Genomic DNA, 246329 nt, shown 5'->3' with positions numbered 1-246329 from the left:
CACACCCCCTGCATTGCGAAGTGAAGCTTTAAACACTACACTGCCAGGCAAGTCCCCTGCTAACCTTGGCGGGAGAAGCAGTAGTTATGATAAAAAAAAAAAAAAGGGCTGCATGACAGGTACTTCCGTAGCTGCAGTTTCAGTTCAGTTCAGTTCAGTCACTCAGTCAGGTCTGACTCTTTGCAATCCCCTGGACTGCAGCACACCAGGCCTCCCTGTCCATCATCAACTCCCGGAGTTCACTCAAACTCATGTCTATCAAGTCGGTGAAGACATCCAGTCATCTCATCCTCTGTCGTCCCCTTCTCCTCCTGCCCTCAACCTTTCCCAGCATCAGAGTCTTTTCAAATGAGTCAGCTCTTTGCATCAGGTGGCCAAAGTATTGAAACTTCAGCTTCAGCATTGGTCCTTCCAATGAATATTCAGGACTGATTTCCTTTAGGATGGACTGGTTGGATCTCCTTGCAGTCCAAGGGACTCTCAAGAGTCTTTTCCAACACCACAGTTCAAAAGCATCAATTCTTCAGCACTCAGCTTTCCTTAATAGTCCAATTCTCACATCCATACATGACTACTGGAAAAACCATAGACTTGACTAGACAGACCTTTGTCTGCAAAGTAATGTCTCTGCTTTTTAATATGCTGTCTAGGTTTGTCATAGCTTTTCTTCCAAGGAGCAAGTGTCTTTTAATTTCATGGCTGCAGTCACCATCTGCAGTGATTTTGGAGCCCAAGAAAAGAAAGTGTCTCACTGTTTCCACTGTTTCCCCATCTATTTGCCATGAAGTGATGGGATCGAATGCCATGATCTTAGTTTTCTGAATGTTGAGTTTTAAGCCAGCTTTTTCACTCTCCTCTTTCACTTTCATCAAGAGTCTCTTCAATTCCTCGTCACTTTCTGCCATCAGGGTGGTATCATCTGTGTATCTGAGGTTATTGATATTTCTCCCGGCAGTCTTGATTCCAGCTTGTGCTTCATCCAGCCCGGCATTTCAACCTACAGCTTAGGCTTTAAGAATGATACGTACCCGTGAAAGCTGGGCTATGCCCGAAGTGCTGGGTGTTGCTTTCACCACAATCGGCCTCCTAGGACTCAGAAATCAAAAAGGAATGTTTTCTAGTCCGCAGAGGGAAGAATTCTCACTCCCAGCCTAGCTTGACAATTTGATGGTTGCTCTTCTCAGCCCAGCCTAGATAATTGCATAATTAATTGCATGTAGGTAACTCACCCAGAGAAGGTGGTTATTAGGAGCGGGGAGCCCAACGCCCACTCCCCTGGAATGAGGCCAGGCGCACCTCTGGGTCAGGTCCCGGGGTGGGGGAGCTGCCGGCCCGTGTGCAGGGCTCCTGGGTTCGCATCTGATCACAGGGGCAGTTCGGCCTGAGAACCAGAGGACCTTGCTGCTGCCTGTTGGCTCTGTTGGGTCAAGTCGGAGGTGGTCCTGGAACCCAGACCCTACCAGGGTGGATGAGGTGCTGCTGTCTCCCCATCTTGAGGCTGGAAAGTCAGGGGTTTCCCTGGGGGCTCTGGCCATTCCCCCTTGGGGTTCTCTGGGAGGCTTCTAGAAAGCCAGCCTCTACTTCCTTCCCCCACCCTTCCCCCATCATGGTCTACAAGGCTGTGCATTTGCCCAGGGTCTGATGCACCCGTTCCCCAGCTGGCTCCCTGAGCCCCGGCTGAGTTGTGATGCTGTGAAACCTCATCTGGAGGGTCCCAGCCTCCGAGAAGAACAGCCGTCACTCAGTCACCTGGCGAGTGTGCCCTGGCACCACTGGACCCAATGCTTTGGGTGCTGGGGGCAGAGAAATGGTCCCTAGACAGATCGGATTCTTTCAATGAACCCCTCGCCCCTGGCATTCTTGGCCTCTGGGGCCTCATCTGCCAGGCACAGATTTCCAAGGGCCTCTCCCCACTCTACTGGTTCACAGCCTGGAGGGACGGGGGGAGGAGACAGGCTGGGGGAGTCGGCCCAGGATTGTCGAGGGGCTGGTGGAATAACCGCATCACGCCACCGGCCTGCACCCTCCTCTGTCTCCCTCTGCAGAAAACCTGGCACCAAGCACGTGGCTTCTGTGTAGGGTCGACTTGTGACCACTTACCCACGAGCCTGGGATAACTGCAGAAGCCCAAGGTGTGGGGGAGCCCGGAGCCCCCTTCCAGCACCACTTCTTCCCTCTGCAGACCTCGGTGTGGACCTGCAACCCTGGCTTTGGGCAAGACTATTAAGAAAATGGACAGATGGGGTGGGAGGCAGGGGGAGAGGTGGGTGCCCCTTGTGGAGCTGAGAAAGGGAGGGTGAGGGAGAAGCTTTTGAAATGACACAGAGCAGGGGCAGCCATCGAAGCCCCCCCTTGCGGACCTCTTAGGGGAGTGGCCAAATTCCAAGATCCTCCGTGGAAAATCCAGGTAGTTACCGGAGCCAACCACGATGGCAACATCAAGCAACAACCTTGACCCTGACGTTGTGTTCCTACACGAGGGTCTCGCTCTGGTTCCTGCACCTTGACGGGTAAATTATTCCAGCTGGTCTGTGGAGTGGCCAGTGACTGCGATCATTCCTAAGAGGCGAACGCTTATTTCTGCATTTCTTTTTTTTTCCCAATAAATCATCCCTTCATTTATTTAGTAATTACTGAACTCAGCATTGTGCTAGGCAAACATTTATAAACAAAACAGGACCAAAAAATTATAATCGGACTCAAATATTTGTACACCAAATGTTCATAGCAATATTCACAATAGCCAAAAGGCAGAAACTCAAATGTCCGTTGATGAACAAATAGACAAAGTGTCGTGTATTCATACTACAGCATCACCAATCCGATGGACATGAATCTGAGCAAACTCTGGGAGATGGTGAAGGACAGGGAATCCTGGCGTGCTGCAGAGTCGGACACGACTTAGCGACTGCACAATCCATCCATGGAACATTATTCCTGCTAATCCATGCTACCACATGGATGAAACTTAAACATTAGGCTAAGAGAAATAAGGCAGAGAAAAAAAAGACCAAATACTGTATGACTCCGTGTGAGACACTAGAATAGGCAAATTTCTGCATTTCTCATGGTCACAATCAGGTGGGTTCCAGGAGGATTCTTCAGATTGCCAAGAAAACACCCTCCCAGACAACCTTTCCTCTCTGAGTAGTAGGCTCCTGTGCACACAGCAGGTGCTTACTTCTTGCCCTAGACAGCAGAGCCTGCCTGCCCCAGCATGAAGAGTGTGGGTTTGCACAAAGGAACCATTTCCCCATTGTCTGCTTAGATTAGCAGTCTCCTGGTTAAAATCGGGCTTCCCTGGTGTCTCAGACAGTAAAGAATCCACCTGCAATGCAGGAGATCCAGGTTCGATTCCTGGGTCTGGAAGATCCTCTGGAGAGGAGAGTGGCAACCCACTGCAGTATTCTTGCCTGGGAAATCCCACGGACAGGGGACCTGGCAGGATCACAAAGTGTCGGACACGACCAAAACTAACACACACACGGGTTAAAATTGCTTCTGTGAGCCCTTATGGGTAAGAACTAACAGAACCCTTCCAGCTGGTTGCCCTGGAAACTTGAGAGCATCTGCCTCCAAACCCAAATCTTAGCAGAGAAAGTGTTCGGCATCCCTGGACTGCATGTAGGTGGTACTGGGGTCACAGGAGAACCCTCTGTCCTGGGCCGATGGTGACTCGTCACTTGTCATGGTTTACTTGCTAAGTCGTGTCCAACTCTTTGCGACCCCATCCCACCCCTCTAGGTTGTCACAGAGCACCCGATTTGAGCTCCCTGAGTCATACAGCAAATTCCCACTGGCTATCCATTTTACATATGGTAAGTTTTCTTCTTTTAATTTTGAACAAATCTTTATTGCGCATCTTCCACATCACAGACATGGAGAAAGGCCAGGGGGAATGCAGGGAATGGGTGGAGGGAATTTGTCAGGTCTGGTTCCTTGAATTGTCTCCTGCAAACTTGCTGGACTAAGTTTTGTTACCATCACTTGTATTTTGTTAGCGTTCGCGCTGTGCAACAAGACGTGTAAGACCAGATGCATTTCGCTTTCACACATATTTAGAAAAAATTCTCAAAGAGCCAACGAGTTGGTCATAAATTAATAATTAATTTTTCTAATAAAAGTACCACGTGAGGGGCTTCCCTGGTGGTCCAGTGGTTAAGAATCCGCCTGCCAAGGCAGGGGACACAGGTTCGATTCCTGACCCCAGAAGATCCCACGTGCTGCAGGGCAACAGAGCTCACACCACAAATCCTGAGCCCGAGCTCCGTGAGAGAAGCCTTGCTTGCCACAACCAGAGAAAGCCTGCGTTCAGCCGGGCCAAAAATTACATTGAAAAAGATAAAAGTGATAAGTGTATATCTTTAAAAGCACCATATGCTTTTAGAGTTCTAAGAGCCAACAGTTACTTTGGCAACTGGGAAACTCAAATCTAAATTTAATGTCCAATTGAATAATACCCTATCTGACATTTAAAAAATGTAGTTTAACCTTCCCCTTTGTTTCTGATCTCCATTTTTTTTTTTTACTCTGTTCTGTGCTAGAGCATGACTTTTACAGCAAGTCACCTCATATTTTTTAAAATGAGGCTTAAATTAGAAATAACTTTATTTAAAAATGAGTATTAAATAGAAATCACCTGACGCAATAACCGAAAGCTGGAAACAACGCAAGTGCCCACTGTGGACGGACAGGCAGGACGTGGCCTGGGTACGCGCTCGAGGATTACTCAGCCTTAGAAAGAAGGGATTCCGAGATGCGGGGGTGTGCTCAGTCGTGTCCGACTCTTTGTGACCCTGTGGACTGTAGCCCGCCAGGCTCCTCTGTCCATGGAAGTCTCCAGGCAAGAACAGTGGAGTGGGCTGCCATTTCCTCCTCCAGCAGATCCTGGGCCAGGGATCCCCCCCAGGATCTCTTGTGTCTCCTCCATCGGCAGGGGGATTCTTTACCACCTGGGAGTCGCTTCTGACATAGGCTACTATGCAAATGAACCTTGAGCACATTTTGCTGCTTGAAATAGTCACAGAAAGACAGATGCTACGTGATTTCCCTTTTCTGAAGTAGCTGGAGGAGTCAAATTCGTAGACATGGAGGGTAAGATGGTGGGGGCTGGGGGCTGGGGGTCGGCAGAGCTGGCGTTCGATGGGCACAGCGCTTCAGTTGTGTGAGACAAGCAAGTTCTGGAGGTGGACGGTGGTGATGGTCGTCTAACGATGTCCATGACCTTAATGCCAGTGAATCGTACACTTAAAACACGACTAAAACGGTAAAGTTTCTTTTGTATGTATTTTACAACCAAAAAAAGAGACCAGTTAAAAAAATCACCCGCAAGTGAACAGTGGAAAATGTTTGTCCTGTAGAAAATGCGCTAGGCCAGTTTCGTAGAAGAAGGACAACACAGTAGTTTCTATGTGGATTTGTCCATCCCCCCACAAAGGTGATCAGCTGGGCCTCTCCAAGGAGGCATCCGTGTGCAAACGCTGCCCGGCCGCCAGCACAGCCAACACGGGCCCCACCCCGTAACTTGATGCCACCCCCTGTCCCCAGAGCAGGTGGGCGTCTGTTAAGCAGCAGGACCACGGCTGCCCCCACCTCCCAGCCCACAGGCCTCGTGGGGAAGGAACAGGGTAAATGTGGCCTTTCAGCAGCCGCCGCGACTGTCATCACCGCTTTATTTTATCTCTGGCCTCCGGGGATTCACACTGCTTCCCCGTTATTAGTCCTATTATATCATCATCTGCAATTTTGCTTGTCAGCCGGGGCGGGGAGGGAGGTACCGCTACAACAGGGGGGCGCCGAGCAAAGAAAAAGACGCCGTGTCTCCCTGGGGCGGGAGGGAGGCAGGCAGGGTGACCGTGAGCCTGCTGCGCCCACGGGGGCTGTTGACAGACAGCGGCCGGGAAGGGGCTTCCTGGGCCCTCGCTGTCGTCCGTGGGAGCCCCCAAGGCCGGTTTTACTAGAGGTGGACGAAGGCCGGGCCACCCTGTCAGCTGGCGCCCTTGGAGGCCGGGTGGTGCCGTGTCTGACTCTCTGGGTCCTGAATCAGAGGGGACAGGGGCCTGCAGGAGGCAGGGATGGACACAGGTTCCCTGGCAACCGACGCTAACAATGGCCGAAGTGCAGTGAGGAGGAGCTCGGAAATACAAAGCCGGCTGGCCCAGCCCTGAGTCCTGGCTCTGCCGCTGTGGAGCTGTGTGATCTGGGCAAGTTGCTAAACCTCTCTGAGGTTGATGTGGGGACCGTGATGCTACTTGTGAAAGCTCCTAGTGTGGTCCCCGCCACCTAGGTCCCTTCCCCCATCCTCCTTCCCACCTCCCCGTCAGCCCACGGGGAGAAATACCATCCTGGTGGTCTTGCTAACAAGTCTCCAGCCCCAGAGCACTGGTTTCTGGGACAACCTAGAAGGTGGTGTGGTGGAGGGGTGGGAGACGGGAGAGAGGTTCAGGAGGGAGGGGACATATGCATGCCTTTGATTGATGTATGGCTGAGACCAATGCAATGTTGGAAGGCAACTATCCTTCAACGAAAAAAAAAATGCATTTTGGAAAGAGACTTCAGAGACCACCCCACCCATCCCTGAGTGCTCAGTGGTCACTTCCCTCCATCCATGGAGAGGGCAGCCTCTGAGGAATACTGGCCACCGTCCCCTTCTGAGAGCCGCTCTGGCCAGTATCCTGCAGAGTCAGAAGGGCTAACTGTAAGGGCTTGACTTGGATGGTCTGCAGCTGTATCCCAAGGGGGCGAGACAGAAAGTCTCAAAACCCAGGCGGTGGTGGGGAACTAGAGATCCAGTTCCTTTACCAACAGTATCCCGACAGCCTGCTTAGCCAGCGGTCACGGAAGACAATGAGAAATGATCTTGCGACAGCACCTGACCAGCCACCCATGCTCCCGTGATCCAGGAGGGCCACAAGACCAAGACTAGACCAACAGCGTGTCAAGCCTTGCCCGTGAGACCTCTGTTGGAGACGGGACAGAATGTAGCCGTTCCCCTGCAAGAATATAAGCAATATTGCTAATAAAAGACTTAATTGGGCTCATTGTTGTTGTTATTTAGTCGATACGTCGTGGCCAACTCTTTGCGACCCAGGGACTGTAACCCACCAGGCTCCTCTGTCCTTGGGATTCTCTGGGCAAGAATACTGGAGTGGGTTACCATTTCCTCCTCCAGGGGATCTTCCCGACCCAGGGACCGAACCCACATCTACTACCCTGCAGTCACCAGGGAAGCCCGATGAGGCTCATAGAAGGCCTGCTTTTCAGCCGCAATAATTTCCTTAAAAGGTCGTTTCTATACGTGGGTCTTTTTTCAAGTGTCAGGTTTAACATAAATACAGTGGAATGCATAGATTTGAAGTGTACAGCTTAAAGAATGTTTTTTTCGACCACAATAATTTCTTTAAATGGTTATTTCTCTGCTTAGGCTTTAGTTTGTTATTTTTTGAAGTGAGGTGTAACATTCATACAGTGAGGTGTATAGTTATTAAGCACACAGCTGAAAGAACCTTTGTACTTTTACACACCCACGTAATCACCACCCAGATATAGAATATTTCCAGCATCCAGAACCACCCCCCACCCCACCACCGCCTGCTCCTGCCAGAAGTCACCGCTATCTTGAACCCGTCATAATTTCGCTTATCCTTGAGCTTCATGTAAATGGACTTACGTTGCGTGCACTCCTCTGTGTCCGGCTTCTTTCATACAGTAATAAGTCTGCGAGACTCATCCACTGTTGCGATTGTTCAGTTTGCTCAGTCGTGTCCAGCTCTCCATGACCCCATGGACTGCAGCTCGCCAGGCTTCCCTGTCCTTCATGATCTCCCGGAGCTTGCTCAGACTCATGTCCATGGAGTCAGTGATGCCATCCAACCATCTCATCCTCTGCTGCCCCCTTCTCCTCCTGTCCTCAATCTTTCTCAGCATCAGGGTCTTTTCCAATGAATCAATTCTTCACATCAGGTGGCCAAAGTATTGGAGCTTCAGCTTTAGCACCAGTCCTTCCAATGAGCATTCAGGGTTGATTTCCTTTAGGACTGACAAGTTTGATTTCCTTGATCATTCATCCTTTGATTCATCCATAATACCGGTATATCAGGAATTCTTTTTTTTAAAATATAGTGTTGTTTTCCATTGTATGAATAAACTAAAAGTTCTAAACAGCTGCCTGCTTCCCTGTGTATATCTTTGAGTGGACATAGGCACTCATTTCTGTTGGGTATAAATTTAGGAGCGGAATTGTTGGTTCATAGTGAAGGCCAAAATAGTTGTACCGATTCACAGCAATGCATGAGCGTTTCATTTACTCTCCATCCTTACCACACTGGTATTGGGTCATTTTCATTTTAGCCACCCTAGTTGGCTTTAAGATTTTGAGTACTTCCCTGACTTTATGAGTGTGTTTCATTGTGGTCTTAATTTGAATTTTGGGGGGATGTCTAGTGATGCTGAGCTCTTTTTATTTTGCTTTCTGGGTATTTGGATATTCTCTGTAGTGAGCTGCGTTTACCTCATCTGCTCACTTTTAATGTGGTTTGCTGTTCAGTCGCTGAGTCGTGTCTGACTCTTTGCGACCCCGTGGACTGCAGCACAGCGGCTTCCTAGCCCTTCGCTATCTCCTGGAGTTTGCTCAGACTCACATCCATTGTGCCAGTGATGCAGTTACTTGTCTTTTTAAATTGATTTGTAAAGTTTCTTTATATATTCTAGATATGAGCCCTTTACTGGATACAAGTAATAAAAACACCTTCTCCCAGTTTGGATTTACATTTTTACTCATTTATTCATTTCTGTTGGTAAATAGAAGTTCTTGGTTTTGGTAAAGCCCAATTTATCAACCCATTCATTTACAGTTAATGGCTTTGTGTTCTATGTAAGAAATCTTTGCTTATCTGAAAATCGTGCATATATTCTCCTGTTTTCTTTTGGAAGCTTTATTGTTTTACTTTTCTCATTAGGAATAAATACAGTTAATCTTGAATTAATATTTGTGCATGCTATCAAGATTCACTTTTCTCCACACGAATATCCAGTTTGGCATCATTTATTGATGAGAACATTGTCCTCTATTGTCTTGCTTATTGTGAGTAGCCATATGTGTGTGGGTCAATTTCTGTTCCATTGTTACGCCATTTCTAACAGCAATATCACATTGTTTAATTAGCATTGCTTAATTACTCTTACGTTATGACAGGTCTCAGTATTTACTACGGTAAGTCTCCCAACTTTGTTCTTCTTCTTCAAAATTTCCCTGGTTATTCTACATTCTTTGAAATTTAATTTAAATCAGGTTGTTAATATCCATTACAAAGCCACTGCTGAAATTTTGATTGAGATTACGTTGAATCTGTGGATCAATCTGAGACTTGCCACTAGAATAATATTGAACTCTATAGTTCATGATGCAGCATCTCTTTCTATTTATTCAGGTCTCCTTTAATCTCTCTTAAAAATGTTTTATAGTTTTCAGGTAGGTCTTGCACATTTTTCAAAAGATTGTTTTCCAGTTGCTCAGTCGTGTCCGACTCTGTGACCCCATGGGCTGTAATACACCAGGCTTCCCTGTCCTTCACTATCTCCTGGAGTTTGCTCAAATTCACGTCCATTGAGTCGGTGATGCCATCCAACCAGCTCATCCTCTGCCATCCCCTTCTCCTCCTGCCTTCAATCTTTCCTAGCATGAGGATCTTTTTCAGTGAGTTGGCTCTTTGCATCACGTGGCCTCAGTATTAGAGCTTCAGTCCTTCATTCAGCATCAGTCCTTCCAGTGAATATTCAGGGTTGATTTAGGATTGACTGGTTTGGTTTTGTAGGCCAAGGGACTCTCCAGAGTCTTATCCAGCACCACAGTTCAAAACCATCAATTCTTTGGCATTCAGCCTTCTTTATGGTCCAACTATCACTTCTGTACATGACTACTGGAAAAACCATATCTTGACTATATGGACCTTTGTCAACAAAGTGATGTCTCTGCTTTTTAGTACACTGTCTAGGTTTGCCATAGCTTTCTTTCCAAGGAGTGTCTTTTACTTCCATGGCTGCAGTCACCATCTGCAGTGATTTTAGAGCCTGAGAAAAGAAAATCTGGAAATACTATTTCTACTTTTTCCCCTTCTATTTGCCATGAAGTGATAGGACTGGAAGCCATGATCTTTGTTTCTGGAGTGGTGAGTTTTAAGCCAGCTTTTTCACTCTCCTCTTGCATCTCCATCAAGAGGCTCTTTAGTCCCTCATCACTTTCTGCCACTAGAGTGGTATCATCTGCATATCTGAGGTTGTTGATATTTCTCCTGGCAATCTTGATTCCAGCTGTGATTCATCCAGCCTAACATTTCACATGATGTATTCTGCATAGAACTTAAATAAACAGGGTGACAATATACAGCCTTGATGTACTCCTTTCCCAATTTTGAACCAGTCTGTTGTTCCATGTCCAGTTCTAACTGTTGCTTCTTGATCTGCATACAGGTTTCTCAGGAGGCAGGTAAGGTGGTCTGATATTCTCATCTCTTTCAGAATTTGCCACAGTTTGTTGTGATCTACACAGTCAAAGGCTTTAGCATAGTCAATAAAGCAGAAGTAGATGCTTTTCTGGATCTCCCTTGCTTTTTCTATGATCCATTGGATGTTGGCAATTTGATCTCTGGTTCCTCTGCCTTTTCAAAATCCAGCTTGAACATCTGGAAGTTCTTGGTTCAAGTACTTTTGAAACTGAGTGAAAGTGAAAGTATCAGTCGCTCAGACATGTCCGACCTTTGCACCCCATGGACTGTAACCCGCCAGGCTCCTCTGGGATTCTCCAGGCAAGAATACTGGAGTGGGTTGTCATTTCCTTCTCCAGGGGATATTCCTGACCCAGGGATTGAAACCCAGGTCTCCCGCATTGCGGGCAGTCTCTCGACTGTCAGAGCCACCAGGGAAGCCCAGCCAAAGCCTGTGTGCCTAGTCACTCAGTCGTGACCCCATGGTCTGCAGCCCACAGGCTCCTCTGTCCATAGAATTTTCCAGACAAGAATACTAGAGTGGGTTGCCATTTCCTACTCCAGGAGATCTTCCCCACCCAGGGATCAAACCCGTGTCTCCTGCTTCTCCTATATTGGCAGGCAGATTCTTAATCACTGAGCCATGCTGCTGCTACTGCTGCTAAGTCACTTCAGTCGTGTCCGACTCTGTGCGACCCCATAGATGGCAGCCAACCAGGCTTCCCGTCCCTGGGATTCTCCAGGCAAGAACACTGGAGTGGGTTGCCATTTCCTTCTCCAATGCATCAAAGTGAAAAGTGAAAGTGAAGTCGCTCAGTCGTGTCTGACTCTAGCGACGCCATGGACTGCAGCCCACCAGGCTCCTCCGTCCATGGGATTTTCCAGGCAAGAGTACTGGAGTGGGGTGCCATGTTGTTCATAATATCCTGTTATTACATTTAATGTAACACTGGGATCTGCAGTGAAAGCCCCTTCTAATTTCCATTATTGGAATTTTTTTTAATGTGAGGGCTATTTTTCTGTTTTTTCCCTTGATCAGTTTTGAGGGGAATGTCAAGTGCTGTTTACCTTTTCAAACACCTAACCTGGTTTTGTTCTTTTTTTCCCCCTTTTGCACCTTTGTTCTCCAGTTCATTGATTCCTACTCTTATCTTGTTTACAGTCTTCCTAGTTTCATGAGACAGAAGCTTAAATCATTGATTTTCAACCTTCTTATTTTCTAACTGATGCATTTAAAACTAAAGAAATGTCCACTCAGGTACTTCTCTTTAGCTTTGTCTCACAAGTTCCAACATGTTTGTTCTCATTACCATTCAGTTAAAAGTATTTTCTAATTTCTATTGTGATTTCTTCCCTGACCCATGAGTTATTCAGAAGTGCATTGCTTAATTTCCAAACACTTGGGGATTCTCCAATTATCTTTCTGTTATTAATTTCTTGTTTAATTGCACTGTGGTCAGAGAACACACGCTGTGTGATTCCAGCTCTTTGAAATCTGTTGAGACTTGCTCTAGGGCCCTGCATATGGTCTATTTTGGTAAATGTTCCATGGCTGCATTTACCCCTTCCCCGCCCTGGTGCTGTTCACATTATGTCTTTTAGCATTTAATAATTTATTATTGCTGTAAATTATGTTTTTTTTTTTTTTATCTTTACCCTTCCTGGTGTTTCTCATTCCTTCCTGAAGTTTAGGGTGCCAACCTGGGGTCCCTTTCCTTCACCTGAAGGACGTCGGTGGGCGTCCTTCCATACGCTGGTAACTACTTCTCTCGGGTTTTGTTAGAAGGCATTTTTGCTTGGCCTGCATCTCTGCAGAATATCTTCTTCAAAAAGGTTGGCAGGCTTTGGGGTTCTTTTCCTTTCAGCAATTTAAAGATGTTATTCCATTGTCTCCTGGATTCCAAAAACATGAAATGTTTCACGAATCTGCATGTCACCCTTGGGGGCTGTGCCATCTTCCCCGAGTCTGTCCAAAATCAGTGCAGTCAGTGCCAGAACAAGCACATGACATAGCTTTTCAAACATTTATGCTTGTCTTTAAAAAAACATCTTCCCTTTCGGCTTCTCTGCTATTTCCCTCCTCTCAGTGGGAAACAGATAGAGTCCCCCACACGCTTTGGGTGTGCTTTTGGGGGTGTGTTCCAAGTGTTAGTCACTCAGTCGTGTCTGACTCTATTGTGACCCCATGGACTGTAGCCCACTAGGTTCCTCTGTCCATGGGATTCTCCCAGGCAAGAATACTGGAGTGGGTTGCCTTTTCCTTCTCCAGGGGATCTTTCCGAGTCAGGAATCGAACCCGAGTCCCCTGCATTGCAGGAGGAGTCTTTACCGTCTGAGCCACCAGGGAAGCCCGGGTTTATTAAGCAGAGTAGAACACATTCGTCCATGAAGCGACGGCATCAAACCACCCTCCCCCTTGCTCACAGCGTTCTGACTACCGTGGCCTTTCTCAGTCCCTCAGACTCTCCAAACTCTTTCCCGCCTCGGAGTCCTGTATGCTGTTCCCTTGGTTAACGTGCTTATCATGGCTCTCTTCACCGGTCTAAGTCCCACTCCTGCAGGGCTTCATTTAAATGTTCCTTTATTTTATTATTGCTATTTTAATACTTTTTTTTTTGCCATGCTGAGTAACATGTGGTGGTTCCCTGAGCAGGGATCGGACCCACGCCTTCTGCACTGGACGCTCAGAATCGTAACCACTGGCCAGCCAGGGAATTCCCTAAATGTTCCTTTTAAAGTTGTGTGTGTTGGGAATTCCCTGACTGCCCAGTGGTTGGGACACGTTGCTTTCACCGCCGGGGCTGGCTTTGGCCTGTGATCAGGGAACTAGGATCCAACAGGCCCAGCAGCACAGCCAAAACAAGAAAAAGAGAAAAATAAAATAATAAAGTTGTCCTTTCTGATCCCTCTCCCGATTTCCATCACGTCCCTTTTGTGACCATTCATCACCCCTTTCGGGCTTTTCCCTAGAACTTGCCATACTTCCTAATCGTGGATGAGGCTTCTTGCTATATGTGTAATCACGTCACTTTTGGACGCTGCCTCCTTCAGATCTGAAGCTCTGGGAAAGCAGGGGTTGGGATTCCTGGGTGGGGAAGATCCCCTGGAGAAGGGAATGGCCACCCTCTCCAGCATTCTTGCCTGGAGAATCCCATGGGCAGAGGAGCCCCTCGTTCCGCGTGCTGGCTGTCCTCCCAGCCCCTGGCTGAGCGCTCGGCACGGCTGGGGTGTGTTCCCCTCTCCCACTACCTCCATCCTCTCCACAACTTTCCTCTTTCTCCTCCCACTCACTTCCCTCCTTCTCTTGGGTCCCGATTCTAGTGGAGACAAGCCAGGGGCTTTTCTGGGCGCTGCGCAGGTGAGCAGAGGTGACCGCTGGCGTGACTGTACTGGCTGCAGGCTGCCAGCCTATAGGCGTGTTTACCTGAGTCATCGTTGGCAAAGCTTGCTGGCTCCAGGATGGAACATGTGTGTGAGAAACACCTCTGCGGCGGGGGGCCCACCCCTCTCCAGACAAGGGCGGGCGTGGTCACCAGGAAAAGAAACCTCGAGGTTACCAGGGTTGAGGAATTTGCACACCTCATAATGAATGGGTTTCATTTTCAAGAAGCTGGAGTGAAAACCCCATTCAGGTCAGAATACCTTAGCCACAGTGGCCCCGTTTTACTTGTATGAAGCCACATCATCATGATTGGATTCAGCTCCTCAGAGCAAGGACCCTCTTACCTTTTTCTTTCGTCTCCCACAAAAACCTCAGCCCAGTGCCAGGCCAGCACGAACCCAGCAGACAGGCCTTTTTCAGGTCCTGAGTGCTCCCAGTGAGTCCGATGGCAGGAGCAATGGCAGCCACTTTGAGCCAGGCATTGCCAGTGTCACGTACGTGATCTCTCACAACAGAGTCCTTCTTTCTTAGTTTCTCTCTGACAAATGAGAACACTGAGGCCCAGGCCCTCCTGCATTTAATAAGAAGAGGATTCCAGTTGCTGACCGACCTTTTGACTTGGGTGGTGGTATAAATAGGGGAAGGCTTCCCAGGTGGCGCAGTGGTAAAGAACTCACCTGCCAATGCATAAGATGCAAGGGATGCAAGAGATGCGGGTTCTAGCCCATCCCTGGGTTAGGAAGATGCCCCGGAGAAGGAAATGGCAACCTGCTCCAGTATTCCTGCCTGGAGAACTCCATGGACAGAGGAGCCTGGTGGGCTACAGTCCATGGGGTCGCAAAGACTTGCGCATGACTGAGTGCACATGTGCACGTGATCAGGGGAAAAACAAAAAAATTTTTTTAAAGCAAGAACCTTTAATGGTGTTGAAAATGATTCCTGAAGATACAGAAATGTGAACTTTTAAGAAGATTCTGTACCCTTCCTTGCAAAGTCCCGGGTTGGCCGGTAGGATGAGGTGGTGGCCGAGTTTGCACCATGTTTTCCCCAGTGTGGACCACCCGGCGCAGAAGTCAGGGCCCCTCACTTATCTACGGGTTCATCACCAGTGCTGATTTCATGAGGAGGGACGGGGGTGTCCAGGCCTGGGTTATCTGGGCGAGTCTCACCCTTGAATTCCTTTCCAGGGATCAGATCTCAAGTGAAACGGGATATGACAAATCGATGACGATGCTGCAGCCCGGGCGTGTTTGCTTCTGTAAAATATTTCCAGAAACCCAGACAGTCCCTGATCTGAATGCTCAGTGTGCTGCGTGAGGGGACACTATCGATTTGTCTCCCTGCTAGAACCAGCTCGGAAACGACCCAGAAACACACACCGAAGATGCAAAGGGGTATGAACTCGCGTCAGCGAAACAGATATGCGGCGATGAAGTTGTGGCTACTTCAAGTCGGCAGTCTTCCTTTACGAGGGAGTAAACGCCTAAGCAAACAACAACAAGAAAAACAGAATTTGTAGTGGTGTTAACTCTGCAGCAACAGCGTTCCATCTCCCCTCAGCACGCTCTGGTGGGGACCTTTGTGCATCCTTAAAAGAGTCCTTTCTTTTTTTCCCTTTCTTTTCTGTTTTCTTTTTTGTGATGCTAAGTTCAGCTATTGGGCCTCCCCGGTGGCTCAGTGGTAAAGAACCCACCTGCCAATGCGGGAGATGCAGGAGACTTGGATTTGATCCCTGAGTCAGGAAGCTCCCCTGGAGAAGGAAATGGCAACCCACTCCAGTGTTCTTGCCTGGGAAATCCCATGGATAGAGGAGCCTGGAGGGCTACAGTCCATGGGGTCTCAACGAGTCCGACATGACTGAGCAACTGAGCACACAGGTACAGCCATTAGTGGCAACTGAAAAAAGCATTCGCTAATCTCTTTGGGGAGCTAGAGCCTCTGTCATTTAAAAATGGCTCCAAAGGGAATGCCTGGCTGTCCAGTGGTTAGGACTCTGAACTTTCACTGCTCAGGGTACAGGTTCAATCCTGGTCAAGGGACTAAGATCCCACAAGCTCTGTGTGCAGCCTAAATTAGTAAATAAAAATTCATCTCAAGAGGCTCAGCCAAGGCAGTTTAAAAAATATATAAAGATGGCTCCAAGCACGTAAGCTACCAAAGTAATGCAACCACTGACTTGGCAGCTCTGTGAGTCTGGACAAGTCAATTCAACTCCCTAAGTCCATTTCCTGGTGGATAAAGTGGGAATAATGACAGGGTGGAAGCCTGCCTGCACTGTGGACAGTGCCCAGCCTGGCACCGAGTCAGGGTTTCCTCACCGTGAGCTGCCTGCCTTGATGAGCAATCACCGCTGCTGTTATCCTTTATTACATACTCTCCCTGTCTGAGGATTCCCAGGTGGCTTGGTGGTAAAGAATCCACCTGCCACTGCAGAAGATTGAACCCAGGTTCCATCCCTGGGTCATGAAGATCCCCTGGAGGAGAGAATGGCTACCCTGTTCAGTATTCTTGCCTGGGAAACCCAATGGACAGAGGAGTCCGGTGGCTACTGTCCACGGAGTCGCAAGAGAGTCAGACATGACTTACCGACTGGACAACAACAACAATGAGTTCAATGAGACTCACCGGAAGTTCCCATTTTAAAGAGAGGAAGCATGGGGTTGGCACAAGAAGCATAGGAGGCTGGTGGGAGCGTGGAGGAGAGCTGATCTGAGTAGCACTGGCCTGAGACCCACGCAGGAGGCAGAGACCACAGGGCTCCTGATTCAACAGATGCATGTTGAGTCCAGTGTTGAGCAGGGGCCCCCAGAGCATAATGACAGGTGACGGATGTACCTGGTCCTGGGGATTACGCCTGCTCAGCGCTTCCTACACAGCATCTCATTTAGCATCACAAGAACCCAGAGGTCAGCACAGCTGCGGGGGTGGGGATTAGTAAGGACAGGGTCCACTGTGCTGGGGAGGTGGGGAGGGGTGCACATCCCTGAGGTCGCCAGCAGACATGGAGGGACCTGGGGACACGGGTCAAGGCTGCCAAGACCTCGTGGAGGAACAGATAAAACAAGCAGGAGGGTCTGCAGACAGTGCCTTGTCAGCTGGAGCTGGGCCGAGAAATGCCAGGGTCTCCCCGACACCTCGTGAGCGAGAGAGCAGAGCCAGCTGGTTCTCAGTTTCCCTGGCAACGCGGGTGCTTAGGTTCAGGGAATGCTAATGAAAAAGCCACATGCAAATGAGGTAGTTTGCAATTAGGAGGAACTGTGTGCACGGTCTGTCCTTGAGAAAGTCCTGGGGGGTGGGGATGGCGAGGATGTCTGGGAGGGAGCTTGCGCCCCCAAAGAGCAAAGCAGAGAGAGGAAGACCTTGGTGTTGTGTGAGAGCCGCGCGCTGGCCTGGGCTGCCCTGCAAGCCTGCTGTGCCTCCCCTTAACTTAGGTGGTCGATGAAGAGGATACAGCACAGCGTGGGGCCCTGTGACGCTTCAAAGGCCGGAGGGTGGGCTCAGCCACTCAGCAGCTAGAATCCTCCGTCTCACAGATGGGAAAACAGAGGCGTAGAAAGACGGAGCGCCTTACCCAAGCTGTTCAAGGGGGCAGCGGATTTGAACACGAGGTATCTCCGAGATAAACTCAAAAGTGGGTTTCTAGAACAGTTAGCCAGCTATTCCTGAAAACCCCGGGGCTTAGGCCATACCCTCCCCCACCAAAATCCTTCTCTAAAGACCAGGCCTCCCATATTCTGACATTTAGAGAGCTGACACCCGCCAGTCAGTCCAGATGAAAACCCACCAGTGCGGCCTGCCCACCTGTCCAGGGCTTCGGGGCCATATGTTTTCTGCCTCAAACAAGGAAGACGGACTTCGAGGAAAGCCTCTGACGCTGGAGACCGAAGTCAGCAGAGAATTACGGGGATGAGCCGGAGCAAAAACAACAACAAGAACCACGGAAACCTCTAATTAGGGTCCTCGGAGAGACTGGAGGAGACGCCGCATTCCTAAAGCTGGAACCGAAAACACGGAGGAAGGAATGTTCCAGCGCAGGACAGAGAGTCAGTCTCCAGTAGTTAACAAAGCAAGATATAAAGGAGTAAGCGTATTGCTTAAAAAAACGGAGGCAGAAGAAGACGGATGAGGAGGGTGAAGGCACGGGGAGAAGGTTGCTCCCAACGTGGGAAGGAACCAAGCCAGATTTTCCGGGTGCTGCCCCCGGATCCATGGTGGGATCCACGGCTGCCGCCCACGAAGGGGCCTCAGGCCAGACCTGACCCGGCCTTGCAGCATCACCCCCACCCTCCAAAAAGTGGCCAGTCTGTCGTTTTCCGCACGGGTCAAGGGCCAAGTGGTCTAGTTTTCCTCTGGCTAACCCCACCTTGAAAGTGATTCTTTATCCCCCGGAACAGGCGATGGAAAAAGGTCCGCAGCCCGCCTTCCCTTCCGTGGGGGCGGGGGTGGGTGGCCGGGGGCGACAGTGTTTATCTTCCTACCTGATAGCATGGGACTGTGACCTAACCTCAAACCACCCGAGCAAGAAGGCGCGTCTGTTGTTTCGTCTCAAGAAGCCACCTTAGTGTGTGCGGTTCAGGGTCGACCCCGGGAAATATTAGTCATGAAAACTAAGACTCCAGGAGGGATCGGGCTGATAAAGGCCTCCGGCTGGAGAAGCAGCGAGCTAATCACCACTGCTCAGGAGTGAGGGTCCTTCCTCCCACTGACTGAGTCAGGCTGCACTGCGGAAGTGCTGACCGCAGGACCAGGCCTGGCCCAGCACAGACCAGACCATGTGAAGCCGTGGAAAGCTGGGTGGAGTGTAAAAATCCTGCAGCACAGAAGGCTGGTGGGGAAACCGAGGCACAGAGAGGTTGCGTAGTGGAGCCGAGGTCACACAGCAGCAGGAGCAGCGGCGCCAGCCTGTGCCGGGGATGTGGACGAGGGTCAGGCTCCACCCCGAACCCCTCTGCTCTGTGTGTGTGTGCTCAGTCATGTCCGACTCTGCGACCTCGGGGACTGTAGCCCGCCAGGCTCCTCTGTCCATGGGGTTCTCCAGGCAAGAGTACTGGAGTGGGTTGCCATTTCCTTCTCCAGGGGATCTTCCCAACCCAGGGATTGAACCCAGGTCTCCTGCATTGCAGGCAAATTCTTTACCAGCTGAGCTACCAGGGAATCCCACCCTCTGCTCTAGGGCTTCTCGGTACTTTTAAAAATATCCGTTCACAGACGGAGTTTAATCAAGACACTATATTCTAAAACCACCTGCTTTGTTTACATTGGATCTTTTTTTTTTTCCTCCAGCATCTGAAGTTTGCATAACTGGGTCTTTAAGAAAAAACGACAAGATTCCCCAAGGAAAAGCACCAGGAAAGGACAGTGGAACTCACACAGTGGCAGAGGGCTGGACGGAGGTCTCCAAGTCGGCCTTCCACTGCGCTGGGTTTTTTCTTGTTTATTTATTTGTTGATTTGGGGCCTCGCTGGGTCTCTGTTGCTGCATGCCGGCTTTCTCTAGTTGCGGGGACACTGTGCTTTCATTCTGGAGCTGGGCCCCCGTAGCGCCGAGGACAGTGCAAGCGACAATTTCAGGGACCCCCTTGTCACATGTTACTATGCAAACACGCGTGTTTAGTCACTTCAGTCGTGTCCAACTCTGTGTGACCCCGTGGACTGTAGCCCATGAGGCTCCTCTGTCCATGGGATTCTCCAGGCAAGAATACTGGAGTGGGTTTCCATACCCTCCTCCAGGGGATCTTCCCCACCCAGGGATCAAACCCGCGTCTCCTGCTACTCCTGCATTGCAGGCGGATTCTTTACTGCTGAGCCACCAGAGATGCCCTCCTGTCACTGTATCTGGATAGAAATGCTGATGATCCCCCTCTCTGCGTGAATTTAACCCAGTTGGATGAACAGCAGCGGGGCTAGGAACATTCCCTTGATCGAGTGATTGTAAGCAGCTGGTTTTGATGCCCTTTGGAGTGTGGCTGAGTTAGCCCAGCCAGTTCAGAGATGGTGCAGAGTGAGAGGAAAATTGTGCAGGATCACAAGGTCTAGTTAGAAGCTGAGACAGGAGCCACCCGCAGGAGCTTCCAGAACCTTCCAAGGCCTTACTTCTGGACGTCTTGGCTGCAGGTCCGACGGGTGCAGATCCAGTGCAGAGGGCTGGGTCATGTTTGGTAAGAGTCGATGGTGATATTCCAGCCCTCCTTGCCTCTGTGTAACCATAGCCAGTGATCACCCACCACCCACTTGCTGGGCACCTCACTTCAGGAAGGCTGCCCTGATATGAGAACGGTTTATGAAAAGTGTTGGTCACATTTTTACTGGAAAACCTGAGCTGGCCAGAGACCAAACAGGTTAGTCTCAGGTTCCCTTTCTAACATTCAAGCAAGCTGGCCTCACTCCCTCTAAACCAGAGTCAAGAGGCAGATGAGTAAGGGCCATGTTTGATAAAAACAGTGGAAAGTTCTAGTGATTTCTCATGGCTTGGGCCCCAGGCCAACTGGATTCCATTTGGAAGGTTCTAGCATTCCCAGACTAAAACTTCAAATGCCCAGTTCATTTCAGAAAAAAAACAGGACACTTGGTTGTCAATAAAATGGGTCATTGCAAAGTCAGCTTTCATTTCTCCACTGTGACTCTAACAATATTAAATCTGGTATCATGAGGGTTGGAGCCACTCAGCCTAAGTTTACATTCTAAACACTCAGACTAACTGACCACTGCATAGTCAAGAAGTGAAATCTCATTGGCACTTGCAGCCATCAGGTGAGGAGCAGACGGGCTGGTGGGCAGAAGGGGTTAACACGGGCTGTTTAACACGGGGGTTTTTAACACGGGGGGTTTTGCTAATGCAGGAAGGGAAGTGATAGTTTTGGAGTCTGAAATTTGCCATAAAATAATGTCTTCTCCCTCCACCGGTGCACCTGCCTAGACCTTGCTCAACCGATGTCCAGGTAATGCCTTTCCAACCCTTTCAAGCCAAATGAACTCTGCCCCTTGGCTATTACAGCATCCAGTCCAGCCAACTAGAGCAAAGGCCGCCCAAGGTCATCCCCTAGGACACCCTCATTTGATTGAAGGTTAGGCAAGCGCCCCCTGCTTGGGTCACCCGTACTGCTGAGTCTCACCTCAACCATAACCTGCGCTCCTCAAACCCAAGATAAGGCAGCTACTGCGCATCAGGAGAAACCTATAAAATTACAAAGACATCCACTGATATGAGGGGAGGCTGTCTTGACCTCCCAGGTTTATGCTTGTTGGAAAATGTCAATTTTTCCCTTTAGCTTTTCCCCAGCAAGCAGACTTCCCCTCCCATCTCTGCCATTTCTTGTATAACTCGTTCTTCAAAAGGAAAATTACAAACTCTTCTTTTAAGTATATTCTCAGCAGCAGTGGAAAAAAATGTTATTGAGTTGGGTGTGAAACTGAATCTATATTCACTCGGTTCTTAGCCATCTGTATCCCTCTGTCTGACCAGATTCCTTTACATACATTTGCACCAAGGCGATCTGACTTGCTGCCTTTTGAGCTAGTGTGGATACATGGGCTTTTTACTCGGCAAATCCAGAACCTTCCACGTTCATCCACCAAGACTTTGAGAGCACTTATTAAGTCCTGATGGTGCTGAATACAAGCAACGAGATGAGTAAATCTTTGTTGAAAGTCAACAAAGAAAACAAACCGACATTTTTATTTGTCAGCGAGAGGTGGACGGCGTATATGCATGCGTATGTGTGTGGGTGCGTGTGTGCGCACATACACATATCTAAATAAATGGCATACGTTGGTGAAAGCCATGTTATTTGGTTAAGACTGAAGGCTTTGTTGGGAAGGAAGGTGGTGGAATTAGATGTTGATACAGTAGGTGTTTCAAATGTCAGATTTCAATGGTAATGGGAAGGAAAGGAAAGAAGAAAAATGGCTCCTTCAGAATAAATCAATTCATCATTTCCCCCTTTGCAAACATTGAAAAAAGCAAAAGAAGCTGTGTGCCTCTCCTTGAGAGGAGCCTTTAGTTCTCAGAGAGATGAAGTTTGGGCTGATGTCAAGGTTTCTAAGGAAACGATGTAGGCTTATGAACAGCAAAGCAAATAGACATATAGCACTCGAGTAAATCATTAATTCATTAATATTATTATTGATGGAGGCTGGAGAGACTTATTCCGTCTTTATCCCAAGTTCTCAAAAGTTTTCTTTCATCGCAAGGCAAACACTCGGATGGCCACTTTATGGATAATTATTCCCTCTTGGCCTCACTCTTGAGTCGAAGGAGGACTCGCTGTCGGATTTTAATGGATCAAAGAGAATGAGAAACCAGGCAAGAGAAGTGTGCTTCGTGGGTTTTTTTTCCTTTTAATTGGCGGCTGTGGGTTTTGTAGAGAATGGAAAACGCATTAAGGATAGTCTGACTTGAACACAAAGCGCTGGCTGGCTTGACAAACAGATTGAGCAGAGCCAAAGGCGCGCTGTTTGCCCCGCGATTATGTCCGTTTTCACGGGGACATTTGCGGTGGCCAGACTCCGTGGCACGGGCAGGGGTGCTGGCAGGAGGCGGTGAGGGGCCCCGGCTGTAGGGACGGAATGGCCTCTGTGCCTTGGTGCAAACCCGGGGGGAATGTGGGGCTGGTGGCCAGGCAAGGCCAGAACGCCCCCGGGAGGCTGCGGTTGCAACACGAGGGAGTGTCCTGGCTTCTCACTCTTTCCTATTATTTCTGCCCACCGAGTGAGTCAGCATTTTCTCTTCAGATGCCCACCAGGCCTGGGGGTCCCGGTGGAGGTGAGCAAGAGGTGAACCCACCCAGCTGGGCTTTGCCTCTGGCCCTCCTCCCCAGACCACCTTCAGAGGAAACCACCGCCTTCACCCCTGTGCCCGTGTTCTCTCAGGAAGACAGATGCCTGTAATCATTGCCACCAGCGAGCGTGAGAGGACCGGGCCCTTTGCCGCAGGGCCGCGCCTGGGGTGCTCGCCAAGAGCACGCCCATGCGTGGGGGCGCCTGGGCAAGTTGCTTACCCTCTCTGTGCCATGGTGTTCTCCTCCATAAGACCAGGTCGGTCACAGCCCTTACCTCCGATGGTGGTTGTTAGTGTTGCCTGGAGGTTTTGTGCGTGTTGCCAGCCTTACCACAGCGAGGGGAGCCGGAGCCCAGAGAATCTGGGCTGGGCTGGCACCAGTCCACCTCCGGACCCTGCTCTGGGTACTGGACACCTGCAGAGCCTCCATGGAACATTAAATGCAGAGGCACTTCAGACGCCCCCATCCACCCCTTCCCTTTAGACCAAGGAGAAGACATCGTGTGCCTTCCAGCAGGTTGGAGGGAAGCTCCCAGTGCAGTTCCTGGGCTCTGGGAGCCTAGTCTGGACAGCCAAGGTGAGGACAGTGAATCATCAGCCAGGAGCAGAACGAGTGTTTATCAGTCAAATTAATACTCCTCGCTGTTGTGAAGCGAGACGGGAAAAGTCACAGCCCTGGGCACATGTGAGCCAGACGTGCCTGGGAACGAGGTGTGGTGGGGGAACCAGGGGAGGCTTCCTGGAGGAGGTGGCTTTTGAGGTGGGTCTTGAAGAATGAAGAAAAGTTTGCAGAGGCTCAGGAAGCCAGGGAGCAATCCCAGGGAGGTGTGGTGTCATTGGGGGGCTTGACAAGGGGGGATGAAGCTTCCTGTCAGACCCTAAGGCCTCTGAAAGCAAAGCCACACTCTAACCCCTCTTGAACCCCAGGGGCTCAGGGCAGCGGTGCCCGGCCATTCAGGTCAGTCAGTGATACAGACTCACAGGCCTGGCAGCCCCCGTTCAGGAGGTCGTAGTTGGGCTGCGGAGGGCCTGTCCCACACTAATGGTCGGCCTTGGTGGGGGCAGGTCCCGGGGGCCTCGGTGGCAGGGTAGGGGGCTTGGGGAAGAGTCCCTGTGTCCCAGGGGAAGGGGGCTTGGAGTGCTGGTTGAAAGTAGTGCCCAAATGTCCTCCTGAGTTTGCTGGCTCCAGTTCTGAGGAACATGGGGCAGGGGGTCCTGAAGCTGGGGGTGTCCCAGAGAGGGGACGGCAGGTGGCCTGTGGGGTCCCCTGGGCACTCTGCATGCGTGGCAGCCACCCTCGGCTTTGAGGGCAACCAAGAGCGGGGGGTGAGCACTAGAGCAGTGGCCACCCTCCCCTGCTCAAGGGGAGTGTGGGAGGACAAGGGGGTCACGCCCACCGCCCCAGCACTGGCCCTGCATGGTCAGAACCCTTTCAGCCCCAAGAAGAGGCAGAGGCGTTCCATCTCCCGGGTCCGTAGATAAAGCAGCTGAGTTTCAGAGGCCAACCGTCATTGCCGAAGCTGCGCAGCCAGGAAGCAGCCTGATGGGTCCAGGACCGAACTCCTGAAGCGCCCCCTGCTCCCCTCCCTGGTGCTCCCAGCAAAGCTCACCGAAGGCCCAGCCGTCTGCCTCCCCAGGAGGCCAAGCAATTTGAATTAGAGGCAGTCACACGTCCTATAAAGATGCGTGGAGAAGCACCGCTGTGCCGGGCACCGGGTGAGGACCAGGCCCCAGGATCCCGGGTCCAACAAGCACAAGCCTCAACTCGGGCTGGAGCGTCCGGGCCCAGCCATGACCTGGTGCTGCCCACCGGTGGCGTTTAACCAGGCTGACCCCGGGAGCCCTCAGCAGCAGGAGGTGGAGGAGACGGGCACACAGGGGGCGTGTGAAGCTCCTTGGGAGCGTGGCAGGGATGGGGCAGGACCTTGGCCCAGGCGGCGTTCCAGACTCCGAATTTCCATTGTCTTGTTCGGTTACAGACTCTAATCTGTTTCCTAAATTTGGGTGGTTCCCCATGGTGTGAAGCACGGCTGGGTTGGATGTCCACCCTTGGACAAGCACAGAAAGGCAGACTGGACTGTCCACCAACGCTTGCCCTGTCGGTCTCGATTTAGCAAGCGGCCAAATCTCAGAGATGATGGAGAGCCAGGCGCAGGAGGGCCGGGATGGGGCCCGAGAAGGTAGGTTTCAGCCAGCCCGGCAAGTGACTGACCCTAAGGCGGGTGGTCGGCAGGTGGCACCCCAGGCCTTGGCCCGGGGCTGGTACCGGACCCAGCGGAGGCCGGGTTGGCTGAAAGCTGCCAGGCCTTGGGAGCACAGGCCTGATGGGACAGGACTTGCTCTGGGTTTGGGTGTGGAGCCCACATGAGGGAGCAAAGCGTTTGTAGTCAGGTCATCAACAGGAATAAAGTCCCCATTCACGGCCGCCACTAGGCCCCTCGCTGAATCTATCCGTGGCATCAGCCACCGCAGGGTCATCAAAGGATACGGTCCAAAGTCAAAACCCAGTCCTTCCCCCTTCCCCAGCAAGGCCTGTCTAGTCTAGACCCAGCTGTGCGTGGAAATGCGTCTGTTTTCACCCTCTCCTGTCAACGAAGCACCTTTACTTCAGCTATTTTTTAAAAATTTATTTTGTATTGGGGTATTGCCGATTAACAATGTGGTGGTTTCAGGCGAACAGCGAAAGGACTCAGTTATACATGTACATGTATCCATTCTCCCCCAAACTCCCCTCCCATCCAGGGAGCTATTGTTTTTAGATTTGGAATTTCCATTGTCCTGTTCATATCAGTTACAGACCCTGACCTGTGTTCTAATTTTTCAGAGCAAAAACTCCCCTGGATGGGAGCCCCGCGTTTTCAGAGGTTCATCCACTGTGCCCCTTTGGGACCTGAGAAAGGCCCAGATGGGTGAGCGTCTGGGGGGCAGGGGGCTGGACCGAGGAAGCTATCCGCGGGGGTCCCTACATTCCACCCGGTGTCCCTACCGCTCCCAACAGATTCTTTCCGCAGGGACTCAGCCCTCACACGACATGAACGGGCTCGTTTTATATCAGAAGGCTGAATTTTAACTGACAAATTGGACAGTTCCCTAAGGCAAGGGTTACTAAGCTTTGTCATTCTCACTAAAAATGTGATTTATAATATATTCCTATTTGCTAGACACTCCTGTTCCCAGGAATGAAGGCCTAGTGCAAAAAAACAGGAGGACAGGAGGTCTACTTAGAATCTTGACCCCACATAAAAATCCACCCCACCACTGTCTCTGTGAACATGTGAACAGATGTGCATAAATTAGCATTCCACAGAGTCCAGCAAGCTTAATTTCATTAAGTTTTCATGATAGTTTAAGGGGTCAAACACTTAAAATTCAGGATCTAGCAAGAGTAACACACAATTTGCTTTTGAATTTTACATATTGAAGGGAAGGTCTAAGGGCCTGAAGAAAGCAATGCTATTTCCTCTGCTTCCAGTTTATAAAGATAAAAACGGTATTTGTTGTTCCTAAAATATGCTGATATTTATGAATACAGGTATGTCAGACATCAGAGCTCAGTCCCCAAGCTACCTCAGAAATTTTTTTGTAAAAACCACACTCGAAAGGGCAGCAGGGAAACCATCTGACCTCTTAAAAGTCGGAGTTAAAGTTGCAAAGTCATTTTGCTCGAGATAACCAGAACTGCTCTAAAGCTAAGTGGGCAGAAATGGATTTGATCTCTATATCTGATTGCTTAGCAGAAGCCATCCAGCCAATTTTTCAACAATGTCTCCATATCATGGAACTTCCTAAAAAACTTCAAGGGGGTAACCTGAGCTTGTGAAAAATGATCCCAAATGTCAATAGGACAAAGTTTCGCTTCCAAGATGTAATTAGCGGGGTTTGGAGCGCCTTTCATATTTCCCTTGACAAGCATCTTTGCTTTGTTCTGCCTGCTCTGGAGGGCTTTGCAGGCTTTGCCATTTCTTTGTTAAGAGGAGCGGTTTTAAAAGACATATTTAGATAATAGTAATCGTTGAACGTTGAAGGCACCTGATAGGAATGTTCGTATTTTACCCAATATTTTTGTGTGTGCAGAGAACACCACTTTTTCTAGTGGTATTTATTTCATCGTAGGCATGTTTGACTGTGTAAGTTCTTTGTTAGAAACACTGACCAAAGACCCACTGACCGCGTGAGCCAAGGATTGCTAAGAAGGCTGATGGCCTCTCTAGACTCCACTGAGCCATGTCCGGCGTGTAGACCGGACCCCAGGGTGCCCAGGTTGGTGGGAGCCCGTCTGGAGTTCTGAACCACATCATGGTAGAAACATCAATGACAAATGGAGAGCATTTTTTGAAGAGGCCAGGTTGTCGAGCCATCTCGGAACTCCGAAGCAGGGTTCCACAACCTCAGCACTAAGGCATCGCTGAGGACGTGCCTGGTGGTCCCAGTGGTTAAGACTCCATGCTGCTGATGCAAGGGGCACAGGTTCGATCCTTGGTCAGGGAACTAAGATCCCACATGCCACACAGCCAAAAAACATTTTTTTAACTGTATGCTCAATTAAATTTGAATTTCAGATTAAATACCAAAAAAAAAGCCTCTCTGGGTAATTGTGTGGTGGGGCAGGGGGCACGGTCCCCTCCTCTGCAGCAGTTACAGCATCTTGGCCTCTGACCACTAGAGGTCACTCCAGGTGTTTCAACCTAGAGGTCTCCAGACCCTGAAGAACGCTGCCTGAGGGGCAGAGTCCTCTGCGGTTGAGAACCAGTGCTCTGAAGAATGAAGGAAGTCGGGCATATTTCAGCTCCAGATGACAATGTTGACAGGGAATATGAAAGCTGTTTGCGGACACTGCATAAGAAAAAAAAAAAGAGGTGTTTGAATCGCTTCGGAAGGCTGAATAAGAACAAATGGGGCAGAATTGTAGAGAGGTCGATGTTGACTAAGGAACAAGGAGAACTTTCTAGAAGAAGTGTACAGCTGCCATCCGTGTAGTACTTATGTTTATTTGGGGCTAGAATCCCAACTCAACATCCAGAGCTCTTTCCTCCACAGATCTTCCTTGGAGCACTCAGGGCGGGCCAAGCGCTGCGTGGTTGCTTTCCACACGCCGTCGAGTCAGTCTTCTTTTGGGGGCAACAGTTCAGTCAGTCAGTCCAGTCGCTCAGACTCTTTGCAACCCCATGGACTGCAGCGCGCCAGGCCTCCCTGTCCATCACCAACTCCCGGAGTTTACTCAAACTCATGTCCATTGAGTCAGTGATGCCATCCAACCATCTCATCCTCTGTCGTCCCCTTCTCCTCCTGCCTCCAGTCTTTCCCAGCATCAGCGTCTTTTCAAATGAGTCAGCTTTCTGCATCAGGTGGCCAAAGTATTGGAGTTTCAGCTTCAGCGTCGGTCCTTCCCATGAACAGTCAGGACTGATCTCCTTTAGGTGGCTGCTTTCCACCCACCGTCGAGTTAGTTGTCCATTGGGGGCAACTGGAGAAGCTCTGAAGGCGGGCTTGCGCCCTGAGGAGTCTGCCCTTCCTCCAAGCCCACCCCAGTTGCACATGGAGGGTGGGCAGGACAGCGGGGACGGGGGCTGTGTGTGTGGCGGGGCTGGGGGCTGCTGGACTACGGGGGTCCCAGAACACTGGGGCAGCAGGAAAGAGGGCTCCCAGCTGGGGTCTGAGCAGGGACTGGATGCCGGAGTCCTCACTCATGCTCTTTCCAGGCGTCCTCCAAGAGCAGAGCCAGGTGAGCTCTCCGGGGCGAGCACCTGGCCCAGGTTCTCCCGCCCCCTTCCTTAGAGTCTTGAGTACTAGGGACCCCCCTGAACCCACCCCTGGGCCCACTCCTGGACCCACTGGCAGCCGGCGGCCTCAGCAGGGTGCACTTCCCCAGCTGTCCACTAGGTGTCATCCTATGGTCTCAAATGCCCGTTCACTGGTGCCCCAAGCAGCGAGCCACTTTTTTCAGACTTTGACATTTTTCTCCTCTCTGCCTCCAGCAGAAACATTCCAAGATTCTGTGTGGCAGGTATTTTTGCTCTTCTGCTAAACGGCATCCCTTCTCTTCTCCCTGCCTCTGCCTCCTCACCCAACTTCCTCCCCGTCTCGCAGACCCTTCCCTTGGGTTTGTCCCTCCAGGGTGCTCACCCCACAGTGGTGTGGCTCCTGGGATGAAAACAGCATAGACGGTCCCCATGGAAACAATTCTGTGGGTGCCTGAGAGAGGAGAGGCCAGCTGGGCCTCCAGGGGCTTCTGAGCAGCCCTCCAGGAATGAGCGTGTCTGGCCCACACGGCTCCAGGCACGGTGCTCGTCCCTCTGTAACTTCCCATCGTCTGCCCCGTGAATGCGGGCCTCTTTGGTCTGTTTCAACTTCTCGACTGTGAGCCCTGGACATCTCGCACCTTTCTGGTCCCCACATCACGGGACAAAGCGTATGGTAGGCTGTGGGGTATTTGGGGTTGAAGGAAAAGAAGCATCTTAAACATTGAAAACGGACACAAGGAGACACCTTCGAAACCAAAACAGTTCTAATCATAACGATGAAGAACACAGGGAGATGTGTGTCCATGCAGAGGATACATCTGGGGAGGCCAGGAGCTGGCTGGGAAAGCTCTGTGGTGGGGGAGGCGGACCAAGGGGACAGGGAGCACCCTCCAGGGGTGGGGTAGGCATGTGCTGTGCATGGAGGCAGAAACCAGGGGTGCCCGTACGGAGGAAGCAAAGTCTTCTGGCCGCCCAAGGGTCACCAGGGATTCCTATAAATCCTGAGAGCTGCTCTAAACCCTTCCCTCTGCACCCTGGGACTCACTGTCCCTTCCAGACGATGTATGAACGTCTCCTCTCCCGGAAGCCTAGGTTAAAAAATGGCCAAACCGTCAACGACTTCACATTCTCTTCTGGGTGGTCCTGCAGGTGGTGGTGGGGGGCTTGTATGTGGCATAAAAACAACAGAAAACAAAGTTGGGAGCCACTGAGGAAGGTGGGGGGCCCTTCTGCGGCTGAGTGTCAGGCTTGGGGGATTGCTCAGCCCAGGACATGAGCTCGCGTGCCCATCCTTGGGGGCAGATGACCGGGGGCTCCATGCAATGGGGGGACATGTGGACATTTTTAGACCGTGGGGTGAACTCGCAGAAGGCTTGATAGTAAGAGCTCGTGTGTATTGAGCACCTACTATGTGAGACACTGTTCTAAAGCCTCCCACACCCTGGCATTAAATGCTAGGTGTTGCCCAGTGAGGCAGGGCTGTCACCACTGACCCATCACCCTTCAGCTGTGGGAGCCGAGTCACGTGGAGGTTTTGTTACATGGTGGGGCACGCAGCTGGGGGTGCTGCATGCAGGGGTCTGGGCACAGGCTGCTTGGCCGAAACTCCCCTCTCAATCAGTCTACATCCACAGCCTCCGCTCAAAGCTTCTTCTTCTTTTTTTTTTTTTTAATTTTTGGCTTCACCCCATGGTATGTGGGATCTTAGTTCCCCCACCAGAGATCGAACCCATGCCCCTTGCATTAGAAGGCAGAGTCTTAACCACTGGACTGCCGCAAGTCCCACTATGAAGGTTCTGAGTGTTATGAATAAAATAGCATTTTTCAGAGAGTCCTCTCCTCAGATCCAGACTGAAGGACCCATGTTGAAGGTGGGTACATGTTACAGCTCCCCAGGTGGTGCAAGGGGTAAAGAAATCCGCCCACCAATGCAAGAGACATAAGATATGTGGGTTCAATCCCTGGATCAGGAAAGAAGTCCGGGACAATAGTTTGCTTACATATTTGAGACCAAAATATTGTCACTGTGTGTGGGAAAAGATTCTACATATGTTTAACACGGCACTGTAAATCGACAATATTCCAGTAAACATTAATTTAAAAAATTGGAAGTATCCAAACAAGATAGTGTTTAACAAGATGTACCACTATAGCAATTAAAGACTCACTGCTTTATCTGTGCAAAAAAAAAATATGGAACACCATCACTTGCAAAGTATCTTCACCCACATAGTCGTATGTGGTTCTCCCAAGGGGCCTGTGCAGAGTACAGAGCAAATGTTAGTGACCCCACCTCGCAGACGAGGAAACAGACTCACAGGCCAGCTGGGTGGCTCGTCAGGTGTGGAGCAGGGCTTAACTCAGGCCCAGTCTAGTCTGCCATCCAGTGGACTCTGGATAAGGCTGCAGCTATAGTTGTTCTACTACAAGGGAAGTAGCATACAGCAGGTGCCTACTATGTGCCTGGTTAAGAGCTACCAAAAGTGAAAACAGTGACAGATTTTATTTTCCTGGGCTCCAAAACCACCGTGGATGGTGACTGCAGCCACAAAATTAAAAGACGTTTGCTTTTTGGAAGAAAGGCTATAACAAACCTAGACAGTGTATTAAAAAGCAGAGATATCACTTTGCTGACATAGGTTCCTATAGTCAAAGCTATAGTTTTTCCAGTAGTCATGTATGGATGTGAAAGATGGACCATAAAGTAGGCTGAGCACTGAAGAATTGATGCTTTCGAACTGTGGTGCTAAAGAAGACTCTTAAAAATCCCTTGGACTGCAAGGAGATCAAACCAGTCAATCCTAAAGGAAATCAATCCTGAAATATTCATTGGAAGGACTGATGCTGAAGTTCTAACACTTTGGCCACCTGATGTGAAAAGCTGACTCATTGGAAGAGACCCTGATGCTGGCAAAGATTGAAGGCAAGAGGAAAAGGGGGCAACAGAAGATGAGACGGTTGGACGGCATCACTAACTCAATGGACATGAGCTTGAGCAAGCTCCGGGAGATGGTGAAGGACAAGGAAGCCTGGTGTGCTGCATCCTATGGGGTCGCGAAGAGTCAGACCCAACTTAGCCACTGAACACGACAATCTCCTGTTAGGCACCGCCTTCCTCCGTTTACTAAGGCTGAGAGAAGTGGCTTTCCTGAGGTTCCCCTGTGGCTGGCACAGACTGACTTAGAACCCACATCTGTCTGAGGACAACCTCCTATTATTTCTATCCGGTCTGGGGGCTCCTTCCTGCCTGTTTCCTCCTCTGTACCCCGCCCACCTGAGATTCAGCCCCTCTCTCATCTCTCACTTTGCAGATTTGTGTTGCCAACTCATGGGTAGGGTTTTAGCTCCGAAAATTGGAAGAAGGGGCTTAGCTTAAAACCCCTTTATGGCCAAAATCATGACCGAGGACCTGCGATAGACCAGACGGCCGTGGCAGCAAAAGCAGCAGAGAAGGAGAGGGAATGAGTGACAGGAAAACTGGGGGATGGGGAAGACAATGATAGGGTGGTAAGAAAGGGAAGGCTTTGGTGTAAAGAAAGTTAAGTTCTGTTTGAGAAACGTTCGGCCGTCAGGGGTGGTGAAACCTTGTTCACAGGACCGGGGTCAGCGGGGAGGTAGAGAGGAGGAGGGCAGGGCGCAGGAACCGGTCCCCAGGGAGGAGGGGGAGTCCAGGAGCCCAGGAGGCCGGTGGGAGGGGCCGTCCCTCCGCGCCGCCCCGCCCACCACGCCCCCTCCGGCCGGTGACCTTCACCTCCGCTCCCCTCCGGCCGCCCACACCCAGGCCCTGTCATCACTCAAGGAGCCCACTCCCTGACCGCAGCTTCCGACGCGGCCCGGCCGCTCCCGCCTCCGTCCCGCCACACCCCCCCGCTGACCTCACCCTGATCCCCAGGCCCCGGGCTTTCCCACGTGGACCAGCGCCTCCCGGCTCCCGGCTCCCGGCTCCAGGCCTCCAGACCGCACAGGGCATCGTCACGGCTGTGCTGGCGCCAGGACCCTCAACTGCTTTGCCCCGCTGTCCTTCCGTCCTGCTCATCCGGCCAGACTTGCGGAGGGATCTGCTCCAGCACCTGTCTCCTCTGCCCCGACAGAGGACATCCCACACAAGGATGTTCGGTGCCCACGAGGCCATGGTACCCGGAGTCAGCTGCCCACGGCAGGACTCCACCTCCCCCGCTCCTGGGCATCTATTCCAGTCTTCCGAGACCTGCCCACAGCAGATGGCTCTGCCACCCGGTTCACAAAGGACAGAGAGGAGCTCGACGTGCGCCAGCCGCTCAGCGCTGACTACCCGGGCACACCGTGCTAACTGCTTTGTCCCCACGTTATCTCGTCTATCCTGACAGCGACCTTCCTCCACTCTCCTTTCACAGCCAAGGCACCAGCAGCTCCGTGAGTGGCCTCGGGCTCCGGAGCCCGTTAAGTGGTAACAGTAGGCTGTCTTCACACGCGGGCTTTGTTTTTCCTTCTGGCTGTGCTGTGCAGCTTCCAGGATCTCAGTTCTCTGATCGGAGATGGAACCTGGGTCCCCTGCAGTGACAGCCCCGAGTCCTAACCACTGGGCGGCCAGGGATTCCCTCAAACGCATGCTCCTAATCCACTGAGCCAAGCGCTATGCCAGATCCTAAAGGTAAAACAGTAAACAAGACTGGCAAGCTTCCTACCCTCATGAAGCTCGTGTTTCAGAGGAGCACACGGACGGTACATAGGGAGACGAACGACTGTGTCAAATAACTGCAGACTGTGTCACGGCCAGCAAAGGCGGTCGCAGAGTTCAGGGATGAGAACGCAGCGCAGACTGGCTGAGATAAGGTAGACAGCGGGGCCCAGGAGGCCAGGTGTCCTGTCAGCCTCACTCACCACCCACTCGCCTGGAAAACACACCTCCACCTGTTCCGGGGTGTGCACTTTGGATCCTGTTCTTGGCAAAACAGGGTCATCTGCCCTGGGAGCAGCTGTCTCTGGGGACGTGATGAGCTCAGTGGCTGAATTACTGAGGCCCACGGGTGGGAGCCAGATCAAACCAGTCCACCCTAAAGGAAATCAACCCTGAATATTGACTGGAAGGACTGATGCTGAAGCTGAAGCTCCAATACTTTGGCCACCTGATGCAAAACATTGACTACTTGGAAAGGACCCAGATGCTGGGAAAGATTGAAGGCAGAAGGAGAAAGGGACAACAGAGGATGAGATGGTTGGATGGCATTACCAACTCGATGGACATGAGTTTGGGTAAACTCCGGGAGTTGACGATGGACCCGGAGGCCTGGCGTGCTGCAGTCCAGGCGATGGACAGGGAGGCCCGGCGTGCTGCAGTCTATGGGGTCGTGAAGAGTCAGACACGATGTTGTGACTGAACAGTGAGCACCAGTAGGTGGCAAGGTAGTGGAGGCATTTCCAGGGTCAGTCAATCATCTAGGAAAGAACTGGGTCCTTACGTGTTTGGATCACCAGCTTTGGATGGGGGCCTCAGCCGTCTCTCTCCACAGTCGGGAGAAGGATGGCACTGACCATGATGGAGGCAGGTAGTTTAAGTCCATCCAACAAACAGGTGTGGAGCAACTTGTCCCAGGTTGGGAGCCCCAGGGAGGGGGGTATGGAGGTCTGGGTGCAGGAAGCTATTGGGAAGAACTCTCGGGACCAAGAGCTGCATGAAGGCAGCAGAACTGCAGGGAGAAAAGGGGACATTTGACAGAGGCAGTGGGTACACCGGCTTTAGTGGGGGGCTGCCCATGCTGCTGGGCCCATGCGGGGATGGCCCCAATCTCTGCCACTGAGCCAATCAACTCATGAGAATTCACGTGTCAGTCCCAGGGTGGCTGGTGACAAAGGCTGGTGCTAAAGTCATTCTGTCCACTTAGATGTCTGATGCCTTTTCTGTATTGGGTGCTCTCTGGTGAGCGTCAACAGGCAAAAACCTTAGCTCCTGGTGCCTGTTCTCCTAGGTTTGTACACATCTTCTTCTCAGATCTCCTTGTTCCCACTTTTCTAACATTTCTTCTTTCAGGACTCTGAACAAGCAGCAAGCTATTTGCCACCGTGCTTCGGTTTCTATATACTCTAACCTTGGACCAAAGCTCTTGCCATATGAAATGGTTGACCAGGCCCATGCTCCAAACTCTGTCCCTTAAGATTTCAACTCACTGGTGTCTTTCAAAGCCACCCCTGAATGGGGCTGCGGGAGGCCACAGTCCGCTTTTGGCTCATACCCACATGCCAAGGGTGGTAGATAGAATAATGGTCCCCAAAGATGGCCCGTCCAATCCCTGGAACCTCTTGTTGCTGTTCAGTCGCTCAGTCGTGTCCGACTCTTTGTGACCCCATGGACTGCAGCACGCCAGGCTTCCCTGTCCTTCACCATCTCCTGGAGCTTGCTCAAACTCATGTCCATCGAGTCGGTGATGCCATCCAACCATCTCATCCTCTGTCGTCCCCTCCTCCCCCTGCCTTCGTGTCCAACTTTTTGCGACCCCATGGACTGCAGCACACCAGGCCTCCCTGTCCATCACCAGTTCCCAGAGCTTGCTCAGACTCATGTCCATCGAGTCGGTGATGCCATCCAGCCATCTCATCCTCTGTCATCCCCTCCTCCTCCCGCCTTCAATCTTTCCCAGCATCAGGGTCTTTTCCAGTGAGAGTATGCTAAATTACGTGGAAGAGGGTATGGAGAATACAGGTGGAAGGTTGCTAATCAGTTGATCTTGAGATGGGGGATTACCGTGAGTTATCTGAGTGGGCCCCGTGTCATCACAAAGAGGGAGGCAGGGTTGTTATTGCAAGAGTCAGAAGAGGAGATGTGATGATGGAAGCAAGAATCAGAGATGGCAGCGGTGTGTGAAGGGCTCAGACCTGCAGCTGTGTGGCTGGCTCTGATGGTGGAGGAAGGGCTCACGAGCCCCAGAACGTGGGTGGACTCTGAAACTGGAAAAGACCAGGAAGCATCCTCCTCCAGGGTCTCCAGAAAGAACGCAGGTGTGTCCCTGTCAGCACCTCGATCTCAGCCCAGTGAGATCTGGTTCAGTCTTCTGAACCTCAGAGCAGTAAGATACTAAGTTTGGGTTGTTTCGAGCCTCTAACTTTGCAATCATTTGTTACAGAAACGAATATTACACGGAGCAGTCCCATCAGTGAACCGAGCTGGCTGTTTCCCTTCTCCATCTGATCATAAAAGACTCACATGGGGTGGCCAGCGGTGAAGAGAGCTTAGGGACATGGACCAGGGCCACAGTGGAAGGCCAGGAGTTTGGGTTACTTACTTTCGCCTGCTGACACGGCTGGTCCTCAGCCCCAGGTATGCCACCTCCATCCAACGGCCAATGGCTGTTGCACCCTTGGAAGGTCTGATGGAATTCAGCTCTTAATGGGCAGTACTGGCCACACGGTCTCTTGACGTCGCAGTTAGGTGTCCCATGTCTACCAAGGCCTGGTAGCATGCCAGAAGCTTTTTTAAAACAGGTGTACTATTCTATTAACATTTAAAGAGTTCTTGAAGACCAAGAGTTCAAGTATATGCTTGCCACACGTTCGGACTTTTGAAATAAAAATAAAATGGATAAACAGCTCTAAGGGTGGGATGTATTCACCACTGGACAATAAATCCACCAACTGGACAGTCTAGGGGTGGTGTAACGATACCCTTAGGAATACAAGTGTAAGAACAAGCCCTGGAACTGGAGGAAAAACTTGCCATTCAGGACTGAACAGAGCTTCTTAGTGGCTGACGGAATCTCCCCTTGACCTCACACTTGAGACAGATCGAGAGAGAGTCTGTCAGTATACGAAACTCACTGAATTCAGAACAAACAGTAAACAGAAGAGATTGGCCAGAGCCAACTCGGATTGTGGGGGCCAGTCTGAAGCGGGCGGGGTTGGCTGGGGGCTGGAAGGTTGCAGCTGGAGTCCAGGACTGATAGAGGAGAACAGTCATCTTCTAAAAATCGCTGATTTCCAAACAAGCTTCTAAGATGCTTTTTCCAAACAGGGCCAGGAGTTTTAAAAATTGATCAGTTTGATGAGTTTTGGTAAAATTTTCAATTGTGTCATCCCAATATTGCAGTCTTAGAGCGCTTCCATCATACCCCCAGGTTTCCCTCCTGTCCATGCTAGGTCCATCTGGGTTCCTATCCCCGTCTCTACTTTCTGTCTCTACAGTGTTTGCTTTTTCTAGAAATTTCATACAAATGTGATCACACCATATGGTGTCTCTTTTGTCTGATTTCTTTCACTTATCATAATGTCTTTTGCTGGGCTTCCCTGGGGGCTCAGTGGCAAGGAATCCTCCAAAATGCAGGGACGGCAGGAGACGTGGGTTCAATCCCTGGGTTGGGACGATCCCTTGGGAGTTCGAAGTGGCAACCCACTCCAATATTCTTGCCTGGGAAATCCCATGGACAGAGGAGCCTTCCTGGATACTGTCCATGGGGTTGCAAAGAGTCGGACACGCCTGGGCACGCACGCATGCACACGAAATGTGTTTGAGGTTCATCTGTGTGCTTATTTCTCTCTCTGACCTGACTGGCCAACCTGAACACCTTCCTTGCTGTGTGAGTGCTGGGGCCTGGGGCGTCACAGCTCCTCAGAGCTGTTCTTTGTCTTGCTTCACAAACTCTTGCCTTGTGCGTGCACAGTTTAATAGTCCGAAACCCGAGCAGATTCCTATCTGCTTTGTCCTCTGCAGGGTTCCCACCTCTGCGAATTCCAGCCACTCTGGTCTGCAACCTGTGATCTCCGTCTTCTTAATTCGGTGAGATGAACTTGTTGTCCAGAGTCCCCCGCTTTCTGCACGGCCACATGGAGAGTGAGTCCTTGCAGAAATGCTGGGTGATCACAAAGACCCCCTCACGTACTTGGGTTCTCTTGGGGATCCCAGTGCTACGTGCCTATTGTTCAGGGTCTAAAAAGGGCCTTTCCATATGTTTTGTCCAGTTTTCTAGTTCTTTATAAGCACGAGGGCAGGTCTGTGCTACTTATCTATGATGGCCTGTCACGATTTTCTTGTTGTTGAATTTTTTCACTAGCTATTATTATATACAAATTCACCTTTTTTAAAGTACATAGTTTGAACAGTTTTGGTAATTGTGTACCATCGGTAGCCACCTGCACCATCATGATACAGGTCAGTTCCTTTACCCTAAAATGCTTCCTCGCAGCCCTCCATATCATCCTGCCTCACCCCTACATGCGACTTCTTTCTGCCACTGTAAGTTCTGCCTTTTCCATAATTTCGAAATTATACAGTAGTCTTGTGGTTGATATTTTCACTTAGCATGATGTAATGATCCATGTCATTGCATGCATTAATATTTTGTTCCTTTTTATTGCTGAGCAGCATTTCATTCTGTGGAAATACCACCATCTGAACTCAACATTCACAAAACTAAGATCATGGCATCTGGTCCCATCACTCCATGGCAAATAGATGAAGAAACAATGGAAAGAGTGACAGAGTTTATTTTCTTGGGCTCTAAAATCACTGCAGATGGCGACTGCAGCCATGAAATTAAAAGACGCTTGCGTCTTGGAAGAAAAGCTATGACCAACCTAGATAGCATATTAAAAAGCAGAGACATTACTTTGCTAACAAAGATCCATCTAGTCAAAGCTATGGTTTTTCCAGTGGTCATGTATGGATGTGAGAGTTGGACTATAAAGAAAGCTGAGTGCTGAAGAATTGATGCTTTTGAACTGTGGTGTTGGAGAAGACTCTTGAGAGTCCGTTGGACTGCAAGGAGATCCAACCAGTCCATTCTAAAGGAGATCAGTCCTGAATATTCATTGGAAGGACTGATGCTGAAGCTGAAGCTCCAATACTTTGGCCACCTGATGTGAAGAGCTGACTCATTGGAAAAGACCCTGATGCTGGGAAAGATTGAAGGCAGGAGGAGAAGGGGACGACAGAGGATGAGATGGCTGGATGGCTTCACTGACTCGATGGACGTGAGTCTGAGCAAGCTCCGGGAACTGGTGATGGACAGGGAGGCCTGGCGTGCTGCGATTCATGGGGTCGCGAAGAGTCGGCACGACAGAGCGACTGAACTGGACTGAATTGAACCATCATTTGTCTACCCATTCACCAGATGATGGACATTTGGATCACTTCCTGCTTGAGGCTATTACGAATAATGTTACTAAGAGCATTTTTATATACGTCTCTGTGTAGAAAAGTATGTACGTGTACTTTGTGTATAAGGAAATGCTGGGTCATGTTGCACGCGTACATTTTAAGGATACTGTCGTACTGCTTTGCAAAGCGGCCATACAGCTTCCAGTCCCACCAGTTTCTCTGCATCACCAATAACACTGTTACTGTCTTCCTACCTTTTAGCCTTTCTAATGGATGCATAGTGGTATTTCATTGACTTCTCCTTTGAATTACGTTGGTGCTTTTGCCAAAAAAGAACTGACTGTTGAAGTGTGGGTTTATTTCTGGGTTCTCTATTCTGCTCCATCCATCTAGGGCCAGTTCCATACTGTCTTGATGACTGTAGCTTTAGAGAAAGTCTTGAAATCACAGAGCTTGCAGCCTTCAATTTTGTTCTTATTTTTCAAAATTGTTTTGGTTATCTCAGGTTCTTTGTCCTTTCATACAGATTTTTAAATGTCAATGTCTTATCACAAAGACTGTTAGAATTTTCATTGGGACTGCATGGCTCTGTAGATCAATTTGAGGAGGACTGACATCTTAATAATATTAAGTCTTTCAATCTATGAACATGGTATATATTTTCATTTATTTAGGTCTTTTTCAATTTCTCTTTGTAATGTTTTATAGTTTTCATTGTACAGGTTTTAAATATCTTTCACTTAAATTTATTCCTAAGTTTTTTCTTTTTTTGGCCATATGACATGTGGGATCTTAGTTCCCTAACCAGGGATTGAACTCATACCACCTACACTGAAAGCATAGCATCTAAACCGCTGAACTGCCAGGGAAGTCCCTATTCCTAGGTATTTTTGATGTCATCGTAAGTGAAGTTGCTCATTAAATTGAATTTGTAATTGTTCATCCCTAGTATATAAAAACACAATTGATTTTCATATATAACCCTGCTACACTCTCTTACTAGTTCCAGTAGAGTTTTTATAGATTCATTAGGGATTTTTACAAACATGATTAAGTGGTCTGCAAAAAGGACATTTTTTCATCTTTCCTAATTTATATATCTTCCATTTCTCTTTCTAGTCTTGACTAGGACTTCCAGTAAATGTTAAATAGACATAGTAAGAGCATGAATCCTTACCTTGTTAAGCACAGTCTTTCACCACTGAATCTGATGTCGCGTATAAGTTTTTTGTATATGCTCTTAAACAGGTTTTGAAAATTCCCTTCTGTTTTTACCTTTCTGGGAGTTTTTGCCAAGAAAGCCTCTTGAATTATATAAAATGCTTTTACCTGCATCTATTTAAATGATAATATGCCTTTTCTCTTTAATCTACTAACATGGTGAAATATATTGATTGAGTTTGGGATGTTAACCTAATTTTACATTCCCAGAATATGGCCTCACTTGGTCCTGATATATTTGCATTTTTAATATATAGCTTGATTTGTTAATATTTAGTTAAGAATTTTTGCGTCTATGGTTATGAGAGATATTTCTATAGTTCTTTTTTTTTTATCTTATGAGGTCTTTGCTTGCTTTTAGAATCAGGATAATACTAGCTAGATTTATAAAATAAGTTGAGAGACGTTACCTCTTTTTTTTCTGAAATAGTTTGTGTTGAATGGATATTATTTCTTTCTTAAATGCGTGGTAATATTTACCACCGAAGCCATGTCACTCTGGAGTTTCTTTATGGGAAGGTTTTTATTTATAAATTCCATTTATTTAATTGATAGCAGGCTGTTCAAGCTTTATATTTTTCCTTGGGTGAGTTTTGGCAATTTCTGTTTTTCAAAGAATCTGTCTGCTTCATGTAGATTGTCATATTTATCACCATAAAGTTGTCCATAACGTACCCGTATTATTCTTTAAATGTCTCTAGATTCGGGTAATGTCTTCTCTTTTACTCCTGATACTGGAAATTTGTATCTTCCTCTTAAGAAATTAGCCCAACTATGAGTCTCTTGATTTTATTACCTTTTTCAAAGAGCTAGCTTTTGCTTTCACTAAAGTTCCAATTATTTTCTTCATTATTTCAATGATTTCCCCCTTATCTTCACTGTTTCCGTCCTTTGGCTTGCTTTGGGTTTAATTTGCTCTCCTTTTTCTAGTATCTTAAGGTGAAAGCTTGGGCTTCCCAGGTGGCATTAGTGGTAAAGAACCCACCTGGGTCAGGAAGATCCCCTGGAGGAGGGCATGGCAACCCACTCCAGTATTCCTGCCTGGAGAATCCTGTGGACAAAGGAGCCTGGGGGGCTACAGTCTATGGGGTCGCAAAGAGTCAGACACGACTGAAGTGACTTAGTACACATATATGCAAGGTTAAAGCTTAGATAATGTGTTTGAGCTCTTTCTACTTTTCCAATCTATGCATTTAAAATTATGTTTCCTTTTAAATGCTGCTTTAACCTTATCCTGTTTCCCTAGTGGCTTAGATGGTAGACTCTGCTTGCAGTGCAGGAGACTTGGGCTCGATCTCTGAGTTAAGAAGATCCTCTTGAGAAGGAACTGGCAACCCACTGCAGTATTCTTGCCTGGGCGATCCCATGGACAGAGGCTCCTGGCGGGCTACAGTCTGGGGTTGCGGAAGAGTTCGCTATAACTTAGTGCCAAACAACCACAGGTGGGGGATCTTAGCTCCCACCAGGGACCGAACCGGCACCCCGAGCACCGGAAGGCAGCCTAACCGCAGGAACGCCAGGGAAGTTCCTGGAATGTTTTTAGGAATTCCATTTCAGTTTTTCTGTTGGCATCTTATCTATGATTCTTCGAATTTTTGAAGTAGTTGCTGCAAGGAATCTATTACACAATGACCTCGTAGGTCATTATCTTCTCTCTTCTATTATTGCTGTTACACTTCATTTATAACCTCACAAGAACATGGTCTAATTTTTATTATAAACCAGTTTATAAAACAATTAAGAGGAAAAGAGCAAATAGAAGAAAACGGCTGTCTGCATTTACCCAGGTATTTACCATTTCCAACTCTCTTCCATCTTGTCAGGATTTGCATTTCTGTTTGTAGCCTTTCCCTCAGCCCAAAGAAGCTTCCTTAGCATTTCCCGTGGCGTAGTTTTGTTGGAGAGGAGTTCTCTTACTTATATTTTACCTGAAAACCATGGCATAAAATACACATAACCTAAAATTGGCTATCTGAACCATACTAAGTGTACATTTCAATGATATTAAATGCTAGTGTGTAATAATCACCAGCATCCATCGCCACAATTCTTTTCACCTTGAAGTTGAAAACTTTACATGCATTAAAAAGAAAAATCCTCATTCTTTCCTCCTTCAGCCCCTGGCTGCCACATTCTACTTTCTGCTCTATGACTTTTGACTACTCTAAGCACCTCATATAAGTGGAATTGTGCAGTATTTGTCTTTCTTGTGAATGGCTTACTTCACTTAGCCTAAAGCTCTTTAGCTCTAGAGCTAAATATATGACAGACGCTGGGTTGACACAGACTATCTCGTTGAATCCTCCAAACCACTAAATTAAGTAGATGTTATTAATATTCCATTTTACAAATGAAAACATAGGTTTTAAGAGGTGGTTATTTGTCCAAAGTTAGGTGCTGAGAGATGAAGACACAATTCCCATCATCCAAGATTGCCTAATGATCTAGAGCTCACGCTTTTTACCAGAGGTTAGCAAACCTTTCCTATGGAAAACCAAGCAGCCAAGCAGTTAATTTTTCTCTTTTTTTGGCCACATGGCACAGCATGTGGGTTCTTAGGGGATCCTGACCACAGAACGCACCCTGTGCCCCCTGCACTGGGAGCTCAGAGTCTTAATCATTGGACCACCAGGGAAATCCCCTAATTGTTTTAATATTTTAGACTTTGTAGGCTATACAGTCTCTGCCACAACTACTCAACCCTGTCACTACAGCGTCAAAGAAGCCACAGGCAATATGTATAATGAACGAGTGTGACAATTTCCAATAAAATTTATGAAAATAGTGGGAAAGATTTGGCTTGCAGGCTGCAGTTTGCTGATCCCCGCTCTTAACAATTACACTATTCTGTTATTTTTTCCTTTGGTCTTCAAAGTTTTCAGTTTCACAAATATTTATAGCGTTGAATCTAGGCACAAGGCTTTGAACTTGATCCTGAACAGGATAAGGGAGTTAAAGTCCCTGCCTTGAGGATCTCAGTTTCAAAGGACAGTACATAAACACATGTGTAGCACGAGGGGGATTCTCCAAAGTTAGCGCCAAAGAGAGGTATGGGCTGACTTGAGCATCCACTGAACATCATGTTTTGGAGGAGGAGCTGATATTTGGCATATGCTTTCTTTCTCTTTAAAAAAAAAAAAAAAAAAACATTTCTTTATTTCGTGGAGCCTTAGTCGCAGCATGTGAGGCCTTCAGTTGTGGTACACAGGGCCTTTAGTTGCAGGATGTGAACACTTGGCTGCGGTGTGGGGGATGGAGTTTCCTGACCAGGGATCAGATCCGCGTCCCCTGCAGGGGAAGGTCGATTCTCCACCACTGCACCACCAGGGAAGTCCCTTTCCTTTATTTCTTTTTCCTATTTTTTAATTTATTTTCATTTCTTGATTATTGAATCGTGGCAGATCCAGTTCTTCTGCCGCAGGCTCAAGACACGAACATACCACAAATTTTCACCTAAAGTTTAATTCATGTACATCCACATGGCAGCATGTTCATCATAAGGCATCATTATAAAACATTTTTAAAACGCTAAAAAAAATGCTATTTAGCCCAAGTGAAGTAGTAACTTAGTTCTGTCAGCTCATCCAAGGTTGAAATCCTCTAGCCAGTTCCAAGCAGTCAGTAACACTCCACGGTTTGACCAATTTCACATCCTTCTGTTTCTCATACTCACCTATACTTCTAGCCTGTCCTGTTATTGTCTCTGTTTTTCTTTTCATGGCCTTTGATGATTTTTTTCTTCCTATCTTCCATCTTTCCTCTTTCTTGTACTGTTCGGATTGTTCGCCCACTTCTGGAGGCGTGTTATTTTCTTTCTCCTTTTCGAAAATATATTTTAAAATATTTTTGCTCATTAATTTAAGCGATGTTTATTGAGCAGTTACCACATAATTAGTCCTTTTCTAGAGGCTGAAGGGATAAAAGTAAAAAAAAGCAAGGTCTCTGTCCTTGTGTAGCTTAAGCATTTTGGGAGTAAACGAAATGGTAACAACAAATAAATAAACAAGTAAAGGATGTGACATAGGAAGTGTTAAGGGCGATGAAGAAAAATTCCTGAGGATCAGGAATTTGGGTGGTATGCTACGATTTTAAAGACTGACAAGGGAAACTCATCCAGAGATCTTTGGAGCAGATGACGGAAATAAACCAGGCAAGTATGTGCTAGATAAGCATTGGAAGTGTTTCATGCAGCAGGCACAGCGTGTGCAAAATCCTGAGGCAGGAGCATACCTCCCCAGGTGGAGGACAAGGAGGGCAGGGTAGCTGAAGCTCAGTGGAGGATGAAGAGACTAGTAGATGTGATCAGAATCGGTGTGGGAGGCAGCCTATTAAGGGACACTCCCACTGGAAGAACTTTGACACTTGCTCTGAGTGAGATGGAAATCCTTTGGATGGTTTTGAGCAAAACGAAATGTTGACTCATTTTTAAAGGACTTATAGGGAGGGAGACAAGAGAAGAAGCAAAGAGAGCAGTCATGTTCATACTGCAATATTACAGGTAATGAATTTGAATGTTTGGGACATGTTTTCTAGAAGAATCAGAGTAGTTACTTTTGTTTTACAATTGAGGATGGAAAACTAAGGGGTAAGATCTTGATTGGTGACAATACATTTTACTATTCCCTGTTCCTCGGGAAAAAATTAGGAGATCCTGCCCTGTTAGTTTAAGGATTGTTAAACATTTTGGATGGTCTTGAGCATCTCTAGGCGATATAATGCCTGGCACAAAGTAGGTACGTAGAAATATTTGTGGAATTCATGAATATATCGTCAGTTAAATGGATAGGGCTGAATTATAGTCTCAGCTGACTTGCTTGTTCATGTCTCATTTTTCCTGCATATTCTGGTGGTGTCTATCAGGCCTTTAAATTTTATTTAGCAAAGAACATCAAAAACGTGTCATAAACACACCCCTACACTTCAAGTCGAAATGTAGAGAGTATTATTTATATATTCTAATTGGCCTCACAGCAATTTGTCCAGTCCTCTATTATAGCAGTAATCAGCTGTATTCAATGCTGTTTGCCTCTCTCTCTGAATAGTCGGTGAGTCCCTTCAGGGTTGGGATCATCTCTTACGGATCTTTACACAGTTGGCCCTCTGTCTCCACAAGTCACAGCATCTGTGGATATGGAGGGCTGACTCTGGGACTTGAACATCCGTGGTTTTTGGAGTCTGCGGGGGTAAGGGGGTGTCCTGGACCCAATGCCATGCAGATGCTGAGAGATCACAGTTCGTCTTGTACCTAGCATGGGGTCTGGCAACAATGTCTGTTCAAAGTACATAAACATGATATGACAAAGAAGTGAATCTCATGCAGTGAAAAGAGTGAGTTACCAGCACCCCTACAGAAGCCTTGTCTGATTCCTGTAAAATATACTCATTGCCCTTTTTTGTTTTTCAGTCACTCAGTTGTGTCCGGCTTTTTGCAACCCCGTGGACTGTAGTACACCAGGCTTCCCTGTCCTTCACTATCTCCCAGAGTTTGCTCAAACTCACGTCCTTTGAGTTGATGATGTCATCCAACCATCTCATCTCACTTCCTTTAGAAAAACACAATTCTTAGCCTAACTCTGTAGAATTAAGCTCCTTGACTTCAAATCGTATATAAAGCCCTTAATGAGCTGGAACAGAGTCCCTGGGGGCCCAGTGGTAAAGAGTCCACCTGCAGTGCGGGAGACGTGGGTTCTGTGCCCGGGTCGGGAAGATCTCCCGGAGACGGGACTGGCAACCCACTCCAGTATTCTTGCCTGGGAAATGCCATGGACAGAGAGGCCTGGTGGGCTACAGTCAGTGGGGCTGCAAAGGCTAAACTTAGGGACTAAACCACCACCAATGAGCTGAAACAACAGTATTCTCACCCCAAGCAGGCCTGATAAATGATCTGTTATTGTCCATCTGTGTTAGCTGCTCAGTTATGTTGGACTCTTTGTGCTCCCATGGGCTGTAACCCACTTGGCTCCTCTGTCCACAGAATTCTCTAAGCAAGAATATGGGAGTGGGTAGCCATTCCCTTCTCCAGGGATTTTCCCAACACAGGCATCGAACCCGGTCTCCTGCATCGCAGGCAGATTCTTTACCATCTGAGCCACCACCTGTAAGTGATCACTAAGACTGTTAATAAAGAAAGCTGAGTGGGGAAGAATTGATGCTTTTGAACTGCACTGTTGAAGACTCTTTAGAGTCCCTTGGACTGCAAGGAGATCCAACCAGTCCATCCTAAAGGAAATCAGTCCTGAATATTCATCGGAAGGACTGATGCTGAGGCTGAAGCTCCAATACTTTGGCCACCTGATACAAAGAGCTGACTCATTGGAAAAGACCCTGATGCTGGGAAAGATTGAAGGCAGGAGGAGAAGGGGACGGCAGAGGATGAGATGGTTGGATGGCATCACTGACTCTATGGACATGAGTTTGAGTAAACTCTGGGAGTTGGCGATGGACAGAGAAGACTGGCATGCTGCAGTCCATGGGGTCGCAAAGAGTTGGACACGACTAAGCGACTGAACTGACTGACTGAAGAACTGGGAACTGAGCTTCCAGGGACTGAGACTTGCAAGATGGACACAGACTGCTCCAGCTCCCAGGGGGTCGGTGTGAGCCCTGATCAACCCTCCCGACCGCAGGATCGAGGTCTTCAGCCTTCTCTCCTCCAGGGGAGCCTCTGCAGGACTCCCCAGCCTTCCTCACATCCCCTCCTGCGGAGACCCCCGTCTGCCAGCATCTCCCCCTCAGGGTACCCTCGTCCCCCACACCCGTTCCCATGGAGACCCTCTCCGTCCCCATTGCCCCGCTCAGGGTGTCCCCATTCCGGGGCCACCCCTCCGACTTCTCCTTGGGGGCCCTCCGCCCTCCTGACGTCCCCACCCCCGCAAACACAACTTCCGCCCGCGCCCCCTCCCCACAGGGCGAACTTCCGGCCGGCGCCCCCCTCCCCGCAGGCGGGACTTCCGCCCGCGCCCCCTCCCCTCGCCGCGCCGTCGCGTCCTCCGGCCTGAGGCGAGGCTTGGGCGCTTGGTCTCGCGCTTTCCCGGCCGGGCCCGCGGGCTGCAGCGGCGCCGAGGCGGCGGCGGCGGCGTGCGGAGGCAGCAGCCCGCGCTCCCTCCCGCCGGCCCTCCTGCCCCTCCTTCTCCGGCTCCTCGTCGTCGGCCGCTCGGCCCGAGCTGCGAGCGGCAAGATGGCGGCGCCCAGGCCGCCGCCCGGCAGGCTGTCGGGCGTCATGATGCCCGCACCCATCCAGGACCTGGAGGCTCTCCGCGCGCTGACGGCGCTCTTTAAAGAGCAGCGGAATCGGTAAGGGCGCGGGAGTCGGGGGCGGCCCGGCGGGGCTTGCGGGAGCGGGGCGGGGGCGCCCCCTCCTCCCGGGGCGGCGGCGGGGTGGCGGCTCGGCGCCTCACCAGCGGGCCCCGGGCTGGGGGGCGGGGGTGACACCTGCTCCCCACTCGTCAGTACGGGCGTGAGGCCGGGCGCAGGGAGGGGGACCGATCCAAGCGAGCCCTTCGCCGCCTCCTGCCTGTTGGGTTAGTTGAGCCGCGGTGATGGCGCCCGGATAACGTGCAAGATGGTCTCCTTGGCCTGGCTGGAACAGACTGGCAGGCCCCCAGAAGCAGCGGAACGTGCAGCTGGGGGAGACAGACGTTGCAGATGTGCCAGGTGGGAGGCGGCGTCACTCCGTTCGTCCTGTGAGCCCAGGCTCTGCGTCCCCAGTGGTGGCCCCGCTTTGCACAGTGGCCACTTCAGTCCCGACTCAGCCACAGAAGGGCCAGATCTCCGTTGTAAAAGGTGCCCAGGAGTCTGAAGATCTGGATTTGGCTCCTAGCCCTACAAACGATGCGTTATGGTGCCATTTCTCCAAGCCTTAAGATTTCCTGCCTAAAAATGGAAATGTAATACACGACTTCATTGCTAAATTGTACAGAGAAATAAATGAAATAAAGCACGTCAAAATACAAAGTACCTGATATCTCCAGTTAGTGCCTGTTTAATTTTGTTCTAGTCTTCTCTGGGCCGCAGTTTGTGTGTCTATTTAATAGGACTGAGGTTGGACAGTACTTTGCTGGTGAGGTTGTCAAGATTAAGTGAACTCATGCATATTAAGGCCTTGGCACATATCTGACACATAGTATTAAATCAAGTTAGCTGATACTATCCCTTAACACATTTATGGATGGTTCTCCGTAAGTTTTGTTGGGAAGCCCTGTTCTGGAATCGCAGAAGTATGTGCAAAGAGTAGAGGGGGTGTGGGAGAAGTCCAGATGTTTTTAGAGGTTCACTTGGTCTGAGCACTTCTGCCTCAAATCACAGTAAGTGTTGAGCAATTCAAAGAGTGTTAAGAACCCTGGGCACTGCTCCTTTGGCTTTTGGGGAAATAAGTTAATTGATGTGATACCTCAGAGAGATTTGTTGATTGCTTTAATGCTTAGGATATCTATACCATGATGGACTCTCCTTTTAGTCAACCAATCATCAACTTTCACTGAGGACCTGCTCTGAAGCAGGTTCTTTGCTAGGGCCGAAGGTGCAAAGATGAATGTGATATCCCTTTTTTCAAGCAGGTTAGGGTAATTGCCGTGTAAACAAATTGTAAGAGGGTCTAGCCAAGAAGAGATGGTGGAGCTGGGGGAACTGTGGATCTGGTGGAGAGATTTGTGGTCCGGGAAAGGCCTTAGGTTACTATGGCTTCTAGGCTTACCGATGAGAGGGCTAATTAGAAAGAACAGTATGTGCAGAGGAACAGTGTGCTGATTTTGCATGATCTTTGAGTTTAAATGAAATAACATAGATAAGGCATCTGGTAGAGAGGACATAGTCAAATATCAAGTTCCTTTTTATAAGCTGAAGGATAAAATCCAAGGCCCTGAGGCAGTTTACAAGGCCTTTCCTGACTCTGCTTCTTGTGAGGGGAGTTTATGGGGAACCATGCTAGGAGATCAAACCAGTCAATCCTAAAGGAAATCAGTCCTGAATATTCATTGGAAGGATTGATGCTGAAGCTCCAGTACTTTGTGAAGAGCTGATGTGAAGAGCCGACTCATTGGAAAAGACCCTGGTGCTGGGAAAGATCGAAGGCAGGAGGAGAAAGGGGCGGCAGGTGATGAGATAGATAGTGTCATTGACTCACTGGATATGAATTTGAGCAAACTGCAAAGAGAGGAACCTGGCATGCTGCATTCCATGGGGTCCTTAAGAGACATAACTTAGCAACTGATCAAAGACAACGATGGAAGTTTCTTTCAAGGGTGTGGCCTGGCAAATCTGTGTATTAGATCTCTGGCTGCCATTGTGAGAGATACATTAGGGTGAGGCTAGAGGCAGACGACTTGATGGAGAAGCCCAAGTGAAAGAGAAAACTGCTGGAATTTAGGGTATTGTCTATGGGGGATGGCTAGGATAGATACTGAAACATCTTTACCAGATTGAATGGACAAGACTCAGGGACCAGTTGGATTGCTGGGGAAGAATGAGAAGAGGTGAAGGTGCATCCCATATTTGAGTTTTTCCTGGGGCAGGCAGGAACTCTGTCCTAGTTCAGGAAGAGTTGAAGGCCGGGAGAGGTGACCTGATGTGTAGGTCTTGGAGTCGGGAGGCAGATAGTATGTGGTGGTGCAGAGAGCCCCTGATGAGGGTTTGTGAGGACAGGCTTCTGGTTCTGCCTCTGCTTCTCAGCGTGTCTGAGCACATCACTAGTTGCCTCTCAGAAGGGTCTCAGGGTTTCCAGAAGCCAGCTGCTCTGAGAAGATCCATCCAGTGCTGATGGACCCAGAGGGAGGATGGGCGGAGGTGTCAGAGGCTGGATGGGACATAAAGTGAAGCAGAATGAGGCACCACAGTAGCAAACTGAAAAACGCAAGACACAGGAATCACACTGAGGAAAGTAAGAGAGAATTTGACCTCTCCCCTTAAGCGTGGGCTGCATTTAGTGACTTGCTATTAAATACTAGATGTGGGGGAAGTGACAGGGTGTGACTTCCGAGCACAGAAGGCCCTGAAGCTTCCTCGTTGCTTTCTCTCTTGGATTGCTTGCTCCAAGAAAGCCATCTGCCGTGTTATAAGGACACTCAGGGGTCCACCTAGACAGGTCTCTGCGGTGAGGAACTGAGGTCTCCTGCCAGCAGCCATGTGAGGAGCATCCTGGAAGCAGATCCTTAGTCCCAGTCAAGCCCGCAGCTGTTTGTACAAGTGCTAAGGGAATCTGACCTGTGTGAGACCATGAATGGGATGGCTTTAGACTGCTCAGTTTGGGGCTCATTTGTTATGTAGCAGTGTGCTTAGTGGTTCAGTTGTGTCCGACTGTTTGCGACCCCATGGACTGTAGCCCTGCCAGGCTCCTCCGTCCATGGGGATTCTCCAGGCAAGAATGCTGGAGTGGGTTGCCATTCTCTTCTCCAGGAAATCTTCCCAAACCAGAGATTGAACCCAGGTCTCCTTCGTTGCAGGTGGGTTTTTTGCTGTCCGAGCCACCAGGAAGCTCCCCTGTATTCAAGTGTAGAGCCAAGTGATGCTCTTTACTTCCACTATCCATGAAGCTGCTCACATGTGGCTATTTAAATTAATCAGCAATAAGTAAAATTAATCATTCCATTCCTTACTTGTCCCAGCCACATTCTCAGTACTGGTAACCACACGTGGCTAATGGTACCTTCTCGGGCCATGCAGATACAGATTATTCCCATCATCACGGCAAGTTCTGTTGAGTAATGCTACTGTGTTTTTTTCTGTAGGATTCTTGAGTATTCATGAGCTAGTGTACTGTTCGGGTCCTGCTTTCCATAAATCTTCTCATGCTTAAACTGATACATTATTGCTCTTCCATCTGATAAGCTTGTTGAGTAAAGTGAGTTGATCACATTGCTTGGGTCCCTAGCATCTAGCATACAGTCTGATAATTGTAGGTTCTTAACAAAGTCTTGTGGAATTACTGCTGTTTGTATAAGTCATTATTTATGTGGCTTCTCAGGTAGCTCAGCGGTAAAGATCTGCCTGCCAGTGCAGGAGGTGCAAGAGACTTGGGTTCTGTCCCCGGCTGGGAAAGATCCCCTGGAGAAGGCACTGGCCACCCACTCCAGTATTCTTGCCTGGAAGATCCCATGGACGGAGGAGCCTGGTGGGCTGCTGTCCACGGGGTCGCCGAGAGTAGGATGCTACTGAGCACACGCTGCACAGTTACTCATGGCGCACGTGTAGTCTTTTTGTTCCATACTTGAACTGGTAAATTGTTTTCATCTTCTGTCAGTATGGGTTCTTTCTTCTTGTTAATGTGTATTTAGTCAGAAGTATTTTCCCGATTTCTTCCTTCCAGGCTTTGTGTATACCGTGTAATAGGGCAGACGCTTCCCTCCCCTCCATGCTTTGGAGCCCCTTTACCTTATAAACCCTATTTTCTTTTTTTTTTTTTAAAGAAAGCACTTACTAGATTCTACACACTATGGAATTACTAATAGAGGTTTCTTATTTATGCTCTGTCTTCTTCCAGAATGGAGGCCCGTGAAGACAGAAATAGTTGGCTTTTTTGTAATTACCCTCTTTGGATAATGCTTCTTGAATTTGGTATCTTTGAACAGTTTAGGAAATTGTCAGCCAGTATTTTTTCAGCTGTTGCTTCTCTCTCATTCTTTCGTTTCCTTCAAGGAATTTAATTACACATATATTAAACCTTTCACTGTGTTGTGTATATCTCAAAGCCTCTCTTCTGTCTTTCCAGTTCTCTCGGAGCTTTGGTTTGAAAATTTCCTCCTGCCTTCCCGTTCTCTCTTCTGGGTTCTGCTGTGTCCCATGTGCTGTCTATTGTATTCTTAGTTTCAGGTAGTTTTGAGTTTTGTAGAATTTCTATTTGATTTTTTAAATGGATTACTCTGTTGAAATTCATAGTCATTTACTTTCCTAAGCATGTTAATTATACTTATTTTAGAGAACATGCCTGATAAGTATCTGTTGTCAGTTTCTGTCTTCTTGTGTGTAGTCATCTGGTCTTCTCTTTATTGAATGCTGAATGTCGTATAAGGAATGTTAAGACTGTTTCCAAACTATGTGCAAGCTCCAAACCAAAATCAGTCTAAAAACAATTTCATTCAAAAAATGATGGTAGGACAACTTGATATCTAAATGAAATAAAATGAACTTTGACCCATACCTTTTACCATTCACAAAAATATTTCCACATGGATTGTAGACCTAAACATAAAATTTAAAATTATCAAATGTTTAGAAGATGGGAGAATATCTGTAATCTTGTGTGTAGGCAGATATGTCTTATCCAGGACACAGATAACATTGACCTTTCAAGAAAAATTGATTATCAAATTAGACTATCAAAATTAAAAAAACTTCTGCCTATCAAGAGATACCAATAAGAAAATGGAAAAGGCAAGTCATAGATTGAAAATATTTGTAACACATATACCTGTCAAAGAATTTGCCTTAAAATATATAAAGTGCTCCTGAAACTCAGTAACAAAAGACAGTCTGGTAAAAAATTGGGCGGAAAAAAATCTGGTTTAGAAAGGAAGATATATAAATGGCCAACACGCACATGGTAAAGTACTCAACATCATTAATCATTGAGAAAATGCAAAGTAAAACAAAAACATAGAGTGGACTCTATGCTCTTTAGGATGGCTGTTACTAAAAAAAAAAAGGAAAAAAATTGTTGGTAAGAATGTGGAAAATTTGGAACCCTTGTACATTGCTGGTGAGAATGTGAAATGGTTCAGCTATTATGTAAAAAATAATTTTATGGTACCTCAAAAAGCTAAACATAGAATACCATCAAGCAGTTCCACTCCTAGGTCTGTATGTACCTTGGAGGATTAAAAGCAAAAACTTAGACAGATACTTGTATGCCAGTTTTCACTGAGGCATTATTCATAATAGCCAGAAGATGGAAACAACTCAAGTGTCCATCAACAGGTGAATGGCTAAAGTGTCATGTGTACATCCAGTGGAATACTGTGTAGCCATAAGAAGAAATGAAGTACTGGCACATGCTGTAATGGGGTGAACCTTGAAAACAGGCTAAGTGGAAGAAGCCAGACATAAAATGACCGATATTGTATGATTCCACTTCTATGAAGAGCTAAGAATAGGCAAATTCATAGACAGAAAGGAGATTAGAGGTTACCCGGGTTGGCGGGGAGGGAAGAGTTATTGTTTAATAGTTACCAAATTTGTTTGGAATACTAAATTTTTGGAATTGGTGGTGAGGTTTGTACAACATTATGAATATAATTAAAGCCACAATTCTATACTGAAAAATGGTCAGAATGTAAAATTGTATATTATTGGTTGGTGGAAAAATAATTTGGTTTGGCATTGTTGAACTTTGCCATTTGATATTGGAATACATTCTTAAATTCGTTGTGTTATACATCATTTTAATGCACATTTCTCACTTTATTTTTTTTGCTAATGACATTACTTGCTGTTTATTTTAGACTGGAAATGATGTTAGACAAAAAGCAAATTCAAGTGGTTTTTTTTTAATTCGAGTTCAAAATGCGTCGTAAAGCAGTGAAGACAATTGGTAACATCAACAACACATTTGGCCCAGTAACTGCTACCAAACGTCCAGTGCAGTGGTGGTAGTTCAGGAAGTCTGCAAAGGAGATGAGAGCCTTGAAGATGCCGAATGTAGTGGCAGGCCATTGGGAGGTGACAGCGACCAACTGAGAACAGTCGCTGAAGCGGATCCTCTTACAACTACTCAGCAGGTTGCCAAAGAACTCAGCCTGGACCATTCTGTGGTCATTGGGCATTTGAAGCAAATTGGAAAAGTGAAAAAAGCTCACTAAGTGGGTGCCTCAGGAGCTGACCCCAAAATCAAAAAATTGTCGTTTTGAAGTGTTGTTTACTCTATGCAGTGGCAACAAACCATTTCTCAATCAGGTTGTGATGTGCGATGACAGGTGGATTTTATATGACGGCTGGTAACAACCAGCTCAGTGGTTGAACCAAAAAGAAGCTCCAGAGCACTCCCCAAAGCCAAACTTGCACCAGAAAAGGTCACGGTCACTGGTGGTCTGCTGCCTGTCTGATCCACTGCAGCTTTCTGAATCCCAGTGAAACCGTTACATCTGAGAAGTACGCTTAGTAAACTGATGAGATGCACTGGCAACTCAGCGCCTGCTTTGGCATCGGTCAGCAGCAGGAGCCCAGTTCTTCCCACGACAGTGCCTGACTGCACATCGCACAACCAGTGCTGCAGAAGCTGAGTGACCTGGGCTGTCAAGTTTTGCCTCATCCGCCATGGTCACCTGACCTTTTGCTGCTTGACTACCACTTCTCCAAGCATCTGGACAACTTTCTGCAAGGAAAACACAACCACGGGAGGCAGAAAATGCTTTCCAAGAGTCTGTGGAATCCTGAAGTACAGATTTTTATGCTACAAGAATAAACAAACTTATTTCTCATTGGTAAAAATGTGTTGATTGTAATGGTTCCTGTTTTGATTAATAAAGATGTTTGCGCCTACTTATAATGACAACAGTTCACAGTCTGAAACTGCTGTTACTTTTGTTCCAACCTAATATATACTTGCTACTGTCGCCAAGTTGCTTCAGCCGTGTACGACTCTTTGTGACTCTATGGACTGTAGCCCGCCAGGCTCCTCTGTCCATGGACTTCTCCAGGCAAGCATACTGGAGTGGATTGCCATTACTTCCTCCAGGGGATCTCCCCTATCCAGGGATCAAACCCGCATCTCTTGGGTCTCCTGCTTTGGCAGGCAGGTTCTTTACCACTAGCGCCACCTGGGAAGCCCTTAATACATACGTATTTTACCACAATTAAGTTAATGCAATATACCAAAATTGATAAAATTATGTAGTTTAAGTGAATGAATTGTATGCTTTGTTTAATTATATCTCAGTAAAGCTGTTATAAACTAGTAAAACCATAATAAGATACCTTTGCAAACTCATTAGATTTGCTGGGATTGAAATGACTGACATCTTTTGGTGAGGCTGTAGAGCAGCTGGGGGTCTTGTCCATTGCTGGTGGGAGCGTGGATGGTGCAACCGCTTTGGGAAACGCTTTGGCAGTTTTTTATAAAGTTAAACATACTCCAACCAGTCCATTCTGAAGGAGATCAGCCCTGGGATTTCTTTGGAAGCAATGATGCTAAAGCTGAAACTCTAGTACTTTGGCCACCTCATGCGAAGAGCTGACTCATTGGAAAAGACTCTGATGCTGGGAGGGATTGGGGGCAGGAGGAGAAGGGGACGACAGAGGATGAGATGGCTGGATGGCATCACTGACTCGATGGACGTGAGTCTCAGTGAACTCCGGGAGTTGGTGATGGACAGGGAGGCCTGGCGTGCTGCGATTCATGGGGTCACAAAGAGTCGGACACGACTGAGCGACTGATCTGATGTGATCTGAAACATACTCCTGCCCATAACCCTAGGTATTTATCTTAGAATATATGTCCACATGACTTGTGAAAGAGTGCTTGTATCAGCTTTGTTGATAATAGCCAAGTACTAGAACCTACTGCAGTGTCCGTCAGTGGGCGGATGACTAAACTGTCTGGTAACTGAATCACCAGTATACACAGCAGTGCGGGCAGAGCTCAGAAGGCACCGAATGAAAGAAGCCAGACAAAGAGTGCATGCTCCATGGCTCTGTGAAGTCCTGCGAAGCTGACCTTCTCTGTGTAGCTGACTGGTAATGAAGGCATGAACAGTGGTTGTCACAGGAGGCTGGGGGCTGACTGGGAAGGAGCATGAGGGAATTTTCTGAAGTGAGGGAAACCTGCTTTATCCAGATGGGGGTATTGGTTGCCTGGATTTGACATACTCATGAAACACTAGCCATCTGTGTAATTCACTGTCCATTATATCTCAGTTTTCTGTGTGTCAAATTATTCTTCTCCCTGCCATGCCCAGAAGAACTTACTTGAGCTGAATCTCAGCCAGCATGATGGAAGGGCTTTGTGGAAATATCACTGGTCTTTTCTGCTTCCTAGTTGAGAATTATCACTGGTAAAACAATGTTTCTGAATTGTCAAATTTCCTCCAAGAAAAGAAGAGGGAACTGGGCATCTCATGTTCTTAGTACACTCAGAGTGAGTTGGGTTTTGATTCACGTGTTCCTCCATGCCACACAGTGCTCTCTGTTTCCAGAGCCTGAGATGAGCTGAGGTGACTGACACTCATGAAGTGCTTGGAACCAAATCTGGGAAAAAAGGAAAGTAGTCCTGGAAGGGTGGGGGCAGTAACGTGGCCCTGGAGAGTTCAGCTCCTTGTCCACTGAAGAGTGCAGTGGGAGGGCGCTTTTGGAGTTTCGCTTCGCAGTAATGTCATGCTGCTGGTGTGGGGCTGAGGTCTCCTTCCTCAGGGTGGGGCGGCAGAGGTGGTTTATCATGGCTCTTCAGGACCTCTGGGTAACGTGGGTGGTTGTGCAGAGTGACTGAAATGGTTTTGTAAACCATTTCAGTTTGGGAGCATCTTCCCCACCCCCTTGAAATGTATTGGTATCAAATACTGATACCTTTTGGGACTCAGTGGGTTTCAGGGGGAAAAGGCTTTAGTAAGGCATAGAGAAGCGAAAGGCAAAGGAGAAAAGGAAAGATATACCCATTTGAATGCAGAGTTTCAAAGAATAGCAAGGAGAGAGAAGAAAGCCTTCGTCCGTGATCAAGGCAAAGAAACAGAGGAAAACAGTAGAATGGGAAAGACCAGAGATCTCTTCAAGAAAATTAGAGATACCAAGGGAACATTTACTGCAAAGATGGGCACAATAAAGGACAGAAATAGTATGGGCCTAACAGAAGCAGAAGATATTAAGAGGTGGCAAGAATACACAGAAGAACTGTACAAAAAAAATCTTCACGACCCAGATCATCACGATGGTGTGATCACTCTCACCTAGAGCCAGACATCCTGGAATGTGAAGTCAAGTGGGCTTTAGGAAGCATCACTACGAACAAAGCTATTGGAGGTAATGGAATTCCAGTTGAGCTATTTCAGATCCTAAGAGATGATGCTGTGAAAGTGTTGCACTCAATATGTCAGCAAATTTGGAAAAGTCAGCCGTGGCCACAGGACTGGTAAAGGTCAGTTTTCATTCCAGTCCCAAAGAAAGGCAATGCCAAAGAATGCTCATACTACCGCACAGTTGCACTCATCTCACAATAGCAGCAGCAGCAGCAGCACATGCTAATGTAATGTTCAAAATCCTCCAAGCCAGGCTCCAACAGTACGTGAACTGTAAACTTCCAGATGTTCGAGCTGGATTTAAGAAAGGCAGAGGGACCAGAGATCAAATTGCCGACACCCGTTGGATCATCAGAAAAGCAAGAGAGTTCCAGGAAAACATCTGCTTTATTGATTATGCCAAAGCCTTTGACTGGGTGGATCACAGCAAACTTTGGAAAATTCTTGAAGAGATGGGAATACCAGACCACCTGACCTGCCTCTTGAGACACCTATATGCAGGTCAGGAAGCAACAGTTAGAACTGGACGTGGAACAACAGACTGGTTCCAAATAGGAAAAGGAGTACATCAAGGCTGTATATTGCCCCCCCTGCTTATTTAACTTCTGTGCAGAGTACATCGTGAGAAACGCTGTGCTGGAAGAAGCACAAGCTGGAATCAAGATTGCTGGGAGAAATATCAATAACCTCAGATATGCCGATGACACCACCCTTATGGCAGAAAGTGAAGAGGATCTAAAAAGCCTCTTGAAGAAAGTGAAAGTGGAGAGTGAAAAAGTTGACTTAAAACGCAACATTCAGAAAACTAAGATCATGGCATCTGGTCCCATCACTTCATGGGAAATAGATGGGGAAACAGTGACAGACTTTTATTTTTTGAGCTCCAAAATCACTGCAGATGGTGACTGCAGCCATGAAATTAGAAGACGCTTGGTCCTTGGAAGAAAGCTTATGGCCAACCTAGCTAGCATATTAAAAATCAGAGACATTACTTTGCCAACAAAGGTCCATCTAGTTAAAGCTATGGTTTTTCCAGTAGTCATGTATGGATGTGAGAGTTGGACTGTGAAGAAAGCTGAGCGCCAAAGAATTGATGCTTTTGAACTGTGGTGTCGGAGAAGACTGTTAGTCCCTTAGACAGCAAGGGGATCTAACCAGTCCATCCTAAAGGAAATCAGTCTTGAATATTCATTGGAAGGACTGATGCTGAAACTGAAGCTGCAATACTTTGGCCACCTGATGCAAAGAGCTAACTCATTTGCGAAGACCCTGATGCTGGGAAAGATTGAAGGTGGGAGGAGAAGGGGACGACAGAGGATGAGATGGTTGGATGGCATCACTGACTTAATGGACATGAGTTTGGGTAAACTCCGGGAGTTGATGATGGACAGGGAGGCCTGGGGTGCTGCGATTCGTGGGGTTGCAAATAGTCGGACACGACTGGTCAACTGAACTGAAGTGAGGTGACTGCCATTGTGCGGTAGTTTGAACAGTCTTTGGCATTGCCTTTCTTTGGGGTTGGAATGAAAACTGACCTTTTCCAGTCCTGTGGCCACTGCTGAGTTTTCCAAATTTGCTGGCATATTGAGTGCAGCACTTTCACAGCATCATCTTTTAGGATTTGAAATAGCTCAGTTGAAATTCCATCACCTCTACTCCTAGCTTTGTTCATAGTGATGCTTCCTAAGGCCTAGTTGACTTTGCATTCCAGGATGTCTGGTTCTAGGTGAGTGATCACACCATCGTGGTTATCTGGATCATGAAGATCTTTTTTGTACAGTTTTGTGTATTCTTGCCACCTCTTAATCTCTTCTGCTTCTGTTAGGTCCATACCATTTCTGTCCTTTATTGTGCCATCCTTGTAGTAAGTGCTCCCTTGGTATGTCTGATTTTCTTGAGGAGCCCTCTAGTCTTTGCTGTTCTGTTGCTTTCCTCTGTTTCTTTGCGCTGATCGCTGAGGAAGGCTCTCTTGTCTCTCCTTGCTCTTCTCGGGAACTCTGCATTCAGATGGGTGTATCTCTCCTTTTCTCCTTTGCTTTTGGCTTCTCTTCTTTTCAGAGCTATTTGTAAGGCCTTCTCAGACAGCCATTTTGCCTTTTTGCATTTCTTTTTCTTGGAGCTGGTCTTGATCATTGCGTCCTGTACAATGTCATGAACCTCCATCCATAGTTGTTCAGGCTCTCTGTCAGATCTAATCCCTTGAATTTAGTCACTTCCACTGTATAATCATAAGGGATTTGATTTAGGTCATACCTGAATGGTCTAGTGGTTTTCCCTACTTTCTTCAATTTAAGTCTGAATTTGGCAATAAGGAGTTCATGATCAGGAGTCCGAGTCAGCTCCTGGTCTTGTTTTTGCTAACTGTATAGAGCTTCTCCATATTTGGCTGCAAAGAATATAATCTGATTTCTGTATTGACCATCTGGTGATGTCCATGTGTAGAGTCTTCTCTTGTGTTGTTGCAAGAGGGTATGTGCTCTGACCAGTGGGTTCTTTTGGCAGAACTCTTATTAGCCTTTGCCCTGCTGACGCAGAGGGTGTGACTGCCGGCGGTGGATGTGGTGGGTAGGGGCTCTTTGTTTCGCTTTCTAGCTCATTGTCTCCTCCCGGCTACGTGTTACATGGTATGTTATATGCTGTATACTCTTCAGTTTGCATCTTTAATTTTTGCTCTGTTTTTGAGTGCTACCAGTTTTCATACATAGAGAGCTAGATCATTAACTTCAACTGTTGTAGAGTGTATGGTCATAAGATTACATCATCATTTATCTACCTTTTCTTACTGTTGGGCATTTGGATTTGTCTTTAATGTTTGGTAACTCCAACAGCACTGTAGAGACTATCTTTATAAACGCCTCCTTGTATACCTGAGCCATTGGGTTTTTTTCTCCAAAGCAGAATTTGAGGTAGGAACTTGGGTGAAGTAATTTAACGATAGGCAAGCCCCAGCAATCAGAAGTATGGGAGAGGGGAAGCTTCGTGTGGAAGGAGAGAGAGCTGACATAAGAATGCCATATTCAGTGGCAGCTGTTGGAGGCAGCTGGGGCTCAACCCAACTGGGGATCCCTGGGGAATGCACCTCTGAATTGTCTGAGCACGGAGGTCGTGGGAATTGCCCTTGGGGTCATTAACTAGATGGGCCAAGGGTGTGTGATGAGGGACACCATAAGCGTTTGCTATAGTCTGCTCTTCTCCTGAGACCTCTTCTTGCCTGACACTGTCCACTCAGTCACGGACTCTTGGAGGCCATCGCTGTTGGGAATCTTAAAGAAGAGACCTCACAGGCATGTCGGAGCAGTAAATCCTGTCCCCCTGGCGCAGCTTGTCCTGAGGCCGTTAGTGGACAGTCATTTGCTGGCCCCAGATTCCCGTCTGGACTCCCCCGCCTCTCCATCATTGTCGCCGGGCCCTGATGCCGAGGGGGCTGAGCCCTCGGTGGCCTTGCTCTAGTCCGCCTGTGGTTGCTGCCGCTGCCTATTTACTGTTATCCCTAGACACAGAAGTGCCAGGAGACAGCCCGTCGAACCCTGAGTTCCAGACCCACTCCTCCCTGCCCCCCGCATGTTGTTGCAACCCTGGCTCTTCATGCTAACAAGGGGGGTTACTCCTCCTGTGTCGTCAAGTCTTTGCCTGCTGGTTCACCGGCTGGAGAATCTCTAAGTGCTTGTTCTGTGGGTCTAGTCTGAGGCACCCTGATCCCTTTCTGTGCTCCCTGCTGGAGTGCTGCGTCCTGGACTCGGGCTTGGCCCAGCACAGTCTAGAGTTGCAAGGTTGGGAAGCACACACTCTGAAGGGTTGTCACAGAGAGCGCTGAGGAAAGGCCGGTTTTCCCTAGGGCTAGACTTTGTCTGTGAACTTTTAGTTTGCTGGTTCACCTTGAGAGATTTGTTGCCTTTTCTGCCTTTCTGGGCTCATTGCTCTCTGTATAATCATGTTGCCCTTTGCTCTGCCTTCTTCCCCAGTGACCCCAGCCTAAGGTCAGGCCTTCCTTCTATTGGTTATTTGTATCCTAGTGATACTGGGAGCTCGTACAACTGGTCACCATGCTGGCCACATCGTGGACCGGGTTCTGTCTGTGAAGTTCTGTGGCTCCCTCTTAACATTGGAGGTGCACAGCTTTGCACGTGACCCACACATAGGGCTGCACTGCTTGTGTGTGTGGTAAGTCATATCCAACTCTTTGCAACCTCATGGACTGCAACCCACCAGGCTCCTCTGTCCATGGGATTCTTCAGGCAAGCGGACGGTAGAGGGTTGCCGTTTCCTTCATCCAGGAGATCTTCCTGACCCAGGGACTGAACCGGTGTCCCCTTCACCTCCTGTACTGGCAGGCAGATTCTTACCACTGAGCCACCTGGGAAGCCCAAGGCTGCTCTGAGGGTTAGGGTTAGGGTTAGGGCTCGCTTCAGATGCAGGTCACCCTGTCCCGACACTCCCTTTCCCATAGTGGCTCTGATCACCACAGGCTGGAGGGGCTTTTGGTCTCCGTTGTGCCACAGTTGGGTTGCAGATGACCTTAGACCTTCTGCCTTCTGACCTGGGTGCTTTTGCCTCATATTTCTCTTATCTCTTGCGAAAAACTGCAGTAGAGTATTGTGGTCACTTACTCACCTGCCTGTCTGCTAGAATGAGCCCAAACCTGAGGGCAGGCTTCTTACTTACCTCTGTGTCCTCAGGACCGCCTTTAGTCCCTAGCACAGAATGAACCCTTGGTTGTGTTTTTATTACTTCCTTAAATAGTTAATTTCCTGGAGTCAGCATACAGGAAGGACTCTGGTAAGAGAGGTATAAAACATTGTGAGATATGACAGAGGATCGTGATTTCAAGAGGTCAGGAGTGTTTTGGTGTCCTTCATTGCTTGCATCAAGACGTAGACTAACATTCATAGGGAAAGGGACTGCTGAGCGCTTGAGAGGCCGGCATAATGTAGAACTCGGAATAAACCGGTCATCTATATGTACACAGGCTCACATAGGTTCTCCCCGAACACAACTGAGCCTCTGGCCAGCAAGTCTTTGGCTGCACCAAAGACAACAGCCAAATAAGACAAAACAAAACCCACAACACAAAACAGGCCCCCTTCAGACCCCCATGAGTTGTCAGCTTAGTGAAGGGGCCACATGCTGTCTTGACTCAACCATGACTCAGAATCAGCTGTGCTGAGAGAGGATGTCAATTATGCAGCACTATAAACAGAACTGTGTAGCGTGTGGTGACAGGTCCCTTTATTTTTACCTGTGCCATGAGCTGGACTGCCACACAGAGCCACTCGGTAAGGTGTTCTGACTCAGCTTCAAAATACAGATGTGGTCAGTGTGAGCCACCCTGCGCATCCAATTATCCTAAACGGACAAAGCAGACAGGAAGAAGTTTGAGCCAGCAAATCAAAATAAATAAGGTTAGAATGGTGACCCACTGTGCCCTCAGAGGAGAGTTTCTCAGCTCTCTCCATCCTCCCAGTCTTTTGTAGTGGTCCCTGGACCAGAGCGGGTGGCCACTGGACTGTGGGCAAAGATACTCATTCAAAGGCAGAGGAGCCCTGGGGCCCACTGCAGGCTGAGTCAACCTCTGCTGGCCACAAGCCGAGAGCAGTTACAGTAGAGCTAAGAGTGTAGTGGAGCGTGGCGGAGCGCAGACCTTAGCAGGGGCTGCTGCTGTGCACAGTTAACCCGCACCCCCTTACCAGGAACCCTTACTATTGGTCCGTGCTGGGGTGGGTCCGCCCCTAAGCAACCAGTTGTCAGTGAGCGACAGTTAGTGATCCTGGTTCCCTCTCGGCCATTGGTCAGTGCCGCAGTGAGTCCCTCCCACAGCAACCAGCTGTCAGTGAGCGACTGAGTGGTCCTGGTTCCACTGGGGCCCACTGGGGTGCCTTCTCTTAGCCAGGATCAGGACTTCGGAGGATGAAAGTTGTGTCTTGGGACCTTGCCTTTTCTTGTCAGAACAGAGAATAGCGTTCGTTTGGTAGATATACAGGAGCATTGCTACTGACTGTGACCTGACACCAAGAAGCTTGCAACAACTGCCCGTGCCCCTCCTTCACCTTTCCTAGAAAAGGGCTTTGCGGAAAACTTGGGGTTGTTAAGGCGTGAGCCACACATCTTGCGTTGCCCTCAGTAAACCTCTCTCTGCTCCAAACTCTTAGAATTTTGGTATTTCCTGGCCTCTCTGTGCATTGGGAACACAGACTTGCATTTGGTAACAAGGACAGTTTGTAAGTGAGGGATCCACTTATGATGGCCATGGAGGAGTGTGTGTATGTAGTGCTTAGCAAGGTGCTGGGTGGGCATGGCATAAGCACGCTTCAGTACAAGTGGCTGTCATCCTCGCTGAGAATATTATAAAACTATCAAAAGAGATTATATGGTTATGCCGTGATATGATAAGAAAACACAGTAACACAGAGACATCACTTCTCCCCAGGGTGGCCTGTGGTTTCGGTGCCATTCAGAGTAAAATCTCAGCAGGGATTTTGCTAGACATTTACAAGCTAATTTTTTAATTAATATGGGAAACTAGGTTTTCTCTTACTCACTGGTTCCCTTAAGGCTTTGTATAGATCCTTTTGGACTCAACGTTTAAAACCCTTCCCATGTGCAGGGGGCTTTCCTGGTGGCTCAGTCAGTAAAGAATCTGCCTGCAATGTAGGAGATTGTATGCAGTGCAGGAAACCTGGGTTCAATCCCTGGGTCAGGAAGATCCCCTGGAATAGGAAATGGCAACCCATTCCAATATTCTTGCCTGGAGAATCCCATGGACGGAGGAGCCTGGCGGGCTACAGTCCATGGGGTTGCAAGAGTCGGACACGACTTAGTGACTAAACCACCACCATGTCAAAATTCCTTGTGTCTTCAACCTCTCTGGACATTCCTGTCATTTTCTTGATCTAGGTGAAATATGGCTCACTTCTAAAGACAAACCTTTCCCAGAAAGTCCTCCAAGTGGGCTGTTTTCTCCTATATCCTCTGTGTTGCTTAGCTTGAGGATGTGTAGGTGTGAAGGTAGCTGTCATTGCTGCTTTCAGAACTTTTCCCTCCATGATCCCTGCAACTTTCCGTATCATGCCATCAGAGTATGTATAGCTCATAGATAATCTCTTTCTGTTAAAAGTTCGGGTGGTCACTCTGTCATTCCTTGAAGAATCTGACTTTGGGTCACTGTTAACTCTGCGTTACTTCTCCCGTCTCAAGCCTTGGTTATTTTAGTGTTTACTGAGATGATCGTTTCATATTCAAAAGCAGAGACATTACTTTGCCAACAAAAGTCCGTCTAGTCAAGGCTATGGTTTTTCCTGTGGTCATGTATGGATGTGAGAGTTGGACTGTGAAGAAGGCTGAGCGCTGAAGAATTGATGCTTGTGAACTGTGGTGTTGGAGAAGACTCTTGAGAGTCCCTTGGACTGCAAGGAGATCCAACCAGTCCATTCTGAAAGAGTTCAGCCCTGGGTGTTCTTTGGAGGGAATGATGCTGAAGCTGAAACTCCAGTACTTTGGCCACCTCATGCGAAGAGCTGACTCATTGGGAAAGACTCTGATGCTGGGAGGGATTGGGGGCAGGAGGAGAAGGGGACGCCAGAGGATGAGATGGCTGGATGGCATCACTGAGTCGATGGACTTGAGTCTGAGTGAACTCCAGGAGTTTGTGATGGACAGGGAGGCCTGGTGTGCTGCAATTCATGGGGTTGCAAAGAGTCGGACATGACTGAGTGACTGAACTGAACTGAACTTAGATGATCGTTTCATTACCCTGACCTTTTATTTCTTGACTTTGACCACCTCTCCCCTCCCCTGCTTCCCCCATCTAACCAGACGTTGCTGTGTGCTACCTAGGCCTTGTGATTAACCGTGGCTGCATGCCCTCCGCAGTCTGGATTCCAAGAGTCCCATTCTGCCTGCCTGTTCTGTCTTGTCTGTCTCTGGGTCCCCTACTTTACTAAGTCTTACGCTCCCCGCTGGACACGCAGTCTGTTGATCTTACTTCTTCCTATTCTCTGTCCCTTTTAGTCCCTCTGTCCCTTATAGTCACGTATCCCTTAAATCCAGGTTAGACCTATGGATCAGTGATAAAGCATTTCCTTGTATTTATTCTCAGTTCCCTTGCCTCTTCTCCTTTGTTACACTTCGCTGGTAAAACTCTAGCTCTAGTTAAATCCAGCTTGCTGCTGCTTTTCCACTTGCACACAAATAAGTGAACGAGGATGGAGAAGAACGTAACAGCACACTGATCGGGCTGTCTGTAAACTGACGATCACTGACCTTGTGTAGGGATTCCGTGCTCCCTGGCAGTCCTCCATCGCCCGGCCCGTTTGCGCTCCCTCAGCCTCCACTGGTTCTCCTGCTCATTCTGAGCTTCATGCGTTTCCAGGAATTCCCGCTTTCCTCTCCGCACCGCTGCCTCAGTCTGTCCCCATAGCTCGCCTTCCCTCGGGTACTGTGGGTACTGCCCTTCTCCAAATGCCAGCCCCCCTGAGGTCTGCACATATTCCTCTCTTTTGCATACGTTGCTCCAACAATTCTCTTCCCTTCCCCTCTTTCTTAAATCATCCGTTTCACCCTTTCTATTGGATTATTCTCATCAGTTGATAAATCTGCTATGATTTTTCCCATCCTAAGAAGAATCTCTCCCCCATTTCCCTCATTTTTTTCTCCCACTTATATAAACTTCTCTAAGGGTTTTTTATGTTCATCTACTACAGTTTCCCTTTCCTCTCTCTTGAACCCATTCCACATTGCCAGGCCCCTTGGTCTTCACCTGAAATCCCATCTTCTCTGCTGCTTGATGTTGCTCATCACTTCTTTCTCCCTGGAACACCGTCTTCATTTGGCTTCCAGAACCCCATCCCTTCTGCTGCTTCTGTCTTATTGGCTGTTCTTCCTGAGGTCCCGCACTCAGTCCCTCAGAATTCTCCCCACCTACCTGTGCTGTCATGGTGGTTGCCTTCAGTCTTGGGGTTTTGTTAGAGTTGGTGATAGCTCTAACACTTTCTTTAGCTGGACTTTGCTCCTGATGTTCAGACACGTATGTTCATCTGCTTACTCCATATTTCTGCTTGTATTTCTAACAGGCATGTCAGATGTAGCAAATCTCAGACTGAACTCCTGATATTCCCCCTCCCCCAGTATCTTCACAGCAGTCTTCTCCAGTTCAGTCAACAGGAGATAGTCCGTCCATTTATTGCTCAGGCCAGAGTTGGGTCAGAGTTTGGCACCATCCTCAACTCTGCTTTCTCAGATACCCCTCATAATAATTTCTCATCAAATCTCATTGACTCCACCTTCAGAATATGTTCAGAGTCTACCGCTGGCCCCTCCTCTCCCAACCTCGTGGTGGAAGAGTGTCCTAACTGATCTCCATGTATCTTTTCTTTCTTTTGCTGTGATCAGTTCTTTATGGAATAGCAGAGGGATCCTTTAAAAGTGAAAGCAGGTGACGTCATTCCTCTGCTCAGAACCCTCCCTGGCTTCTCATCAGGCAGGTGGTCCTTTCAGTGGCCTGCAGAGCCTGTGTCTAACATACATTCTTAAATCCACATGGAGTTCCTTTTTGCTTAAGGCTCCAGTCCTGGTTTTTCCCCATATGACTGGTAGTTGCTCCAGCGCCTCTTCTGGAACAGCCTGGCCTTCTCCCTGGGCCTCTAGTGCCAGCCCTGCCATCCGCCAGGTTCCTCTGTGCGCACAGTTCTTTCCTGGACGCCCTACTTCCGTGCATCCACCTTCTCTCTGCTTGCTTTCCTTGGCATAATGCACTTGAGAGTCTGTGTTCTGAGGAGAGATGCATTTTGAGTATGGTGAGGACATTGGAGTAGAAGGAGACGGGAGTTTTTGGGGGGATGAGGAGAGGACATTTATTTGAAACCCTTCAGCGCTGGGGTCAGAGCCAAATTTTGATCTGTGGGCCAAAACTGACCCACCACTGGGTTTTTTTTTGGTTAATAGTTTTTGAGTTAAGACTAATTTTTACATTTTTAATGGTAGCGGAAAATGAATAGAATTCCATGATACATGAAGATGATGTGAGCTTTAAATCCCAGCATCCACGGGAAGAGGTTCACTAGAACACAGCTGTATGTGTGTGTGTGGGTGCTGTCTCTGACTGCCCTAACCCTGCAGCAGCGGAGCAGCTGGGACAGAGCTAACAGATCCTCATGGCCTGAACTAGTTACTCTGTGGCCCTTTTCAGGAAAAGTTTGCCAGCCCCGCAGCTCTGTCTCAGGAACAGCTTGAGAGTCCTCGTGACAGAAGAGGGGAAGACAGCGTGTACAGGAGAAGTTGGAGGTCGCCAAAATGAGTTTCAGACTTCGGTGCAGACGTTCTGATAGGAGCTAGGGATGTTTTTATTTTCTGTTTTGGTTCTTCCTAATGCAGTCAGATCAGTAAGAGGTTTATGGTTTTAAATGACAACCAGTGGTTGTTATTTTAATCTCTGAACTTGTGTGTGTTCTGATAGTTTTCCTCAGTGACAGTGGTTAAACTACTCTAAAGCATGTGTGCCAGTTTTTAATGAAATCTCAGGTATTAGAAGAGATCTTTTAACAAGGATGAGATTCTTAGTTGTAGTGTTACAGTGACAAGCAGTTAGTTTCCTTTTCAGTAGGAGGTCCCCCTGATGAATTAACTGTAAGGTGTGTGTACAGATAGTATGTTAGGCCGCTCTAGCCTGCTACACATAATCACCGGTAGTTTTCTTTAATTTTACTCAAATGGGACTTGCCAAGATTAAACCTACAGATCTGTTCAGACTTGAAGGAAATGAAATCCTACCGTTTGTATAAATCAGAGGCTGTTTCTGTTCTGTAAAGTAACATTTCATTTCTAAGTTGTCTTCAGGGTATGCATTCCTGTCTAAAAGGAATGTCCATCGGTTGGATTTTAATTGTCCTTCTAAGCACTTTCGGCTTTCTGTGAATGAAGTAGCTAAGCTTTTTAAAGTCTTTGCGAATATTTTGTGTTAGTTTGGTTGAAGCAGAAATGACAGCAATTTTTATTATAAATAACATTTGTAACATACAAACGACTGACTGATTTTCACTAGATATTTCACTTTTGTTAATCATTACACATACTTAGCTATGCTGTCTTGACAGTAAATATGGAATTTGCAGACAGAGTACGTTAGGAGCACTTTGTATCTGTGCTGCCAAATAGCCTCCATTCAAGGCATGGAGAAGGTAGAGAAAGTCAAATGTTTTCCTCCTGGTTACTATTAACGGAGAGCTTTCTTTGTCCTCATCTGATGAAAGTTGTGTATTAAAATGTGGTGAGTAAGATCTGTAGCTGTTTATTATATGTCTCTGTAGGAAAAGGGTTTTTTCTCCCTCTTTCACCCTTAATAGAGGGATGCAGACATCTAAGAAATAGTGTCTGCTTTCAGGAAATGTAAAATGTAGTTAATCGGGTTACAACGGCTCTCCTTTCCCTCCCCCTTTATGCTTACCCACTGTATCATTTAGTAGGGAAGAAGAAATTAGATGTTTCTTAAATACCAATTATAAGATGTCTACATCTTAAAATATGACCCTGTTTTTCCAGATTTGGGGTCCGGGCTGTGGATTTCTTAATGGATGAGTTGAGCTGGTTCCTGGGTGTTTACCTGGTTCTGGTTGCTGCTGCAAAGTACACTGATAGCCCTGGTCCCGACAAGCCCGGCGCCTGACTGCGGGCTCAGAGCACAGGCTCAGTAGGCGTTTGGGCTCCTTGGCGAGCCTGTGAAGCAGTGAGATGCTGCCCTGAAGATGTGACTAGTCTCGTCTCTGTTTTAAATTTGAACAAATGCAAATTAGTTAGTGCAGGTCTGGGCCCTAGAGGTACGAAAAAATAAGGTCTTCTCTTTTTCTGGGGTCTGTAGTCCAGCTGGGGTGGTGGACCGGATCAGTGAATGTAATCCGATGTGGAGAAGTGTTATTCCATGCTGTGGACTGAATTCCAGGGGAGCGTGTTGTACTCTGAGCAGAGTTCCACCAGGAGCCCCGGGTTTGTTCTTCCAGGCAGAGGCTGGGGTGGGGGGTGGCATGAGGAGGGATTCTGGTGGAGGGTGCACGTGAATAAACCCAGAGGAGGGCCAGTGCTGCTGCCCTCAGGAGTCCACGTGATCACAGTCCCCATTGATTTTCTCTCTGTATCAAAAATGTAAACTTTTGTGTGTGGAATAGAAGCTGCTAAGATTACTCTTGAGGAGCTATTAATAGTTACTTGTGTGTCAGGAGTCTTTTGATTGACTTTAGTTCAGTTAAACATTTTTCTTCTGGCTGAAAGTGTAATAGAGGCATGTGTATGACACACAAAAAGTGTGTGGCGTTGGAAATTGTTTATTCGGGGCAGTTCCTGGACCTACTGAGGGTGCTGTGCTTGGACTGTCAGTTAGGCAGTTTTCCTAAGAACAGTGCTTTTGTTTAGTGTAGTCTGCGATTTGTTGTTGCTCAGTTGCTGAGTTGTGTCCAACTCTGCGACCCCATGGACTGCAGCATGCCAGGCTTCCCTGTTTTTCACTATCTCTCAGAGTTTGCTCAAACTCTTGTCCATTGAGTCGGTGATGCCATCCAACCATCTCATCCTCTGTCTCCCCCTTCTCCTTCCCTCAATCTTTCCCAGCATCAAGGTCTTTTTTTCCAGTAAGTTGGCTCTTTGCATCAGGTGGCCAAAGTATTGGAGCTCCAGCATCAGTCCTTCAATGAATATTCAGCTTGATTTCCTGTAGGATTGACTGGTTTGATCTCCTTGCATTATAGTTTGATTTCAAAGCTTTAGTTGTGCTTGATAGCAGTTTTGAGTAAAATAGATGTTAAAAAGAGTGCCATTCACAGTAGGGAGGTGGTGCCTATGTGAGAGACAGCTTGCGAAGGACTGGCTGAAAGAAACCATACTGGCTTCTTTCTCGCTTCTTAGTCATCATAGTAGGAAAAAAGGCTTTATTGTAGCAGATTATTGAAGTTGTGGAGCTCTACTTCTATTTGATTGGATGATTCAGTAATAAATGTCTTCGAAACTTTATGCAGATGGAGTAGATAGAAGTAATTAGGCATATTCTTTGTTGATCTTGATCACTCTTGGCATCTTCAGAATACTTTAAACCCTTGGGTATTTTCTTTGTGTATTAATAGGGCCTGCTCTATATTTAGTACTGTTGGAGCCCAGAGCACGCCTCCCCAAATAAGCCTTAATGGCATGTTGAGTTTTTTGAATTAAAATTACTCAAGAAAGAGCTGATGCAGGAGGGACCCTCTGATCCCCCTTGTCTGTGTCTGAAAGCAGGCAGTAAATCTCAATGTGAGAGGCACCCTCCCTGACCCCCGAGGCAGAAGGCCGCTGTCCCCAGAGGCGGATTCAGGGCCCCAAGCCTGTGTGAGCAAACCCGGTATCTTCTGGAATTTACCACCGAGTGCAGGCTCTGGTTAGGTTCTTCACTAACTAAGCACGCAAGCCTGCTTCTTTGTTCTCTCAATTCCTCACAAATGTATCCTTGTCTTGTCTAAAAAGTATAGAAGCTGCCTGCTCTGGCCCACTTTCTTGGTCCTGTTTCTAGGAGACCTCCATGCACACAAATTAAAACTTCTGTTTCTCTTGTTACTCTGTCGATTTTATTGTTAGTCCCACCTGGAGTAGTCAAGATGGGTAGAATGGGGAATTTCCTGCCCCTCAGCAGTGCTCTTTAGAGCTGTCTTGATGGAGTTAGTGAATGTTATTGTCTCTGAAAGTGGCTTACATACTTCATTGTTTTATATGGTTTCTGAGGCTGGACTAAGCTACGGCTCTGAACTTTGACCTTTTTAGTTGGTTACTCAGTCACTGAGACCTGAGTTGAAGCTTCATGGTCCTTGTTTAGAGAGGGCTGATGGCAGGGAGAAGGGGGCAAGTTATTTCCTGGGGGAATTTCCAAGTTTAGTTGATTAATTTATACTCTGTCTCTGAAACAAAATTTGAAGTGCTTTAAAAAAAAAATACTTTGTAGCTCATCAGAAATAACCGACTGACAGTCCATGGAAGCTCTCCTTGGTTTGGAGCACAGATCAAGAAGTGGGAACCGTGCTTGTTTTTTTTCGTGTTTTTTACATTATTGAAATAGGTGCCAACGTTTAGAAATCAGATTTAACATGAAAATCTAGCTCATCTTTTAAAATAGGTGGGTGTGTCCCCTTTCCCCAAGCCTCTGCTAGCCGTAGGCTGGAGCAGAAATGATAGGCCTTAGGCTTCTTGCTTTCCACAGCCCACACCTGGCCCCCCTTGCCACTCAGGGTACTTACTCCACAACTTCAGACACTGAGTAACTCTAAAGAGATTTGCTAAACTTGAACTATAATTTTTGTGTATAAATTTTGTGTAGTCTAACAGTATACAAATTGGGGGAAATGTAATATGATTTGATATCTGTAATATAATCAAGTTACCAAGCCAAAATAAATAAATACAGCTAGATAAAAGGTAAGGGAGGAAGTTGGAGGGGAGGGAAAAGCCAGATAGGAAAAAGAGGGTTAGCACTCAGAAGTCATGCTGAGGGGTTTGTAGTGTTAAATATGGGTGGTGGCTTTGACTCCTTGCTTCTTAAAGGCAAAGACAGGGAAGAGGACATGATGAATAATGTGATTTATTCTGTCCATCCTTAAGGTGAAAAGATGACACTTGGAGCACAAGTATTTATATGGTCCTGCAGCTCCCAGAGTGGGTGTCTCAGTGGCTTGGGGCGCTTCCGTGCGGTGGTTCTGTGGGAATGCACTTCACCCCCGGCTCCCCCCACCTCCGGTGGTCTGGCTTCATCCAGGGGTGAAGTGTTCCCCTTCACTCCACAGTGAGAGTGCAGAGAGAAACCCCACGTGGTCAGAGCTGAGCTGTGAGCATCTCTTCAATTGTCTAACAGCAATCTGTCTTCTACTGTTAAAGCAGATTCTTGTTTCTCTTGGGGATTCATGGAATGAGGAAATTGGCTGGCATTTAGGTTCCGTGTTGCACACAAAAATTCTTCTCTTCATAACTTGGAGATGCTAGCCAGGAGCAGCATGTGGGAGCGTGAGCAGCGTGTGGGAACCGAGGTGCGGGCTGCGCGGGAGGGAACCGCTCTCCTGGGAAGGGCACTCACCCTGGCTTTCTCTCAACTCTCTCTCTCTCTCCCTCTGCTTCCGTCTCCTTCCCTCCTTCCCACTCCCCAAGCCCCCATCTGTGTGGTTGCACATGCATAAGCTCAGAGACCTGCTGCTGGCTTGCTGTATCTGAGAATGGATAGTGTCTTGCCCCTCAGGCAATCCTTCACGAGTTTTCTTTCTCATAATTTTACTTTAGGTACAGATACTGGTTGACAGAGGACATGGTTATACCCTCTGTCCAGAACAGGAGATGCAGAGCTTCTGTTTTGAGAGCAAATCTGTAACCCTCATACTCAACAAAAGAATGCGAAATGCAGTACTTGGGTGCAGTCTCAAAACCGACAGAGCTGACCGTACACAGTCACTGTAAACGGGATGTGGGCTGTCGTGGGGATGGAAGTCCGCTTCGGTGGGGATTGTGGCTCCAAGGGTTGTGAGCTTAGTGACCAGGGCAGGTTACTCAGACTCCTTGCTCTGTTCAGTTATCTTTAAAATGGCTAGGACAGTGTTAGCTTCATGAGGTGAAAACGAAGCTTCAGTGAGATAATACAGGGAACGGTTGATGGGTTGCTTAGTCTCTGTAGCTCTTTTGTGTCATAAATCAAGGAGCTGAAGCAGATAGGCCTGACCTACCTCCCCACAAAATTAAGTTATCGATACACGCACTGTTCTGAAAAGGACGTTTGGAAATTAGTCTTTTTTTTTTTTTTTAACTGATGTGCAACAATTGTATCATTTTTCAGAGATACAGCACCCAGAACTATCTTCCAGAGAGTCCTGGATATCTTAAAGAAATCTTCTCATGCTGTTGAGCTGGCCTGCAGAGATCCATCTCAAGTGGAGCATCTGGCTTCCAGTCTGCAGCTGATAACGGAATGCTTCCGGTGTCTCCGGAATGCCTGTATCGAGTGTTCTGTGAACCAGAATTCAATCAGGTACTGTTCTTTCTAGTTACCTTCATGCCTCTGATTATATGGGCTTCCCAGCTGGCACCAGTAGTAAAGAGCCTGCCTGCCAATGCAGGAGATACAAGAGATGCAAGAGATGTGGGTTCAATCCCTGGGTCAGGAAGATCCCCTGGAGGAGGGCCTGGCACTCCACTCCAGTATTCTTGCCTGGAGAATCCCATGGACAGAGGAGCCTGGTGGGCTACAGTCCATGGGATTACAAAGAGTCAGTCATGACTGAAGCTACCTAGCACGCATGCATGCTTTGATTGTATTTCTTTGTGTCTGCGTGCTGGTTCTGCCGTATTGGCTTGTCCAGTAGAAATGATTTTGGCATCACAGCTGCCTGTTTTTATTCAGACTCTCTCCGCGTCTCGGGGACAAGTGCTCTCTGTAGGACTTGCCGTGGGAAACTCTTAGATGAGTATGTAAAGGGACAGCACGTTTAACATTAAGGTTGCTTCCGTTTCTTACGTGCGTTTATAAGTTTAGAGGTATTTGGTTTTCTACATAAAAGTGATTTGAACTTATCTTTGATTGTTTGATTCTGCCTGCCTAAAGGCATATGCAGTTCTAGACTTCACTTATTAGTTGTTAATATTTTAATTAGTTTTCGTGTTTTAATTAGTTGCTCTTGACTTTACTTTGAACTGGGAGCTCATTGTGAATTTCTGAGATGAAATTCACATTGTGAATTTCTCAGCTTTCCTTAAGATCCAGTAAACTTGCCAGCTTTACTTCCACTTAACTTACAATGTACAACTAAAATGTAATTACAGAGATGAGCGAGAAAATTGCCCTGCGCTGTTCTTGTTCTTTTACACGTTACGCTCTGCTCCCAGAACTGAGCACCTTTCCTCTTTGGTTTTATGGAATCTACTTTTTATTAAAAGTTTTACTTGAGGGGAAGTCAGAAGCCATAGAGCATGCTCATCTTTATTTCCTGGACTCGAGTGTAGACAGAGCCCAGGGGCCTTGCTGTCAACTGCCAGGATGAGTGAAGTTAAGCTGGTGCAGAAGCCAGTAGAGGGATTCCCTTCACTGCCTGGACCGTCTTACACCTGAGGCTTGGATATGATTAATGAGATTCTTTAGATCAAAGGAGAGGGCAGGGGGGAAGGCGAGGATTTAACTTCAGCACAGAATTGAACATGGCACCCTGTGCAGGTAAATGGATAGACACAGTACTAACCTTGGTGGTGATAGTTAACACTGAGGAAGTGTAACTGGCTATAGCCAGATGCAGCAGGCCAGAACTGAGTGTACTTTGTCACTTCCCTGTAAGTGGAGGCCTGTAGTGTGACAGGAGAGGGAAGGAGAGCCCTGGATAGAAATTCTAACCATCTGGGGCGTCAGCTCCTGGAAGAACCATTCATTTCCTCTAGTCAGAAGTACAAGAGAGAGTCCAGTCAACCTCAGCTAAAGCTGATGTTGCCAAGCCTGTCAAGGTTCAGATCTCAAGCAAAATGTATTTTTCTGATGTTTTAAGTTATTAAAGAGTTAATTAAAAAGTAGGATGCTCTTAGGGGCTAGGTCTTTGTATATCCTTTGTCTGAAAATTGCACTTTGTGTGGACAGGAATTATGTTTTGCCAAGGCTGAATGAAACACGGGATTTAATACAGCAGAGCGAACAATCTGAGTCATATGAAATTTCAGGAAGTACTCAGAGAAGACTGTTAAAAGCAGTTAGCCCTGCCTGTAAATATGACCCCTATTGCTGGGGTTGCTGTGCTGTTACTGCAGAGAGCCAGATGAATAGTTCAGGCTCTGTGGTCTCTGTCAGAATGGCTTGGTTCTCCCATTGTAGTGTGAAAGCAGCCATGCGTTGTACGTGAACAAACGCATATGCTGTGTTCCAGTAAAACCTCATTTGTGAGCCTCGAAATTTGAGTTTCATAGAATTCGCATGTCATGAAGTTGCATTTATCTCCTCCCCGAATCTGGCCGATAGAAGCAGGCAGTGCGCCCAGTCACCCGACTGCTGTTTGTATGTGTAAAGGCAAGGGCAGAGAGGGGAGCGGTGTCTTCTCTTCCAAGGCCCCGTATTCGAATAGAGGAAAGGGGCAGTGCTGTCTGCCCACCTGGGCTCGGGGAGGGGGGAGAGGGTCCTAGCCTTTGCACGCCCACCCCGACCCTCTGCCCACCTGGGCTCGGGGAGGGGAGAGAGGGTCCTAGCCTTTGCACGCCCACCCTGACCCTCTGCCCACCTGGGCTCGGGGAGGGGAGAGAGGGTCCTAGCCTTTGCACGCCCACCCCAACCCTCTGCCCACCTGGGCTCGGGGAGGGGAGAGAGGGTCCTAGCCTTTGCACGCCCACCCTGACCCTTGTCTTTAGCAGTGAACGTCTTGGCCTAATTCTGATTCGTGTTGAGAAGAAGTGAAGAATGTAGGGAGCTATATGAGTTTCTTTTGCTGTTGTAACAAATTACTGCAAATATAGTAACTTAAACCAACAGAAATTTATTATCTGACAGTTCTAGCGTTCAGAAGTCCAAAATCCATTTTTCCGACCTAAAGTTAAAGTGTCAGCAGAGCTGGCTCCTTCTGAGTCTCTAGCAGAGAATCCATTCTCTTGCTTATCTGTTAGTAGCTTCTAGAGTCTGCCTGCTTTCCTTACTTCATGGCTCTGTCTTCCCATCTTCAAAGCAACACTGTAACATCTTCCAGTCTTTCCGACTCTGACCACCTGGTGTCCCTCTGATAAGGACCATTATAGTTACATGAGGCCCACCTAGTAATTCAAGATAATCTTCCCATCTTCAAATCGTTAATCATACCTAGAAAGGTCTCTTGTATTTTCTGACCAGTTCTTATTCTCTGACACCAGCTGGGAGTCCAACAATTCAAATCCAGTCTGACCCTAACTACCTCACATCAGTGGTGTCAGGTCCCATAACTTCGGGACTCAATCTCACAGGACTGTCCCACTTGATGCGAGGTGCAAATGGGGTCCCCAGGTACATTTTTGCCCAGCCGACTGCAAACTCAGGGCTTCCCAGGGTGCCCCTCAAGTTTGATAATTCAGTAGACTGACTCAGGGAAGCACTTTACATTCTGTTGCAAGCGTCCTGTAAAGGGACAGTCACATGGAAGGGATGCGCAGGCGGGGCGGGCACAGAACTTGTAGGCCTTTTTTAGGCCTGCCGTCTTCTGGACACTTTGGTGTGTTCATCAGCCCATTTGAAACCTTTCCAAACTCATTGTTTAGGATTATTCGTGACAGTTCTGTCACATAGGCACGACTGATTGGATCATTGGCCAATGGTAATTGAACTCAGTCTCCAGCTGTCTTCCCTTCCTCTGAAATGGAGGTTGAGGTTGAAAGTGTCAGCTGTCTGATCTGATCTTATGGTTGGTTCCTGTGGCAGCAGCTCCCTCCTGAAGCCGTCTACAGGCCCAGTGATAGTCATCTAATATATTAGCATAAACTGAGGAGGGGGCTTGTTAGGATTAACGAGAGCCCTTCCTGTCACACAGGGACTTCAAGGATTATCAGGAGCTCTGTGCCAGAAACCTGGGGACAAAGATTAAATATATATTTATTATAGCACACCTCTTTTGCCATGTGAGGTAACATAAACTAAAGTTTCAAGTTTAGTATGTGGACGTTTTTCAGTGACCATTATTTCACCTAGCACAGTCTACCCTTTGGCCCCTAAAGATTCATGTCCATACTATGTGCAAAATACCTTCATCTCATCTTGAGATCCCTCAAATTCTTCAACTGTTACAGCACCAACTCAAGTGCAAAATCTTATCTAAGTCTCATTAGTGTCCCAAGTCTTACCGTCTGAATTACATACGGTTGAGATTCTGGGTGTGATTCACTCCGGGGCAGGATTCCTTTTTATCTTTGAGCTCGTGGAACTGGACAGCAGGCTGTCTGCTCCCAAAATACAGTGGAGGGACAGGCATAGGGTAGCAGTTTTAGACATTATCCTCTAAAAAAGGAGAAAATTGAGGGAAGAGAGGAGTCATTGGTCCCAAGCAATTTCAAAATCCACTTGGGCAAACTCAGGTTTTGAGGCTTGGGAATAATCCTCTGTGGCTTGAGGCTCTGCCCACAGAGTCATCTTTCCTTTTTCTTGAAGGGTAACACATATTTTCACCCGAATAGTTTTATCAGTCTTCTTTCATTTTTTCTCTGTGCATTTCATCCACGTCGGCAGGGTTTCTACTGGTGTGACATTCTTAAAAACCTTGTGGGCCTCAAGTGCACGTCATGGGGATTTATGCACCAGTGGGCAGTAGAGAGTGTGCTGTCGAGCTTTCTCAGATGACCCATCTCTGTTCCTGATTTCTGCTGAGATGACCGAGGGGGATGCGGAACATGCCTGATCTCCTTAAAGAGCTCTCTGGGTGATGGAACACTCACCTTGGAGTTCTTCCAAGTCATTAGCAAAAGGTTGTCCAGCCACACCCTCAGCTTTCTCTCCAGAGCACACTTTCCTAACAGTGAACGTTCTAGTTTTCAGCGTCTTTTGCTATCTGGATGGACAAGTTCAGTTCAGTCACTCAGTTGTGTCCGACTCTTTGCGACCCCATGAATAGCAGCACGCCTGGCCTCCCTGTCCATCACCAACTCCCGGAGTTCACCCAAACTCATGTCCATCGAGTCGGTGATGCCATCCAGCCATCTCATCCTCTATCATCCCCTTCTCCTCTTTCCCCCAATCCCTCCCAGCATCAGAGTCTTTTCCAATAAGTCAACTCTTCGCATGAGGTGGCCAAAGTACTGGAGTTTGAGCTAAGCATCATTGCTTCCAAAGAACACCCAGGGCTGATCTCCTTTAGAATGGACTGGTTGGATCTCCTTGCAGTCCAAGGGACTCTCAAGAGTCTTCTCCAACACCACAGTTCAAAAGCATCAATTCTGGATGGATCAAGAGTTTCCCAAATTATACCTGGCTCCCTCTTAGTCTGCTTTATCTCTCTTTGCATTTTTACCATGTGCAGCAAGAGGGAATCAGGCCACACCGTCAGTATGTCTCTTGAAAATCAGCTCAGCTAAATACCAGTTCCATCTTTTGCTAAGATTCTGCCACGGCAGGAAAAGGACTGCCTTTCTTCCAGTTTCCATGCCCATGTCCTTCACTTCCTTCTGGGGTCTCACCAACGGTGCCTTCAGTGTCCACGTTTCTACCAGTGATTTGTTCAAGGCGTCTTGGCTTTTCGTGTCATGCTTCTCAAAAGTCTTCCAGCCTCTGCTTGTCACAGAAGTCCAAAACCACTTCCGTGTATTTTTTATCTGTTACAGCAGCACCCCGTTTTTGCTGCCCAAGTCAGTGTCTTGTTGCTACTGTGACAAATTACTAAAGCTTAGTGGTTTAACACAACGTAGATCTATTATCTCACAGTTGTGGGGCTCAGAAGTCTACAGTGGGTCAGCATGGCTGAGTCCCTTCTGGAGGCTCTAGAAGAGAGTCTTTTCCTGGCCTTTTTGAGCTTCTAGAGGCTCCTGCATTTCTTGGCTCATGGCTACCTTCTCTGACTCTTATAAGACCCATGTGATATACTGGGGCCACGTGGTTAATCTGGGATAGTCTTTTCGTCTCAAGGTCCTTAATTTACTCATGACTGCAGAAGTCTCCTTTGCCACGTGAAGTGACACATGGACAGGTTTAGGAGATGAAGATGTGGGTACCTTGGAGGGCCATAAATCTGCCCACCGTAGGAACTGTTAGCCAGTGGTCTCTGCATTCTTGGGATCATCATTCAAAGTGCAGGTTTAAGAACAGGAATGTGTCTGACTTTGTCTTTTTTGAACACCTTATGCAGGAACTTGGGTACAATTGGCGTTGCTGTTGACTTGATTCTTCTTTTTCGTGAACTACGAGTGGAACAGGACTCCCTGTTGACAGGTAACTGACAGTGTGAATTGTGGATTATTTATATCTTTGACAAGGATTTAAATACCACTGCTTTGAGTATTATATCGTTCATTAGAGCAAATGTTCTGTATATTGTGAAACAGAAACTTCATCAGTGATATTGAAGAGTGATCATAGAAGAGAGTTGTAGTAACTTCCTTTCCTCTGTTGTAGGCTGTGTCCGTCCCTCCTGCAGTCATTGGGAGTCCTTGCCTTGGTGCACTTCTGCATGTGACTGCCTGTGGAGACAGGGCCTTTACACAGAGGATTAAGATGAAGTGTGGTCTCAGGGGTGGGCCCTAATCTGGCGAGACTGGGGTCCTTACAGGAAGGGGAGATTAAGACACAGACAGGCGCAGGGGACTGAGCTCGTGAGAACACAGAAGATGACCATCTGCAAACCGAGGAGAGAGGACTCAGGAAACCAGGCCTGCCAACTGGAAGAAAACAAATTCTTGTTCAAGCCCCTCAGTCCGTGGTGCTTTGTGAAGGCAGCCCTAGCAGAGGGAGTGTCTTTTAACACGTGTGGTGTGTCAAGCCCTCTCCTGGGTGTTGGGTGTGATCTGAACAGTGACCATAGCATACAGACATGTCTGTCTTCAGGGTGCTTATGTTCCAGTGAGGGCAGCCTTGCATTACATATATTAAATAAGTCAGATGTATAGCACGACAGAGAAGGAAGTTAGCTCTGATTGTTAATAGCTGCTGATGTGGGATTAAGAGGAAACCATGCTCCTTAATATGAAGACAGGAACTCCTTCCAGGCTTTGGGAGGTTTTTGGTTGTTGGGCTACTTGCATCAGCACAACTCCTTTGGACAGGTGTTATTATCATAACATTATATTTTAAAAAACAGAATTTTAACAGATGGTCTCTTTACCCTAAGAATTGAAATACTTGTTGGTAAACCTGTTATTTAATAAGAACGTTTCAAATGTATTAAATATCCAGTTTATAAAATGTACTAGATTGGAGGTGAAGAAAATTCTTTTTTAGTAATAATTCAATGAGTCATTATTTTTAAATGAGAAATCTCCAGCTGTATTTAAAATATGATTTGATTTATAAGTTAATTTATACACAGTTCTTAATGCCTATGCTTACATAAAGTGAAGTGTACTTCTGTGTGTGTTAGTGGGACGCTGCTGTGGGAAGGTGGAGAGAGGATTTGAGCTGATCATTTTTCTGCACAGGCCTGGAAACCGGGGCCCATGGGAGACAGGCTAAGTGAGCTGCTGGAGGTGCTGCCTGGCTTGGCATAATTCTCATCCTCCTGTGATGTCTTAGTATTTTCATTTAAGACGCATTTGTTAAGATTCCCGCATCATTCTGTTTGATTTAGAATTCTTCCTCTGGGATGTTGTAACTATTTACTTATTTGTTTTTGATTTTTAAAGTTTTTTGGGGAGTGGCCTACACCACATGGCATGTGGGACCTTAGTTCCCTGACCAGGGATCAGACTGGCACCCCCGCATTGGAAGCTTGGGGTCTTGCCTTAACCCCTGGGCCACCAGGAAAGGCCCGGTAATTATTTTTTGAACTAATTAAATCATGCAGGAATTTGTACACAAAGTGTTTGCTCTAAGTTTTTTGAAACAGCAGTAATTTCTTGAGTATTCTCAATTTGGTAGGGTGTAGGATTAGGTTGTAACATGTTTTAAAATGTTATGTATTTAAAGGTATTTTCATAGCTCCATTTTATGATAAAGCAAAAGCCTCAGAGCTCAAATTAGAGGATTAAAGATCAGCAATAAAATACAGATTTCACTCCCTTGCCTGGAAAGGCAGTTATTTTTGAAGTCGGACTGTGGTGTGGTAATTCAGACAGGGAGTTCAGAATGTACTACGTTTTGTAATTGCTGTGAAGTATGATGTGGTGGGTAGTATGTCCCTGACAGAGCTGAGGAACTCGGGTGGGCAGGAGATGGCTTCTCTCATAATGATGGATTCCTAAATAAGATGCCCGGAGGAAGCTGCACACACGCTGTGATTAAATAACTATTAGTGAGGAGCCGGCCTCCTCCACGGTGCTAGGATCCCGTCCCCACTCGCCCACTCAGAGGTCAGCTCTCCTCCCAGCGCTTTCTGCCCTCCGCTCCACTGTCTGTCCGCATGTAATAGGATGTGCTCTCCTGTTCTCCACGGTCCCTCAGTGGCTGCGGAAGATCGGTTACTTGGTGTTTACAGTATAGGATAAAAGATTATTCTGTTCCTTCTTCTCAGGATCAGTTTTCTGTTCCCTGAAGCAGATAGATGATCTAACAGAAAAATCTGAGGAGCCAATTTCCAAAACTGTTAATGAACTAGTTTGTCATTGATGAATAAGTTAGTCATTTGGTTGGTGGCTTGGCTGTTCGTTGATATTTACCAGTCAGAGAGAGTCCATCTTTATAGACCTGTTTTACGTACGGCGCATTGAGAGTTGTTCACAGTCCGGGTAGTTGCAGTTGTATCAGTAATTAATGCGTTTCTTGCTGCTGGGACATTCCCGTAATGTAATTCACCACCTGAAAGTGAACAGTTGGGTAGCATTTGGTGCATTGACAGTGTGGTACAGCCACCGCCTCTGTCTGACTGAGAGGTTCTCATCCCCTGAGAGCTTGCTTCCCACTCCCCGCTCCTGGCCACCACCATTCTGCATTTCGTCGCTCTGGGTTTGCCAAGTCTGGATTTTTCGTATAAATGGAATCATAGAATTATGTGACCTTTCTTGTCTGGCTTTTTTCACTTAGCATAATGTTTTTTGAGGTTCATCCACATTGAGCGTGTGTCAGTGCTTCGTTTATTTTTATGACTGAGTGATATTCCGTTGGATGCACAGACCACATTTTTGTCCATCTGTTCATTCATTGTTTCCATGGTTTGACTCTTGGGCCACTCTGGCTATTTAGAATAACGCTGCCACGAACATGCGTGTACGTGTGTTTATCTGAGTGCCTGTTTTTTTTCAGTTCTTTTGAGTATATACCTAGGAGTGGAATTGGTACATCAATTTTATATTTAATTTTTTAAGAAACTGCCAAACTTTTCCTTTTATATTTTCACCAGCAGGGTTCCAGTTTCTCCACATCCTTGCTGACGTTTGTTTCCTTTCTCTGGATTATAGTCACCCTCGTGGGTGTGAAGTGGCATCTCACTGTGGTTTTGATGTGCGTTTCCCTAATGACTAACAGTGTTGGACATCTTCTCATGCGCTTTTTGGTTATTTATAAATCTTTGGGGAACTGTCTATTCAAATTCTTTGCCCAGTTTTTAATTGGGCTGTTAAATTTCGTTGTCAGGTTGTGAGAGCTATTTGTTTATTGTGGATACTAGGAGTTACGTTGAATCTGTAGACCCACTTGGGGAGAACTGCCACCTTAACGATAGTGTTCTGGCCCATGAGTGTGGGACATCTCTTGCGTTTGTTTAGGTCTCCTTTAGTTTTTCAGTTGTGTCAATTTCAAGTAGATAACTTGTGTTTATTAGTGGAGTTGGAAGGATATTACTGAGGCAGGGAGGGGAATGGAAGTGATGTTTCTCATGCCTTCTTGAAAGAGGCAGCCAGTGAAGTTAATGAGTCTTATTTGGATTCAAGAACGAAACTTTGGTGCCACGATGAAACTTAAACACATTTTGTAGTGCGTAAGTTCAAACCTAATAAAATCTTTTTTTAAAAAGTATTCTAGCTCCTAATGCAGTGCCTGTACTCTCTTTTGATTCTTTTTCTGTGAGAACCTTATTCTTCATAGATTTTTAGCTGGATATTGGTGCCAGAGTTTTGTTACCGCTCTTGAGGTAAGAACTATAATTACGTTGTCAAAATAATATTTAGAGTATTATTTTCAGAGAATAATTGCAGTGGTGTGACGAATATCTTATGCTCATCAAATTTTATGTAAACACAGGCATGAGTTATTTTAATTGAGTTATTGGTGTTGTTTTTGGCCTTTGTTCTTCCCTAATCTATAAAAATAATGTTGGGCTTTTTGAGGGGCTTTGTAACATTTGCAATATTTACATAAAGATCAGTTGATAAGCTGTTTGGTAAAAGTAAACTGTCATTTGTACTTGCCTTGAGTTTTCTTTTCTTGTTTCTAGCATGTCTTTAAACCTTTTCCTTCCCAGAATTGTGTTCTGATTCAGAGAGCTAATTTTTAGTTGCCTCATGAGTTGTTGGGTTCGTTGGCTTTCAGACTAACATATTGTTGGCTCTTCTTGTGTGTGTTAAAATTTTACAAGGATTTCAGTGTTAATATTCTGAAATATTCAGAAGAAATATTAATGTCATTTTAAACTATGACAAGATTAAAATGATTTTTTTATTATGAACATTTTATAAAATTTTATTATAGAGTAATTTTTTAAATAAATAAATTTTTACAAGGCCTTAATATGCATCTCTGGAGTTATCATCAAAACAATTTTTCATCTGATTCCAAAGAGGATTAGGCAAAAAAAAAACCCAGAGAAACAGGACTTATTCCCTGGCTCATCCCTCTGTCCAGTAATTTCTCCTTATTTAATTTCTATAAGAATTTATCTTTTTGTCCAAGTCTGACACATAATGTATGCCAGCACCCTTTTTCCCTCCCATGGCCGGTCATTAGTCAGTCAGGCACTCTTCTTGGCGGACTTAGAGAGTAATTTTTAAAAGCCCAAAAAAATGAGAAGAAAAATAACCGTCGTCATCTGTGCAGGCTGCGTTAGACGCTGCTTTTCAGTCATCTTAGTGTCTGTGAGTAGGGTGTGAACGTGTGCTTGCAGTCTTGCGTCCTGCTTTATTTTAGATTAAATGTTAACTTAATTCAGTTTTGAGGGTCTTGCTTCAGCATTTTGTTTGCATAGTTTTTTTTTATCTCAGTGTTTTGCTTTTTGCCCACAGTTTCGCAACTCTGCTTTGAACGGCCAAAGTCGCGTTACTCTGAATAAGTGACTAGCACGGACCGCTCACACGCCTCGGCCTTCTCCATCTTCACAGCTGCTCTGCCTCTGAGGTGCTAGAGCAGCAGTGACGGGCTTTGAAGGGAGGCCTGGGTTTCGGGAGCCTGAGGACAGAGCCCCGCATGCCCAGCAGAGCAGGGGTCTAGGAGGGTGGAAGCCTGCAAGTCCTCTGCCCTTGAAAATGTCCCCTGGTTGCTGCCTGGCGGGATTTCCATTAAGGGAGCAGGGCCTTGGTTTCATCCCAGCTTCTCCTGTGGCTCCTTCCCGACGAGCTGGTCGCCGTCCCTGGGAGGAGCTGCAGCTTGTTCTCACCCGTCCTGCTCCTGCCACTTGTGGGCTTGGTGGCCCGGGCTGGTGACCCGCTCTTCCGAGCTCTGGTGACTGTGTACAGGGGGATGCTGTCGCCCCCGAGGCTATGGAGGTGTTGTGGGGTTCAGTGGGATGATGCAGACAGAACGCAGGCGTCCGCTCTTAGGAAACAGCGCGTGCCTCTTGGCACTGTCGCCTCTGGCCTCCCGCCTCGGCTCTGGAGGCTGTGTTCATGCCTGTGCTCCTTCCTCAGGAGTGTCCCGCTCTGTTTTCACTCGGGCTCTCGACCCTCCACTCTGCCTGTATGGGCCGCCCTGGCCCCGAAGGAACCACTACAAGAACAGCAAACAGGAGGCTGTGGGCGCTGACCCCGCAGCATGGGTGCCGGGCGGGCGGAGCTGGGGCCCGTGAGGCACTGGCCTGCGGTCTCAGGTGTGAGCTGAGGCGGGGCTGGGGCAGGGGTGGGCGGCCAGGCGTCCACAGCAGTGTCTGCGACTGCAGACTACACACGGGGGTCGGGTGCCCGTGGGAAGTGGCCGGCTGTCTGTCCTCCTGGGTGTGCGGTCCGGGGCGGCAGCCATTGTGGACCAGGGCCCTGGCTTGTTGCTGACCTGGGCCATGTGCTTGACCACTGTGCCTCCGTGTCTTCACCCATAAAATGGAGATGACGATCCCTGCCACATGGTGGAAGTTATAGTAAATAAGAGTCTATGTAAATAAAGCACTTAAGCACAGTGCGAGTGGCATCAGTGATTGTCCAGTGTTGGGCGTTGCTCTGGTTCCGAGACTGTCGTCGCGCAGCTTTGAGCTTAGCCATCTGTGCCGTTCAGGGTTGCTGGGGTAAGCGGTGTCCACAGACTCGTGTCTCCTCCGTGTTCTGTGAGGTTCAGCCAGCGGAGGATCTCGTGGCTGAGTGGAGGCAGCAGGAAGGAGAGCGACGGCTCCCCACTCGTGTCTCCCTCGAACGGCCCCCTTTCTAGCTCCCTTCCCCCAGGAGCCTTTTGGTTTTCCCTCTGAGACACCTGTCAGCCAGCCTGGCCCTTGCTGAGGCCCCGCGCTCAGGGAGGTCTGGGCCCCCTCTGCGGAGCCCCCAGGCTCCTGGGTGCTCAGAGCCTCACCCCTTCCCCTTGGGTCTCCAGTGTTAAGGGTGGTGAGTGGTAGTTTCCTGTAGCCTTAACCTCCTTGTTACCTCAGTGTTGCCTTTTTAGTTTAACTAATGGCCAGATATTAAATTTTCTTTGTTAAAGGATAGTTTGGCTTCTTTGTCTGATGACACGGTACTGGCGGGCTGAGCTGTGTGTGTTTTCCAAGGCTGTGCCTGACAACACCTTTTCTTGCTCCCCTTTCCCTTCCTCTCTGCTGCCGGGCCCTTTTCGCCATCTCTGCACCAGCTGGGGTGCAACCAGGAGACGGAAGCCGCATTGCAATGTGAAAAGGGAAAATTTAAAGGAAGAATTACTAACTGTAACAAAGGCTTGAGATAACGGGGGATTGACTACTAAGAAGTAAGGAGGATGCCGAAGAATACAGGAATTGCACACAGGAGGAGCGTCCAGGGCCCCAGGGCTGAGATGAGTGTCTCAGGAAGGAGCTCCCCGCTCCTGCTGAGGTCTGAGATCCAGGCCTCCTTGTGGAGGGCGTGGTGGTGCTGAAGTCGCTGAGGGCTGATGTTGGTGGAACCTGCTGGACACCCACCCTCTGGGGTACAGGGGGACATCGTCCACAGGCTGCTTCCAGGACATGGAACTGGCTTCGAAGTGTCTCGAGGAAGCTCCTGCTGCTGGACACTGCTGGTTGTCCTGCTGTGCGGGAGCGCGTCTCTGGAGAAGCTGTTCGTGCAGGAGGTGAGCCCAGAGAAGCAGGAGAAGCCGGGCCAGAGGATGTCCCCAGAACCAGAGGGGAACTCTCCCTTCCCCACAGGGCGGGCTGGGCCAGCTGATGGGAGGAGGCATCTGAAGACCTGCCTTTATGTCTGCAGAGCAGGCCGAGAAGCTAAGAGGAAGCAGTTGGTGGCTGGTTCTCAGGCAAAAATAATTCAAATGTGCTTTGTTCACGGGTGTAAAGGACTTCAGAGAACCTGTAGTTTCCAGTGCATTGCGTTCTCATGAACGCTTTGTTATCTCTAACTGAAATTTTTGCCAGTCTGGTGTGTGTGTAGTACAATCTTGTGGTTTTCCCATGGGCTTGAGTGCTTTTTCTTACATACGTATGTGTATGTAGACACACGGACTTCCGGGTGGCTCAGCGGTAAAGAATCTGCCTGCCAAGCAGGAGATGCGGATTTGATGATCTCCTGGAGAAGGAAATGCAGCCCACTCCAATATTCTTGCCTGGGCAATCCCATGGACAGAGGAGCCTGGCGGGCTGCAGTCCGTGGGCTTGTAAAGAGTTGGACACGACTGAGCGCCTGAACAGCAATAACATGTATACACATATATGTTCTGTGGATTTGGACAGATGTGTAGCACATGTGTCCATCATTGTAACATCATACAGAGAAGTTTCACTGCCCTAAAGATCCTCTGTGCTCCGCCTGTTCACATCCCCTCCTGGCCCCCAACCCCTGGCGGCCACTCGTCTGCTCACTGTCTCCATAGTTCTGCCTTCTCCAGAATGTTGTAGACTTGGACTCACGCAGTATGTAGCCTTTTCAGATTGGCTTTTCATTTGGTGTTTAATGTTCCTTTTCATAGCTTGGTCGCTCATTTCTTTCTAGTGCCGAATAATACTGCATCGTCTGGATGGGCCTCAGTTTATTTATCCATTCGCCTACTGAAGGGACATCTCGGCTGCTTCCAGGTGTTGGCAGTTAGGAGTAAAGTTGCTGTAAACATTGACGTGCAGGGTTTTGTATGGGCATAAATTTGCATTTCCTTTGGGTAAATTCCACGGAGTGCGACTGCCGAGTTGTGTGCTGAGAGTTTGTTTGGGTTTGGAAGCAGCCACCAGACTGTGTGATGAAGTGACTGCGTGAGCCTCGTCCCACCCACAGTGAGCCAGGGTTCCTCCGCGCCACGTCCTCGCCTGCGCTTGACAGCATGCTGGGTTTTGTCCAGAATTCTGCAATTTTATTTGCTGAAATAGTCTAAATATGTCAACTAGGTTGTTATTAAATCTTACTCAAATCTTCTAAATATGCTGATCGTTTTGTCTGCTTGTTTTATAATTTACTGGGAAAAATATATTGTTATTGCTGAATTTAACTGAATTTTTCTCTTTGCTCTATACTTTTGTTCATTTTTCTTTTATATATATTTGAGACCATGTTATTAGGTGATTCCAATTTAAATTATGCCTTTCTGATAAATTCTGAAATGACTTTTTAAAAAACCTTCGAATAATGCTTTTTGCCCTGAAGTTCGCTATGTCTGATTTTAAGTGGTGTATGACCACCTTTATAGGCTAGTGTTTGTCTTGTGTATCTTTTCACCGTTCTTTGACCATCAGTGCTTCTGTAGCTTTGTATTTACATGTATGTTTTAAATCCAGTCTAAGGGTAACTGTTTCAACTGGAACACATATTCTGGTGATATTGAATGTGATTACAGGTAAATCTGTGCCTACAGTCACAGTCTTTTTTAACAGTTAGTTACTTTTGTATGAGAATATTGTTTTGATGAGGGCTCTCCTGGTGGCTCAGCCGTAAAGAAGCCACCTGCCAATGAAGGAGACTTGGATTTGATCCCTGGGTCAGGAAGAGCCCCTGGAGAAGGAAGTGGCAACCCACTCCGGTGTTCTTGCCTGGGAAATCCCATGGGCAGGGGAGCCTGGCGGGCTACAGTCTGTGGGGTCGCAGAGTCAGGCACGACTTGGCGACTGAACAGCAGCAGCATGCGTTGTTTTGGTGAGGCGTTTTCATACTAGCGTCATGCCTGAAGTTTCCCTGTGGTGAGAGGCCTGCACAGTTGAGAGAAGCTAGCAGAAACTTCTTGTTGGATAATATGAGGAATATTTCTCTTCAGGATATATTTTAGTGAGTTCAGACTCTCTTCGTCACAAATCTGTTTTGCTCTTGTCAACCCTCAGCATTTCGCTGTGGCCTGCAGTTTCTCGGCAACATCGCCTCCCGGAATGAAGACTCCCAGTCTGTTGTCTGGATGCATGCATTCCCAGAGCTCTTCTTGTGAGTATATTGATAAGAATTTTTCTGACTTCTGAGAAGGTTGTAGTTATATCACTCCACTTAGATGAAGTTCCAAAACAGGAAGAGCTAACCTTGGTAATAGAACTCAGGGCAGTAGTTGCTCTTGGCGGGCGGTGGCGGGTTCAGTAGTTGCTGGGAGAAGGCGTGAGGGCGTCCCCTGGGTTGAGTGTTCAGTATCTTGGTCTGGATGGTGGTCACATAGGTGTGTGCATATCTAGTAATTTATTGGGCTGTACACTTAAGATTTGTGCTCTTCATTGTGGGTCAGTTTTTACTTTATGTGAATAAAAGTTTTGGTTATGTAAATACTGTTAAGGACACGTTTTAGTAAGGAAAAAATTTAAAAGAAAAAATTATAAAGCATTGAAGTATGGGTGATGAATGAATCACATATTTATTAACTGAGCATTTCTTATGTGCTCAGCGCAGTGCTGTGCGTTTTGGTAGATACGGACAAGCGTAAGATGTTGGGAAATCAGTGTGTTTGTCTCAGCTGGTTCATGGTATTGTTTCTGGTGATTTACTACTTTGCATTGATCAGCTGTGTTAGTGCATAAGAAACGGAGCCTTGAGATGAAAGGTGGGCGGGTGATGGCCATGGGAACGGCCTGTCCAGGAGCAGAAGGCCTGCCTCTGATCCGGGGTCCGCTGCAACCAGGGTGTGTCTTTGGTGGTGGCAACAGCGTAAGCACCAGAGCAGCTGGTGTCCAGAGGCCCTGAGCTGGTGTTTACTGTGCATTTCCCACCCTACGTAAGTCCCCTGTGCTTCCCTGCTGGCTCAGTGGTAAAGAATCCGCCCGCAATGCAGGAGACACGGATTTGGTCTCTGGGTGGGGAAGGTCCCCTCGAGAAGGAAATGGCAACCCACTCCAGTATCCTTGCCTGGAGAGTCCCATGGACAGAGGGCAGGCTCCATAACTTAGTGACTAAACAACAGCAGCAGTGTACCTGCAGGGCAAGCGGCACTGTCCCCGTTTGGACAAATGGCGGAGCTGATGCTAACCATTGGTGAATGGCGCAGCTGCAGCGGGAGCCCTGTGCTGCCCGCGGGGTCCAAGCCTACCCTTTTTAAATACCAGCTGCCCAAACTCTGTGCTGTGATTGTGTAGGTTTTCTGGACTCATCTGTACAGAGTTAGGATGAGGTAAATCTCATGCTCTCTCTGTCTCACTGCGTTGGTAACTGGTTCTCAAACTCCTGTCACTAGAGTTGAAGGCAAAAAACCTTTATGGTTAGTAATAATTGAGCTTAGGTTGGAAGGAAGAGTTGGTGGAATTCAAGCTATAGAAATAAACACCGCTCACTTTTGAGAATTTGTTCTTTAAAACTGTCTGAGCACCTCATATCTGCCAAGTTCTGAATTAGCTGATTGGAGAAAGGGTAACTTAGGTATATCCTGCTGCTGCTGCCGCTAAGTCGTTTCAGTCGTGTCCGACTCTGTGTGACCCCATAGACTGCAGCCCACCAGGCTCCCCTGTCTCTGGGATTCTCCAGGCAAGAACACTGGAGTGGGTTGCCATTTCCTTCTCCAGCGCATGAAAGTGAAAAGTGAAAGGGAAGTCCCTCAGTTGTGTCCGAGTCTTAGTGACCCCATGGACTGCAGCCCACCAGGCTCCTCCATCCATGGGGTTTTCCAGGCAAGAGCACTGGAGTGGGGTGCCATTGCCTTCTCTGTAGGTATATCCACTACTCCCCAAAGCCCATCCTGGAAGCGTGTCATTGTGTAAGAAGGGATGTGACTCAGGGGAGGCCAGGTGTCATAGGAACACAGGAGAGGTCCTGAACAGGGCAGCCGGAGTTTACCTGGTGGTTGTACATTCGTTTCAGACCTGGTGCTCACAGAAGCCAAGGAGGTCTTGCTATCGTGTTCCATTTTTGTGTCAAAAAACACTGAAAGAAGTTATGTGACTTCACTCTCTATGCGTTTGTGAGACAGATACAACCAGGTTTGAACTCAGCTTTGGCAGGTATTGGCTTTGTGCCCTTGGGCAAGTAAAGTCAACACATTCTTCATCTGTGAAAAAGGGTAATACCTCCTCCAGAAGAGTATTACGAGGTTTAAATGAAAAGAAGTCCTGCTATAGTGCATGACCGTAATAGAATTGACAGCTGATAATCCATTGACCTTTTAAGGTCACACAGCTGATAAATGGAGGAACCAGGAGTTATCCTGAGGCTTTTGACTCCCAGGTTCTCCATATATCATCTTTCCCTGGCACATTCTGTCCCTCAAACTGTTAAAGAAATGCCTATAGTCTTGGAAGTATCTTTTTTTGCCTTTTAATTTTTCTTTCTAATAAGAATGAGCGTTTAAATGCTCTATAAATGTAATCACTTTATTTTTTTCTTTAAGCAGATGTTACTTGCTTTTTGCTTCTGAGTCAACTGCAGCTTTCATATCAGATACTTTGTTTTGTGACTGATTTTATATTTGCCATTTTTGCCAGAAATAATGTTTCAAAGTTGTGAGTCTTCGTTAAATCCTTAGAAATGTCAGTGTATACTGAATTTGTTAGTTGGATTATTGTCATTTATGAGTTGTCATATTTTATCATTGGGCTAACATCCTGATTTCTTTATTTGGAAGATCTTGCCTAAATCATCCAGACAGAAAAATTGTTGCCTACTCGTCAATGATTTTGTTCACATCACTGAATTCTGAAAGAATGAAGGAGCTGGAAGAAAACCTCAATATTGCGATTGATGTTGTAGAAGCTCACCAAAAGCAGCCTGAGTCGGAATGGCCGTAAGTGTCCTGGTAGACACGCGACTGCTTAAGGACATGTTGGTGTCACTTTCCTGGTAAAGGTTCTGAGTAAAAGCTTGAATTACAACAATTGAACAAGAAGTTAGAGTTAAACATATGTTGAAAAAACAAGAAAAGCCTTAGGAATGGATCCCATTTTTAGCCCTTTTTGTTTGTAAAGTAAATATGTCTTTCTCTAATGCCCTTTCTACTTGGATTTCTGCTTTGGATGGAGTGTATTTTTGATCTTCTCCCAAGGTAATTTGTTCTGTTTTTCCATAAAGTTGGAGTATTACTTACAGGCTGTAAAATGTCTTTGTGGCATTTTATGTTTCAGATTAGTGGGACCCCACCTTCCTCATAAAATATTACCACAAAATTTTTGCATTTACAGAAATAGTAATTCTGTAAAATAATTTAATCACAAATTTGAATTTTGTCACTTAGAATATGTTAACCACGATTGGATCTCTTCTGGTTATGAAGGTCTTTATCTTTGGTTCTTCCCTGGAGCAGATATTGGGTAAGAAAGTCAGTGCGATGAAATCTGAGTGAAAGTTGAGAATTTACTTGTAACTTTGTGCAGTACCCTAGAACAGAGAGTAATGTTATATTTAGAAAAACAGGCCCAGCAGCTAACATAATAAAAACTTAACAGGTAATTGACAACTATTTAAATGACCACTTTTGAGTTGTCAGGAAAAAACCTGCCTCCCACTGGCATTCCATCTCCATTGCTCGGTGTGTATAATATTATTTGCAGCCAGGATTATGACATTTAGTGTTATATACGGTAAGGTAATGTAGCACAGAATTCCAGTTGTCTGTATGGATGTCCAGACAGAATACTTTTTTCTGCCTGTATTGGTACTGATGAATTACGAGTGACAGTTGTTATCCTTTAAATAGTTCTATGGTGAAAATGGGGCTTCCGCGATGGCTCAGTGGTGAGAGAATCTGCCTGTGACTCAGGAGACGTGGGGTTGATGCCTGGTTTGGAAAGATTGCCTGGAGGAGGAAATGGCACCTCACTCCAGTGTTGTTGCCTGGAGAATTCCATGGGCAGAGGAGCCTGGCGGGCTACAGCCCATGGGTCACAGAGTCGGACACGACCTAGTGACTTAACAACAGCAAGAGCACACGGCCCTTCTTTCCTTCATGTCGCCTTTCAAGTCCTTTTTTGTCGCCTCTAATTTAAATGCTCTTCTTCCCTCTTCAACTAGGGGTTCGCCGACTCTTGATTTTCCTGCACCATCCATCACCTCCCGCCCCACCGCCCCGCCCCCCACCCCAGCCCTCTTGTTAGATGAACTCCGCTGTTTCTGTAGTCTGTGATGTGTGTCTGTGTGTTCCACTGAAGGCATTTTTCTCTGATTACCTATCTGTGCACGTGTCTTTCTTCACTGTTAGAGTTTGGAGTTGGGGCTGGGACCTAGCCCCTTACACACAGTATTTGGAACATTGCATTTTTGAATGAAAGTTTTTGAGGGAAGATGTTTTGAGCTCCAAGTAGGTGGTTGATGAATGAACTTCAGGATCACAATTTTGTATACCTGGTTTGATAGGCTGAACCTCTATTGTCACACTTAGATGACCTACCAAAGTTGATGTGAAAATTGAGAATCTTGAATATTATTCATTATTGTTAGAAATATTTTATATCAGTGTTGTTCAGTTATTTGAAAGGTTATAGGAGAAATAGAATATGTGTTTCAGTTTTGCTTTTATATGAAGTAACCCTATGTTATGGCAGTTAATATGTTTCATTTGACTATCATACTTAAAAGGTACACTTTTATCATGTTATTTACTAAGAAGCGATTAAACTGTGTTTGTCAACATAGTTAATGCTTTACTGTCATGCTTAGTACTAACCTTGGTTATGAGCAGTATATTCCTTAGTTCTTAAGTCTTCAGATACTCTCTGGTAAATACGATTCAGAGTTAATTAATAGTACTACTCAATCTTTTTAGTTGTCACAGTAGTACTTTGAAGAAGTATGCTTATAATCTTTGCCTCAGGGCTTCCCCAGGTTGATCTCTGAGTTTCGATGAATGCGGTGCTTGACAGTGATGATGTTTTGTGGTAACTTGAGAGCGCTTCAGGAGTAGATAGTCGAGCTGACAGGGCTTCAGGAGTAGATAGTCGAGCTGACAGGGCTTCAGGAGTAGACAGTCGAGCTGACAGGGCTTCAGGAGTAGACAGTCGAGCTGACAGCGCTTCAGGAGTAGACAGTCGAGCCAGTATCCGTGGCTGTTGGCGGCATGTGTTTCAGGAAAGAGTAGGACATGTCTTTTCTCTGATTAATCTTAACACTACACTTTTGACTAAAAGAATTTAATGTGTTTTGTTATACCCGGGCTTGTAGCTAAATTTCATTTTATCATTTAAACTATAGTGAACTTTTTCATTTCGTAACTTAGATATTAGTAAAAAGTACGGTAGGCCCTTTCCTTGAATTGAATAAATTTGAATCACTGGGATAAATTTTTTAGAAGTAAAATTGGAGAAAAATATTTTGAGGGTTTTTATTGTCTTTTCACTGCTAATGGAAAAATAGTATGTGACCCTCTTAAAACATTTGAAGATTAATTGAAGCTACTCAGAAATTCAACAGGAGTACTTTATGCGTAAACCATGCCTATAAAGTAGATAAGGCCTTGTCTGTTTTACTATGTTTCTAGTAACCTAACCCTTTCCTCCTTTTCTCTTAGGTTCTTGATTATTACAGACCATTTTCTGAAGAGCCCGGAATTGGTTAAAGCCATGTATGCCAAAATGAGCAATCAAGAAAGGTAACCCCAAAAACCAGTGTGGTTTTGAGAATTTAGCATTCCATATAGAGTATCCTGTACACATGACTGAAAAACTGTGTGGTTTCTTAGTTGGCACAAAATCTCTAAATACATGTTTCTGTGTCAGTAATGGTTTTAAATTGGTTGGTTAACATTACAGCTCAGCCACAACAGCAGCGATTTACCGAGCGTTGCAGAATCCAGGTTGGCGCCATTATTCAGTAAAGCCATATCGAAAAACGTTGAGAACAAAATGTTAGGCTTGTCCTTCGTGTTTATAAAAGTAATTCCTGCATCTGTGTATTAGAGCTCTATAGATGGAATGTGCTCATTTGTTCACATCCCTGTTGTCAGGATTCGGGATCCACTCTGTAGATTTGCAGTTTTGCAGTGTGTGCTTTAGAATGAAAGAAAATCAATACGTGTCTTCGACCTTCACTGCCGTGTAGTGGGAGGGGCCGTGCCCGCGGAGCCCAGAGACCGTGACACCTTGGCCCTGCGCCCTGTTGTCTGGGTGACCTCGGCCCGGTCTTTCACCTCGCTTTCAGTTTCCTGGCCTGTAAAATCAGAGGAGCGAGTAAAATGATCTAGGACTCTGTCCATCCCCAAAGCGTATGTTTTTCCTAACCTGATTGGAAATGTTGCCTTAGGAAAACAAAACTTATTCAGAAATCACAGATCTAATGATCAAAAACCTTAAAAAATGTTAATCTTTGATTATAGTCACAATTTTTATAATTGCCGTGGTTTTGAAATTCTTTCAGTGCATTTGGGTTCCAACAGTTAATCTTCATGCATTTCTTTGTAGTCTTGTTAAGTAGTGTTTTTTTGTTCTTTAATATCTTTAACAAAAAGGAAAAGTTCATGCTTTTAAAATTCATTTAAATGCCATATTTATAAATCCAGTACCCCCCCACCACATATGCATACTTTTCCTGCAGAAAAAGAAGTAAAATAAGTAATGTGAAGAACAGTGCTGTAAATTAGTACATTGCTCTGCAGTGAGGAACATCGAAAACAAGAACACACAGTTTCGTTGTATTTCAGTATCCAAGCTTGTTATTTACATGTTCCTATCAAATGATCTTTTGTTAACTGATCCATTTCCTAACCCAGTGAAGACGATGGACCAAACATTTCCCATTTTTATTACAGAAACTGCAGCCCCTGCTTTGCAGCGTCGTACAGATTTCTTGCTCAGATGTCACCTCATTTTTCTTGCAAAGGAGAAGTACTTCTGTTGCTCACACACTTGCTGGCTAGTGTGCGACAGTAGCATTGGATTGTCAGTGTGAGGGCCAGGATTTGGTCCTTTTTATTCTGTGCTGTCCGTGTTTCCTGACCAGTGCTTGGCACATGATAGGTGCTAGACAAGTTTTTGCATGAAAGCTTGTGTGACTGAGTGGATTTTCTCACTGGTGTATTTGTTACTGTAACATCACTCCCTGGATGGGAAACCTCAGTGCTCTCTCCCCACCGCCGCCTCCGCTCCTGCTTCCCTTGGTCAGTAAGCCTGACCACCCAGACCATTTCAGTATGTGGAGAGTTCACTCCGACCATTTCAGTATGTGGAGAGTTCACTCCTGTCACAGCTCTGGTTTACATACCACCTTTGACTAGACGTGGGCTTTAGTGTCTTTAGAAACTGTGATAAAATGCACTTAATACGGAAGTTACCATTGTAGCCTTTTAAAAATGTGCAGTTCGGCAGTTTAAGTGTAGTCACGTTGTTGTACAGCCAGTCTCCAGAACTGTCTCCTCTTGTACCATTGAAACTGTACCCATTGGGAACTTCCTTGGGGGCCTGGTGTTCAAGAATCTGCCTTGCAGTGCTGGGGATGCAGGTTCGATCCCTTATTGGGGAACTAAGATCTCTTGTGCCGCAGGGCAACCTGAGGGCCTGCACGCAGCAAGGAAGAACCCGAGAACACAGCTAACACCTGATGCAGCCAAAAATTAAACAAAAGAGAAGTCTACCCATTAAGCAGCTGCCCATTTACCCCTCCCCCAGCCCCTGGAAACCACTGTGCTACTTTCTGTTGCTGTGAATTTGATTCCTCTTAAGTATGGTTGACACTTGAGCAACTCGAGGGTTTAGCGGTGCCGACCAGCAGTGCAGTGGGAAACCCGAGTGTAACTTACAACCGGCCTCTGCATCTGAGGGTCCTCCACATCCTCAGATTCAGCCGCCTGCAGATGGTGTCATGTGGTGGTGCCTGTTTACTGAAAAATTCCATGTCCACGTGGGCCTTTGCAGATACTGCCGGTGTTCCCTTGGCTCTCCTGAGTTGCTTGGGCAAAGTTATTTGCATCCTCACCTGCACATCTGTCATGATTATTTGCTTTTCTGCTGGAATATGTATTCTTCAAGGACAAAGATTGAATCTTTTGAGTTCTCTATTCTTAACACCTGCCAGAATCAGTACTGGAACTTTACTGGAATGAGAAACTCTACTGATACCAAATACTTACTGAAGCATCTCTTCAGGATGCCGACTCTGTTGATAACTGTGGACCACAGATGATCCCATCCTCCAGGAGGACGCGTTTTGCTGCCAGGAGCCTGGCGTGGCTCGGCTGGTTCGGGTGAAGCTCGCTGCGGGAACTGCTGGGCCTGGTGGCTTGTCTTTGCTCAGTGGCAGGAGGAGGGGATGGGGGCTTTGCAGGAGCGCTCAGAGCTCTGTGGAGAAGTAGAGGCTGCTGGGTCCCCTGGTGACTTGTTTTGGGCAATGATGGATGATTCTTCAGAGTGCCGTGCTGACAGGCCCACAGAACTGAAAAGACATGGTTTTCTCAGCGGGGGTGTTTGATGAAATTAACTTCGCCCCTTGCTTCTGGAGTGGCGCTCCATGCTGCCCTGTGAGAACTGAGAAGACAGGGCACATTGCTGAGAACTGAGAAGACAGGACACATTCCTGAGAAGATAGGACACGTTCCATGTCCTGGGGTTCAGATGAGGGACTGCACTGGAGATTTCTGGGGCACTTGTGTCTCAGTTGGGGACACACAACAGGTCTACTGAGGAATGCCCAGGCTGTGGCCTCAAGCTGCTGAGCTAGAGAATCCAGTCGGGTTGGGGGCTGTTAGATTAAAAACCACTGGGGGCTCAGTCAGTGAAGCAGGCCTGGTGTTCATTAAGACCCTGCTTGTGGTCCCTAGGGCCTGAGGGTGAACGGTGCCCCTCCCTGCCCCCGGCGTGGGTGTGTAAGCGGGAGGCGAAGCTTTCTTGTGCTGGTTCTACGGTTGTCATGGGGAGTTGACTCCTTCACCCTGGTAGTTTATTTGGGCTGATTACTGGGTGAAGATATTTTGGATACAGGGTTAAAATCAACTCACAGAGTGTGATTATGCAGAAATGAGTGCCTGTGTTGATGCAACTTTCTTGTCCCCCTTCCCAGTGAACTGGAGTGATACTGAGTTAAACTAGCTGCTCCTGGACACCGGCTTGTGTAGCTACCACGTTTATATCTGTGTTGTGTTGTTTTTCAGTTGCTTAGTTGTGTCTGACTCTTGCGACCCCATGGACTACAGCACGCCAGGCTTCCCTGTCCTGCACCATCTCCCAGTTGGTGAAACTCGTGTCCACGAATCAGTGATTCTGTTGAACCATCTCATTCTCTGCCACCCCCTTCTCCTTTTGCCTTCAATCTTCCCCAGCATCAGGGTCTTTTCCAGTGAGTCAGCTCTTCGCATCACGTGACCAAAGTATTGGTGCTTCAGCAAAGCTGTCTGCAGAGTTATAATCTGTATAGCACAGGATAGAAGAGCGGAGGCCAGCTATGCTGGTTATGTCGCTCTCTGCTTTGGATAAGTCACCTCTTGGAACCCTGTTTCCTCTGTAAAATGAGGGTAGTGACGGTAGGCACCCATGAAATCATTGTGGTTACCAACTGAAATCTGCATGAAGCTCTCAGTGCTGGCATGCAATCATCGCTCAGTGAAAGTGAATTGGTGTTTCTGCGTGCATATTTCTATTATCACTGCTACTCTAGTGAGCTTGACTTTTTCCTCCAGGTAGCATCACTCTTAGGAATGGAGGCAGCATGCAACCACTGTCCTTTAATCCTCAGAGAAACCTTCTGAAATAGTTTTATTCTTGCCATTTTTTCACATCAGGTATCTGAGACTTTTAAGGTTAAGGTGTTTGCCCTGGGTTACAAAAGTGGCTGAGGTGGTATTTGAACTCAGTATGTCTAATGCCAGAGTCATTGATCATTTTCCCTGTAATGTACTAGCTTCTCATATATGTAATTTTTGACAGGATTAATGAGATTAATCCAGCAACAGCCTATATCTTGGTTAGCCTGTTGTCCAGGTTAATGAAAGTTTTGGCCTTTGTGGCATGCCATTCAACAAATCATACAGGTGGAGTAGTTCAAATATAAATTGAGAATTTGTTGGAGATGTCAGTCTTTGAATTGCAGATATATTATTTCCAGAATTGTAAGATATCATTTCTTCCCCAGAATGCTCATAAAACTCCCTCTCTCGTTTTTTCCCCTTATCCTCTCATAACCTACCCATTTTAGGACAGTGCAAGCACGAGCTCTTGAGACTGTAGACTGCCTCAATTGAAGCATAACGTTAAAGTATGAACCTTGCTGTAGATTTTTTCCGTAAAATCGTTCCCATGTACATTGCTATCGGTTTTTTTTTTTTATGAAGCAGGACTCATCATTTTGGGGACAGAGTATGTAACTATCAGAAGTGAATTAGAAGTAGACAGCTCATGATAGCCAGCGATCAAGGGATGAGTTGAGGGTTGTGTCTGAGGGCCCCGAGGCAGCTCCGGTGCTGATTGCCGGGTTGCAGGAAGTGAGACTGAGGTGTTGTGATGGCTCTGGACGCCGGTCTCTGGCCTCTGGCTGGGTCTTTCTGGTTTTGCAGCCTCCACTACTGGGTGAATGGATCTCTTAGACCACTCGCGCTCCTTTATGTTTTCAAGCAAGTGTTTAGTGTGGTTCCCCCGCAACTGCAAGAAACAAGACATTCCCCATTGTCCCATTTCCCCTGACTCTGCAGTACTTCCCAACACACACACATTTTCTGGCATAGAGATGGGGCTGGCAAATGCAGTGCACAATCAAAATAAATGCCTCTGAAAAAAATTTTCCTACTCAAGTTCTAGGTCCTATGTGTAATTCCTTTATTTTATGAGAAAGATGGGATTTTTTTTTTTTTTTTTTGCTTTTTGTTTGTTTGTTTTTTGTTTTTCTTGGCTGCACAGCGTGGCTTGTGGCATCTTAGTTCCCCAATCGGGGTTTGTACCCAGACTCTTGGCAGTGAAAGCGGGGAGTCCTAACCATGGACCACCAGAAAATCCCTAAGAAGGATGATTTGGATGGTGGCCAGAAGCAGAGGGAGTTAGAGAGTTCGGTGGGAACTCCAGGTGGGAGGACTCCATCTTCCAGAGTAAAGTTTTTAGACCCACTTCCCGACAGCGGGAGCCCTTAAAAGTTTTTATTGCTAGATGACTTAATATAAGGAGGATCATTGAATGAAGTATAATTTATTCCCAGGTACTTTTCAAGCTTGGTGTGTATCTTTATATTTTAAAGATTCACCCCTGATTTGTTTCGTTCAAAATCTTAGCTCTTCCTATCTCTTCCTTCCTGTCTCTTAGCTCTCCCATCTCAGGATCACCTAATAGAATGGAGAGGCGCCTCTCCTGAGCAGAGGAGACGCCCGGGAGCACCACTGCCTCGGCCTGCTGTGTGAGGCAGCCAGCAGGTCTGCGTTCACCTGCCAGCAGCTCCCCTCAGCAGGGCTCCTGGGACCCCAGGGCCTTCCTGCGGTTCCTGGGTCGCCTCGATTACCACTGCCCTGTGGCCTGCCTCTGTCCTGACCCCACCCAGCTCTTCAGGATCTGGTTCTCCCTCCTTCAGCATCTGCGTGGTGTTGGTCCTTGCCCCCAGTTAGGACCTGTCTGTCTGTTCCTCATTCCTCTTCACCCTGTTCTGGGTGATCGTCCCCTGGGTGCTCAATTCCCTAAAGCTAGGGATCATGCCTTCTTAGACCGGTAATGCCTGCCACATTATCCCAACTTACAGGGAATGTCTTTTGGGCAGACCTTCAAGTTCCTCTTGAATCACACGTCCTGTGTGGCCTCTTCTCTGGCCTCTCGGAGGTCGTCCTCCTCAGGGAAGGTGGGAGGCCTGGCTTTGTGGGCAGAGCACCCTGTTGTCTTCAAGGATTGTATGTGAATTAGAGAAAACAGATGTATCTGAATGCATACTGAACTATTCATTGTTCTTCTGTGCTCAGTTGAGGGGATTATTTGTTTTATTTTGGATTAATAACTGCTGTAAGAAATGTGAAGTTTTAGGAGTTTTGAAAATCGCTAAGCTCTGTGGCTGATTTTCACAGACTAATGATCTTTCTGAAGAGGCCTTACAAACAGCTGTGAAAATAACAGAAGCGAAAAGCAAAGGAGAAAAGAAAAGATATACCCTTTTGAATGCAGAGTTCCAAAGAATAGCAAGGAGAGATAAGAAAGCCTTCCTCAGCGATCAATGCAAAGACATAGAGGAAAACAATAGAATGGGAAAGACTAGAGATCTCTTCAAGAAAATTAGAGATACCAAGGGAACATTTCATGCAAAGATGGGCTCGATAAAGGACAGAAATTGTATGGACCTAAAATAGAAGCAGAAGATATTATGAAGAGGTGGCAAAATACACAGAAGAACTGTACAAAAAAGATCTTCATGACCCAGGTAATCACGATGGTGTGATCACTGACATAGAGCCAGACATCCTGGAATGTGAAGTCAAGTGGGCCTTAGAAAGCATCACTATGAACAAAGCTAGTGGAGGCGATGGAATTCCAGTTGAGCTATTTCAAATCCCGAAAGATGATGCTGTGAAAGTGCTGCACTCAATATTCCAGCAAATTTGGAAAACTCAACAGTGGCCACAGGACTAGAAAAGGTCAGTTTTCATTCCAATCCCAAAGAAAGGCAATGCCAAAGAATGCTCAAACTACCACACAATTGCACTCACTTCACACACTAGTAAAGTGATGCTTAAAATTCTCCAAGCCAGGCTTCAGCAATACGTGAACCGTGAACTTCCAGATGTTCAAGCTGGTTTTAGAAAAGGCAGAGGAAACAGAGACCAAATTGCCAACATCTGTTGGATCGTCGAAAAAGCAAGAAAGTTACAGATAAGCATCTATTTCTGCTTTATTGACTATGCCAAAGCCTTTGACTGTGTGGATCACAATAAACTGTGGAAAATTCTTCAAGAGATGGGAATACCAGACCACCTGATCTGCCTCTTGAGAAACCTGTATGCAGGTCAGGAAGCAACAGTTAGAACTGGACATGGAACAACAGACTGGTTGCAAATAGGAAAAGGAGTATGTCAAGGCTGTATATTGTTCCCCTGCTTATTTAACTTCTATGCAGAGTACATCATGAGAAACGCTGTGCTGGAAGAAGCACAAGCTGGAATCAAGATTGCCGGGAGAAATATCAATATCCTCAGATATGCAGTTGACACCACCCTCATGGCAGAAAGTGAAGAAGAACTAAAGAGCCTCTTGATGAAAGGGAAAGAGGAGAGTGAAAAAGTTGGCTTAAAGCTCAACACTCAGAAAACGAAGATCATGGCATCTGGTCCCATCAGTTCATGGGAAATAGATGGGGAAACAGTGGTAACAGTGTCAGACTTTATTTTTGGGGGCTCCAAAATCACTGCAGATGGTGATTGCAGCCATGAAATTAAAATACGTTTACTCCTTGGAAGGAAAGTTATGACCAACCTAGATAGCATATTCAAAAGCAGAGACATTACTTTGCCAGCAAAGGTCCATCTAGTCAAGGCTATGGTTTTTCCTGTGGTCATGTATGGATGTGAGAGTTGGACTATGAAGAAAGCTGAGCGCCAAAGAATTGATGCTTTTGAACTGTGGTGTTGGAGAAGACTCTTGTGAGAGTCCGTTGGACTGCAAGGAGATCCAACCAGTCCATCTTAAAGGAGATTGGTCCTGGGTGTTCATTGGAAGGACTGATGCTGAAGCTGAAACTCCAGTAATTTGGCCACCTCATGCGAAGAGTTGACTCTTTGGAAAAGACCCTGATGCTGGGAGGGATTGGGGGCAGGAGAAGAAGGGGACAACAGAGGATGAGATGGCTGGTTGGCATCACCGACTCGATGGACATGAGTTTGGGTAAATTCCAAGAGTTGGTGATGGACAGAGAGGCCTGGCGTCCTGTGATTCATGGGGTCGCAAAGAGTCGGACACGACTGAGCGACTGAACTGAACTGAACTGAACTGAAAGTAGTGAATAAAAGTTAGCCCACTTCACTTTGCCCTTGTCACAGTAGGTGATGTATAACTTACCTTGACAGCATTATTAAAATGTGGAATTTTATTTCATAGCTCAAAGTAATGGATATAACAAGATGCTTATTTCTGTAGCTTAGTCACAACAAAGAAACCAAGATTTTGAAAAATAGGTAATTGATGAATTGTATTCACAAAAAATATGTTTTCCCTAAGTAGACATTAGAAATAAGTTAGGAATTTCAAAATAAAAGTACTCTCTTAAAATGGTCTCTGTAAATATTTTTAGTATTCTACAATTTCAGTATTACATATTCATGTAAACATCTCTGTTTTACAGGGTTACATTGTTGGATCTTATGATTGCCAAAATAGTGGGCGACGAGCCACTGACCAAGGATGACGCCCCTGTGTTTTTGAGCCATGCTGAGTTGATCGCAAGCACTTTTGTGGATCAGTGCAAGATTGTGCTGAAACTGACCTCCGAACAGCACACCGATGATGAGGTGAGTGAACAGAGAGGTTTTCTGACTCAGCCAGGTCCTTGGTGACAAAAACTTTAAGTATTATTTAAGTAACATACCTGCTGGGGACTGAATGTTTGTGGCTGGACCTCCTCTGAAGTTCCTGATCAGAACCTGGTGCCCAGGGTGATGGTGGCAGGAGGAGGGCCTTTGGGAGGCAGTTGGGTCATGAGGGCCTCACGGATGAGGTTGTAGAAGATACCCCAAAAAGTGTCCGTGCCCCTTCCATTACATAAGGCCACAGCGAGAAGTCGGCCCTCTGCAGCCCTGAAGAGGGCCCTCCCAAACCCAGCCGGGCTGACACCGTGATCTTGAACTTCCAGCTTCCGGAACTGAGAGAAATAAATGTTGTTTATGAGCTACCCTGTCTGGTATTTTGTTACAGCTGCCCAAGCTGAGACAGTATTCTTATTTTAGAACAGTTATGAAAATACAGATTAGTGAAAGCAGTGCCCTTATTCTTACCATCTTGAGTTAATGACTTAAGAAGCTGTAATTAATGTATCTTCTAGGCAGTCAACACCAAATATGTGCATGCTTGCACACACACACACAGGTGTTCATAGAGAGATCGTTTTACGATGCCTGTTTGTAAGTTCCTGTTTTTCCTTCTCCTGAGTGTGAAAAAGCTGCATGAGGGCAGAGGTTTGGATGGTAATGTTCCTAGAACCATGCACAGAGGAGGCACTTAGCGCATGCCAGCTGAATGCATAAATAAAGCATGCGTAATGAATGTCGTAAAATGCCGGTAGAGCGTTCAGTGTAAAGGCTTTGTCATAGTTGGACATTTGAGTTGTCCTTACTTCTGTTTATTACAATCAGTGCTGTCGTCCATTTGCTGTCTCTGGATGGGAAGGTGGGCAGGTGGACCCCAACCCACAGCATTGCCTTGAGAGCTGTGTATGGGGTTGTGCGCCTGTTCACTCCCATAGTAACTTGCCCCTTCTGCCGTGCAAGTGCATTTGCTTCTTTGTGAAAATACCTTTTTCAAAGCTGCTTCGCTGTGGACTTGCTGTGCTGTGTCACACAGGCCGTGTTGGGTCTCGCTGATAGTCAGTTTCTTACTCTCCGTCTGTGATAGAAGAGAGCAAAGTCTTACTCTTGGGCTGCTTTCCTTTCTGGAGAAAGATTTGCCCCAGTTTCCAGCAGGAGGAGCAGTGAGCTATGCTTCAAGGAACTTTTAAAAATGAATTTTCCAGGAGACAGAAAATGAAGTAAAACTTAGTACTTGTTACATCACAGCTTTAAACTTTTTCAAGGCACAAACATTTACAATATAGATGATATCAATATTATAATAAGACATTACCTAATGTTTAGGAAAAGCTGTATCTTTCATACTTTTTTCTTTAACAGTGGGAGGAATTATTACGTATTAATAGCTAGAAAATTGTAGTTTTTTTGGGAAAGCCCAAATAGTCCACTTTTTGAAAATCCATTGATCTATACACTCAAATTGCCAGCATGCGTTGGATCATAGAAAAAGCAAGAGAATTCCAGAAAAACATCTACTTCTGCTTTATTGACTACACTAAAGCCTTTGACTATATGGATCAAAAGGAACTCTGGAAAATTCTTCAAGAGATGGGAATACCAGACCACCTTGTCTGACTCCTGAGAAATCTGTATGCAGGTCAAGAAGCAACAGTTAGAACCAGACATGGAACAACGAACTAGTTCCAAACTGGGAAAGGAGTACATCAAGGCTGTGTGTTGTCATCCTGCTTATTTAACTTATATGTGGAGTACATCATGCGAAGTGCTGGGCTGGATGAAGCACAAGCTGGAATCAGGATTGCCAGGAGAAACAGCAATAACCTCAGATATGCAGATGATGCCACCCTTAGGACAGAAAGCAAAGAATAACTAAAGAGCCTCTGGTGAAAGAGGAGAACGAAAAAGCTGGCCTAAAATTCAACATTCAAAAAACGAAGATCATGGCATCCGGTCTCATCACTTCATGGCAAATAGATGGGGAAACAGTGAGAGACTTTCTTTTCTTGGGCTCCAGAATCACTGCAGATGGTGACTGCAGCCATGAAATTAAAAGACGCTTGCTTGCTCCTTGGAAGAAAAGCTATGACCAACCTAGACAGCATATTAAAAAGCAGAGATGTTACTTTGCCTACACAGATCCGTCTAGTCAAGGCTATGGTTTTTCCAGTAGTTGTGTATGGATGTGAGAGTTGGACCGTAAAGAAAGCTGAGCACTGAAGAATGGATGCTTTTGAACTGTGGTGTTGGAGAAGACTCTCGAGAGTCCCCTTGGACTGCAAGGAGATCCAACCAGTCCATCCTAAAGGAAATCAGTCCTGAATATTCATTGGAAGGACTGATGCTGAAACTGAAGCTACAATACTTTGGCCACCTGATGCAAAGAGCTGATGCTGGAAAAGACAGTGATGCTGGAAAAGATTGAAGGCAGGAGGAGAAGGGGACAACAGAGGATGAGATGGTTGGATGGCATCATTGACTCGATGGATAAGAGTTGGAGAAAGCTCTGGGAGTTGGTGATGGACAGGGAAGCCTAGCTTGCTGCAGTCCATGGGGTTGCAAAGAGTCGGACATGATTGAGCAACTGAACTGAAGTGATATGCTCGTGACTTGTGCATGTTAATATATATATATGTTATCCTTTAAGTTAAAAGTTTTTAAAAAGAGCATTAGTAGTTTTTAAGGAGACCCGTACCTCAGTATTTAATATATCATAAACCCTGTGGTGTATTGGAGCTGGCCTGTACCAACTTCTGAGAGTCAGTTATTAAATATTCAGTAATTTGTGAGCTGGTTGTTAAACTCCTGATAGTTCAAGGCAGCCACGGTGGGAGTATTTATACCAAGTGCTTACACCTTGGAAAGCAGGGTGTGTTTACCCGTTGACTCTGCACTGTCAGTTTGCCTCAAGCCACTGCATTTACCCACCTGTGATGTTCTGACGACAAGATGTCCAATAAAGTTCTCACGATGCGGTGACCTAAAACGCAGAATGAAAATAGATGTTTTTGTGGCATCTAGGCTTCCCTGGTGGCTTAGATGGTAAAGAATGTGCCTGCAGTGAGGGAGACCTGGGTTCGATCCCTGGGTTGGGAAGATCCCTGAGAAGAGGGCATGGCAGCCCACTCCAGTATTCTTGCCTGGAGAATCCCTATGGACAAAGGAGGCTGTAGCCCTGCAGGCCATGGGGTCACAAAGAGTCGGACACGACTGAGCTACTAAGCACACAGCACACATTTTTTAATTTACATAATTACATGGCTTTAACGTTCTGAGGTTTTATTCATATATTCTTTTATACAAATAATCCTAGGTTCTCATATTAACGTATAAGTTTCTGTCCTTTGGTATATTTTGGTGTACTCCTTGTTTCCAGTATGTGGTGTATTTTTGTCAGTCCTGTAAGCTTATTTTTTTAAGATTTGCTTTATCTTAAGTTTCAGTCTTGTCACTTGTTGTAGTGAAACTTACCTTTCTTACAACATAACATTTCCTTTGTTGTAAGAAAAAATAATTCAAGCCAGAGGCAGTGAAGCAAAGTTAAGGACTGCTCTTTTTCACCCAGGCCCCATCTATTTTCTATAAACTTATCAGCATATACTTTTTCCCTTCCAAAGGTTTTATTGTGTGTATACACACCTGTGTATTTTTGTTACTTTTTAAAACACAATACTATATATTCTGTCCTGTAACTTTCTTTTTTCACTTACTCTGGTATGTCTTACCCTTGGACACATGTATTCATCTCTTTCTTTTTAATAGTTGAATAGTATCACACTATATAGAGCCATCAGAATTTTTTTATTTGTTCCCATAGATGTGTATATGAGTTGCTTCCGCATTTTTTTTTAAACCTTTATAAATATTACAACAGTGAAAAATCCTTATAAAAATACCTTTGCCGTTTTGGGCAAGTTGATGTGGGATTATAAATTCCTGGTAATTGAATTGCTGAGTCACAGAACATGTGCTTATTTAAAATTTGTAAGAGTCATTTCTAAACAGCACACCTAAGTGCGCAGGAGTGTGTCTGCACCCTCTCACTGATCCAAGTGTCATTTCTCTCTTCTTTCCAGTTTCTTTTTCACATCAGGTTACCTTTTAAGATACTTTTTTAAATGAGCGTTTTCAGAAAGTTAAATGTTTTGTCACTAATAGAAGAAACTTTTATGGCCCATAGTTAATTTTTGTTTGAATTTATTTATGGTAGTCTTAGCCTTTTGGGAGTTTGTTTTAATTCACTTAGGTTTATCAGTTTTACCCTTATGACTTCTGAATTTCTTTACAGGTTTAGTGACATCACCCTCACTTAGATTGTGGGAATAGACACCTGTATACTCTAGTTCTTTCGGTGCACTGTTCACATATTTACTTAACCTAACAGATGGTGACTGCAGCCATGAAATTAAAAGACGCTTACTCCTTGGAAGGAAAGTTATGATCAACCTAGATAGCATATTCAAAAGCAGAGACATTATTTTGCCAACAAAGGTTCATCTAGTCAAGGCTATGATTTTCCTGTGGTCATGTATGGATGTGAGAGTTGGTCTGTGAAGAAGGCTGAGCCGAAGAATTGATGCTTTTGAACTGTGGTGTTGGAGAAGACTCTTGTGAGAGTCCCTTGGAATGCAAGGAGATCCAACCAGTCCATTCTGAAGGAGATCAGCCCTGGAATTTCTTTGGAAGGAATGATGCTAAAGCTGAAACTCCAGTAATTTGGCCACTTCATGCGAAGAGTTGACTCATTGGAAAAGACTCTGATGCTGGGAGGGATTGGGGGCAAGAGGAGAAGGGGACGACAGAGGATGAGCTGTCTGGATGGCATCACTGACTCGATGGACGTGAGTCTGGGTGAACTCTGGGAGTTGGTGATGGACAGGGAGGCCTGGCGTGCTGCGATTCATGGGGTCGCAGAGTCGGACACGACTGAGCGACTGATCTGATCTGATCTGATCTGAAGGTTTATTTCTTTGTAAGAAGTGCAGCGTAGATTCAAATGAGTTGCTTGTGTCTTGTAACTCTCCAAGATTATATACTCTTTGGTAAAAGACAGCTGGGTTTGAACCTGGATTTCTTCTATTTCTGGTGTGTGATCTTGGAAGTTACCTATCTTCTCTGTGCCCCAGTTTCTTTACCTGTAAAATGAGTTGTATTTTCATATAAGCACTTGGTATACTGATTGGTACCTAGCTAATATTCCCTAAATGTTATCTGATAATTACAGTATCAGTACCATTTGTTGAATAATCTCATCCTTTCTACTAATTTTAATGCCACCCAAATCATGTTAAATTTTTAATGTGCTTTTGCATCCATTTCTGTATTTCTGACCTTTTACAATGGAAACCGGTAAGCTACTAACCACTGTTAAAGAATTCAGAGCCACGTGTTTATGTGTGATAAAGGAATGCTGAAATGAACTTACAAAGAGATGCAGAAACTGGTCAATGAACAAGGCAGTGATTAATTGCATTCCAGCCAGGCAGAAGTAATCTGCGTTTCTGTAGACAAGAAGACTTGGCATTATTGTCAGTTTTCTGCAACTGACAGTGTTGTAAAATAGCTCAGAGACACCGAATGGTAGTGAACCCAGACGATCTAGCAGACAATCTGTTTTTTCTTTTACTCATTTCAAAATTGTATTCCTTTGCTTTGCCTACATCTTTTTTCCCCCTACTAGTGCCTGACTTAATATACATAGTTTTATAATATTTATAAATATTGGAATGGCATCTCACTTATTTCTATTGTTTTTTTTAAGGGAATTTTTTTTTCCTGGCTGTTACTTCATTATTAGTTTCCAAATGCTCGTTAGAAGCATTTCATTAATGAAAGCATTCTGATGATTAAGGTTGGAAATTTGTTAGGTGAGGATAGATTAATTTTCTTTTGGGTTTATTTCAGATAATAATATAGAAATGAGGAGTTGACACTTTCAGATCATCTCTTCCCACCCCCTAATTTTGAATCTTTTTATCATGAAAAATATCAAACCATAGACTAAGAGAAAAAATGTCGTTAAACCCCATCACCCAGGTCCAGAACTTACCAGTTCCTCACAGCTCTTGTTTCATCCTCAGTCCTACCCATTCTTACGCTGGATGCCCCAGATCCACATAGGGTCCCACATAGTTCATCAGTTAACCTTTTATACGTGTGTCTGAAAGATAAGGAGACTTTATATTAATACATGAGTGAAATACAAGTAACACATCCGAAAACTTAAAAAATTTAAATATCAGCTGTTCCCCATTGTCTAATATTTTTTTTTTCAAGCTTATTTCTTTGAATCAGGATATAAGTAAGAGCCATACATTACAATTTGTTGCTGTGTCTTAAATCTCCTTTAAATAGCCTTCTAGAGCTGGTTTTTTGAATTTGTACAAAGATGATTAGTTGTTTAGTTTTGCTTTTAATCATTTTGAAGTCACGGCTTACAAACCGTTGGATTTGTTTTCAGTTTTAGCAGTGATTCTTCCTGATGGTCTCCTGTGCTAACCAGGGGAGCCTCTTCCAGTTGCTTCTGATTTCTTCCGACATGACCGAGGAGTTTCTTGATAGCTGCCTTGCTCTCTGGTATGACAGGGTGTCCAGGGCAACTTCATATGTGCTCTGTCCTGACCTACAGCCAGGCAGCCATTTCTTGAAGGAGAAGTGGTGTCTAAAGATGCCAGTCTGGGCAGCTACTCATTTAATAAAAGAGGATACTGGCAGCAGCTTCTCATTTAACAAAAGAGGATGCCAGTGCCGTGCTAATAAGTTGATAGGTTTGCTCAAGTCTTTTAAACAGACTTAGCATCTGGATATTTTCTCCTAACTTTTGGACTAGCACATGAAAGCTGTTAAAGATATCAAAAATGTGTGTTTCTTGCTATATCAGATTTCAGAATACTATATTAAAATATACTCTACTAATTGGAGAATAATAAATACACATTTAGAAGTTTTAAAAGGAAGTAACTTGTTTTTCTTTTGAAGAATGTTATCTGAGATAATAAAGTTGCATTTGAAAATTAGACTACCTGATGCCGTGCAGTGGTAGTTTCTTGATCATGGAGTTTATTTGATACAAATTATTTAATAGTTATGTGAACATTTTCAAATAATATTATCTTTTCCAACTGTTAAGGTAGCATGTAGGTTTGTGTTTACCCAGAAAGAATCCAGGTTCCTGCAGTCATAGCTCTTTCAACCACAGCATTTCACAGGATTCCTGTGGACAAGATTTCTTGTATTTCATGGGTTACTCAGTAGAACTTGCTTGCTGGGAATTCTTTAAAAAGAAAGTATTTGCATAAGTGTTATGTACGTAGCTAGTCATTTTGAACATTTATTCCACTGTTGGAAGGTATTTTTGCTTGAATAAGAACTTTACTGACTCTTTGTTCTAAGAAGCCACACAATCTTACATTCTTGATGGCAGATCTGCTGTTAGTGAAAACGATGATTCCTGTAGGTATTTAGTACTTCTGTTTTGTTCTCGATCATTCTGGTTGTCTCTTTAGACGTGTCACAAGCAGTGTCTCTTGACTGTTTTTTGTAACATTTTCTTCTCCTACAGTTATTTGTGACAGTCACATCACTTAGCTTGTCTTGAAAGTCATGTTTTCTTTTCTTTTTAGGAGGCACTGGCTACAATTAGACTTCTTGATGTCCTTTGTGAAATGACCGCTAATACTGACCTGCTCGGCTATCTGCAGGTTTTTCCTGGCTTGTTGGAGAGAGTGATTGGTGAGTGAAATATCACACATAGTGTTCTTTTGAATCAAAAAATCTTTGACTCGTCATCCTATAGTATAAAGTTTAAACACAGGTCCTTAATGTTGAGTGTATTGGTCTTCTTTTAAGATTTTCTGGAATATTTCTTCTTGAAAGGACTCGTCGTGTTCCGGCAGCAGCTTTTGCCCCTTACGCCGTTTATCGCCTGCTCAGTGGGTGGGGACCCTCGTCCTCTTACGCGGGCGCCCAGAGTGGTGGCCCATCGGTAGCGCTTGTGACGGCGGTGGCGGGTGGGAGGGCCATGGGGAGACGGGCCTCAGGGACGACGGTGATTTCACGCTACTGTCGTTTCTCCAGTCTTGTTAGTGAACTTTCCCAGCTTCACTCAGGGAACTTGAAGACATTGCCTTACCCACAGTAATTACGTATTCCCTTCTTAAAGGAAATTGTTTTAAACGGGAAGCTATTGTTTGAAATATTACCATCTTTGCTAAAAAGCTGTGCGAAATAAGTTCAGTTATTTTGTAAGTAATAAGTAGTAAGTTCACTTACAACCTGTTGCTTGTGGTTAGCCATGCTTGTGGTTGCTGTTCACTGTTGGCTTTTTTTTTCCTTTATTAAGACAGTAAACTTATTCTGGAGACCCATCTTCCAAGAAAGATAAATTGGCGTCTAGATGGGTAGAAGAGTTAGCAGTGAACTTTAGAAGATGTTTAGAATCTCATATCAGCGTTTTATTTTGAATGCAGTGCTTTCAGTGGTAGTTAAAATAAGACATCACAAAACTGAGAAACTGAATTATTGCGGGAAAAGCATGCGTTTGGAGCCTGAGCAAACGTGGGTTGTCAGCCCAACTGCCAGCCCAATGTCTCTGAAACTGGTTTCTTCATTTTAAAGTCAGGAAAGTGACCTGCCTTTAATGACTTCATTGAGAGTGGTAAATGAGATAATGTGGAAACAGTTTATAAAACCTCTGGAAGATTGTCTACTTTACAGACTGCCTATAAGCATTTCATAGAGTATAATAGTATTAAGGTATTTCTTCTGAGTGTACCCAAAATAGATTAATAGAGAACTTTTGCTGCCTTCTGATTATCTGAACAATGGGAAAAAAAATATCAGCATGCTTCTTGATTTCTATCATATGGCTTGTTGCAGATAGGTACTGAAGCTTGGGGGCATCCATGGTGGCTTAAATGGTAAAGAATCTGCCTACAATGCAGGAGACGTAGGTTCAGTCCCTGGGTCGGGAAGATCCCCTGGAGGGAGAAATGGCAACCCACCCCAGTATTCTTGCCTGGGAAATCCCATGGACAGAGGAGCCTGGGGTGGCTGAGTTGGACACGACTGAAGTGACTTAGCACGCACTGCAGTTTGCACTTAAGTGACTGTAGTTATCACATGAGTGCCTTCATAAAGAAGTTGGATTTGGAAACCTTGTACTAGGAAAGATGGAAGAAAATTTTTAGCTGACTTTTCTGTGTGGATAAATAGAAAGTCCAGGTCGGGATAATCATTTTGGCTTGTCACCCCCCAAGTCAGCGTTATGGTAAATTCCAAGGCAAACGCTGAAGAGCCTTCTAACCATTACTTTGATGAAAGCTTTCAGTATCTGTGCGTGCATGTGTGCTAATTCCCTTCAGTCTTGTCTGACTCTTTGCGACCCCATGGACTATAGCCTGCCAGGATCCTTTGTCCATGGGATTCTCCAGGCAAGAATACTATACCTGTATTTTATATTAATCCATTAAAATACATTATATTTATTTATGAGAATCTAGTACAAAATAAGGGATTCTTAAGAGTCCCTTGGACTGCAAGGAGATCCAGCCAGTCAATCCTAAAGGAAATAAGTCCTGAATATTCTTTGGAAGGACTGATGCTGAAGCTGAAACTCCAGTACTTTGGCCACCTGATGTGAAGAGCTGACTCATTGGAAAATAACCTGATGCTGGGAAAGATTGAAGGTGGGAGGAGAAGGGGACGCCAGAGGGTGAGATGGTTGGATGGCATCACCGACTCAATGGACATGAGTTTGAGTAAGCTCCGGGTGTTGGTGATCGACAGGGAAGCCTGGCATTCCGCAGTCCATGGGGTCACAAAAGAGTCGGACACAACTGAGCAACTGAACTGAACTGAGTACAAAACAAAAATTTTCCTGTGGAAAACAGTTTATCCTTTCTGTTGTAGACCTTCTACGCCTGATTCATGTGGCCGGCAATGATTCTACAAACATCTTCAGTGCCTGTGCTTCCATTAAAGCAGACGGTGACGTCTCCAGCGTGGCTGAGGGCTTCAAGTCTCACCTCATTCGCCTGATTGGGAATCTGTGCTACAAGAATAAAGATAACCAAGACAAGGTAAGGTTCTTAGTATGCTGTATACATATACCACTTTATTTAGAATATAGTATTTAGGATTTAGAATCTATTCGTTTTCTGGAGATCAAGCTTTGAAGTGCTTAGAGAGTAGCTTGAGGTATATGTATACGTGTGTGTTTCCGCAGCTTGACATAATGTGTCATATTTGTTTGTATTAGGGTTTCTATCTTTTGTAATTTTTGCATTATATTTGCTCTGTGTGTTTGAACCAGTCTCCTTTGTATTAAACAGTCAATGCTTGTCCTAAGCCTGTGTGTTTGAACATACTACTTATTATATGGAGCACGTGAGTGAAAAATAGAACCTAGTAATTTTCAAGCACATAGTAGACATTTAATAAACAGAATTTCTTTTGGACCATTATCTTAAGAAACAAGCGAATCTTAACTTACATCTGTGCCCTGCATTTATGCATCATAAGCATTTCTTCCAGATACTCTGGCGTGGACATAATGTTTAAGTGTAAATCTCTGAAAACTCAACAGACTGCCGCTGGAGACCTCTTTTGTGCTGAACAGCTGAGGGGTAATTGTATCGCTGATATGAGAGGATGATAAAAAGAGAGAGCAGGAGGGCTGGCCGGCGTGCTTCCCTTTGAGCAGCCTGCCTGTGTCTTTCCAGAGCTTTGCTTTTGTTTGGTGGCGTTTGTTTTGCTCTGTCAGATACTGAACGTATGTGGGGCAGATTATGTTTTTCCAAGATGGCTGCAAAAATACCAATCATTCTGTATGTATTCCTGCAATGTGACTTTGCCACTTCCCTCTCAGAGGTTAGATTTATTTTTCCATCCTCTTGAATCTCGATGACTAAGGCCTGTGAGTGTTTTGAATTATAAATTATGGTGGGAGGGATCCAGTACCGCTTCTGGTCTAGCTCTTGACCGGTTGGGTAGATCCCATATCTAGCCTCTTAGAGGCCAGTCATCACATAAGAAGTGCAGATTCCCTGAGATTACCACGTCCACATGGAAAAGCCCACATGGAGGAGCATGAAATGCAGCGAGGAGAGAGAAGGGGGCTGGTGAACAAGCCCCGGGGCAGCAGGCACAGACGTGAGAGGCTATCTTGGAACGTTTTATGTCATTGCCCAGTTTCTTTGTTCCAAGCGCAGTTCCTCAGTTGCCCAGCTGATGCATGAATCAGGGACAGACTGCCTGGCAAAGCCCTTTCTGAATTTGTGACCTATAGCATTGTGAGTAAAAGTAAAAGTTTTGGGGAAAAAATAAGTTGTGTAGGTTCTGCTTCTGTTAATGGCCCTGTAAGCTACTATTGGACTGATCCTCCTGCACGTAGTAAACTCTGGACAAAAGACAGCAATGTGAAGACATTCCAGTTTGATATAGTTCGATTTTGGAGTCGAGATGACACTTGGATGAAGGGCACAACAGAGTGTGCCACGTGGGGCAGTTAAAACTCTGATAGAAAATCTATAGTTCTTTTAGCTTAAAGAGTCAAAGGACAGTTTGGAGCAGCCACAGCTTTTGGAAAGTGAAAGTGGAAATCCTGGAAAGAAGAAAGTAAGCCCTGCACACTGTGTACCAACCGCCCGAATCTCTGCCGGCGCCTGAATCCAAGACAGCGTCAGGCTCCAAGCAGCAAGCTGGGGATAAGATACTGACACTGAGACTTGAGCCGCCAACTTGAGTCGCAGTTTAAGTCCAACCAAGGTAATTACCTACTGAGACACATAAGACACCAGTGTTCTGTAGAGGAATATAATAGAACCTAGAGTTTTCCATACCATAGCATTCACAATGTCCAAGATAACTTACAACCCAAACTTACATGAAACACAGGAAGATATAACCCATTATCAAGACAAAAAAGATAGTGGAGATAGACTGTGTGATGACATAGATGTGGGTTTTAAAGCAGTTGTAACTCTGCACAAGGATGCAAAGGAAATCATGCTTCGAGTGAATGAGAAGATCGCTTTTCTCAGCAGCGAAATAGAAACTGTATAAAAGAACCAAACAGAAATCTTAGAACTGAAAAATACAGTGTCCAAATAAAATATAAAAATTTTACCGAATGAAGTTAACAATTCAATAGAGAGGACAGAGGAAACAGTCAGTGACCTTGGAGACAGAGCAGCAGAAGTCATCCAGTCTAAAGAGCAGGGGAGAGAAGAGACTGGAAATGGAGTGGCCCTCCTCAGATGCTAAATCCCGGGGTAGTATGTTGCGCGTCATCGATAACTGGAATCATTCCTGCAGGACGTGGCGTGGACACGCTGGACAGTTTGCCCTTTTATATACGCGCTTGCTGTTTCAGTGACTCATCTGTGAACAGGCACGAGTGGAAGACTACTAATCCACCCTTGGAAAATTACTGGGCTGATTTTTATAAGAGAAAGTTGATGGAGAATAAAACACTTTACCTTTTTAATGACCAAGACTGCCTTTCTTCAGGAGCACAAAAGAGGTGGTTTTCTTGTGTTTAACTATTCTTTTGTTGCTAATTTGGATTGCCTTCTTAAAGGAACAAAATGTAGTAACCCTTAAAAGGCTTATGAAATAACTCACTGAGGTCGGATCAGATTGCAGCGTAAGTAAACACGGAGTGTGCCCCAGGGCTGCTCTGGAGAGGTCGTGGGACTCACAGGAAGTCAATGGTGTGTCCTCGTGTGCAGTTGCTGATAGCTCTGCTGACTTCTGAGCAAACACTCTCGAAGGTATGAAGGCGTTCGTTCTTTGAGCGTAAGAATGCCTCTGTTTCTCCTACGTTTTTCACCTACACCAACAAAAAGCTCAGCCTGAAAGCATTGCTTGTGGGATTTTGCTCTCCTTCCAAAGAAGCTATCACAGCACACAGCCGTGACTCGCTGGGCGTCAGCCGTGCTCGGTGATGCCACAGAGGGTGGAGCTATCACAGCACACAGCCGTGACTCGCTGGGCGTCAGCCGTGCTCGGTGATGCCACAGAGGGTGGAGTTCGTTCTGGAGAAACAGGTGGTTCTAGAGCAGGTCCTTATCACCATGCTGTTGATTTTCGTTATAGCATCTGGATTGTCTCACTTGGCTGCAGCTCGGGGCCTAGAAGGTCGTTTGGCTCTTTCTCCATGACTAAAGATATGTGTTGGGGGGATTTTATATCATCAAGCTTAATGAAGTTAATCCTTCACCCAGAGGGGAAACGGGGCTGATGGTTTGTCGAGTGTCTGCTCTGTCCAGCTTTGTGCTTATGAACATGTGTTACCCTCTTTCATCTTTGCGTCAGTCCTGGAGTCAGGTTCTGCCAGCCACACTGCAGGGAGAGGCCACCAGTTAGTGATCTGCAGAGTCCAGAGCAGAGTGTAGGTTTGTCTGCGAGCCTGGGCCTGTGCTCTCTCCCCTCTACTATGGAGCTTCTCGTCTGGAAGCTTTCCAGGGGTTTGGGGAAGATGTCTTAAATAGACTTCCTGAGTGACCTGAGACCGTAGATGCTGGAGGCTAAGCAGGCTCCTTGGGTCCGAAGTCGGCCACCCTTTTGCAGCTCACGTCTCTGTCTCTGAGTCTTCCATTCCTCAATTGTGGGTGGCCCTAGCCTTGGGGACCCTTAGATGGATAAGGCAGACCAGCCTCTCTCCCTGTGCAGCTTCCCCCTTGGAGCACTGAGGGACCACCCTTCCTTGTTGAACCAGAATCCCAGAGTTATTGGCACAGATTTCCTGCAATCTTCGTGCACTACTGATTGTTCTGAGGTTTGGTCAGAAGTCATTTAAGCCCAGCTAGGTCTCTGCTTATCTGTGTAACTTCGTTCATTGCATTGAGTGTGGTGCCCACCTGCGGATGGCTCCCCCTGTGATTAGTTATGTGACCCTTTCTCTGTTACAAAGGTCATTCCTCTGCATTAGTTCTTTGGAACGTTTTGACATGTCTCTGGCAAGGCTGAAAAGATATTGTCATCATTTTCTGAATGAAGAAACTGAGGCTTAGAGGGACTAGATGTGGTTTCATTCAGCTGGCATGTGTGGAATGGACACTGCTATATGCTGCATGATCCCCTTAGTAGGGAGGCGTGCAGGGGTGCCCGCAGCTCCAGCCAGAGTCCCTGATTTGAGGGGGAGGGCACAGTGGGGGAGGAGCAGCCCTCTGTAAACTCAGATGGGAGCTGGCCTGTGCCATAGTAACAGGAAGGGTGATAATCTTTTCCATTTGTGTCCATGGGCAGTTTTTAGGAGGGGCAGGCTGCCTGGTCTGCAATTGAAAATGTGCTCAGAAATTTATCTTCCCCGATTTTCTGTGCGTCTTAGCTCTGTACACATGAGGAATTTCTAGATTTCCCTTTCCCTTTTCATCGTAGGGAAACGTTCTTATGTACAACGCCTAGTGTATTGTCGAGTGTCTGCTCTGTCCAGCTTTGTGCTTATGAACATGTGTTACCCTCTGTGATCTTTGCATCAGTCCTGGAGTCAGGTTCTTGCCTTGTGTTTTGTGCTCAGCTCACATGGTGTGTCCCGCCACCTCTGTGGTGGTTCGTTCACTTGTAGACCTTTGTGGACCTGAAATGGAGATTGTATTTTGGTTTCTATTGTGAGAAGCACATGGGTATTAATGCTGCAAACATGACGAAAGCACTCTCCGGCTTCTTCTTTGTTAGAATAAGGAATGTTGGGTTTAGTTTGTTGCTTCCTCATTCTTCTTCTCTTCGCTGTTGTCATGAACTCTTTAAGTGGATGCTCATTATTGAATAGAAGAAAGACCGAACACAGTGTTTGTTCTTTTCATAAAGCTGAATGCATTCTTCACAATGGATGAGCAGGTGATCCAGTTTCTCTACCTTCTCCCCGACACTGCCCCCCTCACCCCAAGAAATCATAGTGACTGAGGTGGGCCATCCACTGTTGTGGCTGAATTCATTGTGCTGAAGATTTTGTGGAAATGCTGTTCAGTGTCTTCTCTTCCCCCTTCTGCTCCCGATTGAAAGATTGCTAGCTTTCACACATATGTTTGATCCCATGTGTTCAAACATATGCACCCATAAAGCTTTCATTACAGGCATGACTTCAGTTTAAAAATAAGTCCGGTGTATATGAGAAGGTTCACTGTGTAAAACTCTTTGGCCACTTGTCTGTTGTGAAGGCAGGTTTCATTTCTATATCTTCGTGATGCATTTCCCAGTAAATGTTTTACCCACTGTGTGACCCCCAGCATCTAAATTGTACCTGCCACATACAAGCATTCAGTAAATGTGTCTTGAATGAGAATTTATTTTAAAACATCTGTCAAGTGTCCACTACATACTGAGCACAGTTGTTGATGCTGAAGATATAAAGCAAGTAAGACACACTCTTCCTCTTCAAGGAACCTACATTTTACTGTAAAATTTCCTGACCGTGTTTGCAAACAAAGGCAGTTAAAATAACTTTTTCAAACAAAAATGAATATTCCACTAAATGCTGGCTTTTGTAATTATTTGTAGTTTGCCTTATTTTTATTTGATTTATCCATAGCCACATTTTAGACTGTAAGGACATGTGTTAATATATAGCATAAAATATTTGCCAGTTGTTACAAATTTTAATTCAAAGTTTAAGCTTTATAGCTCTGATTGCACTTTTTTCATAAAGTTTTAGACTAAATAATGATTGTTAAACATTCATAAGAGGATTATTTTTACGTCCCTTTTTTGAGGGGGAGGACTAGCTTTCACATCCATATGGGAGGAACCACAAACAGGCAAACCATTATATCCTTTTTCAAAATGATTTCTTTCTATTTGAAATGTTCTTAAGCAGCATATTTGCCTGTTAAATCATGAAACTTAAAAATCTGTTGCTCTTCCCTAATTACTTTCTAGGGCGTTGCTCTTAGCGGGGGTCAGTCCGTGTTTTATACAGCATTACTGGCTGACTTACTAGTTACCCCGACAACTGACAGAGTCATTTATTTGTCACAGTTGCAGAGAAAACACCACTGACAGGCGTGTGCTAGTGCTCTCCTCTGTGCTGCTCTCAGTGGGTTTGGGGATTCCCAGGTGGTTCAGGGGCAGAGAATCTGCCTGCTGGTGCAGGAGACATGGGTTCGATCCCTGGGTTGGGAGGATCCTCTGAAGGAGGAAATGGCAGCCCACACCAGTATTCTTGCCTGGAGAATCCTGTGGACAGAGGAGCCTGGCAGGCAGCTGTCCATGGGGTCACAGAGTTGGACACGACTGAGCATGCCCGCGTGCAGGTCAGGTGGGTTTGGGTGGCAGTGCCTTTGATGCTCATTCCTTATGCAGGCAGGCATCTGCCTTCTTGGCCTGTGCTCGCCCTGTGTGGATGTCCCAGCCTGCACTCATCCCACTGACCTTAATTTAGCCCTCAGAACTGAGGGTCACAGGATGCTTTCTCTGCAAAACCATCTGAGTTCAGTGCAGGGAAGCTTTCTACTCTGTGCTCGCCTCTCTACCTTGTCTGTCTGCTCCTTGTTACTGTCATTCCGTCACTCAGTCATGTCCGGTTCTTTGTGACCCCGTGGACTGCAACAGGGCAGGCTTCCCTGTCCTTCACCATCTCCCAGAGCTTGCTCAAATTTATGTCCATTGAGTCAGTGATGCCATCCAACCATCTCATCCTCTGTCGTCCCCTTCTCCTCCTTGCCTTCATCTTTCCCAGCAGTGATAACCTCTAGCTTTTTAATACACTGTCTAGGTTTGTCATAGCTTTTCTTCCAAGGAGCAAGCATCTTTTAATGTCATGGCTGCAGTCACTGTCCACAGTGATGTGGGAGCCCAAGAAAAGAAAATCTGTCACTGTGTTCCACTCTCCCCCATCTATTTGCCATGTAGTGATGGGACTGTGATCTTAGTTTTTGAATGTTGAGTTTTAAGGCAGCTCTTTCACTCTCCTCTTTCACTCTCATCAAGAGGCTGTTTAGCTCCTGTTCGTTTTCTGCTATTAGAGTGGTATCATCTGCATATCTGAGGTTGTTATTTCTCCCAGCAATCTTTATTCCAGCTTGTGTTTCATCCAACCCGGCATTTCTCATGATGTACTCTGCATATGAGTTAAATAAGCAAGATGACAGTATATAGCCTTGGCATACTGCTTTCCCAACTTGGAACCAGTCCGTTGTTCCATGTCTGGTTCTAACTGTTGCTTCTTGACCTGCAAACAAGTTTCTCAGGAGGTAGGTAAGATGGTCTGGTATTCCCAACTCTTAAAGAGTTTTCCACAGTTTGTTGTGATGCACACAGTCAAAGGCTTTAGCATAGTCAGTGAAGCAGAAGTAGATGTTTTTCTGGAATTCCCTTGCTTTTTCTGTGATCCAGCGGATCTTGGCAGTTTGATCTCCGGTTCCTCTGGTTTTTCTAGATGCAGCTTGCACCTCTGGAAGTTCTTGGTTCATGTGCTGCTAAAGCCCAGCTTGAAGCAATTTGAGCATAGCCCTGCCAGCACACGAAGTGAGCGCGGTTGTGCGGTAGTTTGAACACTCTTAAGCATCGCCCAGCTCCCCTGCTCTCTACCCCCTGCCCCACCCCCCAGTTTCTGTACGTGAATGTAGCATCAGTGTTTCTAGCTGACATCGCAGCACTTGTGAGTTGTTTCTACTTAAGACTTCAGTGTGATGCACATACACTGGCCACCGGGCAGAACCATGACACACACAATTTGATCTGAGTATCACTCAGGTTTCACTTTAGCGAGTAAAAGCGATTTCTTCCTGGTCACCCACAGGCATCACCACCTTTCTTCGCTCCTCCCTTGAGGACTACTCCTTCATGAAACCCTTGCCCTAGATCTTCTGGATGATAATGGTTAATCTGCCCTCTTTCCCAGGCACATATTTTTCTGCTTTTACAGGAAGCTTTAATACCATAACTCTATGCCTGACTAACTGGGGAATTCCAGGTAGGCTATTGAAAGTGTCCTGGCATTGAGTCCTCCTGGCGCTGGCTCTTCTCTCTTCCCTTGGCTTGTAACATTTGGCTCCATAAATATGAGTGATGTATCTAGGGAAACCTTACAACAGACAGAAAGCTTGGGATAGTGCGGAGAATCCAGACAAGGCTTAGAGAAGCCCACACGACCTCTTAATTTCACCACCTTTTAGCTGTACAGTATAAATTTGGACAAGTGACTTGACCTCTCTGAATCTCAGCTTCTTCACATGTAAGATGGAAACAGTCACACCTGCCTTAGGGGTTGGAAGGATTGAATGTGATCGCTTACGTGCAGAGCATTTGACAGTGTGTCTGGTGTCACTTAGCCACCTCCTCCTTCCCCCCACACCCGCCACCTCCAACCCCACCGTGAGTGAGTGGCTGTGGTTCGTGTCAGCGTCTCCCCACTGTGGTTATTGAAATAGACGTCTGAGCGCAGCATCTCACAGTATTTAAAGACCATTCCTTGCTCTTGCTTTGTTGTTGCTGGTTAGTTGCTCAGTCGTGTCCAACTCTCTGTGACCCCTTGGACTGTAGCCTGCCAGGCTCTTCTATCCATGGCATTTCTCAGGGAAGGATACTGGGGTGGTTTGCTGTCTCCTTCTCCAGGAGATCTTCCCAACCCAGGGATCAGGCTCACACCTCCTGCCTTGGCAGGTGGGTTCTCTACCACTGAGCCGCCAGGGAAGCCCACTCTGTGTTTATTACTTTTCTAGTGAATGGGACTTTGGGGAGGAAGCAGAGCGAAAGCATAGCATGTGAATCTTTTTTTTTTTCCCTCTTTAGTTTGACTACCAACCCTTTCTCAGTTGAATTCCCCTTTTGTTATTGTCGAGTAAAGAGCTGAAGGGTTTTCTGTGTGGATTCCAGAATTGGTTCTAGCTCAGTCCTGAGAGTGTTTTAAGGGACTTCTGAATTACAGGTTTATGGCCCATCTCAGTTAGACTGTGTTTTCCTCTGTCGGAAACTAGTTGCACAGAATCCCAGCTTATTGATTTGAAGATTGAATGTATAGACAAGAGCTGGCTTGCTTAGAATTCCACATCTTTTGTAATGTAATCCGAGTTCAAGAAATATGTCAAAATTCATAAATCAAACCGTCACCATTAGTTTCCTGAACTTATAGTTCCTGCTGCAGTAAATGAAATTAAAATTCCTAGCTAGAGGACACATACCATGGTTGAGTGTGTTGCAGCTGTCTGTATCTTGTAGAGTGATGAGCTCTTCTTCTGCAGAAAAGGTTTAACATTATTTCAAAGGAAGAGTCATGCTGAATACAGAAATACAGTGCAACTCACTGTTGTCTGTTTCATACTAACCAGGCTCCAGCCCATGCCAGGCTCTGCCATGCTGTGCTTTCTCCTCTGGTTCCCACCGTTGTCTTCCTCAGAGACTAAGCTCCTTTGCAGGCAGGACACACCCAGTCTGGTTTAACACCTGGCATACCACCGAACTGCAGTGTGAGGAGCAGTGAGCAGAGGGTGAGAGCCCTGTTTTACTGGTTGGTCAGACCTTGGGTGGTTGAGTTACTTGGAGCAGTAGTAACAGGCTGACCTCTGACCTCCAGACCCAAACTCTGCTGTGCTCCACCACGTCCACATTTGCTGGAGAAAGAGACACTTGAAATCCTGGACCAGCACGTAGAAGCCTGAAGGAGGGGCGTGCTCTGTAAAGCAGTGCGCGCGGGGCTGACTTTTTCTTGGCAGTGATTGTATTTCTTAATTCCTGTTGAACTGTTAGTCCATAACTTCTTCAGACTAGTGTAGAAAACTGCATTTCAGGGATATGCGTATTTCTCAGAAGCATCATTTACATGTTTCTTAACATACCAAAAGAAAGAGTGTAAAAGTCATTTCCCTGGGGTGGCTCAGCAGTTTGTAAAAGCCTGGTGGAAAATTCCGTTTTCTTTGCTAGGCCAGGTGGTCAGTTTCTAAACAATAAGGGTTTTAAATGGATTTGTGTTCAATAGTAAAAACCATTATTTTCAGTGTCCGAATTAAGAGGTATCTGAGACTTAGGTGAGGGGCAAAGCAGCTGCGTTCCTAGATAAAAATATGGAATATTGTAAAGATACTTGTTTTTAGACTCATTGTTTGTTAACTGTTCAGCCAATTACAGTCCCCTGAGGGGGGAGCTCAGAATTTTGAGAAAACATGAAAATAATGGAGGAATTAACGGTATTAAAATATACTTTAAAGTTAAAATAACAGTACACAGAAATGTGTTGTTTAGTGGACGCGCGCATAGAAGCAGACACCTGAGAAGTTACAAGAAGTGAGCATGTGACAAGGAAAGCCCAGAAACCCAGAGAGGAAAGAGAAGTTTAGTGTGAATATGAACCAGACATGATTGATTAACTAGTTGGAAAAAAATCCAACTTCACCCATAACAAACACCAGAATAAATCTGAAATTGATTAAAGTGTTAAAGATAGAACTGCAGACATAGATACTATTTAGTTGATTTTTTAGATTAAGCAAAGACATTTTATGGATTAGAAATAGTGAAGATTATTCTAGATTTCACTATAAGTAAATGAGACACTCTGGCTCAAACCAGCCTAAATAGGTTTAAACCTGCTGCTACTGCTGTTAAACCTGGGTTCTGCTCAATCATAGCTGGGTGACCCTGAGCAGAGTATTCAACCCCTTTGCAACTCTGTACTCATCTTATGGCAGAGCAGCTGTGAGGGGTCGATTAGATTATCTGTGTAAAGCATCAGGTAAGCGCTGCGTCATGGTCAGCTGTATTTATGCGTATGCCGACTTCAGTATTGTAGATGCTAGTAGAAACAGTCTACTTTTCCATCCATTGGGGCTGTTTTGGTCAGTTATGGTAATATGGTATACAGCTAATACAATCATGTTTTCAAAAAGCAGGTACCATGCTGGTATGGTGCTCGTGATATCCTGGTCAGTGGGAATTCGAAGTAGGATACAACATTATATCTCATGAGCACCTACTTTTTATGTTTCTGTGTCTGTTATATGTATATTTATGCAAACACATATATGCATGGCCAAATGACCCCAAAGAAACACACTACATTAATAGCAGTTATCTCTGGCTGGTAAAATTAAGGATTGGTTTCTTTTTCCCGTATACTTTTCACAGTCCTCTCTCAAGAGCACTTGGCATTCATGCATGCTAAGTTGCTCAGTTGTGTCCGACTCATTGCGATTCTGTGAACTGTAGCCCATCAGGTTTGTCTGTCTGTGGGAGTCTCCAGGAAGGATGCTTGAGTGGGTTGCCGTTTTCTCCTCCAGGGGATCTTCCCAGCCCAGGGATCAGACCCGCCTCTCTTAACGTCTCCTGCACTGGCGGGTGGTCTTCACCACTCGTGCCACATGGGAAGCCCACAGTCACATGCAGTGCGCGTGACTCGTCTTAGTAAGGAGGACAAAATACTGTTAAGAAAGGAAGCCGGCCCTCATCTTAATAAGGAGGAGAAAATACTGTTAAGAAAGGAAGCCGGCCTGAGTGTAGACTTCCGGTTCTCCTCTGTGACAAGTGTGTACTGAGCTCATTAGCCACCAAGGTTAATTTTTTCTTTGTTGTACTTCAGAGTAGGACACCATCCTGACCCCTCCAACTAAGGTCTGGAGGCTTTAATAATTGCAGTTTAAATTTATTCTTAGTGGAAAGATTTGAAAAAATAAAACATGAGCCTAGGATCTGGATGATTTTGCCAAAAAATAATAGCTGGGTTGGAGGTAGTGCATGGGGTGTGTGTAGCAAATAGAGAGGAGAGAAAACAATAAAGCTTATTTTTCCAAGGTGTGGAACGCTAAGAGGAATAGGAATTCAGATTCAGCCTTTATTGTCAGGACCTCTGATTTGGGTACATTAGCTTTTGCTGAGTGCATCAGTTTCCAAGATTTCTGTTACATATCTCCACTTAATAAAATCGAGTGCTTGTGATACTGTGATATTTCTTTGTATCTCCCCAGGCTTCATTTCTTTGGCTGAATGAGAAAAGTGCTCTTATTGCAAATGTTAGAGAGTTCTCACCTTTTCTAAAAAAAAACATAATGGAGCTGTCTGTCACACATCTGAAACAGTTTTGATCTTTAGCATATTTCGTGGTTTTTTTTTTTCCCCCTCCTGGCTGCAGTTGAAAATTAAGAGGATCAAAGTCACGTTCATATTAAAAGCCGTTTTTTTTTTTTTTTTTAAATCAATACTTGAAGTCCCTATTGGACTGTTCACCTCTCCTGCTTTTAAAAGCCTATTGCTTATCTCGTCCTGATAGAATTTAATTTCAGACCTATCACATTCTAGTGGACCGAGAATGATATTTAGTCTCAAACTGTGGAATTTAGTTGAATTAGAATCTGTTGCTGTGTTGCCGTTAAGAGTAAAATCAGGAATAATTTTGACTCCAAATATGAACGAATGTGCTATTTGGCATCGCAAGAGCTTTTAGTTCAGTTCAACAAATCTGTGTCTGCCGTCTGCTGTGTGGCAGCAAGGACTGCAGGCGCTGGGGCTGCAGAGATGGGTTTGGCCCGGTGCTTACTCTCAGGGAGTTCACACTCAAAGGGGGGAGACAGGTGTGAACATAGGATAGTAAGTGGTGTGTGCAAAGTCCTCAAAATGAATAGTAGAAACTTTCTATCTAAGTGCTTCATATGAAGGGTTCACCTCGGAGCCTCAGCAGGAGCTCTGGGATCTAGGCCTTCGGGGATGAACTGAGCAAGAGGCTGGCAGACCAGAGGGCTGGCCTGGCAGGCAGAATGGCTCCTGTGAGCACGTGTGTGGGGCCACGTGCTGTGTGCTGGACTTCACTGGGACCCAGGGGTGGGAGGTGGGGTAGTGGGGTGATGGGGGACGAGGGAGGGGGCTGGAGAGGAGGGCTGGCCAGCTAGGCAGAGCAGGCCTTTGTTTGCCGTGCTGACGGACTCTGAACTCCACAGGAGACAGTCTCTGTCTTGATAGAAACATTAAAATATCTTTTGTTTCTGAAAACAACCTGTTCTTTTTTCAGATCCTCTTATCCCCTCATCGTGTGCCCCAGCCTCCAGGAACTTAGTCCTGGTTGGATCCCAGATCCCTCCACTCTCCTTTTCTGCTGTGGCTTTTCATTCTCAGCACCACTGATGGTGCATAGTCTGCCCAGTGGCAAGATGTGCCCCAGGCCCCCAGGGCCTTCCCGGGACTACTCCGCCCAGCAGCTGGCAGGGAGCCCAGGTGGACGTTCGCTGCATGAGCCTCCCCCGGACTCCCTGCTTCTGGCCTTCTCACAGTTACCTTCAGTACAGTGTATGGGGATTTTTTTGATTTGGGGAAAAAGTTTAAATTCCATTTTTGTTTACTTACTAAGAAGGCAAGCTTGGTACACTTCTCCGAGTCTCAGCTTCTTGGTAAAATAAGATACCATTGCTGACTTCATACGTTTGTTCTGAGATTAAATTATTTTTCGTGATGAGAACTGCTCTTTATGCGTGCCTCCTCCGTCTTCCTCAGTGGGCTCTCTGGAGGGGTGTTCTGTCTGTCCCATTTGTGCCGAGGCCCGTGTTCCACCACATCGCCTGCCTCTCTGGACAGAGTGTCGGAGGGGCCTGGCTCCCGGAGCGGCTGTCGTCCCCAGCGGTGGCAGTGTCTTCCTTGTGGCTCTCGGTGCAGGCTTCTGGGGGGCAGCACCACGAGCAGGTGCTGAAGAGGGAGAAGGTTGAGCCCTGCTGGTTCCTCCTCTGCCTGGGAGCTGCCAGATGGTCGCTGCCGTCCCTCAGCACAAGGCCCGACTGGCTTCCTCTCGGAGGCAGCATCCTGGAGCTGGGGCCCGGGGCAGGAGAGCCGCGTCAGCCCTCCCGGGGAGGTGCACGCTGCACGGTGCTTGGGCATCTCTGGGGGGCCGCCCTGAGTGGGGCGGAGCCGGGGGAGGCCCAGCTCTCCCCAACCTTTGGTCTTCCCCGTGGTCGGCGTCATGCTGTCAGTTCCGTCATCAGCCTGTATTTCCTTCAGCTTGGGTTTGTGTATGATGCACACACACCTTGGAGAGGAAACACTTCAAGCCCTCGTCAGGTTTTCACCTATTTGTGTGATGTATTTCCGTCTGGTCCCAAGAGCAAACTTGGTGATGTGGTTGGGAGCAGCCAGGACTCTTCTCCTAACTGGGCCTGAGGTCAGTCACTGTCGTCTCCTCCTGTGTCGTTTTTTAGTCGTGGAATCTTGTCCTACTCCTGGCAGTCCCGTTCATGCAGCACAGCCCACCAGGCTCCTCACCTATGGGATTCTCCAGGCAAGAATACTGGAGGGGGTGGCCATTTCCTCCTCCAGGGGATCTTCCCAACCCAGGGAGCGAACCTGGGGCTCTTGCGTTGGCAGGCGGATTACAACGAATGCGTAACAACAAAGGAATCACAGTAATAGAAGCAAGCGTCGCATAGTGCTGACTGACAGACACCTTCCAGTCTGTTTACATTCGCCAGTGCCTTTACCCTCAAGTATTTCCTGGCGGGCTGCAGTCCATGGGGTCGAAAAAAATCGGGCACAACTACCGACGGAACAGCAGCAGTTTCTTAGAGTGGGTGATATCACCCTCATCATACAAACCTGTGAGCTGAGGCCCATCGTGGTTACACAACTTGCCGAAGGTCACACACACAGTCCATAGTGGAGGCCCATGAGAACCCAGGCGGCCTGGCTCCACAGCCTCCCGACGACTTGCTGCTTGGCACTGCGCTTGGCCCAGAGGCACTGCTGGCCAAGTCTGTGTGGTGGTCGTCTGCGGGGACATCGTTAGCCACAGACATGGTGCTTCCTGTTTTCTCCTTACGATCGCAGATTCTATTTCTGGTTGTAAAGGAATGCATGCAGAATATCCACTGTCCGTCTTTCAGGTGTAAGAGTAGAAATGATGCTCTCTGCTTACCCAGCCTGTTTTTAAGTAGTTAGTATTCTGAGTACAGTCTCAGAAAACTGACATTTCCAAAAAGATAACTTCTGTTAAAGAAAATTTTATCTACTAATATATACTATACATATACACACACACACACACACACATTTCCTGGAAAATCCCATGGCCAGAGGAGCCTGGTGGGCTTTAGTCTATGGGGTCATAAAGAGTCAGATACAACTGAGCACACGCCTCTCTCATCATGCACGCCTGAGCAGAGAGGACATGTGTTCTGTAATCATTTAGAGACAATGAACTGTTGGCATTAAAAGAAAATAGCTCAGTAGCTGTGATGAACTTCTTAACGGGTATTTCTGGTCTGTGTTTGACTGAAATTTCCTGCAAAGGCCCTTTGGCATCATGTCAGCCCCTCTGCTGAGAACTGCAGGAAGCCTTGTTCCCCCGTGTGAGCCTGCTTGTTGGGTGGGTGACTGGGGTGTGATTGTCCTTTTCGGGTTGGACTGTTTGTATTATTGTACATCTTATGTTACAAATCCTTCCCCAAGCGACAGTTAGCTCATGTTACTCTCAGACATTTGAATAATTGGTTTAATGTGAGACTAATTTCTGGGAATGACTCATCACTATTTACGTGGTATGAGTTAGTTCAATATTGAATTTACCCACTGGAAAATTCCAACAGGAAACCTTAAAAATAAGTCCCTTCCATGCAGAGTTGGGACAGGAGCGGGCCTGGAGTTGAAATTTCATCTTTTGAGGCCACGCAGGCAGTGCCTGAAGATGGAAGGAGAGACAACTTGAGGATCATAGGTGAGATGAGACGAGAATACAGTTTCAAATGTTTTCTGAAACAGATCACACCCTGCCCCTTTCTGTGGCGAGGACTGACTTGGGTCTGCACCTGCAGCTCTGGAAGGACAGCCTGGGGCCTGGGGGTGTGGAGGAGGCCGGGCTGGGAAGTCTGAGCTGGGAGGCGTGGGGTGGGGGCGTTGACAGAAAAATCCGACTGGGAGCAGGGAGGGGGAAGGCGTGTCCCTGGCCTGCTGGAATTTCAGCCCTGGCAGCTCTCAGCTAAATCCTCCTCTCTCCCCCAGCCCAACCCAAACCAAACAAAAATGTCTCAGAGCTTCAGTGCAGAGAGGGGCAGTACCAGCTGATGGGCAGCCCTCCACCACCACCCCCGCCCCAGGCCCCGGCGGAGGAGCGGCCTCTGTTTCCCGCAGCTCCGGCAGCAAGGCCAGTCAGGGGAGGCCCAGGACAGGGGCCCGCACCCTTATCTTAGTCAGCTTTAGAATTCTGCTGTTTCCCCTCCAGGGCCCCTGGAGAACGTGTTCCAGAAGGAGGGGGGATGTTTCATTGAGCATTTTGAAGAAAGAAAGAAATCAGTCCTTTCTGTAATGCCTTTAAGATGGACTTTGTTTTAATCTTGGAAAATCATTTCTAGCAGTTTTAGAAGAAGATTTTTATAGCATTGGTAAATTTGGATAGGATTTTTAAAAACCCTTTTCACAGGCACATAGGATTCAAGGAATTTTTAGTATACTGACTTTATGTCAGATTGTTTTGAAATTTTAGTTAATGTCAGAATTGTGACTAGAATTCCCATGCAAATTAATGGACATTCTGTTCTCTTTTAAGTATTATTCTCTTGTATAGTTTTTATAAACATTTGAGCTTACCCTTAGTAGAAAATTAAGCCTGATACACTTTTTCCAATCCACTGGACTCATTCAGGGTACGTTTATTAAGTTGGTGTTTATTAGACTTCTGTGTTGGAGAAGGCAATGGCACCCCACTCCGGTACTCTTGCCTGGAAAATCCTATGGATAGAGGAGCCTGGTGGGCTGCAGTCCATGGGGTCGCTGAGACTTGGACACGACTGAGTGACTTCACTCTCACTTTTCACTTTCCTGCATTGGAGAAGGAAAGGGCAACCCACTCCAGTGTTCTTGCCTAGAGAATCCCAGGGACAGGGGAGCCTGGTGGGCTGCCGTCTGTGGGGTCGCACAGAGTGTGACACGACTGAAGTGACTTAGCAGCAGCAGCAGACTTCTGTGTACACTGTTTATTATTTTTAATTATGTTTCTAAAGTGGAAGAAAACACAAGCTCAGCTTCTGTGCTAAGATGTAAAAAATTCAAAATATAGTTGATACTTCAAAATTTGAACTGCAAAGAGGGACTTAAGTATTTGTCACTAGAACACTGCTATCAGAAAGGTCCCCCACAGGGGTTAGGGGATCCCAGCCCAAGTCAGCCCGTCACCCCCCACCCTCCCCCGTCATCTGGAGCTTCCAGCTTCCTGCCTGACGCCTTTGGCTCCGAGTTGTCCAGCCTACTCCCCTCCGTCATGTGCAGTCTGCTTAGTAGGGCTGTTGGAGTGTTACCTGAGCCACATTGCAACTTTTTAGCTATTTCAAATTCACGTAAAAGCTCAAAAAAGCCAGTTTTACTTTTATAAAATTTCAAGTCGTGGCTGGAAATGCTCCCCCTTAAGTGCCGTACGTAATGATCTAGGTTCAAAACATCCGATTCAAAGCTGTTGTTGGTCGCTAAATCGTACCCAACTCTTTGTGACCCCAGGAACTGCAAAACGCTAGACTCCTCTGTCTTCCATTGTCTCCCGGAGTTTGCTCAGATCCATGCCCATTGAGTCGGTGATGCTATCTAAGCATCTCATCCTTTGCCGCCCCCTTCTCCTTTTGCCTTTTCAAATCATTTCCAAGTATCGATCTTGAAAAACTGCCGTTTCTTACAGAATAGCACACCAGATTTCCAGGTTGCTTTGTATATGTTACTGTGCCCGCTCACAACCTTAGACAGTCTCCGGTTAGTGCAGTGTTTCATGCTCCGACAGTTATCTCTAAGATGTTGTCTTTAGGTTGCCAGGTGTTAATTTGAACACACCGCAGCCTGTGTGCTCGCGTGTGCACGCATGCCTCCACACTCCCGCCGCAGCGCCAGGAGCTGTGATTTAAAGTGGAGTTGATAGAGCAGTGGGTAATGTTTTATATTTAGGGCAAGCTCCTGATGTACGGCTTCGTGTGACATCTCGTTTTTTTAAAAGCCTGAGGCATCAGTAATCTTCACAGCAAGAATGCTCATGCTTTTATGCATTCCAGGCTTACTGTCTGTTCTGCCCAGTAAATATATGGCTTTTATGGACTTATAAATCATGACAGTAGGATTCATGCATATCCAGAAAAGAAGAGATTTAAATCTTTACCAAGTTCTCAAAGATTTAATGTAGTTTAGCCATTATTCTTACTTAGAAGTAACCTTCTTATCTAAAGGCAGTATATTTCATATCTTTGAAGGTAACCTTAAAAACGTATTGCAGAGAAACAAATATTTATGAAGAGCATCCTGTGTGCCAGCCCTCTACTAAGCGCAGCAGAGAAGGCAGTGGAAGAAATGGCCCCAGTCCTTAAGTAACTCAGAGCCCAGAGGGAGATGCTGAAAGGTGAAAGACGTGGCATCTGGGAAGTCGTCTCTGGGATGGAGGAGAGAAGTCAGTGCCTTGTGGCGGGGCAGGGGAGGGCAGGGTGTCCCCCTCTGCGTGGGGCTCTGAGCAGGAGGGGCTTCGTCTTTCAGGATAATAGGATTTAATGATGTCCTCAACAGAGGGCAGGTTCACCTGCATGATGGACAGCTTTCCTCCCTGCTGAGCTCTGGTTGGGGAGGGCCCAGAGCTGAGGAACCGGTTGGCGGTGTCCACAGCCTGCTTCTCTCTGTCTTTCTGGTTTGCTGCTGTTCAGTTGCTGAATCATGTCCGAGTCTTTGCGACCCCATGGACTGCAGCATGCCAGGCTCCCCTGTTCTTCAGTATCTCCCGGAGTTTGCTCAGACTCTGTCCACTGAGTCAGTGATGCTGCTTGACCATCTTGTGCTCTGCTGCACCCTTCTCCTTTTGCCCTCAGTCTTTTTCCCAGCATCAGGGATGAGTTGGCTCTTCGCATCAGGTGACAAAGTATTGGAGCTTCACCATCAGTCCTGCCCATGAGTGCTCAAGGTTCATTTCCTTTAATATTAAGTAGTTTGATCTCCTTACAGTTCAGGGGACTCTCAGGATCTCCAGCACCACAGTTCAGAAGCATCAGTTCTTCGGCACTCAACCTTTATTATAGTCCAGCCTCTCACATCCGTACATGCATACTGGAGAAACCATAGCTTTGATGATATGGACTTTTGTTGACAAGATGATGTCTCTGCTTTTTAATATACTGTCTAGATTTATTTATCTAGGTGTATATATTTATTTATCTGTCTAGGTGTGTTTATCTAATTTACACACAGACAAAATCCCCAAGTTTTTAAAACTTTTTTAAAGTCAGTTTTGATTGTGCTGGGTCTCCATTGCTGCACTCTGCTTCCTCTGCTGTGGCAATCAGGAGCTGTGTTCCAGTTGTGACTCGTGGTCCTCTCTCTCTGCGGTGGCTTTTCTTGTTGGGGAGCCTGGGTTCTAGGCGCACCGACTTCAGTAGCTGTGGGACATGGGACTAGTTGCCCCGAGTCACGTGAGTCCTCCCGGACCGGGGATCAAACCCAAGTCCCCTGCATTGGCAGGCACATTCTTGACCCCTGGACCACCAGGGGAGTCCGCACGCACAGACTTTAAACGAACGATGCGATGAGTCTGGGCAAACCTCTACATCTGTGCCGCTGTCACCCCAGCCAGGCTACATTTGACTCTCGTCAGCTCAGAACTCTCCACCGTGTCGGCGCTGGCTTTTGTGTGCAGCTTCAGCCTCGTGCAGGGAAGTCACGGCCCAAGTCAGGCCTGAGGCCCTGGGTGCCCGTGCCCTGTGGGCCTGTATCCACTGGCCTCAGCTTAGACTCCCTGGGAGCAGCAGCCTGTGTCCTGGAGGTCCCAGCTTGGGTGTGGCATGACAGCACTCAGTCTTTCCATCTTCAGATGACCTTTCTGACCCTCCTCATGTGCCCTTAGTCAGACGTCACGAGGGCTCAGTTACCTCTGTGAGCGTGTCTCCGTTACCGTAGTCCTCTGCGTGTATGGGGGTTGAGTCATGCCCAGGGGTGATTGGTCCGCGTTACCCCCTTTAGCTCCATGAGCATTTACTGAGGGTCTCCCATGTGCCAGACTCTCGTAAGCTCTCAGGTTCAAGCTGATTGAGATGCAGACCTAACTCTCAGGTAGCTTCTGAGGTAGTGTGGGCCCAAGATGAGGAGCAGAGCGCTTCAACATGGTGTGGTCAGAGCTTGGAAGGAAGGACGCGCAGGGCTTCTGATGAGGACTTGGGGTTTCAGCAGCAGCCTCCTGGGAGTAGCGATGGCGGCATCAAGAGTAACAGGCTTACTGAGGGCTGGGCCTGCTTCTCTGTACTTCACTCTTAACTCATTTAACCCTCTTGAGGTTACTTTCCCCATTTTGCAGATGAGGAGACCAAGGGCCAGAGAAGTTATGTGCCCATGACCACACAGCTGTTAAATGACACGAGCAAGAAATAAGCTTTGTCATTTTTAGCCACTTGGATTTGTTCGGGTTTGTTACTGCTGCATAAACTGGCCTATCCTGACTTGCTAAGACCATCCACATGGAAGGGCTTGGAGAAGAGCCACTCCTGGGGCGGGACCAGTGGGAAGTTGGCCAGGTGTCTGGGGTGGGAGGACGGGAGGCCTGATCAGGGGTGTGATGATAACGCTGGGAAGAGGAGGACAGCTGGGAGAGGAAGGAATCTGAGGAAGACAGGAATGCAGGGGATGTTTTCCTTGCTGGGACGAGGGTGTCAGTGCCTGAGTGCTGCTCTACTCGTGAGAAAGAAGTTAGCTTTTCACTGCTGCCTTACCCGTTCAGTTCAGGGACTATTTCTGGTATTTATAGTGCTGATTTTCAGCAGAGATTTAAACACTGTGTAAAACCTTAGGAGCCTGTCAGCCCCTTGCCATTCCCCGCACTCTCCTCAGCCACCAGCACCGTGCTTTGCCCAGAGCAAGTGCTCAAAATTTTTAGGGATGAACGGATGAATATTCTTGAATATGATTGTTTCTTTACAGTTAGACTTCTCTTTGCTCTTATTTAATGCTACATTTGCTGCTTTTCATTTTCCTCCTACCTTTCTAGGGAGATGAGGTTCAATAATGACAATTGATAGAACTGTAATGAAATTGCATGTTGGCGTCGATCATTCGCTAAGTTGTGTCCGACTCTTTGTGACCCCATGCACAGCAGCAGGTCAGGCTTCCCTGTCCTTCACTATCTCCCGGAGTTTGCTCAGATTCATGTCCATTGAGTCAGTGATGCTGTCGTACCATCTCATCCTCTGCCGCCCCCTTTTCCTTTTGCTCTCAGTCTTTCCCAGCATCAGGGTCTTTTCCAATGTCTCAGCTGTTGGCATCAGGTGTCCAAAGTGTCGGAGCTTTAGCTTCAGTCCTTCCAGTGAATTTTCAGGGTTGATTTTCTTTAGGATTGACTGACTTGATCTCCTTGCTGTCCACGGGACTCTCAAGAGTCTTCTCCAGCACCACAGTTCGAAAGCATCAGTTCCTCAGTGCTCAGCCATTTTTACGGTCCAACTCTCACATCCATACTTGACTACTGGAAAAGCCATCCATAGCTTTGACTAGATAGACCTTTGTCGGCAAAGTAATGTCTCTGCTAAACTCCTTTAACGAGGTGAAGGTAAAGGTAATGTCACAGTAGAATGCAGTTTCTGCTAGACAGTATCTGTTTTCCTGTTTTGAAACTTCTGAATACAGTGACTAGCACATTTTATACAAGTCTTCGCTCTTTACTTTTTTATCATACACCTCTTCCCTGCTTTTGCCTAGTCATTAGTAATTATATAAAATCCGTTTTAAGCTACACCCCAGAGAATTACAAAAGCTGCTTGCTTGTCTAAGTGGTCTTTAATTAAAGCTGGAAAAAATTAGGTTGTTGTGATGCAGATATTTTTAAAATACTGCCTAAAACAGAAGAGGCTGATCTAAGTGCAGTCAGGTTGAAACTGTTTGTACTTAAATGGATTAAAATATACTCTGGCTTTTTTTTTTTTTTTTTTTTTTAAGAAAAACCACATTTGTCTGGGATGTGGTAGGTGTGGTCATAATTTTAAGCAGGTGAATGGACCACATAAGCCTCTAAAAGTCTTCTGACTGCCAGGTTTTTCTGATTTTTTAAAAAATTCCTATTCAAACCTACGTTTAACGTATGTTAAACTTAAGCCACTTTATGGCTTAAGTGAGCTGAACAACAAAAGTTAATCATAGAAGAAAATATTATGCTCATAACAATTACTGAGAAAGTGAAATGCTCGAAGTTATGGGTAAAAAGGTAAATTCATTTTCTCTGCTAGCTTTGCCATGGCATTTCTGAGACTGTTTTCACTTTGTGCGCCTCCCTTGTCTGGTCTGCATTTCTTTCTGTAGAGCCAGGTGCTTGGCTTCCTGTTCTCTGTGTATAAATTACTGACCAGGGGCCTGGCCCCAGGAGGTGCTCAGGTACTCAGGGACACGTCCGCTTTCTAGACAGGACAGATGACTGTTTCTTACTTATCTTTGAGTAATGACCCATAAGAGGTAAAATCAGTTATTTCAGCCAGGAGTAAGGGCAGTAGAATTCTTTTGACTCTTGTATTTTCTTTGTTTAATATTGTTACTCGTGTGTGAGTGCACACGCACACACACACTTTGAATATAGCATCTTTGCTTTGAATGTGTCTCTGCACTAAACTTGCCCTTTAATTGAAGTAGCGTTCTCATCCTGACTGGCTCAGGCGTAAGGTGGTGTTGGAGTTGCTAGACCCTCCTCCTTAACCCCTCGACTGGGTCTGGGCAAGGCTCTTCCTTCTGATCTCTCTTAAGCTGGGTCATGGAGAGCTGGGCCAGAGCGTGTGGCTTAAGGATCCACTGAGTGCCTGGACTCCTAGAGCAGGAACTGGAGGCGCCGAAGCCCCTCAGAGACCTCACACCCAGCCTCACACTCTGCGCTCAGCCTGTGCGTCCGGCCCAGCTTCCTCGCTCTGCAGACTGCTGTCTCTTTCGCTTCTGGCACCGGGTGGCACCAACCCGACCCTTGGTGCTTCCTTACCTCACTGCCCAGAACCTGCCTCTGGCGGGTGTCGTCTATACTTCTTGGTTCCAAGTCTTAAGGAGAATTGTGTAGCTTCTCCTGGATCATTTTCCATCCTTGTTGGAGGTCCCTCACAACTCAGTGTGGACCCTGGACCAAGCACAGGGGCCACCCCTAGGGCTTTGAACTGCAGAATCTCAGGCTCTGCCTCACACCTACTGAATCGGAACCTGCACGTTAGCAAGATGCGCAGCTGACTTGAATATACAGTAAAGCTTAAGACGCACTCGTGGCTCAGTGGTAAAGACTCCACCTGCCAGTGCAGGAGACGCGGGTTCCGTCCCTGCGTCAGGAAGATCCCTTGGAGGAGGAAACAGCAGCCCACTCCAGTGTTCTTGCCTGGGAAATCCCATGGACAGAGGAGGCTGGCGTCACAAAGGCCCATGGGGTCACACGGAGTCGGAAGCGACTGAGGACACGCGCGCACATGCCTGCAGGCCATGGCCCTTCCGCACAGAGGGCAGCGTGGCTCTGCGCCTGGAGGGAGAGGTCGTGAACGCAGCGTTCAGCCTGGAAACAGCCGGGCCCGTGGCCGCCCCCCACCCCTTTCCCACCCTGGTGACTGTCGCACGTGGCAGAGTGTCCTGGGGCTGAGCTGACAGGAGATGCTCGTGCAGAGATGTTGGAGGAGAGCAAGGGGTAACTGGCTGGAAAAAGAGATTCTGTTGGGAGGCTTCTAAGAGACAGGCCTGTGAGGAGAGGTTTGGTCAGGGTTGTGGAAGGCCTTCGAGTATCAGGTGGCCTCCCGCTTCTCTCTCCGCTCTGATGCCCGGGCGGGCCTGCTGCCCTTCACGTTCTCGGCTTCTGCATTTACTCCTCTCTGCCTGTTCCCAGAGCTGCATGGCTCCATCCGTCACTTGCGGGAGGGTTTTGCTCCTCTCATCAGCGGCCTTTCCTCCCTCTCCTCCCTTTAAAGTTGTGCCCCTCCCCCCCCCCCCCCCTTTGGCATTGGCTCCACTTCTCTGTCACACTCACTGCCATCTGTTATCCGACATGTTTATATGATGTTTGGGGTTTCATCTGCGCCCAGGCCCCGCTCATATTTCTTAGAATGGAAGTCTGGTGAGGGTGGACCCGGACCACATGTCTCTCACGCGTTGTCGTTCCACTGCCTAGATCGCACTGACCTACGGTAGGCCGTTACATGGGTCAGAGGCCGTGAATAGCGTGAGATGTCAGCTGCGTTGACATCTGTGACGTTGACACACTGTGCAAGGTCCGCAGAGCACCCGGATCACTCGCTGTCTGCAGAGGATCACTTTGGGACCGTGGCTACCGGAGTGCAATCTCAGACACCTGCTTTCTTTCTGAGTCTGAACTCTCTGCCTGGAGTCATCTTCGCCTTCCCTGCAATGGGAGAGTTCCTTCTCTGCACGGCCAGGCCCGCCACCGCCCCCTCACCCCAGTCTGCCTGCCCCTTCCTCTCACGTGGGTTCTCCCCGCCAGCCTGTCCTCATAGGGCAGGGCATCGTTAGGAGTTGCGGGGAGGGTTTCTGCCGGCAAGACTTCTTTCATACAAAATGCGTGCAGCTCCTCCTCCCCCTCATGTGTCCTCAGACTTCGCGTCTGAGCTCAGGAACGTCGGGCTCGCTGGGGTTGGTTTGGCCTTGTCTGCAGGCTGCACAGTCTGGCTGTGTTTATTGTCCTTTGTCTCTGGCACTTCTATTGATGTCCCCCCCCCATCCTTTGTGGGCAGATTTAAGTGAAGATAGGGTCTTCTCTTTTTTCAGCATCAAAACCTTGCATGCTTTGCTGAAGAGGTACCAAACAAGCTTTTAAGCAACCAAGGAATTTATTCAAAACTATGTTAAAATGAGACTCTCTGGATGGAACAAATAACACAGTTTCGAAACTGCACGTATATTTAGTAAGCTGTGTACTTACTGAAATTCACAGACGCTTCAGCTCCTCACACATGCTGCGGAGTTCTCTGCATCAAACAACGAGAATGTCAACCCCATATGCTAGCACACCAGCGACCATGGAAATTCTTGTCCATTTTCAACTTCGTTGGATTTTGATTGTCAACAGCCTCCCATCCTTAGTATATGCTGTTCATTTATCAAATAATTCATTCCCATCAACCATTGTGTCCAGTAATCCTGTTCTTTACAACACAAATGAACTTAACGGTCATTATTCTATTTTGTAAATGATGAAATTCCCTTTCAGGGGTTTTCAAGAGGTGTGCTGATAGGAAAGCAATGTGAGGGCAAGGACGCCTGCCGTAGAAACGTTCTGGGGATCAGAGGGGATTTCTGGGTTGGTCTTGGAGCACGCCCCTTCCCGAAGCGGTGGCAAAGGAAGTAATTTGGCTTAGTGCAGCGGTGGTAAAAAGCAGTAGGTTGCACCTGGCCGTCAGAGTCGTAGATGGGGATGCAGAGAGCAGTGAGGAAGGTCTGAGAGCCCACGGGAGGGGGACTGAGAGCCCACGGGAGGGGGACTGAGAGCCGGGGAAGCCTGGCAGGCTTTTCAGTAAAGCTGGACTCGGTCAGTGGCTAGGAGAGAAGATAATTCACCCGTGCACAAGTTTGTCTTTGAGGATTTGGGGAGCATTTAACTCCTCTCACCCCAGTTTCACAGCAGGAAGTTGCTCTAGAGGCTGCACTGGGATGGATGGCTTGAATGCTGCTGGTTTTAACCCCGATTCCACTTGCACCTTGGCATTGCCTGAGTTCTCCCCTCTTGGTTACTTAAATCTTCTGTGCAAATGTTTCAGAAGCCCCCCTTATGTTACCAGTCACTCCTGGACATAAATTATTTCCTAGTAAATTGTAAATCTGGGTCTTGCTGTTCAAAAATACTGGTTGTTCTCATAAAGGCACTGCTTAAAAGGAAGCATTCTATTTGAAAGTGGTCTCTGTGCGTACGATGTGCTGGGGCAGGAAGACCTGGTTTCACACAGGTGATATTTCCCCTACCGTTTATTTATCAATTTAATATGATCTCAACAGTGTTCTCAGGTTTGTTTCTGGAGCTAGGTTCAATGGCTCAGCGATAAAGAATCTGCCTGCAATGCAAGAGATGCATGTTTGATCCCTGGGTCAGCAACATCCCCTGGAGGAGGAAATAGCAACCCACTCCACTGTTCTTGCCTGGAGAATCCCATGGACGAGGAGCCTGGTGGGCTACGGTCCATGGAGTCCCAAGAGTCAGACACAGCTGAGCATGGGTGCTCAGTAAGCATGCCCTTACATAGATGAATAAATGGGCAATAACAGCCCAAATACATAAATGTAAAAACACCAGAAACCTACAAACATTAAGAGCAGGCAAGTTTTTTACATTATACACTGAGAGTAGAGAAAACCCTTCCTATATACCGCATTCTAACAGCAGTAACAGAAGCTTGATAGATCTAAATATACTTTTTAAAAAAAGCCTTTGCACAGCAGAAAACAAATAAGCAAAGTAAAATGATAGATGACAAAGGGAGGAAAACATTCACAACTTAAGTCACAGAGAGCTAATAGCCATATTTCTAAAATTAAGAAAAAGACCTATAACCCTATTTTAAAATTTATAAAAGATGAATAATTTACAGACAAATAAAACAAAGAGCCATCAAACTAATGAAACACTGCTCACTCTTGGTCATAAAAAGAAATGCACACTAACCGATATACTTGCAGCATTATTTACAGCTGCTCAGCGTTAGAGACAGCCAGTGTCCCTCAGTGCGGAGTTGTGCTTCGTCCATACAGTGACTTACAGTGAGCGTAGCAGAGCTGGTCCTCCACATAGTCTGTGAAAACAGCAGCCGCAGAGGACTTTGAGTATGCTGTCTTTTGTATAACCTAGGGGCAGAAATATGAATTCCATATATTTTCAAAGAGAACCCATGGAAGGATAAACTATGAACTAATTATTAAAGATTGGTTACCTGTAAGAGAAAGGGACAGTATGGAATAGATGGTGAGTGGGACACAGACTAGAATTCTCTGTGACTCAGTTGCTCAGTAGTGTCTGACTCTTTGCAACCCCAAGGTCTGTAGCTTGCCAGGCTTCTCTGCCCATGGAATTTTCCAGGCAGGAATACCAGAGTGGGTTTCCATTTCCTCATCCAAGAATTCTCTAGAGATACCTGTTTTTAAGTATTATTTTAAATACACTAGAGGTGGAAAGTGTGGAAAGAGGTAGAGAAGCAAGGTTGACAACATGGTAACTTGAAGCTGGATATTGAGTATATGGATGTGTATTGTACCTCTGCCTCTAGTTTGTGGCGTGTTAGGAAAGTTCCACCAAAAAGTGTTTTTAAAAAAAACCTCTTTTAATTCCTATTGTTGACTTTAGATTGCAACCCTTAGTGGACAGGGGAATCATGGTGGAATCTGAAGAAGAGGTTCATCAGTGGAACAATGTCTGTGTGTGTGCTGGGCCCCACACACAGATTTACACGTTTACACTGGTAACGTTCATAGGCACGACAGCTGCCACATAATGGGGTTGGTGCAGCGTGTGCTGGGTGGATGGGGAGTGAAGGATGAAGTGGTCAGGGTCCTGGCCTGTGAGAAGGACGGGCGGCCCGGCCAGCACAGTGGACGCCGCCTGGTAAGGAGGCGCTTGGACCCGGCCCTGCAGGTAACAGTCAGCTGTATGGCAGCAAAGAGACATTCAAAAGGGCTGGATTGTCCCAGCACAGGGAGAGAGGAAGGGGAGGAGAGTGAGCCGGGCAGACTCTGGAATAGACTCCGTCAGGAGGGGTGGACAGAGGCCAGATTCCACAGGGCCTGGGAGCCGGCTCTGAGCCGCTCTGGCCCAGAGCCAGGCCTCCTTTGTTCTGTCTCCCTGAGTAGCCTGGTATAGTGCCTACTTGGTGCTCAGAACACTGTTGTTGAATGAATTCACTGTATACAGTGAGGGAAACGGACCTGAATGAAAGCCTGTGAGAGTGTCATGAAGTTGAAAGAGCATGAAAACTTTTCTGAGGGAACACAAGGTATAAACATGTTGGTTGACTGAAGAGTAAACTTGGCCATAAGTATTTTGCCGCTCTATAAATACATTTCTAAATGAGGATGCCCAGATGCAGCTCCACAGAGCAGGCTGTGTCCCAGATGGCGAGACTCAGAGCCGACGAAGTGGGTTTTAGGGTTTCTGTTCTGCTAATAATAACGCTGGGGCTTCTTGAGGGCTTACTGTGCCAGGTCTGTGCCTCCTGCTGGTCTTGTACCTACAAGAAGTATCCCCCCTGTTTCATAGATGAAGGACCCCAGAATCAGAAGTATTTGCCCAAACCAGTTAGAGCAAAGTATGATTGAAACCTAGATCTGTTTGAAGTCCATCCTAAGCAGAGTATTTTTAAAAATGTAGATTGCAACCCATTAATGGAATGTGAAACTCGTTTAATTCATCATAGCCAGAATTTTTTCTTAAAAAAAGGAGCAGGATAAGACGGAATAGAAAAAGTTGCATTTATCATCACGTATTTAGCAAGAAGTACGCATAGGGTGGTGCCTTGGACGCTTGTGAGTCCCCACCCCCTCTGGACGCCTGTCAGCGTGTGGCCGCACGCCTGCCCGGTTCTCGCAGCCCCTTGTCCTGTGGACGAAGAGCGGGTGCAGCCCTGCCTCTTCAGCGTGGCACAGCCTTAGAGCTGAGGCGGTCTCGGGGCCACTCCTGGGAGCCTGCTGTGGGCCCCCAGCGCTTCCCGGGGAGACCAGAGCTGCCTTGGAGGAACGGAAGGGCACCTGCTTCGTGGAGAGAGGCCGGTCCTGTCAGTCGCCGCCGCCTTGCCTGCCTCCCCCAGCCCTGACCAGAGTGGACAGCAGAGAAGCCCACCAGCGAGTCTCCAGGTCCCTTTCCTGAAGAGGAAAGAGGATTTCAGATGCGTTTTAAAAGCCCCATGGGGCCGGGGAGTGGGTGATGTCGCACCGCAGCACGTCGCCCTCCTGCTTTCCGTCTCTGCTCCCTACTCTGGATGGTGCGCTCGTCGGCGTCCTGTCAGCAGAAGCGCTCGTTGACCAGCAGATCTTCAGGCCGCCATTTCCAGAGGCTGTAGCTGCAGCCTGGGGCCACCTTTGAGAAACACCGCCCCTTAGTCCTTAGCATCCTCGGAGAAGTAGGGGTCGGGTAAGGGGGGAGGAGAGGTCATGTGCGCCCCTAAAGAATGTTGGGGTCTGATTTCTGACTGCCAGCAGAGCCCGCAGCCTGCTGGTTCTGAGATGGGCTCTGTGTCTGGGTCCCGTGCTGTCAATCAGGACCTCCGCGCCGGGACTGTGTGCTCCTTCTATAAGTGGCTTCCTCGAGATTTTGTAAGAAATTAAGACTAAAGTTAGAAAATAAAAACATTGCAAGGGTTTATAGAAGGGCGTGCACTTGCCAAAAGTTTGTATTTAGCTCACGTTTTAGCTCTTTTTAATCTGTTCACACATGTACTTATTTGCTTGTTGAATCATTCAGAAATAATTATTCTATAGTGTTTCCATTTTATTAAAATATAATCAGCACTGGAAAATATGGCTAGAATTAGGTGAGTGTCTAAGGTGGCCTCGGGCAGCTTTCATCTGTGTGATAGCACCTTTTCTCCTTAGTGTGACTGTTCGTGGTGCAGACGCAACTTGGAGTATTGTTAATGGACGTTTGTGAAGCAGCGTCTGAGCAGTTTACATAAAGACTCTGTGCCTTATGTGGTAAGCGTGGATCTTCAGCTGATTTAACACAGAGCCACCAGCACTAAATGCTTTGGTGAGATCACCCAGCCCCTGACAACAGGCCTGTGAGGTGGAGCTTGGAGGCCGTGAGGAGCTGCTGTGGGCACGTTTGTCCATCCCTGGCCTGCACGTCACCCGTCTGCCTGGGTCTGGCCTGTTGTCACTCTTGAGCAGGTCGGGTGCTCTTTCTGAACTTTAGTTTTCATGTCCTTAAAACCAAGATGGTAATATATTCTGTAACAGAGGGAATATTCTTCAGAGATGGAAAAAAAAAGGAAAAAAAAAAAACACCCGCTGCATAAAGGCTGCAAGTGATTGTTTGCATTTTTTCCATCTATAACTTAAGAAATGTGAACCGTGTTTTGCCTGAATCGTAAATATGTTTGTTAATAATAATGAATCTTTATGCAGCGTTTTACGTTTTACAAAGCTCCTTTACATGCACTTCATTGAAGGAGGTTTGCAAAATAGTTGTCTTTGCTCAAAAACACTCTCTTGAGAGTTGTAGTGTGTGTGAAGAGAAGGCAGTGGCTGCAGAGAGCCTCTGTGTACAGCGACGGGGCCTCCATCAGCTCCTGCAGAGAGTTGTAGAATAAGCTTCCTATTTCAAGGGAAGCAGAAATGGTTTCCAGGTAGTGGAACATTCCACAGTGGTGCTTGTCTTGGGACTGGGGACCCGTGCCTGTGTTTTCTGCGTTGCTCATGGGGAAAGTGAGAGTGGACAGTTCCTGCCATTCTGAAGGTGAAGAGTTAGGAGTCTCCGGGGCTGAGTTGTATCCCAGCCCTCCTGTCTCATAGCCAAGCCGGAGAGGGTGCGCCGCTGTTCTCTTCAGAATTACAGAGGTGGGTGGGGCGGTAGGTCTAGGTGGTAGTGGCAAAGAGCCCGCCTGCCGATGCAGGAGACCCAAGACGTGCAGGCTGAATCCCTGGGTTGGGGAGATACCCTAGGGCAGGAAATGGCACCCCTCTCCTGTATTCTTGCCTGGAAAATTCCACAGATAGAGGAGCCTGTTGGGCTGCAGTCCCTGGGGTCACAGAGAGTCAGACACGACTGAGCACACAGAACACTACAGGACGGTGGTCATACTTTGCAGGTGTGATGCATGATTCGTAAATTTCAACTGGCCGTCCCTTTTATTTTTTCTCCTGTAAAAAACTCTTCCTTTCAGAAAAGTTCACGTACCACGGCCATGCAGTATTTTCCTAGAGTTTGCAGAGGTCCGTGAATTGCTTGGGAACTATTTTTGGACCTGAGTCAGAACCCTGCTTTAAAGAAGTTGAACTGATGTGGAAGAAGAATCTGGACTTGCAGGCTAGGCAGTTGTTTGTTGCTGTCGTTTAGTCGCTAAGTCATGTCCAGTTCTTTGCGACCCCATGGACTGTAGCCCGCCAGTCTCCTCTGTTCATGGGGTTTTCCAGGCAAGAATACTTTGGTGGGCTGCCATTTCCTCCTCCAGGGGGGATCTTCCTGATGGAGGAATGGAACGTGCATCTCCTGCATTGGCAGGTGGGTTCTTTACCACTGAGCCACCAAGGAAGGCTTGGCAGACCTGATTCTAAATCATGTAGGTGCTCAGGTGCTTAGGAGCCTGGGGCGGGAATAATTGAGCCCCAGTTTTCTCAGTGGAGAAAAAGGAGAAAAATAACGCATGCATCATGTCTTGCAGGATTTTTTTAAACATTAACTATCATATTGACTCAGATGCTAAACAATCTGCCTGCCAGTACAGGAGACTGGGGCTCAATCCCTGAGTCAGGAAGATCCCCTGGAGAAGGGAATGACAACCCACTCCAGTATTCTTGCCTGGAGAGTTCCGTGCACAGAGAAGCCTGGTGAGCTATAGTTCATGGGGCCACAGAGTCAGACACAACTGAGTGACTAACACTTCACTTTACTTCATCATATCTGTAAAGTCCATCAAGTAGTGCTTGGTATTTGACAGTCACCCAGAAATACTAACTGCTGCCGCCACTGTTCTCAAGCACTTACAGTCTAATTAAGTTAGTTTTTGTACCAGAGAGTCTGAGACAAATGTGAGGTGTTTTTTTTTTTGTTTTTTTTTTAAGGTTTATTGATAGGAGGGACTATGCCTGTCTCAATTTTTTACTTTCACATATATTTTGTACATAATTTATTGGCAAATGAATTGAACTTCTTAAGCCAAGTAGTATTTATGTCAGTTGAGTAGTGAGCAGTTGAACTTAATAGATTTTATATATATTTATTTATCTTAAATGAACCAAAGCACTAGTTTTATATTTTGAGAAAGAATTGATTTGAATATTTCTTTTAAGATTCTGCAGTGTCACTCCTAAGTAGTACCTTACTTACTAAGATCAGCCAAAGGAGGAGTTTGTCAAACTTTGCTACATACTGAGTAGCCTGTAATTATCAAGATTATCCAGTTAGCATAAAGTGCATTTTAGTTTCTGTTCTGTACTTGTTGCCATAGCTGGAGTCGGGTGGGTGTTTAAACCTTCATGAACTCAAAATTCTTTTATGATGATGGAATATTTCATGTTTTAATACTCTTGGTACAGAGTATGTGTTTAAATATTTTACCAGGCGTGTATTTTTTACAGGTTCATATAATATATAAAATGCATTTCTGTTCCAAGAAAAATACAAGTGGTAAACAATTGGGAGAGAGCTTGCATATTTCCCTTTATTATCCTGTCTGATGATTAATGCATTCAGCTATGTTCAGCCTCACGTGTAACCAGGTTAGTGTTTAGTTTGGGTTAGGCTGTTTTCCTTGTGAGAACAAAAATGGCCAATCCCGTGCCCTGCCTGTCTCCCAGATGGAGTCTTTGCATTGTTTCCACATCACGGTGCTTAACGGAAGGTCAGATTCTCTTGTGAAAACAGATTTTGGATTAACTCTGTGCACTTGCACACACCCCTCCACACCTGCCCATGCGCCTAAGCTCTAGCAGCCTGCTACGGTTATGGGTTTAATTTCAAGATGCAAGAGAGTGGACGTTCTGCTTTGTGCCATAAAAGTGCAGGAACAGGTTCTGAATACACCGTAGATCTGTGTGGAGACCATGAGGTTTCATAGAAAGAGCACAAACTTGCAAATTCATGGTGTGACCTTGGACGAAGCCCTCAGTAGCTGAGCCTCTGGTTCTCGATAATCTGCCCTGCTTGATTATTGTGAGGATCTCATGCGGGCCTGGCAGCTACAGCTGGCAGGTCTGTTTTGTGTCAGTGACTTTATGGAGACACAGCAGCGTTCCTTCCTTTAGGGTTGTCTCGGCTGCTCACACTTGACACCCGCACAGTTGGCTAGTTGGGACAGAGACCACTGTGTGGCTTGCAGAGCCTCAACTGTTTTATTTTCTCACCCTTTACAGAAAAGGTTTGCTGGCCCCTGATACAGTGCAATCAGAAATCATGATTTGAGTCTTAGCTGTGCCACTCCATACCCATGACCATAGTTGATCGTCTGTAAACTTAATACTAAAGTTTTTCCTCTATGAAAATGATTTGTCCATCCATTCACTGAGTATTGTTTGCTTGCTATGAGTCAAGCATTGTTCTAGGCTCAGGAAGTGCAGTGGTGAGCAGATAGACCCAGATACCTGCCCTCATGGAGCTTGCATTCCAGTGACACATACTCAGTGAGGATAATACCACCTCACAGGGAGGATTAGATGAAGCAATCCTTGTAAAACCTCATTGAGAATATTCCTTGGCATGAGGCATCGTAAGGAGAATACAAGCTTAGTGGTATTTGATGTTATTGTTATGCCAAGTGTAGGGTTGAAAGTGAACATGTTAGTCGCTGTCCAACTCTTTGTGACGCCTTGGACTATAGTCCACCAGGTTCCTCCGTCCGTGGGATTCTCCAGGCAAGAATCCTGGAGTGGGTAGCTGTACCCTTCTCCAGGGAATTTTCCTAACCCAAGGATAGAACCAGGGTCTTCTGCATTGCAGGCAGATTCTTTACCATCTGAGGTTGTTAATGTGTAAAACAAAGTAGAACCTCAACTCAGGGCTGAACCCTTGTAATTCCATGCTCACTGTCCCTAACTAATGTTTTTATTGAAAGAGTGACCAACTCGAAGTAAATAAGGAGTGTACCATTACCCTATATATAGAGAGAATAGCTTGTAATAAACTGTGTGTAATCTCCACTAAGTGCGTAAAATAGCACTGCTGAGGTCCCAGTTGAGAGCTGTGTGAAGTCCCTGGGCTGTTCTGGGTGCAGAGGACTGTTCAGGTGGAGGAGATGAGAGCGAGAGAAGCAAACGTCTCACACCTCTGGTCGCTTAGTATTTATTTTTGGAACTTGGAGTGAAAGCCTGGAACTGTATGCTCATTCCATATTTTAAATTCTCATTAGACATAACATCCCTTTCTTAAGACCTTTGAATCTCAGAGTAGGGAGAAGAGACACTCAGGAATGTCAGGATAAGCTTAGATTAATAATCCCTTCAAGTGTGATTACATTTAGGACTGGAGATTAGCATTAGAAAATATGAGATTGATCCTGGTTTCCTTATATACTTACATTTGATAATCTAATTAAACTGGTGTTTGCACTCAAGGTCTTAAGACCTTGTGTTTCACATCTTGGTCTTCAGTGATGTATGGGGTGGGCTAGAGTTTATTGGCGAGTGGACTGAGTACAGACTGTCAGAGGACCTGGGGAAAATACCTAGTGTTGTTCCTTTTCCCATTTGTAAAGTCAGGAGATCGGACCAGGTTTTTCCACGTCCTTTTCAGCCCTAATCATGTGATTTGTGAATTTTCTCTTTGACCAGGTTGCCCAAAGTAGGAAGCTTTCTATTGCTTTTCTCTCCTGCCAGAAACCGCTCCTTCTTCCCTGGTGTAATGACGTGACACCCTTGATTTTTCGTGTTTCTAAGTACAGAACACGTAATATTAGAGTAACAGGGCCCTGCCCTTTCTAAGAAGTTGTCGGTTTCTTCATCTTCTTAATCAAGATGGTTTCCTTTCGTAATCCTCAGCCGTAGGTGGGGGTATAATGGACCGCGTAATGACCTGAGGTGTTTTCCGGTTCTGACAGTCTGAGATTCCAGAGTAAGATTCAGAAGACGGGAGGTGGGCTAGAAGGAAGATGGCTGTGTAAGACCGGAGGTGGGCTAGAAGGAAGAAGGCTGTGTTATTTGTTTCTTTCTTTTAAGGTGGAGGAAAGGGAAACCTCCACCGCTGGGAGCTTTGCAGGTCTGGGCTTGCTGTCGGGGTCGGGGGATGGCCGCGACCCCAGTAGTGATGCGGGTTCTCAGGAGGCACCTCTGTTGTTTTTCTGCGATGTTTATGCAGATCCTCTTTCCTATTAAGCTCTCCATTTCTCACATAACTCTGTAGGAAGTGCTTATGCCTAAAAGTATATATGATGGGAAGACTGGGTGGGCGGCCAGGACACTCATCCCTGCTCCTCATAACAGGCACCCTGCCTTCCCTGCCTGACCCTGCCGTCAGTGGAGGGCACGTGGGGAACTGGAGCTCACACCTGTTCCATACCTATCCCAGAGGTGTAAAACTGGCCTCCTTCTGCCCAGTAGGAAGGAGGCCGAGTGAGCCCCGCCCCAACATGATGGTAGCCGGGTGCCGCTCCCTGCCCCCACTGTGGTGTTAGGGGAGCCAGCTGAAACGGGAGCCTGCCGTGAGATCGAGTCCCAGCATCATACCCTAATGTTCAGAGTAACTGAAGATCCTGTGTTACACCGAGAGCCAGGAAAATCTCAACTTGAATGAGAAAAGGCAGTCAGCAGATGCCAGCACCTCAATGACACAGATGCTGGAATTATCTGGCAGGGATGTTCAGGCAGCATTCATGAAAGTGCTTCAACGAGCAGTTGTCAACAGTGGGCGCAAATGAAGGAGCAGCAGATCTCACCAGAGAAAGAGAAGATGCAGAGAAAATCCAAATGGGAATTTGAGGACTGAAAAATACGACAACTCAAAATAAAGTGAAAAAGCTCACTGGACTGGTTCGATAGCACAACGAAAGGACAGATGAAAACAGCCAGTGAACGTGAGGAGAGAATGTAAAGTGTCCAGCCAGTGAACGTGAGGAGAGAATGTAAAGTGTCCAGTCTGAATAACAGGGATAAAACAGACGGCAGAGAAGCGGCCAGGGACATGCAGGACTCCAATAGATGCTCTCACATTCCGTCACCAGAGTCCCAGGAGAACGGAGGAAAGAGGGCAGGGCTGAAGAAACGCTCAGAAAAACTGTTGCCCATATTTGACCAAAAAACCCAAACCTGCAGGTTCAGGAGGGTCAAGACCAGGCCACGTGTTCTCAGTTCAGTTTGTGGACAGTGACTGTCCCAGCTTCTGGAAACACTTGTGATCCCTTCCAGTTACCCACCTGTCCTCCTATGAAAGGATCTTGCTTTCTGTCTTTTATTCTTAATGACCGAGGTCCTCTTGCCTTATCTTCGTCGAGGTTACATCAGCCAGCATTTTCAGTAGAAGCATAACAAGAGAGTCTTCTTGCTGAATTTCTTATGTTTTCCTGAGCCAGCAATAACCCGGGTAATAAACGCTGTAGATACGAGTGCTGTGTCCACCAACAGTCTTGTACACGAATGTTCATAGCAGCCTTATTTGTAATAGCCAAAACCTGGAGACAGCCCACATGTCTCTCATAGAACAGGTAGTGCCCTGCAGTGTGAACATGTGGTGGGATGATACACGGCAGTGAAGGCGGCAGGCCGCTGTGAGGTGCGGAAATAGGTGCGGTAAAGGAGACCAGAGCAGGAGCAGCGCACGCTGTAGGGCTCCTTACCCAGCGATGCCGTGAAAGTGCTGCACTCGGTGTGTCAGCAAATTTGGAAAACTCAGCGGTGGCCAGAGGACTGGAAAAGGTCAGTATTCATTGCAGTCTCAAAGAAGGGCAATGCCAAAGAATGTTCAAACTACCATACAGTTGTGTTCATTTCATATGCCAGCAAGATATACTCAAAATCCTTCAAGCTAGGCTTCAGTAGTATGTGAAAGGAGACCTTCCAGATGTACAAGCTGCATTTTAAAAAGGCAGAGGAACCAGAGATCAAATTGCCAACATCTGTTGAATCATAGAAAAAGCAAGAGAATTCCAGAAAAACATCTATTTCTGCTTCATTGACTATGCAAAAGCCTTTGGCTGTGTGGATCCCAGAAAATTGTGGAAAATTCTTAGAGATGAGAATACTAGACCATCTTATTACCTGTCTCCTGAGAGACTATGCAGATCAAGAAGCAATAGTTAGAACCGGACATGGAACAATGGACTGGTTCAAAATTGGGAAAGGAGTACGTCAAGGCTGTATATTGTCACTTGGCTTATTTAACATCTATGCAGAGTACATCATGTGAAATGCTGGGCTGGAAGAAGTACAAGCTGGAATCAAGATTGCCGGGAGAAATATCAATCACCTCAGATATGCAGATGACACCACCCTTATGTCAGAAAGTGAAGAGGAACGAAAGAGCCTCTTGATGAAAGTGAAAGAGGAGAGTGAAAAGGCTGGCTTAAAACTCAACATTCAGGAAACTAGAATCATGGCATCCGGTCCCATCACTTCATGGCAAAGAGATGGGGCACAAGTAGAAACAGTGACAGACTATTTTCTTGGGCTCCCAAGTTAACTGAGGACGGTGATTGCAGCCATGAAATGAAAAGACGCTTGCTCCTTGGAAGGAAATTTATGACAAACCTATACAGCATACTTGAAGAAGGAAATGGCAACCCACTCCAGTGTTCTTGCCTGGAGAATCCCAGGGACGGCGGGTGGTGGGCTGCCGTCTCTGGGGTCGCACAGAGTTGGACACAACTGAAGTGACTTAGCAGCAGCAGCATACAGCATATTAAAAAGCAGAGACATTGCTTTGCTGACAAAGGTCCATCTAGTCAAAGCTATGGTTTTTTCAGTAGTCATGTATGAATGTGAGAGTTAGACCATAAAGAAGGCTGAGCACTGAAGAATTAATGCTTTCCAATTGTGTTGGAGAAGACTCTTGAGAGTCCCTTGGACTGCAAGGAGATCAAATCAGTCAACCCTAAAGAAAATTGACCCTGAATATTCATTGGAAGGACTGATGCTGAATCTGAAGCTCCAGTCCTCTGGCCACCTGATGGGAAGAGCCAACTCGTTGGAAAAGACCCTGATGCTGGAAAAGATAGAGGTCAGGAGGAGAAGGGAGTGACAGAGGATGAGATGGTTAGTTGGCATCACGGACTCAATGGACTTGAGTTTAAGCAAGCTCTGGGAGATAGTGAAGGACAGGAAAGCCTGGCGTGCTACAGTCTATTAGGTAGTAAAAAGTCAGACACAACTGAGCAACTGAACAATACCACCACCCCAGATTCCAGAGGAGGCAGAAGTGATCAGAGATGATAGAGGTGAGAGTCCCAGTTCCTATAAGGACTCATGCACTGGTAGGTGCTGGAACGTTCTCTGTCTTGACCTTGGGTAGTGGTTGCATGTGTGCACACATATGTGAAACTTCTCTAAGCTATCATACTTAAGAATTGTGTGCTGTATTGTAGTAAATTCGGTTTTAAAATGAGTATGTGTTCTGAAGCCTAAATCTCCTTGTAAACTCTTTCTGATGCCTTCAGGTTGAAGCTCACAACCTTGGTTTCTGGGCCTCCCATGCAGGCCCGTCTAGAGGGGTTAGGTGTGTCCCTCTCCTGCACCCCCCAGGACACTTTGTGTGTCCTCCAGCTCTGGATATTGGTGGTGGGTTTTGCTTGTCTCTGCGGCCTTTTCACACTCCCTTATCCCCACTGCCAACTTGGGTAAGGCAATAAATGTGTCTCATTCACCCCTTAGTCCCCAATACAGGGTCTGTCATAAGTAGCTAGCTATCTTTTAAATTTTTGTCAAATTAACAAGTAGTTATAGATGGCGATTCCCTGATAGCTCAATTGGTAAAGAGTCTGCCTACAATTCAGGAGACCCCAGTTCGATTCCTGGGTCTGGAAGATTCCCTGGAGAAGGCATAGTCTACCCATTCCAGTATTCTTGGGCTTCCCTTGTGGCTCAGCTGGTGAAGAATCCACCTGCAGTGCGGGGGATCTGGGTTTGATCCCTGGGTTGGGAAAATCCCCTGGAGAAGGGAAAGGCTCCCCACTCCAGTATTCTGGCCTGAAGAATCCCATGCGCTGTATAGTCCATGGGTTGTAAAGAGTCAGACACAACTGAGTGACTTTCACAGACTTGTAGATGAAAAGATTTTCAAGTGTTTGAGTATTAGCAAACAGGGAAATCAGAAGGGCCCTGAAGATGAAGTGTGACTTTCATGTCAGGCTAATGGTGAGATTCCTGGGGAACTGGAAAGTCAGCCAAAGAAACGTGCCATGCGAGGCTGGTTGAGTTTGGCTCCCGGGTCCTCCTCCTGGGTGGTTCCTGACTGCTTCCTGGCAGGGCCTGCCCACCGCGTCCCTCTTCTGCCTCACTGGTCCCTTCCTCTTCCTGTCTCAGTCCTCAGTTGAGTTCAGTTCATTTGCTCCGTCGTGTCTGACTCTTTGCAACCCCATGAATCGCAGCACGCCAGGCCTCCCTATCCATCACCAACTCCCGGAGTTCACTCAGACTCACATCCATCGAGTCAGTGATGCCATCCAGCCATCTCATCCTCTGGCGTCCCCTTCTCCTCCTGCCCCCAATCCCTCCCAGCATCAGAGTCTTTTCCAACGAGTCAACTCTTCGCATGAGGTGGCCAGAGTACTGGAGTTTCAGCTTCAGCATCATTCCCTCCAAAGAACACCCAGGGCTGATCTTCAGAATGGACTGGTTGGATCTCCTTGCAGTCCAAGGGACTCTCAAGACTCTTCTCCAACACCACAGTTCAAAAGCATCAATTCTTCGGCGCTCAGCCTTCTTCACAGTCCAACTCTCACATCCATACATGACCACAGGAAAAACCATAGCCTTGACTAGACGGACCTTTGTTGGCAAAATAATGTCTCTGCTTTTCAATATGCTGTCTAGGTTGGTCATAACTTTCCTTCCAAGGAAAGCACTCTCCACTGTACACTTTGAGATTTCCCAGCATATTTCATATTATTTCCATCATCATATCTTTTCTAAAGACCTGAAATACATCCTCCTGCAGTTTGTATGGTGCAGTTGCAAAAAAGCATGAATTTTAAAACTTAACAAACATGGGTTTTGCCACTCACTCAACTCTATGACTGCAAACATAGTCATTAACCCTCACAAATCGCAGTTCTTTTGTCTGATTCCTACCTTGCAAAACTCTTACGAGCACCCCATTTTTGCCTGTAAAAATCTTGGTGAATAAGGAAATACTTGGTGCAGGTTTCCTTCCTCTTTTCCATTCCCATTCTCTAGCAGAGCGAGTGATGTTTCTCACCGTAGGTGTGTTTCTGAAATGTGGCGTCTTTGTTCACAGACGCAACCCCGCATGATGGTCTCCTCCTGCAGGGTGAGAGTGGGCCTCCACGTGACGCCTTCGGGGGCTGTGGCGGTGTCCGCCAGTCAGGCAGGGGGGAGAAGGGCAGGGTGTCGGTCCCCTGCAGATGCACCTGTCGGCTCCCTCCTGCCTGTGCCCACGGGATGGGCAGCTTAGAGCGGGCCCGGCGCTCCTGCGTTCTCACCACCGTCTCCCTCCTTCCACAGTGCTGCCCTTCCCAGCACCAGCTGGAGGCTCTTATCTTGGAAAGTCTTTTTTTTTTTTTTTTTTAACGCCGTGGGCCAGTTGATAAACAGTTTCCGAGACACTATCTGTTAGTGGCAAGTAGCTCATCAGAATACAGCATGCAGCTGAGAGTCTGTTGGTGGGTTAAAAATTAAAGACCGAATGGAAACAGGACAGAATTCTGTTTGTTCAGCCACTGAAGTGTGACCTTGCAGACCGTGTGTTTGAGTGGGAATTATACCCCAAGTACCAAAGGTGGAATGCATATTAAAAAAAAAAAAACACTCGCTCTGTGGGTTATTTTTGTTCTGAGCGTAGCTGTGCGTGTTAGCGCAGCATGCCTCTGTTTTCTCCGCCACTGACACGGCGTCCTGACCCCTCTCCAGTGTGTCTGATTTCTCCAGTTGTGTCCTGAGTTCCGTGCGGAGGCTGCTCAGTGGAACTTTCAGTCTTGTGTGCTCGAGCACGTTGGAGACAAATTTGCTTCTAGATTCGTATATTCCCCTGCTTCTGCTTAAGACCAGAGGTCTTTCATCTAGCTCTTCACATATTTTGATGGTCAGCTTTTGACGTTTTGCTTAATTAAACTCTTAAAGTGACAGTAATGGCAAAATAACACCGTGGTTCTAGTCTTTCCCCTCACATTTCAGCCTGTCTGAAGTTCTTCACAAAGAATGCAAGAGAAATGCCAGAAGTAGAAGGATAAGTAAGATGATGTTCGTATCGAGCATTTCTTGAGCACATCCTAGAAACCAGGTGTTGTGGAAGTCACTCTCTTTTCTTACCACCTGCTTGATGACACCCTCTGCTCTGTGGGGAGCTTTTGGCCCATTTTCCACATGAGGCCAAAGCGGCTCGCACGGGGGCGCTTGGGCCCTGCTCCTGCTCCCTGCCATCACGTCACGGGGGCTGGGAGTCAGGGCCGTGCCATGCAAGGCCAAGGCTCCGTCCTGTGGGAGGATCTGCTTGGCGCCTCTGACCCCCATTCTCCTGGACCAGACACTCGACGATGTGTCCCATTCCAGATCAGCTGAAAATACCTTTCTGACATCCCACCCTAAGGGTTCTGGTTGCTTTGTAAGTGGTCAGTGTGGAAGCAAATGCTCTCTGTGACAGCGTTCATTCTCTAGAGTTCCTACCATGTGTGAGGCACGTCCTTCTCACTGAAGGACAATGACTCTTTTTTCAGTCCTGTTAAGCAGAATATAGTAAGCTTCTTTAAAGCCAGCTGATTTCATTCATTATTTAAACAGATTTAACTGCTGGGTGGAGAATTCATGAGAAAATTGCACCAAATTCAGATGCAGATGTTTGCCGAAGAAAAGTTAGTTGTTAATCTTCCTTGAATTTGGTGGTTGAGCTTACAAAATATTTGTATTGATCACATTGTTCTTTGTACTTCTGGACATTTTAATAGTCTCAGTATTACTATTCTTGAAAAGCTTCTTTGTTTTTCCGTAAATGCCTTCAGAGCTCTGCTCCTACCCCATTGAGCGTCACTGTGGAACTGCAGTGTCGTTTTCTCTCTGAACTCTCTTCTGGTATACGTGTAATAGCTGTTTATGGCTTACTTTCTCGTGTGCTCTTCTTTTCTAGAGTGTTCTGCCGTGCAGCGTCTGGGGGCGGGGAAGGGATGGTTAGCTTGTGGACCGCAGCCTCTAAACGTGTCCGGGCGCTTTCCTGGCCTCCTGCGTCCCTGCCGTGGGCCCCTCAGCCCTCTGCTGGTTCTTTCCCTCCCTCCTCCCAGCCTCCACTCCCAAGACTGACAGCTTCTTACCTGGGGCATTCGACAGACTCTGTTCACGCGAACCTTGTCCATGAATCTTCTTGAAGTTGAACTCATCAAATTCGTCTTTGCTCTTCTTGTGGCTTGAACTGGGACAGTGAGTAGGTTGGAATGAAGATATTTCCATGAGCTATGTATGTATGTATGTATATCTGTTACTCCTGTGTAGTTTTAACAGAACAAGGTCAGAAATTTGCATATCTTACAGTTCACAGTATAATTTGGTTTGGAAATGAGCTTCTAAAGTTACCCTGAAAAATTACCAGTGGATAAATAATTTGATGATAATAACTTTAAGTTTTAAGGAAGTCTTACCACTGTGCATTTTGAGTTATTGGTTATCTCCTTCCAGGGAAAAAAAGGTTCATATTGCTTACAAACTAATCCACTGGGAGTGAGTGCTTATGTTGGCTCTTAACTGTCTGCCTCCAACCCCTCCCCCCGACCCATGACCTCCAGTTCCCAGGCCTCGAAGACCCTCTATGTGCAGATGACCCCAGAGTACATCTCAAGCCCAGACCTGTCCCCAGGCTCCACAGAAAGGTACCACTGCTCTATACCAGCGATCATGGCACACACGTGTACGCACACGCACAGGAATGTTACTCAGCCACACAGAAGAGTGGCATCTTGCCACTGTCACAGGGTGGATGGACCTACAGGGTGTTCTGCTAAGTGAAATGTCAGAGAAAGACAAATACTGTAGATTTCACTTAGATGTGGAACATAAAAAGCAAAAGAAATGAACAACTATAATAAAGCAGAGACAGAATCCCAGTAGCAAAATCCAAAGGTGGTTGCCAGAGGGGAGGGAGGTAGAGGATGAATGAAGTAGGTGAGGCAAGGTGAGAGGTACAGACACGCAGTTTAAAACACACGCGGCACGGGGACGAAATAACGTCCAGCGTGGGGAATGCAGCCAGCAGTGGGCGGCAGACAGCAACTGGGCTTCCCAGGGTGGTCATTTCGTAATGTAGAGTGACACTGTGCAGCTGGAGCCGCCACAGTCCTGCAGATCAATTGTAAAACAGAAGCGCTGTCTGCTGGGCCTGGAACCCCAGACGTCCCCGCTCAGCGGGTCTGGGCTGGGGCCCTATGGTTTGCGTTTCTAAAGAGCAGGTGCCCAGGCCATGTTTACACTCCTGCTCCAGGGACCCGTGAGGAGACACCGCTCCACAAGCCCCACTCTCCAGCCTCATCTCCTGCCTTTTTTATCGTCTCCCTGCACACAGCCACGCTGACTTCGTTTCCATAAGTCAGTTATGCTCAGTTCTTTTCACCTGTGAGTCTTTGCGCTTCCAGTTCCTGCCCCATTTCTACAGCACAAGTTCCAGTTAAGATATCATCGTCTTCTAGAAAAGTCTTACCTGACTACCCTTTCTAACGTCCTGCCTCCACTGTCCCTCTCTGGTTGATCATCCTGCTTATTTCCTTATAGGAAGTATCATAATCTGTAAATGTGTTTTTTCATTTGTTCACTTCTTTCTTGCTCACGCACTCCCTACCTCTCATGCACTGTCTCTCTGTTTCTCTCTCTGTCTCTCTGTCTGTCTCTAGGCCAGGTGTCATGAGCCCAGGGATCCTGGTGACTTGTTACCTACAGATATGTGATGGGATCAGTCATAAGAGCTGTTTTCCTCCTTCACACACATGTATTTTTTTCAGTTTTCAGCAGATAGCTGTCGATATCGAAGGGCAAGGCAGGGAATGCAAGAACGAATGAAACATGCTTCATTCAATTGTGAACCCCAGAGTCTAATGAAAGAATCAGACCATCAAATGAGTAGCTGCTCTCTACCATGAACTTCATATAGTCAGACTCACTAATCTGATTGTCACGACCCTGGGAAGGAGCCAGTCACAGGCCCAGAGAAGCCAAGGACTGTTCATGTTAGTTCAGCTCTCGCCACAGCATCACAGAGAAGATTCTTTTTTGGTCTTATTGCTCTGCTGGTGTGTTGGGCCAGAGGTGTGTCCTTTACCTGGGGGGACCCTTGGCCACCACCTTTTTAAGGCCGCTCCTGCCTACCCAGCCACACCCCTTCTTTCTCCTGGTAGGGAGGAGAGATTTTTGCCACCCCCCCACCCCCCGCAAAGTTTCTTAAGTGGGTCAGACCAATACATGAATCAAATTAACTCCAAATCACTTTGACCTCAAGGCAGAAAATTCATTCCATATTAAGGTACTCCAGTGTAAGGCCTAAATTCATTGTAATCATAAAATGCCCACAAGAGATACTCTCTATTTGAATATTAATTCTATCTCATTATCAAATTCCCAAGGAGATGTTAAAATCCATAGATTACATTTCATTTTAAATTAAAGTCCAAAACATTAAAGTCAAATTCTCTGCCCATGTGACTTAAAATTCAAAGAAATTAAAGTTCAGAATGCACCCTCCCAATTTCTTATCCTTTTTAATCCCAGCTAGCCCAGTAGGCTACACTCCATGGGGTCGCGAAGAGTCAGACACGACTGAGCGACTTCACTTTTCACTTTCATGCACTGGAGAAGGAAATGGCAACCCACTCCAGTATTCTTGCCTGGAGAATCCCAGGGACGGAGGAGCCTGGTGGGCTGCCGTCTATGGGGTCGCACAGAAACAGACACGACTGATGCGACTTAGCAGCAGCAGCAGAGGCGCTCTTAACGCCTGCAGGGGGTCAGGAGTCTTTTAACAACAGTAGCTTGGGTGGGCATCTTGAGGTTTCATGAACCCCAATAATAAATCTCTGATATGCCTTACTTTGAAAAAAGAGGTGAACAGGACACAGGCTTGTCTTGCACTGGCCCCCGTACACCAGAGTCAGGAAACAAGGGGGTTCTCGGTCTCCTAATAGTTACCCCAAGCTAAAGCACATCCACCAAAGCCAGCACTTGGTGTCTCTCGTCAGCAGCAGCAAGTCTGAGATCACCGAGGGGCTGTCCTTCCAAGTGGACGTCTTTCCCTCTCCCTCGCCCTCCCCACCCCCAACCCCAGTCACTTCACTGACTCCAGACCTGCTCTTTGCTTTCTTTTGTTTTCCTTCATCCACTGCTTCTGTTCTGATGGTGAGATTAAACCACTTTTCACACCACTCTTAGCTCCTGTTTGTTTCCTAGCGGCAGAATGGTCCAAGAAAAGACCTTTTAAAATTGCAGGATTCCTTGGAGTTTCTGTTTCTCCAGCACAGTAAGAAGACAATAGCCTTGTGTTTTTTCTGGTCCTGGTAGGACCAGAATTTTCTTACGTGTGATATTTACTGTAGGGTTCTGGCACAAGCCATTTTCAAGTTAAAGTAGTTTTCTGAGAATTAAAAATAATAAATAGGTGCTAAGTATTACCTGATGCTTTTTCTGTGATAGTGAAGATAATTATTGGTATGTTAATGAGGATAATTGCCTTGTAGATTTTCTTTCTTTTTTTTTTTTGTAGATTTTCTTATCTATATTAAGATTGTGATGGATTTTTAGGGTATGTTTAATTAACCTAATATTTTTCCAGGAATTTGCGAGAGTTGTCTTGGGAAGGGGTATATGTTCATAAGTAAGTTCGTTATTTTCCTTTATTGGTCTGTCTGAATCCTGCTTTTAGAATCAGGCCATGGTAGCTTCATAAAATGAATTGAGGAACTTTCGCTCCTTTTCCACTGTTTTTGAATAACTTATGTATATAATGGGCTTCCCTGGTGGCTCAGTGGTAAAGAACCTGCCTGACAAAGCAGAAGATGTAGGTTCGATCCCTGGGTCAAGAAGATTTCCCTGAAGAAGGAATTGGCAACCCACTCCAGTATTCTTGCCTGGGAAATCCTATGGACAGAGGAGCCTGGTGGGCTATAATCGACAGGCTTGCAAAAGAGTTGCACATAAACTTAGCAACCAAATACCAACAACAGATGTACATAATAGATTTATCTGCTCCTTAAAAGCCTCATGGTACTTAACTTGGGTAGCTGTTTGGGTCTTTGCTTCTATCAGTGAGTCTTGGTCATTTTCATATCTTTATTTAAATGTAACTGTTTAAAGTATTGACCTTTTCAAGCTTTTTATTCTTTTTATTCATGTCAGTTTTTCTCAAAGTACCCGTTTTGTCTCAGTTTTCTGGGTTTTTTTTTTTTTTCCATTAAATTCATAATATTTATTTATACTTTCTGTATCTATTTCTATCTCTTCATTCTGTTCTTTTTCAATAGATATCTCTCTTTTCCCACTCATCAGTCTTTCTGGGATTTTCCCATTCTGTTAATATTTACAGTGAAGCAGCTTTTGATTTGAGTCCATCTTTTCTGTGTGTTCCAGCCTCTAGTCCACGGACGTCTGCCTGTCGGTCCGGGGGGACAAAGATAAAGAGAGATGGCAGGCTTCTCTCCAAAAGTAAAGCAAAACAGAAATCAAAAGAGCAGCATCTTTAAAACACTGAAAGGAAGCTAGAGTCATATATCCAGCCAAAATATCCTTCAAAACTGGGGGCAAAATAAAGACATTTCCAGACAGACAAAAATTGAGCGGATTTGTTGTCAGTAGAACTGTGCTATGAAAAATGTTGATGGATGTTGTACCAGATGAAGGAAAATGGTTACCATGTGGGCAAGAATAAAATACCTTTGTCTTCACTTTTTAATTTTTTAAAAATACAATTGGGTCTTTGAAGCAATCTTAATAGTAATGTATTTGGCGTTTTAATTGCATGTACAAATAAAATGTATGAGAGCTGTTGCCCAAATGTCAAGTGAAGTATACAGTTGTAAGATTGTTATACTGTGTGTGAAATAGTGTAATATTATTTGTAAATAGACTATTACAAGTTAAGATCCATATTCTAAACCTAGAACAACCACTTTAAAAAAAGGAAAGAGTTAGTTAATAAGCTAGTAGTGGAGGGGAAAAGATGGAATATTTAAAAACACTCAGCCTAAAGGAAGTCAGGATAAGAGAAAGAGGGGAATAAAGTACACTGGACTTCAGCAGTACATGAACTGTGAAATTCTAGATGTTCAAGCTGGTTTTAGAAAAGGCAGAGGAAACAGAGATCAAATTGCCAACATCTGCTGGATCATCAAAAAAGCAAGTGAGTTCCAGAAAAACATCTATTTCTGCTTTATTGACTATGCCAAGGCCTTTGACTGTGTGGATCACAATAAACTGTGGGAAATTCTTCAAGAGATGGGAATACCAGACCACCTGATCTGCCTCTTGAGAAACCTGTATGCAGGTCAGGAAGCAACAGTTAGAACTGGACATGGAACAACAGACTGGTTCCAAATAGGAAAAGGAGTACGTCAAGGCTGTATATTGTCCCCCGGCTTATTTAACTTACATGCAGAGTACATCATGAGAAACGCTGTGCTGGAAGAAGCACAAGCTGGAATCAAGATTGCCGAGAGAAATATCAATAACCTCAGATATGCAGATGACACCGCCCTTATGGCAGAAAGTAAAGAGGAACTCAAAAGCCTCTTGATGCAGGTGAAAGAGGAGAGTGAAAAGGTTGGCTTAAAACTCAACATTCAGAAAACTAAGATCATGGCATCTGGTCCCATCAGTTCATGGGAAATAGATGGGGAAACAGTGGAAACAGTGTCAGACTTTATTTTTCTGGGCTCCAAAATCACTGCAGATGGTGACTGCAGCCATGAAATGAAAAGACGCTTCCTTCCTTGGAAGGAAGATTATGACCAACCTAGATAGCATATTGAAAAGCAGAGATATTACTTTGCCAACAAAGGTCCATCTAGTCAAGGCTGTGGTTTTTCCTGTGGTCATGTATGGATGTTGGAGTTGGACTGTGAAGAAAGCTGAGCGCCAGAGAATTGATGCTTTTGAAGTGTGGTGTTCGAGAAGACTCTTGAGAGTCCCTTGGATTGCAAGGAGATCCAACCAGTCCATCCTTAAGAAGATCAGTCCTGGGTGTTCATTGGAAGGACTGATGCTGAAGCTGAAACTCCAGTACTTTGGCCACCTCATGGGAAGAGTTGACTCTTTGGAAAAGACCCTGATGCTGGGACGGACTGGGGGCAGGAGGAGAAGGGGGCGACAGAGGATGAGATGGCTGCATGGCATCACTGACTCGATGGACATGAATTTGAGTAAACTCTGGGAGTTGGTGATGGACAGGGAGGCCTGGCGTGCTATGATTCATGGGGTCGTAAAGAGTCGGACACGACAGAGCAACTGAACTGAGGATAAAAATAACACTGATGTCAGAATGATATACTCAAACACAACTGTCTTGATAAGTACATTAGAAGTAAATGGCTTATGTTAAAATTAAAAGACAGTGTTAGATTGAATTTTTTTTTAAAGCGAGACTCAATCATATGATAACAAGAAATACATTTTGAATGTAAAGATGAAGATAGGTTTAAAATGAAAGAATGAAAATGGCATACCATGCAAACACTTTTTGAGAAGGTGGAGTGGCTATATTAACATGAGACAAAATAGACTTGAGATGTACAGAGGAATATTTCATAATGATTAAAGGATCAACTTCTCAAATAGAAGACATAAAAGCATGAACATGTATTGCTAAGAGGGAGAAGGCAATGGTACCCCACTCCAGTACTCTTGCCTGGAACCTCCCACGGACGGAGGAGCCTGGTGGGCTGCAGTCCAGGCGGTCAGACATGACTGAGCGACTTCACTTTCACTTTTCACTTTGATGCATTGGAGAAGGAAATGGCAGCCTACTGCAGTGTTCTTGCCTGGAGAATCCCAGGGACGGGGGAGCCTGGTGGGCTGCCGTCTATGGGGTCGCACAGAGTCGGACACGACTGAAGCGACTTAGCAGCAGCATATTGCTAAGAGAACTTTGGCAAGTACATTAAGCAAAACTGACAGAACTGAAAGGAGAAATAGATCCGTAAGGTTTGTAAATTCTAGAGCAAGGAGAAACAAACTCAGGAGTAATATAAACACTTGAACACATTAACATGTGAATGGATAAATAAATGGTATATTCTTGATCAGAAATAAAAATAAAGTGATACATGAGTAATACAAAAACTTGAGCACATAAATAAATGGTATATTCATAATCAGTAACAAAAATAAAGTGATACATGTAACAACACGGACAAATCTCAAAAACATTGAAAAAGACGTCTCTTCATATAGTCTTATTCCCGTGCTAGTGTGGAACAGACCAGATCTGCCTGTCGAGACAGGAGCAGAGAGTGGTTACTGAGGCGGTGGTTGCTCAGGGACTCCTGGGGTGAAGGAGACACCCTCCCTCCTGATTGGTCAGTGGTTACCAGGTGCAGTCACAGGCTCCTGCGAGTAAGTTGCATGTCCGCCAAGTCTGTTTGTGAAGTAGAGCAGCACGGGGGTGAAGGGGTGGAGGACAGGCTGTTGTATTTTAGGCATTGCTTTGAGGGCTTGCCGCAGATCTCGCTTTGTTTGCCTTGGTGGGTGCTCTTGGTGTTGGTGGGGAGCAGGAGTCCACGACTCACTGCGTGTCAGAGTCGCCCACAGAGTTGGCTCAGGACACTGATGTCCAGGCTCTGCTCCCAGAGAGTCTGCTTGCCGTGTCCTGGGCTTGGGGCCACGGCACTGGTTGTTTCTGAAGCCTCCCCTGGGTGATTCTGACGTGGAGTCCAGGCTGTGAAGCGCTCATCTGGACTTCTGCTCTGAGTGCTGGAGAAAGTTTGTCTGCGGAGCGCAGGTGCTGTGCATTCTCGCTGCTGCTTGGGTAACACCTCTGATTGTTCCTCTGGCGTTGGGAACAGGGCAGCAGCTCAGTTGTGAAATGCCCAGTCAGGAAGCTGCACAGGACACCATGGAAATAAGTGCAGCACAGAGAGATGAACAGCACTGTATTTTTATGAGACGTAGAACTGATTGTGTGAGGCAAAGCCCAGTAGAGGCCGTGGATGGAAATTAGTGACCTGAGGTGTGCCCGGCTTGTGAGGCAGTCAAGGAGAGTGTGGTGCTAACTCAGAGCGACCTACCTGATGTCGTGTGATTGTGGAGACAGATCTTTACGTTTTCAGGCTTTGCCTGTGCTTGGTGAGGGATGACTGTGCCCAGCCCTCTTCAAGTGTGGGTGAGGTGCTGTTTGTTTATTCGTGTAATCCTCACTCTAATCCTCTTGTTACACACGAGAAACTCTAGACTGAAGTTCAGAACCCTCCACAGGTTACACGGCCAGAGAGCTGAGCTGGAATTCTCCCGCAGGTCTGTCTGCCTCCAGCAGTAACCCCCGTCCTCTGTCCTGGGGATGGCAACTGGTCTCGCCCGTGGGCAGGTACATGCACATCTCAGACAGATGGTTCATTGATGGTGAACCCAGCGTCTGCCTCCTTCCGCCTCAGGCTTCGAGCCTTCTGCGTTGGCGGTCACCTCTGCTTCATCTGTCAGTCGAAGCCCTGTCTGAGCGTTACCACACGCACGTCGGCTGTGTGCTTGCTTTGGCAGGAGGACTCTGCTCACCTGTGCATGTGTGCACGCATCCTGCAGCCCCGTGCCACGAACACACTTCCAGTCCTGCGTTGGCATCGTGCTCTTGTTTTTCTTCAGGTTGTTTTTGACTTTGCTGTTTGCCATTCAGTGTGAGAGCAGACAATGAGGGAGCCTCTGTTTGTTTGTTTTTTGTCAACCTAATACATTTTTCCCCAAAGAAGCACAGGTGCTCCCTGAGTCGGCCGCCCACCTTGCAGGGTCTTCTCTGAGACGAGTGTTGGCTGCGGTGGAGAGAACAGTTCGCAGGCAGTGAGCCGTCCTGCCGTCTGCACTTGATTTCCAGAGGCTAAACGTTTGCTTGTTTCAGCCAGACTTGCCGTCTTGTCAAGATGTGTTTCGTCGCGAAGCGTTGACTGAGCTTGGCTCCCTAATAGGAACTGTTACTACAACTTGTGACTCATCACAGGTCTAGAATCAGTTCCCAACATGTTGGCTAAAGAAACAACTTCCCTGTTTTATGAAGTGCGAACAGAAGAAAACGTGTTCATTTCCTAATTGTTTCCCCTGCCCCTGACTCGAGCTCCTCACTCAGCAGCGGCAGGAGCCCGTAAACATCAGCGTGGTGATGACACCTGCATCAGCGTCTCCTGGAGGCGTCCTGCCCACGGGTCCTTTCCTCAGTGACCGTCACCTGTGTTCACTCTCCAGCGTGTCGTCATGCGTGTGTCATGACGTCACTACCGTCCTTCGTCTATAATAGGTTGCTTATGTTATAAACATTTAATGAATTTCTATAAAAAGTTACCTCGTATCATTTCATAACGGAGCGGTATGAATGAGAAATATTTACCTAGGAATGCATTGCCCCGAGTTCAGGCATGGCTCTAGTGTAACCATGATTTCCAAGAACTCTTTAATTCACCCTTACAGTTTGCTTCTAAATGTCAGTTTTTAGCATGTGATTTTATTTCCCCTTCCATTGGGGTTTCTCTTAGGCAGTGTCCGAGGGAGCCAGTTCCTGTGGCCTCCCCAGCCGCTTGTGTCGTCAGAGGCGCCTTTTCCACTGTGGCAGCTGAAGGATGGTGTCATAATTTGCCTGAATCTTATTAGAAGCAAAGTTGAGCAGACTTTGACGTCTCTGCAGTCCACTCGCGTTTCTTTCATCTGTGCCATTTACGTTCATGTATTTCATCCAGTTTTCTGTTGGATTCTTGGTCTTTTCTCAACTTTTACAAAATCTGTACATCTTAAAATATTAACCCTTTTCCTGTGGTATCTTTCAAATAATTATTACAGCTTTGACTTGCCGTTGTAAAAAAATGTAGTTAAATTTTACAACTTGTCTCTGTTGCTTTTGGATTTAGAACCATCGAAATTGCTTCCAACTTAGAAAAAGAACTTACTTACTAGTAAACCGAGACACATTTGAAGTTTATGCTGGTGAATAATATTGGGAAGAGATCCACTTTATATTTTTTTAAAAGTATATTAAAATGTAGTTGATTTGCAATGTTGTATTCAATTATATTTTTTAAAATATGTCTACCTAGTTGCCCAACTTTTTGGAGGAAGGATGAAAAGAAAGAGTGTCATTTTTTGTTTGCATGTCTCTTTTTAAACATTTCTGGACTGATAGAGGCATTTCGGGTAATTGCACTAACTGTATTTTTACAGGAATGAGTCAGGAGATAGAAAAGGAGCCACAGACCCTTCTGTAGCCCCCACACCCCCAAGCCGTCCAAGTATGTGAATTTGCCTTTTCTGTTCTTTGTAGGTGAACGAGCTGGACGGCATCCCCCTGATCCTCGACAGCTGTGGCCTCGACGACAGCAACCCCTGTATCCTTGACATGCCCCTCAGTGAGTTCACGCCCGGGGCCTCCGCCCGGCGCCTCCATGAGGGAGTTGGTTGGCTTTCTCATTGGCTTTGTCCCTAAGAATTGAGCCACTTGGTCAGAGTTGGAGCTGAGTCACACTCCCGCAGCCTGTGCAGCACAGTGAGCTCAGGTTCTCGGGGGCGTTCTCCTCCAGAACGCCTTAAGCCCCAGCTGGAAGCTCACCTGTGGGCCCTATGTCACTGCATGCCACTGGCGTCACCTTTCCAGACCACGTGTTCCGTGGAATGGCTGTGGAGGAGTGTGTGTCCCTTCTGTAGAGGTTTGAAGAATCCAGACCTCTGGAAGAACCATTCTAGCAGTGGTAGCTTGGAGACCTCTGAGAGCTCAGAAGTGGGGAGAAGCGCCCCAGTGGCCCAGGAGTCTGGTTTTTGCTGGGTGCTGTCCTGCGGCCCTCAGCTACTGACGTCAAAGGCTCTGGCTCTTGCCCCTCCTTGGCTGACCACCCTTCTGGAGGGCACTGTGCAAGGAACTTGCCCACTCCCCACCTCTCTGCCTAGGTCTTCCCTGTGGGAAACGGATCTAATACAGTGATAAAGAGCCAGGCTGGAGGCTGGAGGCTGGAGGCAGCCTGTGTAGGTTTGAGAGAGAATCTGTTTCACTTCAAGACCTTCCAGTCCCTTGCCTGGCCGCTGCATGGCCTTGTGCTTATTGCTGGTGGGGGGGTGGGGTTAATAAGGCCATCGCCAGGACTTTGAGATTGTGACCCTGTGGGAGGCCAAGGAGGAGGGGAATTTTGTGTTTAAAATGCTCACTATTGGTTTCTGTCAAGAAGAGAAAAGGAGCTGATGAAAATCATGTGTTGCAAAGTAAGTGGATTGAGAAATGCTTATTATTTGTGCTAAAGATACTGTCGTTTGTCTGATTAGCAATGGAAGAAAATTTCCTATTTTAAAGAGCATGATAGCTTGTAAGCTCAGTCAGAGAAAGACAAGTTAACAGCCTCTGAAGAGTTTTCTTCAAAGTAAAACAGTCGGTTCACTGCCTTGCATTATGATCAAGCGCTACAGGCTGTGCTCCTTAGACGGGTTTGAAATTTTTTAGCCCCAAAAAGGGAAAGGAGAAAAGAAAGCTGTCACAGGAAAGCAATAAAAACACATTCAGGTGTTACTGCAGGTGTTGCGTTTCCGGATGAAAAAGATGATTTATTGCAAACAAAAACACGCAATTTTACTTTTATATTCCCTGAATTGACCTTCTAGTGAAGAAAGGTTTTTTATTACTAATTACTAATCTTTGGCCTTTAGCAAAGACTGGAAACTTAAAAGGCTGTTGCACACAGCCCGTGGCAGCTCTGCAGATATGCTGCAGTGGTTCATGCTTACTAAGTCTTTTATGTTGGCGTCTCCTTGTCAAATATTCATTCATTGATCCTTTCAGGAAACATTGAGTCCTTACTATGTGTTTACATACGTTGCCTTCTTTAGTTTTGACAACACTGTGAAGCAGGTCCTATTATCATCATCTTCCCCATCTGTAGATGAGAAAACTAACTGAGAACCTTAGCGACTTGTCCTAAAGGTCAGACTCAGAGGTTAAGCTTGGCGTGTGCCTGATTCTCAGCCACTTTTCTAAAAAAAAGTTTTCTAAACTGCCCCCTATGAGTCACTGGGACAGTCAGAACACATACAGAGAAAGCATAGTAAGATACTAATGTAGTGGAGAAATGACTCAGAATTATACACTGAAAACTTTTATATGGACAGTCTATGTGGATAACTGGTGTTTTAAACGGTTATTAATGAAGCATTGCAAGATTCAGGAATCTTTAAATTGTCAAGAAAAGGTGAAATGTTAAATGTTGAGTGTTATATGTATTTAGTAACTCTTTAGACTTTTGTTTTATAAAGGCCTACTAGATTTTAAAGACATGTAAGATATACTTAAGATACAAGATACATACCAAAATATGAGACCTAAGGGAGAGTGATTGGAGAAGGCAATGGCACCCCACTCCAGTACTCTTGCCTGGAAAATCCCATGGACGGAGGAGCCTGGTGGGCTCTAGTCCATGGGGTCGCTCAGAGTCAGACACGACTGAGCGACTTCCCTTTCACTTTTCACTTTCATGCACTGGAGAAGGAAATGGCAACCCACTCCAGTATTCTTGCCTGGAGAATCCCAGGGACGGGGGAGCCTGGTGGGCTGCCGTCTCTGGGGTCGCACAGAGTCGGACACGACTGAAGTGACTTAGCATAGTTCACTTGGAGCTGATGTTTGTGCCTGGTGTGAGTGAGGGTCTGTCACTGTGTTTTTCCATCGGAGCACAGAGTTGTCCCGGCCCGCTTATTGAAAAGCGCACGCGTTGGCTCCTGTAGCGCCGTGTCTGTCGTGTACGTGGCGTGGACTCTCCTGTCTTTTCCACTGACCTCTGTGTCTGTACCAGTACTATAGTCTTAAGTACCGTCGCTTTCTACAGTTTCAGAACACTGTAGACAGACTGACTGAGTCCTTGACTGAGTTGATTGAGTCCTTCCAACTTGTTTCTTTTTTTTAGAGCGTTATGGCTATGTTTGGTCATTTGTGTTTGCCCATAAAAATTTTAAAACCAGCTAGTCAGAGTCTACACATCTGTGCTTGTGTGTTTATGTGCACACACGTTTACACACATGTACATGCTTAAAACCGTCACAAAACAATTTAAAATCTCTACTCACTGAAATTGCATTGGCGAGAATCAGTTTCATGAGAATTGACATCTAAACAGTACTGTCTTCTAACCCATCCATGATCATGGCATATCTGCCCATTTATTTAAGATTATCATGGGGTTTTTGACCCATGGATTATTTAGAAATCATTGCTTAAATTCTGAACAAATAGGAATTATTTGGGGGGGATTCATTTCTAACATAAATATATTATGATCAGAGAGCACGTGCTTGATGCTGTTTGTCCTAAAAAATCTGTTGAGACTTGCCGTGTGGCCCCCTGTACGGTCAGTCTCCGCAGCGCTTCTGTGTCTGCTTGAACGGTCGCACCTGTTTTCTAGTAGTGGACTACAGTCTTTTCAGGTCAAGTCTGTAAACTTTTTACGTTTTTAGTGATGCTTTTGTCTATTTTGGTTTATCAATTACAGAGATAGAGGTTTTAAAAATCAGCCTATGACTGTAGATTTCTCTAGATTTCTCCTCTTATCATATAGCACTGCTCTCATGTATCCTGAGGCAGTGTCATTACAGTTTTATCAGGTCCTGAAAACGTCCCCGTTGTCACTGTAAAGTGACCTTCTGTGTCTCTACAGATGCTTTTTGCCTAACATGAATATAGCTACTTTACTTCACTTTTGATTGATATTTACGTGGTAAAACCATTACAGAACTTTTATTTTTCAGTCTTTTTATATCAGAGGTGTTCGTTGTAAAGAGCATAGTTGACTTGTTCTTAGTCTAGTTTCTCTGTCTTTTAGCTATTGCGTTTAGCCCATTCATACTTCGTGTAGTTGCTTATCTGTTTATATTTAAGCCAGTCTGATCTGCTTTCTATTTTAGTTTTCTCTTGCTTCTTTTGAATTGTTTTATATAATTAAGCATTTATCTTTTTCTAGTTTAAAATTTTTAATTTTTTTTTCTATTTTGTTAATAGTTCCCTGGGAAATTATACCATGCATCCTTGACTAAGGAAAATATAATATTTTTCAGATCTTTACCCCTTTTCCAGGTAGTATAGGACCAGTCCGCATCCCCCAGCTTGTATGCTGTTGCCGTGTATCTCCGTTCTGCTTTACAGTCTATGAAATGTACGGTCAGAGCTCCATAAGGTCAGTTTCCATTTAGATGCTCCACGTACTTACTCCTCTCCTGCCTTCCACCCCTTCTTACAGCTCTGTCTGTCTACCTGGGCTCATTTTCCTTCTGCCTGAAGTCTTTCTTTTAGAATTTCCTTTAAAATGGGTTCATGGGTGAGTGACTGTTTGGCTTGTTAGAAAATGTGTGCCGGACTCCAGCATTTGGGATAGCTACAGGATCTCAGTGTTCTAAGGCAGCGGTCCCCAACCTTCTTGGCACCAGGGACTGGTTTCTTGGCAGACAGTTTTTTCCACAGGCTGGGGAGGAGGGTAGGGTGGAGCTGGTTCAGGCCATCACGCGAGTGATGGTGGGTTCAGGTGGTAACACCTTTGGCTCTACGTGCCTCCCTCCATCTCTCAGTTCAGTCGCTCAGTCGTGTCCGACTCTTTGCGACCCCAAGGAAGCAGCACGCCAGGCTTCTTGTCCTTTCCCATCTCCCGGAGCTTGCTCAAACTCATGTCCATCAAGGTGGTGATGCCATCCACCCACCTCATCTTCTGTTGTCCCCTTCTCCTCCAGCCTGCAGTCTTTCCCAGAATCAGGGTCTTTTCTTTTCCATCTCTCAAAAACTTGGCCCTGTTTACAGAACCTCCAAGCCTGTCCTCCATACTTAGAATATGCCCATAGGTTCCAGCATGTCCTGACAGGTCCTGTGCGTTCTGGCCCCACCTGCCTCTTCATTTAGATCCAGACTGGTTCCCCTCTTTTAGCATTCCCCAGACATGCCTCCTTTTTTGTGCCTCGAATCTGTGATTTCTCACCTCAGGGAAGTCGTTATCTTCCTCCCTTGGCTGAACTCTCTCCCCTGGCTCAGCCTCCTCTTCTCTTCCTCAGGGAAGCCTTCCCAGAGCCTCATCAGCCCCTCCTGGGACCTGTTCTGTTCCTTCAGCTTGTCTCAGTCTGTAACTGAGGATTTGTGCATTTGCATCTTAATTGCCCTCTAGACCAAGGTCCGTAAGGGCATGGACCTTTTTTTTTTTCCCCCGTTTTTTATCTCAATGTAATATGCCACTGATAGGCACATACTAAATGTCCAATAGATATTTTTAGATGGGTACATGACTGAGTAAGGCGGTGAACAAATGAATGAAAACCAGCAGCTTGATGGAGTATGTGTGTGTGTGTGCTTATTGGACAGGTAGGGAGGATGGCTCTAAGCAGGGGAGAAATATCTCCCATGGATTTGATGATTCTTTTGTGAATTGAATAAACTTGGTTTGGCAGCAGTATTATTTCAGCTTTGTTTGGTGGTTCAGCTCCTTCTAATAACTCACACCAGTCAAGCTTTCATTGAACTTTAATTTCAGTATTTTGTGTTAAAGAAAGCAATATATATTGCGTATGCATAGACTAGGAATCAGAGCTGAGAGTAAAGGTCAGTTAAGAAAAACAGCTCCGTTCTCTGATTGCTCTGGATCGGCGGGCTGTGTTGTGTGCTCACGCATCATCCGTGGGTTAGGGCTGAGGGCTCATGTTACCATAGGGTAGGCATCCTTGTTCCCTGTGGGAAGTCAGCGGTTCCGACCCCCTGGAAGACTTCCTCTTTCTTCGCCACCCATGGGGATTAGGAATTTCTAGGTGGCATATCCAAGCAAGCTGGGCTGCAGCTCCCCCAGGCTGGGAGCGGGACTGGAGGGCTGGCTGCCCCGCTTCTCGGAGGCGTCTTCTAGTGGCGGACTGGGAAAAGACAACATCCCAAGGGGGTAGCTCACCCCGAAGGAAGGCCCTCGGCGGCGGTGTTGCATCAGGACACAGCCCAGCTGTCCGTCCGCCGCTCCCTTGCGGGGACCCGCAGTAATGACACAGTAGCAGATGCCATCGGAAAATCCCAGCCCGCCACCACAGAGCCATTTCTTATTTGTCAGTTTATTGTGGCAAGTGGGATTTTTTGTTGTTGTTGTATCCAAATAGAAACAGCTGAACTTTATTTGAAATGTTTTTCTTTGATTCTTTTTTTGATCTGTGTTTTGATCAGTTGTCCTTGATGTGGGTTTTTTATATATATATGTATTGTTTTTATTGGAGGAGGAGGGGACAAGGAGAGGATGAGCGTCTAAACTGGGTTGGGGTTTTTTTCTGTTCTTTTCTCTTTTTTCCTTCCTTCCTTTCTCTTTTTTTCTTTCTTTTTTTATTGAAAAGCCTCATTTGTAAGTGTTACGTGTGCCCAGAAACGTAAGTTTATAGGAAAAATAACCAGAGTTTCCCCAGTCATCTCCTGTTGAGGAGGGATGGATAGCATAGTGACACGGGCATCAGCTCTGGGGCTTCACAGACACGGGTTCTGCTGCTTCTCAGCCTCTAAACACGTCGCTTGCCCTGTGTTACGAGTCTTGGCGTATTTATCTAAAATGGGACGGACCCCACAGGGTTACGGGGAGAGTACGGTGTGCTGTGTGCCAAGTGCCCGGCCTGTAGCTTCTCAACGAGCAGGTGTGTCATGCAGATGTCCAGACAGCTGCTACTGCCCACGAGAAAGGTGAATTTCCATCTGTGAGCACACTGTGAGTCAGTGGTAAAACTTAAACAATAGTAATAATATTGCAAAACAGAAAAGAGAGTCCTGAAGCGTACTCACATACACAGCAAAGGCCCCCTGTACTTAAGGAGTAAAGGGTGGTCTTTTTCCATGAATGATCCTAGGCCAATTTAATATCTGTTACAGGGAAGAAAACCCTGCCACCGTGTCTCACCCTGTTCACCCACAGTAATTGAAGATAACTCATAAACCTTCATGTGGACAGTAAAACACAAGAGCTTCTAGAAGGACTCATAAGAAAGTATGGTTCTTGTCTTGGAACAGGCAAAGGTGTCTTAAACAAGACATCAGAATTTTAACTGGGAAAGCATTAACTTTGAAAAAGTATTTGCATCGTAAGCCTGTATCTGACAAAGGACTCATACCCATACTAATTTAGGACTGCTGTGAAACAACAAAAGATAATTCAGGTTCTGAGAATGAACAAAAGACCCACGGCATCTCACAGAAGAGGAAACCCAGATGGCCAGTAATTGTACAGAAAGAGCTTAGCATCCTCATCAGGGAAATGCATGTTTACCCCACAGTCAGGAACCCACCAGAAGAGCTGATGAGAAGATGACAGGACCAACGGATGGCAGAGGTGTGGGGCAGCCTGAACTGTGATGAATTGATTTGGGAGGTGTCAAGTAGGGAAACCTCTTTGGAAAACTTTGGCAGTGTCTGCTAACTCAGGCCCGCCCTGTGAGCCAGCAGCTGCAGCCCTAGATGCCCCCCCGGGAGAAGTACATACATGTGTCTGTCAGAAGACGTGTGCAGGAGCATTCCTAGTCACAGTGTTTATAACAGCCCCAAAGTGGAACCATCCCACATAGTCAGCAGTCGTAGAAGAGTGTGGATGATTATTCCCCAGAGCGCCATGCAGCAGCAAAGAATGAGCTGCCCTGTGTAACATGGGTGAGTCTCACTAATGTAGCATAGAGCTGAAGAAGCTAGAGTCAGAGAGTGTGCGCTCTATGACTGTATGTGACAGCAGCAGTCAGGATGGTGGGAGCCTTGATGGGTAGGAGGGTGGGCATAGGTGGGCAGTGGCACCCAGGGCCTCCCAGCTGCTGGGCGTATTCTCCATCTCAGCCTGGGTTGGGCTCATGTGGCGTACGCCCGTGAGGAAACGTCAGGATGTACGCAAGGAGGTGTGCGTCGTTGCTTCTCACACTGACGTTTTAAAAATCACCGAGTAGTTTCTAGGTGCCCAACCCTGTGCTGTATATATACACCCTTTAAGCTACATTGCCTGGCATAGGCGGTTTCTTTCCTTCTGTTTTTAACAGGCCTCTTTGTTAAGCACTGTCATTTCACAGATGAGAAGAGAGGCGCTCACGGAGTTGGTTCCCCGAGCACAGCCAGCTCTGCCAGCTCCTGGGCGGTGGGGCCACGGGGCCAGCCCAGCGCTATCTGTGCCCTGCTCCTTGTTCAAGCGCCTAGACTTCTGTGTGGGCGCCTCTCCGCCAGCCCAGCCCTTCCTCCTCTTAGACTTGAGCACGCGTGTCTTCCTCCTGGAGTTCTCCCGTGGCCCCCAGCGGAGCCTGAGCGCCTCAGCTCTCTGTGTCAGTTGGGCTCCTCTGCCCCTCCATGAGTGCAGCACATGCAGACCCCTAGATGCGCAACTGTGCCCTCCAGAAAAGCCTGTCCCGGGCAGGACCTGTGCCAAACTGCACACCCCACGCCAGACCCCACAGACCCCAGGAGTGTCACCGCAGTGTGTCCCAGAGCATACTTCTGTCTGTAGCATCTTAAATACCTATTATATCAGAGAAGTCTTCTAAGTAATACATACACGTGTCGGACCTGTGGGAAGAAGGCGTCTGCTGCAGGACTCCCTGGAATCTCTGCAGTTCTCATGTGCGTTTTGGAAATTCTGGGCCACAGTGCCACATCTTGGGGAATGCAGGGATTTTAGTGGAAACTTGAGAACGTGCTCCATCCCGTCCTCTTCACGAGCAGTCTAGCTTGTGCCTGGGCCTGCCGTGCCGCCGCCAGAGGGAGGCGTTCGGGGAAACACCTCAAACATTTCAGGCTGGTACAGCGGGCTTGCTGTTGTTTATAAAGGCATCATCAAGTCCCCACACCAGGGAAGTGCTTGTGCTGCGTTCACTGCGTGCCTGCTGCTCGTGTCTTACTCCGCCCACCCTGACGCTCACGTGGCCGGGACGTCATCCTGCTGAAATAGGTCTTGCATCCTCCAGAGGGGAGCGATGCCTGCTGTTGGTTTCTGTGTCCCCAGCCTCAAGCCCCTGGTGGTTGTTCAGTGATCTTGCGTTCATTTGTTGAGCTGACATTAATTAAAGCTAGAGAACCTTTTACTGCCGTTTGGCTTTAAAAAGGTAAACTTTGGGTTTGGCTTCCCAGTTACATGATGTGGGTTTTTAAAGCCTCTCACTGATGGTCTTACCCATTGCCTAGTGTGGCTGAAGGTGTTTGAACCAAGTCTCTGTCCTTGTCCAGAGCAAACAAGCGTGGACACGACTTGGTGGGTGCACGGAGGCCTCCCTGGGTCCCTGTGTGCAGTGAGTGGGCGTGGGGCCAAGGGTGGGCGGCAGTCTGCCACACTGCACCCTGCGCCCCTCAGGCTCCACAGTTGCACAGCAGACCCATTCAGAGTGAGAGGGGGCAGGAGCCCTACCCCTTTGATGTAGCTTCTACAGTATCCTAGCAACTGTTTGATGTAGCTTCTACGGTATCCTAGCAACTGGTTCCTCAGCACTCGAAGCTGGAAGTTGGAGGAGTGGGATGTCCTGTCGTGAAAGAGACGCTCACAAAAGTGGACTCTCTTTCCTTGTTCAGGTGTGTTGGCAAATGGTCCGGCTGTTTTAAAATGAGAATGAAATGCTTCAGGTTATACTCCTTCAGATTGTGTCTACTTGGCTTTTAGTTGTACGCTTCTTGTTTTCTTACATCGCGAAGATCACAGCAGCTCAAAATGAAAACTGTCATCACCACCCTGAAACGTCTGCGTGTGGAGGCTGTGAGCGGCACGTGTCTCCTGCGCACACAGAGGCCAGACTGTGTGGTCTGCCCTCTGCCCTCGGGCCTGCACACGCGCCTGGCCGCCATGGGCCTTGCTCAGCCTGCCTCACTCAGCCGTCTCCTCTCCTCTCAGAGGTCAGAGTGCCTCAGTCCTGCTCTGGCCTGTTCACTTGCACAAAAAGCAAGATTGCAGGAGGTTTACTGTCACGTCTTAGAAAACGGGAGGAGAGGCGCTTGGCACGAGCCATGTGGCCTGGGAGCGGCCACATGCCCCTTGTTCCTGCTCCGCCTGGGTTGGTGAGAAAGTGGAAGCTGCCGCTTTCCAGGTCTATCGGTCACTTGACCCGCGTGGCTTGGAGATGACAGTGTTTTCTTAATTTGGCTTCTCTTGGTTACTGTTAGCATTTTAAGTGCCGCCATGTACAGTTCATTCCAAACCAGAAACAAAACTTTATGCGAACATTTATTGCCATTCGCTTTTGTCCTTAAGGGTCTGCTCCTTTGGCTGGTTGATTTAACGAACACCATTTAAAGTTTAAATCTTATTTTCACTAGGGGGCATCTCCCAAGACAGTCCCCACACCGCCACACTCAGCATCAGGCAGCCCTTCCCGACTCTCCTTCGGCACCTTGGCTCCCTTGCTGTCCATCTTCCCAGGGTCTCCTTCCATCTACCTGGCCATTCTCCCAAGTAGAGTTAAACCTTATTTATTTGAGAGAAGTCTGCCAGACTCCCAGTTGAAATGAGGCCGCTTTTTATTGTTTCGTTTATCCTGTCATTTCACATTGTAGCTGTTAGGCCAGTTAGTAGTGTGTTTATTTCTCTCCACTGAACATTCTAGGAATTTCAGGAGGACTGAGGTGTCAGGCCTTCACCTCATGGGCACTTAGCTGAAGCTGAGTTTACAGGTGAACATACATGTGCCCACCTCTCTGCTTTGCCTCCCTGCGTGGTGATTGCCTTGACTCTGTCCCTTAGTTGGAGATTGGCACAGGGAGGATGAAGAGGGAGAAGGAAGACCTGAGAAATGGTGTTGTGTTTAATGAAATCCTCTTGTGGCCTGTAATGCTGGTTGAGAAACAGTGACTCGTGAGAGGCCGCGAACGGGCGACCCTTCCTCAGGTGGAGTGGTAGCAGCTGGAGAACTAACTGCTCTTGATAACTGAGCAGACGGGGTTTCGTCGACCTGTGTGATCTGGCTTTTTCTAGGCGCCCAGGCGGCTCTGTCCATGGGGTTCTCCAGGCACGAATACTGCAGTGGGTTGCCGTGTCCTCCTCCAGGGGATCTTCCCCACCCAGGGGTGGAAGCTGCGTCTGCTTTCTCTGACAGGCGGGCTCCTCACTGCCGTGCCTCCTGGGAAACCAGCTCGCCCGGGCATGGAGCTCAGGCGGGCAGCGCTGGAGTCTGAGCCCAGGTCCTTCCTCGTCCACTCTCACTACTGCTGCTACGGACGCTGGTTGGTCCCCATTCCCACACCATCTTCCCTCCAAGCCACCCTCCACGGCTGCCAAGGAGAGTTGCCTGATTTTTCTGCTTTAGCTCTTTCAGTGGATTCTCGTCGTATAAAATGCAGACTCCTTCCTACAGCTTGAAACTCCTCTGGCCTCTGGCCTCGACCCCTGCCCTCTACCAACATCCTGCCTCCAGCCCCAGCCTTGCCCGGCTCATGTCTCCCATCTTGAGGTCACACATGGCCAATGCCACTGCTGTCTCCCCAGCGCACCAGGTGACCAGCTTCTCTTTATCCCGAGTTCTCAGCTCAGTCCCCTCCTCAGAGAAGCCGTCTCCCACCTCCCTCATCCGTGTTTTGTCCTCCTGTGGTCATTCCTGACCACATCAGCCTGAAGGTCTGTCTCTCTGAGGCTGATGGCCACCTCCTGTCTAGAACGCCAGTGCCACAGGGGCGGGGACCTGCATGTCCCGTTAGTTACTGGGTCCCCAGCGCCGAGCACAGGCCTTCATGTTTGTCAGACGAGCACCCAGATGACAGTTAAATCCTGAGGGTCTGTATGTGTGTTAACGGTGGAAGCCTGCCTTTGTATCTAAATTGCTTGCTCTCATTCCAGTGTAAGTGTCAAGAAGCGTGTTGTTCACAGAGGAGAAGGAAAACATGTTGCAGTATTAGATTTCTGAAATTGAGTGAGGTTCCCCCCAACGTGGGACAGCTATAACTTTAGAAGTTTTAGAAAGACCTGTGTCAAGGCGGAGCTTGAGACGTTAGTATCCCCCCTGCAGCCAGCTTGGCCAGGTGTCAGCGGTGCTTATTTCCAGTTAGTGCTGAAGTCATTCGCACGCCCTCAGTGCCCGCTGAAGGCGCTCTTGACTGTGAAGTGGACACCGTAGTGCTCCTCCCTTAGTGAGGGCCACAGAATCACCCGTGCCCCAGCCCTCAGCTCACCTGGTAGTGACCGCAGCGCACACAGACAGCGTGAGGCGTCCGCGGGTCTGTGCCCCTCAGACCTGTGGGCCGGCCGCTCTTGCCTGCTGACTCTGGTTGCTGCTGTGGGTGGTGGGAGGAGAGGCCACCAGCACGGGCTGGTGACCTGGGGGTTCGTTGTGCTCAGAGGCTAGTGACGTCTGGACTAAGGACAGGCGGTGCGGGTGCCCGGGCAGCCCACGTGCAGCGTGCCGACCCCTGGGAGCCCGCTGGGTCTCGTCCAGCCCAGAGCCCTCCAGAAGCCCCCGCACTGCTTGTGTTCTCCATGTAAGCCTTTGCATTTGAGAGCTGTTTTTGACCCCTGGCTATGCTTTATTCATATAAAGATGTTCTTAGTACCAGGCAAACAATAATCTTCCATAATTTAGATGCAGTTACTTACATTTTTCTGGGCTTCCCAGATGGCTCATTGATAAAGAATCTGCCTACAGTACAGGAGATGCAGGAGACGCAGATTCCATCCCTGAGTCGGGAAGATCCCCTGGAGGAGGGCCTGGCAACCCACCCCAGTGCTCTTACCTGGAGAGTCCCGTGGGCAGAGGAGCCTGGCGGGCTACAGTCCATGGGGTCACAGAGAGTCAGACACGATGGAGTGACTGAGCACACATGCACCTTTTCTACTCCAAACTTGAATTTCATTTTAAACTGTTCACTGTTACTTATAAAGATGTTTTGTGGAAGTAATCACTCTGACCAGTATCTGAAGGCTTACTTTATCTTTTGAGAGAAAGGGACTGTGTTTCAAGTCTTATATAACCTGCCACTCCTTCCCCTGACGTGTAGGCAGAGCTCAGAAGCTTGCAGTCACCCTGGCCGGAAGGGACCGCTCCAGGCCTCCTCCAGGTCTCCCCTCACGGACTGGTCTCCGCGCCATGGACAGGTCTCCCCTCATGGACGGGTCTCCCCTCATGGACTGGTCCCCCCTCATGGACGGGTCTCCCCTCATGGACTGGTCTCCCCTCATGGACTGGTCTCCCCTCATGGACGGGTCTCCCCTCATGGACGGGTCTCCCCTCATGGACGGGTCTCCCCTCATGGACTGGTCTCCCCCCCCATGGACTGGTCCCCCCTCATGAACTTGTCCCCCCTCATGGACTGGTCCCTCCAACATGGACTGGTCTCCCTTCATGGACTGGTTCCCCCTCATGGACCGGTCTCCCCTCATGGACCGGTCCCCCTCCCATGGACTGGTCCCCCCTCATAGAGTGGTCCCCTCTCCATGGACTGGCCCCCCCCATGGACTGGTCTCCCCTCATGGACTGGTCCCCCCTCATGGACTGGTCCCCCCTCATGGACGGGTCCCCCCTCATGGACTGGTCCCCCCTCATGGACTGGTCTCCCCTCATGGACTGGTCTCCCCCCCCATGGACTGGTCTCCCCCCATGGACTGGTCCCCCCCCCCGACCCATGGACTGGTCTCCCCTCATGGACTGGTCCACCTGCCATCGACTGGTCTCCCCTCATGGGCTGGTCTCCCCTCATGGACTGGTCTCCCCCCCCATGGACTGGTCTCCCCCCATGGACTGGTCCCCCCCCCGACCCATGGACTGGTCTCCCCTCATGGACTGGTCCACCTGCCATCGACTGGTCTCCCCTCATGGGCTGGTCTCCCCTCATGGACTGGTCCCTCCTCATGGGCTGGTCTCCCCTCATGGACTGGTCTCTTCTCATGGGCTGGTCTACCCTCATGGGCTGGTCCCTGAGGAGGGCTTAGGGCAGAGGGGCAGGGGCTGGAGCCCGCGTCCAGACCAGGCCAACCCCATCGGGTCCTCTGCCTGCTGGGTCTGTTTTCTCGTCAGTAGAAGGTTTGGTATTACCTCCCGCGAGTGCTATGCTGGTGAAGGTGGAGACTTTCTGTCAGTGCCTGGAGTGGCCCTGCGGGTGATCACACCACTAGCTCTGTTATGTTTATTATTACTCTTATGACTTCATGCAGATAAATATCAGTGGCTTATGTGAGAGACACTTAATTCCCCTGCAAAGCTTTGCTTACATTGATTGAAGCTAGAAATTTGTTCAGGCTAGCAAGTCCTTTCTTCCAGAGAGCAGAGTGCTGTGGATATACCCTCTCCCCTGGCAGCAGGCCCTTGAGGGTCCCTGCCTCCGCCAGCTGCTCCTCACAAGTTGCTCTCCGTCAGGGCCCAGCGACCTCCCGGCCAGCGGAGCCCCTGATGTAAGCAGAGCCTGGGTCCTGGCTTCCCTTGAGCAGTTCACTGTGTCCAGAAGGCCTCTCCCGGAGGAGGTCTCCCTGGAGCCTGAAGGCTGAGATGGTGTGGCGGGGGCCTGCCTGTGTGCCGTCGGCAGCATCGCAAGTACCACTCAGCTCTGGCGGGACTGAGGTCCGCCCCTCTCAGTGGACGGAGGCCAGGTGCCCTCAGCATTTACTGCCCCCTCCTGGGAGGGCGTGCACACGCGTGAGCACACGTTCCACAGAAGGGTCAGGGTAAGCGGTGGCGGCAGAGGGAATGAGAGCCGTGGCGGGCCCTGAGCCGGCTGGCCCTGCCCTGCCCCGTGCCAGGCTCGTCAGTCTAAGACGGGACCGAGAGCCCCTGAGCACACACGGAGCCGCCTGGCGGCCCAGCCCTCTGGTGTGGTTTGGTTAGATGCGGCCTCGCTCCGTCCCAGTCCAAGACCCGTTGTAGGGCTGATGCCAGGCCGACGGCCGCTCCACGCGGCGCTCTGAAGTGGTGAGGTGGTCCCGGAGTGTGTCACGGACGGAATTAGCTTCAGGCCCGGGGGGCCCTTTCCCACGGAGCCCGTGGACGTGAGGTACCTGCCCGCCAGCCCCCACTCACCACAGGGCTTTGGAGTGGGGAGCGCGGGGTGGCCGCGGGCTGAGCAGGGTGTCATCTTCATGACTTCGCCCCACACTGACAGGCTCTGAGGCGGGGCGGCGGCGGCAAGCTTCGGAGGCTGACGCCTGACCCGTCTGGGCCCTGAGGGCCGAGGGCTCATCGCGGCTGGGGCCAGGCTGAGGACAGCGGCTCCTCTCCCACGTGGTGGTGCAGGGAGCCTGGGGAGACGGCAGGACAGCTCTGGCTCCCGAGTGGAGAGGAGCCTTCGAGCTGTGACTGTCCCCGCCTGCACGCAGTCGTAGATGGGAAGTCAGCCGTGCGCACGGAGACTGGTGAATGCAGACTTTGTTTCAGAATCATTCAGACACAGGCGGGTTGTGTTTCTCTGGTGGACACTTGTGTGCTGGGATGTTTCTCTGAGAATTCAGCAGCGTTTCCCTGGGCCTCTGTGCCACTTCCTTTGATGTTCTAGTTCCCTGGGCAGTTGGAGTCTAAAAAGCAGCCTCATCCTTCAGAGCAGAGGTGCTTCCGAGACGACATTCTGCCTCAATAAAGACTGAGACTCTGCTCCTTCCTGTAGCACCTGCGAAACACGAGTGTATTACTTTATTGTGATTGTGACCTTCAGTTTTCAAATCTGGCAATAATTTGCTCCCTTGCACTTTTCTCTTGGGGCTTCCCTGGTGGCTTAACGGGTAAAGAATCCGCCTGCAATGCAGGAGACCAGGGTTCGATCCCGGGGTCAGGAAGATCGCCTGGCAAAGGACATGGCAACCGTGCCATTCCATATTCTTGCCTGGGAAATCCCACAGCAGAGCCTGGTGGGCTACAGTCCATGGGGTCAGGAAGAGCGGGGCGCGGCTGCGTGCTGGCGCGCCCACTTTTCACCTCCCCTCGCCGTGCAGTGCTCGTTCCCTGTGTTCAGTAGTAGCCGTCATCTGTGAGTCGGTGAATGAGAGGGCACACACGCTGACTGGCACTCACAGCTGTGAGTCAGTGAATGAGAGGGCACACACGCTGACTTGCACTCACTGCTGTGAGTCGGTGAATGAGAGGGCACACACACTGATTAACACTCACTGCTAGGACGGACTCCAGGGCCTCGAGCCGTCTGCGTCGGCACGGCATTAACACACCTGAGCCGCAGAGATGTGCCCTCGGATTAAAATGCAGAAACGCCAGGGAAAATTAGACCCCAGACAGACCAGCAGTTCGGAGAAGGAAGAGAGAGCCAGCACGGGTGGTTTGTGGTGGGGACTGAACACACGCTGGTTTCCAGCGCCCTGCGACGGGGCCGGTACGCTGTCTGCCCGGTGAGGACTCTGACTTTCTGAGTGAGGAGAGCCTGTAGTTTAACTGAGTGAAGTGATGGTTGGAGACGAAGGCAGAGCTTGGATGCGGGTCACCACGCAGTAGTGTCCCGACGTTTGGACACAGCTCAGCCCTGCAGATGGGGGTGGCTCCTCATTAACGGACAGCAGCGGTGTTTTTCAGACTTATCTCCTCCACGAGGACCCTCTCTCCTGGGTCCCCTGCGTCACAGGTAGGTTGCCCACAGTCCGAGGAAGCCCGTCTCCTCCCTGCCCCATCCCCACTCGGGTGGCCGCTGTGGTTTGTTTGCACAGGTTCCTACTCCGGCGGCAGCAGCCTTCGTGGGGCCTGGCCTTCCCTGCCAGCAGTTTGGGAAATGCCTCGTTTTTTTTTTTTTTTTTTTTCTCAGAAAGTAAATACTTGAAGAGCAGAGCAGAGGCTGGTTAGGGCACTCCTGCAGACGGGATCAGGGTCAGAGAAGTGAGCCCACTGGGAACACGGCCCCCAGGCACTCACGGCCTCTCCGACTCACGTGGCCGGGAGGAGGCAGGACTGTTGTCACTCGGTGGGAAGAGGAGTTGCCCTCAGTGTCCCGTTCCCGCCCTCCTCCCCTCTGGCTGGCGGGAACTGCCGTATTTTGAGGTGTTTTGGTTTTCAGTAACGTGAAGCATTTCGAAAGTCTTAGAACTACTGCTTTGCACTCTGAAAAATTCTGCCATTTTAGTCAGTCTGAGAAGATACTAGCTTAGATGTGGACATTACCTCCGAAGCATCCTCGTGTTGAGAGAAGTCTCAGGGCAGGTGACGATGTGGTTTTGAAGCCTAACAAGGTGGCCTGGGCGTCCTGTCCTCAGGCCGGCTTTCTCCGAGGTGCTGACGGGTGTTCTCTGCCCTGCTGAGTAGTGTGCTTTGGAAAGTTTGTTGAGTATGTAAACCCCTGGCTGTATATGGGTTTGTTGTCTAAAAATAATTCTTTAAAATATTCTGCAAGCAAAGTGAAATATAGATACTATCATAGCGTGAATGTCGGTTACGTGTGTACTAGACATAGGATGTTAAATACACACACCCTACACCTGTAAGCATGTTAATACATAAAACCGTAGATTCTACATAGTTTATGTACGTACACACACATATCCTGAGAAGTCAGTAAAATCTTTCAGCATTTAAATTCTTCTGGTCTAAATAGCTGAAACTCCAGTATTCTGGCCACCTGATATGAAGAGCCGACTCATTGGAAAAGACTCTGATTCTGGAAAGGATTGAAGGCAGGAGGAGAAGGGGACAACAGAGGATGAAATGGTTAGATAGAGTCACTGACTCAGTGAACATGAGTTTGAGCAAGCTCTGGGAGATAGTGAAGGACAGGGAAGCCTGGCGTGCTGTAGCCCATGGGGGTAGCAAAGAGTCAGACACGACTGAGCGACTGAACAACAGCAAATAGTTTTAAGTTTTTATTGCCAGTCCTTTGGAAAGTTCATTCATTCATTCAGCCGAGTATCTATCGGTTCCTTTCGTGTTCCAGGGCAGTTTGGCAGACCTCTTCTGTAAAGGGCTACTTTTAATCAGTATTTTTGAATTGCTGGGCACTCTGTCTGCATTATAGCAGTCCAGCTCAGCTGCTGCAGCACAGAAGTAGCCATAGACGGTTCATACATGAATGGGTGTAACTGTGTGCCGATAGAACTTTATTTATTATGGATACTGAAATTTGGATTTCAAATAATTTTTGTGTGTCGCAAATTGGTATTCTTCTTTTTATTCTTTCCCCAACCATTTAAAAACATGAAAACTTGGGACTTCCTGGGAGGTTCAGTGGTTAGGACCTTACTGCCGAGGGCCCAGGTTCAGTCCCTGATCGGGGAACTGAGATTGCACAAGCTGCATGGTGTGGCCAAAGTAAGTTAATTTAAAAAATATGAAAACTTTTTAACTTGCATCCATACAAAATCACAGGCCATAATTCTCACAGCCCCTGTTCTCAGCAGCTTCTTGACACTGAGCACAGTGGCCAGAGCAGAGTCCCTGTCATCATGGGGCCCCGGTCCCCGTCACTTGAAGGACTTCAGGTTGCACTGATCCCAGTAACTGGAAGTCAGATGAAAGTTGTTCTCGTCAGCAGTCCCAGGATCAGCATTCTAACTCACCGGACTTTTTCAGAGTTTGGCACGTCAATCCTAGCCCTAGGTTAGTAATGTCATGGCTGTGGGGTCCCTGTCTCCAATTGCCTCCCAGCCCACACTCCCCTGCCCCTCCCTGTCTCCTCACCTGCCTGGTGCAAGGCTGCAGGGCTCAGCGTGGAGCCGACAGTGCAGAGACGACGCACTCATGGCTGCCACTCAGGTTCTGGGTCTGGGGACCACATCTCGCTTCAGCTCTCCAGGCCCCCGGGTTCCCAGGTGCTCAGTCCATGCGCTCATCACTAGCTTTTTCAAGGCACCACGTGCTCTGGTGAAGGGCCGGCCAGACTGTGAGTCCTCACTCTGGTGCTGATCGCAGGGTTCTTTGAAGGCAGTTTGTTACAAACAGGCTCACGCCTTCTGTTTGGAGTAGCTATGGAAACGTTAGAAGCTCTCTTTCTAAAGCCGAGCAGACAATGAAGCGCTTGGAGTGTTGGTGGGATTAGAGACTCTGGAAGATGTTTAATTTTCTCCCCCCCTCTTGCTTACTTTCTGTCTCGGTAGAGAGGGAACAAGAGGGCAATGTGAATATTAACCGGAGGCTTTCATCTCCCTGTGACCCTCCAGGCTGTCTGGGTCTGCGGGGCACCCAGCCCGGCCCTTCCGGCTCCTAATGAGGGGAGTCGTGCATATTCATGAGCCGGGCCCTGGGGCTGGGATTCCTTGCTTCTCTTCAACGCAGACGTAGTGAAGGAACAACTTAAAATTAGGAACTCAGAGACCCTAGACAGTAGTGCCAGGATGTTCTCACTGGAAATGGACACGTGTTGGAGAATATTGTTGTGGTATTTGATTTACAGGCGGACAGCACAAACCCCAAACGCGGTGCTCACTTAGGTCAAGATGGAGGGCACACCTTTCACATCTAATCACGCAGTGTCCGGCAGGACTGGGTGAGGTCCGCCTTAGAGAGGAAGTAAGGTTGGTTTCACTATGACATAAAGAATGTGAAGTACACGTCTGAGTGAGACGTGCTGGGGTCTCGCTGTTTTGTGTGTTTTTCGATTTTTGGTGTTCTGGGAAATTGACCCCGCCATGACTGTGTGGCCTTACTGCCTAGACCCCTCCCACGCCCTCCACTTAACCCGTCTGTTTGCCCTTTGAACTCCGGTTTCGGAAGAAGACTGAACTGCCTCTTCGGCTTTGGGTGCCAGTGCTGCTTCCGTCAGGCTGTGCCAGGAGCCTGCTCCCTGGGAGACAGTGATGTCCCCAGAGCCCCGGCTGGGAGCACTGCCCCGGGCACTCGTAGGGTTGGTTATCAGGACGGTCGTCATTAATCTCACTGTTTCCTCCGTTCAAAGCAGTGACTGTGTGGGGTTTCTGCAGAAATGAGCAAGTGAACGGTTGGGTAAGCTGTTGAAACACCATTGCGGCATGTCCACAGAGTGCAGGGTCAGGCCCTAGACGGGCGTGACGTAAACCCGCCCCTCATCCGTCCACGCCGGATTCTGTGTTTTGTCATCCTGGACCTTTTGTTTACACGGTCCCGCTTGCTTGCCCGAGTTGCATTTATATTGGGTTACTTTCATCTCCTCTTCACCCCGCGAAGCCCTGAGTCAGGAAACCACACCAAGAGCACACAGGAAAAGCACAGCCCGTGTGGGTCACTGCGCTGCCACCACACCCCTCTACACACGCACTCACACTCGCATGCACACACGGTGGGTGGGAGGTGGTGTCCGCTCGCGCGGACATCGAGCACATGTTTCCAGCACCATGCTTGGAGCAGAGGACAGAAGGTAAATAAGCCATCGTCCTGGCCTGTGAAGAGCTCACAGGGCGTTGGGGTGGACAAAAATATGAACAAGTAAGTAAGCTCCCAGGATGTCAGCACACACCTCATCATCCGCTGTGTGTTGGGTCTAGCTGCATGCTGGGGACGAGAAAATGGACTCAGTGTGGCTCCTGCCCTCCAGAAGCTCACCAACAAATAATCAGATCAGCAGGTGCAATGTGATGAGAACTGGTGAGGGGAAAAGGAGGAGGGCGAGGGTGTTTGGAAGCACGCAGCAGGCGTGCCCGGCTCAAGCTGGCGTTGGGGCAGCCGGGACAGCGCACGTGGGCTTCCAGGAGCGGGGTCTCAGCTGCTCGCCCTGGGTGGGGAGGGGCAGGCGAGGGGGAGCGGGTCCCAGGTCAGGGCTCGCATGTGGAAAGATGGGGGGTGCCTGGCGGGGCAATGTTGCTTTGCCCTGGAACTGAGATCATCTGACAGTCCGAAGCTCTGGAAGACGGCTCTTTTCCTGCAGAGACACTCGGCACTGGCAGCTGGTGGTGACAAGACTGGCCTCTGATGCCTCGCTTGCAGAGCTAGCCAGCCCTACAGTTGTGAGGAGCTGTCAGTGCATTTATGCGGATTTCCCCTCTCTTTCTTTCAATTAAAGTGAATAACCAGGAAGCTTCAGAAAGAAGTGTTTTGGGCCTGTCGTTTAGCATTGGAGAGTTGCCACACACAGGAACTGGAACGCTCCAGGCTTACACACGGTCTTGCCCAGATTCAGCCTCAGATGCCCGCTCCTCCACTCAGTTCTCTTGATCCCTGCCTCATCTCTTTGTGCAGCAGGGAGGAAATGGGTTTGTGTGATGATGATGTCGTCCTGCATGAGAAGTGAATTGTAGTGAGTGATCCCTGCTGAGAAAGTCACTAATGTGTGAAGGTCTTTGTTCCCCGGGATCATCCTTTTCATTCTCTCCCATGACAAAGTGGGGGTTTGGTGATTGTGGAGAAGAAGGAGAAGTTCAACTTGTATGCGTTTGAGAGTCTGTGGATTCATCTCCAGAAAAGATGTACAGCCTTCTAAAGGCCCTGGGCTTTGTCGTGGGAGGGTGACAGGTCCTGGTGAGATGAGAGCATTTTCCCCACTAAACGGGCAGTTATCTTAGGATTGCATCAGCCACCATTCTTTGCCCTTTGGAAAAGGTTGGTCATTTGTACCCACCAGTGGTCTTGGTGGTCCACCTCCAGAGACCAGTGGGTCATGGCCTCCTGCAGACGCGCAGCCGTTCTGACGGAGCCCATCCGTGTGGGTCCATGTGCGCTCATGACTGCGGGCTGCGTCAGCGGAACTGAGAGGGAGCAACCAGCAGGCACTTCCTGAGCCCAGAGCCGCTGGTTCCCTGTGTCCTGGCTCAAGTACACGGGCTCATCTGCTGGTTTCCTTCAAGGTCAATGAACTGGGGGCAGTTTGGTTCCCGCGCTTTGTGCGCATGGAGGCCTTTCTGTGCGACACTCGTGCTGAGGAGAGAAGCCTCACCGCTGAGCCGGGGTTTTGGACGGGATCCGGAGCGCGGACTCTTGAGTTCAGGGACCCGTCTGATCGCCTTTGGGGGAGCAGATGCCTCATTGTGGCATCAGACAGGCCTGCCTGGGAAACACTGGTAACAAAGGAGGAAGGACTTGTTTTTCCTGCTACTGTCCATCTGGTCACGGGGCAGGGAGGCCTCTGTTCCTTGGAAAAAGTGTTTATTCCACACTTGGCACTTTGTTCTTTCTGAACCAACAGAGGGTGCCAGGCCCAGTGTTCCTGGCGTCTCTCTGTGTCCCTGGGCCCAAGACTAGGGCAGTTTTATGGAAGGACGTTACAGTGGCTGCCTAGTGCCCTCCGGAGTTCCCACAGCTCCTGGTAAGTACAGACCTCAGAGAAGAGCGCCGTGAGTCTGTGTTCCTCGTAAGTCGTCTGTGTGTGCCCGACAGACAGCGTACGCAACACCTAAATCAGGGCCAGGGCACAGTGAGGCACCCGTTCAGACTAAACAGTAAGGCCTTCGCAGGCCTGCCTCGTCCCTAAAATACAGAGTGAGGGGAACCCGTGGTGACTCCCAGGGGACAGCTGTTAGCTATAACTGGGCTTACTTTAAACAAGACGATCTTCTTGCCTGATTCTACCCTAGCGTCTTTATGACTCATTCTATAATGCTCTTATTCCTTCCCTGGTGACTCAGTAACAAAAGTCCAGCACACACACTCGTGTATGTGTGTGTGTGCGCGCGTACACTCCTTCATGCGTGCCTGTGCTCACACACTTCCCATGCGGCTGCTCTGAGCCTCTGCCTCCCGCTCTGTTCTCTCAGTCCAGTGCCTGTCTGTGCCAGCTGCTGGACAGCACACGCACAGTGTTGCACAGACGTGTGTATATGTGTGTCTTTCGACTTTTGAATTATTTCCCCCTCTGCATGCATATTCACAGCACATCCTCCAGGAGAAAGTGTTTGTTGCTTCTGGGTGTTCCGGGTCATCTGCCCGTCTCCTCCTTTTCCAGTGATGCTCGGGTGAAAGCATGTTGGCAGATTCCTTCACTCTGCTCCCAGTTCTAACCCAGTGGGTGGTATACGCCATCCGAAACCTCACGGAAGACAACAGCCAAAACCAAGACCTGATTGCGAAGATGGAGGAGCAGGGTCTGGCAGACGCATCCCTGCTTAAAAAAATGGGGTTTGAAGTTGAAAAGAGGGGTGACAAGCTGATTCTGAAGTCGACTAGTGACACCCCTCAGCTGGTAAGTGTGCCAGGAGGAGGACTAGTTCCCCTTCAGTCTGGAAAGTGGTCCCCACTTCCCCATCACCTTCAAAGTGACACTTCGATGTGATTGTTTCATAAGAACATGGGTGGATGTATTTTGCCTCCTGAGACAGCAAAGAGCCCTACATTTAATTGCAAATAACTTTTTGTTCGGGCTTTACCCTGCCGTTTTCTTAAGAGAGTTGAAATTTCAAACTTGTTCTAGGGGAGAAAAAGAAAAGCCATATCAAAATTTTCACGTGGTGTAAAACTTTCTGGCAGTAATGAGACCTTCTCTAAAAGACAGCTACTGCTGGCTGCAGTGAAAAGAACAGAAAGCTCCTTGTGTGGTGCTGAATGGGTTGTTTCAGGTTTCTTTCCGTTATTTCTATCCTTGACCGAAATTCTCTTGTATTTTTTTTCCTTTGATGGTTCTTGTAAATAGCTTTGTTACATCTGCAATTTTGTTTCTTTTTTTTTTCCTCTTAGTGAATGAACTCTCCATCCAAAACAATCTGAATTTTTGGAATCTGTTTCCTGGATCTTTCGCAGTGTGTGAAATCGCAAGTGTTTGAAGATTTTATTACATACACTTTCAAGAATCTGTGAATCTTCTAGATAATAGAGTTAAATGCATATAAGCTTAAAAGTGAAAGTGCTTGAGGGTCCTTTTGATTCTTTGCTTTAAAAAATGTAGCTGTCTGGTTTGCTTCTTTCCCTGTGGAATACAATGTGCGTTTAAGTGATAGATTGTACTTACTGTGGCCGCAGATAATAAATTCCTCTCGCTGAACACATGTCCCTTCTTTGGCAAAGACTTGGAAGTGCTCGGGTCCACTCTGTCCTTCCCTTCATTGTCTCCTCTTGTGGGGTTTTCTGGGCTCTGGCAGGCGGCTGAAGTGGTTTCTCACTGTGATTAATTCTAGCAATCGCTTTTCACCCCTTCTGCCTTTCCAAAACATTGACAAGACTCATTTCCAGTTAATTAATTCGAGAGATGGCGAAGAATAGAGGGCTCTCAGAGGGCTCTCCTCTTCACTTCAGGTCCTGGGCGCCGTTGTCACTGAGCTCTGTCCCTCTGGAATGTGGCTGGAGCCAGCGGGTGAGGGGACTTGTGGGCCGTTAACTCTTCCCATTCCAGATCACCCTAGACCTAGGCGTCACCAGACTCCTGAGGCTTACTAGCCAGTGCCTGCGTCAACCACCGCCCTGGCTGTAAGCGGGAAGGAAGATCTCACGGTCGTCTGTGTGTGCAGAACCTCTGCATTAAAGGTTCACCCGGGTCTTCCTCAGTTTAAAAAGCACCGGTCTCGGAAAGGCACCACTCAGTTTCAGCCGGGGCAGTGGAATTGCAGAAGTAGCTTGGGGGAGCAGGGGCATTCTGACCTGTGTCTGTCAGTGTGCACACCAGAGGAGGAACTGGATTAAATGAGCACAAAAGTCTCTGTAACCACCCAGATCATTAATGTAATCAGCAAACACTCTCGGGGCAGGTTGTGTTGTGGATGCTTAAAATGTGTTGTCTTCTAGAACAGCCGTGTTACTAAGCTAGACTGTAGCGTGAAATCTTGCACAGTTCCCGTTGAACCTTCCAAAATGAAAATGTCAAAGACCCAGCCAGGAGTTTTCCAGAAATACCGATTGTTCCAAAGTAAAGTGCTCCTAAGTCTTTGTAGCTGTACTTAAATTGCTTTGTGGCGGGCGGGGCGTTGCGGGGGGGAACCAGCTGAAGCATGTTAAGAATGAAATAAAAGGTTTCCCATATGCGGTCTGATGTCTTCTATATAACTGAAGAAATGCCAGTTGCTACGACTGTAGTCAACTATGAGTAATGTTTACTTCCCGTCCTTTGTGACATTCCTTTGGTAAAGAATCCTTTGCAAAATCCAGAAAGCACGAAGAAGCCCTTCTTCTCCGGGACACAAGGAGTTAAACTCCTCGTCTCTAACTAGAAGTCTGGCCAAAGGGGAAAGCAGTGCGAGTCCCTCTTCCTTTTAACAAGTTTGCAACAGACACTTCTTTTTTTCCTGTCTCAGTGGATGTGTGCACACAGTGGCATCACGCAAACATGTCGGCGTAAGCCGTGTAATAACAAACGCATGCGTCAAGGGGCCTTGTGAGCACAGGATGCGGCGGGGGCTGTGTGTTTTCTAAGTAGGAAATGCGGGGCTTGCATCGTGAAAACATGCTGATGGCTGCATTGTGGCTGCGTTTGATGCCTCCGGACACATTAATTCCTGAACACAACAGCTTCCCTGTCCTCTGCCAGGGACTTGGAGCTTCTGAGAACCTTGTTTTACACGCTACAGAGGATTAAAGCACCACCTCAATCAGTCATTTAGAAGGAAAGGGGGGAAAAAAGGCAGCCCAGCCTTACAGAATTTGTAAAGAGAGAGAACGGTCACAGCAAGTTTTGTGACCGTATTATTGCTTTCAGGAGCAGACTGACAAAGCGGTTCAGTTGTGTAGCCCGGTCTTTTCTAAGAGATAGTGGAGAAAGGCCTTTCTGCTCAACGTCGAATCTGAGTGTTTGCAGCGTGATGTCTTTAATACCTTAACAACAGATGTTCCTTTTTCAGAAGTACTTGTTTGCACAATTTTAGTCATAAACTATTAGAATTTGTCTTTATGTCCATTCTGTTAATACACCTCACAGATTTGACTCTTGGAAGCTGATACCAGAGGCATTTTTGTTCGGTAACTTCTGAACTAATAGAATTCTTTGGAACCTGCCTAAAGAAGCCCGTTTGAGGAATGATTGAGGTCATGTGGGCTAATTTAGTAAATCTCAAATCAGAAATGGAGATTTTTACATGTGTATATCTTGTGTCCATTAGCTTCTGAAGGCATTGATCTGCATCTCTCACGGCAACTAAATGTTAGACTTTGTGTGCTCTTTTGATTTCTATTAATTATATGAATAATGATAATATGCATGGGTAAACAAAGGTTTTGGGACAAAAATGCTTTGTTTGCAAGAGGAAGACCTAATTATATATTTATATAAAATGCTGTCAGTAAGTTCTGCCCAGAAAGGAATCAATCTGTGTATGAGAGGCAGTAAGATTAAGACAGAATTTTTAAATGCAGGAAGGAAGGGAAGTACTTTAACATTTAAGAGAAAAGGCCCTTTCAGTGCTGTCCAAGGTTCTGATAATTTCAGCTACAGCGGCCTGAATATGGAAAATCAGTTAAAAACCTTTTTTAAAAGAAATTTAGATTTTTTCCTCCACTTGTAACTATATGATGGAATATCTGTTTTCTTCTTCCCTACACATTTTAATATATTTTTTTGGATTTTTCAGGTCAAATCATATTTAGGTGGCATTTCACAATATAAACATGATTTGCCATCTATAATATATATGAATTTTAGAGGTAAGCTTTTTCTGTAGATGCAGTGCTTACAGTTTGTTCATGTATTCCCTCATCACAACCAAAGACAATTATATCGAAGAAATGACTTTCTGAAGGCTTTGATAGTTGTTTATTCCTGCTTAAATTGAAACCTTAAATTAGGAACATTAAGTAAAATGTTTCTTTTTGTTTAAGCAACATAATGTACATTGTTCATTTGAATATAAAATTGCAGTTACGCTTTTCTTTCAGTTAAGCAGGCCCTTTGGTGGTGTTTCACAGCCTGGATGACAGTTTTTACCACCTCCGTGTGCAGTGTGGCAGTCAAGAGCGTAGACTTGGAATGGGTGCTGGAGTCCAGGCCCCTCTTTCACCTACGAGACTACGGGCAGCTTCTGTCATCCGAAAACGGGGCTTGTAACACCTGCAGCCTCCCAGAGTGTGTGAGGATGAGCACGCGTGTGTGTGAAAGCACTTAGGACAGTGGCTGGCGCGCGGCACTCACTCACCCGTGCTGCTGTCGTCGTCTGTAAGCCTCTGACGCTTTCATTGTGAGCGTATCTCAGGGACGTGCGTGGAAGCTGTGTCTTGTCTCCTCCCCTCAGCCTGCCCCAGTGCTGGGCATACACTAGGCGCTCACTAAGTATATCCTGTTTCTTTAGCAGATTCTTGTATGGTGCTTTCCATGCACCGGGTAATGTTGTAAGCACTTAAAAAATATTAACCACTAATCCTCGCAGCAGTTAGGCAGTCTTCCAGTATTAATCCCATTACATGGATGAGGAAGTTGAGTTGCAGAGGTTAATGCCTGGAGTCACACAGCAGTAGATGCTTAGTGAGTAATTGCTGTGGTTAATTAGCAGGGAGTGAATGAGGGGGAAATACAGCTGCTTTCCCCAGAAGCAGAGGAAACAAGTGCAGCAGAGATGCCTAAATTGTGCCTCTCGATACAGAGCCAGGGGAGCTTTATGGGGAGAGCACTATTAGAAAACCCAAACTCACATCTCAGCTCCACCTCCTGCCAGCTCAGCAGCTTTGCTCAGGTTGCTTGACCACTCTGAGCCCGTTTCCTTCTTGAGCAGCACACCAGGCAGGGCCTCGGATACAGCACTGAACAGGACACAGTCTGTGGTCCCCTGAAGCGGACATTCTGATGAGAAGGAACAGATAAAACAGACAGCAACAAGAGCATCACATACTCTAGTCCGTGCCGTGAAGCAAACAAGGTGAGGGTGTAGTTTAGCTTTGATTTCCGGGTGAGCAAGGAGGGAGCAGCGGGAGAGAATTCACCTCTCGCTCATCGTGGACCATTCTTTTCTCTCCTTGAGTAAACTCAGGGGTAGTTGTGAGTAGCCCAGGGGAAGGGCTGCATTTCCAAGGCTGTTGGGTCATTTTCTCCCCCGACTGCCCTCCCTCCCTCCTTCTGTCTGTCCCCCGCTGGGCCTCAGCTGTCCCTTGCTCCTAGCCAACTGTCTCGAGACTGCTTGTGGGTGTTCTTGCCCTGATCTGCATGATGGTTGGAGCCATCCTGTGGTCAGCGTGCAGTGGTCTGTCCTCTCGGTGAATGGTAAAAATAGTAAAGAAGAGTGAACATTTGATGACTGTGCTTGTAGAGTTTTCCTGTTTTTGATTTACAGAACAATACGCCCAACAACTGCAGAATACGTGTTCTTTTAAAGTATACATGGAATCACTTATCAAAAATTGGTCCTTTTGCTGTGCCCTAAGACAGATCTCAACAGATTTCTAAGGATTGAAATCATACACACAGTATGTGCTGACCCTAGTACAATTAAGCTACATATCAATACCAGAAAGGTAAGTAGAAAATTCCTGATTTTGTAAATTAAACGTGTTTTTCAAATACCTAAGGGTCAAATGAAGAAATAGAGATTAGGAGATATTTGTAACTGGATGTTGATGAAAATGCTGCATGTCGAAGCTTGCAGGCTGCAGGACCTGCCCTGGCCAGTCCAGTGGCTAAGACGCTGCACTTCCAGGGCAGAGGGCATGGGTTTGAGCCCTGGTCAGGGAACTAAGATCCCATGATGTCGCATGGCGCTGCCACCAAAAAAAAAAATTATAGGCTACAGCTAAAGCTATTTTTAGATGGAGATTTATTACCATAAGTGCTTCTCTGAGAAAAGACAGAAAACCAATAAGGTAAGCATTGTCTTAAATAGGAAAAACCACAGTTGAAGGGTAATAAAGGAATAAATATGAGAGCAGAAAATAATTAAACAGGAAGCAACCACAATAGTAATAATTAAAAAAACAAAATAAGAAACATACAAAAAAGATAAAGCCAAAAATTGGTTCCTTGAAAAATACATTAAATTGAGAAATCTCTGGTAAGACCAGTAAAGAGGACGCTTAGAAAGTCATTATCCCCATAGAGCTTGTGGACATTAAGGGGCCTGAAAAGAATACTGTGAATATTTTATGTTAGTGAATTTGAACTTCTAGATGACATGGACAAATGCCTTTTAAAAAGAAAAGAAAATCCTAGTTTAAATATTGACTCTTTAATACTTCCACAGAAAAGACTCCATGCTCAGCATCAGCAACAAATTCTACCAAGATTTTAGAAATACTGCCAACCACACACAAAATTCCAGAAAAGGGGACGATTTCACAAATTTTTGTAAGGCCAGCATGATCCTGATGTTAGTCTCATGGCTGAACAAAGATCCATCCAAAGATCCTGAACACACTACTAACAAACTATATCCTAGGGATGCAAAGATTGGGATCACATTTTTACGAAGTAGTAAACTGAATTAACAAATTAAGACAATCACGTTTCATGCAGAAAATTCACAAATTCAACATCCAACAGGTTTTAAAACACCTTTGCGTGTTAGGAACGGGGTCAGTTGCTCGGTCATGTCTGACTCTGGGACCAAAGGAATGTAGCACACCAGGCTTCCCTGTCCTTCACCATCTCCCAGAGCTTGCTCAAACTCATGTCCATTGAGTCAGTGATGCCATCCAACCATTTCATCCCGTGTCGCCCCCTTCTGCCTTCAGTCTTACCCAGCATCAGGGTCTTTTTCAATGAGTCAGCTCTTTGCATCAGGTGACCAAAGTATTGGAGCTCCAGGATCAGTCCTAATGAATATTCAAGGTTGATTTCCTTTAGGATTGACTGGTTTGATCTTGCAGTCCAAGGGACTCTAAAGAGTCTTCTCCAATACCACAGTTCAAAAAGATCAGTTCTTCAACGATCAGCCTTCTTTATGGTCCAGCTCTCATATCCATACATGACTACTGGAAAAATTCTAGCTCTGACTATGTGGACCTTTGTCAGCAAAGTAATGTCTCTGCTTTTAAATACACGGTCTAGGTTCGTCATTGCTTTTTTTTTTTTTTTTTTGGTCATTGCTTTTCTGCCAGGGAGCAAGCGTCTTTTAACTTCATGGCTACAGTTACCATCTGCAGTGATTTTGGAGCCCAAGAAAATAAACAGTCTGTCACTGTTTCCATTGTTTCCCCATCTATTTGTCATGAAGTGATGGGACCAGATGCCATGAATTTAAGCCAGCTTTTTCACTCCCCTCTTTCACCCTGACCAAGAGGCTCTTTAGTTCCTCTTCGCTTTCTGCCATAAGGGTAGTGTCATCTGCATATATAAGGTTATTGATATTTCTCCCGGCAATCGTGATTCCAGCTTGTGCTTTATCCAGCCCAGCATTTTGCATGATGTACTCTGCATATAAGTTAAATAAGCAGGGTGACAATATACAGCCTTGATGTACCCCTTTCCCAATTTGGAACCAGTCTGTTGTTCCATGTCTGCCTGCTTCTTAACCTGCATACTGATTTCTCAAGACAGGTAAGGTGGTCTGCAGCAGTTCTGGGAGGCGTGGCATGCTGACATAAGTCATTTTGGAGGAGGTTCCCTTTACCTCTGCCATGGTTTGGCCTCAGGCCAAACTATAGGGAGGGAATACAGCCCCACCCATCAGCAGAAAACTGGATTAAAGATTTATTGAGCATGCCCTTGCCCACCAGAGCTTTGGTGGGCAAGCCCTCACAGTTCTACCCACAGCGAGTCCCTCCCCTCAGGAAACTTCCACAAGCCTCTTCTCCATCAGAGGGGAGACAATGAAACCACAATCACAGAAGACTAAGCAAACTGATCACAGGGACCACAGCCTTGTCTAATTCAATGAAACTGTGATCGATGCCGTGTCGGGCCACTGAGGACGGACGGGTCATGGTGGAGAGTTCTGACAAAACGTGGTCCATGAGAAGGGAATGGCTAGCCACGTCGGCATTCTTGCCTTGAGAACCTCATGGACAGTATGAGAAGGAACAGGAGGGAAGTTCCTCGTTCTGATAAGGAGTTACCTATGAACGTGCGCTCAGCAGGTATGAAGAAATGTCGAAAGTTGTTCTCGACACTGCAAAGGCAAGGTTTCAGTCACTGTTCACCACATAGAATGGAAAGTGAGATAAGCAGTGAAAAGCACCCACAAAGGAGGTGGAAGGACAGTAATTGGAGAAGAAAAACTCAGAATTGTTGATTGCTAAGGCAGGAGGAGTCTGTGTATAAAGTGTTAGGATGAATCAATGAAAATAGCAAGGTTACTGAGTACAAGATTAATACACAAAGATTCATTGCATTTCTACAGACTAGCAACAAACAGTTAAAATTTTAAATTCTAAAATGTATAAGGAAATGCAAAAAGCCGAGAACGGTCAAGACACTCAAAGAAGAACACGACGGATGGAAAGAACACTGGTCGAGGATTGAAACCCAGGTTTCCTTAGAACAGTATTGCATTGGCAGAAGGAGAAATAAACAGACCAGAGAGACAGCAGAGGCCAGAGACGGACCCTCACAGGTGGACACTGGGTGTATATCTAAAGTGGTGTCGCAGAACACGGCAGGAGGGGATCTTTTCAGCAAGTCCTGCTGAGACCGTTGAATATCTGGAGAGGGCCAAGGGGAGTGACCCCTACCTTACCATGTGAAAAATGTCCCTTCCTACTTAGATTGTCAGTTTGAAAATAGGAAAAACAAGCTACCAGGAGTTGTAGAAAGTGAGTCTCACCTTAGATAGGGCAAGATTTCTTTACTATATTACAAAAGTGATTAAAAGGGGCTTTATTAACAACTCCAGAATCACCTCTAAGATGGTGAGAAGGCAGTGGCAGGAGCGTGTGGGACTGCAGCCACACTCAGCGGGGTGGGTGCCCAGCATCCAGTGTAAGACACCGCACAGGTGATTACCGTAGGGCTCCTCTGTCCATGGGATTCTCCAGGCAGGAGTACTGGAGTGGGTAGCCATTCCCTTCTTCAGGGGATGTTCTTGAACCTGGGTCTCCCCCGTTGCAGGCGGATTCTTTGCTGTCTGAGCCACCAGGGAAGCCCCACTGTATGACTGTAAAGTTCACCTCGTCCTGAGCGTTGCTGGCCGGGTCGTGTCTGGTCGGGTGCCTTGTGCCCCTCAGAGCGCTGGTGGTCCCTGACTGCAGGAAGTGGGGGGTGGTGGGGTCTGTCCCAGTGGCCACACCTGCGACGACAGCCGTGTGCCCGAGGGATTTCCTCCCGGCCCTTGCTTGTAGTGCTCCAGCCTGCTCGTGCGGCCGAGGGCCAAGTGGGCACAAGTATCTGGCCGGAGTGTCCCCAGGGAAAAGGTCCCGTGAGGACACACACAGCCCTGTGCCTGGAGAGGATGTTGGGCCGGACCTAAGGAGCCAGCCACCCTGGACCCCAGAGCTGGGTGTGAGGGGCAGGCGCAGGCCAGGGTGGTTCAGGGAAGGACGAGAAGCAGGGAGCGGGAGATGGCTACGGGGAGGGTGTGGAACCACAGAGCCTTGTCTTCAGCAGGAGGCCCTGGGCCGGGAGCCCTCGCTGCCAGGCCAGGGCCTGGAGGACTGACTCATGGGGTGCATGGCTCACTCCTGGGGGCAGGAGGCAGCAGCCCGTGCCACCTTGGGGCACAGGAAAGTGGGCAGACTGCCAGGCCCTGGCGCAAGGCCTCTTCCAGGTCCACGTGAGCCTGCCTCGTCGGTGAAATGCCGAGGACAGTGCAGCGTTTACATGTTGATACCAGGCTTCTTCAGGGAAACAGACCCCACAGAATGTCTGCACACGGCCTAAGAGACATGTGTCCAAGGAGCTGTTGCCTGTGGCTCTGGAGGTGGCAAGTTTGGGATAACCAGCGGTGGAAGCCCCAGCCTGCAGGCCTGCAGGCTCGATCCCCAGGAAGAGTCAGAGTTACTTCCAGTCCAAAGATGGGGAGAAAGCCCGTGTCTCAGCTCCAGGCAGGCAGGGAGGCAGGAGGAGCAGCCCTTTCTCTGGGGGGTGTTGGCCGCCTTGTTCTGTTTGGGCCCCTTGCGCAGGGAGGGCTGTCTGCTCCGCTCACCGGATTCCGGTGTGAATCAGCCTCCCCAAAGCCCACAGTCACGTTTGACCCCTTGTCCACGCTGTGGCCTGGGCAGATTGGCTCAGAACGACCATCGCCCCTTCTCAGGGTCCTGTGAGGGTCCATGAGGCAGGGGGCGTGCAGGTGCCTTGTTGCAGCGGCCACTGGGGAAGGGACCCTTAGCTGGCATTGCTGCCCACCCCCGGGCCCATGTCGACAGCTTGTTGGACTGCCTGCTTCCTCGCTGGGCTGGCCGACCAGGCAGCAGGGCCCGTGTCTCATGTCCCTTGTGCACTTGGCGCTGTGCGGGGCTCCATCGTGTCACCCACACTTGTGTGTCGAAGCCCTGACACCCGGCACCTCAGGATGTGACTGAATTCAGAGACAGGCCCTTTAAAGAGGTGACTTGGTTAAAATGAGGCTGTCCGTGTGAAGCCAGTTCAGTTGTTCAGTCGTGTCTGACTCTCTGTGACCCCATGGACTGCAGCCAGGCTTCCCTGTCCGTCACCAACTCCCGGAGCTTGCTCAAACTCATGTCCACTGAGTCGGTGATGCCATCCAACCATCTCATCCTCTGTCGCCCCTTCTCCTCCTGCCCTCAATCTTTCCGAGCATCAGGGTCTTTTCAAATGAGTCAGCTCTTCGAATCAGATGGCCAAAGTACTGGAGTCTCAGCTTCAGCATCAGTCCTTCCAATGAATATTCAGGACTGATTTCCTTTAGGATGGACTGGTTGGATCTCCTTGCAGTCCAAGGGACTCTCAAGAGTCTTCTCCAACACCACAGTTCGAAAGCATCAACTTTTGCACACTCAACTTTCTTTATAGTCCAACTTTCACATCCATAAATGACCACTGGAAAAACCATAGCTTTGACTAGACGGACCTTTGTTGGTAACTAATGTCTCTGCTTTTTAATATGCTGCCTAGGTTGATCATAGCTTTTTTTCTAAGGAGCAAGCATCTTTTAATTTCATGACTGCAGTCAGCATCTGCAGTGATTTTGGAGCCCCAAAAAATAAAGTCTGTCACTGTTTCTCCATCTGTTTGCCATGAAGTGATGGGACCAGATGCCATGATCTTAGTTTTCTGAATGTTGAGCTGGAAGCCAGCTTTTTCACTCTCTTTCACCTTCGTCAAGAGGCTCTTTAGTTCTTCTTCGCTTTCTGCCATAAGGGTGGTGTCATCTGTGTATCTGAGGTTATTGATATTTCTCCCGGCAGTCTTGATTCCAGCTTGTGCTTCATCCAGCCCGGCATTTTGCATGATGTACTCTGCTTATGTGTGGACCCAGTCCATTCTGATCAGTGTCTTGTGTAACAGGAGGACATTGGGACACAGACACAGGGGTGCTGGCATGCTCAGGGGGTGACCGTCTGCAGTCTCAGGGGAGAGGCTCAGAGGGAACCAGCCCTGTGGACACCTGATCTCAGACACACGGGCCTGTGAGAGTGCACGTCAGTGCCCCCTCATCCCCATGCTGCAGCCACGCGCATGTCCACATCAGCGCCCCTGGAGCCCTGCAGCCGCTGGCAGAGCCTTCGTGCCCACCCACATGCACTCCTGCTGTCTGCGCTCACTCTGCCGCCCCGGCCTTGAACAGGCGCTCCCAGCATTTCTCACCCCCAGACCGGCACGCCTTCCCGCCTGCACCCCCATCCCTCCACCCCCAGCCGTCAGTGGGGGAGCCCCCCTCACTGAGGGCTGGGCCCTCCTCATAGGCCGTGGTGCTGCCAGTCCTTCCCTACCAGGATCCCGGCCTCAGGAGCATCTCTTCTGTCTTCAGCCTCTCCATCCTCCTCGCTTCCTTTCCAACAGGCTCAGGTTTCACCCACCTTTTTTTAAAAAAAAATTCAGATACCCTCATTATTTAGCTCATTCGTCTTCAAACTTTTTGTTCACGTTTCACTAAAAGAACTTCGGAAAAATCTACACCAACATTTCAAGTTGATCTCTTTTTCATCTTAAATCTTTATAGTTCTAAGTGATATAATTTGCAGCAAACAGCAGAGATGCTTTAAAGAGAACTGTTAGCATCAGACCTTTAAATGATTTTAGTAGAACTGAAATATAGAAAAATGTGGTTCGGAACATAATCCATTTTAAAAGTGAACTTGCTTTCAATATTTGAAAATATTATTTTTACTTTCATCTGGAATCTGCATTTATATTTTATTCTATTCACAGAATTTTATCCTAATGTAATATTTGTATGCTTGAAATCATACAGAGTATTACGATTTCACATACAGAATAAAACTTTGGTTACAGCAGAACTAAACTAAAATCCATGGGGGAAAAAAAAAGATACCTGGAAAATATCTCAGTATTTGGAAATTTAAAAGCACGTTACTAAACAGCCTGTGGGTGAAAGAAGAGATTATGAAATGGACTTTAAATGTTTAAATGATAAGAAAAGCAGCATGCAGTCGGCTGTTGGTGACCGTGGGAGTCGGTTCCAGGCCCACCTCAGGCACCAAAGTCCATGGGCGCTCAAGTCCCCTTGTCGGCCCAGGTCCTGCCTCTGTAGACACAGCCAGTGGAGGATCGTGTCAGGCTGTAGTGTGGGGGAAAAGATCTGAGTCTGAATGGACCCACCCCGTTCAAGTCTGTGTTGTTCAAACTGGAGAAAGAAGAGCTAATGAAACAAAGTTGAAAGAAGGGAATAAAACCGATAAAAGAGGAAATGGGCACACAGTAGAGAACATCAGTGAAACCAAAAGCTAGTCCTTTTAAAGGATCCATAAAGTTCACAAATCTCCAGTGAGCACGCACAAGATTTAAAAAACACCCAAGCTGTCAATATCAGCAAGAAAGAAGCGACATCGCTACAAATCCTCCAGACACTAAAAGGAAAACCAGGGAGTGTGAGGGAGACACGAACAACTTTCAGTTCAGTTCAGTTGCTCAGTCGTGTCCGGCTCTCTGCAACCCCATGAACTGCAGTACGCCAAGCCTCCCTGTCCATCACCAACTCCCAGAGTCCACCCAAACCCATGTCCATCGAGTCAGTGATGCCATCCAACCATCTCATCCTCTGTTATCCCCTTCTCCTCCTGCCTTCATTCGTTCCCAGCTTCAGAGTCTTTTCAAATGAGTCAGCTCTTTCAATCAGGTGGTCAAAGTACTGGAGTTTCAGCTTTAGCATCAGTCCTTCCAATGAACACCCAGGACTGATCTCCTTTAGGATGGACTGGTTGGATCTCCTTGCAGTCCAAGGGACTCTCAAGAGCCTTCTCTAATACCACAGTTCAAAAGCATCAATTCTTCAGGGCTCAGTTTTCTTTATAGTCCAACTCGCACATCCATACATGACCACTGGAAAAACTATAACCTTGACTAGATGAACCTTTGTTGACAAAGTAATGTCTCTGCTTTTCAGTATGCCATCTAGGTTGGTCATAACTTTCCTTCCAAGGAGTGTCTTTTAATTTCATGGCCGCAGTCACCATCTGCAGTGATTTTGGAGCCCAGAAAAATAAAGTCAGCCACTGTGTTCACTGTTTCCCCATCTATTTGCCATGAAGTGATGGGACCGGATGCCAAACAACTTTATGCAAAAAATAATTGAAGAAAGCAAATTATTTCTGTTTACAGACATGAATTATCGAAATGGATACAAAAAGAAATAGAAAATCCAACATAGTCCTGTGTCTATTAAGGAAATGTATGATTGATCTTTCCACAAGGAGAATCCTAAACCTCTGTCTTCGCTCTCAAAGCCTCTAACGCACACCGCACCTGGCAGCCAGGGTGGTCTTTCTGGAGCATCAGTCTGTCCCATCATCCCCTACCCCAGAGTGTGGCTTATTCCCCAGAATGACTATGAAGGCAGTTTGAGCCCGCCTCCTCACAGCCTCATTTCTAAGGCTTCCCCATTCTGTGCACCCCTCCACACAAACACACGGGAGTGTGCACACACCTGACTTCTAGTTCACCTGACCCACTAGTTCTCGACTGGCAATGCCGGTACCCCCACCGGGGACATTTGGGGATGCCTGGGAGCACAGGTTGTCACAGGCAGCATGGATGTCACCTGGCACTGAGCGGGCAGGGCGGGCAGACACCCAGCAGGGCCCGGATCAGACCCACAGTGAAGGCTCACTCTGACTCTTCTCTGGGCATCCCCTCTGGGGGAAGACACGCTGTTGGCTCTGCCTGCAGGCCTTGTCTTCACCTGGCTGTTCCCCACTCAGGGCAGGTTTTGGGGCTCTGCTCCCTACAAGCTGCTGCTGCTAAGTCACTTCTGCCGTGTCCAACTCTGTGCGACCCCATAGACGGCAGCCCACCAGGCTCCTCTGTCCCTGAGATTCTCCAGGCAAGAATACTGGAGTGGGTTGCCATTTCTTTCTCCAGTGCATGCTAAGTGGCTTCAGTCGTGTCTCTGTGCAACCCCATGGACAGCAGCCCACCAGGCTCCCCTGTCCATGGGACTCTCTAGACAAGAATACTGGATTGGGTCTCCATTTCCTTCTCCCTACACAATGACTGAGTCGAGTTTGCCTCCCTTCTCCTGCGCCCTTTTTCATTAAAGTAAAGGTTCAGTTCCAGGAGTGGAGACTGTTCATTTCGATATACCCTGACAATCACTCAGTGTGGAGGGGCGGGGGACTGCCAATTCCAACATTTACGCGGGAACCACGGGTAAGCCTCCCCACTCTGGAAAGAGAGGCTCCGTCCTGATCTTCGTTTTCCTTGTGAGTGGTTTCCCTGGCTCTCCGGCTCACACCTGGGCCCCGGAATGTGCCCGCCTCCCCTCCTCACCAACCCCCCTCCCCGGCCGGGTTCATCTCTGCTTTTTAACATCCATCTTTCCCCCACGGCCGGGCTCTTTCGAGCTTTCCCCCTTCCCACTCCCAGTCTGGCAGCGCACATCCACCACGCCCGCCCTGGGGGGCAGAGGGCTGAGAACCTGCTGGTTAACCCCGGGCAGGCCCAGAGCCACCCTCAGCCCTTGCCCCGCATGCTCCAGGTCTGCCATCTCTTGAACATTTCACGTGGTGATTGCAGGCGGTGGTCTTCCCGAGACCTGACAAGGAAGACGAGAAGACCCCCCGACCCCCGCCGCCGTGCTCTTATCATTGACTCTGTTTCTCGGCGTGCCTTCGAAGGCTGAAGACCAGTCAGCCAAAGCAAGAGGATTAGCTTCACCTGTGTGAAGGGAAAACTGGGAAGAAAAAAAAGATTCCTTGTCTGAACTTGAAAATAAAAATGCTGATGCGGTTTTTATTCCAGAAACATATCTTACTGATTAAGGGCACGCAGCGCTCCCGGCTCGTGGGTGGGCCAGGTCGTCCGCCTCCCCGCGCTCCGCAGCCAGGCCCGGTGGCGGAGGCAGGAGGCAGTCAGGGTGCCCAGCGCCCGTCTCTGGTGATGGTCAACTGTGCACGTGGCCACATGCAGGGCGCTGAGACGGACCCCCTGAAGCAGGGCCCGTCCCTTCGCTCAGCTAGCTCACCTTCGCGTCAGGGGGCAGCGTGGATGTGGGGTCAGGTAGGGCTGGTCGAGGCCTGCTGCTCGTGAGCTAGTGACCCTGGGCCGTGACAAGCCCCTTAGGCCCTAGGCTCACCATCTGTGAAACAGAGGTAGCAGCGCCTGCTTTGCAGAGGTTGGGATCAGGCAAGGACTGCCACCGGCAGCTGCCCGCACAGGATAGACACCCCGCGATGGGCCACCGGGCTGGTGCCAAGACGGCAGCCCAGAGCACACACACCCCCACCCCACCCTCGGACACCCGAGGCCCCTGCCCCTTCCAGGTTCCTCTTTCAAGGTTCCCTGCTGTAGGTTGGAGCGGCAGGAGTGGCCTGGGCCCTGGCGGGCCTCAGTCTCCATGGCTGTGAAATGGGGCCAGCACCTTTGCACACCGCGACCACACAGGGGTTGTGGCTTGGCATGGCCGTGGAGGCTGCTGCCAGCGGGGGCAGCCTTAGCCAAGGGCTGGATTCCTCCCGGCCATGCCCAGCTGGCATTTCCTCCAGTTTCACTGGGTTGGGTTGCAGAGCGATGGCACGATTGATAATGCCGTAATTGGGGTGACTTGGGCATTTTCCTAGGTACGGCTGCCGATGACTCACGCTCGGAAAGTCAACATTCCACCGCCATCAGGCCCAGGAGACAGTTCGGTAGCCTCACAAGGATTCGGGTTTCACAACTTTGGTGTCTGATTGTGAGGTCCTTGAGTCACAGAGATTGCACACCTCGGAAGGTGTTTAGGTGGGGCCTTGGTTCCCCAGGTCCTACGCGGAGAGACTTTTCTTTGAGGCATTGAGCTGGCACCTAGAGGGTTTCCAGCTGCAATCTGTTCCCAGCAATTAAGATCCTGTAAATAATAAGTCTGCTCCAGAGCCCAGCTACCGAGTCCCTCAGCTGTTCCTCGCCTCTCTCCTCCCTGCGTTCTCGGTCTTTCCAGCTACTTCCTCCCCGCTTCCCCCTGCTCTTGATTGCTTTGTTTTCTTCTGCTTCTTTCTGGGGTCCCCCCCTTCGCCCTTGGTGCTGGGTGCACTCATTCCTTGCCCCCCCACAGGGCGCAGAGCTGGCTGCAGTTAGAGGGTGGAGGGGGCAAGCGAGACCCAGGGAAGGGGCAGGTCCTGGGGGATCTCACAGACTTGGTGTGGGGTCCAGGGCACCCCAGCCATCCCCAGCCACCTGTGAGCCTGGCCCCTCACCAGGGGCTGCGCTTCGAGGGACGAGCGCCTGGGCTCAAGAAGGCGTGTGAGCGGCACTGTCCCGTGGATCCCTGCGAATCCGGCCTCCGGCCTGAGGTGCCATGTAGCAGCTGTCAGTCAAAGCGAGACTGCCTGTGGGGGGAGTGGAGCCCGGGGGCCCAGAGTGGGCTGCCCTTCTCCTGTGCCCACGTGCGGTCGACGGCAGTCACGAGTGCCCTGTGCAGGCCGGGTCCCTGCCCTCCTGAAGCCGACGCCAGTTACAAGACAGCCGCTGGTGATTGGCCAGGGAAGGGACAAGCTGGTGGATGCAGGGAGGACGGGGACCCTGTCGAGGGTACCAGGAAGCCTATGCACGCCCACAGCATTGCGGAAGGACTGGGGTCCCCGCTCCCTGAGGTGGATGCCAGCCCCTCCTTCCTGGCTGGGTGGCCTTGGGAAAGTCGGCCCACCTCTCGGGGCGTCAGTTTCCTTCTCTGTGAAACCAACGGCGGGACAGTAGTCCCGACCTCCGGGGTCTGCTCTGAAGGCCCCGTGAGACGGCGTGCACACCACAGCTGAGGGTCACCCTGGGCCCAAATGCTTTCCCTATCCGGGGAGAGGAGGAGGACAGCTTTCAGGGCAGGACCCAAGCCAGGCAGGTGGAGGGCCTCCGGGCACCGCCGGCTTCCCAGCCCCGGGGAGATGGCGTGTGGCCCAGAGGCAAGCCTGTACTGCCCTCTGGGGGACGGCCCTGGGCACGGGAGCCTGGCCCCCAGACGCCCCCGGGGGCTGCCCCTGCGTCTCCCTCCCTCCCGCAGCCCCCGGCTCACTCTGACTCCCGTGACTTCCACGGCTGTGCCTGGGCACCTCCCCTCCAGAGACTGCCCTGGCCCATGTCCTTGGTGCCCTCCTCCCCGTGACCGTGCGGATGGGAGCTGGCACACGTCTGGCGCCCCCCTCCTGCGGACAAGAGGCTCACACCAGGCTGAGCCCCTTAGCAGTCTCTGGGGCGGTGCCGTCATTAGTTCCATTTTACAGATGAGGAAGCTGAGGCTCAGAGAGGGACATCAGGGACCCGCTAAGCCTCCGCCTCCTGTGGGCACGGCCTGGAACTTGTCCCTGCCAACAGCCGCCTCTGGTTCCAGATGCCTCCAAGCCATGGCACCCCGCCTGCTCCTCGCATCCTCCTCCCGCCGCCCCCCTCCCCACCGGACCCTTCCACGAACTCCCTCCACACTCGGCTCAGGGCGTCCTTCATTTCCATCAGCGCCGCACATGCAGCACGCGACCCCTCTCCCACAGGGAGCTCTTCTTCTCCGGCATAACCCCAACCCCGGCTAGATCCCCCACCTGCTATCTTCCCTGGGGAAGCATTGGCCACGCAGCTGGGCAGTGCCCGCGTGACCCTGTCCCCAGCGCCTGAGTACCGCTGCCCACGGGTCACACCCCTGCCCCTGGCGCCCCTTGTTCCAGATTCCGCCCTGTGGACCCCCTGGCCCCCAGCTCAGGGTCTTCCCTCACGAGCTCTGCACACAGCAGCAACCGGAGGACCTTCACGTCCGTCAGCGGGTGACGGGCACGCAGAGCTCCGCGGGCGCGGCCATGGCCCCGGTGGGCACCCTGGCCCTTTCTCCCCATCCCTGCCCACGGCTGCCAGCCACCCCCTTGGCTGCCTTGTCCCCCTCCACCATCCCACAAAGCCCGTCCTTCTCCAGGGTGCGGATGGCGGAGTTCTCTCCTCGGCATCCACTTACGCCTGGAATCCTGGCCAGTTTCAAAGCTTTAAATTGCAGCCGTAATCTGACGGCCGCAGACTCGCCATCACACGTCCCAGCGCTGCTGTCTAAGCCTCCACAGACCCCCTGTTGTTCCCCAGGGTGCTGGGGGTTTGCCTGCTTAGGTCATTTTTCTGCCGAAAGCCCCCACAGACTCTGCTCTTGTCCAGAGCAGGGCCAAGCATCTCGGGGGTCTGCGGGGCTGCCTGCTCTGACCGGCCACCCTCTAGCTCCTCTGCACCCGAGCAGGCCTGGCCCTTCCCGAGCACCCCTCCCGCAGCCATCTGCCTGGCTTGCCCCCTCCCTTTCCCCTTGTGTGCTCTGGAGCTTAGTCTTCTCCGACCCCGCCAGGCTCCCCTGCCCGTGGGATTCTCCAGGCAAGAATACCGGAGTGGGTTCTTGTTTCCTCCCGCAGGGGATCTTCCCGACCCAGGGATGGACCGCGTGTCTCGTCTCTCCTATGTTGGCAAGTGGGTTCTTCGCCCCTGAGCCCCGGGAGCCCCTTCTCCTGGTCTTGGCTAAAATGTCCCCTTCTCAGTGAGCCTGACGCTCAGGCCCTTCCCCACAGTAGCCCTGCCTCCCCGCTCCGCGTGCGGCCACCCATGGGCCCAGGGCTGGGTCACACATTCCCGGGTTCCTGAGGGCAAGGCTTCCTCCTCTCTACCCCATGCCCAGAACAGCCCTGGCACACGACAGGTGCCTGGGACTTGTCCACCAAGTGAATGGCACAAGGAAGGCCCTTGGCCCCGTTCTCAGAACGAGGCATCCCAACAGGGAGGTGCTGGGGTAGGTTCTCCGTGGTCCCAGGGAGGCCCCCACCTGCCAGCCTTCAAGTGGCTTCAAGTCAGGTTGGGTGGGCTCGAGTCCACTCAGTGTCTCTCCAGGGCCAGAGCAGGTGGTCCTGACCCCAGCGCCCTGGACGCTCCGTGGGTCAGCATCAAAGCCAGATTAGCTGGAGCTCAAACCCGGCTGCCACATTCTTGTGACAGTTATCGGCTGGGAGATTCAGCGGCTCCAGTTTCAGACTTGGACTCAGACCTCTGGGAGTTTCTACCATACACGCGCGTGCGCACACACACACACACACTATGCACACTCACATGCACACGCACACATGTGTGCACACACGCACACCCCACACGTGCACTTGCACACATGCATGAGTCGTTTAGGGAGCCAGGGGCCCTTGGCTTTGCTGATAGCTCGCCATGGCCCTGGTCTTGGACGTGACCCCAGAGAGCCGGCACTGGCAGCCCTTTCCTGTCAAGGTGATCTTGCCTAGCATCTCACAGCACAGCCAAGGACCCTGCCCAGAGGCAGGATGCGGTTTGCATCACCTTTTACTCCCAATTCCAAGGGCCGTGTTGCTCTCCTGTGCCACTTTACGGGACAAGCACCAGCCTCAGTAACTGCTGCCCAAGTGGAAATGTGTAAGGAGGTCCCCCTGGGCACTGCATGAACCCAACCAGATGACCAATGGGAAGGGCCCAAAGCACAAAGGCACAGGGACTTCTCAAAGACGGGGTGGTGAGAACTGGCTGTTGTCACTAATTCTGTAGATGTGCCCTGAACTACAATACACTCCTCCATGGCTGTTATTTTGTTTTGCCCTCTTCTGGGTACATTGGATCACACCCTTCTCCCTGACCCGTCACACCACAGACCTTCCTTGCTGGGGCATCAGTCTTTTTCTCCAACTCAGGAGAAAACCGTTCCCTGATCACCAACCGGAACCAGAGTTCAGGGTTCCAGCCCCTCTCAGCGAACACCAGGTTTCTTCTCTCTGAAGCAGCAGAGGCCCTGAGCATCCTTACTGACCAGGAGGCCGGCTCGTCTGCGTCCAGGTAACGTGTCCTTCCCTGACCAGCCAGACACCTGACAACTTGCATCAAATCACATTTCACTCTCTTTCTGCTGAAACCTCTGTCTGTACCTTCTGCCACTTCTCTTCGCCACCCCTACCCCCGCCAAACTTGCTATCTTTTGGGAGGTGTGGTGAGGACTCGTAGTCAGGAGAGAGCTGGTGCTTTGTCCAGTGTTCCAGGGTCACACACCCAGCAAGGGGAAGGCAGCCAATACTTGGTTTAAGAAGAGAGAGTGCTTCTGTTTCTGGTCAAGATGAAGTAACAGGCTATTTTTACCACCACATGAAACAAGCAATTAAGAAAGCTGAGCGCCAAAGAATCGATGCTTGTGAACCGTGGTGTGGAGAAGACTCTTGAGAGTCCCTTGGACTGCAAGGAGATCCAACCAGTCCATCCTAAAGGAAATCAGTCCTGGGTGTTCATTGGAAGGTCTGATGCTGAAGCTGAGACTCCAGTACTTTGGCCACCTGATGCGAAGAACTGACTCATTGGAAAAGACCCTGATGCTGGGAAAGATTGAAGGTGGGAGGAGAAGGGGACGACAGAGGATGAGATGGTTGGATGGCATCACCGACTCAGTGGACATGAGTTTGAATAGGCTCCGGGAGCCCTGGTGATGGACAGGGAGGCCTGGAGTGCTGCAGTCCATGGGGTCGCGGAGAGTCAGACACTACTGAGCGACTGAACTGAACTGGAACAACCAAAAGAACCAGACAGAATATATTAAAGACCACTTTTCAAGACACCTGACATCAGGCAGCGCAAGAAAATGAAGTGACCCCTGAGAGGCAGCAAACAAGGTGAGCTCTACAATATGCCCAGCGTGCTGCCTTGAAGGTCCTCAGGCCACAGCACAGGGAAGGGGCCCCAGGAAGACCCTCGGAATCACCCTGAGTGACTCCAAAGATGACTCCAAATATGGAGCTGAGCGCTCAGGAGGACCAAGGTGCTCGAGTTGACAGGCTTTGTTTCAGAGAAGAGAGAGCTGCACAGGGACAGCTCCGGAGACGTCCATAGGATGCCCCTGAAGTGTTCCCCAAAGGACTGGTCCCTGCCTGTGTGTGAGGACCCTGCTCGAGGCCTGTGAGAGAATCATCCTAACGGATTAAAGGAGACAGTGCCCAGTGCTCCAGAGGGCCGAGACCAACGCTTGTTCCCACCAGCTAGGCTGGAAAAAATCATAATTCTAGTGAGTGAGACATCTGGGGGAAGAGCACAGAGGACTTGGAAAAGTGGTGGAAGATAATTGTCCCTTGGCTGAATCTTTCCCCATACCTGCCTAATATATCATGAAAGCAAGACCCCAAAGGATCACACTTAGTCAAAGTAACCATCTGCATTCTAGGTCACAGTTCAGGAATGTTCATGGAGATACAGTATTAGCTAATGCCCCCAAAGGTAAATTTTTACAAATGTCAAGCATTCCACCAAAGATTATGAGGCAGTCAAAGAAGCAGGAAGTGTGATCTATAATGAGGAAATAATCCATCAAAATTGACCCAGAATAGACATAGGTGTTGGGACTTCCCTATAGCTCAGATAGTAAAGAATCTGCCTGCAATGCAAGAGACCCGGGTTCGATTCCTGGGTCATAAGATCCCCTGGAGAAGGAAATGGCAACCCACTCCAGTATTCTTGCCCGGGAAATCCCATGGATAGAGTAGCCTGGTGGGCTACAGTCCATGGGATCACAAAGAGTTGGCTACAACTAAGCAACCAACACACACAGACAGACACAGATGTCAGAATCTAGTGGAGAAGGGCATCTTAACTGTATTCTCCCCCTAGCTCAGATAATGGACATATAGAGGATAAAAAAGGCCCAGATCAAACTTCATGAAAAACTGAAATGCACAAGATTAAAAAATACAGTGGATGGAATTAACAGAAAGTTAGCTATTAGAGGAGAGGTGAACGAACTTGAAGACATAGCAATAGAAACCACCCACGATGAAACACGCAGAGGAAAAAGAAGACCCTGACGAAAAGGGCATCGCTGGGTTGGGGGTCAGCTTCTAGCAGCCTAGTCTATGTGTAATTAGAGTCCCTGAAGGTGAGGAGGCAGGAAACAGGAAACATATTTGAAGAAATAATGGCCAAAAACTTGCCAAAAGGATGAAAGCCCATAGATCCAAGGGCTCAACAAACTCCAAGCACAATAGGTATAAAGGAAAACAAGACACACTATAACCAAATTGCTCAAAGACAGTGCTCAGGATAAAAGTCTTACAAAGCGGCCAGATAATAAGAAATATTACATAGAGATGGAGAAAATTAGAACGACAGCAGACTTCTTATCGGAAACAATGCAAGTGAGAAGACCTTGAAGCAACACCTTTAAAATACTAGAAAACCATCCACCTATACTTGTCTCTAAAACAAAGAAATCTTTCAGAAGATAATGTCAGCAAATACACACCAAGCGAAATAGCTTTCAAAAGCAAAAGTGAAATAATAACATTTTCAAACATACAAAAGCAGGAAAAAAATTTATCAGGAACACACTTGAGCCACACGCCATGTTAACACGCTCCATGCAGAGGAAAAGTAATACCATCAGGAAACACGGGGCTAACAAAGAAGTTAAGGACACTGGAAAAAATTTGAATCCCTTTAGAACATGATTGAAAAGCCTAAACCATAAACTTTAGAAGATCTTTATGATCTTGGGATAGATAAAGATTTTTTAGGTACGACACCAAAAGCATTATTCACCAAGAGACAAACTGATAGATTTGACTTTATAAAAATTCGGCTCTTCCATTGTAGAAACAAGCTTATGATTACCAAGGGGGGCATGGGGCGGGATGAATTGGAAGACTGGGATTAACATAAATAACTACTATATATAAAACGTAACTAATGAGAACCAACTATATAGCAAAGGGAACTCTACTCAGGGCTCTGTGGTGACCTAGACGGGACGGAAATCCAAGACAGAGGGGATGTGGGTACACACATAGCTGACCCATCCTGCTGCACAGCAGAAACCAGCAGCCTTGTAAAGCAACTGCTCGTGGCTGTTGTTTGCTGCTGTTGTTTAGCCACCAAGTCTCATCCAACTCTTATGCAACCCCATGGACTGCAGCCCACCAGGCTCCCTCGTCCATGGGATTTCCCGGGCAAGAAAACTGCAGTGGGTTCCCATTGCCTTCTCCAGACGATCTTCCTGACCCAGGGACTGAACCCACGTTTCCTGCATTTGCAGGTGGATTTTTATCACTGTAGCACCTGGGAAGCCCCACTGTTAACCTGCATCTCTGGTGTCCCCTGCACGGCCAGGTAGAGTCTTTCAATGAGCCGCCTGGAAAGGCCAGTCTTGCTCATTCAGTTCAGTTCGGTTCAGTTCAGTCGCTCAGTCCTGTCCGACTCTTTGTGAGCCCATGGACTGCAGCACACCAGGCCTCCCTGTCCCTCACCAACACCCGGAGCTTTCTCAAACTCATGTCCATTGAGTCGGTGATGCCATCCAACCATCTCATCCTCTGTTGTCCCCTTCTCCCCCCACCTTCAATCTTTCCCAGCATCAGGTTCTTTTCCAATGAGTCAGTTCTCTGCATCAGGTGGCCAAAGTATTGGGGTCTCAGCTTCAGAATCAGTCCTTCCAATGAATATTCAGAACTGATTTCCTTTAGGATTGACTGGTTGGATCTCTTTGCAGTCCAAAGGACTCTCAAGAGTATTCTCCAACACCACAATTCAAAAGCATCAATTCTTTGGTGCTCAGCTTTCTTTATAGTCCAACTCTCACATCCATCCATGACTACTGGAAAAACCATTAGCTTTGACTAGACGGACCTTTGTTGGCAAAGTAATATCTTTGCTTTTTAATTTGCTGTCTAGATTGGTCTTAGTTTTTCTTCCAAGGAGCAAGTGTCTTTCAACTTCGTGGCTGCAGTCATCGTCTGCAGTGATTTTGGAGCCCAAAAAAATAAAGTCTGTCACTGGTTCCACTGTTTACCCATCTATTTGTCATGAAGTGATGGAACTGGATGCCATGATCTTAGTTTTCTGAATGTTGAGTTTTAAGCCAACTTCTTCACTCTCCTCTTTCACTTTCATCAAAAGGCTCTTTAGTTCTTCTTTGCTTTCTTCCATAAGGGTGGTGTCATCTGCATATCTGAGGTTATTGATATTTCTCCCGGCAATCTTGATTCCAGCTTGTGCTTCACCCAGCCCAGCATTTCTCATGATGTACTCTGCATATAAATTAAATAAGCAGGGTGACAGTATACAGCCTTGACATACTCCTTTCCCGATTTGGAACCAGTCTGTTGTTCCATGTCCAGTTCTAACTGTTGCTTCTTGACCTGCATACAGATTTCTCAGGAGGCAGGTCAGGTGGTCTGGTATTCGCATCTCTTGAAGAATTTTCCACAGTTTGTCGTGATCCATACAGTCAAAGGGTTTGGCATAGTCAATAAAGCAGAAGTAGATGTTTTTCTGGAACTCTTTTGCATTTTCGATGATCCAACAGATGTTGCCAATTTGATATCTGGTAGACACAGAGTTGGACGTTACTGAAGCGACTTAGCAGCAGCAGCAGACTTCCCTGGTGGCTCAGATGGTAAAGCATCTGCCTACAATGCAGGAGACCTGGGTTTGATCCCTGGGTCGGGAAGATCCTCTGGAGAAGGAAATGGCAACCCACTCCAGTACTCTTTCCTGGAAAATCCCATGGACGGAGGAGCGTGGTAGGCTACAGTCAGTCCATGGGGTCGCAAAGAGTCAGACACGACTGAGCGACTGAGCGACTTCACTTTGCTTTTTTTCTAACCCTTTTCTAAATCCAGCTTGACATGGTTCACATACTGTAGAAGCCTGACCTGGAGAATTTTGAGCATTACTTTGCTAATGTGTGATATGAGTGCAATTGTGCAGTAGTTTGAGCATTCTTTGGCATTGCCTTTCTTTGGGATTGGAATGAAAACTGACCTTTCCAGTCCTGTGGCCACTGCTGAGTTTTACAAATTTGCTGGCATATTGAGTGCAGCACTTTCATAGCATCATCTTTTAGGATTTGAAATAGCTCAACTGGAATTCCATCACCTCCACTAGCTTTGTTCATAGTGATGCTTCCTAAGGCCCACTTGACTTTGCATTCCAGGATGTCTGGCTCTAGGTGAGTCATCACACCATCGTGGTTATCTGGGTCATGAAGATCTTTTTTGTACAGTTCTTCTGTGTATTTTTGCCACCTCTTCTTAATATCTTCTGCTTCTGTTAGGTCCATACCATTTCAGTCCTTTATTGTGCTCATCTTTGCATGAAATCTTCCCTTTGTATCTCTAATTTTCTTGAAGAGATCTCTAGTCTTTCCCATTCTATTGTTTTCCTCTATTTCTTTGCATTGATCACCGAGGAAGGCTTTTTTATCTCTCCTTGCTATTCTTTGGAACTCTGCATTTAGTTGGGTATATCTTTCCTTTTCTCCTTTCCCTTTCGCTTCTCTTCTTTTCTCAGCTGTTTGTAAGGCCTCCTCAGACAACCGTTTTGCCTTTTTGCATTTCTTTTTCTTGGAGATGGTCTTGATCCCTGCCTCCTGTACAATGTCATGAACCTCCATCCATGGTTCTTCAGGCACTTTATCAGATCTAGTCCCTTGAATCTATTTGTCACTTCCACTGTATAATTGTAAGGGATTTGATTTAGGTCATACCTGAATGGTCTAGTGGTTTTCCTCACTTTCTTCAATTTAAGTCTGAATTTGGCAATAAGGAGTTCATGATCTGAGCCACAGTCCACTCCTGGTCTTGTTTTTCTGACTGTATAGAGCTTCTCCATCTTTGGCTGCAAAGAACATAATCAATCTGATTTCGCTGTTGGCCATCTGGTGATGTCCATGTGTAAAACTTCTCTTGTGTTGTTGGAAGAGGGTGTTTGCTATGACCAGTGCATTCTCTTGACAAAACTCCATTAGCCTTTGCCCTGCTTCATATTGTACTCCAAGGCCACATTTGCCTGTTACTCCACGTATCTCTTGACTTCCTACTTTTGCATTCCAGTCCCCTATAATGAAAAGAACATCTTTTTTGGGTGTTATTTCTAGAAAGTCTTGTAGGTCTTCATAGAACCGTTGAACTTCAGCTTCTTCAGCATTACTGGTCAGGGCTTAGACTTGGATTACTGTAATATTAAATGCTTTGCCTTGGAAATGAAGAGACCATTCTGTCATTTTTGAGATTACATGCAAGTACTACATTTCAGACTCTTTTGTTGACTATGATGGCTACTCCATTTCTTCTAAGGGATTCTTGCCCACAGTAGTAGATATAATGGTCATCTGAGTTCAATTCACCCATTCCAGTCCATTTTAGTTTGCTGATTCCTAGAATGTCGACATTCACTCTTGCCATCTCCTGTTTGACCACTTCCAATTTGCCTTGATTCATGGACCTAACATTCCAGGTTCCTATGCAATATGGTTCTTTACAGCATCGGACTTTACTTCCATCTCCAGTCACATCCACAACTGGGTGTTGTTTTTACTTTGGCTCCATCTCTTCATTCTTTCCAGAGTTATTGCTCCTTAGGGAAGATGCTTATTCGGGAAATGCAGAGTAAAATCCCAGCGAGGTGCCCCATACATCTATTTGAACGGCTAAAACTGGGGAGACCGATCACAGCAAGTGTTGTCAAGGATGCGAAGGAGCTGGAACTCTCACCCACTCATGGTAGCCATGAATGTAGAAGGGCAGAAGCACTTCGGGAAACAGTTTGGTCGTCTCATAGAAAGTTAAAAGTGCAGCCACTCCACTCTTGTGTTTACCCAAGGGGAATGTAAACACAGCTCCATGTGGAGATCCGCATATGAATATTCACAGCAGCCTTGTTCCTCATCCCGAATGGACACAACCTAAGTGTCTATCAGCCAGTGAATGGAAAAGCAGACAATGGCATAGACGCCGAGGAATAGAAAGGAGCTCACTGTCAACTGGCTCTACAACATAGAGGAATCTCGAAATTGTTATAAGGAGTGTATGAACACAGGCAAAGAGAGAAGTTCCTCTGGTTCTGTTGGTCTAAAAGTCCAAGAAATACTGGCTAATTTATAGTGGCAGAAGGCAGATCGGGGGGGCCTGGGGCCAGGGTGGGGTGAGAGGAGGAGGGGGAGGACTGATTACAAAGAGACTCAGATTTCTTCATTACCCTGATTTTGTGGTAGTGGTTTCAGGGGTGGATACCTGTGTCCAAACTTACCCAACTGTCGACTTTACACATCTGCAGTTAATTGTCCCATGATTGTACCTCAATAAAGTGTCTTTAAAGGAAAGAGCAAGAGGAATGTTCCAGAAGCGAGGCCCCTTCCTTCACTCCTAGTGGAGGGTGGGTGGGCTCATGCCTGTCAATCACGTGTCACAGTGCCCTGCAGGATTTCTAAGCCACGCCCACGTGTCAATCACGTGTCACAGTGCCCCGCAGGATTTCTAAGCCACGCCCACACCTGGCCACTTGCCTTCTGCCACGACCGGCTTCCAGGGACCTCTTTCTGCCAAGTCCTCGCAAGGGCACAGGCAAGTGTCCTCCTGGGGGGAGGGAGGGAGGGATGGAAGATTCAGGGTGCCACCTGCCCCTTCCATCTGGTCTGTTCTCATGGCAACCCTGGCCGGTGAAGCCCCGTGGTTGCCTCTGCACAAAACGCTGGAGATGACACTTGGCCGGCCTTGCTGCTGCCCCTCCTCGCCCATCTCTCCAAGGCATGCCATTGTCTCACCTCCCCTGGGAATACGTCGGACACATTTGATCAGAATCGCCTCAACAGCGAGGTTCTCAGAGCCAGCACCAGGGCACAAAGACATCCTGCCACCCCACCCCCCGCCAAAGCTACCCACAGGGTCTCTTTGCAGAAAAGGCTCCAAGCTCCCTTCAAGATCAGACGTGCTCCTGGGACCCCGCCTGCCCCGGCAGGACAGATTGCCTTGGCGAGTCGATCAGATTCTAATTAGTGCTAATTAGTGCCCAGCATCTGTGAGAGGAGGCGCTGGTAGCCAAGCCGGCCTCTGGTTCCGAACATCACAGGGGACTGAAGATCAGCCGGTGCCCGCTGAAATGCCCGGGCACTTCCTGCCTCTTCCGTCTGGGCGCCCCTGGACCGGTGGCATCCGCACAATGGGCTGTGGGCGGCTGGGTCCTGGCCCCCTGCTCTTTCCGAGGCCACTCAGCTGCCCTCGGGCCAGACCTGAGGTTTACCCAGTCCCTTCCATGTGCCAGTTCTGTGCTGGGGCTGGGGGCCCATGAGTGGGTACAAGAGAGGGGCTGCCACCCTCAGGGGGGCTCACAGCCTGGCTTTGGTCAGAATGCCCGGGGTCTGGGGCAAAAGGGGCCCCTTCCAGAGGAAGAGACAGCAGAGGAGCTGGGCTGGGGGCTGGGGACCTGGGCAGCGGGCATTCAGACCAGCACTCTGCCTCCAGGCTGGGAGGGCACAGGGCAGCCTCCCCAGATGCGATGCGACCACTGCCCCATCTTCCCCAAGTGCTCTGGGTGTTGGGCCCAGCGTGCCCACTTCCCAGAGCGGGTGATAGCAGCCAGGGTGTGCCGAGTTGCAATGAGCCAGGCGGGGGCGGAGGGCGTGATCAGAGCCCTGACACTCGGACTTGAGTTCCGTGGTCTTCCCAGGACTTCAGGCCTGGATGGACTTTGCCTCCTCCTAGGGTCCGATGGGGCTCTTGAGAGAAAAAAAAAAAAAAAAGGCTGGTTCGATTTCTCTTCTAGTGTCATATTGATATTCTGAAAATAGTCGGCTCTCTAAGGCAGAGGAAGTCTCCGGAGACACGGAGCATCTGGAGATGAGACGTACACTTCGACAGGCCCTCGGTCCACTTCCAGAGAAGGGCTACAGGTGGGCTGGGAGCGGGGCTTGTCCACCAGGGCGGCTCTGGGAAGGCTGGCGCGGCTTCCTGGGCTGCGGGCGGGTGGCTCCTCATGAAGCGTGGGGACAGTGAAACCACCTCCAAACTCTCCTTTGGGAGCGGTGGCTCCCTGAGGCCCTAGGAGCACCCTGGGAGGGACCTGGGGACAGAGGCCATCGTGGGAGGCAGGCCCCATGGATCCAGCCACCTGCCGAGACTTCCCGCATCCAGGCTCCAGGCTGCCCCTGCCTGCCTGTGGCAGCTCTGGGGGGCGGCCAAGTCCCAGAGGAGGAGCCGGGGCAGGCGGCCGGGCCTTCCCACTCAGAGTCCAGTGACACCTGTGACCCGCCCCGGGGGCTGGCACCGGGATGAGTGGAGCTGGAAACCTGTGACCTGCCCCCGGGGCGGGCACCGGGATGAGTGGAGCTGGCCTGCTCTGCTGGCCACCCGCCTGCTCAGGACAGTCTTGCCTTCACGGCACGGTTGGTGGGGAGGGAACGGGGGCAATCCCCCACCACCCGGCCTCCCTTGGGTGTGGGAGAGCACTCCCTGGCTGCATCCTATGCAGCTGGGGAGAAAAACCGCACAGGAACCCTTGATCGCATTGATTTGCTCAGGATCTGGGAAGATGTCTCTTCCCTGAAGGATTTTTTTTTGAAGCACTGTTTGGCGGGGCTTGGGTTTCTTCTCTCCTAACTGAATTCCGCTTGTGCAGAAGAGAACAGAAAAAAGACTGTCTGCCTCTGCCCCGCCCAGTTCAGATGTGGCCGAGGAGGAGGGCGGTGGCCTGGAAGGGGCTCCTTTCAGCCCCTGTGAATGAGCCAGAGCTGTAGTGACATTGCGCCTGAGCAGGACAGGACAGGTGGCCGGGGGTGGGGGGGACAATACCCACAGGCCGCTGGGCATCCCTCAGGGGCGATGGTGGGCGCTGGGGACCACCCGGGGGAGAGAGTGCGGGAGGCAGCCGGGGTCCCGGGGGCGGGGCCCATGGAAGGAAGCCCCCTGGGCAGGGGGCGGCCGGGGCAGGGGGTAACCTCTGCTGAATGCAGACCCCCTGAGACCCTATTCAGAGCGTATCCCCGCTCTGGGGCCGCCACAGATGTCCCAGGGGGTGGAAGGCTGTCCAGACACAAAGGCCCTGGTGGGGGCCGGGGCTGCGTCTTCTCTGGGTTTGGGTTTCTCGGGCCGAAGCCAGTGAAGCGAGGGAGGCCTCTGCTTAAACTTGACCTCCGGAGCCCACCACCGTTGTTCCAGGATGGCTCAGACTGAGCCAGGCCGCTGGGGCGTCCCCAGCCTGCGTTCCTGCCAGCCGCGCTCCCTGGGGACGCGGTGAAGGGCGAGAGGCAGGAACCACAGGGATGATGACCGCGGCTGTCCCGGGGCCTCTGCTCACGCCGTTGTTGTAGCTGTTCAGTCGCTGAGTTGTGTCCGATTCTCTGCGACCCCATGGACGGCAGCGCGTCGGGTTCCCTGTCTATCACCAATTCCCGGGGTTGCTCATGTCCATCAGGTCAGGGATGCCCACCACCCCCCGTCTCACGCTGTCTCACATCTGTGAAAGATGAGGAGACTGAGGCCTGGGCAGGTGGAGCCTCTCACCCGCACAGCCCCGTGACGTCCAGGCCAGGAACACGGGCCTCCCTGCTGCCCTGGCTCTGTGCCTGTCTCTTGTGTGTCCCTGTGCCCAGCCCCACGCTGGCATGTCCCTCCAGGTGGGAGGCCTGGCCCGCCCAGCTGCTGAGCTCAGGCCAGCCCTGTCTTCTCAGGGCCTGTGGACATAGAAACCACCCGCCTCCAGGCCAGACCTCCCTTGCATCTCTCACTCCTTGTAGAGATAGATGTCCGCTGCAGACTGTCACCGAAAGCCCTCCAGACAGGTGAACGAACTCAGTGGACAGTCTCTCCACCCTGACTCACTGCCATGATGAGCCCAGGGTCACACGACTGCCTGCTCCACACTGCTGGCCTCTGACTTCTCCCCAGGCCTGTGTGTCACTGCCTGCTGGTCAGGCTGCTCCCGGGAGTTGCACAGACACGAGGCAACAGCACGCACTGAGAGCTGGAAAACAGCCACACTCCCGACCCTGGGAGGGGGCGTGGCCCACCCTGGCCAGGTGCTGGGAGAAGGCACCCAGACACCAGGCCAGGACGACCCCTCATCCACGTCCCTGAGCTGGGCCAGCTCGCACTCCAGTAGCCAACCGGCTGACCAGTACATGCCATGTGTTAAACAAGCTGGCCCAAGTGGCCAAGGAGGCCCTGGGCAGCCTGGAAGGTGGGGTCAGGGGCCCCAGCTCTGGTCTCGGGGTTCAGGCACCATCCCCAGGGCCAGTCTAAGTCGTGTTTACTGGCTCTCGGCTGGGCCCCATCCACCCCGCCCTGGGGGGCCAGCGTTACTGTTGTTAACAGAGAAGAGTTTAAATGCTTCTTCCTATTAGACGGACATGCTGCAGTCACAATGAAATCCCTGGCTGAGTGACGGGCTGCTTCTTCACATATTAACCCTCCAGTATATATAACATGTGCATATTCCTTTACCATCATTTACCCATCACCCTATTTAGAAAACACATTCTTTTCCAATGAAATTTCAACTATTTCCCACTTGCTGTGTGTGCATCTGGGTCAGAAGATTGTGTGTTTGCTATAGGAATAATATGACATCTTTTACTCTCTTGAGCAATTGTTATTGGGATTTATGAAGAAAGATAGATGAGCATAAGAGGCTTCTGAAAGCTTCCTGATGGGAGGGACGGAGGGTCAGAGGGTCATCGACCCAGTGGACAGAAGTCTGAGCTCTGGGAGACGGTGGAGGACAGCGGAGCCTGGCCTGCTTCAGCCTGTGGGGCGCAGACAGTCACGCATGACTGACCAACTGAGCATAGCATAGTCAGAGCTGTGGTTTTTCCAGTAGCCATGTATGGACGTGAGAGCTGGACCATAAAGAAGGCTGAGCACCAAAGAATTGATTCTTCTGAACTGTGGTGTTGGAGAAGACTCTTGAGAGTCTCTTGGACTGCAAGGAGTTCAAACCAGTCCATCCTAAAGGAGATCAGTCCTGGGTGCTCACTGGAAGGACTGATGCTGAAGCTGAAACTCCAATACTTTGGCCACCTGATGTGAAGAGTTGACTCATTGGAAAAGACTCTGATGCTGGGAAAGATTGAAGGCAGGAGGAGAAGGGGACCACAGAGACGGTTGGATGGCATCACCGACTCAGTGGACAGGAGTCTGAGCTCCGGGAGACGGTGGAGGACAGGGAAGCCTGGCGTGCTGTAGTTCGTGGGGTCTCAGAGAGTCAGACACAACTGAGCAGCTAAGCAACAGCAATGACAATGAAGAAAGATGTTCTATGAATAAAGACATCAGCAAACATCCAAATAAGAAACAAAATATCCTAGATGTACTGCAGTTCTCCATGTCCCTGAAGGAGCTAACATTTTACAAAATAATTTTTAATTGAACACTCCAAGTTCCATCAAAAAAAAAAAACAGAGAAGAAACCGAGATCAGAGGTTAACCAACCAATAACCGAGATTAACCAACTTTCTCAAAGTCCCACAGCTTGAGGGGAAGCAGCAGGTGCCCGCAAACCTTCCAGGCTCCCTGCAGCGTGGCTGGAGAGGGAGAAGGCAGCCAGGGGGTGAGGGCGGGGACGGAGGCCTGGAAAGGGAGGCTGGTGGAGGGTGGTTCATGCAAGTGTGCGAGCTGGCGCTGAGGGCCTGGCCCTTTCCCCGGGCAGCCTGGCTTTGCAGCTGCAGAACGTGGGGCTTGTCCTACAGACAGGAGGGAAGGGGTGGCGGCTCCACGTGTCCCAGGCTCCAGGTCTCACCCCCAGGGGCTCCTCCCTGATGCCACCTCCTCCCGCCTGCAGCCATGCCTTTTTGTGTCCTGCGGAGTTCCCTGGCATCCAACACCCACGCTGGCCTGCCTCCCTCGCTCCCGCCGGTGGTCTTCAGGTGGCCAAGAACAATAATGCGGCTGATAAATCTCATTACCACCACTGTGATCGAGCGCGGGACGCGCCAGGCCCTGTGCAGGGAGGTGCACGTCCGGGCTCGCCGTTTCCTGGCCCCCTCCCGGCTGCTCCCGCCCCCAGATCTCTGGGTGTTGCCTCGAGTGGGCCCTGGGGTTGGTCTTTGCACGCCTTCTCTCTACTTGCAATAGTCTTGCAACTCTCTTGCAAAATCTTGCAATACTTGCAACTCTCTACTTGTTGCCAAGTATATGATCCTATTTTATGGAGGATAAACTGAGGGTAAGAAACATGCCCAGGGCCCCAAGGATGGCAAGTGTCAGTGACCCAGAGTCCTAACATCACAGGAGCCGCCGCTCCGTACCGGCCCAGACAGGACGATGAACCGGTGGCTGTTCCCGGTTACCTGTCGTGTTGTGTGAGTACGGCCTGCCAGGGTGCCCCTCTGTCCTCAGGGTGCCCTGAAAAGCCGCCTCTGCCCTAGGGAGCAGACCCGGAGCCCACCCCCCTGCAATTGCCCGGGTATACGGCACTGCCCAGACCGGGCCCTCCCTGGGCAGAGTGGCCTGCCGCCCAGGGCACTTCCTCAGCAAGCCATGGGCACCCGCCAGACCCTGGGCCTGGCTGCTCTGTAATTGCGGGTATAGCCGGGCATGTGTGTGTTATCGGGTGATACTTAAATCCCAACCTTTTCAAAAGCAAACCCAAGTAAGTACACATTTGGGAACAATAATTCCAAGCTTGGAGGCGTTACTTGAGGCAGACGGGGAGCGTGGCACCATGACCGCTAACTGGCCCCTTTGCATCCTTGGATTTGACAGCATCTGCGTCCGTCTGGAGGGAACTTCTGAGACCAGTCCTGTCCAGCCCTAGGTCCAGCCCACATTGCTTTGCAGCGGGATCCAGCAGGTCCCCAAAAGTGCAGCTCCTGGAGCAGAGCCTGGTCCCCAGCCAAGACTAGGTCTCTGGGGCCAGATGCTGGACGCAGGAGAAGGGCACCCTCCATCCTCAGGGAGCCCAGAGGAGCGAGATGCCCAGAGGCTCGTGCCATCAATGGCTCGAACGAGCACAAATGGAAGCCAGGAGCTGGGGAGGGGGGGCGTAGGGGGATGGCCCACCACAGGACTGGGGTTGCTCGGCCCCAAGCTGAGTCCTAGAGAGAGCTCGGGGCCCCGACAGGGAACATGGTGCAAGGCTCCCCGCGGCAGGAACCGCAGGGAGAGTCGTGGCCAAGTTCAGGAACAGCGCGAGAAGGCCGAAGTCCACTCATCCTGTGGGCGGTGGGGAGCCCTGGGGGGCGGGAGGAAGCAGAACACGTTCCAGGGAAAGTGATGACAACCTGTAACCCCTAGCAGGTTGCAGGGTTGTTCCCAGCCTCTTGGAAGGGTGCGGAGCTCACGGGCGCCTGAAGCGGCCTTCCCTCACCTGGAAGAGCTGGGGAAACCTCTGGACCTCGGTGCCCCTACTTATGCTCACCCTGCGATGGGGTGAGCTCGTGAGGTGGTGCTGGGGGTGGATGGGCAGCTGGAGCCAGGAGGAGAGGGCCCCCCGAGAGGCTGCAGGAGGCAGCTGTCACTGACACGCCAGTGGATGGCCTGCCTGTGAGCAAGGCAGTGGGCGCTTAGCAGTTCCTGGGAAGGTGATGTAATGCCAGAGCCGCTGCTTGGGAGCCCGGCCCCGAACCTCAGTGCTGACCTGGCTCCAGCTGCGGTGACGAGGATGCTTCCCTCCCCATGTCATTCCTCCTTCCCTGGAGCACCGAGCCTCAGTTTCCCCAGGCGCTGCAGTCCCAGGTTTGGTTCAAGGCTGGGTCCCAGCTCCCCTCCCCCTGTTCCTGGGCCCAGCCAGTGGCCTCTGCCCACCAGGAGTCTGCCCTGGCCTGTCTGCTTGGAGGGTGTGGACCCACCAGGAAGCCGGCAGTAGGCCCAGTGGGGGGCACCTCTGAGCCCCCATGAGCAGGGTGGGCAGTCAGCTTGGAGTGCGTTGTGTCTGAACAACCCCCCGGGGAGTCCCCTTCTGTCAGGAGGCTGAGCCAGGCCCCAGTCCCCACAGGGGGCACTTCTCGGTCCCGGGACACAGCCAAGGACAGTGCCAGCCCCCGTCCTCAAGCTCAGCCTTCAGGTGTCACCTCGTCCCCGACAGTCCCCACTCCCACCGCCACCCACCCGGAGGTCTCCCTGCCTGCCTGTCCCACTGGACCTGAACCTTCCCTGTGATCAGGAGTGGGGGCGGGGGAACCTGGGGGTGACCCACCCCCATCCTGATCGGGACCCGCCTGTGATGAGGACCCCTGACCCTCAGACTCCAGCTCCCAGAGGCCGGGGAACAAAGGCTGGGCCTGGCTCTGACCAGCAGTGACCGAGCATTCCGGGCCGCTCACTTGCTCTCTCCAAACACATTAGCTTTCTGGAATTCATGCTCCCTCCGCCCTCATTATCCACAATTCAGATGCCATTCCCAGGCAGCTTTGGGCCCTCCAGGCTTAGCTGAGTGCCCCCGGAGGGTCCCACACGGCCACCTGCAGGGGGAGCTGGGCCAGCTGCCTCCTGGTCCCAGGGGGCTCTGCCCACCCGCCCCCTGCCACGTGTGTGGAACCACACATCTGACCACGCCATCCCCAGAGGCGGTGGCTCTGGGACACCCTGCATCAGGCAAGGGGGATTCCAACCAGACACTTCACGCCGGGCGCCTGGGGTTGGAGAGGGGGAACGGGCACAGAGGACTGCAGAGCCCACCTTCCATGTGGGCCTCGCGAGGGGTCTGTGCCCCGGCTCGGGCGCATCCCTCAGCACCCCCGCACACCTCCGCCCCACCATCAGCCCAGCCGGCCTGTGCTCATTCTATACGTTTAACTCAGACACTCCCTCCTCTGTGAAGGCCTCCTGGACTACAGCCCAGTCTGGTGAGGCAGGTGCTGGAGTCTGGTAAGACGTCAAGGGCTGGGAGCAGCCTCTGATCACCCTGAGAACCTTAGCCCTGGCCCCTGGGCCCCGGGCCCAAGGCCTGGCTGGGCTGCTGTGGGACTTTGGGAAAGGTTTGCTGAGTCCGAGGTGGTAGAGACCATGTGGAAGTCTCCTTGCTCCTCATAGAAGGTCCCTCTGATGCCCTTGGCTGAGTCTCAGAAGGTTCTGGACTGTTGAGAGGGTGATTCCTATCCTCTCCACGCCTGCTTCAGACCTTGTTTCCTGCAGACGTCATGCTGTCCCCTCGGGTGGGGGGAAGGCAGGCCGGCAAACAAAGCGGAAACCTGAACCCCAGGCTGTCTGATGGGGGCCTCCAGGGTCTGGGGGAGCCTGGAACCCAGACAGGCCTCGCAGGACCCCTCCTCCTCCTGGCGCCAGGACCTGAGCGCGAGCCACGCACACACGTGGACACACGCACGCAAACACACTGGCGTGGATACACACACACACACACACACAGAGCCACTCCTGACCCTCTGAGTGCCCGCCGGGCCGCCCTCCCCGCAGCCCACGGATCTTGGCCAGGCCTTTAGTCACATCCTGGCGGAAGACCGTGGCCGGAGCCTGGTGGCCAGGGCGGGGTGGGGGCCGGGCAGCTTCCCCAGGCCCCACCTGATGAGAAACGGCTCAGTTGAGTTGCTTCTTCATCAGAAATGTTCCCTCCCGGCTTTGGAGGGGGGTGCCCAGGCCGGTCGGCAGCAGGCCGGGCCCCTGTGGCTGTTTTTCCAACTCCCACGGACGCCACACGCTCTTGGCCGAGGGCAACGCTGATGGGACCCAGATGGGCGGCGGGGCAGGCCTCAGAGGCCCATGCAGGCCGGGCGGACGCCGGGGGCTCCACCTCCCAGCTCGGCAGGGGGCCCTGCCCTGCCTGAGAGACAAGGACGCCAACACCCAGCGGTCTCCCCGGCAGCCCACCACCTGCATCTGCTGTGCCCCTCGGTGCCCAGGGGGCTCAGCGCTGGGGCGAGCCCACCTTACCTGCAGGGATGATGCAGGCCCGTGGGAAGACAGGGGGGTCAGTTGCGTGTTGGAATTAGTCAGGGCAGCCTCCGGACACGGCAAGGGGAGCCCCCCATAGTCCTCGGCCTGCCCAGTCCCCCTGAGCCTCAGTTTCCATGGCAGTAAACGTGGTAATACCCTGTGGGCAGTGCAGCGGTGTAGCCGTGGCGTGTGGAGTCTGTGCCAGGCCTGGCAGGTCAGGCCCTGGTGTCCAGGGCTTGCTGCTCTGGTGTCTGGATGCCCCCCGAGCAGGACGGTCCTCTTGTGGGCTCCAGGCCCCACCCTCCTTCCAGCTCACCCAGGGGTCCTGGCTGCCCACCAGCAGCATCCCAGTCCCCACCCTCGACTAAATGCAGTTCTGAGTGGAACGCAGTGCTCCCCACTGTCCACCCTGGTTGGGACTGGGCCCTCATCCCAGCTCCCTTTCAAGAAGCCTTGAGAAAGCCTTCAAATGCAGGTTGAGCTGGTCCACCCAGCACTGTGCGCTCCTTTCTGCGACCTCGGGGCTGTGGCGGGGGGCCCAGGAGGACCCACCTCCCAGAACCGCCCCTTCCCTCTGCCCCTGCGGCTCCTTTGTCCCTTGAAGCCTGGCCCAAGGGGACGCCCCGTCCTTGCTCCCACTGCTTCTTGCCATCAGCCTGAAGCCCCCCTGTGCCCCGGGGCCTCGGGCTCAGAAGAGGTGGCCAGGGGGCTGCCCTCTCACTGGGGCCCAGGGTGTGGCCTTGAATCCTCAGACAGACCCCAGGGAACCGAGGCCAGGGGATCCAAGGAGGCCCTGGCTCTGCCCTGCTGCCCGCCGGGGTCTCCTCCTCTTGAGGACACCCCCACCCTGCGTTTCCCTGTGGCTCACACCTCCCCCTACCAAGCCCCTCAGGTCTGGCATTAGCCTGTGGTCACTCCCTGGACACGCAGAGCTGGGCCCAGAAACCAGACCACGGAGGACAAGGGGGCCCTGGTTCAGCTCCCCTGGGCTGCCACTCGACCCCTGAGAGCTGCAGCTGGAAGGTGGGCACTGCCGGCTGTGGGCTGCGGAGGCCTTGCCCACCCGGGCATGGTGAGACCAGCCCTCCTCTGTCCGCGATGGGCGGGCCGGCCCTGGGGCCCATGGGGGTGGCGTGTGGCGGCAGTGGGGACCTGGAGGGGGTCTCTTGGTGTCGGTCAGGCCTCCTCTGGACGAACCTTGAGCCCTCAGGATCGAGAGGGCCATGGGCAGGTGGTCTCTGGCCACAACACTCTGGTCTTGACACTCCTGGGAGGGCCGGCTGGCAGGGAGCTCTGGGGGGCCCTCGCCCCTCCTGCCAGCCGCACCGTGACTAAAGCAGAGCCCCCCCGCCGCCCGCCGCGACTCCACCAGGCTTTGTCCCGGGCCGTCCTTTCTCTGCCGGACCATGGAAAAGACCGCGTCAGCGCCCGCCTTTGTCTGGCCCGCGCCCTGCTGTTCTCAGGCTGGACAAAGCCGGCCCGTTCACAGCCGCCCGGGCGGATAGAGCGATTCAGTGTTTGGATAATTCAACCACAAAAAGCCTGTGGCCCTTTCGCCTCCATCAGCTGGGCGCAGCACTCCCGCCCCTCCGGCCTTTCAGGACTCTCGGGAGAGAAAATTCCCACAGGCCCCAGAGGCAGGCGTGAGCCCTGGAAAAACAGCGGCTTTGGCCTCCGACACGACACCCGCAGCCAAATCCCTGTGCTGCCTGAGGCCTGGGGCGTGTTCCCACCCCTCCCAGCTCCGGCTGCCCATCTGGAAAAGGGGTGCGGACCTCCCACCTGAGATGAGGGGCTGCAGGGTAGCAGGGAGCTTTTCTCTCGGCTAACCGAGGCGGGGCTCTGGGCAAGCCACCCCGCCTCCCACTGGCCTTGGGTTTGTTTCTTTCTTTTCTATTTTCCTTCTTTTGTCTGGCTGCCCCAGCTCTCAGTGGTCACACATGCGATCTTCCATCTTCGTTGCAGCTGTGGGATCTCGTTTCCTGACCCAGGATCGAAACCTGGCCCCCTGCATTGGGAGCACAGACACGTCTTAGCCACTGGGCCACCAGGGAAGTGCCTCGGCTTCACTTCTGATCTACAAAAATCAGGGCTGAGTCTGAGGCAGCAAGGGCTCCCCGTGCCCAGCAGACAGTGTGAGTGCCGCCGTGTGTGCAAGGGAGCAGAGACGAGGTGTTGGGACGCGTGCAGCAATCAGGCTGCCGGAGAGAAAAAGGCCAACGGCGCCAGGCCCCAGCAGCCACCTCCGGCACACCCTCGCCCACGGTGCGTCCGAGCAAGACCACCCATCAGTCCACCCCTTGTGTGTTCCTCCGTAGGACCCTCACACCTGAGCTGCCCATCCCGCCACTCTGACAACAGCCCTTCCTCCTGCTTCACAAGAGCTCAGACCGAAACCTCGGACCCCCACCACCTCTTTCTCTAGCCCTGAGTCCATCCGTCGGCAGATCCTCTCGTCTCTGCCTCCCCCGGGTACGGCATCTGGAACTGACCGCTCTCGCCCGCACACCCCATCGCCTACCCCCAGCCTCCGGCCTTCCTCCCTGGCACCCTCGGGCCTCTGCCAGTGGGCGACCCTCACTACCTACTTGCACGGGGGCCTTGAGCTGGAACGGCCATCCATCCCTCCTGCCTCAGCTGCTCTGCGGGCCCCTGACCACAGCTCCTCGGAGCCCCTGCCTCCCTCCTGGGTCCATTCCCATGGCCATGATGGAGTGGCAGTTCCGGGCGGTATCTCCCCTGGTCTGTCTTGCTCATGGCTGCATCCTCAGCACCCACCACATAGCTGATGAGTGTTGGGAGTGGGTGCCTGTTCCAGTGGGGGAACTTGGGACACCCGAGGGCCTCCCGGACTGCTCTGGCCCCAGACCCCTCCCTGGCTCTCCTGACCACAGTTTCCCCATCTGTGAAATGGGCACAGAGTCCTCTTCCTCCTCAGCCACAGCCTAGACTGTGGGCACTGTGGAGTCCTGTCACTGCGCCCACTTGGCCATCCCAACCTCAGCAGCGCTCGTTTCTGGATGACAGCCTGAGGCCCAGAGGAGGGAAGGGCTGACCGGCCCCGACACCTGGACCCAGTGAGCCCGTGTCACACAAAGTGCCTCCAGAGAGAGCCCCGACTGGCCCTCTGGGGCTCTTCTGCCCACAGTGACCCTCAGGGGCCTTCTGCCTATTGGCAGGTTGCCTGTGCCAGGCAGCCTCTCTAAGCAGTGGGGCCTGGTTCTCTTGCCCCTTCCTGCGCCTCCCTGTCTAGGCCTGGCCCCGGGCGGCTGGGACTCCAGGGTCTCAGTGGGCAGGACTGGGGCTTCCCCACAGGGTCTGAACTGGTGTGAGCGACCCCCACTGGGACCCTGTCCCTTCCGGCACCGCGTGCCCAAGGCCCTAGGACAGGGGCTCCCCACAGCGTGAACACTCGGGGACCTCACTCTACAAGTGGGGAAACTGAGGCAGAGAGGGGCACAGCTGCAGGCTGGACAGGGAGGCTCCACGGTGAGAGGCCACCCCGTGGGCTGGGCTGCCTCTGCCTCCAGCTCTTCCAACTGTTCTCACTGCAGCGGTGATGAGAGTGGGTGTTGCCTGGTGATTCCCAAACTGTGCTTCATGGAACCCCTCGAGGCATGACAGCTGGACCGTGGAAGGGCTCGGTGGTCATGGAGGCGCAGGAAACACCGCCCAGAGCACGGAGCCGTGGGTGGATGGCCACGGTGCTGCCTCGTCAGGCTGTGGACAGGCAGCTTAGGCGCTGGGACGTCCCCAAGGCGCCGCCACCTCCGGGCAGGGCCCTGCTGGCCTCCTTCCCCAGGGGCAGCCACCCTGGTCGTGTCCTTGCTCTCACCCCAGGAGGCCGGTGTGCCCAGACCCCGGGGCACCCCAGAACAGACCCCTGGGGTCTCGCAGCTCCCGGCCAGCACCTCCGTGGAGCCCCATGCCTTGCCCTGGGGAGCGGCTGTGATGTGAGGACTGCTCAGAGCTGCCTTCCTGCTGCGCCTCCCCACCCAGCCTGGAGCCCCCTGCTTGCCACGTGAGGACCGCTCAGGTCCCACAGCCCAGCCGTAGCTCGCTCTCCTCTTGCAAAGCACAGAGGGGTTGAGTAGCCTGTCTGAGGTCACGGTCGCAGCAGGGTCCCCAGAACTCACTTTCTTCTTTATTTGGTTGCATGGGGTCTTATTTGCTGCACTTGGGATTTTGCTGAGGCGTGTGGGATGTAGCTCCCTGTCCAGAGATTGGACCTGGGCCTCTGCACTGGGAACCCAGAGTCTTAGCCACTGGACTACCAGGGAAGCCCCCAGAACTCACTTTCTTGACCACTGTCCTTCCACCTTGCTTGCTTCCATAGAGATGTGAATGGCCAGTGTCAGGCCCACCTGACTCTCCTTCTTCAATAACTCCTTCTTATTGCCTCTTAATTTAAATCTCTGCTCCATGATCACTTCCTACAGGAAGCCCTCCTGACCTTCCAGCAGGCTTGGCCTCCTGGGTTCCCTCATCAGCGCCCTGCCTGGTGCGGAAGCAGGGAGGGCTTCCTGGAGGAGGAGGGGAGCTGGAGCTTTGTCTCAGAAGGTGAGAAAGAGTTGGCCCGGCAGAGAAGGGAGGTGAGGACCCAGCTGGACTCTGAGGTCAGACAGGGCTGCTGGAGGTTGGAGGGGCCAAGGTGAGGAGACTGGCAGGAGGGGAGGAGCTGAGGCCAGGTCTCCGGCAGAGGGAGGCCCTGTCTGAGCAGACTTTCGTGGTCTGTGTCCCGTGCAGCTGCTGGTAAACCCACACCCGTGACTGGTTTGGCCAGTTGCTAACGTCCTCCTTGGGAGCCTGGGGGGCTCGCTGGACTTGACAGAGGATTCTGCCAGGCCTACTGGGCGCTGTGCACCCTTTAGTGGCAAGGGGGCTCTGCCCTGGGCTGGCCTGGCTTCAACTCCAGGTCTGTGAAAAGAGGGCTTGTCCACGGTCCCTGAGGCCCTGCTCTCCCCACCCGGGAGCACAGCCTGGGCCTGGGGAGGAACCCACCAGGAGCCCACACCCACCGGGGCCTCCTCGCTTCCTCGACTCAGTGACACCTCCAGAGCCTTGAATGTGCTTTTTTAGTCAACAGATCGGACGTCCTGAGAGGGACTTGTAAATTATAGCCACCCACCAGGGCCCACCATAGCAGCCTCCCTCCACCACCACGCCCTCCCCATCCCGGAACCTTCCATGGCTCCCACTGCCCAGAGAACAGTCTACACACCCAGGCCTGGCTGACACCCCTTCCTGCTGCTCCAGTCTTAGTTCTTAAAATGTCCTTAACCAAGCCGCAGGCCAGTGGGTTGTTTCAATCCTCACCAGGTGCAGAGGCGGCCTCTGAGTGAGCCGGTGCGGGGAGGCAGGAGGACCCGGGTCTGGGCCCCATGGCTCCTGCATCTCATGTGTGCCTGGCACGTCACACCCCTTAGCCCTCGGGGACAGGGAGACACCTATGACTTAGGGACAGAGGGGCCTCAAAGCTCCCCTCCAGCCCCTCTCCACCACCTCTCTGGGCTGCCTGCACCAAGCTCACACTCCATTTGACCTTGGCGTTCACAGGTCTGCCTGGCACTTTACAGTTTGCAAAGGGCTTTCTGCCCATTGCCTGACCAGACCTCACTCCCTCTCTGGGCAGGGCTGACGCAGGTGAGGAGACAGAGTGACCTGCCAAGGTCCCAGAGGGACTCGGTTCCCTTCCTCACCCCTTCCCCTCCCCACCCTGAGCCTGCAGTAGCATGGATGGGGAGTCCTCTCTAGAGTGGCCATGGGAAGCCATCAGTGGGAGAGGTCCACCTTGGAGGAACGGGGACCCCACGTCGGGTGCCCCAGGCCTCGTCTGACTGATAAAATGGTTAGTGTTTAAACCACAGCAAGGAATCCCCCCTCCCCAATCCCCCCATGTACACACACTTCCCACAAGCCTGAGAAACAAAACGCAGCTGACTGACAATGGGGAGATGAGGAGGGGCCCCTCCCCCCTGCCCTGACACCCAGGGGTCCACTGTGGCCTGGAGGGCACTGCCAGGAACCAGGGCGTGAGTGGAGCAGACGCCCCGAAGAGCAGGGCAGCTGCAGGCAGAGTCCCTTCTACTGTGACACCTCTTAAAAATAGTACTGGTGGTTTTTTGGAGTGTTACACGAGACTCACTAGAAAGCTACAGTGATGCACAATACACAAAGCTGTAAAGCTACAGTAATCCAGACATGGGGTGAAAGAACAGACAAATGAATCAGTGGAACAGAACGGACAGCCCAGAAATAGACCCCCATAAATGCAGGCAGCTGACCTTTGATGAAGGAGCAAAGGCAACTGGAACAAAGAAAAGTCTTTCCAACAAATGAGGCCAGAATAGCTGGACAGTCACATGCAAAGAGAGATTCTAGATGCAGACCTCACTGCTCCACAAAAATGAATTCAGAATCATAGGCCTCAATGTAAAATCGTAAGATTCCTGGGCTTCCCTGGTGGCTCAGATGGTAAAGAATCTGCCTGCAGTGCAGGAGACCCAGGCTCGATTCCTGCTGGAGAAGACTTTTGAGAGTCCCTTGGACTGCAAGGAGAAGAAAATTAACTCAGAGTATTCATTAGAAAGACTGATACTGAAATTGAAGCTCCAATACTTTGGCCACCTGATGTGAAAAGCCGACTCATTGGAAAAGACCCTGATGCTGGGAAAGACTGAAGGCAGGGGGAGAAGGGGACGACAGAGGATGAAATGGTTGGATGGCATTACTGACTCGATGGACATGAGTTTGAGCAAGCTCTGGGAGTTGGGGATGGACAGGGAGGCCTGGTGTGCTGCAGTCCATGGGGTTGCAAAGAGTCAGGCACAACTTAGCTACTGAACAACAACAGCAATAAGACTCCTAGAGAATAGCACAGGAGAAAACCGAGATGATTTTGATAAAGGCAATGGCTTTTTAGATATTGCCCCAATGGTGTGATCCATGAAGGAAATAATTGATTAGCCAGACTTCATTAAAATGAAACACTTCTGCTCTGTGAGAGACAATGTCAAGAGAAGACAAGCCACAGCCTGGGAGCAAATATTTGCAAAACACATCTGAAAGGGCTTCCCAATCCACTAGGGGAGAAGCGCTGGATTCCTGGTCTGGGAAGATCCCACATGCCGAGGGACAATTAAGCCCAGGCTCCAAACCACCAAGCCCACGTGTCGCAACTGCTGAAACCTGCTCACCCTAAAGCCCACGTTCTGCCAGGAGAGGCCACCGCAACGAGAAGCCTGCGCGCTGCAGCAGGAGACAGCCCATATGCAGCAACGAAGACCTGGCGCGGCCAAGAGTAACTAATTAAAAGCATAATCTCTTTAAAAATCTGATAAAAGACAGGTATCTTAAATACACACGCAAAGAATTCACATACAAAAAAAAAACACTTAAAACTCAGCAAAAAGAAAGCACGCAACCTAATTTAAAAAGTGGACAAGAAGTCTGGAAAGACACACCCACCAAAGATGATACATAAGCATATGAAATGGCTGTTTCATAACCCACCTTGCGGAAAATAAAGCATATGAAAAGAGGCTCGTGTGCAAATCAAAACAGCAATGAGATACCAACACACACCCATTAGAACGGCCGAAATCCAGCTCTCCGACAGCTCCAAATGCTGGCGAGGACGTGGAACAAGCAGAGCACCTGTGCCTTGCAGGCAGGAATGCAGATCGGTGCTGCCACTTTGGAAGGGAGTTTGGCAGTTTCTTAAAAAGCCAGACTTACTTTTAGCGTCTGTTCCAGCACTCACTCTCCTTGGTATCGACCCAAAGAAGTGGAAACCAGGTCTACATAAAAGCCTGCACCGGGATGTTTCTAGCAGCTTGATTCATAATTGTCCAAAGTTGAAAGCAAACAAGATGTTCTTTGGCATGCGAGTGGACACACGGACTGTGGTCCATCCGGACAACAGGACAGCTTCCAGCGCTAAAAAGAGGTGCGCTACCAAGTCATGGAAAGGCATGCAGGAAGGGACCCTGAGTGCATGTCAGTGAGGGGAAGAAGCCAGTCTGAAAGGCTTGTTCAGTCTGACTCTTTGTGACCCCATGGACTGCAGCACGCCAGGCTTCCCTGTCCTTCACTATCTCCCAGGGTTTGCTCAAACTCCTGTCCGTTGAGTTGGTGATGCCATCCAACCACCTCATCCTCTGTTGTCCCCTTTTCCTCCCACCTTCAATCTTTCCCAGCATCAGGGTCTTTTCCAGTGAGTCTCTTCACATCAGGTGGCCAAAGTATTGAAACTTCAACTCCAGCATCAGTCCTTCCGATGAATATTCAGGGTTGATTTCCTTCAGGACTGACTGGTTGGAACTCCTTGCTGTCCAAGGGACTCTCAAGAGTCTTCTCCAGCATCACAGTTCAAAAGCATCAATTCTTCAGCACTCAACCTTCTTCATGATCCAACTTTCACATCCATACATGACTGCTGGAAAAACCATAGCTTGGACTACATGGACCATTGTCCGCAAAGTGGTGTCTCTGCTTTTTAATATGCTGGCTAGTTGGTCATAGCTTTTTTCCAAGAAGCAAACGTCTTTTAATTTCATGGCTGCAGTCATCGTCCACCCACAGTGATTTTAGAGCCCCCAAAATACAGTCTGTCACTGTACATATTGTATGATTCCAACTCTGTCATTCTGGAAAAGGCAAAACTATGGAGACAGTAAGAAGACCAGTGGTTGCAGGGGTTAGGGAGAAGACGAGATGAGAACAGGTGGAGCACAGAGGGCTTTTCGGGCAGTAACAGCACCCTGTACGATCCTGTAATGGTGGATGTATATTCTTATATACACATTTGTCCAAACCTGCAGAATGTCTGGGTTTCCCAGGTGATGTTAGTGTCCAAGAACCCAGTTGCCAATACAGGAGACACAAGAGAATCCGATTCGATTCTTAGGTCAAGAAGTTTCCCTGGAGAAGGAGATGGCACCACACTCCAGTATTCTTGCCTCAGAAATCCCATGGACAGAGGAGCCTGGTGGGCTGCAGTCCACAGGGTTGCAAAGAGTCAGACACGACTGAGTGACTTAACGCAGTCAAGCACAAGCACACAGAGTGTATAACAGCGGGCGAACCCTAATGTCAACTGTGGACTTTATTAATAAACCAGCATCAATATCAGCTCATCAGCTATAGCAATGAACCCCACTAATTGTAGACGTTAATAACAGGGGAAGCTCTAAGGTGTGGAGAGTGAGGTATAAGGGAACTTTGTATTTTTCCTCAATTTTTTTGGTAAACCAAAGCTGCTCTTCTAAAAAGTCTAAGAAAAATGGAGCATTGGAGTTCCCTGATGGCCCAGAGGTTAAGATTCTGTGCTCCCAATTCAGGGGCGTGGGTTTGATCCCTGGTTGGGGAAGATCCCACATGAGGAACATCCAAAACAAAAAAACAAAAAAAGCGTTGCGGGGGGCAAGGAGCATTATGAGAGTTACAACCACACACGATATCTTGCAAACAGCGTTTTTGTTTGTTGATGTACGCTTTCGTTTTCAGCTTTTCTGAGGTACCGCAGACCCAAGAAGTATATTATTTGAGATGCACCACGTGAAGTTCTGATTACCCCGACCCAGGTAACTCACACGTCCCTCACCTCCACAGTCATCTTCCCTGACAAACACAGAGCTGAACACAGCATGTAGACAGCCGAGGGGACAGGCCGTGTGACCTCCCTGTGGGGGTAGAGCAGGCGGGCACTGAGGCACGCGGCCCCAGGGAGGGGACCGCGGCCCCAGGGAGGGGACCGCAGCCAGGAGGGGCTCCGGGGCCTCTGGGAACCGGCCTCGCTCTGTTCCTGGTCTGCGGACGCTTACGTGCAGGGTTTGGTTTGTGAAAATTCGTTGAGCTGTACACTTCTGCGTCCACTTTCCTGTGGGTTATACTTCATTAAAAAGTTCCAGAAAAAATAGTGTTTGCGGCAGAAAACTGGAAATCCCAGAAAAGGAGAAGGAAGGTGGTTCCTCTCGTCCATCCTCTGCCCACCAGGAGGGGTCCTCGACTCAAGCTGGGGTGGGCGGCTTGCGAAGGGGACGTCTAGGCTGCAGATCGCCCGGCCCCCTAACCCCACACCTCGGGCCCCGAACCGGGTGGGGGTCTTCGTCTCCCTGGGGCTCCAGCGCTGAGCCTGCCGGGACGGGTGAATCACTGCATCCTGGAAGGATGATATCCTGATTCGGGAAACTCCCACTCGGTACCCCTGAGGCCCAGCCCAGGGACAGGGGACTTGGGCCCCACCTCCCGGGGGGCCCCCAAGTTGAGGTCCTGGGTGTCCAGGGGCAGGGATAGGCAAAGCCACCCTGGGACAGGCCCCTGAGTCTGTCCCAACCCCGGGTGTCCCACCACGGCCAGTGTGCCCCCTGTTCTCGGGAGGCAGGGGCCCGGCCGGGGCTGGGGCCAGGACTGGGCCTGGGCCAGTGACATCATGGATCAGGCCCTGCCAGTTCCTTCCCGACCTCGGAAACCCCAACACCCCGCTCCAGGAACTGGCCTGTGGAGTTGGGTTTGGCCGGCTGCCCCCACAGTGCGGCGGGGAGGCCCCGGCCCCACAAGCCCTGGCAGCCTGTTCCCGGGGCCGCCTTCCTTTCGGGGGCTCCTGGGGAGCCCGTGCCCGTGTGAGAACCAGCGGGGTCAGCTCTCTCCACTCCCACCCCCGCCACCCCCCTGAACAGCAAGGAAAATAAACAGCTGTCCGCCCCTCTCCACAGCTGGAAACACCGCCGGGCCCGCGGCCTCAGACCAAGCCGTGCGGCTGAGTCACCGGCCAGCCACCGGGGAGGGGGCAGGCCCGGGGCTGCCCCGCGGAGACCTCAGGCCAGGCCGCCCCGGCTGGGCCCCTCGCTCCGCCCCTCCCGCTGCGCCCCAGCTCTTCCGAGCCTCAGCTCCCGACCGCCCTGGGCCTCCGGGGCTTCACCGGCTGACCCAGGGGCGGGCCCGGCTCTCGTTCCATCCACGATTGTGGATAGTGACCGTGGGGCCTGCGGCTCTGGGATCCGACCGGGGGCCACAGCCCGTGGCAGGCCTCACAGAGCAGAATAGGAGAGCGGACGTTTCAGAAAGATCATTCACAAAGGTGGAAGTGCAATGGGCCTCCCGGGGGGTTCTTGCCCAGTGGGGGGGTCTGATGACCCTAGAGTAGAGGCGCCACGGTCTGGCCCCCAGGGCTGGCACCCCCTCCTTCCTGCCTTCTTCCCTTTCTCCTCCTCCCTGTTCTCCGTCCTTCCTTCTCGTCCTTTGATAATCTTTCTCTGGGGCAGCACCCTCCAGACCAACCTGCAGGGACCTTTGAGGGCACCTGGCCGTCCTCAGGGGCCTACGGTGTGCTGGGCCCTGAGTCCTTGGGGGGGACCCCAATCCTGCCTGGGGACGGATCCACACAGGGACCAGTTGGAGGTCGGGGTGTGTAGCTAACGAGCTACCTGCTGTGAGGGCCCCACGGCGGCTCCCTGCCCAAGGATGGTCTCCAGAGAGGCTGGGCCAACCTCACCCCCACAGGAGGCATTATCCCAGGATCGGGGTGGTGGAAGTGGAGGGTGTCCGCTGGGAAGGGGGGCCGGCCAGGCAGAGGGGTTAACCCCGGGCAAAGCTTCAGGTGCTGTGCGTGGCTGGACCGGGCCGAGGGAAAGCGTGCCTTTGGGGCAGAGTGTGGATGCTGGCCCAGGGCGGCAGCAGCTCCAGGGAGACCAGCCAGGGCTCCCCCAGACTCACCCGGGCTCCCTCCGCAGGGCGACGAGGGCGGGGCGGAGGCTGAGCAGAGGGCCCAGCAGGGCAGGGAGGATCAGAGGGCAACCGGAGTCCCTGCTGGGTTCCCACGCCGGACAGCGGGGCAGGTGTGGCCTCGGGGTCACCGAGCAGCGGGAGGCTGGGGAAAGCCCGGTGTCTGGCCTGGGCGGGCGGCGGGAGCATCAGCCAATTAACCTGCGATCGCCCGGGGAGACGCTAAGAGGATTTGCCTTTTGTCTGGCTAATTATTCCGCGTCTCCACTTTTCCTTTCCTGGGGAGCCCAGGCCCTTTGCGGAGCTTTAATTAAAAGGAAGCCGCTTTCTCAATTACCCCAAGGGTGGGGCAACCAATGGAAACCCCGGGGCTCACCCTCCGGGGCCCGAGCAGAGTCTGGGGCGTCTTCCCAGGGCCTGGGATTATCACCAACGAGGAATCGGAGGCCCTCGAGGGGCCCACCCGTGTGGGCTCTCCTGGCCTGGTTGACCACGGCCCGCCGGGCCCCTCCAAGCTCTGAGGCGTCCCCGTGAGAGGCGGGAGCCCTGTCAGCTCACAGGAGTGGGGTCATGGCTGTGACGGTGCCACACAGGGGACCCGGGGGGCTTTCCCAGAGGCCCGGGACCATAGGGCCACTTCCTGTGCCCCTCCAGTCCCAAGGGGTGCCCCCACACCCCCTCCACAGCCCTACTGGGCACCATGATGGGTCAGAGAAAGTTCATTGTTCAGGGAGAATGGAACCAGGCTGCGGAGACCAGACCTCATCTAGATAGCAGCCCCCGGTGGGCACGACACAGACAGAGGCCGTACCTTCCTCCTGCCAGGCCTCTCACCCCGCCTGCCCCTCTGTGCCCAACACGGGGCGCCTCTCTCCCTGACTCCACTCCAGGCCCGCCACGGGCCACTGGAGGGGTCGGCGGTGGGCCGTGGAGTCCCTGCCCAACACGGGGCGTCTCTCTCCCTGACTCCGCTCCAGGCCCGCCATGGGCCACTGGAGGGGTCGGCGGTGGGCCGTGGAGTCCCTGCTCCTGCCGTTGTCTGTGTAGCACCTGGGGCTTCCTGGAGGAGGTGACTCGTGAACCGCTTTTCAAGGATGCGCAGGAGTTTGCCCGCAGAGAGGACTGGAAAGTCACCTGGGGGGAGGCAAACCGAACCAGTGGCCCAGGGGCCGGTGGCACCAAGGAACGGGGCCCCGAGGTACCGAGGATTTGAGAACGGGCCACTCTGGCCACGTTCACAACCTGCAGGACCCCGGGGAACCACTGGGGTTTCAAAGACTTAGTGGCCACGGAGGCCCTGGGGACGGGGGCCTGGCCTGATCCCAGTCTGGCCCCCAGTGAGGCCCTGCTTGGGCATGGGGCTGCGGTGCCCCCTCTTGGGTGGCTGCTCTTTTGGGAGGTTGTCCGCTCACGTGTTCATTCCAATTCACCTGTCCTGTCCTTCACTGGGTCCTCACTCTCGCCTCCTTTCGTTCACTCACGTATCCTTCTGTTCACCCATCCGATTGTCCATCCTTCCATTCGCCACCTTAGGGAGGGCTGGGCAGGTGCTGGGTGTGGGCCCACGGAGGAGAGAGCTTCCTGACAATGTTGACCCGCAGCAGCGGCAGATGCACCGAGAGTGCAGGACCAGGGGGCGCTCTGACCCCAGGCGTCGGTGGGCCGTGCCAGGGGTGCCATGCTTCCTGGGGGGCGCCGCAGAGTGGGTGGCCCAGACGCGGCACTCCAGCCCGACACACTCCGGACCCCAAGCTCCGCTGGCTCCCCGTGGGCACTGGGATGCTCACCTGGCCTTTCCTGAGCTTGGCCTGGGCTCTGGAATTCCTTCCCCCATCTCTGCCAGCCTGATCTGGAAAGCTGAATGTGGCATTGGGAAGCTGCGGGTGGCTCGCATGGCCCTGCCTCCCACCAGGCGCTGCTCTCTGGGCCCTGGGGCTGGGCCCCTTGCTGGGCAGCTCCTCCTGGAGAACCCAGCCTTTCTCGCCTCCAGCCAGGAGGCGTGAGGTTGTGGCGGTGCGGGCTGGCGGGCTGTGAGATCAGGCCACACTGAAGGCCTCCCTCTTCCTGACCATGGGGCGCAGGGGACTCCGCCAGCTCGCCTGGCTGTGTCTCGGACGTCCCCTCCCCACGGGGTGACGCCAGCAGTGACAGCAGCAGTCGGGCCTCCTGGGAAAGGGCAGGCGGGCCTCCCGCCGCCACCCCAGGTGAGCCTCCCGCCGCCACCCAGGTGAGCCAGCCGCGCCTGGCAACAAGGTGTCCTTGTGCGGCCTGCCCTGACCCACGACCTCCGTGGCCAATTAGCGTGGCTGAGAGCCCCCCGAGCAGTTCTGGAACTCGTCTTTCGTGTGACAGTTTCACCTGGGAACAGTTGAGCACAGACCCTCGCCTTTGGCTTCCTCTCAGGGGCCCTGGCTGAGTCGGGCTGGGGGGCGGCGATGGGACCAGCTCTGGGCTGCTCTGTCATAGGCCACCCTCGAGGTTCTGCAGAAGCTGAGAGCCTACATTCAGGGAGCCTCTGTGTGGGGGTACCCCGGCGTTGGCAGACAGGCGTGGGACCAGTGTAACCTGTCACGCCCGAGGCAGACAGCATCCCTCTGCGAGCCTCACGCCCCTTGGGGGTTGTCAAACACTTTTAGCAGCAGAGCCCTTTGGGCTAACTCAGCCTTTGTGGAACTCCAGCCTGCAGAGGTGGCCATACAGGAGCTGCCCTGCGGAGGAGGGTCAGAGGGCCTGGGGCCCCTGCCCCGGAGCCTGAGGCTACAGGGGACACACCCCCACATCTGCCCCTGCTGCCCCCATCTGAAAACAAGGTCAGAGCAGGAAAGGCCAGCTGGTCCAGTGGCCACCCCCTGCAAGCCGGCCACGCCAGTGACGCGGGGTCCGAGCCCTTCCCCCCTGTACACACGCAGGCCGTGAGGGGGAGAGGGCTTGGGGTCTAAACCACCCAGAGTGCTCCAGTGTTCTGCCCGGCTGTGGCCGCTGGGACAGCCAGGTCTCGTCTCGGTCTTCCCTTTGATTTGCTTCAAAAGTCGTCACTGAACCCAACGGTGTGCTTGGCGCCGGGACACGAGGGAAAGATGTCCAGCCTTGAGTTCTTCTCTAGAAAGATCTCCTGGGCTGTGAGGGTGGGCTTGGGACCTCGTCGGGGTTCCCCAGCCTGGGAGGGTGCTTGGATGGGGCGCTCTCTTCACTGGGTGGTCTTGGCATCCTGGCATTCCCTGGTAGAATCTGTACATCCTGACCCCATGGACGGCAGCCTGCCAGGCTTCTCTGTCCAGGGGATCCTCCAGGCAAGAACACTGGAGCGGGTCGCCACTTCCCCCTCCAGGGCATCTTCCCAGCCCAGGGACCGAGCCTACAACTTTTGCGTCTCCTGCGCTGCAGGCCTTCACCGACCAAGCCACCGGGTGGGCACCCAGCAAATGCACTCACTGGAGTTCTAATTTCCTAGAAACCTGAACCCAGCCAGGACCCTGGCCCAGGGCGGGCTGGGGGTGGGGGGACACACCGTGCTCCGGGGGTCACCAGAGCCGCCTGCTGGCTGAGCTGGTGGCATCACTCCCCTTCTGTATCATTGTTTTCTGGTACTTAAGGCATTTTCTCATGGAACCAATGTCTGGAAAGTATCCATCCATCGATTGGGTCAACACAACACTGCTGCATTCCTGCTGCGCCCTGCGCCCTGTCGTCGGGCCTCGGTGGTGACAAGCCGGCGATGGTCGTGCCTACCGGCGACACCAGCCAGAAGTCTGGGGACGAGCTCCGTGAGAACCAACTCCGGGGATGGGGCAGGCGGTGACGTGGCCTCTGCAGTTTGGAGCCCGAGGGGCTCTTTCTGAGCTGGTGACAGCCAGCCTGTGACTCCTAGCAGGGGAACGGCCACACGAAGGTCTTCAGGGGACTCCATGGGCAGGCGGTGGGGACAGGAGGTATCCAAGGGGACCTGGGCAGACTCTGGCCAAGCTGGAGGTGAATCACATAGGCCTGGGCGGGGATGGAGCAGAGTCAGCAGAGTACTAAGAGCCATGTATCACTGGCTCACTCCTCACCGGCAGGGTTCTGCTGGCCTTTGCCAGGAAGGGCCCTCGGAGGCAGGGTGACCCCAACCAGGCGATGCTTTCTCACTGGCACACGGCCCGCGAGCGTGAGCCTGGCTGACCCAGGCCTGCTCTACCCCAGGGCGGCCCTCCCCACCCAGCCAGCAATCACTACTGCAGGGCTGGGGTGCACCCAGGAGCTCTGCATCTCTCCCCCAGACCCCAGTTCTGGAGACCAGGGCTGCCCTCTGCCTTGTGGACCCCAGTTCTGCCCTCTTCTCAGAAGGCACTGCCTCTTGGGGGCTCTGGGGTGTCCCTCCTGAGGAGTCCTCAGGCTGTCGGTCCTGGGCTGAACAGTGGCCTCCGTGACGGCCAGATCCAAACGCCGAGCTTGCACATCTTCCCTTATATGGCATGTGTGTTTGAGGCGAGAATCCTGAGATGGGAGCTTATCTCGGATTATCTGTGGGCCCTGAACGCAATCACAGGTGTCCCAGGAGGGGGCGGAGGGCCTCTGACACACACAGAGGAGCAGCCACATGAGACGGGGCAGAGAGAGGTGGGGAGATGCTGGCCTTGAGGGCAGGCGTGATGTGGGCACAAGCCAAGGATGCTGGCAGCCACCTGGAGCTGGGACAGAACCTCCCGGGGGGACAGCCCTGCCCACACCTTGACTTCAGACTTCTGCCTCAGCGGGAAAGCTGCCTGGCTGTGGGGGTTGTCAGAGTGGCTGCAGGAGAGCGCGCTCCCCGCCTCCTCCCCAGCACCCAAGGGAGCCCAGGCTGCGTCCTCAGTGCCGCGAAGACGTCCCGCACCCCTTGCCCTGGATGTGAGCACTGTGGGATGTCTTCCTCACACCCCGGATGCAGTGCAGGAGCCGGAAGGAGCAGTCAGACTGGCACCCCCAAATAGGGCGTGTTTGATGCAGTAAAGAATCCACCTGCAATGCAAAGACCTGGGTTTGATCCCTGGCTTGGGAAGATCCCCATGAACAGAGGAGCCTGGCAGGCTGCAGTCCATGGGGTCGCAAAAAGTTGGACACGACTGAGCGACTTTCACTTTTTTTCTGATTTAAAAATGTCTTCTGGTGGCTCGGACGGGAAAGAATCTGCCTGCAACACGGGAGACCTGGGTTTGATCCCCGGGTTGGGAAGATCCTCTGGAGGAGGGCACAGCCACCCACTCCAGTACTCTGGCCTGGAGAATCCCATGGACAGAGGAGCCTGGTGGACTACAGTCCATGGGTCACAAAGGGTCGGACACGACTGAGCGCTAAGCACGGCATGGTGCATCCCCTGGCTGATGGAGGGCCTGTCCAAGGGCAGGTTGGGGGAGACACCCCAGGAGGCCGGGGTTCCGGGGCTGCGGCGGAGAGAGGGGCATGGTGCCCCAGCAGGCTCCCTGGTTCTGGCTCCTGCGGGACGGTGCTGGTGGGTGCGGACCAGGGAGGCTCTGGAGTGCAGGCTGGGGGCTGTGGGGCATGCGGGGACAGGCGCGCCTTCCCCGAGCCAGCGTGGCTCAGCCAGGCGTGCGCTGCAGGCCCCAGACCCGCCGCCCAAGCCCTTTTAAGAATAAAAACAAATATTTGTGCTGCATGTTGTGTGTGTTGGGGTTTAGTTTTCTTCTCCAGGCTAAAAATAGGTGCCTCTCCCACCCTGGCGGGGGTTCCTGCCCCGCCCGCCGCTGGGCCGGGCCTGGCCTGGCGCTTGGGGCTCCTGCCAAGTTCTGACTTAACTGCCGGTGACAGGCGCACGAAGGTATCAGAAAATGATTACAGGATTAAGGTGCCGTTACAGTGGCGTGGGGGAGCTTCAGCGCCGGGCCGGCCAGGACGCATCGGGGTGGGGGTCCCCAGAGGGGCTTGGACACTGTCCCGGGCCCCCTTCACCCGAGGGTAATAGCGATACCCCCACCCCCATCTGCACGGACTAGGGAAGAGGCAGCACTCACACAGCCGCTCGGGGGAGGGGGATGGCACAAACAGGCTGTCTGGGCAGAAGCCGCGTCCCAGCCGGGGGGTGACTGCGGGCCACCAGGGGAGGGGCAGGGACCCCAGGAAAGGGGCGAGGGAGGGGGTGGGCCAGACAATGGGGCGGGATCCAGGGCAGGTGGCCCAGGGAGTCCCCAGAGGGGGAGGGTCGTGTTGGGGGCACGGTGGTGCCACCTGCGGAGCCAGGGGCTGGAGGACGTCTACGGCCACCCTGGCCTGGGAGACAGTAGTTCAGAACCACGGACAGCCCTGTGACTGCGAGAACCCCAGCCCCACACGGGGGCCTGCAATGGCTGAGGAGACCCCCAGAAGGAACCAGGGAGGGGCAAGGGCACCATCTGGGGGGGCCGGAAGCAGAGGGAGAGGTCGGGACCTGGGGCCCCCGGGCCCTGGGGCTGAGCCAGACAATGGTCATCAGGGAAAGGTTAAAACTGTAAAATGCGGTGGGCACACGAGGGCAGGGCTCTCGGGGCGTTTCCATGCAAACTGTAAAGTGCAGTGGGCACACCAGGGTGAGGCTCTCAGGGCCCTTCCATGCAAACTGTAATGTGCAGTTCCCGCTCTGGTCTGGGCTGGCCGGGGCTGTATGGCATCTGTCTGCAGGGGGAGTTCCCCAGGGAGACAGTCCTGCTTTTCCCTGGAGATAAGGGGGCGAGCAGGGAGGGGCTGCCCACTCCCACAGCTCCCCCACCACCCATGAGCCTGTCCAGCGAGGTGGGGACCGAGCAGGGTGGGTGGCAGAGGGGCTTCCCCCTGTCCTTGCTCGGCTGCCAGCCTGGGGGACGCTTCTTTCCTCTACCCCTCAGTTGGACGGATGGTGAAGACGGGGAGAAACAGGGTGGAGGGCGGACGAGTTCTGAGCGCTCCACACAGGCCATCTTGCTGGACGCTCCTCGCAGGCCCTGGACAGGCAGTCCGTCCTGTCTTACAGAGGGGAAACTGAGGCACAGTGGACCAAAGACCCAAGGACAGGAAAGGGCTGGTCCCAGAGCCCCTGCTGTCAGTCAGCTCCCGGGCCCAGCCAGCCACGCTCCGTCCATGGACAGCCCCGGCCCTCTGTGCGGGGGCAGGCCTGCATCCAGGTTCCTCCCCGACCCCAAGCACCCTGCGGAGGCCCCCATCCTGCACCGGAGGGGCTGCTGGAGCCCAGCTCCCTGCCCACCAGCCGTCCCCTCTCCTCCCGGCCTCTGGCCTGGTGGGTCCCGCTGCCTGGGGCGCCCTCTCCCTCTCCTGCCCTGGCCTCTGTCAAGCAGCAGCTCACCCGCCTCGGGTGGTGCACTCGGACCGCCCGCCCGTCTTCCGTAACCCCCCTCGGCCCTGTTTCCCTTCTCGCACACTGGACCCTCCATGGTTTATGCTGCTCGTTACATTTCTGATAGACGGCCTGTTGCCTCTGTGGCCCCTCCAGGTGGTCAGCTCGCCGAGGGCAGGACTTTCACTGCCTCCCCAGTGTCTGACACACGAGAGGGGCGCAGCAAAATTCATTGAGCAAACGAGTGAGACCAAGTGCTTCTCGCCTCCAGAGGGGACTCCAAATGAGGCAGAGGAGAAGGGGACCTGGGCACGGCAGGCCTCCCAGAGCCCAACACCACCCATCCCCTGCCTGCCTGGGCCCTGGCCCACAACCGTGACCTCCCCCCTGGGCCGCAGAACCAAGACCCCTGGAACACTAGACAGAAAGCATAGGCTCTCCGCGTCTGAGAATCGTGAAACTGGAACGCCGTGGGGGCTGCACACCCCCGCTTGCCATCGTGTGGAGGTCAGACTATGCTTCAATTCCTCTAGTGACGACGAGCTCCCTCCTTCCAGCAGCTCGGGCAGTGAGCAAGGCCTTCTAACGTGGCCTGAGGCCCACCCTGCACCGGACCTCCTAGGGCTGCCCCTCCGTGTCCTCGGTGAGCGGTGCTGGCAGGTGCTTTCCACCAGAGCAGGGATGGGAGACTGCCCCTCCCGACAGTGGGCACGCCCCCAGCTCCCGGGGAGACAGCCCCGGTGACTCAGCTGTGTCCACTCCCTCCCCTAGCATGTTTGCCGTTGAGATTTAATCGATGCTCCTTCCCTGGGAACACAGGAGGGGAAGCGGGCGTCCGGGTCAGGCCCCATCTGCAAGGCCAGCCCCGCTTACTCTGCCGGCAGCCGGCTGCCTTCCCGGACAGGTCGACGAGCAGAAGCTCAAAGCTCTGGCATAGGCCTCAGCAGCTCAGAGTGCGGGGTGTGAGGTGCTGGGGTGGCCAGGCTCGTCCTGGGTCTGAGGAGGAGCTGGGGAGTCGCAGACAACAGGGCAATGGATGCCCGACCCCCCGGGCTCAGCAGAGGAGGGCCAGAGTGGGGAGCTGCTTCAGGAGGGGCTCAGCGCCCAGCCTTCCTGCCCAAAGTCCTCCCAGCCTGGTGACTCCTGTTTGAGAGCCTTCTTTCTTGCAGCAGGTTGGGCATGTGGGATCGTAGTTCCCCAACCAGGAATCGAACGCGTGCCCCCTACACTGCAAGCGCGGCGTCTTAGCTGCTGGACCACCGGGGAGGTCTCACTGAGAGGTTTTCCATGGACGAGAGGGCCGTGGATTGCAGTTCAGGTGTCAGGGAAGCCAGCTGGCTTTGCCCAGAAGGCCCAGATCCGGGATCTGGGATCCGCGATGGCCCCGAGGAAAGGAGAAGTGGGGAGTGCGAGTTCTGGAAAAAGCTGGAAACCGTGCAACTCAAGGGCCGGGCTCCTTCCTGTCCTCCCAGAACCTTCTGGAACCTGGTCGGTGGTGGGGTAGCTGTCCAAGCTCCACTCTCCCCACTGCCCAGCCCCCGCACACTCCAAGCTCTGCGTCCCTCCAGCCAGCCAGCCCAGGTCCCGCCGGAGACCCTCACTCACCTCTGCTCCCAACCCCTCCTTTTCCTCCCTTCTCTTGGAGGCCTCAGCTCCTGCAGGGAGCTTTGCCGACAGCCCCCCAGGGTCGGTTCCCCACCCCTCTTGCTCCCACACCTCCTGCCTCTGCTGCAGCCTCACGGATGGGGGCAGGGAGGAGGGATGAAGGGACCTGCTGTTCATCATTCTGCCCCTGTCCTGGTTTGAAGCTATTAAGGGACCTGATTTCAGCCTCAGCTCTGGGCCCCACCAGGCCCAGCCAAGCCCTGGGCCCCAAGGAGATGAGCAGTGATGGATGAGGGGACAAAGGAATGCAGGGAAGAGTGGGCGTGCTGTCCTGTCCTGCTTGGAGGAAAAGGGGAACTCGGGAGCCAGCAGTGAGGGTCTGAGCCAGAAGCCAGGGGAGGGACTTGGTCAAATGCCCCCAGCCCACTGCGGGCCTGGGGACCCGGTGAAGCAGCAGAACAGCCCCGTTGTGGCCCAGCCCCCACAGCTCAGGCAGGGGGCTTCCAGAGCTGCAGACCCTCGGAAAGGCCTCCTCGGGGGTCCTGGCTGGCCTTACCAGCGAGACCCCACGCTGGGCTAGTTTGGGTGGACTGGAGTCCTAGAGACCACCCTGGGGCCTGAGGGTGGGTGGGCCGGCCACCCACAGGGGACGAGCGAGGCCACCTGTGCCCAGCGCCTGGAGGGCGTCCCAGCCCGGCTGGCCTCTGCCTGCAGGTGGTGTAAGAGGACTCCTGATCCAGGGCCCGTGTCTGGGCCACTTCCCGGCAAGGCTGGAGGGCTTGCTGTTCCTCGGCGTCCCAGGAGGCTGCAGGATCCCAGCTGAGCTCAGGGCGGCGTGCCACGCAGACTGCGAGAGGACAGGCCAGCAGGGGGACCGGCCAGGCGAGTCTGCCTGGGCGCTGCTCACCCCTGGCACCCTGGAAGCAGTGCCGGCCCAGGGCAGGCTGAGGGTAGGCCCTGACACCCCCCCTTGCCAATTCATTTGGCAGACCACCTGCCACAACCCAGGCCTCTGCTGGGCACTCCTGGGGGTGCCAGGACTCCCTGTGGCCCCCTGCGTCCTCAGACCTACAAGATTCCCAAGACTCCTGGATGCTCAGGCCAGGCAGCTGAGTCTCCAGGTCCTACAAGACCAAAGACCTGATGAGGAGGCAGGGGCATCACAGAGAAGGGAGGTGGGCGCAAGCTCAGACTGGGAGGGGGAAGGGCAGGGGTAGCCGCAGGTGAGGTCCAAGGTGATGATCAGCTGAGCCTCCCAACTCCCGGGGCCCCTGACTCAGTGCTGTGCCTCCCAGGGGACATGCTCTGCTCAAGGGCCCTCAGCCTGCCCGTCTGCCTGAGCGCCAGGAGCTCTAGTCCTCACTCACCTCTCGTGCCCTCCTGGGCCCCTCGGGCTCCCTAGACCACAGCCCTGCTTGCCCCAGGCCCCTCTTCCCTTCACCAGGCCCGTGACTCCGCCCTCCTAACCCCTCCCCACCTCCCAGCTCTAGGAGGCAGGAAGTTCACCCGGATGTCTAACCCAGATCCCGCCTGCTGCATTTTAGCCCAGTCTTCACCATTCTGTGCTCAGTGAAGACAGCTGCTGTCATCTCCTCCCCAGACCCGCTGTAGTTATTCTCTTCCCACTCATCTCTGTGAGGCCTTGGACTAGGCCCTGGGGCCTCAATTTCTCCTCGTGGGAGTTGGCATGGAGCTGGGTAGAGGGAAGACCCCAGAGATTTGAGTTCAAACCCCGGTTCTGCCTCTCACAGGCAAATGACCTGGGACAGAACCCTCTATTCTCTGTGCCTCGGTTCTCCCATCGATTAAACAGAATTAGCACAGGCCTAACTGGGGAAGGGGTGTTGTGAGGTTGTGGGTAACCGTGGGCCAGAGCCAGGCACTGGCATGGTTGGGGGCCCTTCTCACTTGCAAGGGCCCCCAGCCTGCTGGGAGGGGGCAGTCACAGCAATGAGACCTCTCTGCCCATGAG

At 49.3% G+C, this 246329-nt stretch overlaps 1 protein-coding gene across 1 annotated transcript; it reads left to right on the top strand.

Moving 5' to 3' along the window:
• The first annotated feature begins 46606 nt into the window (after positions 1 to 46606).
• ATXN10 (ataxin 10) lies at positions 46607 to 188724 on the top strand. The gene is made up of 12 exons (XM_027540514.1): positions 46607 to 46956; positions 72409 to 72600; positions 78392 to 78474; positions 87743 to 87839; positions 90448 to 90606; positions 93322 to 93402; positions 102033 to 102198; positions 109833 to 109941; positions 112120 to 112289; positions 164327 to 164390; positions 186771 to 186958; positions 187450 to 188724. Exons 1-12 carry the CDS (start codon positions 46841 to 46843, stop codon positions 187450 to 187452), a joined length of 1428 nt encoding a protein of 475 aa, XP_027396315.1. The 5' UTR covers positions 46607 to 46840; the 3' UTR covers positions 187453 to 188724.
• Positions 188725 to 246329: the final 57605 nt, after the last annotated feature.

Source organism: Bos indicus x Bos taurus, chromosome 5, assembly GCF_003369695.1.
Source record: "Bos indicus x Bos taurus breed Angus x Brahman F1 hybrid chromosome 5, Bos_hybrid_MaternalHap_v2.0, whole genome shotgun sequence".
Taxonomy (NCBI): Eukaryota; Metazoa; Chordata; class Mammalia; order Artiodactyla; family Bovidae; genus Bos; species Bos indicus x Bos taurus.
The sequence above is the reverse complement of the archived record's forward strand: the minus strand, read 5'-3'. Positions and strand labels throughout refer to the sequence as shown.

What these genes read in the sequence shown, in the direction of transcription:
- ATXN10 (XM_027540514.1), top strand. Translation starts at nt 46,841, where the DNA reads ATGGCGGCGCCCAGGCCGCCGCCCGGCAGGCTGTCGGGCGTCATGATG. An exon ending in GTGAACCAGAATTCAATCAG is followed by an intron (nt 72,601 to 78,391) that starts GTACTGTTCTTT and finishes CACCTTATGCAG; the next exon opens with GAACTTGGGTACAATTGGCG. An exon ending in CCTCGACGACAGCAACCCCT is followed by an intron (nt 164,391 to 186,770) that starts GTATCCTTGACA and finishes CTCTGCTCCCAG; the next exon opens with TTCTAACCCAGTGGGTGGTA.